Genomic DNA, 260903 nt, shown 5'->3' with positions numbered 1-260903 from the left:
CCTGTGCCAGACCTTGGTCTTGCTTGTCATGGGGTAGAGATTGCCCCAGCTGGCAGAGAGGGATGCTTAGGCCTATAAGGATTGTGTCCTGCTGGTCTAGAGCTCTTGTTTCTTTATTCATCTAAACACTTTTTTTAAAAAAAAAAGTCATGAAGGGGGGAGGGGCAGATGGCGAGGGAAAGGCAGGCTCCCTGTTGAGTGTGAGCCTAGCACAGGGCTTGATCCCATGATCCGTGAGATCATGACCTGACCCAAAACCAAGAGTTGGAGGCTTAACTTACTGAGGCACCTAGGCACCCCTAGAGCTCTTGTTAACACTCCTGGACACCCATCTTCATCTCTTTTCCAATAACTTTTTACCACACCTACATAATATGCATAGTGTGTTAAGACTAATATTTATCGACTGTATAAAAGAAATGTTTAACTTCTAAAACTTTGAAAGATTTTATATAAAAAATTTCATAATTCAAAAATACTGAGTAAAGGAAGTGAGACAGAAGAGCATGTGCTGGGTAATTGGTTATTTGAAATTCAAAACCAGGCTACATTAATCTACGATGATAAGAGTCAGGTTAGTAGCTATCTTTGTTAAGGGGTTTTGACTGGGAAGCACATAGGGTGTCTTCTGGGTGCTGGAAATATTCTGTAGATCTTGAGAGTGAGTATACTCTCGTGGAATGTGTACATCCAAGCATGTAGATAAGATTTGTGCCCTTTATAGAACACCTATCTCAAAAACTTGAATAAATAAAAATACCTTCAAAGTATAGATTCAGAAAGAATTGTGTTGAAGCATGAGTCCACACCTGATTGGAGTCTGTTAGGTGTGGCTGGGGGCCCACTTCCTCCGTCTCTCCCCCTTCCCCAAGGTGTGGCCAAGGTGAGCACCTGAATGTTGGGATTATCAATGCTGCCAGGTGAAAGGAGGCTGCCTCCCTGGTCCCGTGATGTGGCCCAGGTTCCACCTGATTCTGGGTGACCTTGACTCGGGTATTGCTGGAAAAGGAGGAGGAGCTAAGGGTCAGAGACTAAGGGTGGAGCAGGCATTCAGCTGCAGTCCTCACGTCTCTTAGCGGCTCTGTTGCATCCTGGGGAGAAGACAAGACTGAGCAGATCTGGTGGACATCCCAGTGGACTCTGAGAAAGCAGGTAGTTCATTTAGAATGACCTGGGGGTGTTTGTTGTAAATGCAGATTTCTGGGGCTCTTGGAAAATGTGATGGGTGACTCAGCAGTCTTATCACTGTGCTTCCAATGGTTGCTCACCAGTTTGAGAACTGATCTAGAAGGTGGGAAAGACCTTTGCTTGTTTTGGCTGTCCATTTCTGAGTCAGGATGCTTGCTGCTGCTAGAGGGCACATTGTTGGTGTCACTCCAAAGACCCTGCAGAGACGGCCCTTTTTGTGTTTACCTCCAAATCAGAGTGAAATATATAGAATCCTATATCCAAGTGAGTTTCCCCCAATTAAGCCCTTTGGTTTAAAGATAGAAAACAGGGCCAAGGTCACAGGGGTTGGGATTGGAATCCAGGACTGGAGACCCAAGGCACTCTGATTTCCAGTGGCACTTGCCAGGGTGTGGGGCCACAGCGGGTGGAGGGAGCAGGCTTGAGGAAGCTGCCCTCTGTTCTAGCCAGGCACTGTGGATGGCGTGGCAGGTGAGTGTGCCCGAGCTGGAGGACCGGCTTCAGTGCCCCATCTGCCTGGAGGTCTTCAAGGAGCCCATGATGCTGCAGTGTGGCCACTCCTACTGCAAGGGCTGCCTGGTGTCCCTGTCCCGCCACCTGGACTCAGAGCTCCGCTGCCCAGTGTGCCAACAGGAGGTGGATAGCAGCAGCTCCCCACCCAATGTCTCCCTGGCACGGGTGATTGAAGCCCTTCAGTTCCCTGGGGATCCAGAGCCTAAGGTCTGTGAGCACCACCGGAATCCGCTCAGCCTCTTCTGTGAGAGGGACCAGGAGCTCATCTGCGGCCTCTGTGGCCTGCTGGGCTCCCACCAGCACCATCGTGTCACACCGGCCTCGACTGTCTACAGCCGCATGAAGGTGGGCAGTGAGGCTGCTGGGGGGTTGGGATCGGGGATCCACCAAGCCTAGCTCCTGCACTCTTTGGGTGCCATCACATGGCACCAAAGGGTTCCCTCCAGCCCTGTCCTGGAGCAGAACTCGTAGAGCAGGGATCCCTGGGTGGCTCAGCGGTTTGGCGCCTGCCTTTGGCCCAGGGCCCGATCCTGGAGACCCGGGATCGAATCCCACGTCGGGCTCCCGGTGCATGGAGCCTGCTTCTCCCTCTGCCTGTGTCTCTGCCTCTCTCTGTCTGTGTGACTATCATAAAATAAAATAAAAAAATTAAAAACAAAAACCAAAAAAAAAAAGAACTCGTAGAGCATGCATCCATCCATCATGTTCTGAGCAGCTGCTCCAATCTCCAGCAGGTGTTCAGGACTACTGACTTGCATGATGGAGAGCCCCTTGTCAAGTGATAGCCCATTCCTCTGTTCTGTTTTTCTTTGTAGCTCTCATTTATATTTTGAGTGCTCCCAGAATATGCATGAGGGCAAGCACTTTTATTTCCTCAGGTATTTTCATGCCTAGAGCCATGCTTAGCATGTAGTAAAAGCTTAAAAGAGTATTTGCAAAAACCGTGGATTCCTGGTCTCATGGACTTTTGCCTCAGATCTAGCAGATCATCATTTAAGGTGAATATTTTAGGTTAAAATGTTGATCTAAGATTTATGAAGGGTGGGGTTATTGTTGTACTTTACAAATGAGGAAACAGGCTCAGAGAAGGTAAGGATCTTACCCAAGGTCATACAGTTTGTCAGTGGCAGAGTGAGGACTCAGACTGTGGCCAGTTTTCTTTCTATTCCCAACAGATCAAAGAAGGGTGGGAAGGATTCTTGGAAGTGAATTGTTACAGGGTACCGGGCATAGTGTTTGGGAGGAAGGGAGAGTAAAGGTAAGGATTGACAAAATACAGGTGATAGGGGCAGGGAAAAGAAAGAGCATCAAGATCTGAAGGCAGAGTTGCAGGGATTTCCTGGCTGAGTTGCAGTGTTTCTTTGCTGCTTCAACCCTGGAAGACAAGTATGAAAATGTGTACAGGGCCAACCCAGCCATCCACCAGCCCCTCTTACCCACAGATGTTTATCGGCACCTAATGTGTGCTAGGTGTTGTGCTAAAGCCTATGGTACAATAGTGAGCAAGAGGTTTGCCCCACCCTGGGGAGCTCACAGCCTGGGAGTCTGGCAGAGAGTCCCATGTGTTGGGTGCTATTGTCAGGGTTAAGTATAGGCAGTGAGGAGATCATCTTGAATGTAGCTCCTGCAGGATCTCAGATGGTCAGGGAAGGAAGGTTTCCTGGAAGAAGCAGACTGTTAAACCAAGACCTAACCATAGGGAAGACTTGGTAGGAAAAGAAGGGGAGGAAAGCATTCCATGTATAAACACAGCCCTGCAAAAGATCAGGAGGGAGAGATATTTAAGGAATTATAAGTTGTTCTGTTAGGCTCAGGGGAGAGTTAGGTAAGTGGAGGCCAGGTCATGGTAAGGCTTATGTGACACATGAAGGGATTTGTAGCTTATTCTGAGGACCATTATGGTGGTGGGGGCACTGGAGGGTTCTAAGCAGAGTTGTGATATAGTCCACACACTCTGCTGGAAGGTGGACTGGAGAAAGAGGCTGGGGGTGTAGGACTGGAATAACTACATATAGGTGGTAATTGAAGCCGCAGGAGTGGAGAAAACCAACCAGGATAGTCTGCAGAGTGATAGGGAAGACATAGATGATACCCCCAAGGAGACCAGGGTTTAAGATTTGGGTAGATGGAGCACCCCAAAAGGGACAGAGAAAGAATCAACAGAGTACGAACACTGGCTGAATATGGCCTCCTGGAAATCAGAGTGTTTTAATGAGAACAAGATCACATGTGTGAAATGCCTGCTGGGGATTGGAAAGAGTCTGTAGGATTTAGCAGTAAGAATTGATTATCTTGGCAGGAATAGTTTTAGTGGAGTGTGACAGGAGGAAGCCAAATTGCAGTGCAGTGAAATTGAGCCTGTGTTTTATTAGCCCAGGAAAGAGGAAACACACAGGAGCTTGCTCATCATTTCTGGCTTGGAGCCTGGGACCACTTGGGTCCTGGTTTTTAGATGTGGGTGTTTGTGATCCCAAATTCTTCTCTGTGATGCAACAAAATTATGTTCTTATTGGATCCTTTTCACGCATTCCTGTTTTCCTCCTATTGATTGAGATCTTGAGATTATTTATTTGTATGATTCTGTTTCCTCTCACAGTGACCCAGTATACAGGAAAGAGGGAAAGAATAATCTCATCTCTCCGTGCCTCAGGAGAATTACCACTGGAATTCCATTCTTGGGTTGCTGGAAGATCTTCCAATGCCTCATTATCCAGAGCAAGATTCTGTGTACATATACCCCTATACTGGCTTTATTCTTTATTCAGCTCATTTTCCGAAAGGCTTTTGCAGCTGGATTCTTTTTTTTTTTTTTTTACTTTTATTTATTTTTTAGTAATCTCTACACCGGCTGTGGGACTTGAACTCACAACTGAGAGATTAAGAGTCACATGCTCTTCCAGCTGAGCCAGCCAGGTGCCTCTTTTGCTGCTGATTTCTTCTTTGGAACTATCTTAAGCCAAAGATCATGTATGCGCCATGTGCACAAACCAGCAAGGCTCCACTTAAGTAGCGCAGCTGGATGGGGTTGTAGGTAGTCCTGGTTGAACACTTAATAGTCAGAGGGTGCCTGGGTGGTTCAGTTGGTTAATCATTTGCCTTTGGGGATCCCTGGGTGGTGCAGCGGTTTGGCGCCTGCCTTTGGCCCAGGGCGCGATCTTGGAGACCCGGGATCGAATCCCACGTCGGGCTCCCGGTGCATGGAGCCTGCTTCTCCCTCCTATGTCTCTGTCCTGTCTCTCTCTCTCTCTCTCTGTGACTATCATAAATAAATAAAATATTTAAAAAAAGAATCATTTGCCTTTGGTTCAGGCCATGATCCCAGAGTCCTGGTATGGAGCCCTGTGTCAGGTTCCCTGCTCAGTGGGGAGTCTGATTCTCTCTTTCCCTCTCCCTGTGTGTGCTTGTGCTCTTTCTCTAGCTCTCACTCTCTCTGAAATAAATAAAATCTTAAAAACAACAACTCCAATTTGGGGCCAGGGAAGCCTAGGAGAAGTAAGTTTATCAGCCTGGGAAGGCCCCAAATCCCAGCTGGATCCAAGCCTGCTAGGGAAGACTTAGGTCTTTACAGGGAGTAGGGTCTCCCTAGGTAAACCTGGACAACTGCATATACCATTGGTCTCTCTTGGGGCCGGGCTTTTTGTGATACCTTGATCAAATGCCCACTGATTCTAGACCTGCTGGTGACCAGAGAGTTTACTTAGTGGGTACCCAATGGCCAGCATTCCATTCAGGGAATATTGGCTTCAGAGTGATCATCGCCCCTCTTGGATATTGTGTAGTGACTTCCAAGTGGTTATAGTGTTTAGCATCCATCTCCATGTTCTTTTTTTTTTTTTAAATTTTTATTTATTCATGATAGTCACACACAGAGAGAGAGAGGCAGAGACACAGGCAGAGGGAGAAGCAGGCTCCATGCACCGGGAGCCCGACGTGGGACTCGATCCCGGGTCTCCAGGATCGCGCCCTGGGCCAAAGGCAGGCGCTAAACCGCTGCGCCACCCAGGGATCCCCTATCTCCATGTTCTGAAGAGGGATGACCTGGAGATCCTTTTCTATCTGGGTAATTCCTGCCCTCAATGTGGAATATTCTTGAATAATCTTAACCTATATTGGAGTCAAGAGTACCCAGCTAGCTCTTTCCCTGTTTCCACTGGGATGCTTGTGGCCATTGGGATGCTGCCTGGAAGGGTGAAGCTCAGGGCTTGTCCCAAAGAGCTGAAAAGGTGAAGGGGTCCAGCTACTCACAAGGTCATGGTACATTGCCTCCAGGAGGAGCTAGCGGCTCTCATCTCTGACCTGAAGCGGGAGCAGAAGAAGGTGGATGAGCATATTGCCAAACTGGTGAACAATAGGACCCGGATTGTTGTGAGTGCCCTTTTCCTCTGTACCCTTACCCTGGGCCTGGCCACCTTCCCTTTTCTACAGGGCCCATTTTTGATATGTTCTTTACAGAAATCCATGCCTTCATATAAAGCCAGAATTCAAAGTATTCTAGGGCAGAGTGGGAAAAGGGCAAGTCCCCTCAGGGAAATCAACTCAGTTGTTAGGACTCTGTCCAAGTTGGCTTTGTCCCTCTTGTCCTTGGGACTGAGATAACACAGAACCCAAGTCCCAGAGGTAAACAGCTCAAAGTGTGGGCATAACTCTTCTGCCCTCTGTGCTTCACCTTGGCAGTCTATGTAGTGCCCACCTACTACCTTGGAGCAAAGGTGTAGAAAAGCTTGGTGGCTTTCTGCTTTTCCGGAGTGACAAGCACACTGGGGCTAGGAGTGTTCTGAACAAAAGATTCACAGCCATATTCTCAGTTTTGAATGGGAGAAAACATTTTATGGATAGTATTAAAACCTAATAGAAACAAGAAAAAGGAAATGTGTGCTTAGATTAGGGAGGGCAATCAATAATAAGCAGTAAAGGAGAATAAGACACAGTGACATCAGACACTTAAAACATCCAACCTCCTCAGTGGCGAAGCCTGAGGTAGAGGCCTGGGTGGAGTGTCTTTTCCTCAAGTGAGACTTGCAACTGGCCATCCCCATAAGGGTTGTATTTATAGGGCAAATGACAGTCTGAAGTTAAACATTTGTTCATCTCTGCAGTTTGGAGTGAGCTGCATTCCTCTGTTACCATGTCTTTACATCTTCAAAGAGCCTGGGCTAGGTGTGCTTGCCCCTTCTCCCAGATTCCATTCTGGGGGGCCAGCCCAGCCTGGAGTTGGAGGGAGATGTAAAGCAAGATTTACAGCTCTTGGTGTCTAGAGGCCAGCTCACGTCAACTAATCAGGTTCCCAAGGTCACTCATGCAGCACAAGTCTCACAAACAACATTCTTTCACCTGCCTGGTAAGTGCAGGTTGGGGTGGGGTAGTTATTCAGGACAGATCACAGAAATCTTCATATGATTCAGGAGGGTACGGAGCCCAGGCCCTGCAGGCATTTGTGAAACAGGAGCAGGAGGCCTGTGTCCTCTGAGAATCACCTTGGTTAACCCTCCTCACCCTGAGAGAGAGAGGTGGCATTATCCTTGTCTGATGGAGGCTGAGCTCAGAGTCACTCAGGGAATCCTGACTGTCTGAAGTCTGCTCTCCCAGGGCCTTGCAGACTTTCCATTTGTGGAATATTGTACTAAAGCTAAATCTTATGTGCACATTTAATAGTTAAGGCAGTTGAAAGCAGAGCCCCACTGTATTTGAAATGGGAGCTGGGAGCCCAGGCTCTCCCATGCCTCTGTTCCCCTCCCCATGGCTGCATGTGGGATGCCCAGGCACAGCGTGAACACTGAACTCAACTACTAGAACCAGCTCCAGTCGGGGAGGCCCAGGAAGCCCTAGGCTGCCAGGGCAGAGGGACACTGATGTCAGCCATAGCCAGGCAGTTCTGCCTGAGGCTCCAGCTGTAACCAGCCCCTTCTTGTCCCAGAATGAATCTGATGTCTTCAGCTGGGTGATTCGCCGTGAGTTCCAGGAGCTGCACCACTTGGTGGATGAGGAGAAGGCCCGCTGCCTGGAAGGGTTGGAGGGTCATACCCGTGGCCTCGTGGCCTCCCTGGATATGCAGCTGGAGCAGGCTCAGGGCACTCAGGAGCGGCTGGTCCAGGCCGAGCGTGTGCTGGAGCAGTTCAGTAATGAGAATTACCACAAGTTCATCCAGGTGAGTGGACAAGGGAGCGTCCCCCATGGCAAGGACCCCAGGGCTCCAAGAGCCTCCCCCATTCCTTAACCCTTCTGTTTTGTCTTCCAGAATTATCATTCCATGGTCTCCAGGTAATAACCTTGGAAGGAGCTCTCAGCTTGGATCTGGTGGCTCCTCTCCACCACTTCCTGCTTTCAGCTATACCAGTGCCTTGGCAGCAGCTGCCCACATCTAACTCTGTACTGAGCTCGGGGAATATGGAGATGAATGTCATGCCCCTGCCATTAAGGGTCTCAAAGACTGGTGGGCGGCAGATGGTGAATTGTGGTTACATCACCGTGGGTACCTAAAACCATAAAAGTTCACACATGAGCTACAGAAATAACAGGAGATGGTTTGGGTTTGGGGGTGGGGGGATTGGCAAAGATGATGCACAGGTGGGTGAGCTTAGGATCAAGAATGGGTGTTGGCCAGGCAAGCAGAGTGGGGAATGGTCACATGAAAGGGTGAAGTAGGTCGTGTACTTGGGAGAATTATGAACTTAGTACTAGTGCTGTAAAACGTGTGATGCAGGGCAGAATGGGTGACAAATGGGAGAGGTGGGTAGAAGCCAGAATGAGGGGCCTTGAATCCTGCACCATGGTGTGGGAAGGGATTGGATCCATGTTCCAGTCCCAGCAAATGAACAACCATGCAGTTCCTCCGCCTTCGTCAGACCATGATTGTGAGGATCTCCTCGTTTTTTTTTTTTTTTTTGTTTTTTCAAATTTCCTTTAGTCTTAGGGACAATCAGCTCAGGAGCGTTGGTTTAAATGAATGGACAGTGAGGCTGTTGGGGAGCAGGTGTGTACTCCAGCTGTGGCTAGGGGCGGGGTCGCCCAGTATAGAGAAGCTGTCCTCAAACGTTAGTGTGCATCAGGACCACCTGGAGGGCTCATTAAGTCATCACTGGGCTCTAGTAATCACTTTCTGATTCAGCAGGACTGAGGTTGGACCTGAGACATTTCTAACAAGCCCCATCACAAGGTGATGCTGCTGGTCTCATACCTGCCCTGATAGAGTGTTTCTCCTTCCAGGAAGGGGGCAGGCCCTCAGAGCAGGGTGGAGGGGAGGGAATGACTGGCATCTTGAATGCGCAGTCTTTGGAGCTGCAAGAGGCTTGTTGAACGTGGGTGAGAATGAAGGGGTGGGGTTGGTGTGCAGCTCTGCCGTCATGGTGAACTATCACCCTCAGTGCAGAGCTCCAGCAGGCCCGGCCTTTGGAAGGCACCTTCAGCCCCATCTCCTTCAAGCCAGGCCTCCACCAGGCGGACATCAAGCTGACCGTGTGGAAAAGGCTCTTCCGCAAAGTTCTGCCAGGTAGGGCTCTGACCCTGCTCTCTTCCCTGAAGACTGCCCTGCAGGGTGGGCAGCAGTTTGTCACTTGTGCCAGGGCTTAGGGCCCAGAAGACTGGAAAGCTGTGTGCATGGGTTAGTGGTGAGAGCGTGGCTTTGGGGATCCACTAGACACCCTGGGCTCAAGCTCAGCTCCATGTCTTATTGGCCAAGACAAGTTGTGTAACTCCTTTTTTTTGTTGTTGTTATTTAAAAAAATTTATTTAAAGAGCCAGGGCTCAAGTTGAGGGAGGGGTAGAGGAGAGAGAGCATCCCAAGCAGCCCAAGCAGACTCATCACTGAGGACGGGGCCCAACACAGGGCTTGATCTCACACCCTGAGACCATGACCTGAGACCGTGACCTGAGCTGAAACTGAGAGTCCGACACTTAACAGACTGAGTTCCTCAAGCACCCTGGGTGGGTGCCCTTTCCCTTAGCCAGAATGCCTCCTCCACAGATGTCCATTTTTTTCCACCCTTCAGGAATTGTTCATGCATTCAGCAAACATCTTTAGGGTTCCCTCTTCTGTGTTTGGCCCTTCCTTAGATGGCCTCTCGAATACAGGGATGAGGCCACTGCAGTTCCTCCCTTGAGGAGCTCAGGGTCTGCTGCCTTCTGTGTAGCTTAAAAACACTTTTTTTGATCTCTCTCAGCCCCGGAGTCCCTCAAGCTAGACCCAGCCACGGCCCACCCCCTCCTGGAGCTCTCCAAGGGCAACACAGTGGTGCAGTGTGGGCTTCTGGCCCAGCGGCGTGCCAGCCAACCTGAGCGCTTTGACTATAGTACCTGTGTCCTGGCCAACCGGGGCTTCTCCTGCGGTCGTCACTACTGGGAGGTGGTGGTGGGCAACAAGAGCGACTGGCGCCTGGGAGTCATCAAGGGCACTGCCAGTCGCAAGGGCAAGCTGAGCAAGTCCCCAGAGAACGGCATGTGGCTCATTGGCCTGAAGGAGGGCCGGGTGTATGAGGCCTTCAGCTGCCCTCGGGTGCCCCTGCCTGTGGCTGGTCACCCCCACCGTATCGGTGTCTACTTGCACTATGAGCAAGGAGAGCTCACTTTCTTCGATGCTGACCGCCCTGATGACCTGCGGCTACTCTACACATTCCAGGCTGACTTCCAGGGCAAGCTCTACCCCATCCTGGACACGTGCTGGCACGAGAGGGGCAGCAACACACTGCCTATGGTGCTGTCCCCGCCCAGCGGGCCTGTCCACCTCACCCCTCCGCAGCCCACCAAGCTGTAGGGTTGCTGGTGAGTCTGCCTGCCTACAGGCTCTTCCAGCAGGGGCTCTGCTGGGTTAAGCCAGCAGAGATGATGACGTCCTTTACTCTTTGGGAATGTCTTCATGCCTGTGTATTCCTGGAAACATTTAATGATAAGAAGAAAAGGACCATAATCCCTTCCCTATCAGCCAGGCGTTTGTTTATTAACCTTTTGCTGGTCATTCACCTGCTTATTAACCAGCAGAACCAGGCCTTAGTGTCCTTGGGTTAAGATAGACTTCCCTTGATCCCTCCTAACCATGCTTTCTGCTTGCTCTTTTAACAAAAGGTGAAAACATTCCCATGTATATTTTGTCAACGTGAACTTAAGGGTAATAAATTTGACATGATCTTTCTCTTTATTAAACTACTGTATGTATATACTGCTTTATGTAGGTGTTTAAAAGCAGCTCCAGTCTCTGGTGGGGCCAGAAATCCCCTCTACCTCGGGCCGGCTCTCTCTGGTTAAGAGTCATGTCAGTCACTCTATTATTGCTGTTTTCAAAGACCCTGCTGCATCTGCCTCCCCATTAGTTGAGATGGAAATAACACTTCAGAGCAGAAGCAGGTAGGGTCCAGACAGGTGTGGCCTATCTCTGAAAGCTGCTGGGCATGTGGGAGTGGGTCCAGGGTCCCCATCTGTTCATGAAGAGCTGATGGTGTCCCCTCCAGACCACAGCTGGGACAGCTGAATTCTCTCCCAAGGATTGGAAAGTTGGAAGAGAGAATGCTTGGAGCTGGATCATCTGAGACCTGGTGCTTTAGAGAGAAGCTCCTCAGCCTGTGCCTCCAAGCTCTGTGGAGCTGCCTGAGAGACTTCCCTGGGGGAACCACTTTGCCCAGTGCCCTAGCACGCACCCACAATGACCTGACCTTCAGCTCATCTGAGTGGTCCTCCAGGGACTGGAGAGGATGGGGGGCTCATGAGGCACTAACCCAAGGGCATCTCCAGTGACTTTGTCCCATTGGAGACTGTCAGGAGATGTGGCTTCCCAGGCTTTGAAGTGTGAGACTTTCTGCCCTACCACCTTCCAAGTAGAGCTGTAGACCATAAAACAGCTTAACTGCATCTAGAACTGGCTTTTTTTTAAAAATTTAATTTATTTATGAGACACAGGCAGAGACGTAGGCAGAGGGAGAAGCAGGCTCCATACAGGGAGCCCAATGTGGGACTCGATCTAAGGATCATGGGATCACGCCTTGAGCCAAAGGCAGGTGCTCAACTGCTGAGCCACCCAGGTGTTCTCCAGAACTGGCTTCTTAGGAATAGGAGATCCTCCAACCCTCACTGTAGTCATCCTTCTGTTGTGTGCAACAAGGACCATGTGGAGCTGGCACCTTTGGCTAATCTGCCTGTGTAAGTAATAAGCTGTGTGAATCAAAAAGTGCTTGTATCTTTACTGGCTGAATTTGTCGGGTGTTGGCCTTGGTTGCCGTCTGACACCTTAGAGATCTGGTTTTGGTTCTGCAGCTCTTCCATTACTGGGCAGGAGATTGTGGCCCTCTATATCCACTTTCCTCCCCCCTTCCCTTCTCCACCCTGTCTTCCATCCTGGGAGGGTGGGAGGCTCCCCTATGGGGAGCAGAACAATCTGGCTTCCTGTTGGGTTCAGCAGATGGGAGTGACTGGCAGGAGATATAAGGGCAGGAGGCGGAGGGAGTCCAAGGTGCTTATTTTTCTGGTTTCTGCCTGCTGGGCTGTGGGTTGGCAGCTTTCCTCACCCAAAGATCCTTGGCAGGTGGCTTCTTCCTCTTTGCTATCTTGTTCTTGAGGCCTGGCAGTGAGCAGTGCTGTCACTAGCCCCGAGTACTGCATCCCCTCTAGTTTCCCTTAACTCTGAGCAACCTTTCATAAATACTCCCTTCTTTAGGTTCACCTCAAGTACCACTGCGTGCTCAGCTCTGCCCCTGCCAGATGTTGACAGACACAATGACATACTTCTGCGCTTAGTAAATCCCTTTTGTTTGGCTGGCTGGAGTTAATGTCTGTGCTTGCAACTGAAAGATCCATTCAATACGGAGAAGGCAGAGGAAAGAGCAGTTCATTCGTTAGGTGGAGTTGGCATTTAAGCTGAACGAAGTGGAATACAGGCAGAGGAGAAGAGCTTTGGGGGTGTGGTCCATGCAGGAATGCCGCAGCTGGAGCTGGACCTGCAGAGGGAGGTGGAGGCCAGACCATGGAGGACCATCAATACCACTTCGTGTATATTAACCTCAGTCATTAGCTGAAATGGAGTAATAAGAAACAGCACTTACTATTAATATGGAAACTTTTTTAAAAAAGATTTTGTTCATGAGAGACAGAGAGGCAGAGACACCGAGAAGCAGGCTCCATGCAGGAAGCCTGATGTGGGACTCGATCCTGGGACTCCAGGATCACACTCTGAGCTAAAGACAGATGCCCAACCGCTAAGCCACCCAGGCTTCCCAATATGGAAACATCTTTTAGTGTTCCCAGACTCCCCAAATTAACTGCTTTTAAGCTTTTCTTACCTTAGGATATATCTTGCGAATGAATGCATGTGGTCAATCAAGAAAAAGCACAGCTGCTCACACAGTTCAGAGCTATGAGGCTTGATGCTGAGATGCTGCATGTGGAGATTTTGGGGAAGGAGCTTGGCAGCACCACTCTCACTGCTTGGGGTTGTGTGCTGCCTCCTGGAGCTCAGTGCAAGGCAATACTATTTATTTTTCCTCTTTTTTCATAAAAGTGAAAATCCTCTTAGGATTTCTTTCAGTTAACGAAAATAGATACTAATGTAGGTCTTTTGTAAAAGTGAAGTGGTATAATGCAAACTAAACTTTCAGAAAGTGGGGACTAGGGGTACCTGAGTAGCTCAGTCAGTTGAGTGTCCAGCTCTTGATCTCAGCTCAGGTCTTGATCTCAGGGTTGTGAGATCACACTCCACACTAGGCTCCGTGCTGGGTGTGGAGCATACTTAAAAAAAAGGCAGGGGGGGGGATACCTGTACTGGATTATAACTCAAGGTATAAAGTAAATATCCATGAGTCTATACTGATAGATGATTGGCTAATTAAATCCAGGAGAAGAGACAATTCTGCAGAAGAATTCCAAATAATTTATGTAGCTACTTTGCTACACCTTACTCCTTAAAGGGTGGGGTGTGCATAGTGACGTCTTTCCAGAGGGAACAGAGGGATAAAGACTAGTTTACAGTGAAGTATGAAGAACTCTACCTTAGCCAGGTGATCAAGGGTAACATCAATGGCGAAGGTCATGTTGATACAATATGCCCTTGATGTGATCCGATGAGGATGGTACTTTACTTGTAGTCTTGCAAAACCTGTAACTCCAGTCTGATCATGAGGAAAACAAAATCCGCCAAATCCCAATTTGAGAGACATTCTACAAAATGCTTACCAGGATAGTCCTCAAAACTATCAAGGTCATAAAAAATCAGGAAAGCCTGAGAAATTGTCACAGCCAAGAGTTGCCAAGGAGACATGACGGAGTTTAATGTGTCCTAGATGAGACTGAAGGACAGAAAAAAAGGTAAAAGCCAAGGAAATGTGAATCAATTATGGACCTTATTAATATTGGTGCACTTCTTAACCACTCACCTGAAGGAGTGGGCATTAAGATTGTTTTAGGATGGGTTAACTGGCACAGCTGGCTGTCCAGCTGTCCACATCAGTTTATGCTCCATTCACTCCTTCACTCATGCAACAGATACAAGGTCCCTCACTGTGAGAAGAACACTGGTTTAGGAGGTAGGGATAGATGGGTGCCAAACAGGATTTGCCCTCCTGGATTCAGCTAGAGAATAAATCCTAACTACATATGGAATGGGTGCTATGAAGTAAATGAAATAGAGGATATTCAGCTGCAGGTGGGGGGTTTCCACTCACAGATCACAATTAACCAACCTAGGCCCACAGGACCGGGTTAAACCTTTAAACAACTCAGCAATTTTGCTAGACTATCCTGCAAAATAACTTGCTGACGTGCTGTTGGCAATACAGAGAACTGGTCCATGGAGGCCTGTCTACTTGAGCGCTTGGGATACACATTAACTGGATTTATTTAATCAACTTAATGTGTACCAGTAACCACACGGGAGCTGGGGACAAAGGCAAATCCCACAAAATCCCTGTTCTCCCAGAGGCCAGGCTGGGGAAACTTTGCTATAAATGAATGACTGCAATGCATGAAAAGCCAGCCATTTGGAAACCGAGCTCTGCGTCACTCATGTGCCCAGCTGATTTCTAAATGGGTTAAAGATTTAAGTGTGAAAAAAACGAAGCCACGGTGATTGCTACCTTGTAAAGGTGTAAAGAAGGGGTTTCCAGGCGTGACACCAAAGGCAGAAACTAAAAATGAAAAAGTGTCCCAAACTATAAACCACATTAAAAAGCAATAGTAAACTAGAAAAAAATAGACCCAGGACGAGTATATACATCAATATACAAAGGGCACCACGAGATGGTAGAAGAGTGACCAAAACCCACGAACAATACAAAAGATCAATAAACAGGAAAATAGTTAACCTCGATAACAGAATTTAAAACAGCAGTAAAATTCCATTGCCTATCAGACTGGCAAAGACGGGGAGAAAGGAGAAGAGGCACGAAAAGCGAGGTTAACGCGCTCCCAGGCTCCCATCCCTCCACCTCACACGGACCCCGGGAGCCCCGGGAGGAAGGGCCCGCGCGCCCTGTGCCCTTTGACCCCGGAAGTGCGGCGCGCGGGGCGATGCCGAGGCAGGCGTGCTTCGCGACAGAGCCGTAAAGGCGCGTGGGATCGAAGCATGGCGCTGTACGCGACGGCGGCGTCTGTGCTGGCAAACGTGGAGAGCCGACGGGGCTCCATCAAGGGGCTGGTGTACGCCAGCAGCTTCCAGGTAGCGGGGTTCGGGGTTCGAGCCGGGCGGGGGGCCAGCCGGGTCGGGCCCCCGCCTCAGCCGAAGTTCTCTCCGCCGCGCGCAGAACGTGAAGCAGCTGTACGCGCTGGTGTGCGAGACGCAGCGCTACTCCGCGGTGCTGGACGCCGTGATCGCCAGCGCCGGCCTCCTCCGCGCCGAGAAGAAGCTGCGGCCGCACCTGGCCAAGGTAGCGGGGCTGGGCGTGGGGGGGGGGCGGCGGGGGGCGAGGCCGGGCTGCGAGTCCCTCCGGACCTGGTCTCGGCGCCTGACGTCAGCACGTCGCCCGCGTGAAAGGAGGATGAGCGGGCTGTAGCCGGGTCGTTGTTTGAGGGGGGGGTGGAAATGCTGTAACTTTGAGCCTAAGTGTGGAAGGTGAAGAACAGAAGTGCTAAGTAGGGCAGCCTGGGTGCCCAGCAGCTTAGCGCGCCTTCAGGCCGGGGTGTGATCCTGGAGACCCGGGATTGAGACCCACGTGGGGCTCCCTGCGTGGAGCCTGCTTCTCCCCCTGCCTGTGTCTCTGCCTCTCTCTGTCTCTGTCTCTCATGAATAAATAAATAAAATCTTAAAAAAAAAAAAAGTGCTAAGTAGCCACGGCGGGGACTCTGGCTCGAGCCGAAGGGTGATGTGGGCAAGGAGGAGGGTTGGGACCCGGCGCTCCGCTGGTGAGCAGCCCTGGGGAGCGGGAGCGGGAGCGGGAGCCGGAGCCGCAGCCGCAGCCGGAGCGGGACAGGAAAGTAGGGCACAGGGGTCAGGTCCCCGCTGTGTCTTTAATCGCTTGTGTGGTCTTGGGCAGAACACCTCACTTTTACGTGTCACTGCCTGGATGGCGCTTCCAGTTTCATCCAACACTGTGGAATTCCAGAACATTAATGCTTCGCGTTTTCTCTTTCTTTCCCCGTCTCCAGGTCCTAGTGTATGAGTTGTTGCTGGGAAGAGGCTTTAGAGGGGGCGGGGGCCGATGGAAACCTTTGCTGGACCGGCACCAGGCAAGGCTGAAGGCGGAGTTGGCCCGGCTCAAGGTTCAGCGACGTGTGAGCCGCAACGAGGACCTGTTGCAGGTGGGATCCAGGCCTGGCGCAGGTGAGCTGTAAGGAGTTGTGTTGAGGGCGCCGGCTCTCAGGCCCTCAGAGGAGAGGGCCTTGCTCCTGTCCACTCACTGCTGATTGCTTCCTAGCCTCCCAGGTGCCTCGCTTTGTGCGTGTGAACACTCTCAAGACCAGCTCCGACGATGCAATTGATTATTTCAAGAGGCAAGGTTTCTCTTACCAGGGTCAGGCTTCTAGGTGAGCTGAGAACCCTGCCTGGCTGCCCTTCTCTGGGGGGTGGGGGGGGGCGGTGGGGCGTGGGCTTTGGGCTGCCTGGGCGCACTGGGGAACAGGGATGGGGGAAGAAAGAGGAGTGGTTGTGACTGCACTCTGGTTTTCTCAGATTTTTCCAGCAGTTTCTCCCTCCTCCAAAGCCTGGCTTCCTCCATCCCTTAGCACTGATTCTCCTGGGAGTTCCATCCTATGTTCTTCTAATGTATCCCTCCGTTTCTCTTGCTCTGACTCCTGTTTCTCGTCTGATTGGTGTCTCCCAGTTTAGATTTCTTCCCACCCTCAGGTTCATCTCAGTGTTCCACAGACACCAAAGCTACAGTGTGTGTCAGACTAAATTAATCTGATTTCTGCACCACCTTCTTTTTTAATTGTTAAACCATGTTTACCCAAAATTCAAGATTTAAGAGAAATCCTTCCAAAACAGTGTGCTTAAACATGCATTACTGGATTACTTTGCAGCATTTTTTTGTATCCTTGAGGTAAAATTGACATGTAGTGTTAGTTTCAGGTAGACAGTGTAATGATATGTGTGTATATTCCAAAATAATAGCCACAATAAGTCTAGTTAATATTTGTCACCACTTATAGTTACAGAAAGTTTTTTTTTCTTATGATGAAAACTTTTTTTTTTTTAGGGGTGGGAGGGCCAGAGGGAGAAGGAGAGAGAGAATACCTCGTGCAGGCTTCATACCCAGCTCGGAGCCTTGCTCAGGGCTCTATCTCACTGAGATCAAGATCTGAGCCTCTGTCAAGAGTTGGATGCCTAACTGACTGAGCCACCCAGGTGCCTTTCCTTGTGATGAGAACTTTTAAGATTCCTTAGTGTCTTTCAAATATGTAGTACAGTATTTATTATACTTACCATGCAGTACATTAGATTCCTGGGACTTAATGTATTTTATAACTGGAAATTTATACCTTTTGACCACCTTTATGCCTTTTTGCAACCCCCTCCCCCCCGTAATCACAGATCTGTTCTCTGTATTTATGAATTGTTTTTTGTTTTTAAAGAGTTTCCACATATGGGGATCCCTGGGTGGCGCAGCGGTTTAGCGCCTGCCTTTGGCCCAGGGCGCGATCCTGGAGACCCGGGATCGAATCCCACGTCAGGCTCCCAGTGTATGGAGCCTGCTTCTCCCTCTGCCTATGTCTCTGCCTCTCTCTCTCTCTCTGTGTGACTATCATAAATAAATAAATAAATTTCTTAAAATATTAAAAAAAAAAGAGTTTCCACATATAAATGAGAACATACAGTATTTTCTTTCCCTGATTTATTTCACTTAGCATACTACTCTCAGGGTCCATCCATGTGATCGCAAATGGCAGTATTTTCTTCTTTTGGCTGAATAAAATTCTTGTGGGTGTATAGATGCATGTACATACACACATACGTGTATATATAGTTACGTATTCTCCATCTAACGGTTGACATTTAGGTTGTTTAATGTCTTGGCGATTATAAATCTGCAGTAAACAGAGTGCAGATATCTTTTTGAATTAGTGTTTTCCTCTTCCTTGCATAAATACCTAGAAATGGAATTGCTGGATCATATGGTAGTTCTGTTTTTAATTTTTGATGAACCTCTATACTATTTTCTACAGTGGCTGCGCCAATTTATGTTCCCACCAGCAGTGTAAGAGGGTTCCCTTTTTCCCACATCCTCGACAACACTTGTTATTTCTTGTCTTTTTGGTAATAGCCATTCAAACAGATGTGCGGTGAGATCTCATTGAGGTTTTGATTTGCATTTCTCTGATGACTAATGGTGTTTAGCACCTTTTTGTGCTGTTGGTCATCTCTCTGTCTTTGGAAAACTGTCTGTTTAGACCCTTTGCAAGTGTTTTCAATCACTTTTTTTTTGGCCATTGAGTTATAGGAGTCATTATATATTTTAAATGTTAACTCCTAATCCAGATACGTGATATGTAAATATTTGCATCTATTCTGTAGGTTGCCTTTTCATTTTGTTGATGGTCTCTTGTGTTCAGAAGCTTTTTAGTTTGATACATTCTCCTGTTTACTTTCGCTTTTGCTTTTTGTTTGGAGTTGGATCCAAAAAATCATTGCTAAGACTGATGTCAGGGAGCTCACTGCCCATGTTTTCTTCCAGGAGGTTTCTGATTTCAGAGGTCATATTTAGGTCTTTAATCCATTTGGAGTTAATTTTTGTGTGTGATGTGAGAGGGGGCCCCATTTTCATTCTTCTGTGCGTGTCTTCAATCTTCCCAACGCCATTATCGAAGAGGCTGTTTTTTCCGTTGGCTCCTTTGTCATAAATTAATTGATGATATAAGTGTGGGTTTATTTCTGGGCGCTCTGTTCTGTTTCATTGATCTGTGTGTCTGTTTTTATGCCAGTACCAATACTGTTTTGATTTCTGTAGCTTTGTAATCTTGCTTGAAATTAGCAATTGTGAGACCTCTAGCTTTGTTCTTTCTCAAGATTGCTCTGGCTATTCAGAACCTTTATGTGCCAGGGTGCAGCTCCTGCATCAACAGCTGGTCCATCCTCCCAATGACGTCCCCCAGCACTCTAACCCTGCTCTTTAAATTCCACATGACCCTGTTTTCTGCTTGTGTCTCAAGCGGTCAGCAGGGGTTTCACTAGCTTGGAGGTGGCTCCTTTGGGAGTTGTCTGGTGGCACTGGAGGCAGATGCCACAGTAGCAGTTGAGACACATGCAAGAGAAAACAGATTAAGACACTAATTCTCTGGGGTGCCTGGGTGACTCAGTCAGCTGAGCACCTCCCTTTGGTTCAGGTCATGGTCCCAGGATCCTGGGATCAAACGCCAAGTCCAGGGATCCTGGGTGGCGCAGCGGTTTGGCGTCTGCCTTTGGCCCAGGGCATGATCCTGGAGACCCGGGATCGAATCCCACATCAGGCTCCTGGTGCATGGAGCCTGCTTCTCCCTCTGCCTGTGTCTCTGCCTCTCTCTCTCTCTCACTGTGTGCCTATCATAAATAAATAAAAATTATAAAAAAAAAAAAAAAAACAAAACAAACGCCAAGTCCATCTCCCTGCTCAGCGGTCTTCCTCTGCCCCTCCCCCTCTGCTGCTTGTGTTCTCTCCCTCCCTCTCTCAAATAAAATCTTAAAAAAAAAAAAAAAGACCATAATTCCTTAAACCAGTGGTAACTTCTTTCTCTAAGAACCCCAGGATCCAAACCATTGCATTAATATCACCTAGCCTGGAGGTGAGATCACTCAGGGCATTCACTTGTGTCCTTATGTGATTTAATAAAGATGTACGTGAGCAGACTCATGAGGTACAAACAGACAACACTGTGTTTGGACAAAGGCACCAGGGCTTCCTTGTGAGGCAGTAATCATGTCCAAGGCCATCCTGTTTCTGAGGACAACTTTTGTCATTAGAGACATTTCAGTGGTTGGTAAGGCAGGCTTTGTCAACTGCCACTCACACTGTGCCAAATGAGTTTAGTAAGGGCTTCTGATGTGCTTTAATGTTCTCCAGTCCCGGGGCAGGAACAGAAGCACCAGGTGATGGGATCAGCAGAAGATAGTGTGCCCATTTGGCCTCAGGGAGGGAGGCTGGCAGCTTCAGTTTCTGGACCAGGTTGTGCAGGCTACATGTACTGGCCGGGGAGGCATCTGGGTCAGGCATGAGGAGATGGGGGCGAAATATGCCAGACTGCTCCCCTCCTCCCCCAGTGGTGTGTGCCCATCCAGGGGTAGTGCAGTTCCACAGGTGCTGCCTGCGGCAGGACAGCAGGATCCCAGAGGAGCTGCAGTAGCTTCCCCCCAGTGTGGGGCCTTCCGAGCACGCGTTTCAGTAGATGACTCCTTTTGCAGGTGTGGTGGAGCCCCTGGTGTTCTCAGCAGCATGTAGGCCTACAGGAAGAGGGCAGTGGCTCTTCCCTTCCTGGTGCGGGGAGGCGTCTCAGCAGGGATTCCCAGGCGGGTCTGTGTGGGAGCAGCAGGCCCCGCTGGTGGGTCATTCAGATGGATGAAAGCCAGGGACAGTTCTTGGTCCACCCGGCTACGGCTACGGCTACGGTGCTTTTCACCTGGCAGTACCACAGTGTGCTCTCACATCCTTTCCTGTCTTCCAGCCCTGCTGCTTACAGGTTTTAGTGGTGATGGATCCTCCATATTGTGTTCTTCTGCCCCACTGCACATCAGGACCTATGAAATGTGACCCCCAAATTCTGTCTGGTTGAGGAGAGTACCTGCACACAGTACTTGGGCTTTTTTTAGTCTCCTGATGGCAGCAGGGCAGAGCTCAGGTTGCGCCCAGTGCCATGACCACACACACCAGGGCATGCTCACAACCCTTACTTGCAGGGAGGGGTCAGTCTAGTCACTTTGCCCATTTCTTACTGGTTGGGAACTCAGGAGGACAGCCCCAGACACCTTTGGTAGTTGCCTTGGGCGTGATTTAGAACACACAAGGCATGTTACAGAATTCACCAAATCGCTGTATTTCAAGGGCGGTCTGGCTTCCTTGGCAGTGTGCTCTCCCACCCGGGTGCCACGGTGGGCATGCTTCCTATACACCCAGTTAGCTGTCTGCCTAAAGGTGAGGTGCTGGGGCTCGTACCTGAGCCAGGGCATCAGCTTCTCGGCAGCCAGGAGGAATCAGTGGCTTAGGAGCCAGGATGTGGAACACAGTGAGGACTGCCTTGGCCTCTTGCAGGTGAACCTGCACTCTTTTCATGTATCCTGACCCCACAGGGGCTTATTTGTGGCCCACCCTTCAGCTTCCCACTGTCCAAGCTGCAGGGTTGATCCCCTCACAGCAGCCCACAGTGTAGAGGAGGGTTAAGGGCCAGGGCTCATGAGCCATCACTGGCCAGAATGCTCTCAGTTCAGCCATGGCTGCCGCACCATGTTTCTCCCTGAGAGGCTTTGCCTGGAGGAGTGTGGTGCATACGACTAGAAACTTTTGCCCCTTAGTGGGGGGTGTAGTGGGGGTGGGGTATCTGGTTTCTGTTTCCTGGACCTGGGACAGTGTCTTGGGGGCACTCTCCCCTTCTGTCATCTCTGCCACAATGTGCAACCCACACCTTCCAGAGTCACAGAGACCTTGAATTCCAGTTGCTGCCCAACCTAGGAGACGGCCAGAGCTTTCATCTGTTCCCTAGCATTTTGCCTTCTCAAAGGTGTTTTGCTCCCTGGTCCCCACTCCAGCACGTGCCCTTTCTTTATCAACTGGTTTAAGAGGCAGAGGCGCTGTGTGCCAGGTGGGGAGTATGAGTCCTCCAGACCCCAAAACTCCTACCAAGGCTTGAACACTTCTTTCACATTCTCAGGAGCTGGACACACGTGCAGCTTATCCATCCCAGCGTCTGGGATGAGGTGTATCTTAGCCGATGAATTGACTTCCCAAACATTATGGCAGTGCCTGGGCCTTGAGTTCTGTGGGTTCACCACCCAGCCTTCCACAGATGCTTCAGCAGGGCCTGCAGGATGGCCTGCCACAGAGACACATCTTCACACATCTACGTTATAGTGTGAATGCAATGGGCCCATTCTCCTGTGTGAGAAGGACACAGGGGCAGGCCTCCGGCCGCCATTCTGTGACACACAGTGGGGTTGTGCAGGGAACCTCAGAGGAACACTTGAAAGGTCCATCGTTGCTCCTCTCATGTGAAGGCAGATTGAGCTTGTCTCTCTACTGAAAAAGACATTCGCTGAGACTAGCACAGCATGGTTCCCTCCTAGTACCATGTCTAAAGTGTCTCGGATGGTGGCAGTGTTGGGCACAGCCACATGCACAAGGGTGGGGGCTACCTGGATTAATTTAGGGTGTCCTGCTGTCACCTGCCGGGAGCCTGCTGGCTCTTCTGTCAGCTGTATTGGGTGTTGGAAGGGCTGGGGGCAGGGCACTCCAAGCTGCTCTTAGATGGTTTCTCCTCCGACCCTGTGTGGTTTGTATCATTTGACACTCCGTCTGGGAGGGGGTGGCAGGCTCCCAGGTTCCCAGTTGGCCTTCCCCTCTGCACTGGTTTAACTCTGGCTAGAATTCACCCAGCTGTTTGACCTGGTGGGATACCAGGGCCCAGTGTGTTCCCTGGAAGTGGATAGAGACCCCCACACTCTCAGGCAGGGGAGAGTCAAGGGACATCCTTGACTGGAATCATTGAGTCTTAAGGTTTTCCGCAAGTTGACCTCTGTTCTGGTGGGGGTCTTATAGCAATGAGGTCAAATCCTGTGTGCTTCCAGGTTACTTTCTCTAGACCCTCTACAGTCTATTGGGATAGCGTTTTGGCTTTTTGATTTCTCCTCTTGGTCCCGGGTCTTTCCCTTAGCACCCTAAATATCTTGTACGAGCAGACTCAGCGTTGATGTGAGCACCCTGTACCTGGAGTTGGGGGCAGGATGGAGAATGCTGGCTTTCCTTCCTGCCCTGATGTGGCCCTGTCATGGTCTTCAGAGACTGAAGTGCAGAGGGCTCTTCTCATTCCCAACTCCCTAAGAATCCATTGTTCTCCTCTAGATTCCCAGGGTCCCACATGACTAGGAAGGTCCCCCTTATTGGGCCAAGTCTCCCTGTGGGCTAGAATAATCCAGTATCTAAGGACACAAGTATCTTGAACTCCATGTAAGTGCCATGCAGCCCCAGCCGGAGGGCAGGCTGTGTGGCCAGGTGGCTCATTTTCTCTGCCTCCTGTGCAGTCAGGGAGAAGCCATTGCCCTGTGGCCCACTGCTGCTGCAGCTGCACCCCAGTGTGTTCCCTGGCCTGCTGGAACTCAGCAGCTCTGCCAGTAAGCCCAGAGGGAGGGGACTCCCTCACTAGGGGCCACCCTACTGGCCAGGGTTGTTCTTGCTGCTTTTGCTTCTCCTTGTATTGGGGTCCACTGCCCTGGGGTGCATCCGCGTGGCTGCCTGTCACAAAGGCAGCCCAAGCCCATCTCTTTCTCCCTCCTTACTTCTCCAGCAGTTCGCTTTGCCACCGTGTGATCTGTGCAGTTTCTCAAACAAGTGCATTAAAGCAGCCCATGCTTTTGGGGTGTCCCCATACCCACACAGCAGTCGATGAGCATCTGACATATGGGCCACCCCTCCCCACATAGAGAGGTCACTGTTGCTGGCCAACTGGAGACCATCCCGGTAGATGCCTCTTTCCTAAGCCCTTTCCTGGGTCTCCAGGCTGGTCACCCGTTGGTTTGCAAACTCAGGAGCTTCCTGGGTGTGATCTGAAATTGGTCCCCGTACGTGGAGTGAAGGGAGCAACCAAGAAAGGCAGGCCACCCCACATGGGTAGGCAGCAGGTTTCCTAAGCAATGGGACTTACCTGTGAGGCTTATCTTGGGTGCAGCGAGACGTCTCCACGTCCACCTGTCAGAATCTTGGGAGTTTCTGGAGAGGCCTTCATGGATTCAGGGTCATGTGCTCCAGCTGGTCTCTACACTGTATCACTTTGCTGAGGCTATGTCCTGGGGCAGCCTCCTTGGGCAGCCTCTGGGAGCGGGGAGCCAAGCAGGATGCCCCTGCCAAACGGGTGCGGGGCCTGATCGCCCAGGTTCTGCTCCCAGCAGTGGCTGCATCTTCTCTGTGACCTCCCCCAGTACACAGTTCATCAGTGTATGGAAACAACAGATGCTCATATATGGATTTTGTATGCTGCCACTTTACTAAATCTGTTTAAAAGTTCTAATGGTTTTCTGGTTGGAATTTTTAGGGTTTTTTACATATGTCATCTGCAGATGGTTTCACTTCTTTCCGGTTTGGATGCCTCGTTTCTTTTTCTTGTGTGATTTGCTGATTAGGCTCTGTTGATGTTGAGTAAAAGGGACAAGAGGGGTGTCCTTGTCTTGTTCTTGACCCTAGAGGAAGAGCTTCTAGCTTTCAGCCCTGAGGATGTTAGCTGTGGGCTTTTCGCATATGGCCTGCATTATGTTGGGGTGTATACCCTCCACACCTGCTTTGTTGAGTTTTTATCACGGATGGGGGTTGAATCTCGTCAGATGGGACGATCAGGATCTTTGATTTTGTCAATGTGGCGCCACGTATGGATTGGTTGGCGGAAGCGGTGGCATCCCTGCACTTTGCACCTCCAGCATCCCCCATCTTCAGCTAAGGGATGGCACTGCCATCCCGCAGCCGTGTGGCCAGGCCAGCAGCTGAGTCCTTTGCGGCATGTCCACCCTGCCCATAGTGCCTTCTCAAGCATGTCCACTATCTTTCTGTCCTCCCGGACCCTGCCTGCTATTCTCTGTCATTGTTGGCAGATGAAACTTCTGAGCCGGTCTCCCCATTTCCAGACTTCAACCACAGTTGGCTGTAGAGTGATCCCCCATGCCGAAAATCTTGCAAACCATTCCTTGGCTGGTCCTTGTGTCCTGGCCCCCGCTTCCGTCCCAGGCCCACTGCCAGTGTTTCCCTGGCTCCACCACCTCCTTGGTCTCTGACAGCTCTAGGGAGTCCCCTCTGCCCCCTCCCACTCCCCATCTCTTGTGGCGTGTTGCCTGGAGGCCAGAGTGATACGGGAGTGGCTGTGGCTTCTGCTCTGCCCCTGGCTGGCTTGGGGACCCGTTCGCCATGGGCCAGGCGCAGTGCCCCATGCTCCTTCCCCGAGTTCAGGAGTGTGGCTTGTACCCTAGCCTGTCAGGGGAGGAGCCCCTGTAAAAGGTCCAGCCTGGTGCTCAGCAGGAGGAACTCAGTGTTCAGTGCTTCTCCTTCTCTGGCAGCCTCGAGGACCTACGGGCCCTCAAAGGGAAGTGCTTTCTTCTGGACCCCTTATTGCCAGAATTGCTGGTGTTTCCGACCCAGACAGATCTTCATGACCACCCACTGTACCAGGCCGGTCACCTCATTCTACAAGACAAGGTAGGGCAGGTGGACGGGAAGGGGAGAGAGTGGGAGTTGGCGCCCACCGCCCCACCCCAGTCACTGCCCCAGCCCTGTGCTCTGCCACCAGGCCAGCTGTCTCCCAGCCATGCTGCTGGCCCCACCCCCAGGCTCCCACGTCATCGATGCCTGTGCTGCCCCTGGCAACAAGACCAGTCACTTGGCCGCTTTTCTCAAGAACCAAGGGTGAGTGCCATGGTCACCCAGGAGGGGGTGGGGGATCCTATACTTGGAAATCAGGAACTCTGTTCCAGTGGGTCATGAGGCTGAAAAGGATGTTCCTTTAAGGAATTCCATCTGGACCTAGAGCAGTTGGTGGTGGTGCCCTCAGCTCAGCTTCCCAGTGGGTAGCAGGTGGGAGATAGGAATCCATCGGCCCTGGGCGCAGAATCCCCAGGTCAGGTCTCTAGACATTGTCCCTTCTTTTCTGGGTCCCGAGTGGACGTATTCTCGGTCAGATCTTTCGGCCCTTAGGTGCCCCAGGATTTGTTCCGGCTTTCCCCTCTTCCTCAGGAGGATCTTTGCCTTTGACCTGGATGCTGGGCGACTGGCGTCCATGGCTACCCTGCTGGCCCGGGCTGGAGTCTCATGCTGTGAGCTGGCTCAGGAAGACTTCCTGGCAGTCTCACCCTCTGACCAGCGCTACCGTCAAGTCCAGTATATCTTACTGGATCCTTCTTGTAGTGGCTCAGGTGAGATGGGGACAAAGTATAGTTGAAGGACCTGCAGCTCTGGGGTTGGCATTAGTTCTGACTCCTCACCTGGTGACCCCAAGCAGATGTTCTCACCTGCGAAGCAGGGATCTCGATGCAGAACGAGGCAGTCTACAGGTGACACACTTTGTCCTTAGGAATGCCAACCAGACAGCTGGAGGAGCCCGGGGCAGGCACTCCTAGCAAAGCACGCCTGCAGGCCCTAGCCGGGTTCCAGCAGCGAGCACTGCGCCACGCGCTCACCTTCCCCTCCCTGCAGCGTCTGGTGTACTCCACATGTTCCCTCTGCCAAGAGGAGAATGAAGATGTGGTGCAGGATGCCCTGCAGCAGAACCCAGGGACCTTCAGGTAGCAGGGATCCACCGGGTCCTGGGGAAGGGGCCTGCTGGCTTTTACCCAGAGTTCCTCTGTTCTCCATAGGCTGGCTCCCGTCCTACCCTCCTGGCCCCACCGAGGCCTCAGCAGTTTCCCAGGGGCTGAACACTGCCTCCGGGCCTCCCCCGAGACCACGCTCACTGGTGGCTTCTTTGTTGCGGTACTGGAACGGGTAGAGGTTCCAAGGTGAGTGGGGGAGTGGGGGGGGTGGGGGGTGGGCTGCATGGAAGGTGCCAGAGGACCAGGATGCATCTGACTTAGGTACTTTCCTTCTTAGCTCAGTCCTCCAGGCTGAAGCATCGGCACCAGAACTCACTCTCAGCGCAGCCCCACGGAACAAAAGGAGACCACGCCGGACTGTGGCCCCTCGCACACTGCCCCCCACAGAGCAGGTCTCCTGAGCTCTGCTGCCTTGGGTGGGAAGGAAGGAAGACCCTGGTCCTCCCCACAGCTCAGCCAGCAGTTTTTTGAAAGGTTCTATTGTTTTTATTGCCTTAGGAAGGAAAGTGGTAACCCTAGTTCTCCAGCCGGAGAGTGTGGATTTCCTTGTCCTCTGGGCCCCTGTTCTTGCTGGTGAGAGAATTCTGCCCACAAAAATAAAAGGCAGGACATGGTCTATGGTAGATCACAGTTTTTTTTTTTTTTATTCTTAATGACATAAGCAAGGAGAAAAATCTCACATTCATACTAAAAATTCCAACTAGACTCACAGGAATTAAGTCTTTGTCATGGAAAGTCCCAGTCTCCTGTTCCCGTCCAGTGCACGTACGCGTACACACCCACACACCCACCCACACCCTCACTCAGGCTGCGCAGGGACACCCTCTCCCTGGGGCTCCCGGACCCGCGGTCCTGCCTGCGGAACTGAGGTAAACTAGCTCTAAGCACTCAAACCAAGAGGACCTACCTTCTGTCAGGTATCTGTGGAAACTTGGTTTCTAGGCCCGGGGCCTGCTGCCCCCACCCCCAACAGGTACACAGGACTGGAGGTTCAGGCCACCCCCTCTTCCCCAGGGGTGAGGAGGGACAGTCCCCTGCCACAGCACTCAACCTCAGTCATGGGGGTGAGGGGGAACTAGTTACATCTACATCACATTATTTATAAAATAAGAATTACATTTTCTATTGTGTGTCCCGAGGGAGCTCTGGCCCCTCAGGAAAGCTGCCTAGGACAGCATCTGAGCCTCCTCTTCACACAGGCATAACTTAACTATACAGCTAATTCCTAGTCAATAGCATTTATACTTAACCACCTCAGTGAACCAAGCTTGAAGGAATTTAAAAGGCAATTTAGCTTAAATACAAAAATAAATTTTTATTTTGTTAAAAAATGTTTAAATATTTTTTTCTTTTAATTTAGACACACGCATTCATACTTCTCCCAAAGAGGATGGGCATGGCAGCAAGGCTCTTGGGCCCAGGGTTTGTGATCAGGGAACAAAGGAGAAGAGGGGAGACTCTGTTGGGGGTTGGGGGAACCTGAAGAATTCTGAAGTGTGGTTCCTTAATTTTGGTTTTCTAACAGGTGCTGGGGTCGGGTCAGGTGAGTGGGAGGGAAACAGTGGAGGGAAGAGATCTTTGCTTCCCCTTGGCCCCATCCTCTTGGGCTGCCAGCCCTTAAAGTCAAAACACCATTTGAAAATCCAGGAGTCAGCACGTGTAGCCATAAAGTGGTGCTACTTTCCACATTCAATTAGCGAGGCCCCAGAAACTTGAAACAGTTAAGTCCGGCACTACCAACATGCCGCCACTCATACAATTCAATTCTTCCTCCAAACTCGATTCAAAGAGCAATAGACATGAGCATCAGACAGGAACACAGGACAAGGCTTTAAACATACAACCCTGGGGAGGAGAGGCGGATGCGTCCCGCGGAGGCCAGCGGGGAAGGTGGGCGAGGAGGCAGCTCAACAGCAGGGGGGTAGGGGGTGTCCTGTCTGCTCCTAGAGCCCCCCCCCCCACGCCCGAGCGAGGTATCTCCCCTGCAGCTGCCAGGCTAACAGTCTTGCGCCACCAAGCTTTTAGGGGCCAAACTGGCAGAGGGTTGGGGAAAAAACATTGACTTGGACTTGGCAGGAGGAAGTGGAACGGCAGGAGCAGCACCCACTGGGGTCTCCAAGGCAAAGCTAGATTCAAGGTCATTTAAAAAGGGGTAGATCCTGCAAGGAACCAGTGAGGGACAAAGCAGCAAGAAACGGGGAAGCCGGTCCCCTAATGGGACCCAAGGAGAAACACTTTTATAGGCAAGCCAAGCAAGGTAAAGATGCAGGGCCAACCCAGCTCCCCAACTTCTGGCAGCCAGGGCCTGGGCTGTGCCAGAGACGCCTCCCACCCCCTGGCCCCTGCCAAGCTGGCTTCAGGAGGGGCGTAGGCGGGAGGGGAGACTGCCTGACTACGCTCATAACGCCAGACAAGAGTCAGGGAAGGAGGTGGACGATATGTACAGATGTTCTTTAGTTCTCTCCAGCTTCACCGGAGCTGTTCAAGTACAGGTAGCAGGCCACCGCCCCCCACCCCCACTGCCACCCCCAGGGCCTGAGGCTTCTTCCTCCAGGAGCCAGATGGCTGCCAGGGCTGCCGCTGCCTCCCACTGGCAGAAGCCAGAGATCTGGGGGAGGTTGCTTTATGGAACTAGAAGCTCCAGAGGCTCTTCCTAGCAGGTGCTGAGGTCCAGAGTTGGGCAGGGAATCGGGGGGATGGAACAGGGACAAAGGCAAGGGCTATTTCTTGCGGGTATGCTGCCGGCGGGCCTGCAGTCGCTGCCGAGCCCCTGGGGTCTTGGATCCTGCACCAATGGAAAAGGAAGGGGCCGCCGATCCTGGAAAGATTCAACAAGGCCTCATCAGGGAAGTGGCTGCCTGGGGCTCTTCCCCAGGAACCCCAATCTCTGCAAGGTTAGGCCAGCAAAACCCTGGGTACTTAAACTGGGCTTACTGAAAAGCAGCCCTTGCTTTGGAGGAGGGGGGCGGGGGGAGACTAGTAAAAACTCAGAATCCCAGACCATGAGTGAGGAGGAAGGCATTTTTAACTGGCTCTTCAGAGCTCGGGAACATTCCTCCTCAACTGCGTACCTGATCTGTGGTAGCCTCCCAGCCAGGCCACATCTTTCTTGTGCTTATGAGCCTGATCCTTCCCAGGAGGCCCCAGAGCCAGGAGCCTACAAGCCCCCCTCCCTCTCTGGAGAAAGAGGCAGGGCATGCTGGTGACATGACTTGTTGCTTACCGAAAGGTCCAACTCCAATAAAGCCTTGGGTGGGTGTTGAGGATGCCCCAAAGGAGAGACCACTGCCTGACACGCCCACCCCAGGGGCAGGGGTGTTCTGACCAAAGGTGGGTGTGGAGGTACCTAGAACGAAGAGACCACAGAAAGCTAGTGACTAGGCCCCAGGGTGTCCAAGCCGAGGGACTGAAGCTGGGGGGGGAGGGGCATCTCCACAGTGCACCTCGGCCCTGGACCGCTGTGCTGGCTTCCTTCCTTCCACAGCTGAGCCAAAACCCCACACTGGGGTCTTCTGGCCACCTAGGGAGCAGAGTCGCTGGATTCCCAAGGCCACCAAAGCACAGGATAGGGGGACACTCAGACCACCATTTTCCAGCTTGACCAGGTTACTTCCCTCTGACAATGAATTGAGTTCTGCTGCCTCTCCCTGTTTATCTGTCCCTCCCTCCAGAAACCTGACCCTTCAGCAAACATCCCCCCACCCCTGTGGGTCCTCTCCCCTTCCCATGGCCACATGGGGAACACCCCTGACCTCACCACCAGAGCCCCACTGTCCAGTCCTGCCGCTGCCTCCCAACAGCCCTCAGGCCTCCTGGCTCCCAGCTCTGACCTGCCGCCTTCCTGTCTGCCTCCACTCCCACCCCCCCAGTCACCCCTCACCACTGCCAGGGACTGTCCTAGCCTCCGGGAGACCCCACAGCACCTATTGGAGCTGCAACAGTGGGGGTCACACCTGCCCTCCGTGTGCTCATGTGTGAATGTTGCTGAAGGAAAACCTAGCAGTGCAGGCTAGCCTCATCTCAAATTCATAGCCCCAGTTCTCCAGTGCTGAGAACTTTCTGGCAATACTACCAGGTTCTTTACGTTCCTTTTTCCCATTCTCCAAATGACTACTTCGAGAGGCCCTTGTCTGTAAACACATTTCCCAACCCACTCCCCACAATCTTCTCTCATTTGATTTTAAAACACAAGCTATCAGGATCAGAACTCCTTGTCACCTTCTACATGGCAGGTAAGATCACTTCATTCTTCTGAAATTCTACAGGGATCTCCCTTCATATTTAAAACCCAAATTTAATCCTCGCTTTTACTGACCATCAACTCTGTTCTGCCTGCCTCTACAGCACTGTGGATTTCACTTTTGAGCCACACCTCGCTTTTCTCTGTTCATGGTCAATTAGAGTTTGCTCCTGACCCTGGGCCTTTGCACCAGCGCCCCTGTGCCCCAGATGTAGACTTGGCTTAAATGTCCTCAGAAAGGCCTGCCCTCCTTGACTATCTGAAGAGCTCCTCCACATCCACTCATGACATACCGCTTTTTACCCAGACGCTTCCTCCTCCCTGACCTTGTATTTAACAACTGAACGTGTATTTAACTACCAAACATCTGTCCCGTCACTGCCGTACTGTGAAGCTCTGAATGAGAGGGGACTGCACTTAAAACCGCATCTGGTCCAGCAGACCAGGTCTACTCCTGATCTTACCTCCAAACACGGGTTTGCTCTCCGGTGTGCTGGCCACGTTGAAGGCAAAAGGTGTGCTCTGACTAGGTGCGCCCAACGTGCTCTGACTCAAGCCTCCTCCAAAAGGGGTCGTGCTGGCAGCAGCCCCACTCTGTCCTGTGCCGAAGCTGAAGGCTCCAGAGGTGCCAGGGGTGGCCACGTTGATCCCAAAGCCCCCGCTGCTAGCTGGGCCAGCTGATCCCCCAAACGTGAAGGGTGACAGTGTTGTGCTGCCAAACATAGAGCTGCCGGTCCCGCTGCTGGTGGTCTGGGTTGTCGCTCCAAAGCCAGAGGTGGAGGCTGCCCCGAAGGAGAATACAGATGTGGTGCTGCCAAAGGCTGGCTGGGTGTTAGCAGGGGTGCCAAAGGCAGAGGCAGTGGGCTTCAAACCACCAAAACTAGCCTGTGCAGGGCTGCCAAAGGTGGGCTGGACTGGGCCAGGCCCTGGGGTTGCGGCTGAGGCCGCAGCTGCCGTGTTCCCAAAAGTGAAAGAGCTGCCAAAGCTCGGGGCTAGGCCTGGCTTAGTGGCACCCTGCTGCTGCCCGTCGGTGGCCCCAAATGTGGGCTGGGGATTGGCTCCTGGATATGAAGGGAGAGTGGGCTTGGTGCTTGAGCCAAAGGGAATGTGGAAGGCTGGGGTGGTGGTGGTGGTGAAGGTCAGCGCTGGCTGGCTACTGGTGGCAGGGGCGGGGGTGGTGAGGCTGCCACTGAACCCACTGAAGCAGGTGCTGCTGCTGCTGCTGCTGCTGGTAGTGGTGGTGGTGGCTGTCTGCACAGCCCCAGGGACGGATTGGCCAAATGTGGTGACTGTTGTCGACACGGGTGCCACAGGCGGCTTGCCAAACTGGAATATGGAGCCTATGGCTGGGCTAAAGCTGGCCCCGGAGGTGGGGGGGGGCCCAAAGAGGAAAGGCTGGGCAGCAGAGGTGGTGGTGCTGGTCACAGTGCTCACGCCAAAGCTGAACGTGGGCTTTGAAGCTGAGTCTATAGAAGTGCTGGCTGCGCTGACAGGAGCCACGGTTGAGGTGGCACTGGCCTGGCCGGGGAAGAGAGGGGTACTCGCAGCAGTGGCTGGGGCAGCGGTCTGGCTGAAGAAGGCAGGAGACAAGGGCGTGGATGTCGGGGGCCCCATGTTGCCGAAGATAGGCTTGAAAGAGGGCTGAGGGCTGCTGGTGGGTGCAAGGAGGGCAGAGCTGGAAGGGGTCGTGGTGGTGACCTTTGAGGGGCTAGATGGCAAGGGGCCCTCATTCTCACTTTTTGGTGGGGCCATGAAGATGGGCTTGAACATGGGGGACGCGGACGACACGGTGGGGGGCGTCGACGCAGGGGGGTCAGCAGGCGGGGTGCTCAGCATTCCCAGCAGAAGACTCTGCTTGGGGGAGGGGGATGGAGTGGGCGGGGCTGCAGGTTTGGCAGATGTCTCAGCCTGAGGAGCCAGAGGTGACTTGGTGGTGTCGGTGGCTGGTGTCAGGGACGCAGCAGGGGTCAGTCCCAAGAAAGTGGCTGTGGACTTGGAGTCCGAGGAGGCGCCTGGAAGGGCCCCTGACTGTGAAGAGCTGAGAGAGGGCAGCAGGCTGGGTGTCTTCGGAGGCGAAGGGGCCACAGTGGTTGCCACTCCAGCAGATTCTGGGAAGAACAAAGAAAGTGGGTACTGATGGCAATGATTCTGCACCCCCATGTGCCTGGCACAGTGTAAGGGCTTCTGTGTCAGTCAACAAACATGGCTGCACCTATAGCACAGACCCTTAACATATCTACTCCCTAAAATCAAGCTGGCATTAGCTCTACCCTTCAAGATCGTAAGATACAAAGGGATATGATTTGGCCAAACTGGGGGATAAATTATGTGGAGATGAAGGAAAACCCAATCATCCAAACTCAAGTCCAGTTAATCACTGAGATGTACCTTACTCACCTAAGAACGATTTACTGTATTTACCTACTGTGTGTTGAGTGCAAAACATATAACCAGAAATGGAGGTCTCTCTGTCCCCAGGCCCTGGGAGAGTCTGATGACTGACAGTTACTAAGTGATAAAGGGCAGAGAGAGGGGTGTGGCACATGCAGTGCCGTCAAGGACCCTTGGAAACCCTAGAGAGAAAAGGACCGAATGTCCTCTTGTGCCTGTGATCTGAGAGGCATGAGACAAAACCTCGTAACCACATGATCCCACTTACATTTCAGAGACACCTCACTAAACATTATTCACATGTTACAGAGGATGACAGCAAGGCTCAGAGTAGCTCACAAAGTGCGTTTCAAATCACGAGCCATGTGACTAAAACTAGACTACCGACTCCAGCTTTAAGCACAGCAGCCCCCTTCCTGATAGCTTCCCGATTAGAGAATTCTGAAGCTCTTGAGCGCACACCAGGTTGCGTCTGGTGAGCCAATCATGCTCTCACAGATTTCTAGAGACCAGCAGGCACACTGCTTTTACTTCGACTGAAACCTAGGGGCACATCCTTCTACACTCTGCAGGGGGCTCTCCCACTCACCCGAGGAAGATGGGAGGCTAGCAGAACTCTGCATCTTCTTCAAGCTCTCGAGCAGCGGGTTGGTGTTTGGGGCTGGGAGGGTGGCTGGGGAGGTGGTGGTCCCAGCAGCAGGCGGGGTGAACGTCAGAGAAGGCTGAGTGGTAGGGGGCTTCTCAGTGACAGAATTCGAGGAAGTATCTAAGGAGAAAGATTGTGTTTGGCAGTTCTCTCCGGGGACACATCACAGAGCACTCAGGTCTAAAAGGCATGTGACAAGATCTCATAACCATGGGATCCCAAACACAGTATCAGCTCTGGAAATGTCTCCCCTCAATTCCAATGCTCACGGTTCCCCTGATTCTACCAAGGAACCAAATGGATTTCTCAGATGAGAAGGATCCAAATAAAACCCAAGGAAACAACTCCCCTCCGGAGCATGGAGCTGACTGGTCTTCCTTACCGGTCCCATCTGCCAAGGCCTTGTTAAACCACCGCAGTGAGGCTCTCTTTTCCAGATCCAGATCTTCAGCAGTGATAGAATAGCCAAGCTGGGGAGGTGGGGGCTGCCAGAGGGAAAGATGAGAGGCTTGTCAGAGAAGCTGTAAGAAACCCATACTTAGCTTTTCTAGAACTTAGGAGTGCTGCCCTGGGGGGTGGGGGGGTGGGCAGGTATGGATGGACAGAGCCCTACCAGGGTCAGCCGGGCCCCTCGCCGGGAGGGCAGCAACTGAATCTTCCGCTTGCGCTGCCCAGAGCTGCCAGGTGTGGATGGGGAGCTCCACGAGTTCTGTGCCTTCCACGTGGTTGTATCTGCAGCTAAAGAAACAAAAGACGGACTTGTCTACTTCCTCTTCTCTTCCAGGAATGGCTAGGTGTGTCTATCCACCTGATCTTTCCACATTGAATCTTCACGGAGTACCTCTGAAAGGTTGTATCTTCCATGGCTGGGGTTTTGGATAATTTTTGCAAGATTTCTGATAGGAGAGTATGAAAAGGTAACTGCTCCAAATGCAGACATTAAGTGCTCACTGGATAGTTGTTTCTTGGACTGCTCAGATTCCTTTACCTTAGCGGATCACCAGGCCATAGGCACGTTGGGCCGCACTGTAGATCCACCCGTGCCAGACTACGAATCTCTGAACTAATAAGCCCTTTTCCTTCTGGGCCTGGTTGGCCCTCCACACAGCGATGCTCCGCGCAGGTTTTCCAAGAGGCAATGGTCTATACACCCTCCAGAAACATTCCCAGCACAAAACATTCTTGCACACTTATCAACCTACCTTTTTCTCCCTGGGCCTCCTTGTCTGCTGCCAATGGAGTCGAAGAACTGGAGTGATGAGAAAGCTCATCTTCTCTGCAGGCAGAAGAGGCACAAGTGCGCTTAAAAACACCTCCTGACAGAGTACAGGTGACTTCCTATGCCCTCCTAACTACCAAGTGGCCAAAGTCTAGAATAATCAAGATTTAAGATTACAGTATGCCAGAATAAAATATTTAAGAAATCAAAAGAAAATTCCTACAAAACGAAGGGAGTCTGTTCACAGATGCCATGGAAAACCTTTGTCTCATAGCAGGAACAAAAACAATAACCTTTAAAACTTAACTTACAATCCACCAAGTCTCTGAGAGCTGCAGTCACACTTCTGACCCCTAAAAGCAGTGTTCTAGTCAACTTTCAATGCCTAGAGGGTCAGTTGGGAGTCTAGAATGTGAACTCTTCTGCCCCTGACGTAACTTCTTCTGTCCCCCTACCCTCCGTGGCCTCCACGCACACCCTGGTCACTTGAGCTGCAGGATGAGAAAGGGAGCTTCTAGGGTCAGCACAGGAGACCATTAAGAGAGGAGAGCAGTGCAGGCAGGATTTCGTTGTCCTCAATGGCAATTTTTCAGACTCTCCAAATTATAGCTGCAGAAAGCCTAAGAGCCGAGTATACGTTCTTCTTTCCCGCCCTCTCATTCATCTACAGCATGAGTCAGGACTCATTACCTGATTTTCTTTGCTGGCCTCTCTGGTGTCTGGGAGCGGGATGAGGCTGGGCTAGAGAATGGTGATGAGCTGGGCCCACTTCTCTTCCAAAACTGAAAGGCAAACAGCAGTGACATGACCAAGCCTACAGGACAATATAACTTTGTGTTCTGTTCAGCACTGCATATCAAGTCTCCTTTTCAGTGACTTATTCTTTTTTTTTTAAATTTTATTGTTTTTTTTTTTCATTTATTTATGATAGCTACAGAGAGAGAGAGAGGCAGAGACACAGGCAGAGGGAGAAGCAGGCTCCATGCACCCGGGAGCCCGACGTGGGATTCGATCCCGGGTCTCCAGGATCGCGCCCTGGGCCAAAGGCAGGCGCCAAACCGCTGCGCCACCCAGGGATCCCCTTTTCAGTGACTTAAACATCTCTTTATGGGGTGCCTGGTTGGCTCAGGCAATAGAACATGTGACTCTTAATCTTGGGGTTGTGTTGGGTGCAGATTATTTAAATATAAAATCTTAGGGGTGCCTGGGTGGCTCAGTGGCTGAGCATCTGCCTTCGGCTCAGGGCATAATCCTGGATTCCTGGGATAAACTGCCAGTATTAACTATGGGGGAAAATAATCTGAACAAGTAAGGGAAAGGTAACTAATAAATGTTCAAGGAGTCAATGTACTTTTTTTTTTTTTTAAAGTTTATTAAGCAAGCTTTTTTTTTTTTTTAAATGATAGTCACAGAGAGAGAGAGAGAGAGAGAGAGAGAGAGAGAGAGAGAGAGAGGCAGATACACAGGCAGAGGGAGAAGCAGGCTCCATGCACCGGGAGCCCGACGTGGGATTCGATCCCGGGTCTCCAGGATTGCGCCCTGGGCCAAAGGCAGGCGCTAAACTGCTGCGCCACCCAGGGATCCTGGAGTCAATGTACTTTAAGTGGAATGTTATGTTCAGTAGTGGTTTAGAGCTATGATGCACGTTTACTCTATATTGTCTACAGAACTGACAAAATTAAGAAACTGTTCCAACCACTCTCCCCCAATCCTACTATAACCAAAATAAGCCAGTAAACTAATTTAGTCTTCCTTTCATTAATTTAGCTTTACTACAACTTTTTAAAAAATGTGCATAAATGACATTTATGACTTTTGCAACATTCCCCTGACAGCAAAGATGCTCTGTTCTTAAACTCCTCTCCCACAAAGCAGCCTCCCAACAAAGTAACTGACAGAGCAAGCACTCTGTACACAGTTGCATTAAGTCTTTAGCCTAATTACAAAAATACTAAGCTATCACTGTAGACCTTTTCCTACTGAGAAGCTTCTGGTGATTTCTTAATTCAGCAATAGTTACATAATATTATTTTTTTTAAATTTTTTTAATTTTTATTTATTTATGATAGTCACAGAGAGAGAGAGAGAGAGAGGCAGAGACATTGGCAGAGGGAGAAGCAGGCCCCATGCACCGGGAGCCCGATGTGGGATTCAATCCCTGGTCTCCAGGATCGCGCCCTGGGCCAAAGGCAGGCGCCAAACCGCTGCGCCACCCAGGGATCCCCAGTTACATCATATTAGAGGCACCTTGGTGCCTCAGTCAGTTGAGCATTCCAACTCTTGGTTTTGGCTCAGGTCATGGATCTCAAGGTTGTGAGATCAAGCCCTGTGCTCAGTGGGGAGTCTTCATGAGATTCTTGCTTTCCCTCTGCCCCTCATCCCACTTGCACGTGTCCTCTAAAATAAATAAATCTTAAAAAAAAAAACCTCTCTTTAATAAAAGTATTGCTATGGGATCCCTGGGTGGCACAGCGGTTTAGCGCCTGCCTTTGGCCCAGGGTGCGATCCTGGAGACCCGGGATCGAATCCCACGTCGGGCTCCTGGAGCATGGAGCCTGCTTCTCCCTCTGCCTGTGTCTCTGCCTCTCTCTCTCTCTCTCTCTGTGTGTGACTATCATAAATAAAAATAAAAAAAAAAAGTATTGCTATGCAGCAAGAAACTATTGTACACGCTTTGTATCATCTGAGTTTTCAACCATACATTTCCATAAAATAGAAATAAAACCTATACAGGCAGGAAATAAAACATCCCAAAACAAAACAAAACCCATAAAATTAAAGGCACACATTTTCAAGAAAAGCATGGGAGTCCTGGAACTCCACATAAATATAATGACCATATCAAGTGAAAAGGTAGCAAAAGATATAACAAGTCATAAAAATAAATTGTCAATCTATGTATCTAGCAGTCGATTTAGTTCCACACTATAATTCAATTTTTATTTGCTCAGTTTCCACTTTAGAGAGGTACTATAGGTTTCTACTTGACAAAGAATGCAAAGATGAGCAAGAGCACTCCATCACCAAGAAATTTACAATGTGGAAAAGAGACAAGAGAGTACACTAATTGACTGTAACAGTCAAAAGGTAACAGAGGTCTCTGCACGGGAGCCCCAGAAGAGACAGGATGTAGAGCTGGTGAGAAGAATTGGTACGGGATGGAGGTGATGTCTGAGAGCCTTTCATGACTTCCCAAAAAGCTCCTGAAGACAGACAAGCTGTACAGGCTCATGACAGAATGGACACATCATCCCACAGCAGGAACAGAACAAGGAAAGGAAGGCTGTAGGGAAGTATCAAGTGCTCCAAGAAGATAATAAATATCCTGGGCTGGCTGATACAGAGAACATAGAAAGGAACAACTGGGGACAAGGCCAGAGAGGCAAGCTAGAGTTTGAAGTGCCGAAGGCAATGGTAAATATTCCTACTTTGGAAAATAAGTCTTCTAAGACACATGGAGAGATCAATGCTGTACACAAAGAGGTTAGAGGACAGCTCGTTTTTTCAATAACTGGTCCCCATCCAACATGTGTAATAATTTCACTATAAATATTATTTGAAATAATTCAAAGCTAGAATTTCTAGTTTGGATGGCTGTAGATCTGGGTATTTCCTAGTGTCCCCCTGGAAAAATACAGTTAAGTCAAAGATCTCTACTGTCATTTGCATCAAATATTAGGCCTGTAGCCTATACTGATTACTGAAGATAATCACTACCTCAGTACATTTTTTTTTTAAGAGAAGTTTCAACATAAAGAACTTTCATATTAAACTCCTGTTTCTAAGACCTACTTCTGAGAACTTCTACATGCAAAGACCACACGTTAACAGGGCACTGGTCACTACTTAGAACACCAAATAGCAATTAGCATCAGTGGGTGTATTTCCCGCAGGGGGTCACATGCTCCACAATGAGTGAGGGCACTTATAATAAACTCTGACCCTCTTTCAGGCAGTGGCTGTGTTGTTCAAGAGCCACACTCCTGCTAGGGATGATAGCAAATGCTGAAGAAGGTGTGAGCTCCAACCGTGTGAAGGCATGGCAGTAAGGAAGAGCTAACTAGGGTGGTGAGACATCACAGAGATGAGAAGAGGAGCCAAGGGGTGAGCTCTCACCTTTAGGTCTCCCTTTTTCTCTCATGGTGACTGCCATTTCCAAAATTAAAAGCTGCAGTTGAGAGCTTGAGAAAAGCTTTTGGCAGTCTCACATGGTTGGAAAGACAAAAATGAATTCAGGGCTTTCCAAAGTATAGGGGCCCTAACCAGACCTAAAGCTTTTCTTTTGGATTCCCAAGACTACAAGTGGGGATACAGGGGAAATCAGAAATAAACCCTCATAAGAACCGACAACCACCTCAGAATCATGTCAAGTCCACCCAGACAGAAGTAATCTGCCCCTATCCTAGCTACTGCCAGAGGTAAAATAAAAAAGCAAAACCTCTCTGGAGAAAGATACCATCATTCAGAGCTTCAAGTCACCATTACATTTTTTTCCCCAATGTCTAACATAAAAAAGCAACAACAAAAATCAAGTATATAAGAAAGTAGTACTCACTCAATCCCCCAGAGGAAAAAAGCAGGCATCAGAAATAGATCACAGAAGATTCAAATACCGGAGTTACTGAACAAGACTTTGGAATATTATTATAATACTTTAAATGACAACATGGAAAATTCTGGCAGATAAGCCTAAGAAAGATAACAATAATGCTTTAAGAATGTGATGGATCAGCTAAAATAGCACAAAGCTAAAGAAAATCTGTAAACTGAACCAGGGAAGTACTGGAGGTGAGGAGACAAAAGGATGGGAAACACAGACAGAAATGGGACCAACAGAAAAGGTCTAACGTGTCCTGGACACCAAGAAAAGAAAGAAAATAGGGCAGAACAACATCTGAAAAGAAAATGGTTGAGGTGTTTCAAAACCATCAAAAGACATCAAGCCACATGACAAATTCCAAGGAATATAAATCATAAGTGAGCACTTTATAAAATTTCTCAAATGAAGCTGAAACATTTACCAAACTGAACATGTGCTGGGCCACAAAGCAAATCTCAAAAATTTGAAAAAGGAACTTCCTATCTACAAAAAACCTGTATCAGGGGTGCTGGGGTGGCTCAGTCAGTTCAGTGGCCAACTCCTGGTTTTGGCTCAGGTTGTGATCTCAGGGTTGTGGGACTGAGCCCCACAATGGGCTTTGCACTCGTGCAACATCTGCTTGAGACTCTCTCTCCCTCCCCCATCCTGACCTTGAGGCACACTCTCTCTCTGAAATAAATCTTACAGAAACCCTCAAAAAACAAAAAACCAACCCTATACCAAACAGCATATAGAACAAGAAATGAGGAAAGCACTCCCTTTGAGATCAGGAAAAACAAGGATGTTTGCTATCACTTCTATTTAACATTGTACTTCAGGTCTTAACCAAATATAGTAAGTCCCCAATAATATAAGGATAGGAAAAAGAAAAAGAAAAAAAGAAGCTGTCATTGTAGACAACATGATGTACATACAAAAATCCTAAAAAATATACAAAAGAATATTATGGAATTTAGCAAATTTTCTGAATATAATAATCAGTTGTATTTGTGTACATCAGCAACAGATTTTAACATACTATTTATAGTAGCATCAAAAAATATATATATCTAGAAATAAGTTTAATATGTAGGACCACTACACGGAGCAGTTAAAGATGATATAAAGAAATAAAAGAGGGATCCCTGGGTGGTTCAAGGGTTGAGTGTCTGCCTTTGGCTCAGGGCATGGTCCTGAGGTCTAAGATTGAGTCCCATATCGGGCTTCCTGTGAGGAGCCTGCTTCTCTGTCAGCCTATGTCTCTGCCTCTCTCTGTCTCTCTCTTGAATGAATAAAATCTTAAAAAAAAAAAAAAAGAGAGAGAGAGAGAAATGAAAGATATCCCATGTTCATGGATTGGGAGATTCAACATGTAAAAAATATCATCTCTCTAAAATAATTGGTAGATTAAAGGCAATCTTAATATCTCAACAAGTGTCCTTTCTTTTGATAGAAACTGACAAGCTGATTCTAAACTGACAAGGAAATGCAAAAGGTCAAGATCCAAGACAATTCTGAAGAGGAAGGAGAGAAGAAAGTTGGATGTCTTATTCTACTACACATCAAAACTAAAAGACTATGTGGCACAGGGTAAAAAAAAAGATGGGGAGACACCGGGGTGGCTCACTGGTTGAGCATCTAGATGCCTTTGGCTCAGGGCATGATTCCGGAGTCCAGGGGTCGAGTCCCACAGGCTTCCTGCATGGAGCCTGCTTCTCCCTCTGCCTGTGTCTCTGCCTCTCTCTCTCTCATGAATAAATAAATAAAATCTTAAAAAAAAAAAAAAAGATGGGTATAGGGCACAAAAATAGACCAATGGAACAGATCTAGAAATAATCCATGTATTATGGACATTTAAATTATAACAAAGGCAGTGCTACAGAGCAATAGGCAAGGGATGGTCCATTCTTTCAATAAATGTTGCTAAGAAAAAAGAAAATGTTGCTAAGTCAAGTGGATATTTATATGAAAAAACACTAATTTTGATCGCTACCTCACACCATATACAAAAATCATCTTTAGGTGGATTACAGATCCAAATGTAAAAGAAAAAGAATAAAGCTTCTAGAAGGTAGTATAATATCATCATGACTTTAAGTAGATAAATAATTCCTATACAATGCACACAATACATTAACCATAAGTGTAAAGTGAAGAAAATGAAGCGGTGAGACAGAGTAGAACAGTGATTTAACACAATTTATAGAGAGCTTATATATAGAATATATAAAGAATTTCTATAAATCAGAAAGGAAGTACGAATGGCCAATGAACAGTTCACACTTCTATTTCATTAGCAATCAACAATTACAATTATAACCATAAATTACAACCACAACGAAATACTTCACACCCGTTGGAATGGGTCATTAAAGAGACTGGAGACACCAAGTGTTAGTGAGGATGTATAACCACAGGAACAAAACGTCATACTGTACTGGTAAGAGTATCAAATGAAACAACTTTAAAAAATGATTTAACATCTACTACAACTGAATATTACACATACTTTATGTATGTTTACCAAAAGACTTAACACAAGAATATTCATAGCAACATTATGCATATGGAAATCCAAATGTCCAACAGGAGGAAAAATTAATTATGGTATATTCACATAAAGAAAATGAACACAGAATAAGACTTGCTGCTACATGCAACAACTTGGATGCTAGATGCATCTCATAAGGAAAAACAGTGGGTGAAAGAAGCCAAACACAAAGAAAGCATATGCTGGTCTCCATTTATATAAAGTTTAAAAATAGGTAAGACTATATAGTGCTAATACTCAAGAAGGAAGGAGGAGATATGAGAGGGGCTTCTGGGTGTTGAAAATGATTATTTGACCTAGGTGGTGATAACATGGAACTGTACACTTATGATACTTATTTTTCTACATTATACTCTAATTTAAAAATGTTTTTCAATATAGATTTGACACAGAATGCTATGCAATATGTGATCAAAAAGACAAAAAAAGCATATAATGTAATGATCCCATTTGTGTAACACAGACCAAAAAATTCTGTGTACTGGGCAGCCCCAGTGGTGCAGTGGTTTAGTGCCGCCTGCAGCCCAGGGTGTGATCCTGGAGACCCAGGATTGAGTCCCACGTCGGGCTTCCTGCATGGATCCTGCTTCTCCCTCTGCCTGTCCCTGCCTCTCTCTCTCTCTCTGAATAAATAAATAAATCTTAAAAAAAAAATTCTGTGTATTATCTATTTGCACACATAGTACAAATGTTAACAACAGGTACCTACCTATGGGATGAAGACTGGGACAGCCAGGATAGGGAAATTTTTTTTTTTAATGATTTTATTTGAGAGACAGAGAGTACACACATAGAGGGAGAGGGAGAGGAAGCAGCAGACTCCTTGATGAGCGGGGAGCCTGACTCAGGGCCTGATCCCAGGGAGATCATGACCTGAGCTGAAGGCAGCTGCTTAGCTGACTGAGCCACCCAGGCACCCCAAGAACAGGGGAATTTTATCTTACCTTTTTTTTTTTTTAATTTTATCTTACTTAACAGCTATCTACACCTAACCCCCCCCCTTTTTAAAGATTTTATTTATTTATTCATGAAAGATACAGAGACATAGAGGCAGAAGCAGGCTCCTCACAGGGACCCGATACAGGACTTCGATCCCCAGATCCAGGATCATGCCCTGAGCCGAAGGCAGACACTCAACTGCTGAGCCACTCAGGGTCCCTTAAAAACTTTTTGAAACCAGGAAAAGCAAAGCAGTACTTGCAGCACATGTCATAAACTCCAAGGAGCAGAGTACACAGTAAAAAGTTTTCTATGAGGTAGAAACCTCATAGTTACTCCTGGTTTCTAATAAAATGTCTCAAAATTATTCTATGCATGTTAAAAGATTAAAGAAACCAGTCGCACAAATAACAGAGGACAGTATATACACAGTTCCGCACCTTGCTTTTGTTCTGTATTTTTGAATTCACACCAGTGCCTATTAAGCTACCTTATTCTTTTTGATAGTTACATATAGTATTGTATGTAGCTTATAAAACTTATGGAAATACCGTTAACCAGTCCCCCTCCCCAAGATATATTTACATTGTTTCCAAGCTTCTGCTATTAAAATGCTACAATCAACACCCTCCTATATACTCTTGAGCATACAAAGAGAATTAACTCCTAAAAGCAAACCTACTGGATCAAAAGGCACATACATCTCTAATATTGATAATTACTGCCATACTGCTCTCCAGAGAACTGTATAAATTGACATTCCCAACAGCAATGCATGAGAAGCCTGTTTTTGCAAACACTTTTATGGTTTTTATTTTACATTTAAATACTTAGTTCATTTGGAATGTTTCTCTAATATGTGAAAATCTGCCCAAACTCACTCATAAAAGACACAAATATGGGGCACCTGGGTGGTTCAGTGGTTGAATGACTCTTGATTTTGGTTCACATCATGATCTCAGGGTTGTGAGATCCAGCCCTGTAGCAGTAGGCTCCATGCCCAGCATGGAGCCCAAGGTGGGGCTTGAACTCATGACTCTCTGATCAAGACCTGAGCTGAGATCAAGAATCAGATGCTTAACCAATTGAGCCATCCAGGCACCCCAGAACAATTTTTTTTTAAAACAGATTTTATTTTTAAGTAATCACTATATCCAATGTGCGACCTGAACTCATGACCACAAGGATCTAGAGTTGCATAATCCACCAGAACGGCACATTCTACTGTATAGAATTTTAATACATGCAGAGAGAACAAGAGAATCAGATTACCACCATCTTACAACCTAATAAAATCATGGACCTAGGCAAAGATGATATATGGCTGCTAAAATCAAATGAAAAACAGAGAACTTAAAATGGAAGAATCGGACTGAAAACAGCTGAGCTCAGGGATCATTACTAACCTCCAAAAAGGGAGGCAGCTAGACCTCATGCACTCCTGGGGTGATGCAATCACAAGTACAGAGTATCACCTGTGCAATGCTCTGCCAAATAACTCGAATCTAATCACGCCTCAGGACTCACCTTCCCGTTTACAAACATAGGGGATCCTGTACATGTTAAAACGATGCCACAATGACAGAAAATTAATCCAGAATGTGGGAAATTCCACAGAACAAAATGATCCAGTTTTTTTTTTTTTTTAAAGGCATTAAAAAAAATAGTAGTATTACAGATTCAGAGAGTCTAAGAAACCAAATGTAAAAGAATTGATGTTTGGTCCCTCATTCAAACAAAGGAACTGTAATAAGTTTAGGATAACATGGGCAATCTGAACATGGAGCAATACTAACTAATATTAAAAAATTATTGGGGCAACTGGGTGGCTCAGTCAGTTAAGCATGAGCCTCCGGTCATGATCTCAGGGTCCTGGGATGATGCCCCGCATTGGGTTCCCTGCTCAGCGGGAGTCTGCTTCTCCCCCTCCCTCTTCCACTGTGATCTCTTTTTCTCACTTTCAAATGATTAAATATAAATCTTTAAAAAAAAAAAAAAGTTATTGCTGTTTAGGAGGAATAATGGTGCTGTGGTCATTAATGTTTAAAAAAGTTTTAAAACACACTGAAGAGGGATTCCTGGGTGGCTCAGCGGTTAAGTGCCTGCCTTCAGCCCAGGGCATGATCCTGGAGGCCCAGGTTCAAATCCCACGTCAGGCTCACTGCATGGAGCCTGCTTCTCCCTCTGCCTATGTCTCTGCCTCTCTCTCTCTCTCATGAATAAATAAAATCTTAAAAAAAATAAAAATAAAAAAATAATAAAACACACTGAAGAAATAACAGGTTTGTAATTTACTGTAAAACGCAACTCCAGAGCAAAAACAGGGTGGGGATGGACTGATGAAATAAGACAAAATGCTAGTAACTAACTAGTGAAGCTATAGGGATGTCCATTAGATTCCCTTTCCTTTTGTATGCATTTGAAATTTGACATAATAAAAAGATTTTAAGAATAGATGAGTACAGACATACTTTGTTTTATTGTACTTTGCAAATGTTGCTGTTTTGAACAAATTGAAGGTTTGTGGCAACTCTGCTTCAAGCAAGGCTTATTGGTGGCGTTTTCCTAACAGCATTCGCTCACTTCCTATCTCTGTCTCACATTTGATTAAGTGTTGCAATATTTCCAACTTTTTATTATTATTCCCTTTGTTAGGGTGATCTGTGATCAGTCATCCTTGATGTTACTATTGTAATTATTTTGAGGAGCCACATACCACACCTTTAAAAGGTGGCAGACTTAACTGATAAATATGTGTGCTCTGTCCCATTAACTGGCAGTTCTCCCATCTCTCTCCCTCTCTTCTGGCCTATTTGCTGAAAGACTACAACGCTGCAATTATATCAGTTGACAACCCTTATAGTAGCCTCTTAAGTGTTCAACTGAAAGGAAGAGTTGCACATCTCACATGTTAAATCAGAAGCTACAAATGAGCAAGCTTAGTGAGGAAGGCAGGTCAAAAGCCAAATCAGGCTGAAAGCTAGGCTTTTTGCACCAAACAGACAAGTTGTAAGCCCCAAGGAAAAGTCCTTGAAGGAAATTAAAAGTACTACTGTAATGAACACATGAATATATGAATGAAAAAAAAAAAAAAGGAATGTATGAATGATAAAGTGAAAAGGCCTTATTGTTGATCTGGAGAAAGTCTGAGTGGTCTGGGTAGAAGATCAAACCAGCCACAACATTGCCTTAAGCCAAAGCCTAAACCAGAGCAAAGCCTAACCCTTTAATTCCATGAAGGCTGAGAGGTGAGAACGTTGCAGGAGAGAAGTCTGGAGCTAGTAGAGGCTGACTCAGTGAGGTAAGAAGACATCTCCCTAACAAGGGGAAGCAGCAGGGGCTGATGTAGAAGCTGCAGTAGGTCATCCACAAGATCTAGCTAAGATCATTAATTAAAGGGGCTACAGCAAACAACGGGAATTTCAAGACAGAGAGCCTATACTGGAAGAAGATGCCATCCAGGACTTTCATAAAGTTTCATAAACTACAAAGAAGTCAGTGCCTGGCTTCAAAAGACAGGCTGATTCTCTTGTTAAGGGTCAATATGGCTGGTGACTAAGTTGAAGCCAGTACTCATTAACCATTCTGAAAATCCTAGGGCTCTTGAGAATTATCCTCAATCTGCCTGTTGTGGTGTTATTCCTAGAACTGCTCAGGCTTAGGCCTTCATCTTTCATTTACATTATTGTAAAATTCTTCTGGATTACCTTATCTCAAAAGCATTCTTCTCTCAAACTCTTCTTCCATGCACACTTCATTTTTTTTCTAGCTACTATATATAGAGTACCCGCTTACTGACGTGTACTGTAATGGATATTTTTTAAGCATTACCTACAATCTTTATTTTATAATAATCCTTGGGAGATGAGAAAAGATAAGTTGAAGTGATTTACCTGCCCAAAGCCCTATAGCTACTAAGTGTCAGAACTAAAATGTGAATCTGAATCTGTCTGGTAGCAAAGCTTGCTCGGTTCCCTAGGCCATACTATATTCTCTAAGAAAGAGTAATTTTTTTCTAAAAAAGAATTTTTAAAAATTACAATATTTAAAAAACTTTCACTAAATTCTCAATGACAATAAGATGAATTTCACGACTCAGTGCAATTTAGACTGAATCTACCTTTTCAATCAAATTAGTATTATTTACTGAATTATTCATCCTTTGTTCATTTATCTGGAATACTGGCTGTTTGGCATCAGGTGTCCCCACATGAACTGGTTTATCTTCTGGGATTTCTATTTTGTCCCCTGGGTCTAAGCATCCATTTGAGGATCTGTACCTTCTTTTAGCTCAGAGGTAATCCTAATATCTGAAGGATGGAATGAGGTTAGTAAACACTGGCTAATCAATTAATTAATGCTCAGAACACCTTTCTCCCATGCACCAAGATGAACATACCTGAGAGAAACCTCGAGTAGAACTGTAAGAACTAGTAATGGCATTGCGACTGGAACTAGGGATGCCACCTGTGTACGTGCTCGTCAAGGAGCTCATGGAAGAGGTGCGAGATCTCTTATTCGAGTGGTCATCTGAGCTCTGGGAATTGAGACCTCTCTTCAGAGAGCCAGGCCTAATAAAAAAGAAAAAGACAGTGAGCTGTGCTATTTAAGGCAACATTCTTTTAAGGCTTCATCCATGGTCACAAAACATTTCTTAAATAAACTCAATAAAAAAAAAAATGAAGCTCTTAATACTATAGTTACCATTTCAGCTAAGTAGCTCAGACAAAGCCAGGAAGGGAAAGACAAATATTTTAAAAATTAAATGCATGATTTCACTTATATAATATTCTAGAAAAAAATGCACACTAATCTACAGTGACAAAAAGCAGATTAATGGATGCCTGGGGATGGGGGCAGGACTGGAGGGAGGTGTTACTAATGGGCATGGGGCAACTTTTGAAGGTGACCGTTACGTTTATTACCTTGGCTATAGCGATGGTATAACAGGTGTATACACGTCAGAACTTATCAAATTGTACACTTCATTTATTTATTTTTTAAGGATTTATTTATTTATTTATTCATTCATTCATTCATTCATTCATTCATTCATTCATCATATATATATAGAGAGAGAGAGAGAAAGAGAGGCAGAGACACAGGAGGAGGGAGAAGTAGGCTCCACGCTGGGAGCCCGACATGGGACTCGATCCCGGGACTCCAGGATCACGCCCTGGGCAAAAGGCAGGCGCCAAACCACTGAGCCATCCAGGGATCCCCAAATTGTACACTTTAAAAAAAGCACAATCTGTCAATTATCCCTCAATAAACCTACTAAAAAAATCAGAGCTAAGAGAAACCAACCATGGGATCCCTGGGTGGCGCAGCGGTTTGGCGCCTGCCTTTGGCCCAGGGCGCGATCCTGGAAACCCGGGATCGAATCCCACGTCAGGCTCCCGGTGCATGGAGCCTGCTTCTCCCTCTGCCTGTGTCTCTGCCTCTCTCGCTCTCTCTGTATGACTATCGTAAAAAAAAAAAAAAAAAAAAAAAAGAGAGAGAGAGAGAGAATCCAACCAGTTTTTCTAAGCTTCCAACTGAAACATCGTTCCTTTACAATAGTTACCTAATCTTTGTTACAATGTAGACAACTCACTTTCTCCTATAGTAATGAATATTAACTACAGGCTAATTTATTCTTACACTCAAAATGTATTTCCTCTAACTTCCACCTATAGTTCACCTGGGCATCTGTTTGGAGCCAAATCAAACAACTGTTGGCCTTTTCTTCATGCAACTGCTGTTTAGGTTTCTGGAGACCATTATCCTTCCCTCCCTCATTCCCTTAACTCCCCTTCATATTTTTTTCCCCTTGGATCGATACTTTATACTTTCAAAATCCACTCAAACACCACCACCCTGTAACATTTTACAACTGCTTCACTCACTCAGAACACAGGTCAGGTTGTGTTTATCCTCTTACATCTTCGACCCAAACACAACACTGCATGGACAATCTGAACATAATTGAGGAAAGCACAATTACCCCTCACTTGCTCCATTCTAGTCTCTGTTCTCCTATCAGCACAGACCAAAAGCACATTAGCTCTTTTGGCAGCCTTATCATCCTCCTGACTCAATAAGGATGTAAGTTACCACAAATCTTTTCATAAGCCACTTTCCTTCTCATCCAACTCTTAAATGTATTTAAACTCAAACATACAGGGGCAGCTGGGTGGCTCAGTGGTTTAGTCCCACCTTCATCCCAGGGCCTGATCCTGGAGACCCAGGAACGAGTCCCACGTCAGACTCCCTGCATGGAGCCTGCTTCTCCCTCTGCCTGTGTCTCTGCCTCTTTCTCTCTGTGTGTCTATCATGAATAAATAAAATCTTAAAATAAATAAATAAATAAATAAATAAATAAATAAATAAATAAATAAACAAACTCAAACGTACAAACTTAACATTTATCTTAAATTTCATACTGTTGCACTTTAACCTTTGCACAAACCTGTTTATTACATAGTTATGAAATATATTTACAAACTCTTAGCTGTACCATATTTTTTATCCATATTAATGAAAAAGTACTAAAAGAAATTAGATGATAGTTATTATGGGACGTGACTTAAAATGTTGCTCTATCACAGATTTGTACCTGGACTAATAAAGCAATACAACCAACACAGAGGAAAATCTACAAGACAACAGCTCCAACCGTGCCCTTCCCCAGTCTACCTCATTCAGATGGATTCTCACATACTTAGGCACAAAAGAAGCGGGGACTCCGTTGGCCACCAGGGGCTCAAATGCTGAATGTCCACTCCCGCTGCTATCATGGCGCCTGTGACAAATAAAAAACCCTCAATTAAATGAAATGACAGTTTTTTTTTCTTTAGAGTATCTTCTCATATTTCTATAATCTTACACTATTTCTTTTTTTTTTCTTACACTATTTCTATAGCATATAGGTTCTATGCTAGACAAGAAAAAGGCTGCTTCAAATCCTAAAGATTCTGAAAGGTAGATTTATTCTAGGATTGTCCTCATAATGAGTATAAAAATGCTTCAAGACCTTTTGAACTTACTCAGGTGTATTACTTGCTAACTTCTCTCCAAAGTATTATAATCACAAATTTAATACCCTACCACCCACAAACAGATTTTTTTTTTTCAAACAGATGTTTTAAAAACATTTTAGGGACTAACTCACACATCCCATAATGCTCTAGAGGTTAATAAGTCTGTTAGGGAAAAATTTCACATATCTCATGTAAGAACTGCCTATGCATGGTGCCCATAATCACTGCTTATTCCAAGCATGAGAAAGATAATACAGAATCCTGTTTTAGGCTCACCAGGGTCAAGAAAACTTAGAACTTGGATAATATGGGAGACCTATTTGGACCATAAGAATGATACCCTCTTCCACTGCCACATCCCACTCTTTGCCACCCCTGCTTAGCCAGTTGACATTAGTTCAAATTGTTCACTTTTAAGTCATTTCTACTAATCATGAGATCTTCTTTTGTTACATAAAAACACCTCCATTTATTAGTATCTCCCTACCTCACTTTGCATTGGCAGTATCAAAGACAGTCAACTTTGCAGGATATGACCAATCTGGTCTAGGTAATGGGGAGGAGGACAATGGTTATATTTAACAAGAGTGGGGTCCACTGTCTTCTCAGAGTGCTTCCTTCATCAATGTATATATAAAAAAAAAAACCTCCCTTATTAGTCTGTTATATGATCCTGTTGTGTGGTTTTTTTTTTAAACCTCTATACACTTACAATCTCTAATTCCTTATTTTATTATCCAAGGCCCATGGGGACTCTCTTGCTCACTGCCCTAATGCTGGAGCAGGCCCAGGCACAAACTTAGATGCTCAATCTGTTGAATTAAAAGAGGAGTGAAGTCCTTAACTGATTCTTGGAAAGCCATAAGAAGCTATGCATCATAACTAGTGACTTCAACCTCTGCTCTTTCCACACTTAGGAGACAGACGGTTCATTTTCATTAAAATATCAGAAACCAAATAATGAAATTAGGTTTAGTCTCATTACCAATAAATCTACCATATTCCAGTCTTCACTTTGCTTCGACAAGCATTTCCTTCCGCACAAATATGACATTTGAATGGTGGTTACCCAAGTAATTAACACAAGCTGGTCAGGGAAAGATTTTTAGCATTCTCTCTCAGGAAAAAAAAAAAAAAGCTTTGAGCACATTTGTGTCAAAAGTATGAGGCTAACATTGCTAATAGCTGTCAGCTTATGGAAAAGTTAAGTTATAAAATTTAACCTGTACTGCAGGAAACTAACAGCATTAAAGCCCTTGTTACTAAGCTCTTCCATGGAAGCCAAAGAAGGGCACCCACTGAGGCTCACAAACTGTGGAGTTAGTCTCTGCTTTTTGGGAGTGATCTGTATTTCAACAAATCACAGGAGTCTGTGTGGGTGGCCTATTTAGTACTCTGCAGGGCCTGTTACCTTCTTTTATTTTCCTGGCTATCAGAAAATATTTGATCTTCCTCCTCCACTGTCCTTTTCTTCCTCTCTTTGAGGGCACTCAGTACGGTCTCCTTTGCACATGGATCTGGGGCATTACTTGATGGTGAGGACAGCGTTGAGTTGATTGTCTGCTCTGGTCTATAATGAAAAACAAGATTCTGGCATTGAGATACATTAATAGCCATGTCATATAGCACAGATTTCAGTCATTGGAAATCAGAAGCCAACCAATAAGCAAAACCATACAATGAAAGAAACTGCCCTTAGCAATGAAAGCTACAATTAAGTCCCACACAAAACAAAAAACTAGGGATTTCTGATTCAAATAAGCAGCTTCTTCCCTTTTTCGTTTCATAGTTGTTTTGTTAGAGGAACAGATGTGGAAGAGTAAGTGGAAATAAACAGGAATTTATTCTGCCAGCAGTAACACTCACATTGGTGAACGAATCCATTTACTATCTGGAGGAGCAATCCTCACTGTCACTGGGCTGCACACCATTTTGGAATTACGAGCAGATAGCACAGTCTTCTTGTGATAACCATTCCAGCACACTGTAGGAAGTACCCCCAGAAGGGAATATTGGGCTTGCTGGATTGGGTATCGTCTTCGAGGTGTTATTACAAACCGGTTTGATAAAGTCCCACAATCCCTATGGAGAATGGGAGACATGTTATAAAAACAAAGAAGCCTGAAAGAATGGCAGAAAATGTAAATTACTAAAGAATCATGTGGGTTATCTTCCAGAAAGCTTAAGCTGTTTTTTTTTAAAAAAAGGTTTTTATTTAGAGAAAGCGAGCACACTTAAGAGAGGGGCAGAGGGAGAGGGAGAGAGAATGGCAAGCAGACTGTGCCCTGATCACACAGAGCCTGATGCAGACACTTTCACCACCCTGAGATCAGGACCCAGGCAGAAATCAAGAGTAAGGCGCTCAACCAACTGAGCCACCCAGGAGCCCCTTAAACTGCTTTTTGAGCCACACAAAACAAAGCATTTTTATGGCAATGGTTTCCCATTCCATCTAAGGATGAACAGCAGCAGCTGCTTAACAGCTGTCCCAATGGACTTCGACAATTTTGCGAGGGAAATTGAAAACCCTGCCTACACATGTAAAACTGCAATGGAAGAAAAGTGCGTGTTAGGACATGCAAGGAGGAACTTTTCAAGAATTCTTAAGTCTTTTCAATCTTTTATGCTGAGTCATAAGTAATATACACCCAAATTCAAACATTTCTGACACCTAAAGTTCATCTTTCAACTAAATATAGTTATTGATAACCTAATATTTTCACCAGTTTTGTATTCTTTTGTAATGCTCAGCTATTGGAGGTAAATGGGATTGCCTCTTTGACAATCAAGTTTTATCAAAGAGCGGTCTTCCGGGAACACCTCTTTGAGCTTGACTAACTGAAGTAATTGCTCCTGTTGGTTTAAAGGAAAAATGTAACAAAATATACTATATAACTACTCTCGAAAGGCATAGATACTTTCACCAGAAGCAGGGATATTTTAGTAGTTTATCAAGTATTCTTCTAAATGCTATACTAAAATTCAGTTTTAAAAACTGTAAAAAAAAAAAAAAAAAAAAAAAAAAGAAGCAGCTCTGGCATCACATCTCATTCCAAAGGCTCAAGGAGGGCAGGCGGGACGGTTGACCCACACCAAGGTGTTTCAAGAGGACAAAGCGATACAGAGTCCACTTTGGACTTAACGAAACAGAAAATCGGATTTAAAAATCAAGCCCTCCATTCAAAGCCGGTCAACAGAGAGGAGGGTGTGGGGAAGATGGGCGTATCTTACCGGTGGGAAGGCCTCCTAGGGGGTCGGAGAAGAGGAGTGGGGAGAGAGGGGTGAGTGTGGTGCACAAGATGGGCCGAGGGCGCAGGCGGCGCGGCGCGAGCGGGTGTTCGGCGGCGGCCAGGCCTCTCCAGTAGGTCCCTGGCCTCCGGGGCGGGTGCAGGCTGCGGGGGGCCGGGCTTGCCCAGGTAACTGCCCATGAGGAGCAGTTCGGCGGGGTCCGGTCCTTCGAGCAGGGTCCGCGACTCTAGGAGGTTTCCGTTCACCGCCGACTTAGCCGGAGGCGAGACGTGCAGGGGCCGCTGACGCCGCGCGTTCCGAACGAGAGAGGAAAGGGCGCGCGAACCGCGGGGCTCGCGGCTCAGTCCCCACCAGGCCGCGGTGGCCCCCACGGCCAGCCAGGCCAGCGCCGCCGCCGCCGGCACCAGGTACAGCACGAGGCCGAACAGCGACAGGCCGAGGACCACCGCCCCGGCCGGGCCGCCGCAGCCCCCTCCCCGGCCCCGGCCGTCCCTGACGCTCGCTATCGGCCGCCGCCGCTCGCCTCCGCCAGCCGCCGCAGCCGCCGGAGACATCGCGGCTCCGCGCCGCGGAGAAGACTTAAATATCCCAGCGTGCACCGCGCCGTGCGCCGCGTCACCGCGCGCCTGTTGCGTCACAGCGCAAGCGACTCGGACGAGCGACCGCCGCGGGCGACGCCGTTGCTGCCTGGCAACGCGCTAGATCCGACCCCGCTCCGCAAAGGCCGCCTCACAGAAACACTGCGGTCGGTGTTCTCCCGGCTTCCGCGCCTCCAGCTCGCAGCACCCACCCGGGGGTGAGCCGGTGAAGAGGCGCGTTAAAAATAAAAGCTCCGGAAAGCGACCGCTCACGTAATGCTTGATCCATGTTATTTTCCAGAGGGCTGAACTCCCCGGAAGAGGTTGTTACCGGGCACGTTTTTCACGATTGCTACCAGAGATGGTGAGTTTTTCAGTTGCCCTGTTTCTGCCAAAGGGGATTTACTTGCACAGCAACAGTGAAAAGCCAGACCGGCCCCCAACAACCACCCTTGTTCAGTGTGGAACTAATTCTAATAAATTCCCGATCATGCAGTCCAAGAGTCTAATGTGTTGCGGATCAAATCTGAAGCTGCAAACTAAGTTTGACTTCCTGCCGTACAAATTGGTTGAGTGGGACAGTTACCGACCAAATTTCACATCATAGTCCAGAATCGGTTTGATTTTGAGGATTTGTGATCAATTTACCCTATGTTAAATTTGGTGGTCTGGAAAAGTGGATTAGTGGTTGGCGAGGGCTGGGGAAGGTGTTGTTGGAAAATGGGGTTCTCTTTTTAGGGGGAACAAAAATATTTTAAAATTAAATTATGATGGTGATCGTACAGCCCTGTGAACTGTACGGTATGTGAATTATATCTTAATAAAACCATAAAAAAAAACACCTTGGTGGCCTGCCAATTAAGATTTTTATCTAGCTCAGCTTCCTGGACCATTCATTCACTCCACTGACAGCCATTAAATAGATGAAAGGGACAAGCCAGGGTCTCTGATCTCCATAGCCTTCTGTGTAGTGGAGAAGAGAGATGTGTAAGTAGAAAGCTACAATTCACTGTGGCCAGAGTGATAACGGAGGCACAAAAAAGAGAGGGAATGAAAAAGGGGAAGACAGGCTGGGAGATGTTACCTGAGTGGACAAAAACTGGCTAAAGCGGGTTCAAGCAGATGCAGGAGCACTGTGCAGAGGCACAGAGATGGAAAGGAGGATGGCTGGAGATCAGGCAGTTTGAGGGATTACAGAGGTTAAAGGATAGGCAGCACTCAGTAAAGAGGCCTCCGAGCAACTTGAAGAGATGAGAAAGGCAGGCAGCTCTCCTTAACCCGCTGCAAGGGGAGTTCTGCTTCTGTCTGATTTCATGAAAGACTTCATTTGAAAAGAAAAGGGGATGGGCTGTGTTACTTAGGAACAAATCTCAGCAGTAGCATTGGAAGAATGGGACAAGAGCCAAGCTGCAGTGAGTTAAATTATGAATGGAAAGCGAGGAAGTAGAGGTAGGGAGTGCAGACTTCCCATTCAAGAACTATGGATAATATCTAGCTCAGCAAGGGTCTGTTAAATTATCATTTATTACTGGAATTCAGAGGAGGAGCCAGACATAAAAGCCATCAGTGAACACATGCTGTGAGACTAAGATTACTTGGGAATTAACGTAGATAGAGAAGTCTGAGACCTGAGCCCCAGGGCACCCCAGTATTTAGAGGTTGAAGAAACGGACACACAAACCTGCAAATCATTTAGTAAAATGGAGATAAATAGGACTACATTAAAAGTCAACACTTCTGTAGAGGAAAAGACAGCATAGGTGCTAAAAGACAAGTCCTGATAAGTGAAATCTAAGAGAATTCATCACTGGCATAACTGCACTACAAGGAATGTTAAAGGCTGCCCTTTAGACCAAAGGGAACTAATATCAGATGGAAATGTGGAACTATATGAAGGAATGAAGACCATCATGGTAAACAATTTGGTGAATGTTTTCATGATTTGCTTTATGAACTGATTATTTCAAGTAAAAATAAGGAGACATTATATGGGTGGATATACAAATATAGAATGAAAAGATGTAATAACCATTACCAAAAGCTGGGTCGTGGGGAGGGTAAGTGTAATTATACTACCATAAGGTCATTACATTTGTGATATGGAAAGCAGGAAGTGGGACATCTGAGGTGCCAAGTCAGACATGAGAAGGGGTATGGTGAAATAGGAAAGTTATGTGTAAAGGTATTTGATAGTGACTATATCTTGGATCATAAGAGAAGTCTTAATAAATATAAAATATTTGATATAAAACAAAGTACATTCTCTGAGCACAAGGGAATTAAACTAGAAAATCAGTAACAAAAACAAAAGGAGAACCTCTAAACACTTGATAATTAAACAATACAATCTAATCCATGAGTCAAATAGCAAGTCTCAAGGGACCTTAGAAAATATTTTGAACTGAATCAAAATGAAAATATAATGTATCAAAATCTATAATAGGGGCTTTCCCTTCTGACAGTAATGAAACAAAGGGACCCCAGATTTATCCTCTCACCTAGAACAACAAAAACCAGACAATATATGAAATTGTGGTTTTCAAGACTATAGACAACAAAGGACAATGGTCACTGAGTTGAGAACATGAGCCCTATGATCATCACAGCTTACTGTCTTGAGTTCTAGGCAGTGGTACAGAAAGGAAGGGAACTGAGGAAAAGCCCAGTGAACTTCCCGATTTGAAATATAGGGCTAAAGAGTTTGGGGAGATCAAAACAGCTAGAGTTTAAAAGACTGTACCAGAGAGAAGAGAACTGTGAAAAGAATTCCCAGAGATCCACAGAGGTTTCTCTCAAGTATGTGATCCAGTACTCATGAGTATAAATTTATGAGGAAATTACCCAATGCCAAAGAACCATCCAAAAGTATTGAAAGAAACAGGATCTGTCACTAAGAAAGGGTCAAGAATAGTGTCTGTTCCCACCAGCCAGACTGTAAAAACTTATAATTCATAGGATAGTAGGTATATTCAGGAAGGTGCTGCCTGGGTAATGGGAAATAATCAGCCTTATACTGAACACTGCTCCGGACTTATCATATAGATCATAAAAGTAAAACCTGAAAGAATCAAACTGAATCCCAAAGCAAAGTTCAAGAAAATGTACAGGAATATGGGGGTCCCTGGGTGGCTCAGTGGTTGACCGCCTGCCTTCGGCCCAGGGTGTGATCCTGGAGTCCCAGGATCGATTCCTGCATCAGGCTCACTGTATGGAGCCTGGTTCTACCTCTGCCTGTGTCTCTGCCTCTCTCTCTCTCTCTCTCTCTCTCTCTCCCTCTCTCTGTCTCACATGAATAAATAAATAAAATATTTTTTAAAGAAGAAAGTGTACAGGAATAAAAAAAATTGACTAGCCCTCAACAAGGTAAAATTCACAGTGCCTGGCATCCAAACAAGATTACCAGGCATATAAGCAAGCAGGAAAATAGCCCATCAAGAGGACAGTAATCAATCAAAACTGACCCAGAACTGACACACTTTAAAATTATCAAAGGACAATAAAAATTATTTTACCCAAAAATAAAGTTATTTTACCCATATTCCATATATTCAAAAAGACAGCTAGAGATATGGAAAAACATAAGGAAAAATATTGGCCTCCAACTTCCCAAACATAATGAGAAATATACAATCTCATATCTGAAGCTCCATCTCAAGTAGAAGAAATAGAGTACAACAAGTCACATCGTAACTGAATTGTTCAAAACCAGTGATACAGCTAAGACTTACTTACAGAGGAACAAAGATAAGGTTAATACCAAATTTCTTCTTGGAAAATTTGCAAAGGAGAAGATAGCATAGTCATAAATTTAAAGTACCGACAGAAAAAACTGTAAATCTAGAATGATATACCTGGTGAAAATATCTTTTTAAAAAATGGGATAAAGAGGTCTTCAGACATACTAGAGCTTAAAGAATTTATCACTACCAAACTAACAGTATAAGAAATGTTACAAGATACCCTTCAGGCAGAAGGAAAATGATCCCAGATGGAAACCTGGATCTACACAATGAATTTAGAGCACTGGAAATGTAACTGCATAGGTAGATATTTATGACCTTACCCCCTCATTATTTAAATCTCTTTAAGACACAACTAAGTAGTATAGGGGGCAAGATGGCAGAAGAGCAGGGTCCCCAAATCGCCTGTCCCCACCAAATTACCTAGATAACCTTCAAACTATCCTGAAAATTTACGAATTCGGCCTGAGATGTAAAGAGAGACCAGCTGGAATGCTACAGTGAGAAGAGTCCGCGCTTCTATCAAGGTAGGAAGACGGGGAAAAAGAAATAAAGGAACAAAAGGCCTCCGAGGGGGAGGGGCCCCACGAGGAGCCGGGCTGAGGCCGGGGCGAGTGTCCCCAGGACAGGAGAGCCCCGTCCCGGAGGAGCAGGAGCTGCACCAACCTTCCCGGGCGGAAAGGGGCTCGCAGGGAGTTAGAGCAGGACCCAGGAGAGCGGGGATGTCCTCGGGCTCCCGGGGACACTAACAGACACCTGCGAGCGCAGGAGAGTGCTCCGAGCTCCCTAAGGGCTGCAGCGCGCACGGCGGGACCGACCAGAGCAGCTCGGAGGGGCTCAGGAGCGGCTCCAGGGAGGGAGCTGCAGGGCGGGAGCCCGAATCCCACAGCGCAGGCCCCGGAGCACAGGGCGCCGGGACACAGCCCAGGATCCGGCCTCCCCCGGGACAGGCAGAGGCCGGGAGGGCCCAGGACAGCGAGGACGCTCCTGCCCCGAGCTGAGCAGATCAGCGGCCCCGCCCCGGAGCCTCCAGGCCCTGCAGACGGAGAACCGAGAGCCCCAAGCCCCGTAGTTCCTGCGGAGGCTGAATCCAGGCTTCCAGAGCTGCCGTAGCAACTGCGGCTGTTCCTCCTGGGGCCCCACGGGGTAAACAACCCCCGCTGAGCCCGGCAGCAGGCAGGGGCAGAGCAGCTCCCCCAAGTGCTAACACCTGAAAATCAGCACAGCAGGCCCCTCCCCCAGAAGACCAGCTAGAGAGACCAGTGATACTCCCCGTGTTCCAATACAACTTGTTTTTGGCCACTCTGCACTGAGCAAAATGACTAGAAGGAAAACCTCACCTCAAAAGAAAGAATCAGAAACAGCCCTCTCTCCCACAGAGTTACAAAATCTGGATTACACTTCAATGTCAGAAAGCCAATTCAGAAGCACCATTATACAGCTACTGGTGGCTCTAGAAAAAAGCATAAAGGACTCAAGAGACTTCATGACTGCAGAATTTAAATACAATCAGGCAGAAATTAAAAATCAATTGAATGAGATGCAATCCAAACTAGAAGTCCTAACGACGAGGGTTAACGAGGTGGAAGAACGAGTGAGTGACATAGAAGACAAGTTAATGGCAAAGAGGGAAACTGAGGAAAAAAGAGACAATCAATTAAGGGACCATGAAGACAGATTAAGGCAAATAAATGACAGTCTAAGGAAGAAAAACCTACGTTTAATTGGGGTTCCCGAGGGCGCCGAAAGGGCCAGAGGGCCAGAATATGTATTTGAACAAATCCTAGCTGAAAACTTTCCCAATCTGGGAAGGGAAACAGGCATTCAGATCCAGGAAATAGAGAGATCCCCCCCTAAAATCAATAAAAACCGTTCAACACCTCGACATTTAATAGTGAAGCTTGCAAATTCAAAAGATAAAGAGAAGATCCTTAAAGCAGCAAGAGACAAGAAGTCCCTGACTTTCATGGGGAGGAATATTAGGGTAACAGCAGACCTCTCCACAGAGACCTGGCAGGCCAGAAAGGGCTGGCAGGATATATTCAGGGTCCTAAATGAGAAGAACATGCAACCAAGAATACTTTATCCAGCAAGGCTCTCATTCAAAATGGAAGGAGAGATAAAGAGCTTCCAAGACAGGCAGGAACTGAAAGAATATGTGACCTCCAAACCAGCTCTGCAAGAAATTTTAAGGGGGACTCTTAAAACTCCCCTTTAAGGGATCCCTGGGTGGCGCAGCGGTTTGGCGCCTGCCTTTGGCCCAGGGCGCGATCCTGGAGACCCGGGATCGAATCCCATATCGGGCTCCCGGTGCATGGAGCCTGCTTCTCACTCTGCCTGTGTCTCTGCCTCTCTCTCTCTCTCTCTGTGACTATCGTAAAATAAAAAAATAAAAAAAAAATTAAAAAAAAAACTCCCCTTTAAGAAGAAGTTCAGTGGAACAATCCACAAAAACAAGGACTAAATAGATATCATGATGACACTAAACTCATATCTGTCAATAGTAACTTTGAACGTGAATGGGCTTAATAACCCCATCAAAAGGCGCAGGGTTTCAGACTGGATAAAAAAGCAGGACCCATCTATTTGCTGTCTACAAGAGACTCATTTTAGACGGAAGTACACCTACAACCTGAAAATAGAAGGTTGGAGAACCATTTACCATTCAAATGGTTCTCAAAATATACCCTAAAAACTATAGAACACTTCTGAAAGAAATTGAGGAAGACACAAAGAGATGGAAAAATATTCCATGCTCATGGATTGGCAGAATTAATATTGTGAAAATGTCAATGTTACCCAGGGCAATTTACACGTATAATGCAATCCCTATCAAAATACCATGGACTTTCTTCAGAGACTTAGAACAAATTATTTTAAGATTTGTGTGGAATCAGAAAAGACCCCAAATAGCCAGGGGAATTTTAAAAAAGAAAACCATATCTGGGGGCATCACAATGCCAGATTTCAGGTTGTACTACAAAGCTGTGTTCATCAAGACAGTGTGGTACTGGCACAAAAACAGACATATAGATCAATGGAACAGAACAGAGAACCCAGAAGTGGACCCTGAACTTTATGGTCAACTAATATACGATAAAGGAGGAAAGACGATCCACTGGAAGAAAGACAGTCTCTTCAATAAATGGTGCTGGGAAAATTGGACATCCACATGCAGAAGAATGAAACTGGACCACTCTCTTGCACCATACACAAAGATAAACTCAAAATAGATGAAAGATCTAAATGTGAGACAAGATTCCATCAAAATCCCAGAGGAGAACTCAGGCAACACCCTTTTTGAACTTGGCCACAGTAACCGGAGAAGGACAAACAGTGTATGTTCTCATTCATTTGGGGAATATGAATAATAGTGAAAGGGAATATAAGGGAAGGGAGAAGAAATGTGTGAGAAATATCAGAAAGGGAGACAGAACATAAAGACTTCTAACTCTGGGAAATGAACTAGGGGTGGTGGAGGGGGAGGAGGGCGGGGGGTGGGGGTGAATGGGTGACGGGCACTGAGGGGTACACTTGATGGGATGAGCACTGGGTGTTATTCTGTATGTTGGTAAATTGAACACCAATAAAAATTAATTTATAAAAAAATAAAATAAAATAAAAATAAAAATAAAAAGACACAACTAAGTGACCTAAGCAAAACAACAGAGTAGGCAGCTTCAAGCCCCCATCTTCCAAAAGAATAATAATAATAAAAGCAGTAACTGGTAGAACCAGCTTTATCAGAACCCTGGAAAACAATCAAGGGTTTATATCAATAAAACAAATGCTGAATCAATAAAACAGCAATTTAGAAGTGGTGGAAAGCTCTGTGTTTTTTTTTCTTGCCCTTCTACTACCTACTACACTTTCCCCATCTTGTCAGCAATCTTAAGGATAAAAACCTACATTCCCAGTGTGGGAACCTGGTCACTGGTTCCACAGGGAGTACACTAGACCTTATTTGCAAATTACTATGTATATCTGCCCTATATGGGGGCTACCTGAGGGAATGATGCAGGAACTCCTCTCTATTTTGCCAAACATGTTGAATGTAATGTAATTCCATGGTAACCACAAAGAAAATACTTTTAAAATACCTACAAAAAGAAATGAAGGGATATCAAAATGGTTCACTACAAAAAAAAAAAAAAACACAAAAGAAGGCAGTAATGAAAAAAATGAAAGACAAAAAAAGTATAACACAGAAAAAGGAAAAGTAAGTACTTCCTTAGGAGTATTTGCTTCAAATATAAATTAAAAAGTTCAGGGATCCTTGGGTGGCGCAGCGGTTTGGTGCCTGCCTTTGGCCCAGGGCGCAATCCTGGAGACCCGGGATTGAATCCCACATCAGGCTCCCGGTGCATGGAGCCTGCTTCTCCCTCTGCCTGTGTCTCTGCCTCTCTCTCTCTCTCTCTCTCTCTCTCTCTCTCTCTCTGTGACTATCATAAATAAATAAATAAATAAATAAATAAATAAATAAATAAATAAATAAATAAAAATTAAAAAGTTCAGGTAGGGGCAGCCTTGATGGCTCAGCGGTTTAGCACCACCTTCAGCCCAGGGTGTGATCCTGGGGACCCGGGATCGAGTCCCACGTGGGGCTCCCTGCATGGAGCCTGCTTCTCCCTCTGCCTGTGTCTCTGCCTCTCTCTCTCTCTCTCTCTTTCATGAATAAATAAATAAAATCTTTAAAAAAATGTTTAAAAAAAAAGTTCAGGGTACCTGGGTAGCTCAGTGGTTGAGCATCTGCCTTTAGCTCAGGTGGTGATCCTGGGGTCCTGGGATTGAGTCCCATATCCCGCAGGGAGCCTGCCTCTCCCTCTACCTCTCTCTGTCTCTTATGAATAAATAAATAAAATCTTTAAAAAATTTTTTTCTAAAAAAAAATTCAGTCAAAATGCAAAGATTGGCAGAATGGATTAAAAAAAAACCATGATCCAACTAGGTGCTGTCTACAAAAGACACTTTATTTTTTTTTTTGAGAGGGAGGGATGGAAGGAAGGAGGAGAAGGAATGAAGGGAGGGGAGAGGGGCAGAAAGAGAGGAAGAGAGAATCTTAAGCAGGCTCCACAGCTAGTGCTGAGCCTGATGCGGGGCTTGATCTCACAACCCTGAGATCATGTCCTCAGTTGATATCAAAAGTTGGAAGCTTAAGTGACTGAGCCACCTCGGTGTCCCATGGCTCACTTTAGACAGAAAGACACAAAGAGGTTAAAAGTGAAAGTCTGGAATGGGGCACCTGGGTGGCTCTGTCAGTTAAGCATCTACCTTCAGCTCAGGTCATGATCAGCAGGGAGCCTGCTTCTTCTTCCTCTCCCCTCCCCCTGGCTTGTGCGCTCTCTCTCTCTCTCTCTCAAATAAATAAGATCTTTTAATAATAAACCAGAAAACAAATGGTTATGAGATAGAGATATTATCTATTGAGAAAAAGGTTGATTTTATCAATAAAATTGAACAATTATAAACATATGCAACAAAGAAAAAAACCAGTGCTCTAAATTAGATGAAACAAAAAGTGAAGGAATTGAAGGGAGAAATGGACAGTCCTGTGGGTAACAGAATTCAGTATACTACTTTCAATGGCTAGACTATCTATACAGAAGTTCATCAGGGTACCAGAACAACACTATAAACCATCTATACCTAAAAGACATACATAGACCACTGTACTCAACAATAGCAGAATACATATCCTTAAGTACACATGGGATATTTTCCAGGGTACAGCATAAGTTGGACCACAAACTAGTCTTAATAAATTTTAAAAGATTGAAATTGTACAGTGTATCTTCTTGGACCACAAAGGAAAAAAGACAGAAGTCAGTAACAGAAGAGAAAGTGGAAAAATTCACAAGTATGTGGGAATTAAAAAACACTCTTAAATAAACAGTGGGTCAAAGAAGAAATCACATGGGAAATTAAAAAATAGATATATTTGAATGAAAAGAAAATATAATTAAATTTATGGGATGCTTTGAAGGCAATGCTTAGAAAGAAATGTATAGCTGTAAATACCTACTTTTGAAATGAGGAAAGACCTCGAATAATAACCTAACTTTGTATCATAGGGAACTAGAAAAAAGAGTGAATTATACACAAAGCTAATAGAAGGAAATGATTAGAATGAAGATCAATGATATACAGAGTAGAAAACAATAATAAAAAACCCCAAAAAGTTGGTTCTTTGAAAATATCAACAAAATGGGCAAACCTATAGATAGACTGACCAAAAAAAAAAAAAAAAAAGACACAAATGATTAATATCAGAAATGAAAGTGGGGACACTACTAACAAACTTAAAAAAATAAAAAAGGATTATAAGAGAAAATTATGGAAAATTTTACACCAACAAATGAGATAATCAAAATGAAATGGACAAATTTCTAGCAATATGCACATTAAACTGAAGATGGAATAGAAATATTTTTTCAATTTTTATTTATATTCTAGTTTAACATATAATGCAGTATTGGTTTCAGGGATAGAATTCAGTGATTCCTCACAACACCCAGTGCTCACCACAATAAATACCCTCCTTAATCCCATCACCCATCTAGTCATCCACCTTCATCAACTCTCAGTTATCTAATGTTAAGAGTTTCCCTTTTTTGAAGAAGAAGAAGAAGAAGAAGAAGAAGAAGAAGATCATCAAGACTTTATTCACATACGAGGAAGGAACCAGTACAAAATATGTTTTTTAAAAAATTCACTTGGTGGTAAAAACCCCAAGGTCCCTCTGCCGATCCCACACCTGGGCGTTGTTCTCCCAATAGCCCCTGGGTGGGACTCAGCTCTTCTGGGCCTCCTGCAGGAGCCTGAGCAGGTAGTCATCAGCCCTAAGGGCAAAGGTAAGGGTGCCCTGTTGGTAGTGCTCCGGGTCACACTCCAGGTTCTCCATCATGTCTGCTAACAGATGAGCCTGCTCCACCCCCAAGCCTGGGGCGTTGAAGTCCAGGGCTGTGAAGTGCACGTGCAGGGGGTAGTAGGAGGACAGGTAGTGCAGGTACACATGGAGGCAGTCTCCCCTCACCTGGCAGCACTGCAGTATGGCTTCCTGGCCCTCCCGGAGGATGTTCCTGAGCAGCAGCAGGTGCTCTGGAGTAAGGTCCGGAAGCGATCTGATGCCCTGGCAATGGCAAATGGCAATCAGGTACAGATCATTGAGCTGCTATTGGTTCCACTTGAGATCGGGGATGAGGACAAAGCCATCAGAGGGATCTGGGTTCTCAAAAATAATCCGGTTGGCTTCTGCCTTCTTATGGAGAATGCTGAACACCCACTGGATGCTGAGGCTCTGGGACTCCAGGTAGGGTAAGGTGATGTTCTTATAATTGCTTCCCATCTCTTGGACCAGGCTCCAGGAAGTCCTGGAGCAGGTACTTCTGTAGATGCTTCTCTGTGGCTGGGTAAACCACAGTTGCCTTTACATCACTCAGCTGCCATGGAGGAAACAGGTAATAGGTGCTGTAGATATCATTGGAGAACTGCAACTGGAGCTCGGGGCAACCCATCAGGAGCTGGGCCACCTGCTCCACCTGAAATGGTGTCTTCTCCAGGATCACAATGGCATCCTCTCCACCGCCATCTCCAGAGGCTTCATTCACCGTCCCGTGGAGGAAAAGGATTTTGTTCCTCGCGGACTCCCTCAGCATTTTTTCCACTCTGAAGCCAGAGAATGGTAACTGCACGGGGGTGGAGGTACCATTCCTGATGCCAGCTTACTCTTCGCCTAGGCGGTTTCCACCTCCTCAGCATCCTGTTCGCACTTCCGCTTGCTGGGTTGAGGGGCTAGGTCCGCCATGCTGCCTGGCCAGAGCTGTGCTAATGTTAAGAGTTTCTAATGGTTTGTTCCCCTCTCTCTTTTTCCCCCCTCTTCCCATGTGTTCATCTGTTTTGTTTCTTAAATTCCACATATGAGTGAAATCATATGGCATTTTTCTTTCTCTGATTTATTTTGCTAGAGTAGAAATCTCAATAGACCTGAAACAAGTAAAAAGACTGGAGCACCTGAGTGGTTCAGTTGGTTAAATGTCCAACTCTTGATTTCAGATAAGGTTGTGGGATTGAGCCCCACATATAGCTCCACACTCCAGTTGGAGTCTGCTTGAGATTCTCTCTCCTTCTCCTCTGCCCCTCCCCTGATTACACTATCTCTAAAACAAACAAATAAATAGTTTTAAAAAGCAAATAAAAAGACTGAATTAGTAATCAAAAACCTCTTAAATAAAGAGAACTAGATGGCTTCACTGGTAAATTCTACCAAAAACTTAAAGAATTACCAACAACTATTCTCAAATTCTTCCAAGAAATAGAAGAGGAAACACTTTTAAGTCATTCTGTGAGAGCAGATACCAAAACCAGATAAAGACATCATGATAAAAGAAAACTATAGACCAATATCCTTTTTGAAAATAAATTCAAAAATCCTAAACAAAATACAAACAAATCAAATTTGGCGTATATCAAGGATTATACAGCATGACCAAGTGGTATTTATCCTAAGACTATAAGGCTGATTCAATATATGAAAATCAATGTGATACATCACATTAATATAACAAAGGAAAAACACATAAGCATCTCAATTAATGAAAAGACATTTGACAAAACCCAACATCCTGTCGTCAGAGCCCTCATAAAAGCAGAAATAGAAAATTCCTCAATGTGATAAAAGGTATTTATGAAAATTTCACATTTAATACCATATTTAGTGGTAAAAGACTGAAAGTGTACCCATAAAATCAAGAACACAACAAGGATGCACAATTTAGCCACTGCTATTCAACACTGAACTGGAAGTTCTAGCTAGAGATACTAGACAAAAAAATTCAAATTCCAAAGGAAGTAGTAACACCATCTCTATTTGTAGATGACATGATCCTATACAGAAAATCCCAAAGAATTCACAAGAAAGGTCACTAGAGCTAAACAAATTCAACAAAGTTGTAGGATATAAGATCAACTCACAAAAATCACTTGTGTTAAATTCTGTTTGTATACATCAGCAATAAATAATCCAAAAAGGAAATTAGGAAAGCAATTCCATTTACAGAAGAATATAAAATACTAAAATACCTAGGAATAAATTTAACCAAAGATTTGTACACTGAAAACTACAAAACACTGCTAAGAGAAATTAAAGAAGACATAAACAGAAAGACATGCCCTGTTGATAAGACTACTACTGTTAAGACAACACTACTACCCAAAGCAATCTACAAATTCAATGCAATCCCTATCAGAATTTCAACAACCTTTTTTTTACATTAATCAAAAAGCCAATCCTCAAATTCATATAGAATTGCATGGCTTCCAAATATGCAAAACAATACTGAGAAAGCATCAATTAACCTATAAAATCAATTAACCATTAACATTTCTAAAATAAAACATAGGGATAAATCTTTATGGCCTTGGGTATCATACCAAAAGCATTAATAACAAGAAAAACTAGGGGCACCTGGGTTGTTCAGTTGGCTAAGCCTCACAATCTGGTTTTGGCTCAGGTCACGATCTCAGGGTTTTAGAGATCATCCCACCCTGGACTCCATACTCAGCATGGAATCTGCTTGAGATTCTCTCTCTCCCTCAGTCCCTTCCTCCACTGTCATGCACATGCCCACGTGCTCGCTCTCTCTCTCAAATTAAAAAAAAAAATCTTAGAAAGAAAAACTGAATTGGGCTTCAACAAAATAAAAAACTTCCATACATCAAAAGTGATCATCAAGAATATGCAAAGACAATCCAAAGAATGGGAGAAAATATTTGCAGATCAGATATCTGACCAGAGTTTAACATCCAGAATATACAGCAAATCTCTATAACTCAACAATAAAAAGAGGAATAGTGCAATTAAAATATAAGAAAAGGAACTCATACAATTATTTCTCCAAACATATACAAATGGCCAAGAAGGATATGAAATCTATATCACTAGTCATTAGAGAAATATAAGTCAAAACCACTTTGGGACATCATCTCATACCCACTAAGATGACTATAACAATAATTTTATTTTTATTTTTTTTACTTTTTTTATTTATTTATGATAGTCACACAGAGAGAGAGAGAGAGAGAGAGAGAGAGGCAGAGACACAGGCAGAGGGAGAAGCAGGCTCCATGCACCGGGAGCCCGACGTGGGATTCGATCTCGGGTCTCCAGGATCGCGCCCTGGGCCAAAGGCAGGTGCCAAACCGCTGCGCCACCCAAGGATCCCTATAACAATAATTTTAAAAAGGAAGGTAAATGTTGGAGAGGATGTGGAGAAATTAGAACCCTTAAATACTGCTGTGGAAAAAAGCTTGGCGGTTCCTCAAAAAAATTAAAAATATAACTACCAGTAATCTCACTTCTGGGTATATAGCCAAAGGCAATAAAATCACAATCTTGAAGAGAGAGCTATGTCTCCATGTTCATCACAGCTTTATTCATAATAACTAAGACTAAGTGTCTATCTGTGGGTGACTGCATGGAGACAATGTGGTATATACATAGAATAGAGAATTATTCAGCCATAAAAAGAAGGAAATCCCGCTTGTTGTGATAACATGGATGGACCTTGAGGGAATTATGCTAAGTGAAAAAAGTCAGAGACAAATACTGTTTGTTATGTTCTCACTTATATGTAGAATCTAAGAAATCAAACTCATAGAAATGGAGAGTAGAATGGTGGTTGCCAGGGCCTAGGGGGTGAGGGAAATGCGGATATATTGGTCAACAGGTACAGAGTACAAACTTTCACCTATAAGACAAATAACTTCTGGGGATATAATATATATTATGATGACTATAATTAACAATACTGTATTGCATACTTGAAATTTGTTAGGAGGGCAGATCTTCAATATTATCACCACACATATACACTTAATGAGGAAAGACTGGGACATGGAAAGGACGTCCACTCTTATTAGTTCTATTCAACATTACCAGGGAAATCAAGGCAAGAAGAATGAAATAATATACAAACTGGAAAGGAAGAAGTAAAAATGCTCCTTATTTGCAGATGACAAGATTTGTGTGCACAGAAAATCAGCTACAATCTATAAAAGAACTGCTAGAGCTAATGAGTGAACCAAGCAAGAGTACATGAAACAATACAAGGTCAATACATAAAAATCAATTACAGCAACAATTAAAATCTTATACTTAAAAATACCAATTAAATATCATAAAAATGTAAAATATTTGAAAATAAGTTTAACAAAATACATGCAAGATTCCTACACTAAAACATTACACAAATCTGCAAAAACATTTTTGAGAGAAAAGAAAATCTAAATAAATGGAAATACATGTTCATGGATTAGAAGATTCAATATTGTTAAGATAGCCATTATGAAAATCTCAGTAGGTTTTTCTTCTTGTATAAATTGACTAAATGATTTAAAATGTATATGGATATGCAAAAGAACCCAGAGTAGCCAAATCCATTTTGAAAAAAGAAATAATAACAAAAAGTTGGAAGACTCACACCGCTTGATTTCAAGACTACAGTAAAAGTTATAGCAATGAAGACAGTATGCTTTTGGCATAAACAGACATGCAGTTTACCGGAACAGAATAGAGAATCCAGAAAAAAGACGAATACATATGTAGTTGACTGATGTTCTATATTGGCACTATTGTAATTCAATGGGGGAAGATGCTGGAACACTAGATGTATTAGTTCTCCATTACTGCAGAACAAATTATCCCACAATTTAGTGGCTTAAATCAACATTTATCTTACAGTTTCTGTGAGTCAGGAATTTGAGAGTGGTTTAGCTGTGTGGTTCTGGCTCAGGAGCTCTCACGAGGCAGCAGTCAAGACATCAGTGAGGGTTGCAGTCCTATGGAGGCTCAACTAGTGCTATAGGGATTTGCTTTCAAGATAACTCACTTACTTAGTATTCGGAGAAGGCCTCAGTTCTTTACATTCCACAATGTGAATATTCCATAATGACCTCTCCATAAGGCTGGTTAATTGTCTTCAACATATGACATCTGGTTTCCCAAAGGGTAATCCAAGGGGAGAGAGCAAGGGGGAAGCCAAAATGCCTTTTATGCCTTAATTTTGGGTCACACACCATCATTTCTATCACATTCTATTTATTAAAATCAACTCATTAGGTACAGCCCACACCTAAGAGGAATTAGGTTCTATCTTTTGAAGACAGGAATATCAAAGAATTTGTGAACATACTATAAAATGTCCACACTAGATATACATATAGAACAAAATTAATCTCAGCCCCTACCTCACACTATAGTCAAAAAATTAATTCAAATTGGACCAGAGAGGGGTGCCTGGTTGATTCAGGCGGTAGAGGATGTGACTCTTGGTGTCCATGTCATTAGTTTGAGCCCCATGTTGGGTACAGAGATTACTTTAAAAAAATGGAACTAACTAAAGGGTAGAACTATAAAACTTCTAGAAGGAAACATAGGGAGATAATCTTTGTGACCTTGGGAGAGGCTAAGATTTCTTAGTGTGCAAAAAGCACTTACTTAAAAATAATTGTGTTGTATACATGGCATATGGATAAATGTCAAAAACAACATTAAGTGGAAAAAAGAAAAGTGGCATAATGATACATGCAAAGTTAAAGGTTACTAAATGATAATATACTTAATATGGATACCTACATATATATTGAGGATAATTGCATGCATGGAAAGAAAACATACAACTTCAACATTATGTTCACCTCTGGAGAGGAAGAGATAGAAGAGAATGGCATCAGGGTGGCATATATAGAGGAATTTCAACTGTAGCTCTAACATACTGTTATTTTAAAGACTTGAAACATGGTAAAATATAAATATTTGGTATATCTGGGTGATAGATAAATGAGGTAATTGTATTATCCTTTGTACATTTCTGAGGCTTGAAATACTTGATACTAAACATTTTTAAAGGATCCAGTGGATTTGGCAATGGGAGGTATTGGTGAATCTGACTAGAAAAATCTATTTTTATTATATTATTATTTATATAATGCAAGCAGTCCACCTGTTTCTGTTAGTAAAGTTTCACTGGAATAGAGATAAGTTCATTAGATTACGTATTGTTTGTAGCTGCTTTCCTACCACAACAGCAGAGTTGAGTAGTGACAGAGACCATATGGCCTCTACACCTAAGATATTAACTACCTGGCTCTGATTTATACCATCTATAGTGCTTGGCTTAATGTATTTTTTTAAGGATCTATTTATTCATTTGAGAGAGAGCACAAATAGTGGGGAGGGCCAGAGGGAGAGGGAGAAGCAGACTCCCAGCTGAGCAGGGAGCCGGATGCAGGCAGCAAGAGCCAGACTCAGGGCTCAATGCAGGGCTTGATCCCATGGCCCTAGAATGATGACCTGAGTAGAAGGCAGCTTTTTCTTTTCTTTTTTTAAAGATTTTATTTATTTATTCACGACAGACACAGAGAGAAAAAGAGAGGCAGAGACACAGGCAGAGGGAGAAGCAGGCTCCATGCAGGGAGCCCAACATGGGACTTGATCCCAGGTCTCCAGGATCACACCCCAGGCTGAAGGCGGTGCTAAACCGCTGGGCCATGGGGGCTGCCCTAGAAGGCAGCTTCTTAACCAACTCAGCCATCCTGCTTGGCTTAATTAATGTCTTAAACATTGTAAGCTCTTAAGAAATGTACTAGAGCTCCCAAACAGTGCATGTTGCTTACTTTGTTCACTAAATATTAGTTGAGCTCCTACTAACTGCCAGATAATGTTGTAGGCCCCGATTATAGTCCACAAGCCAGAATTGGTCCCTACACTCTAATTTCTTTGTTTCAAAATCCAGATTGCCTTGGTGTATAATATAGTTGCACTTTATTGTGCTACTTCCCACTAGAGGGCAGCCTGAAACTTTTCCATAATGGCACAGTAATAGCTGTTAACCCCCAATCTATACTACTTGTGAATTGTCAGGAGGGACAAAATACCATACTACCTAAGGTTTGTATTTATTCTCTCCAGATTGTCATTGACAAAATTATAAAATGGGTCCAGTTTGTCTTTGGAACTCCTAGCCTCCTATTCACCTTTTCTACCCCTTGTCCCTGCAGCAGTAGGGTGAACCACTTACAGGCATCACCTGTAGCTAAAAACTGTGACAGAACCAATCAAGTACATCTCACACCAATAGATCAGTCAGGGTGGGAAAGGAGGGAGGAGGGAAGATTCCTGGAGAAGGAGGGATCAACCTGACAAGCTTAGAACTGCAGGCCAGGGGTGCCTGTGTGGCTTGGTCAGTGAAGCATCTAACTTTGGCTCAGGTGTGATCCCGGGGTCCTGGGATTGAGCCCCATGTTTGTCTTCCAGCCTGGCAGGGAGTCGGCTCATCCCTCTCCCTCTGCCCCTACCCCTGCTTGTTCTGTCTTTCTCTCTTTCAAATAAATAAAATCTGAAAGAAAAAAAAAAAAAAGAACTGCAGGCCAGAAACTATCCTGGAAGCAGACTCCGTGTACCTGCTTGCACACATAGACACCCAACATGATTATCTATCCACATTAAAAGAAGAGAAGAAACACATACCTCCTATTCATTAAGTCACTATTTATTGTGCACCCACTACCCTCTTTGTGTCACACAAGACACAGCAATGAGCATTACAGACATAGTACCAGCTCTCAAGCAGCATACAGTTTAAGAGGGAAGCATACAGCATACAGGGAAGTCAGACAGTAAAGAGAAATGCACTGAAAGTACAGAATTAGAAAAGAAAATGACTTTGTTACTAATAGCATAAGAAACCAATAAAATGTGTGGTGGTATAAAACAATAATTTCCTTTCTTTCTCTTTTTTTTTCCTTTCTTTTAGAGAGAGACAGAGAGAGAGAGCACGAGCATGAGCAGGAGGGGCAGGGGGAGAGAGAATCTCAAGCAGACTCTGCACTGAACACAGAGGCTGATTCAGGGATAGATCTCCTGATCCTAAGATAATGACCTGAGCCAAAACCAAGAATTGAACGCTGAACTGACTGCACCACCCAGGCACCCCAAACAATTATTTTATGATCCTCAGGGATTCTGTGATTCCAATACACTGGCTTGTTTCTGCTCTGCAATACCTGGGAACTCAACTAGGAAGACTCAAAGGGTAGGGGTGCTTGATGGTAGGGGGCTGGAATCATCTAGAGGCATCTTTGCTCACACAGCTAGTGGCTCATGCCGACTGTCAGCTGGGACCTCTGCTGAACTGTGGGCTGGAACAGATACACATTTCTTCTGCCTGTTGTCTCTCCATATTGGTTAGTTTGAGCTCCCTCAGAATGTGGCAGGTTGGTTGACAGAGCAAGCATTCTCAGAGAAAAAGATGGATGTACACGGCATTTTGATGATCTAGCCTGGGAAGTAGATCACAGCGTTGCTTCTGTTCTACTGTATTTGGTTAAGGTAACCTTAAAGATCTGGACAGGTTCTAGGGGAAGAGACATACTGCCACAATCACATCATGGAAACAGCAGTAAGATTATATGGTAAGAGCATGTGGGATGGGAGATATCATTGTGCCCATCTTCAGAAAATACACTCTGCCCCAGGCTGTCATGACAGCATAGGATGGAGGGCAAAACCTAGCCAAGGAGGACTGTCAGCAAAGCCCTCTGTGAGGAAGGCTTGTCTCAGGTGGAGGGGATCGGAGGCTAAGAGGAGCCTGGGGAAGACACTCAGGTAGAGGAATGTGTAAGGCTGCAGTCCAAAGAGAGGCTGGTGTGTGGGGATACTGTGTTTTGCTTCGTCAAAGGCAGAGGCAAGGGGAAAAAAGTGCTCGGAAGGAAGATGTGGAGGGAAGATTCCATGTGCTCTGGGTCATGCCCTCTGTGCCCTCCTGAGAAAAGCAGCTGCCTCCAGGCAGTGGTATCCTAGGAAAAGAGAAACTGGAGACGACAGGAGCAAACTGGTGACAGTAGGGAAAATCTGCATGCTTTAGCTGCCATCCTACTCCAGAGGTTCTAGTATGTAAGGTAAAATAGAATCTGGCCAAGTCTTATCCAGACAAAGTAAGGGAAGTCTGGAGAAAATAGTTCTGCCTGTAACAGATGCCAGAGGCAGCTCAAAATAGAGGCCGCACGGGTGTATCAATAACACAGTGGAGACAGGGAGATCTAGCAAGTCTACAGTAAAAACTCAAGTTGCTATCACTCACGCACCTGCTAACCTGTCCTTCCCTCATCCTCCAAGTCAGATCAGTGACTCAGTGGGGTTCTTTCTCATCTTATACTTGGAATTGAATGTGTGTCCAACTGCTGGTCTTAAGAGTCAGATCCAAGAGGTTTGTCTTTAAAAATGCAGGTACTGGGATCCCTGGGTGGCGCAGCGGTTTGGTGCCTGCCTTTGGCCCAGGGCGCGATCCTGGAGACCTGGGATCGAATCCCACATCGGGCTCCCGGTGCATGGAGCCTGCTTCTCCCTCTGCCTATGTCTCTGCCTCTCTCTCTCTCTCTGTGTGTGTGTAACTATCATAAATAAATAAATAAATAATTTAAAAAAATATGCAGGTACTGATACATTATATCAGTCCAAATTATAAATATCTGTATGCAAATGACAAGAAATAAAACCAGAATATAACCTTAGTAAATTAGATAGAGTCCGGCTTGTGTGCTCCTCTAAACATACAATTTCAATCCACCTACAGACATATGATGCAGGTTATGTGGACACTAAATATCTTGCCACACTGAACTGTGCTTTGCAGAAATGCCTTTACTCACTGGGGAAAACCTACTCATCTTCTGAGATTCAGCCCGAGCGTCACTACCTCTGTGAACCCTTCCTCAGTCCCAAACATATGGCCACACCCACCCTGGGGTCCCCATTCTACCTTGTACAGACTACTGTCATTGAGTCTATTTATTGTGTGCATTCACATATCTATTAATCCCCACTCAAGCCTCTGGGCTCTCTGAAGACATGGATTATATCTTATTTTCTCATTTGAGGATGTGCAAGACAGTAAGGACTCAATGTCTGCTGATTATTGCACAAGTGAAAATTTCATCTTCAAACTGAAGCTCATGAGAATCTGACTCCCCTCCTTTGGTGGGAGATCACAGTTTGGGTTGTCTTTTACTTGAAGCAGAGTCTATGCCAAAATTGAAGGGTCAACCACCAACCATTGTGTGATGATTGCATATTTGGTGCCGGCTGCTCTTGTGAGTGCCTGCCATATATTATTAGTTCACCTAATCCTCCTGATAGTCCTGCTCCTGCAAATCCAGTAGGTGGTGCCAAGACTGAGGCTGGTCACCTGGACAACAGGCCCAAATGGACAGGTGAAATGAGGAAAGAGATGTGGAGAGGTCCCATGAGCCAGAAAATACAGGCTGGGCAGAGAGTGGAGTTCTGCATGCTATATCCTGTGGTGAGGTTCTCACTGCCTGCTACAGTATAGGATCATGAGACATAACCCATACACAACATGGGCACGATTATTCATCGCACAGGAGCAAGCGTATTATTGCTAAACTGAGTAATAACACTCTCACATTTATCAAGAAAACAGTTTTTTTAAATGCCTGATGTTATTTCCTGTTCCATAGAAGATAGAGTAAGCACATCCATCACATTCCTCTTGCTAATTACAATCAAAACTCCTGTTCAAAATACGTAAGGCAACTAGTTAAAAAACCTTTTGAAAGGTGGAGAAAAGAAAGCAAGCTGGCTAGGGACCTGGAATAAGACCCAGTGGTAAGTTCCCCAGGTGGTCTGTTTGTTTTGCCTTCTATATGTCTTGGTTGGGGTGACAGAGCAGTCTACATCCAGAAAATGCCAACAGGCCTCCACCTGACCACCCTACACAGAAATGCCCCAAGAAAAGACCACTCTCTCTAGCCAAATGACCAGAAAGAGGGTAGTGCTGCAGTTAAGAACCCATACTGTTCCCTTCCCTATCAGGTACTGCAGAGACTGTGGGACAAAGCCCTGCTGACCAATTCCCACTCTGCACTGACAAAGCAGAGGTGGTACCTCTTCCCTCCCCACTAAGCACTAAAGAGACTGGGCAGGAGCCCTACTATCCACAACCTGCACTAGTTGAATAATACTAAAAAAAAGTGGTACCCCATCCCCTCTCAAATTAGAGTGAGGATCTAGAAAAAATGATTCTTTTTCTTTTTTTTTTTTTAAAGTAGGCTCTACACCCAGCATGGAGGCCAACACAGGGCCCAAGCCCATGAACCTGAGATGGAGACCTGAGCTGAGATTAAGAATTGGACACCTTTGGCAGCCCGGTGGCTCAGTGGTTTAGTGCTGCCTTCGGTCCAGGGCATGATCCTGGAGACCCGGGATCGAGTCCCACATCGGGCCCCCTGCATGGAGCCTGCTTCTCCCTCTGCCTTGTGTCTCTGCCTCTCTCTCTCTGTGTGTGTGTATGTGTCTCTCATGAATGAATAAATAAAATCTTAAAAAAAAAAAAAAGAACTGGATGTCTAACCAACTGAGCCACCTAGGGGCCCCACAGAAAAAAGAGATCCTTTAATATGAATATGAAGTACTGGGCACGCTTTCCCAAGCAGCCCAAGTGTGAAACCAATCAGCAACAACAGACCAAAGGCTTTAAGAACTGAACTACAACATGGAAAAATTCTGAGGGTTCAAACCTCTGGGTATCAACAAGTGGGGAAGGCCAAAATAGCTCTGCAGAGGTTTCAAAAACTTAATTTATCTTCAAACCAGAGCCTACAAATATGGACCCAAAGGTGCATTCTGAACATAAACATACTGACTGCTAAAATAGAAGATTTACATAGGAACCAGAACTTCAAAACATAATATTCAAAATGTCCAGCATAAAATAATCACTCTTCATACTAAGAACCAGGAAAAATAACTTAAATCCAAAAAGACAATCAATAGATGCCAACACTGAGGTGACCAGATTTACTGAATAAGGATTTTAGTGCAGCTATCACAAAAATGTTCCAACATGTACTTATGAACATTATTGAAAGATATTGGAAAATAGAAAACCTCATCAAAGAAAAAGATATAAAGACCCACATGGAAATTTCAGAATGAAAAATTACAGTAAGTGGAAAACTCACAGAATGTGCCTAATAACAAAATGAAGATTTACAGAGGAAAAAATCAGTGAACCTGAAGATATATCTGTAGAAATTATCCAATCTGAACAGCAGAGACAAAACAGGAAAAAGAAGAACAAGTGCCTATGGGACAATAAAGAAAGATCTTATTCCTTTTACTGGAGTCCTAGGAGAGGAAAAGGAGGGCAGTGCACAGAAAATACTTGAAGAAATAATAGCTGGAAATATCCCAAATTTGGTAAAGGATATGAACCTATCAATTCAAGAATCTGACCAAACCCTAAAAGGATAAACCCAAATAAATCAACACCAAGACACATTATAATGAGATGTCTGAAAAATTAAAGACAAGGAGAAAGTTTTGAAAGCAGCTGGAAGGAAAACACAGGGAAAGAACAATTCGAATGACTAAAAATTTCTCATCAGAAACCACGAAGAACGAATGAAGTGGAAACATTTTTAAAATGCTAAAAGAGGGGTGCTTGGGTGGCTCAGTGGGTGAGCATCTGCCTTCGACTCAGGTCATGATCCCGGGGTCCTGGGATCAAGTCCTGCACTGGGTTCCCACAGGGAGCCTGCTTCTCCCTCTGCCTATGTCTCTGCCTCTCTCCGTGTGTCTCTCACGAATAAATAAATAAAAATCTTCCAAAAAAATGCTAAAAGAACTTACAATCCATAATTCTATATCCAGGGAGAATATCTTCCAGGAATGAAGGAAAGACAGTATGAGATGAAGGAAAATGAAATGATCTGCCACTGTCAGAACTGCTCTAAAAGAAGTGACCAAGGAGGGGCACCTGGCTGGCTCTGTGAGAGTGCAACTCTTGATCTCAAGCTGTGAGTTCTAGCCCCATATTGGGTGTAAAGATTACCTTAAAAATAAAATCTTTTAAAAAAAAGAAGTGATCAGGAAAAGTTCTTCAAATGAAAAGGAAATAACCAACTTGAAATATCAGGAATGAAGAAAACATTTTTAGTGTAAATATCCAGGTGAATATAATCTCTTGAATTTTTAAAGTTATATTTGATGGATGAAAGCAAAATTGTAACATCATCTTATGCAGTTCTCAATGTATTTAGAGGTAATATTTAAGGCTACAATCTCATAAAGGAAGGAAAAGGGACCTAAAGGTGGTAAAGTTTCTACATTCCATGGGAACTGCTCAAAGGTTGATACTCGTAAATTCATAAGTGTGTATAATATAACCTGGATAGCAATCACTAAAAATCCATAAAATGAGAGCTACGTTGATAGTCTAGAAATATTAAAGTGGCATACTAAAAAAAGTTCATGTATCCCATAACAGGGCAAGAAAAGGGAAACAGATGTTCAAAAAATGAGAGGGAGCAAACAGAAAACAAGTAAAATTGCAGACTTAAATCCTAACCAATTAAAATTTATATTAAATGTAAACTGTCTAAACAGACCAATTTGAAAAAAAAATTGTCAAGCTGCCTGGGTGGTTCAGTTGGTTAGGTGTTCAACTCATGATTTTGGCTCAGGTCATGATCTCACGGTCCTGAGATCAAGCCCTGCATCGGGCTCTGTGCTAAGCATAGAGCCTGCTTAGCATTCTCTCTCCCCCCACCCCTAGTGCTCTCTAAATAAGTAGGTAAAAAAAATTAAAAAACAGACTGTTAAATTACAAAGCAAAACAAACACTACCCAGAGTGATGTCACACAAAATGGCAAAGCAGGAAGCTCTTCACCAAAACAACCACTGAGTGGGGAAAAGTAATTAGAGTCAACTATTTTGGAACTCTGAAACACGACCAGAAACTTTTTTTTTTTAAGATTTTATTGATTTATTTATTCATGAAAGACACACAGAGAGAGGCAGAGACACAGGCAGGGGGAGAAGCAGGCTCCATGCAGGGAGCCCGATGTGGGACTCAATTCTGGGTCCCCAGGATCACAACCTGGGCTGAAAGCGGCACTAAACCACTGAGCCACCCAGGGATCCCCAACCATAAACTTTTAACAACCAGAGGAGTCCTTATAAAATAAAGGGAGAGGCTGCTGAATTTTCACAAGTTAGCAGCATGTGAAAACCAGCTGACATCCCCCTTTCCTCAGACAGACATGCTGCAGCTGTATGGATAGCAGCCTACATTCCTGAAGAAGCTGGCTGACACCGAGGCAGGCAGTAGAAACCCTGTCCTCCATAAATTTGGGGTTATGCATTTAGGACAGTCTGATGGATCCCTGAGGACCAGCAGATGCTTGCGTTGGATTTGCCCCCTCAGCAGCAACAGCTTCCTCTGGTGGCATCTACTGGATTGAAGAGTCAGAATCCCCTTTCCCTACTCCCCAAGTTCGAGTCAGGCATGCAAGGAAATCTATGTCAGGTCACTTACTGACTGTAGATAAAATGAAACAGAAACTTCAGCAGTTAAACAGAAACAAAGCACACAGTTTGCAAAAATAATTTGGAAAGGTAACGGTTCCAGGCCTCAAAAAACAAAAATTAGCAATTCCTGATGACTAAGAAGATCACATTTGGAGTCATTTAGGAAGTACAGTTCTCAACAAAAAATTATAAAACACACAAAAAAACAGCAAAGTACGGACCATCCACAGGGAAAAAAGAATTTGACACAAACCATCCCCAAGGAAGCCCAGACATCGCATTTACTAAACCCAAACGTTAAGCCAGCCATCTTAAATGTGCTCGGTGAGCTCGGGAAACCAGACAGAGAACTAAAGGAGATCAGGAAAACAACAGATGAACAAGATGAAAATATCTATGAAAAGAAAGAATTATGGGAAGGAACCAGAAAGAAATTTTGGACTGAAAAGTCGGTTAAATGAAAAGCTTACTATAGGAGCTCAGCAGCAGATGTGAGAAGTAAAAGATCAGCACACTTGAAGATGGGTCCTTTGAAATGATCTAGTCTGAAGAGAAGAAAACTAAATGTAGAAACAGAACAAGCATGGGATCCCTGAGTGGCTCAGCGATTTGGCGCCGGCCTTCGGGCCAGGGCGTGATCTTGGGGTCCCGGGATCGAGTCCTGCATCGGGCTCCCCGCGCGGAGCCTGCTTCTCCCTCTGCCTGTGTCTCTCGTGAATAAATAAAATATTTTAAAAAAGAAACAGAAACATAACAAGCCTGAAAGATCATGAAGAGTCAAACCTGAGAGTTTCGTGCCTCAGTGACTGCTGTGAATTTAGCTGGTGAACACACAGGAAGTGGGGGAGATTGGGAGAGGAAGCGAACAGCACCAGCTCAGATTTAGACAGTCTGAGACCCAGGGAAAGGCACATAAAGCTGCCTTACAAGGAGATGAAATGCAGCCCCAGCACTTGCAAGGGAAGTCCTGTCTGACGCGGGGATGTACGGGCCGCGTAAACAATCCTGGTAACTGGGGAGATGGGCCAGCTGACCACCGTCTGTCAAACGAGTGCCAAGAACAGAACCCAGAACAGACAGACGTGCTGAGTTGAGGAGCGGAAACCAGGGGAGGAGCCCCGATGTCATCAAAGGAGTGGCATCACAGAACCCCCCGGGGCCACAGGAATCAAGCTCTGCAGCCGCTGCTAAGCAGCAAACCTGCGGACCTCCTTTGCACCGAACCACCCCAGGACGATGACGTGCCAGGCGGACCCAGACACACGGCGCTGTGCGTCCACCACCCGTCCAGGCGGGAAGTACAGGCGGCCGGCCCAGGACCCAGCCTCGGGGCTGCGCGAGGCCCAGGTGGCCGCAGCGCGTGGAAAGGGCCTACCTCCTGCGCACCTCCAGGTGGCGGCCCAGCCATGACCCCAGCAAGCGGCCGGCCCAGGCGGCTGCGGCGGCTCAGGAAGCCCAGTCGTACTCCAGCCTGGGCCAGCGAGGACTCGTTCCCTACCTCCTTGGCCAGCCAGCCGCCCCCCCCCCCCGCCCCCAACAGGCGGAAACCGCGTGGTCCCGCCATGCACCGCGCGCGCTTGTCTCGCGTCACTGCGGACGGCTCCCGCGAGAGCAGGTGGTGAGGAAGCCGATTGCCAGGCAACAGGGCTAGGCCGCTCCCTGCCCGCAGTGTGTCTCGCGATTCTTTGGGCGGGAAGCGCGCGTAGTGAAGTTCCCGCCTTGGGTCCTAGACTTGGACACCTGCGAAATCGAATTCGATGACTTTTCTACAGGAGGGGGAAATCTACTCAGTTCCAGGAATCCATGTCTCCTAGGGCTGTGGTTGCCTCCAAGGCTATGGCACTATGAGAGCCCAGATCTGCCCTCGGCTCTGCCCTTTGCAGGTGCATGGTTTTTCTGGGACACCCCCCCCCCCACCGCCCCATGGAACTGAGCACCTGTCTGTGGGGGAGATTTCCCATGGTTAGTCATTGGGTTTTTGTTTTGTTCCTTTGTAAGTTGCCTAGACCTTTGTAAATACTGTTTGGGAAATGGCACATTTAGATTGAAGCCAGACCCAACAGGCACTTTTTTTTTTTAACAGTTGATAAGGGGGGCTCCCCACCCCAATCATTCTGTCCCAAGAATGGCTAAACTGGCTAAAACTGAGCAGCTAACATCTTTCTATGAGTGTCAGCATTAAAGAAGAGCTCTTTGTGGGGGTGAGGGGTGTCAAACTCTGAAATTCTTCTCTCCTGCTATAGACTGATTTTGTCACTTCTCTTGCTCCTTCATTTTATTGGAACTAGTTAACATTCCTCCAGTTCTTCTACAAATACACTTTTCATCTTCATTCCAGCCTGTAGATCTTTCTGGCTCTAACCAGCAGCTCTCCGGCTTCTCCTCCTTTCCCAAATGGCTTGGATATCATGACCAATCATTTCAGTTCTCACTTCAGTGAGTTTTTACTTTGCCCTTTTGGCCAGTCTCCTTCCCTTGTGAAATCAGACTGTGTCTTTTCTCCAGCCTGGCTGTAGAGATTCTAAATATTGCTAGTGAAAAACAAAGAACTGTGCCATCACTCCTCCATAAATGCATGCTTCCAGTGGCACTGTGCTCATACTGCAGACTGGAAGTTCTTTTCACCATCCTGTGACCTTGCTGTCATATTAACTACAGCATTTCCCCAAAAAACTTCCTAAAGTCAGCCACAAACTTGCCACTCAGTCCCATTCTTCTAGTAAATGATTTCATCTACATCTACTTGCTTTGGATCAAGTGAAGTATGCCAGCTGTCCCTTCGTGGTTGCCAGAAACTGTGGAGGAGGAGCACTCCTATGTTCTTAGTTAGGGCCCCTGTAACTGAAGACAGATTAACAAAAGAAAAATGTACAACTTTATTTAATTTCAGTTTTACATGACGTAGGAATGAGGACCTAAAGAAGCATTTAAACTTGAGTGTTTTTATTATTATTTATTTGAGAGAGAGAGAGAGAGAGAGAGAGAATGAGTAGGGGGTGGAGCAGAGGGAAAGGAACAAGTAGACTCTGTGCTGAGCACAGAGCCTGACTCAGAGCTCAATCCCATGACCCTGAGATCATGACCTGATCCTTTTTTTTTCTTTAAAGATTTTATTTATTTATTCATGATAGACACACACAGAGAGAGGCAGATACACAGGCAGAGGGAGAAGCAGGCATCATACAAAGAGCCTGACATGGAACTCAATCCAGGGTCTCCAGGATCACACCCTGGGCTGCAGGCGGTGCTAAACCGCTGCGCCACCGGGGCTGCCCTCATGACCTGATCCTAAACCAAGAATCAGATGCTTAACTGACTGATCCACCCAGGGAACCCAAACCTGAGTGTTTTTATGCTAGGCTTGATGATGAGTGGAGAATTATGGAAAAATGTGATAGGACGAAGAAAAGTGTGAGCTGGGTGCAGTAAACTTGGGGAAACAGTGGGGATGGTCTGTTCAGATTCTTCTGAGCATCTCTCACATGGAGATAAAGATGTTCCTTTCTTCCAGGATAAGAAGGGTACCTCTCACATGACCTGCTTCAGAGGAAGGTTAGAAAGTCCTTCCTGTACATGCCATTTTGCAGTTTCCTTCAGCTTCAAATATTCAATATGCCAAAGTGCTATTGAATATCAGCATGTCCCAATCCCTGTCAAGAGAAGACAGTCCGGATAAAAATGAAATTTCCTTTGTTCCCTGTCTCTGTGGCACCCCCTCCCGCTTCTCCTAGAAGCAACTACAACCATAAATTTTCTTTCTGCATACACCTGAGTATATATGTATCCATAGAACTTAACATTTTGAGTGTTTAGATATCTCATAATTTCCTCCCTGGCTTATAACACCATCTGGCATACCTGTTGCATAGAGACAGAAACAGATTTGAGAGTCTGGGGAGAAGGGTGAGTAGGGCACTAGTGACCGCTAATGAGAGGTTTTCTTTTGGGGAGATGGAAATGTTTGGGAACCAGATGGTGGTGCTGGTTGCATGACAGTGTGAATGTCCAAAATGTACTAAATGGTGAATTTTATGTGAATTTCACCTCAATTTAACAAAAGCAGTAGGAAGCCATTGAAAGGTTTTAAGAAGGGAGGGTGGCAAAAGCAAATGTAACTTTAGGAATGTTGGTTACTCTAGCTACAGAATGAGAATGGTTTGGCAGGGGGCAGAGCTGCATAGGTAGGAGATTTGGAAGTCTATTGAGGCTACTTAGATGGGAGATGATAGCTGGTGTCACATCACAGCCCTACTGACAATCCCCACCATAAAGCCTCCAATCCTCCCAATGGCACTCAAGACCTTCTACAATTTGGCACTTTGTCCATGTTCTGTCCGCACAGGCATCTGTCATGATCAGTGTTTCAACCACTGTTAGCTTTGCCTGGAGTATTCCCCCCACCCCTGCCACCTTTTATTCTTCATGTTTCAGCTTAAATGTCATTTGTTCACAGGAGTGTCCCCTGACCTCTTGAATGTACTAGTTCCCTTGCTGTGTCCTCTTTTTCATGTACTTTTGGATCCTGCATGACACTGGCTCCGTGCCAGCTGCCCCACCGGTTCGCAGGCTCCCAGAGGGCAGACCGGTCCCTGGCACCGCATCCCTCGTGCCTTCGACACAGTGGACATTGAGTAAGAACTTGTGGGAGGAATGAATAAATTTGCATCTCAAGGAATGTGCTATAGCCTTCCTCCTTTTTTGGCCATACTTCTTTTTTTTAAATAATAAATTTATTTTTTATTGGTGTTCAATTTGCCAACATACAGAATAACACCCAGTGCTCATCCCATCAAGTGCCCCCCTCAGTGTCCGTCACCCAGTCACCCCAACCCCCCACCCACCTCCCTTTCCACTTTGCCTTGTTTGTTTACTAGAGTTAGGTGTTTCTCATGTTCTGTCTCCCTCACTGATATTTTCACTCATTTTCTCTTCTTTCCCCTTTATTCCCTTTCACTATTTTTTATATTCCCCAAATGAATGAGACCATATAATGTTTGTCCTCCGATTGACTTACTTCACTCAGCATAATACCCTCCAGTTCCATCCACGTCGAAGCAAATGGTGGGTATTTGTCATTTCTAATGGCTGAGTAACACTTCAATCTCTACCTCCTCTGACTTTGTTTTAGCTTTGAAGCATGCTTCCATCTTCTTAAAAACATTTTTTCTTTAAAGATTTTATTTATTCATGAGAGGTGGAGGGAGAAGCTGGCTCCCGGTGGGGAGCCTGATGTGGAACTCGATCCCAGGACCCCAGGATCATGACCTGAGCCAAAAGCAGATGTTCAACCATTGAGCCACCCTTAAAAACGCCCTTAAAAACATTTTTCCTGATGCCATTACCTCAAGTTATCGACTCATCCTTCCCTTTCCTTTGACTACCGCTGGATTTCTTGACTGTTTCATCTCTTTCACATTATACTTCAGTTTCTAATGTATGCGTCTATCTTCCTTCCAAGTTTGGAAGGTCCTTGAGAAAGGGACCAGTTCTTGCTTATTTTTCTTCCTCCTACAGTGTCTAGCGTGTGATAGGAACTCAGCAGTGCTCGCAGAGGCAACACAATTCGAGAGGACATGCCTTTTGTAATATTAGTTGTTTTTGACCATATAGGAGTTGAATACAATTTAGTCTTCAACGTTTATTTCAAATGTTGGTCTTGCAGAAAGAAAATATAATTAGAAGAGATGTGGAGATTTCAGGAGAAATTTTGAAGGACAGTCCCAGAGGCTTCCGACTCATTTACTAGAAACTTACCTAGAAACTTACACGTTCTCCAGGAACAGGGCTGCCATGCTAGCAGTCACAGCTAGGCTCAGTTTTGGCTCAGAGAAGATGCTCAGGGCACGCATGGAACGAGGTGCCTGTGGGATTGCCTGGTGCAGGCTCACGGAATTATGAGAGGTGTAAGGCAGAGTGGAAAGGGGACTTAGGAGGGAGTGTGGGGCAGGAGGCGCCTGGCTGGCTCAGTCGGAAGAGCATGTGACTCTTGATCTTGGGGTCGTGAGTTCGAGTTCCACATTGGGTGTAGAGATTATGTAAAAATAGGTAAACGAGGGAATGTGGACCATGTTATGGAATGTCAAAAAAAGTACTTTCAGTTGGCAAGTCTGACCAGATCAACCCAGAAGGTGAGGATAAGAGATGGGCTCACTAGGGAACAAAATGGAAACTTCTCAGCCTGGGAGTCAAACTTTTCTTTAACTCGGCCACAACTTACCTTTTCAGCTGTATCTCCCATCTCTTTGCTTACACCAAACCAGAGTATAGCTTTGGCTTTAACCAAACCAGAGTATAGCTGTTTTCCTAACCTTGCTTCCTCACATTTATATCTTTTGTGGCATCTTCCTGCACCTGCTATAACCTTGTCCCTAATTTCTACCCATTGATATCTGATCTATCCTTTATGGATTAGTTACAGTTCAAATGCAACCTTTCCCGGTCTTCCCATTTGGGAGTGATCTCAATCAACAGATCCTACAGCATCTGCTTGTAACTTGCACTCAGAACAGCAGTAGTTGGCAGTCTTGTGTCACTCCTTGAAACACTGTCCCCCCTTCATTTTCAAGTCTCAATTAATCAGATTTGCCTCCTACCTCTCAAGCTGGTCTTTCAAAGATCCTTGACCAGCTCCTTGACCAGCTCAGCCTGCTGTACTATTTTGAACATGAAAATGCCTCAATGCTGGACTCTTTTTTCCTTATGCTCTTCTTCGGCCACTTCAGCTATGGTTCCAGTTACCATGAAATTCCCATCTCCTCCGACCTCTCTGAGCTCCAGGGCCCACCCTACATCTTCACCTGGATGCTCAGAAGCATCTCAGCTGAGGACCCAATATCTGCGCCAAGCGTTAGTCCTCTTTTTGTGTTCTCTCTCTCTTGAGTGGATGGCACCCCGCACCAGTTCTACAAGTCAGAAACCTGAGACTCCCTCTCCTGTACCCTCTATGGAAACTAAAGCCCAAATATTTTGCCTTTTACATGTGCTTCTGGCTTGTCACTTCTCCCAGTGTCCAATGCTACTGTCTACCTCCCACCACACTCTGCCTGCACTGCTGCAGGAACTTCCTCACTGAATTTGTGCATCCACTCTTGCTGCCTGCCCTCTGGTCTGTTATCCACTCAGCAATTGGAATGGTCTGTTTGGAATGCAAATATGGTTTGAGGCTCTTTTGCCTAAAGCCCATCAACTGCTTTCCATTGTCTGTATGATCTGCTCCTGCTTCTCTGCCCAGACTTCTCTTTTTAAAAAAGATTTTATTTATTATTTGTTTGTTTGTTTATTTGTTTATTTGTTTGTTTATTATTTATTTATGAGAGTATGCACGTGAGTGCATGAGGGGGGCAGGCGGAGGGAGAGGAAGAGGGAAAGAATCCCAAGCAGATTCCACACTAAGCAGAGCCCCATGCGGGGCTTGACCCCACAACCCCAAGAAAACGACCTTGCTCTGGCTATAATGGTCTTTCAATGGCCTATGCGCCTTTGCATACACAGCTCCTGCTGAGAATGGGCTTTCCCTCCCTTGTTGCCTAGTCAATACCTCCTCATATTCTGTATACCTTTGTTCAGTTTTCGTTTTTTCAAGGAAACTTCCCTATAACTTTCCTCCTGTGCTCTCAGAGCATTCTGAGACTGTGCTACTCTAGATGTAGAGTTGACCTTTGAACAATGTGGGGATTTGGGGCACAGGCCCCCAACACAATTGAAAAACCATAGTTAAAAATCCATGTATAACTTTTGACTCTCCCAAAACTTAATAGCCTATATTGACCAGAAGCATTAAAAATAACATAAGACAGTTGGTGAACACATATTTTGCTTATGTGTTACATCCTGTATCCTCACAATAAAATAGCTAAAGAAAATGTTAAGAAACTCCTAAAACACATTTATAGTACTGTACCGTATTTATATATATAAAAAACCCCACGTATAAGTGGACTACCCGCAGCTCAAACATGTTGTTCAAGGTCAAGTGGAGTGATACATTTTTCTATTTGATTATCCTACTTGTTTCCCTGATTATCCCACTTGTTTCCCTGAATAACCTGTGAGCTCCAGAGGGTGGGTGTGTTTCTGCCCTCTGTTGCATCCCCAGAGCCCCACATAGCAGATGTGATAACACACAATGTGTGAGGGCAAAGAACAGAAAATCTTCATCTTTGAAAATTTCAGTGCTCACACAATAAATGGATGCATCACATGTGTGTATAACTAAGAATGCAGTGTAAAAAGAGAAATCATTCATATTCACCCCCAAATGCTGGAAGGCCTACTGTATGTTTGGGAATGCATTAGAGACTGGGGACAACATGGTGGGCAAGATGAACTCACTTCAGATAACAGTACAGAACAATTTCAGCTGCATGCCTTCAGCACAGATTTCTGCTGTGCTATCCTCCCTCTTGGCCAGTCCACCCCTTTGTTCCTTTTTACTTTGGCAGGGCCACCCCTAGGACCCAAACAAATTTCATCTGTCCAAAAAACCCTAACTCCCACCTCTCAATGCCCCTTTTTTATAGCATATTAGTATCACTCTAGGGGGCTATCTCACGATTCCTTACAATGCTCTGCTGGCCAGAGTGACCAGCCAGCCAAGTTGCCTTTCTAGAACTGGGGCCCAGCCACAGGATGCTGGGAAGACCCCTTAGGCTGAGTACCAAGAGCCTCTGGGGCATCTGGTCAAGGTCATGTACAGGTTGGGGAGGGCTGAGGGCTGGAGTACACCTGGAAGGGAAGAGACACCCTGCCTGGAGAGCACAGCTGGCCTGGGCCAGATCTGAGCCCTGGAAGACACTTCAGAACTCAAGGAAGTCCTCTGCCTGGCTTTCTGGATGCAACTTCACACTTGAGCCCTGGAGCAATCTGTAAGAGAGCTGTGACCAGGGTGCTGGGGTGGCTCAGTTGGTTAAGCGTGTGACTTCAGCTCAGGTCATGATCTCAGTGTCCTGGGATCAAGCCCTGTATTCAGCTTCCCGCTCAGCGGGGAGTCTGCTTGTTCCTCTCTCTCTCTCAAACAAATAAATAAAGTCTTAAAAAGAGAGCTGTGACCAAGGTCTGTCCACTCAATGGTGCTTCAGATGGAACAGGTTCACACTTGCATTCTGCTGCAGGGGGCAGAAAACCCCAGCTGTAGGCAAGCGTTTCCCATTTCTGTATTCATCCAAGTCATCTTACCACTGGGCAGTCCTTCTCTTACTGGAGGATCATTTGGGCAATTCTCCTGCTTATCATCCCTGGGCCTTCCCCATCTCTCTCCCTCCCTTGGATGTCCCCTTGGGTTAATGCACCAGCAGCATGAGGTTGCAGATAATGAAAAGTCATCATACAACCAGCCCTACCCATTCATCAGCTCCTTCTGCAGGTCCTCTGGCAGACGGACTGGCTCACTCTGAATCCCCTTGTAACTGGCAGCTTCAGTCCCTGAGCAGCAACCGTCTCATCCAATTTTAAGGTGACAGGTTACTTTCGCATCTTGAGGGTGGAGAAAGGCATATCCATAGCCCGAGATGCCAGACTTTATGCGCAGACCTGGCTGTCAAGATCAGTTACAGTACCGATGACTTCGGCATGTTCCGTTTGATCATTCTCAAGGACAGGAGAGTGTATAGGGGATGGAGCATGACTACCTTGTGCAAACCCGTTTCTCTACAGCAGTTGTATTCCTCAGAAGTATTCCTGTCTTTAAGACCTACTCTAAGAGGTGCAGAGGTTAAGTGGGATTCAGTGGACCCCAGGATAGAAGTGTAGGCTTTTCACTGGGACCCCGACCCCAAAACCACTTTGGATGGTCAGTTAACACCACTACTCTCCATTGCCAGGTTGAAATATTTATTTGAAAAATTGAAAACACAGATGCAATGTATTATACAAAGAAAGGTCTTAATACCATAATAAAAGTATTGTTGGAAGGGAACAAAAGCCAGTGGCTACCTGCCCTGGGAAGGTAGGCACTCGGTGAAAGAATGAAATTCATTTATAGGAACTATTCTAATGGAAAATTGGGGGGAAAGGTTAAAAACAAGAAAAACAAACCCAACCTATCCCTGTGAACCTAAATGTGAGAGTTTGTTATAAGTTATCAGCAAGATTTATCTGAACCCCCTCGGTTTGTCCCTAGGAGTAGTAATCAGCTTCGTTTAGGGCCTTCAAACTGAGGTAGTTGAGGGTCACCTGAAAGACATGTCTGGGAATGATCTACTCTCAGAATCGGACCCAACGGCATCTAGCCAATTATTTCCCTTTGCTTTGGCTCCTGGGGGTGAGAGGCTGTGCCACCACTGTGGGTTGTGATCGTGCATTTGGTCTGACCCTGGGAGACAAAGGGGACGTGAGCAGCAGAGAGCTGGCTCAGTTTGCTGTGGTGGAGGCTGGCAGGCCCATGGTGGTGGTGGTGGTCGTCGTCTATGCTACAGACAGTGTGCTCTCTGGGGGACCGAGGATGGCAGAGACAGGGCAGAGCCGGTCGAGTTGAAAGGCCAATGCCAGGATCGAAGGCTTTCACTGGCAGGAAGGATTTCCAGAGACTGGCAAAGGTGGTAGAAGGTAGCAAGAACTTTACCGGTTTTAAAGACCCGGGTGAGTAGAGCCGGGAGACCCCTCCGGACCAAGGAGCTGGCCACGAAGTGAGCATTTCCCAGGTAGCAGCTCAGAATCAGCTCCTCACCAGTGAGGGGCCGAAGCAAACCAACCTGCCTGAACAAACGACATGCACTGTGACCCCCATGGTACCTGGTAAACCCTGGTGTTGACTTGGCAGCTCAAACACTTCCAAGAAAGGATGCTCTGGACAATGTTTGGTTCTTCCAGCCACTGGATTAGGGACTCAGATTCAGGAAGGATCCTAGGGTTCCTGCTGTAAGCAGCAGAATCAGCCAACAATCTACACTTACAGTCTAATTTCAACTCCGGACTCAGATGTAAAATAACCCCACAAAGATAGGTTTTTTCTATTTTGTTTCCTTATTATGTACACACATATCCTTATTCTAGAGATATTAGAGCAACCATAATTAAATCAGAGACACTGATTTTCGTTCAACTCAGTGTCGAAATCAGAGGCTATATTTTGACCTCTTTTCAGTCCTAAGCCATTGTTTTGTTGTCCTGCCTTACTATGACCTATGTACCCTGGCCCATGGGACTTCAGCCACTAATGATGCTGGGAGACTACCTTAAGAGGTTGTGAGGTTCATTTTTAGCCTCAGTATGTGATTCCTGTTTTAATCAGGTATTTCGCACCAAGTAGAAACACATTCATTTTTAGAAAAGCCAAGACGGGACAATTTGATTTTGGCCAGAGGATGGGCTAGCTTCTAAGGCAAGCGATGACAGATGTAATCACACTACATCTGACAGATACTTCTCGTGCCAGATGGGATTAGCCTGTGTTCCCATTTAACTGCTTTCCTCACTGTTTCATAACTCATGTGAAGTCCGCAAAGGTTTTTAAAAATGACCGTGGCTTTTTTTTAGAGGGAGTGTTATTCTGAGAATCCCAGTGTGGTCCGATATACTAGATTTTTTTCCACCCCTGGTAATTTGGAGCACAACAGTTTGGCTGAGACTCTGGAAGTGAGGACTAGTCTGCTGTGGAAATGGTAATCAATTCTGAGAACATATTGACTGGCTTAATTGGCGTTAACTGGGCCAGGGTGCCATACACCACTCCTTCTGAGCCTCAGATGGAAAAACGCTGAGCCCAAAGAAGTGTTAAACATTAAGACTGCTCATCTTCCACTGCTGAGCCCTCTTTAGCCCAATGTGGAGATTGGGTGTCTGAGTCTTGGAATCTGAGCTAATGGGAGACTGTTTTTTGAGTGCCTTACTTAGAAAATGCACAGAGAAGGAGGGGAATGGTAGGGAGAGGGGGGTTGATTCACAGTGATCAAACAGGAGCCTTGCCACCTGTCATGTAGCAACACTTAGCAACATTCCTTTGGGACAGGTCCTGGAAGTACTTGTTGGCTTCTACCTAGGAGTTGCTACAGATAAGGAAGGAAGACACTGTTTGTCCAAGATCGGAAGGTCACTTAAATGCTGGGGTTCATCTGGAGGTGGACAAGGGGTGTTAGGCTGCCCGCCTCTAGGAAGCTGTTATCAATGAGCCCTCTGTCCTCATTCTGTCCAGGCAGCCAGGGCCCGGAACGTGTGGCTGCAAGGGCTCAGAGCCAATGGTCCCCCTCTCTCAGTCTCCTGACTCAGAAGCTCTGAGGAACCTACTTGTCTCAGCGTCTAGGCCGGATGTTTGGGAAGCATGTTGGCCGTGTCTGATTCTTTAAGACTTATGACCTGGGGCAGCAATGCGGCCCTGCCATCGGCACACCTCAAATCCTGATTGCTCAAAGCATCTTTCTGTAGGCCGCTGCCAAATGGAGGTTAGTGATAAATATTAAAGGTACCAAACCAAGCACACAGTTCTTTCCTGCTGGGAGCAAGATGGCCTGATCTTCTGGGTCTGTCACTTAGGTAGAACATGGAACTATCTTCTGCAGGTTCAAGAGGATGCCAAGGTGGACATTTGGAGAGAGGAATTGGAAAGCCCTCACACACTCCCTCTCAGGGCCCTGCCTGGGTCTGAAGGGAGGTGGCATGGAAAATTCATGCCAGGGGGAAGAAGTGTGGCTACTCTCACCAGCACACTCAAGCATGTGATAAGGTTTCTCAGCCTGGTCACAAGAAGTGCCCAAGTGCTCCTGAGACCTGGGCCGCATGCACCCCTCCTTTCCCGCTTTCTCTGCCCCTGTCACTTGTGAAGGTAGACAGAGGCCTCCGGCTGGGCTCTCACTTTGGGAAGGAAAGGCACTCGCTCTGCTTCTGCCTTTGGAGGGAAGTGTGGCCGAGCAGTGGTGCCTGCCCCTGGGGAGTGGCCTCGGCTGACCCCTACTCGCTCAGCAGGACACTCAGCATGGAGGCTGGCTTGGAGCACCAAGGTGAAGCCTGAGCAGCACCATTGCTGTTAACTGCTGTTTTAGGGGCCCCTGGTGGCTCAGAGCTCCAGGGGTGCTCCCTTTGGGAGAGGTGGTTCTATGAGGGAACACTGAAAGAAGAAAACCGAAAAAACAAAAAAAAAAAAATAAAAACAAAACAAAACCCAACCAACCACCATAAGAAGCAGTAGGAATCCATGGAACTGCCAAGAGAGGGGAGAACTGCCTTGGGGTGCTTGGCGAGGACGCTCGTACTGCTCTGACGGCAAAGATTCAGGCCCTGCGTCCTGGTGTGCAGCCCACCAGCCCTCTGACGCTCACGAGTTGGTGCAGATGGTGAAACAGAAAAGGCTGAGGGGAAAACAGAGAAGAAAAGGTATGAGATGGCCCCTCACCAGGCTCTTGGAAACAGCAAGCCCCTCAGACAAGGTCACCGAGCATCTAGGGGTCAAGCAGCAGGTGGGACTGGGAGGGAGGTCCCCCTCTTCCATGGAAGGCCACTGGGGTCCCTGGCCCAGGGTTTGGGCTATGGCTGGAAAATAACACACACACAGACGGGCCACAAGATTTACACTCGGACGTGTGGGGTATCAGCATGGCTCTATTCTTTCTCGGTGACCACTTCATGCAGCGCAGGTGGAGAGGCTTCTGTTCCTGAAAAGCAACGATGATTTTTGTTTCCTAGCACTTCATGTATGCATGCATTTGTTTCCCTAACAAAAACAGCCACTGCGTTGGGCTCTCAAATACCTCATGCTCATAACCCTCTACTTCCTGAGTTACACATCCAGGAGTGACTAGTACGCGTCTGTGGTTGGCTCCCAGAGTTTATCAAGACCATGAGAGTCAGCAGTCCTGGTTGTGATGAAGTTGGCCGCTTTGGGCACATGGGAAAGCAGAAGACTCCAGGCGAGAAAGCCTCTCTGGGCTGGTGGGCCCAACATCTCCCACTCAACTCCATTTCTAGCCCCTGACCCCTTCTATAGCATGGCCATTGCTCCCCATTGCTGGCTCTAGTTAATCAGGAGTTTGTGGTCCCCTTGCTGGCTCTTCACTGGCTGCCGTTCATTCATTCACTACTCTGCTGTCTGCGTGCCAGGCTCACTGGGAATGGTGGCTAGTGAATGATGAGCTCGCTGGTCAGCATTCAGATCTTGAGGGGTGACAACAAAAGCTTTCAATTCACCCCAATTTATGCCAGTTTTGGGCTTTAAGATTATCTACAATTGAAGAGAAAACACGCTCTAGGAGTGAAGAGGGGGGAAGTCGGTGACTTGAAGGGCACCTCGTTCTGTCATGTCTGAGGGGAAGGCCCTCCTCACACGCACCCTGCCCTCATGGCGTCCAAGCGGGGCCCTTAAAGAGGCCTACCTTCTTCCCAGCCCTCAGCAACACCAGCGAGCTCGTAGTGCTTTTTTCGAAGCTCTCCCAGTTTCTGACGTTCCTTCTGCAGGTCATTCTCCAGTTCTAGCACCCGGACCTGTGGGAGGAGCAGGTTTTTGGAGCAGCCATCTGACAATGGTCTCACTTCGACTTAATCCATCTCCTCCTCTGCTGATTTCCTCCATCCTCTCCCATTTACCCATCTATCTTAGTGGCTCCTCTGTTTCCTCCCTGGGAGCCTCTACTGGAGGGAATGCTTTATAGCCCCAATGCCTGAATGGGAGGAGGGCTTATCTCATGCTCCTCTGAAATCTCTGTCTGAAAACAACTCTGACATCCTGCCTATTTGTGTGGTGTGTTCCAATCCAGTTCCCCTTCTGCTTCAATCCTGCTTTCCTGGAAATCCAGGCAAGAGCCAGCTCAGCTGTTTCTGGTATCTCTGAGGGGCTGGTTCAACTTAGAGTTTTTATCATACAGGTAAAAGCACAATCTTACCAAGGGAAAGGCTGGTACCTGGCTATCCCTACTGCTCATTCATTCTAGTTATTTCTGTACTAATTCAAGAAATGTTTGCTGAGGGATGCCTGGGTGGCTCAGTAGTTGAGTGTCTGCCTTCAGCTTGGGGTATGATCCCAGGGTCCTGCGATTGAGTCCCACATCAGGGACTTCCCCACAGGGATCCTGCTTCTCCCTCAGCCTATGTCTCTACCTCTCATGAATAAATAAATAAAATCTTAAAAAAAAGAAATGTTTGCTGAGCACCCATCATGAACCTGGGGCTTTGCTGCAGGTGCTGGAGACACAGTGGTGCACAAGGCCCCTGCTTACCTTGCAGGGTGAACACACAAACTCATGAACAAGAACAGATCAGACCGTAATGGAAGATGACACAGGGTCATGTGATGAAGGCCAAGGGTGATCAGCAAAGGCTACTCAGGCAGGCAGGAACTTGGGGTATCAGAAGAACAGAAAGGAGCCCTGTGTAGTTGACGCATGAGCGATGGAGAGGGACATGAGAGGAGGATGGAGAAACAGGCCAGGATCATTTCACCCAGGGCCCTGCGCTGGGGGCAGGAGTTTGGATATTTTAAGTGTGAAAGGGAAGTGAGTGGAAGATTTTAAGCAGAGATGTGATATGCTATCATTTATGCTTTTCAAAATATGTAGAACCTGAACAAACTGTAAGGAGGGCAAGAGTGGAAGCAACTAGATGCAGTTAGATGGTTCCTTTTTTTCCAATTTTTTTATTGTAGAAAATGTAAAATGTACCAAAAGATGGAGACAATCTGGTGAATCCCACCATGTGCCTTTCACAGAGTTCCAACAACTATCAACCTAGGGCTGGACCTGTTCCAGCAATGCTCTTTGCAATTCTCTGCTCCAACTGCCCTGCCACCCTGGCCCTGCCACAGAACTACTTGGAAACAAATACTCACATGTGTTGCAGTTAAGCTGCTTTTGTAGTAGTTTAGGAGTTAAACAACCGTGGCTTAGGCTATGTTAGGGAGATGGAAAAGAGGGGGAAGGTTCAAGCTTGAAGTGTCAGAATTGACAGGACCTGCTAGGGGACTGGATGTAGAAGGGAAAAGGGAAGGAGGACCCAAGGACAACTCCTAGGTCTTAGCACCCAGGTGTGGGTGGGGGGGTTCCAGTTACGGAGGTGAAAAAAACAAGGAGAGGGACAGATCTGGATGGGAAGGAAACCAAGGGCCCTGGTTTGGATCCATTTCGTAGGAGATGTATTTGGTATCAAGGGGAGAGATCAAGTAGGCAGTTGGACAAGCACATAGCTCAAAGAGAAGATGGAGGCCGGGGAGAAGAATTTGGTACTTATCAGCATATAGATGGAATCTGTAGTCAAGAGGAACTGGATGAGACCAGTAAGCAAGACAATGTAGATGACAAGGACTCGAGCCTGACTTCGGGTCTTTTAGTATTTGGCCACATGATTTTTCCTAAAGATATGAGTGACCCATCTAGGGATTTTAACAGTCTCAATCTGGACTTTACCCCAAGACTGGGACCAGTAACTCTAGAACAAGGATGTCAAGATTTTTCCAGGATCCCACTGAGTCCTAGTTCTCCTCTACATGCCACAGCTTTACTGCATAGCTAGGAGAAATGGCATTGTTCTCAATGGGTCCTCAGTGAATCGATTTTTCTTTTTTAAACCAAGGTCATGCACAAATAATTCATATCAGAGTTTTAAAAAATTGCCAAAAAACTGGGGTACCTGGGTGGCTCAGTCAGTTAAGCATCCGACTTGTGATTTCAGCTCAGGTCATGATCTCAGGGTCTTGGGATCGAGCCCTGGCATCAGGTTCCCCACTGAGCAGGGAGTCTGCTTCTCCCTCCCCCTCTGCTCCTTCCCCTGTCATGCTTTCTCTCTCTCTCTCAAATAAATAAAATTTTAAAAAATCCTGAAAAACCAAAACCAAAACCAAAAAACAAAACACCACCCAGAAACAGACTTATAAATACAGCAAACTGGTGGATGCTAGAGGGGAAATGGGTGGAGGAATGGGTGAAATAGGTGAAGGGGATTAAGAGGTATAGGCTTCTGGTTATAAGGTAAGTAAGTCAGGGGGATGAAAAGTACTGCACAGGGAATATAGTCAACAATACTGTCATGACGTTGCATGGTGACAGATGGTGACTATACTTATCATGGTGAGCACCGAGTAATATACAGAATTGTCAAATCACTACGTGTATACCTGAGAGTAACGTAACGTTGTTTGTCAACTACACTTAAAAAAACAAACAAACCCGTCTATCGTTAAGATATTTAATGCTAGTTGATGTCGGCTAGGAGACCCATGGTGGTCACAGTGAGGGGGAAACCAGTCCCGAGACTAGTGAGCAAGAGTTAAGATTCTATTTTTAATCTATCTGTCTCCACCTGTCTCCACTCTAGTGTCCTTCCAGCATCATTTACGTTCATTCATGGGCTATTGGGTCCATCTCTGTTTGTTTCTTCCCCAAGTCTTTCGCCTACATGCTTCTCTCGATGGGGATAATATTTGGGGTCAGTACCCCCGGCAACAGACAGAGCAGACTGAGAAGTGGGGATCCTACCTGGGAATCCATCTCTTGGCGTTTGATCTGGGTCAGTGTCATGCTGGAGAAATCCATATTATCTGGAAGAGTGGAGGGAAGGTCTTGTCAGGTGACACCCCTGGCTGACTCTCACCTGAGAGGCAGCTGATGCCAGCGCTCTGCTGAAATGCTTGGTTTGCTAGCTTCTAAAATGCATGTGAAAGTCACTGACGGAGAGATGGGGAGGAAGTGCCAACCCCCCATACCCCCACCGCCTGCCAGAGAAACCAGGCCTGGAGAGTCATGTCTTTGAATCCAGAGAAATCACTAAAGGAAAATCTACCTTAAGGCCTGTTGCCATGGTGACACAAATAGCATGCTTTTGTGGTGTCCCAGTTTATGAGAAAGTAAGTAGGCATGTAGAAAAGATGACAACAGGGAATGTGGACACAGAGTTGTGGGAAACTGGGATCGTGAGCTGAATGGGATGGAAAAGAAAAGCATTGCTTCTGGGAGGCTACCTGTCTCCTCAATCTGTGATTTGCCCGAAATGGTGGAGGCCACAACCGTGGCGGTGGCCTGGTTCACCCCCCGGGAGGCCTGCTGCAGCTGGGCCAGGTTTGGGCTGTCCTTATCAGCTTTTACCTGCCAGGACCAAGCAGAGTTAGGGTCATACAGCGGCAAGAACTGAATCAAATAGTTGGTCCGATAGCTCTTGACAAACATACAGGATCCGCTGTGGTCACTAGTCGACTTCTTAAAGATTGCTGCCTATAGAGGGCACCTGGATAGCTCAGTCGGGTGAGTGTCCACTCTTGATTTTGGCTCAGGTTCTGATCTCAGGATGAAGATCGAGCCTGGTGTTGGGCTCCACGTTCAGTGAAGAGTCTGCTCTGGAGATTTTCTCCTCTCCCTCTGCCCATTCCCCGCTTGTGTGCATGCTCGTGCTCTCTCATTCTCTCAAATAAACAAATAAATCTTTTTAAAAAAATTGCTGCCTACAGGGTCAACTCCTAACATTTCTCTAACATCAAAAATGACTCCTGGCTTATTTGTTTGGTAGCCTCAGATTCTAGCTTTACCCTTTCTTGTGATAACTGTTCCAGTTGTAGAAACAAATCTTGAGATAGTAATAAACAAGGATGATAAGAAGGCTCCCCGGGGTACTATAAAACTCACAGTTTTTGGTAACAAGCTTTGTATTACAATTAGTCAGGGCAATAGTTCAAATATGGAGATTCTTAAGAAGCAGCAGCCATTGGCTATGGAACCTTGGAGCCAAGCCAGGGAACCAGCTCACTGCATTGACATATTCCTTATTTGAGTGCTCCTTGAATGCCCTGAGAGTTCATCAGAGATCAGCATGGCTGGAACCCTCAAAGGCCACTTTTCACAAAAGCAATGAGAGCTAAGAGTCCGTGTGGCCAGCTGGGCAGAAGAGCTCTTTGCTAACAGATGACAGCCTCTCAGAAGAGGGTAGTATAGGACCCTGGATAAAGGGTCCTATAGGATATAGGATCTGTTCTTGGGGCAGGCTCCACAGTCCAAGTATTCTCCAACCTAGCCGGACCTTACAGTGCTCTAGGGAGTCCTGCGTGGGGTCCTACCTTAGATGCAGCCACAAGCTGGGCTGTGCTAGCAGCAATTTCATGCGAACACACCATTAGTTCCTCAAATTTCCCTCTGCCTTGCACCACCAGATCAGCTGCATCCCTGGTTGTCAGGAAGAGACAAGATAAATTATGTCATGGACAGCTGCATCCCCTGATGAGCCCACCTCCAGACCGCACCCCCATCCCATCACCCTGGCTATTTAGAGAGCACAGCCTGCCTACCTGTGAGGCCCAAGGAGACCCAGGTTCCCTTTTAAACTTTGAGTTAACTTCCCTATCAACAGTTTGTTTCTAAGGGGCAGACTTTTTTCCCCTCAGCTGTTCTCTGAGATGGATCCATGGAATTGGAGGAGTGACAGACACTTACACCATGATAGTGGCTCCCCAGCCAACGGCTTTGGAGGCTGAGATGAGTCCTTCTGTCCATCGAGAATTCTTGGCATAAAACTCTTTAGGTGATGCCGTGCCCTGAGGAAGTGAAAATAATGACTAGCTTTTATTGGGTGCCAGGTGCTTTTATGTCTATTACTCTCATACCTCACACTAACCCCAGGACCTAAGCATTAACACCCCATTTTACAGATGAGAGAATGAGGATTCAGAAAAGCAAAAATCCTTTTCCCAAATTCATGCAGGGAATAGTGGAAGTAAACCCTAGGCTTTTCTGACTCCAAAACTTATATAGCATTTCTATAATATCACATTTCCAAGCTGTAGACATAAGAATATATACATATTCACGTGCATATATGAACAACATGATCTGAGAGAAGTCTAACTGCTCACTCCAGTTTTGAAAGAGGAGAGTACACAGTGAATAACTGAAACAAATGATTTCTCCTCGGAATTTTAAAATGAGTTCATGCTTTGGAAGTGTCTGATAGTCTCAGAATCCACAGGTGCTCCCTGCTCAGACTATTTTGGAGATAGAAAACACCCTGTCTTGATCTGAGAAAAAGCACCACCACCAAGACAGAGATGGCTTCCTTCTTTGAAAGAATAGTTTTCAGGCTCAGAAATCCCTCCCTGGACCTCTGGTCTCCTGAGTGGCGGCTGCATACAGGGTGTGTGAAGGAACATGATGATAGTATGGCCAGCAGAGGATGGAGAAAATCCAGTGAGGACATGGACCAGAGACTGGAGCAGGGTTGGCCTGTGAATAACTGCCAGCTGACTCTGCCACAGGAAGGAGACATGGCCACGCCATGAAAGGTCAGCAGCCAGGCCCAGTTTCCAAAAGCTCTCCTTTATTCCTCTAAGGGCCCAGACTTGCAATGCACAGGGTCTCCAGAGTAGGTTCTGATGATGTTGCCTAGGCTAATGTCCCTGCAGCTGGAGACTCAGGCTGACTGTCCCCCTGGGGACCTGGCAGTTGCCCCCCACTTCTTCCCCAGGGCATCTGCACTCAGCCATGAGTGGTGGATGTGCCCTCAGATGGATACACGGGACAAGATGACAGCCCCTGTGGAATTCGCTGAATGTAGACGAGTGTACTGAGCAGATGTAGCCCTTCTGTGAACGGGGAGTCTGTGAATGATGTCCAGGGGCCCTCATCCATGCTTACCCGGCCACTCTCCACTATTTCTCTCTGGAGATCCTTAGAGGCCACAATCAGGACCTGAATGGCTTGCATTAGGCTCGTACAGGAACCAAGGATCCTGGGTGGGAAAAAGTCAGGGACCAAGAACAGTGAAGGAGTCTGTTCTCTTTCCCATGTCTAAACACAGGCAAACTTGGGATCAGAAGGGCGGTGGGGAATACATTTCCATACATAGGCATGTGAGGAAGGAGACTTGGCTGGGGACAGTTATGTGATGCTTCTTGGGGTTTCTTTTCCCCTAAAATGCAATGGCAATATTATCATCAAGATAATATTGACAACTACACAGACTTAGATGTTGCCTGTGGTTGCTAATGTTCTTCTTCTTTTTTTTTTTTTAATTTATGATAGGCACAGAGAGAGAGAGAGTGAGAGAGGCAGAGACACAGGCAGAGGGAAAAGCAGGCTCCATGCACCAGGAGCCCGACGTGGGATTCGATCCCGGGTCTCCAGGATCGCGCCCTGGGCCAAAGGCAGGCGCCAAACCGCTGCGCCACCCAGGGATCCCCGGTTGCTAATGTTCTAATCTAGTTCGTATAATCCACTGCAGGAGAGATTCAACCTAATCACCTAAGTGCCATCATGCTGCTCAGACTAACCTTTCATTCACCTCCAATTTGACTCCTGTGTCTCCAGCTCGGGATTTGCTGAGCATCTCCTGTTAAAAAGAAGCAGGTTTTCTCAGTGCATCATGGCTACTGAGGGCTCACGGGCATCCTGATATACCCTGTGTCCAGCCTCCTGTTGTAGTTGAGAAACCCAAACCCAGAAGGGCCAATCCACAACCTGGTGAGTTGAGAAACGAATCCAGGCTTCTGATCCCTTCAGTGGGAAGCAGCCCCTGCAGACTGGCTCTACTGTCCACTGAGGGTCTGTCTCAACATGCTGGCTCCCAGGCTGATGAGTGCAGAACTGTTAGAGCTATGGCACCCCACCAACAGGGGGCAGCTGCTACCAGTGAGTACCTGATCAACAGGTACTCATGCCAAGATGGGCAGCCAGAGTCTTCCACCAAAGGAGCCATATGTGACTTTCCCAATGCCACTCCCTCAACTCAGCTTTTCCCTGAGACCATCATGTCTGTTGATTTTACGGGTGCCTGGCACTAAGTAAGATAAATGTGCATTATCTCTTGCAACATCCCTCTGAGGCAAGTACTATTACTCCTGCCATCATGTAGAAATGGAAACTTGGTGAGCTTAATGGAATGGCCTATCCCAAGTCATAGAACCAGCAAGCAGTCAGTCTGGAACTGTGACAGAGGATGGCCTGACACTAAAGGAGGTGAGAGGCTTCTCATCTTCTATTCCTCAGGGACCCTGGTGAGTCTGGGTTTTGGCTGGTCTTACAGGGGGCCTCTGTAGCCTTAATGAACAATTTAGATACATCCAGGGGGGCAATGTCACTACTGACAAAGTCAAGAAGCTATGAGAAGCTATAAGAGCCTTGCCCTAAGAAACATGGCAAATACCTCCATACCTCGATTCTGGCCGTAGCAGTTTCAATGGCAGCCGAAGTGGCAGCCATCTCCTTGTCCACCAGGTCCCCCAGCTCCTCCTGTTTGATGTCTAGGCCTCTGGGCCGGAGCTCCTGTGAACAGCATCATCACAAAGGCTGCAATGACTCTTTGATCTCTTCTCTATTCTCCTGTGGCAGAGGTAGGAGAAGAGGGCCCTGCCACATAACACACTTCTGGAACCCATAGAGGGGTCTCCTGTGCAGGCCTTGTCTAGAACTTGCTACTGTGTGAACCCCAGAACCTCATGCTCCAGCCTCCTCCTCTGACTCTCACTGAGAAACCCTTTCCTTCTAGAAAGCCATCCCTGCCTTCTAGAAAGCCCCCACAAGGCCATTCAGTTGCAGCTGCTTAGACCTTGACCCCACAGCTGCAATATATTGTATTTGTGGCTTAGGAGGTATTTTATTTTATTATTTTATTTTATTTTACTTTATTTTATGATGCATTTATTTACTTGAATATTTGAGAGAGAGCAAGAGTGGGAGGGGCATAGGGAGAGGGAGAGAGATCCTGAAGTAGACCCCATGTTGAGTGCAGAGCCTGATGCAGGGCTTGAGGTCATGACCTTGAGATCACGACCTGAGCCAAAATCAAGAGTTAGAAGTCAACTGACTGTGTCCCCCAGGTGCCCCTTGGGAGGTTTTTTTTAAAAAATCTTCAAATGTGGGTGATGTCTTCCAACTAGACATCTTACTTAACTTTGCATCCACAGTGATCATATGAGGCAGTTACTGGTCCTATTCTACAGATGGGAAGCCAAGGTTCAGAGAGGTCAAATGTCTTGACCCTAGAAACTCTGCTAATGAATGGCAGAGCAGGGATTTGAACTCAGGGCTGACAGCAAAGCCTGTGAATTCTGAAAATATTATCTGTTATATCTACAAAGTATAAAACAGATTTGATTTAAAGAATAAGAACAATGGCCCATGGATCTACCACCTGACTTCAGGAATAGCTTAAGAAACATTATCAGTACCTTTAAAATCTCCTTTGTATTCCACCCTAATGCCATCTCCTCCCTGCTCCCCACCTCAAGATAAACACAGAATTCAGGAGAATGCTTACTGTGTCTTTTTAAAAAACTCCATACAAATACATCCTTAAACAGTATAACATTATGTACATATGTTTTGACCTTTATTTACTTATTTTAAAGATTTTATTTATTTATTTTACCAAAAGAGTCTTAAGCAGACTCCACACTGAGCGCAGAGCCTGATGCAGGACTTGATTTATGACCTGAGCTGAAACCAAGAGTTGGATGCTTAACCCACTGAACCACCCAGGCGCCCGTTTTGATTTTTATTTAAAAGGGAACCTAGAGCTATGGCACCCCACCAACAGCGGGTGCCTGGGTGGCTCAGTGAGTTGAGCATTTGCCTTTGACTCAGGTCATGATTCTGGGGTCCTGAGATCTCCCCGCTTTGGGCTCCCTGCTCAGCAGGAGCCTGCTTCTCCCTCTCTTCCCCACTTGTGCTCTCTATCTCTGTCTCTTTTTCTCAAATAAAGAAATAAAATCTTAAAAAAGATAAGAAATAAAAATAAAAGGCGTCCTAACTGTATCCACTTTTCCTATGACTTGCTTGTTTACTCAGCAGTCCATGTGTGAGATTCATCCTGGAACGTGGTTCAGTGGTTGTTTTTCAAATATATCTAGTTACTTTTGAAAATATCTTAGTCCTTTGTCACACTTATAAAATACCTTTTGAAAAGTTCTTTAACATGTCAAATACATTTATGGCGAACTTATGTGCCTTGGGATTTATCTGTGAAAGTTCTTTGGGGTTTAGATTCAAAGTATATCCTTTCAGAGACCACTTGGATCTGCTTCTACTAAGGTACCTGGGCCCCTAACAACCTGACTACTTTAATTTTCTGTTTGGGTTTTTTCAGGCCACACAGATAGTAGATATAGATTCTGAACCCATGGACAGGTGGCTTGTAGTTAGAAATTCCCTAGCCAGCCGTGTTTCCTCCTTTCTTCCCCTATAACCAAGGTTGAGACAAGATCTCTCCAACAGAGTAGGCTTTTCCCCCATTCATTAGGGGTGTGACCTTTTGGAATTGTGTTTTGGGGAGGAAATCTCTGTATTCCAAACGTCTATGCTACTTGGGCCTAGGTTTTGTTTCTTAACTCTCTTCTATGTGTACGGCCAATTAAAATCCAAGCTCTAGGCCAAGAGATGAACAAACACTGGTTCCTGCACCCTTTTGGTGTCTGATTCTGAGAATTTCCTTAGTTTTTCTGCCAGTGCAGATTCAATTAACATTTTCCCCCACAAATTTTATTTGGCATTTTCTATGTCCTGTCTTGGGAAGAGCTTCTAAACACCTGGTCAGTCCTATTGACAGAAAAGAAATGCACCAGGATCTTCCTCTCACACTTTGCTTTTTAAAATTAATTTGATTCTTTTTTTTTTTAATTTAAAGATTTTTATTTATTTATTCATGACAGAGAGAGAGAGAGAGAGAGAGAGGCAGAGACACAGGAAGAGGGAGAAGCAGGCTCCATGTAGGGATCCCGGGTCTCCAGGATCATACACCAGGCTGAAGGCGGCGCCAAACCACTGGGCCATCGGGGCTGCCCAATTAATTTGATTATTATTTCCTCATCTCATGGTGTCCTACATACTATGTGTGCGTACTGAGACTTGGTTCTGCATGGCCCTGGAGAAGATGCTCTATCTCCAGCAAAAGGCAGACTGTGGTAACACTGCCTAGGCCCCCATCAGCAATTTAATAACACTAAAATATCACCAGGATCATGTCATTCTATTGAAAGAAAGGTTATCAATTCACCATTACCCAAAGTCTTCCTTCATTCAGACACTGACGATTCCCTACCTCATTGCCCTCTTCTCCCCAGTATGAACCTTCCTCCCCTTCTGATTTTTTTATCTGCTTTGCTCTCTATGTGCATATTCTATTAATTAAACATCTGCTGGGTGTTAACCACCTGCCAGATACCACGCCAGGGACAGAGGGAACAACGTGAATAAGGTATGGGCTCTGTCTTTGAGGACTCACGAGGGAAAGACACAGGCAGGCAGCTATACTGCAGTGCTAGCCACCAACATCACAAGGTGAAGGTGGTGGGTGGGAGGGATCTAGATGAATAAGGGCCAGACTATGACGGTCCTTGGCTATCACATTACAGAATTTGATTTTTGTTATCAAATGAGAAATCGTAATCAGATCTGTTTTTGGAAGAGATCAGAAGAAAAAAAGGCCAAAGGCAGAAAAACTAATCAGAAAGTTGTAAGAGTTCAGATGAGGGATGATGAAAATCTGAACTATGGCCCTGATCCCTTCCTTCCTTGGACTTAATATTATTTATGACCCATTTTTGGAATTAAGTAAATATTGCCTTGTACTGAACTCTTCAAACAGAGCTGATTACTACTCTCATCCCACTATATAGAAATGAGTGATTTCCTTATTTTCCTTTCCCATAGAGACAATGTCTTGTCGGTCTCTGTCCAACCACATCTGGCACATTGCCCATCATGTACGACATACTGCATCTTTATTAAATCAATAAATACATTGTTACCTCCACGTGAGGTGTTAACCTGTTCATTCAGATACAAATCCTGGAAAAACAAGGAAACTATGCTTACTCTTCTTTGATACTGCTTAGCCTAGTAACGAACACACAGTAGGTCCTCTGTGCATGGCCAACGCATGAGCTACAACTGGAAAGTTGTTCAGGGGATCAGATTTTTCATTGCCAGCTCTCACTTTCTTGAGCCAAGTGGAAAGCGCAGAAAGAACTGACTTAGGCCATCTAAGAGATCACCAGCACTCATCCTCAAGAACCACTGTAACTTCTACCCCCCCACCCCCTCCCCCGCTAGTAACATAGCTCCTACCTCGGCAATAGTGGATATCTTGTTAAGGCAGCTCTTCACGGCTGTACTGTCATTCTCCTGCGTTCCTTCTTCCTCCAGGAAAGCCAGATAGAGGAGGATTTCCTTGCCAAACTGCTTGCAGGCCTCGGCCAGTGCTGGAGATGCAAGGTAACCAAGACTTTTGAAGGCCCTCTGCTCCCCCTACTTTCCAGACCAGTCCCCCAGCCATGGTACTCACAGTCGGCAGGCTCCGGCGGGGCTCGAAGGCAGGTGGTGCTCACGTGAGCCATGGTGTCACTGGTCAAGTGAGCAAGGAGGGTTACCGAGTGGAGAAGCCCACTGACATCTGCCAGGAGTTTAAAGGAGGTGTTGCTCAGGGCTGTTGAGGGGTGTTCTCTCCCTACCTCCTTCCCTGCTTTACAGATTACACACACCTCCTTTCTTTTCCTTTCTTTCTTTCTTTTTTTTTTTTTTAAGATTTTATTTATTTAATCATGAAACAGAGAGAGAGAGAGAGACAGAGACATAGGCAGAGGGAGAAGCAGTTTCCTTGCAGGGAGCCCGATGCGGGACTTGATCCCAGGACCCCAGGATCACGCCCTGAGCCAAAGGCAGATGTTCAACCAATGAGCCACCCAGGCGTCCCACACATACCCCTTTCTTGGTGCATAGGAACCCGTTGTTACCTCCACATGCAAGCGTTTCTGAGTGCTGCCCAGCTGTCACTAAGCAAAAGACCCTATCCTGCACCTTTCTTACCTTCTGGGCAGGCCAGATAGCGGCTCCAGCTTTCTTCCAGTTGCTCGATGCAGCTGGAAACAGACTTGACCTTGGAGAGAAGGTGATCTGTGAGAAGGGAGATAGGGCAAAGTCAGAGCCAGGGTTGTCAGACTCGTTTTATTCCTATGAGGTTAAGCCATGTGATCGATGAGCCTACCTAGTGAGTGGCCTTAGCTCTGCAGGAGCTGCCCTAAGATGGGGGGTGGAGGAAAGAGGGTTGACTACGCTTGAACAGGACTCTCCTACTGTAGCTTCAAAAGCTGAGCTTCTGAACCCAATAAGTCCCTTAGCCAAGAAATAGGGCAAACCACATCAGCAGCCTTAGAGTCAGCCTCTCCCTTCTCCTGTCTGCCTGCCCAATCAAATCCAGGCCTTCCTGGTAAGACTTTCAAGGACCTTGGACTTTCATCAATCTTGAACCCAGACCCTTGGCTCCATGGGCCAATCTGTGCTCATGCTGTGCATACCACACAGCCATTCCCACTCTGTGCCTCTGGATACAGGTCCACAAAGATTGTTGCATAAGAGTTAAAGTATGAGTGCTCATGTCAGACTGCATAGGTGTGGCTCCTGGCTCCCCCCTCACTGGCTATGATCTCAGGCCATCCACACCTGCTTCCTCATCTGAAAACAGAGGGACAGTACCACCTCACAGCACTATTGTGAGAATTAGCTGGGTGGAGGTGTGTGGAGCGCTTAAAACGGTGGCTGGCACACTGTGAGCCACTCAGTTATGTGAGCAGTTTGTGTATTATCCCCTGCGGTTCTTTCCCTCCACTGGCTCATGTCCATCATCTTCCTTCAAAGCCCAGCTTTGGGAGAAAGTCTCTCCTCAGAATCCACCCACAGTTGCCCCATTTCCTGGCATTCCCTCAGTAACTGGGTACTTAGTGTACTCCTTCTCTAACTGCTGGGTTTCCTTACAGATGGGTTCCCTCCTGAATAAGATAGAACAGTCCTTGCTGTAGACATCACCAAATGGAGACATTTCTTTCTTTTCTTTTCTTTTTAAGATTTATTTGAGAGAAAGAGAGAGACAACGAGCATGAATGTGGAGGGAGCAGTGGGGGAGAGAGAGACAGAGTGTCTCAAGCAGACTCCACGCTGAGTGCACAGCAGAGCCTGAGGCAGGGCTTGATCCCAGGACCCTGAGATCATGACCTGAGCTGAAATCAAGAGTCAGATGCTCAACTGATTGAGCCACCCAGGCATCCCATAGACATTTTTATTTGATTATGAAGACTGACTCTTGGTTGTTTCCTTGCATCTACCTTGTCCTCAGTGGCCCTCTTGTAGCTACACCCATGATTTCACCAATGCCCTAGGCCTGGATGCTTTGCCACCTCTGAAGTCCCTCCTCATCCACAGGGCTTCTCTGGCTCCAGCCGCTGCCTCACCGGCACGTTCTTAGGCCTCTGGAACATGCCTGAGACTGCATGGGTATTCTCAATATTTCTGCCCCACCACATTTCATCATGCTCCCCGTGTGGGCCTGAAGCTCCTGTGCAACCATCTCTTCATTCAGATCATATTTTCCTGTTCAGAGAGACACAGGGCCGTCTGCTCCTCCTCCCCCTGATGCTTGGAGTTGTTATCAGGGCTCTGCTCCCAGTGAGTTTCATCAGTGTGACCTGCTGCGTAGAGCAGTGGTATCACATCCATTTCAGAAAGTACTACCGCCCAGCCCCTGGGCCACAGAGCTACTGGCTGAACTGATCTTAGGGTGGAGCCTGGGCATTGCCAGGCGACCCTGACCTGCTCAGGCTGAGGACACAAGCTCAGTGTCACTTGGGATTCCATGTCAACACTGAACACTGAATTCGCACCTGTGAGCAGACCGGGGTGGGGAGGGTACCTGCAGATCCGGCACAGCTGATTAGAGTAGGTTCCTCGAGCTTCCGCAGGGCCTCCCGTACCACCTGTTCTGCAGCCTTCCTCAACTCCGCCAAAAGCATTCTTCGTTGGTCTTTGGCAAGCTGGCACGCTGATTCCTAGAAATGGTCCAGGGAGGTGAGAATCTGACACGGACCCCATTAGGAGCCTTTGGGTAGCATCCACCTTGATGTAGCTGGGATTCCTGGCATCTTAACTCAAGCTATTGCTAATGAAGCCCAAGCCGGTCCACCTGACACAGAAAACAACTCCTTTACTTTGTGGATGTGCACAAGTGTGTGGCACTGGAAGCTACGGGGACAGATGTGCTGTAACCCATTCTCTGTGCTCATAGACGATGTCAGGTGTAGCTCTTCTCATGTGAAAAAGAGGCAGCTTTGCTCTGTGGCTGACACAGAGCATGCTGGCGTTTGGAACTATGGTTACAGAATGCCTTCACCATCGGGCCAGTGGCCCCACCTGCTTTCACGGACTGTCCCTGCCCCACCCCATCTCCATGAATACATCATTGAGGCCCATGGCTGTGAGCCCGGAACTGGTCATCTGGAGCGGGCATCCGTCACTTACCTTTGCACTGGTCAGTTCCCGCCGGGTGTGTTCTAGCTGTTCCTGAAGAGCTGCTAATTCCTCCTCCCGATGAGCCACAGCATGTGCCAAGCTGCCCCTTTCCTTCTCTAGTTCAGCGATCTGGGCTGCCCACTTTGCCTCTGACTGCAGTGTCAACCATGTTATAGAGGGAGAATTAAACGATCTACTTCCCAGGAGTCTAGACCCACCAGCAGGCCACTTGGACAGAATAAGAGGTGGTACCTCTAAGCTGCCACCTTTATTCCCCCAAGCACACTTTAAGCACAGATAGGACCAGGTTGGGGCTGGATGCCAGGTGATAGCAGGACCAAAAGCTATAGGGGAAAAAACAAGGACGAGGGGTTATGCTAACCTGGGCAGAAGTTTCCAGGCTGCCTTGGACAATCTGGAGTTCCTGTTTGCTGGTGGCAAGTTCTTGCTTCAAGCTCTCTAGTACTTCCGTCTGTTCTTGAGTCTGAAAAAGAGGAAAAACAGGAGCACTCTGATTTGGGTGGTGGCTGCAATGGATAAGCACATATAAAAATCCCCTGGGTGGCTCAGTGGTTGAGCGTCTGCCTTTGGCTCAGGTCATGATTCCGGGGTCCTGGGATTGAGTCCTGCAAAGGGAGCCTGCTTCTCCCTCTGCCTATGTCTCTGCCTCTCTCTGTGTGTCTCTTGTGAATAAATGAATTTTTAAAATCTTTAAAAAATCCCCAAGCTATAGGGGGTGCCCAGCTGGCTCAGTTGGTAGGGCATGCAACACTTGATCTTGGGAGTCATGAGTTCGAGCCCCATGTTGGCTGCAAGGATTACTTAAAAATAAAATCTTAAAAAAAAAAGTCCCCAACCTATCAATGGGAGATTTGTGTACTTTCTTGTATGCAAGGTTGGATGCACCCAGCAAAAAGTGGGTGGGAGTAGGTGAGAGCTCAAAGTATTCCAGAAAGTGGCTAAGTGGAATGTCAAGGAGAAAATTTTAGGGACATTTCCTAAATGTCATGTTTAAGCTTATAATACTAACTAAAATAGAACTAAACCTCTTTTCTTATAGAAAATGTTTTTTATTTTTTAAATTAAAGTATAATTAACATAGAACTGGATCTTTTTTTTTTTTTTCCTTTTCAGAACTGGATCTTTAATTCATTTTTTTATTATAAATTAATTTTTATTGGTGTTCAATTTACCAACATACAGAATAACACCCAGTGCTCATCCCGTCAAGTGTCCCCCTCCGTGCCCGTCACCCATTCACCCCCACCCCCCGCCCTGGATCTTTAATTCAGACACCAAAACCTGGTATGTTGCTGAATCTAATCATCTTGAAACAATTCTCTTTCTTGGATTTCTTTTGTAAGTGGTATTTTTCAAAAAGCAGGTTGCAACCCACTAAAATTCACAGCTAGGGGATCCCTGGGTGGCTCAGCGGTTTGGCGCCTGCCTTCGGCCCAGGGCGTGATCCTGGAGTCCCGGGATCGAGTCCCACATCGGGTTCCCTGGATGGAGCCTGCTTCTCCCTCTGCCTGTGTCTCTCCCTCTCTCTCTCTCTGTGTATCTCTCATGAATAAATAAATAAAATCTTAAAAAAAATAAAATAAAATTCACAGCTAATATTTTTTTTTCTAAATTTTTATTTATTTATGATAGTCACACAGAGAGAGAGAGAGAGGCAGAGACACAGACAGAAGGAGAAGCAGGCTCCATACACCGGGAGCCTGATGTGGGATTCGATCCCGGGTCTCCAGGATCACGCCCTGGGCCAAAGGCAGGCGCCAAACCGCTGCGCCACCCAGGGATCCCCACAGCTAATATTTTGAAAAAATGAAATAAACGGGTGTGTCAGGGTGGCAAAGTAGGTTAAGCATCCCACTCTTGGTTTTGGCTCAAGTCATGATCTCAGGGTTGTGAGAAGGAGCCCTGCGTCGGGTTCTATACTCAGCTCAGAGTCTGCTGAAGACTCTCTCTCCCTCTGCCCCTGCCCCCACCTCTGTAAAATAAATAAATCTTTAAAAAATATATAAATATAAAAATTTTAAAAATGAAATAAAAAGCAAAAAAAAAAAATAGTATCCAAAAGCATCCACATAGTAGGGATGAGTATTGCTGCTGTGTGAAACTTTTTACTTCCGTTAAATAGACTGTATTTCTTCCTCTGAGTCAAAGAAAAGCATGAAAGCCACTATCCTTAAGTGTAATGCATTCAGTTTTCTCCATCTGACTGTCTTACTTCAACAGGACCTGTCTGCCAATCCCACTCCAATTTTTGGGGGTTCTCTTGGCCACAAGTCCTCATAAATGTTAGCATCTCTCTCTGATATCCAGAGCCAAAACTACTTCCCTCAACTGTCCTCGACTCACCCTTGGCAAGCCTCTCCTGATGCACCTGCTCAGCTGGAGCCCCGTTATCACACCATGTCTCTAACCCTTTTTGTATCGGGCACCATGTCCTGTGCCTCATGCTTCACATAGCATGCTCACAGAGCCCTAATCCACAAGGCTGCCCATGGATGAAAGACAAGATCTTTCCACCTGGGCAGTGCCCCAGGCCCACCTCCAACTTGGGCATACGCCTTCCTCATTCCCCACACACTTCTTCCCCTCACCTTCCGCTGTGCCTGGTCACTTATGCGCTGGAAAGAGTCTTCTAGTTCTTTTTTCTCTCGTTCCAAATCCGCCTGGGCTTGCCTGGCCACGGACACCTGTTTGGTCACCTCTGCATTCTATAAGGGAAAAACAGTGTCTTGAACTGGCTTATCTCAGGATTAACAGCTCAGGGACATCTCTCTTCTAGAACAAATGACAGCATTCAGACAGCTGAACACAGAAATCACTTTTAAACCCAGAGAGAAGCCAGAATAAAGCTGTCATCCTCAGATACTCAGCACTCAAGTATTTAAAAAATAGGGGCAATTGGGTGGGGCAGACCAATAAGCATCTGACTTTTGATTTTGGCTCAGTTCATGATTTCAGCATCGTGAGATCAAGCCCCACATTGGGCTCTGCACTGGGCGTGGCACCTGCCTGGGATTCTCTCCCTCTCCCTCTTCCCCTCCCCGCCTACTCTATGTCTCTCTAAAAATACATAGATAAATAAATAAATAAAAGAATAATAAATATGGGGATAATCCAATCAGGGCTGGCATCGAAAGTAGAGTTCAAGACATGGAAGGCAAGCGAGCCTGAAGAGCAGTGGTTTCTGTGAAGGGATGGTGACCCATGCAGAACTGGTAGGGAACGGAGTGGCTGTCTCCACTGTGGCATGGGGATGGTGCAGGGTGCAGGGCAGGAGGTGGGTGGAGGGGCCTACCTTCCGCAGCAGGTCAGCATGGTTCTGTACCAGCTCACTATACTTTTCCTTTAGCTTGCTGTACCTCTGTTCATTGGCTTGGGCTCTCCCTGTATTGTCAAGAGCCAAGATGAGCAGTCTACCCTCCACTGGGACCCCATGCCTGCCTTCCCACAAGCCAGAGTCCCTAGAACATCCTTCTTGCTTTTCACAAATGCATACACGGTCTTCTCCCTGGGAAGTCCTACTGAAATAAACTCCTCTGGGAAGCTGTCTTAAAAATAAAAAAAAAAAAAGGAAAAAAGAAAAAGAAGGGCACCTGGGTGGCTCAGTGATTGCACGTCTGCCTTCAGCTCAGGGTGTGATCCCAGGGTCTTGGGATCTAGTCCTGCATCGAGCTCCCTGTGAGGAACCTGCTCCTCCTTCTGCCTATGCCTCTGCCTCTCATAAATAAAGAAATAAAATCTTTAAAAAATTTTTAAAAATTAAAAAAATAAAAAGAATCCACTGAATTCAGATCACTGCACTGATTTGTACCTCCTGAGCATGAGTGTGTGCACGTGGCATTTGCTTCATCAGTGTTTTTGGATTCTATGTCGAGTTTCTCTTAGGCTGTCTCTCCTTCGGACACCCCGTCCCCCAGGCAGGCACCCCACTGTCACCTCCCAGTTCCTGTCCCCATATCCTGAGTAGTGCTGCCCCTGGGGCTCTCCACCTGCTGGGCTCCCACCTCTGCGGCCCAGCCGCATCCTTCACCCGACTCTACCATTCCCACCCTCAGCCCCAGCCCCACGGACTCACTTTCTATCTCTGTCAGGCTCCGCTGGGCCTTCTCTGTGTCTTCCCGCTTCTTCTTGAGCTCGTCTAGCTCGGCCCGGAGAAACTCGCTGTCATCAGCTGCCTGCTGCCGCAGATGCCGCTGCTCTGCCAACTCGGCCTCCAGCTCACTGACCCGGCCCTTCAACTGCAGCACAGCCCGCTGGCTCTGTGGGACGGACTCACCAGTGAGCCCCAGTGCTGTGCCTCTGGGCTTGGCTGGGGCTGGGCAGGAGAAGCACGTCCTCCCAGGCTTCCAGCCCTGATCTAATAAACACCTGTGCTTGCCTAACAAACCACTCCCACGGCTTGTGAGAGTTGAAGCGTCTGGTCATTCTAAGCCACCTGGCTCACAACAAGGTGACAGCAGGGGAATGATGGTCCTGTTACAGCGCCTGCAAGCAGTCCTGGGCGAGCTGGCATGAGGGAGGTGACGTTCGCCTGTCCCAGTGAGTGAAGTCTCTGGCCAGCTGCAGGCCCGAGGTGCAGGCCTATGTACCACCCCAGACACGGCAAACCGCCTTGAGTTACACATCAAAACTTCCAATCACCATGGGAGGAGGACAGGCCTTTCTCACCATTCATCGGCTTCACGGCCAGCTGGAAATGATGGCTATCTCCAAGTACCACAGGGACACAGGGCTTGGCTTAAAAGCTATTCTCACAGTAGGAACAATGGAAATGCAGACCACAGGAGGACCAGGACTACTAATGAGCCCCCACCTTAAAATGTGGTCCAACAAGTGTTGGGAAGCCAATTTAATATGAATATGTTACATCGTGGCGAAGCCCAGAACCAGATTAGCCCTTGCCTCATACCTCAGTCTTCATGCTCCCCAGCTGCGCCTTCAGCTCAGTGACATCCCTGTACAGTTGACCAATTAAGTGATCCCTGGGGACAGAAGAACAAGGCTGCTTTCACCAGGCTTCCAGCTCTTTCCTTCCAAAGGCGAGCTGGGAGATCGGGGGAGGAAGTTAAAAGCTGGTGTTCATTTGGGGAAAGTTCTTTGAAATTCTATAAATTATATGCTAAGACCCTCCGTGTTACCAGACCTGAATCTCACACCCCCAGATTATCTTGGCCTCATCTGATCTCCCTCTGGGATTACAGACACCCATATTTGGGGATCAAGACACTTCTCTTCCTCAGGGCCCAAGTGTCATGGAGCATCTCGCCAGGTGAGACCAGCCGGACCCCGGCATCACATAATTTCTGTACCACCTGCCTGCACCCAGCATAGACTCACTTCTCATCCTTGTTCACACCGTTTTGACTGTTGAAATTGAAGGGGTCACTGCTGAACGAGCTGCCAAAGATGTCATCAAACTTGTTGTCGAATAAATTCTGTGTTGACCAAAAAGGAGTGAGGACAAAGTTAGAGATCCAGAGACTTCTGTGTGGGGGTCAGAGGAGTGACTTTTAATAAGAGGACCCTCTCTTAACTGGGTACAAGTCCATCTGAGGTCCCTCATAGGGATTGTAGCCCAGGGGTTGCTCAGTCTGGGTTAGAAGGTGGTCAAGCTTGGTTACAGCCCAAGGGTCTAGGCCAGATGCTCTCCCATTCTGCGTGTATGGGGCAGCACAACGGGAGGCACGTGGGGCTCGCCACCTGCTGTGATACCTAATCCTCAGGTTCGAGGTTTTCCTCACCTGCTGGGAGGCATCCATGTCCACGAGGTCATCCTTCTCCAATACCGGCTCACTGTCTGGGGATGAGGCCTCAGCCGGGATGACCACCACAGGGCTGATGTGTTCTGATAGCGCAGAGGCCCGTAGGAAGTTGGGTGGGTTCTAAAGACGGAAGACACACCCTCACACTGTGTCACGCCAGGCTTGCAGATCTCTGAGAGCACCCTGGCCCCAGCAGCTCCTATAGTGGAGCCTGGCACGCTTACCTCTGGCAGCTGTGGGATCTGGATGAGCCGCTTGAAATATTGGAGGTTGCTGGAGCGGTAGAACAGATCTTTCAGCCTGAGGGTGGAAAAGAGCCTGAGGGGTGCTGGGCACCACCCGGCTGTCCTGCTGCCCGCCCAGCCCAAGGCGTGGGCTGTCAAGGAGATGACCTCCATGGTGCTGGGCTTCAATTGTGACACTGCAGGGGAGGTTATCTGTAGCCAGTCCTCACTTACTGCAGAGATCAGGAAAGGAGGATTCAAAGGACAGAATCCTCTAGAAGAGTGGATCACTCCATAACAAATTTCTGTATCACTGTAGAATCTATGCTGTTGCCTGGTGGATGTCTCTTCCCAGGAATGTTTGGGTTAGAATAACGTGAAAATAAATTTACTATGAGGATAAACCACCTAACCGTAGGAATTGGGAGGGGAACTTCATTATGAAAGTAGATCCCTTTTTAATTAATTCACTTTGTTCTGGAGCTACGTGCTAGCTCCCCAGTTGGACTAGAAGCTTCTAGAAGGCACAGACCAGGCCCTGCTGAGCTAGGTTTGCCAGAGTACCATGCACAGAGGAATTAACTCATCAAGACTTTGTTGAAGAAAAGCAATCTATTCATACTATGTCCTAATCTTGGGTGGATATGGGAGTGAGGAAACCAAATTTTTTCCTCTTCTTTGGGTCTCCATTTTGAATCAAAACATGGAAGGCTGAGAAAGCGGAGAGCATCAGACAGATTTCCTGAGAGGAAAGAGGATTGTGTGTCTCAGCATGCACTCCCTGCAACACAAAATCTCCTCCAGCTCAGCCCAACAAACTGAACCCCTGGGGTCTCATGACAGCCCTCCGACCCCAACGTTGGGACTACCCCTGTGAGGTCATTGGCGCTCCTCCCAAATTCCACGACACTGAGGCCTCAGGTAACTGCCAGATCTATGCAGACGAGAAAGTGAGGCGGCTGCTCGCTCATAGGAGAGATTTTTATAAGCTAGAAAAAAATTAAAGGAAATAAAATCACCTGACCACACATCCCCCTCTTTCTGGGCTGGAGCCAACAGTAATAGGCTGCATTGCTTTCATAAGCTACTGGAATTTACCATTCCAGGAAATCAGCCCCAGGGCCTGTCTCCTAGGATTTAATAAGTCATTTATTATGGAATAAACATATAATGGTTTTCAAACGGAATAAGGAACCCGGGAGGCTGGCACAACCCTAAACCTGTTCTCTGATTGCTGTTCAGGAACCAGCAAGAGAAGACTGGGCTTGGGATTTGGCAGCTATGCTTTTTCTCTGTTGTCAGGGATGAAGAAATTAACAGAACACCTGGGTTCTCCACATCTGCGTTCTCTCTCACGCCATTCCTTCCTTTCCTCTTTTTAAAGACTTTCTTTCTTCTTTCTTTCTTTCTTTCTTTCTTTCTTTCTTTCTTTCTTTCTTTCTTTCTTCTTTCTTTCTCTTTCTTTCTTCATTCATGAGACACACAGAGAGAGGCAGAGACATAGGCAGAGGGAGAAGCAAGCTCCCTGTGGGGAGCCTGATGAGGGACTCGATCCCAGGACCCTGGGATTGTGACCTGAGCCGAAGGTCAACCACTGAGCCACCCAGGTGTCCCCTCCTTCCCTTCTTGGGCACAAGTCATGAAAGATGAGGTATACTTCTCTTCTTACCCACGATTTTCTTTCCCAAATGCACAGAATAATTTGCCCCTTAGTCAGATGAGCACTTCTTCTAGACAAGACAGCTAGCTTACTAGCTTAGTGATTTCTCCAAATATTTATGCATAATTGGCTGTTACATATCAGGGGTTAGGGATGAAATAATGGATAGTTAAGCAGAAATAAAGCTGTTCTAAAAACCATGAAAAAAATAAATGAGGTGCTGGGCTACAGGATATGTGGTGGGAGGAGGCAAAGGTGGGGTTGGAGGAACAGGAAATGAAGAAGACCCAACATTTAAATAACAGATTTAAGACTTAAGGCCAGGGCGCCTGGGCGGCTCAGGGGCTGTGTCTGCCTTTGGCTCAGGGCATGATCCCGGAGTCCTGGAATCGAGTCCTGCATCGGGCTCCCCACAGGGAGCCTGTTTCTTCCTCTGCCTATGTCTCTGCTTCTCTCTCTCATGAATAAATAAATAAAATCTAAAAAAAAAAAAGAGGTGCCTTTGTGAGGAGGGAACCAAAGATGACCTGGAGCTGGCCAGGCTGGGAGACGAGCATTCCAAGCAGTGGAAACAGCAAGCACTAAAGGCTCTGACAGAGAAATGAGCGGGGTATGTTCTAGGAACTGGAAAAGGACTCCGTGTGGCAGAAACACTGTAAGCCCTAAAGATGAGGTCAGAGATGGCAAGCAGGGTCTTGTAGACCATGGAGAAGAGCTTGGATTTGATTCTTGGTGTAATGAGAAGCTGCTGAAAGGCTCTGAGCAAGGGACTGACGTCTTTACGAGGTTATCCTATCCCTGGGGAGGGATAGGAGTGCAGGGGGTGGGAGTGGAAGCCCAGCACACCCACCATATTGGAGGGTCCTGGCGCACAACAATAGTAGCCTGAGAGATGGCAGCTACAATCGGAACCAAGATATATTTGCAGAACATCTGCCAGTGGACTGGACATGGGGGAGGACAAAAGTGAGTTCTAGATCTCTGGCCTAAATGGAGCATTTACGGAGATGGAAAAGGCCAGGGAGGAAAAAAAAATTTTTTTTGTTGTTGTTTGTTTATTTATTTAGAGAGCAAGCTAGCACATGAGTGGGATGGGGAGAGGGAGAGAGAATCTGAAGCAGACTCTGTGCTCAGCAAGGAGCCCAACATGGGTCTCGATCCCACAGTGCCATGATTATAATCCAAGTCGAAACCAAGAGTCAGATGCTCAACCAACTGCACCACCCAGGTGCCCTGGGAGAAAACCCTAGAGCTCAGTTTGAGATGTAAGACAGACAACTGAGTATGTGAGACTGGTATTCAGAGGCAAGACGTAGCCAGAGGTACAAATCTGGGTGTTCCTTTTTATGCACACAGTATAAGACTATACATGGTGTGAGAATGTAGGGAGAAGAAATGGAGGATGAAGCCCTGGGCATATAGCAGGTGATGAACGAATGCATGGAATCTCCTTCTTCGACATGCTCATGTGGGGTTTTTTTTTTTTTTAAGATTTTATTTATTTATGAGAGACACAGAGAGAGAGAGAGAGGCAGAGACACAGGCAGAGGGAGCATGCAGGGAGTCCGATGTGGGACCCGATCCTGGGACCCCAGGATCACACCCTCAGCCAAAGGCAGATGCTCAACTGATGAGCCACCTGGGTATCCCACTCATGTGGGTTTTATGAGAGAACTGATAGCTTAGAACTGATAGCTTCACCAGCCAGTGGTAGGTTTGCTGCTGTACTAGTTATTTTCCTTTGTTGTAGTGCTTTATCATGAAGATACTCTCATTCCTCGATTATCTTATTTTTAAGATTTATTTATTTATTAGAGACACAGAAAGAGAGAGACACACACACACACAGGCAGAGGTTAGAGCAGGCTCCAAGCAGGGAGCCCAACGTGGGACTTGATCCCGGGTCTCCAGGATCACGCCCTGGGCTGAAGGTGGCGCTAAACTGCTAAGCCACCAGGGCTGCCCTCCTCGATTATTTTATTTATTTATTTATTTATTTATTTATTTATTTATTTATTTATTTATTTATTTATTTATTTATTTATTGCATGAGAGACATAGAGAGAGAGGCAGAGACACAGGTAGAGGGAGAAGCAGGCTCCACTCCATGCAGGGAGCCTGACATGGGACTCGATCCCGAGTCTCCAGGATTCCACCCTGGGCTGAAGGTGGCGCTAAACCACTGAGCCACCAAGGCTGCCCCCTCCTCAATTATTTTAAAGCAAGTGCTCTTGCATGAATTAATCAAGTTTATACAATTTTTTGGTTTGCCTTCGTTTCTCTCACTTAAGCCACTTACTTTGTGAACTGTTCCATGAAGCGGTCCCGGTGGCCTTGCAAGGTGTCAGCTGGGAGACCTGGGAGAAATTGGGAAAGAGTGAGAGGGAAGAAGATGACCACAGGAGGACCAGGCAAGCCACAGTGGGGCTCCAGAGGGACAGGACCATGTACCCTGAGGCTTGTGGCCAGCCCAGCCTCGAGCTGCCCCAGAGACAGGTCACCAAGGAGGCCCAGAAAGACCAGCGGTGAGTCTAGGGGCACTTTCCCTCCAAATCTGTCCTGTTTGTTTCTGGAATGTGAGCCATTCTGGGCACGGTGGGCTGGAAGTTGCATCCCTGACCACAGAAGAAGCCATGGTGACCTGACCAAGCTGCAACACAGACCCCCAGCAGGGGTGGAGGTGTGGCTCTCCCAGAGAGGTATGTTGGATAGGTCCAGCACACCTGTTAGTTTGGAAGGGATTCAGAGAACCTGCCTGAGAGAATGCTTGTCAGAAGGCAAAGATTATAGGGCCACACTCAGGATCTTGGTCTGGGCTCACTCAGTCACGGCCAACGGCATGATGTTGGACAAGCAGCAGCTTCTTAGACCAGCCTCCTCCGCTCTGTAGGTTCCCTGAGGTCCTTTCTCCTCTAAGACTGTATGACTCTGCATACCTCAACAATAGATCACAACTCAGTGATCCTTTTATTTCTTGTTTTATTCCTTAAATGTACATTTTAGTAATTTTTGCATACGTGGTACATTTATTTGGTATACATAGGGAGTCTGTATATAACATATGATAATTAAAAATGCCAAGTATATAGTGGATGGCAGTGGCACGTTACCTTGGTGGCCTCTCTCCCAAGAACCCTTAACCCCAGTCCATTCATAAGAAAAACATCAGACAGACTTATTTGGGGGACACTGTACAAGTGTCCGACTAATTCTCGAAACTGTCAGGGTTGTCAAAAACAAGGAACGTCCAAGAAGCTGTCATAGCCAAGTGGAGCCTAGGGAGACACAATGATGTAATGTGACGCGCCTGTCCTGGATGGGACGTTAGGTAAAAGCCATGGAAATCTGGATAAAGTATGGATTTCATACTTTATCCAGTATGAAAGTATGGATAAAGTATGGATATCAATACTGGTCCATTCACTGTGACAAGTGCATTGCAATAATGTAAGATATTAATAAAGGGAACAAGGTTCAGGGTATGTGGGCACTTTCTGAATGATCTTTACAACTTTCATTTTTAAACAAGCATATACTGTGTAGGGCAACCACCTTTCTTCTCTTGGGATTCAGTCCTCCCCCTGCTCCTCCCGGTGTGCCCACTTGCTCCAAAGCCTTCCTAAGGCTTAAACAACCGATCCCCACCTCCCTTCCACCAGATGCTCCTGGATTAACCTGAGTGATGCTGCTTCTTCTTTCCTGCCTAAATAATCAAACCCACTTTTCATCAATGACCACAGTTTTAGAGTATGCCTTTTGCCTCTGTCTCCCAAAATGCATCCTTGTCTCTTTGCCAGGGCCATAAAACCTTGCTAGTATCCATTCAGGTCTTGCTTTTTCTTTGCTCTCCATCATTTGTACATTCTGATTGTGTATATCCCTCATGGTAAACACCTCTGAGTGTGGCCCAGATACCACCCACATTAGCTTCGCCTGGGGTATAAGGTTTAACAACGCAGACCAGAACCTACCCGTCCCACCAACGCAGACTCTGCAGGAGCAGGACCCACACACATTGTTTTAAAGAAAGAGGCGCAAAGAAGTCTAAGAACTCTCCAAGATCAGTAGTTTCCAAAATAGAATCTGCAAAAGCATCCCAGGGATCTGAGGCTGGAGAGGGGATGGCCCACTGTGTGCTAGAACAGTTCTGCTTTAGGTTTTCTATTTCCCCAAACCTCCACTTGTACAGAGAAGCTGTGTGGATGAACACTTTGGAAACTACTGCCTTTGTGCCTGGACAGACCGGGTCTGGTATCATTCGTGTGGGTCCCTAGAACACATGACATGTACGGACAGAGATGTGGTGAAGCCAGAAGTAGAGGGAAAGGGCCATCCTAGGACACCACTGTGGCAAGCCAGGTGCTTCCCTGGGCACACCAAAGCTTGTGTTCTGCAGTTCTCTACTCCCAAGAGGGTTGGGAGCTCTAGGGCCTTTGCGAGCTGTGGCAGAAAAGACACTCAAGAGCCTGCATTTCAGGGACACCCTCAGGCTGTAATCCTTCTGGCTGGAAGCATACTCACAGGAGTGGAGTTTGAAGAGGAGCTTGACGGTGTAATCATACAGATGGCTGCAGTCCAAGATGACCTGGATCAGCGGGGCAAGGCGGCACTGCCCAGCTGTCGTCACTGACACAGAGCGAGACATGTCCAGGGAATTGAACACTAGAGAATAAAAAGGGGACACAGGCAGTAGGGACAAGAAATTGCAGGTGACCTTCTCAGAGGGGCAGGAAGCAGGGGTCTGACCCATGCCAAGGACCTGCACTGTGTCATCTGATGTAGTTACCACCTTACAACACTCCTGTGGGACAGGGAAACAGGTGAGGAGACAGAGTGAGCCCCCGAAGGCAATCATGTGTGTGTGGGGGAAATAGCAAACATTGATCAGAACGCGAAGGAGGGAATAATTCAGCCCTAGCTCCCTGGTGGCTTGCCACAGGGTCTTGGGACACCAGAAGGGGGCATGGCAGGAGCCCTGGGTGGACAGTGGGGGGACCTATGGAGAGGATGAACCATCAGGATCAAAGGCTGCCTTTGGTCCTTAGGGGGCAGATCAGCAGAAGTACTGCCCTCTGCAGACAGCACATCACTCCTCAGTGTCTTGTTCTACAGACCCCTCCACATTACCCTCTTCCTCCTACCCCTTGTTCGTTTTAAAATTTATTAATTTAAGGAGACAGAGAGAGAGACAGAGAGAGACAGAGAAAAGACGTGAGCAGAAAGGGCAGAGGGAGAGGGAGAGAGAATCTGTAGCAGACTTCATGCAAAATGCGGAGCCTGACATGGGGCTCGATCCCACGACTCTGAGATCTCAAGCAGAGTGGAAACCGAGAGTTGGATGCTCAGTCAACTGCACCACCCAGGTGCCCCGTAACCCTTGTTCTTTTTTTTTTTTTTAATTTTAAAAAAGATTTTATTTATTTATCAGAGAGAAAGAGTGAGAGAGAATGAGACAGAGAGAGCACAAGCAGGAGGAAGGGCAGAGGGAGAAGCAGGCTCCTCCATGCGGGGCTCGATCCCAGGACCTCAGGATCATGACCTGAATGGAAGGCAGATGCTTAAGTGACTGAGCCCCACAGGCACCCCATACCCCTTGTTCTTAAACCAAGCAACCAGATGCCTGGCTGTGGACCCTCAGCGCACACCACTGGCCAGGGTTGAACTCCTTCCTGTAGCGGCTGCCCAACACCTGCAGACTCCATTGTGGCCAGCATTGAAAAAAAAAATCAGTGGGCCGGACTGCCCCGGAGGAAAGCCCAGAGCTGCTGTGCTCAGTCTTTCCTGATTACACTAATCCCTGTTAACTGGCTTACTCTGGCAGTTGAAAGAAAAAAAGAAAGAAAAAATCCCAAACAGTTCTAATTAAAAGGCAGCTTTTCTGTTTGACACAAATTAAAAGCAGCTGTCACTGCAAGGCAGCCACCTTCAAGTTTACTGGCTTCCTTGGACTCCACTCTGGCAAGGAATCACAGACTGCTCCATCTTCCAGCCTGCCTGCCGCTTTCCAGGAATGCCCCTTGGCATCGGGTAACGTCTAGAGCAGTGTGACCTTGGACAAGTTACCCAACCTCTCTGTGCCTCCAGGTGCTTTCATGTAAAATGCAGGTGATTCTAATAGCCCGTACCTCAAAAAGGTCTTGTAGGTACTCAAGGACAATGTCGAGTCAAGCGCAGAGCAAGGCAGTGGTTCTCAGTGTTGGCTTTGTGATTGATTGGAATCCCCTGGGGATATTTAAAATCTAATGTTTGCCTGTAACTCCCCTACCTCCCATTCTGTTTTAATTGGTCTGGGGTAGGCCTGGAGCAGAAGTAGGTTTCAAAAGCCCCCCAGGTGATTCTAATAGGCAGCCAGGGTTGAAAACTGGATTTCCTAGCTGAGTGGTTCTCTTGCCGCAGAATCACCCAGTAGCAATTGTGCAAAAGAATTCTGTGTACCTATGCTTGCCACATGTGGCTACTGGGTGCCTGAAATATGGCTAGTGCAACCGAGGACCTGACTTTTTAATGTCATTTAATTATAATTAATTTAAATAGGCGCTCATGGCTAGTGGCTACTATATTGGACAGTGTAGACCTGACTGGGGGCTGGTGGTGGTGGGAGTGCTGAGAAAACACAGATGGCTGGGCCCTACCCTCAGAGATTCAGATTCATTAGGTCTAGGGTGGCACCTGGGGGGTGGCATTTCTAACAAGTTCTTAGGAGATGCTGCTGGTCCAGGGACCACACTTTAAAAACGGTTGCAAGTGCTGGAAATTAATGTTAACTGGAACTGGCCCATGTTTCCCACAGTTGAAAACCAGAGGGACCTGAGGGTACAGCTTGGAACCTTGCAGGGTCACAGACTAAGACTCAGAAATTGGTGAGGCTTCTTCCAATACCAGTTCCCTTGTTTTTTGTGGCACTCAGTAGGGAACTGGGGATGGGATGGGAAATGGGGGAGACGAGTAGTAGAGGGCTCTTGATTCCAAGTCAGTGCTCATTCACAGGCAAGAAAGCCACCACCATTTAACCACTGGGGTTTGTGCCAAGACTTGGGGTAGCTCCCCCCGGTAAAAAGCTCTAAGTGGCGGATTAATCCCAATAACCCCACAGCATTGGGCTAGATATTGACACTGTTTTATGAACCCTGTTCCCCTGTCCTTTCCTCATTGCTGTTTATCTGAAGCAATTCTTGAATTTCATTGAGCGCTTGCTATTATATCAGGTACTAGGCTAGAACAGAGGGAGATAATTCAAAGATGAGTTCCTGATTCTGGGAAGGAGCTCAGCATCCAGTGGTAATGATACAAGTGATCAACATATAAAAACAGCCAGGTAGGGGCACCTGGGTGGCTCAGTGGTTGAGCATCTGTCTGGTTCAGGTCACGATCCTGAGGTCCTGGGATCAAGTCCTGCATCAGGCTCCACATAGGGAGCCTGTCTCTCCCTCTGCCTATGTCTCTGCTTCTCTCACTGTGTCTCTCATGAATAAATAAATGAAATCTTAAAACAAAACAAAAACAGCCAGGTAGGAGCACCTGGGTGGCTCAGTTGGTTAAGTATCCAACTCTTGGTTTTGGCTCAGATCATGATCTCATGGGTTGTAGGATCCAGCCCAAGTTGGGTTCTAAGCTCAGCAGGAAGTCTGCTTGAGATTCTCTCTTTTCCTCTGTCCCTCCTGTTTGTGTGCACTCTCTCTATAAAATAAATAAATAAATCTTTAAAAAATAAAAAAGATTAAAAAAATGCATCCATACCATTTCTCCTACTTGGCTGGGGACCATCTCAGGGCAGGGACTCTCTTTTGTGTTTCATTTTTACTTGTCTATTGACTTTTGTAGAAGAAGGTTGCTAGCAAGCCAAGTACCTTCTGATTTCTCCTACAAATCATGGTTTCCAACTGTTCGTGGTGTTCCTCTCATACATCCTGCACTGAACTGATTGGTTCAAGTATAAAGGCATTTGACTCCCTGGCACAGGCCTGGCACAGCACTAGCTGGTAACAGGCCAGTTGTAAGTATCGGTTGCACAGATGAACATGCCAAAGGAAGGTGTAATTCAGGGTGAGAACGTGTCTGTTTTTTCCTGAGAAAATCAGAGCCCCAAGAGTGGGTCCCACATGTGCAAATGCTGAGAAGGTCACCAAGCTTGTGCACGAATATTCCCAGCTTGGAATCCTTTCTTTCATGGAGCTGAACACTTGTCATGGAGCATCTTGAATCTTAGAAAATGGGCTCTTCTGTTCCCCGGGAGAGAAGGGGGAGCCATGCTGACAGGTGTGGGGAAGAGGGGACCCCAGAGAGAAGGGAACGGACTGCTTCCTTCCTGGTTCTTGTCAAGGAAGTGTTAGGGGCTGACAGCTGGAAGGCACCAGAACTCTCAGTGAAGGGAGCCTGAAGTGTGGCCAACTCCCCTTTCTGGTGAAAAGGGGCTTCATGGGCTTCTCACATAGATTTGGTCAACAACTCAATTCGACCAGCTGGTCGACCCTGGCTGCCAACCAAACAGCACATGACAGCCCCTCCTCCTGCGCAGAAATCCGCCCCCAGTGCCAGCCTAGCTGCGTATTTGACAAAGCACCAGTCAGCACTGGGGCTGCAGATTGAAGGTTATCAAAGAAGTCAGACCTATCTTTGGGCTCTTGGAGGCCTGGGCTCTCAAAGGAAGGCCGGCAGGATGGGAGGCATGGCCCTTCTGCTCAGAATGTAATCACCAACTCTGAAAAGACCCAAGAGCTCCAGCTCCTCCCTGCACCAGGGACAAGAGAGTAGAGATTGGGTGTGGATATTCCCATTTCCTGCACAACGCTATAGGGAGAAGGGGGCTGGAACCGCTGGTCCAAATGGGGAACAAAGCTTGGACTTAGGCAATTCCCCTGAGAGCCTGGGCCAGATGGGAGGGAAAGACTCACCAGTTTGGAAGAGGTTAAGTTCACACTCCAGGTAGTCAAACATCTCCACTGTCAACTGGAAACTTGGACCCAAGAGGAGAGAGAGCTTATATTCTAGAGCCCAAGGCCAGTGCTTTACCTGTCCCCTCCCCCTGCTCTGTGTTGCTGTCCCTGTCCTCAGTGCACAGATGCAAGCATGCACACATGGGCATATGCTCATGCATGGGCGCGCGCGCGCACACACACACACACACACACGCACTAGCTCCAATCCTTAGCCCCCACCTATGTGGGTCTTAAGGCCATTTGAAGATCAAGGAGGGTAAACTCCACAATGATGGTGACAGAGGGGAGGGCAGAGGGTGACACCAAGAAGCGAACCCGGGCAGCCTAGAAGGGTTCTGAATGAGGCACCAGCAGTATGAGGCCTCACCCCAGCCACCGCCCTGGCCATCAGGCCCTGTGTGACCCTAGCTATAGACTGGCAACATCGAGCTTTCTTCCCTGTTGGGTCCACAGCACAAAGATGGCCACTCACAAGTTGTTAACGTCACTCTCTCCAGCCTCATCCAGCTGCCGGTCGCTCATTTGAAGGTTGCCTGGGAACCTGGGATTCTGGAAAGGGAGGCAGAGGAATGAAGTCAGGACAGAGCCCCTCAACTAAGCCAACACCAGGCAAACTGTCTACACAGAGCTTGGGCAGCAGCAGGCTTGATTCTGCTTGTGTATCATCCACATGCTTCGAGGGGGTTGGTGTCAGTGCACAGAACCTCCCGTACATACAGACCCCTGACAGACTCACAGCAGAGAACATCCACTACCCATCATCAGAGGGGAAGGCTCCATCCCACCCCTGGGAACTGGGACAGGGCTCTGCTCTAACAATTGGTGTCCTGGGAAATTCTTCTAGAGATGCTCTCTGGAGGCTTAGCGTGATAGCAGCTGGCCCTCCACCATCCATGAGGTGCAGTCCGTCCCGCATCTGCATAGCCCCAGTACATTCTGAGCCCCACCCACGCTTCCCTCTGTTCTTCTGCTCCTTCCAGAGGCTGCAGTGGTGAGTTCAGGGAAGGCAAACCTGTTTTCATATTGGCTTTAGGGAAACATAATAAAATAAACCTGAAGGTAGGAAAACATTACATCATGAGCCCCCAAAGTCAGGAGAAATTATTATGCATCATCAATCTTGTCAAATACCCATATCACTGTCTCTTCCCCAGTGTGGCCTGCCTGGAGTGGGTGGAAGGCACTACAAAGGGAAAGGTACAGATGGGCAAGGACAGACGGGTGGCCAGTCGAGAGGATCTCAATTCCACGGAGCACACGTTGGGCTCTGAAGACAGAAACCCTCCACCGCACACCTCCTGGCTATCCCCTCTGCCCTGGAGGCCACTCCCCGCCTTAGACTCGCCACCCCTGCTCCTTGGTCTCAAGGTGGGCCAGTTCCTTGAGCGCCCCCTTCTGGCCGTATTTAATCTCCTGGCTCTGTCTGGACACTGCAGAAATCTGTCCTCTCATCCCTCACCTTTCTTGCTGCCTGTCCTTCCACCACAGTCCTGTCAGAACCCAGTAAGCCTGGGTCTTTGGGCGAAGATTAGCTGCCAACATCTCTGGAGGAGGACTCACAGCTGGAGTCCCCTTTAATCGTGTTCTCCAGCCTTAGTGCCCCTTCCCGGTCATTGCTACTAGCCCTGACGGGCTCCCCTTTCTGTCCGTAACTGTTCTGTCCTCAGACTGGGTGCCTGGCTCCCACGCCCCCACCCTTGGTATGTGCCTTCCTCCTCACATCACTGGGACTCCCTTGGCACCCTGCTTCCCACTCCCTTCCCCGTTCTGAACATGTTAGCTGTCCTGATCCACTGGCTTCAAAAGAAGAAGGACCAGCCAGCCTCTCCAGCCTTCCTTGTGTCCTATTTGATCTGATCTCAGTTCTGGTTCATTTGGTCCATTGTTCAAGGAGTCCTGACTGAAGCACCTGTTCTGGGCTAGATGCTGGGCAGGACACAGGACACAAGGGGACACTCATACCTGTACTGTGTCCTCCCGGAGCCCAGAGCCCAGAGTGCCAGGGGCCTCACTCTGCCTCCCCAGGCTCCTGCACTTCTTCTGATCACCCAGGTCCTTCCCATGAGCCCCACATCTTCCTAGCTGTTGCCCTCCACCTGTACTACCAGCCTTCAGAGAGTCTCCACCACTCTTGCCTGTCCCAGTGACCAGCATCCTAACCCAGCTCTCAGTCTACCACTCTGAATGGGATGGTCCCACACAGCTGCCCGGCTACCCTTCACTCTCCACCTGCCTGTTCCTCACACTGTGGATCTGCGGCTGTAGCTGACTCTCTGCCTGGAACTGCCACCTTGCCTTCTTCAGTGGCTCCTCTCTTCCTGCAATGTGACAGACAAGGACCTGGGGGTCTGGGGAAGGTGTGAGTGTGATCCTTGGGAGAGAGGGAGGGAGGCAGGGGAGTGCACCATGGGGCCAGAGGGTATTGGCAGACTCCGATACAGTCAATGGCTACCCCTCTGATTCAACACACTGTCTTTACAATGTGACTTTGACATTCTGCCTTGGCCAGTGTGGTCCCTGTCCTATCCTCTCCAATCTAGTGACCTCTGTAATGGCCTCAGTCAATATAGGACAGTGGAAGGGGTGCTTTATGACTTGGAGGCTGGCTCATATAAATGCCATGCACTTCTACCTTTTTCTCTTGGGAAACTGGCCAGACTGCAAGGAAGTCCTCACTAGCACTGAGACCTCACGAGGAGGGAGACCCTGGGCCAGCTCCCCGTTATCCCAGCTCCAGCCAAGACCAATGGTGACCACATGGTGGAGCTGCAGCCATAACTGCCCAGCCCAGCCCTTCTGGAACTCCCAACCAACAGGTGTGAGAGATGATAAAGGGCTGCTGGTGTTTCAGCCACTGAGCTGGAGGTCAGCTCAAGTGTCCTGTCTCTGAGAAGCTTACCTGGGTCGCTGGAGTTTGGGTGCAACACGCCAGTATAAGCGCTGGTACCATCTGCTGCATCTCTCAGATCTGGTCCTCACTGTACTTGCCTGCCCTGTCTCCCAAGCAAATACGACTTCTGGGGGCAGGGCCAAAGTCTATTTACCTTTCTCTCTTTAGAACCTAACCCAGGTCTGGCCTGCGTGAACACCCAGAGGTACGCAAGCCAAGGAAAGGGTGGCCACTGAGCAGCACTGGCTTTAGCATCCTATAGGTTGGGGTTCAAATCCCACCTAACCACTGGGGAGCTGTGTGATGAGGCACACACTCGACATGCTCCCAGTTTCATTTCCCTAGGCTATCTGAATACCTCCTCTCTACAGTTGAGGAGAGAATTAAACAGTACACAGGAATGCCTAGTATACTAGGGTGGATTCCATGAATCAGAGCCACCCCTCAAGTCCTTAAGAGGTAAATCTCCACTCCTCCCTATTTCCAATGCCAGCTAGCTGACGGAGGCTAGTTCCTCCTCTACTGCCAGGCCATTCCTCCCGACCCCTTGCTCCATCCATGGTCTGCCTCGGGCCCACTTCCTTCATCTTCCCCATCGAAGCCACAGCCCTGCATCATTTCAGAATGCCTCTGGCTCGGGTTATAGGCTTGCGGGACCACTTTGCACTGACACAAGGCCACAGGTACATAAGCCTCCTCCCCCTGGCTGATCAGGGCACTCCTGACGAGCAGACCCTTTCTGAGTATCCTTATGTGCCACTTTGTACCCAGCACAATGGTTTTGCCTGTATTAGATGCATTAGAAATACTGTCTAAGGCCACAGATGGACGAAAAGAAGGTTCTGTGTGGGAACTCACTACATAAAAGGATTGTTCTTATTAAGTCAAGTCAGTGCTTCTGAAATATTCTCCTAAGGCAACTTAGTGGATAGGGCTCCTCTCTGCAAAATGGGGAATAAAGAAAGAGTGTGGAAGATGTGAGCCAGAATCTCAGTCCCATGTCCCATCATGGGGGCCTGACTGCAACAGGCTGGTAAAATATCCTCTCACTGGATATGATATAACATTCTTTGAGAGGCTGGAGCTGCCTTATTCCCAGAAAGACCTAAGAGTTTGGCCCACAGGAATACCAGTGGGGTTGTGGGGCAAGAGCTGGGACAACTGTTGGCAAACTCACTTTGGTGTGATATTCCATCTTCGTTCTTAGCAGTCTGAGGTAGATGCTGCAGAGCTGTCCATACCCCTCACTCAGGTGGCCCTTCCGGGAAAAGATAAGAAAGTAGTACATCAATACTAACATTTGGGGAAGAGATTGACAGCCAGGACTTCTTTTTTCAACGATGTATTTTTTTTTGATTCTGAAACGAACAAATGGCCATTGTGACAAGCACCAATACAAAAAAATCACCCTTAATCTAAACACCAGATAGAATCATGGCTGACATTCTGAAGGACAAAATGTTATTTAAACATTTTTTTTAATTTCCATTTAAATAGATATATTTTTTAAAGTTTTATTTTCTAAGTAATCTCTACAACTGATATGGGGCTCAAACTCACAACCCTGAGATTAAGAGTCATATGCTTGGGGTGCCTGGGTGCTCAGTCAGTTGAGTGTCCAACTCTTGATTTTGGCTCGGAACACGATCTCTGGGTTGTGGGATCAGGAATCGCTGATTGCTCAATACAGACTGTGCTGGAGATTCTCTCCCTCTGCCCCTCCTCCTGCTCACACACTCTAAATAAATAAATAAATCTAAAAAAAAAAAAAAACACAAAAGTCATATGCTCTTCTGACTGAGCCAGCCAGGTGCCCCTAAAATAATGTAGATGTTATTTTTTTGAGCTGTTTTAGGTTCTCAGGAAAATTGAGCAGAAAGTACAGGGATTTCCTACTCCCTACTCCCACATGTACAAAATCTCCCCCACTGTCAACATCAGCATCCGAGTGGGACATTTGTTCCAACTAGTGAACTTCACCGATACATCCTTATTGTCCAAAGTGAAGTTTACATTAGGAATTGCTCTCGGTGTGGTACATTCTATGGGTTTTTACAAATGTATAATGTCCCATACTTGTCATTATGGTATCATACACAATAGTTTCACTGCCTTAAAAACCTTCTGTGTTCTACTTTTATTTTAAAATATAAAATAGAGGGGCACCTGGGTGGCTCATTGGTTAAGCATCTGCCTTGGGTTCTGGTCATGATCTGGGGATCCAGCCCCACATCAGACTCTCTGCTCAGTGAAGAGGTCTGCTTCTTCCTCTCCTTCTGTCCCTCCCTCTGCTCATGCTCTCTCTCTCTCTCTCTCTCCCACATATATAAATTAAATCTTTAAAAAATATTATATAAGATGGAATCCATTTTTTAACTTTATGCTTCAGTTTTTTTCCTATCTTCTCAAATTTTTTTGTTTCATTATTTCTAGTGATATTTTTAATGATATTATAAGCGTATGCTGTAACTTATCAAACAAACTCCTTACTGTTGTATGTTTTAGTTGTAGGCATGTTTTTCTACTATAAGCTGTATTCCAATGAATGTTCGTTCTTACGGTATAATCTTATGTACAAACAGGAGGACTTCCTTTGCATAAATTCTAGACAAGTCTTCTGACTTAAGAATTTGAAGTCTCCCATCCTAGGTAATCACAGTCTGGTCATAGGCTGTTTCCTTCCTTCCATCTCTCTTATCTAAGTGCTGGAGAGGAAACACCTCCGGATGGACTCCAGGAGACTAAGAGTGTCTAGAGCATTTTACATGGGATGGGGATTGAAATGGGACAGATCTCAGCTGGGGACAAATAGGCCTTCCCAAAGAGTCTGCCCAGAAGCTGAAATTAGCATAGTGACACTTGCAACTCCCAGTTGCACACAAAAAAGAAGGGGGGTAGAGGCAAAAAGAACTCTTCCATTGAACAGCTGTGTTTCCCACATGAGTTCTAATTTCTAAATTTTCTTCTGGGTGCATCTACATCCTCTAGAGTAGAGGAACCCTACTGAAGTATGCCTTGAAGGTCACCAAAGGGACGGGGGTCATCACAGTAGGTTAAAAATATCAATGCCAAAAATGACACTATTTCCTCATGTATTAGTTTTCTATGAAAAATCGTATTTTATGAATTGTATGTTATACTTGTTCATTATGGAAAAATTAGAAACTAGTGGAAAGCAGACAAAGTGAAACTATGCTCATCACTGAAGATAACTATATTTCACATGAAAATGCACCAGGACCAAAAAACAAAAGACGAATGGCTTGTAGACTTCAATGTACAATGTAAAATTATAAAAATCATAGGAGGTAACACAGATGACCTTCTGTATGGCAATAATTTTTTAGATAGAACACCAGAATTGTGATCTATGAAGGAAATAATTGATCATCAAGCTGGACTTCATTAAAATTAAAAAACATCTGGAAGAGTCACTGTCATTAGAATGAGGACCCACAGACTGTGACACATCTGGTAAAAGATTGTTATCCAAACCATACAAAATATTCTTAAAACTCAACAATAATGGGCAGCCCAGGTGGCTCAGTGGTTTAGCATTGCCTTCAGCCCAGGGTGTGATCCCGGAGACCCGGGATCGAGTCCCACGTCAGGCTCCCTGCATGGAGCCTGCTTCTCCCTCTGTCTGTGTCTCTGCCTGTCTCTCTCTGTGTGTCTCTCATTAATAAATAAATAAAAAACCTTAAAAAAAAAAAAAAAACCTCAACAATAAGATGACAAGAAACTTGATTTTAAAAAATGGACCAAAGACCTTAACAGACACCTCTTCAAAGAAGATATACAAAGAAGTTAGCAAAAGAATATATGGAGAGATGCTCCACATCGTCTGAAAACACAAATTAAAACAGCACTGAGATACCAGCACACATTTAGTTAGAAGAACAGCCAAAATCCAGAACACTGAGAATACCAAATCCAGTGAGGGTGTGGAGCAATAGGAGCTCTCACTCATTGCTTGGTGGCAGTGCAGAGTGGTGCGGCCACTCTTGAAGACAGTTTGGCAGTTTCTTATAAAACTGAACTTACTCTTACCACATAATTCAGCAATAGCACTCCTTGGTTTTTACCCAAAGGAACTGAAAGCTTATGTTCAAACAAAACCTTCACATGGATGTTTATGGACGCCTTATTTATAACTGCAAAACGTGGAAGCAACCAACACCTTAATTGGTGAATGGATAAACTGTGGTACATTCAGACAATGGGGTATTACTGAGCACCAGAAGTGAAATGAACTATCAAGCCCTGAAAAAACATGGAGGAACCTAACTGCATGTTATTAAGGGAAAGAAGCTAATCTGAAAAGGTCACATACTATATGATTCCAATCCTATGACATTCTGGAAAGGGCAAAACTGTGGAGACAGTAAAAAGACCAGTGGTTGGGGGTGTCTGGGTGGCTCAGTCAGTTGAGTGTCTGCCTTCTTCAGCTCACGTCATGATCTCAGGGTATGGGATGAGCCATGTGTCATGCTCCCTGCTCAATGGAGAGGCTGCTTCTCCCTCTCCCTTTGCTCCTCCCCTGCTCATGCTCTCTCTCAAATAAAGAAAATAAAAATCTTACAAAAAAAAAAAAAGATGAGTGGTTGCCAGGGGCCAGGGGAGGTAGAGAGGGACAAATAGGTGGAGCACGGAGGATTTCGAAGTCAGTAAAAGGATTCTGTATGATACTACAGTAATGGCTACATGTCCTGATACATTTGTCCAAAGTCACAGAATATATGTCACAATACATACCACAGGTGAACTATAATGTAAACTACAGATTTCAGGTGATGTATCAGTGAAGATGTGTTACTTGTTACAAATATACCACGCTGGCAGGGGATGTTCCTAATGGGAATACTACACCTGTTTGGGGGCAGGGGGTACAGGGGGAATCTCCATACTTTCTGCTTAATTTTGCTGTGAACCTAAAACTTGCTCTAAAAAAAAAGTGAGGGGATCCCTGGGTGGCGCAGCGGTTTAGCGCCTGCCTTTGGCTCAGGGCGCGATCCTGGAGACCCGGGATCGAATCCCACGTCGGGCTCCCGGTGCATGGAGCCTGCTTCTCCCTCTGCCTATGTCTCTGCCTCTCTCTCTAGCTCTCTCTCTGTGTGACTATCATAAATAAATAAAATAAAATAAAAAAATAAAAAAAAAATAAAAAAAAAGTGAGGGGTGGTGCTCCTGGGTGGCTCAGTCAGTTAAGTGGCCAACTCTTGATTTTAGCTCAGGTCCTGATCTTTTTTTTTTTTTTTTTAATTTTTATTTATTTATGATAGTCACACACACAGAGAGAGAGGCAGAGACACAGGCAGAGGGAGAAGCAGGCTACATGCACCGGGAGCCCGATGTGGGATTCAATCCCGGGTCTCCAGGATCACGCCCTGGGACAAAGGCAGGCGCTAAACCGCTGGGCCACCCAGGGATCCCCTCAGGTCCTGATCTTGGGGTCCTTGGATCAAGCCCCAGGTCAGGCTTCATGCTCAGCAGGGAGTCTGCTTGAGATTCTTTCCCTCTCCCTCAGCCTCTCCCCACACTGGGGTGTGTGCTCTTTCTCAATAAACCTTAAAAAATGTCTTAATTGAAAAGAAAAAAAAGTAAAAAGGTTCCTACTATCCAGAAACTCTCAGCCAAACGGAAGAGACAACTACAAAGGAAAAAAGGCCAAAAGGAATACCAGTTTGGGTAACAAGTCAGGCTAGGTATCTGGGCTGACTTTCCTACTGAAAACTACTACAATATTGAGTAAAATATTTAAAACTTCTTTTTGAAGGCATTAATGAGCTAACAGGAGTGTAAGGAATCCTCAGGCCAAGGACTGAATCCATATAGGTAGTAGAAGAATAAGTGGAATATTGGGGTGATGGAGTTGGTGGGGAGGGGACAGGGGTTTTGCCACACCAGGTGAACTAAACTTTGGTTCTTTGGATCTCAGGAGCTAGGTGGTGGATAGGAGGCAGGGCTCCGGCCTGCCCACGTTTAAAAGTCTGGTGGAAGAGCAAAGATTGCTTCCCTGATATAGGGGAACTAAGGGTGAATTGGAAATAAAACAGATCCCAGCACTCCAGCACCTAAGGAGTTCTCCCTGAGGGCCTCAAACCACTGTTGTAGATCAGAGGGAGGGAAAAACAACCCCTGGGAATTGGACCTAGGAGCCAGAGCTCAAGGGAATCTGCCTGGAATTCACAAAACCTTAAGCTGAGAATTTAATTTAGAGTGATTTCAATGGAAGCAAATGCCCATTCTCTCTGGAGGAACCTGACGTGAAAGAGTTCCCACAAATAAGATTCTTTTTTTTTTTTAATTTTATTTATTTATGATAGTCACACACACAGAGAGAGAGAGAGGCAGAGACATAGGCAGAGGGAGAAGCAGGCTCCATGCACCGGGAGCCCGACGTGGGGTTCGATCCCGGGTCTCCAGGATTGCGCCCTGGGCCAAAGGCAGGCGCTAAACTACTGCGCCACCCAGGTTCCCTTTTTTTTTTTTTTAATTTTTATTTATCACAAATAAGATTCTTAGGAAAATGAGCAACTCACAGTAAAAAATAACTAAGCACAAGAAGATACTCCATAGCATGAACAACATTCATCAAAAACAATGGATGACAGGAATAGATCTTGAAGGACTTTAGATAATGGAAATATAAGAAGTGATATATGAAATCACTGTTTAATTTGTCTTAATAAATAAAAGGCTGTCTCAAAATATATGCAGGATACAAGAAATCATTAAAAAATGACAAACAGGGGATCCCTGGGTGGCTCAGCGGTTGGGTGCCTGCCTTTGGCCCAGGGCGTGACCCTGGAGTCCCGGGATCAAGTCCCGCATAGGACTCCCTGCATGGAGCCTGCTTCTCCCTCTGCCTGTGTCTCTGCCTTTCTCTCTCTGTGTGTGTATCTCATGAATAAATAAATAAAATCTTTAAAAATATATATATATAAAAAAATGACAAACAGATTTGGGGGGAAAAAAGAACCCCAAGAAATGAAAGCTAGACTAAAATTATATATCTTATGAAGAGGTTTAACAACATATTAGGCCCAGATGAAACAAATGAACTAAAAGTTGGATTTACTGGAATTATGCAGAATGCAGGAAAGAGGAAAACAGGTAGAAAACCATGAAGCAGGAGTTTAAAGACATGGGGTGAGCGGGGGGGTGGGGGTGGGGGGGGGCACCTGGCTGGCTTATTTGGTGTAGCATGAAATTCTTGATCTCAGGGTCATGAGCTCAAGCCCCATATTGGGCATAGAGCTTGCTTAAAAAAAAACAGACACTGGGGGATAGAGTAGGAAAAAAATAACATAACCAAAGTCTCAGAGGTAAATATAGAATGGAGCAAAGGCAATAGCTGAAGAGACAAAGAGAATTTTTCAAGACTAATAAAAGATATTACGTTGTAGATTTAAGAAGTTTAAGGAATTCCAAATAAATCTGTATCTACTCTTAGATCTTTTGTTTTGTAAAATTTTATTTATTTATTCATGAAAGACAGAGAGAGACAGAGGCAGAGACATAGGCAAAAGAAGAAGCAGGCTCCCTTTGGGGAGCCTGACATGGGACTCGATCCCAGGACCCTGGGATCATGAACTGAGCCAAAGGCAGATGCTCAACCACTGAGCCACCCCTAGTAAGAACTTAAAAATGGCCAGAGGAAAACCAGGTTTGCTTCAAAGAAGGGATAATGAGTCTGACAGTCTGACAGGACTTCATGGAAATGATAGAATCCAGAAGTTAGTGGAAGGATATTCTTGAAAAATATCGTCTATCCTGAGAGAAAATAACAGTGCTGAGAGTGCTGAGAGAAAATAACCCCAGAGAATCTTAAACCCAGAGAGAATATTTTGCATGTAGGAGGGTGAAATAAAGACATTCCCAAACAAGTAAAATCGGTTATTTGCCACCATGAGATTCTCACTAAAGAAAATAATTCAGGAAGCAAAAAAGGGATCTCAGATGTTAGAATGGAGATATAAAGAAAGAGCACAGAATAAAACAATTAAATTAAAATGTCTTATATAGAGTGTAAAAAAAACCAAATAAAACCAAAATTAAAATACATGACAACAATAACAGACAAGTTTAGAGAGAGGGCATGGATGAAAATATTCTAAGGTCTTTGTGTCATAGAGGAAATAGTTAAAGATAAGAATTTTAGCTTTTCATAAACTAAATATACATTTTGTAATTACTGGATAACATATAAAAGTAAAAAATCAGAGTTTTAAAAAAACCTCCTAACTAGTAATAAAGGGAGAATGGAATGAAAAAAAAAAAAAACACCCAGTCAATCCAAAGAAGACAAGAAATGAATAGAAAGAAAGAAGGGGCAAATAGAAAGCACAAACTAAGATGGAAGATATAAATCTAAGAAAATTCTCGCATTACAATAAATATAAATGGGGTAAATGTGCAGCTAAAAGACCAAGATTGTCATCTTGAAAAAAGCAACAACAAAATCCAACTAAATGCTATTTATAAGAGACTTTTCTAGGACACAGAATATAGAAAAGTCAAAAGTAAAGGAGTGGAAAAAGATACAAATTCCAACAAAAAAGAACACCCAAGCTTTCCATGTTTAGAGATATAATAGAAAGCTCTCCAGCATGCACCTGGGAGGTTTGGGGGAGCATGTTTGGTCTCAGCTTTGTTCAGACCAACCAGCCTGTGATGTAGGAAAACCTGCTTCCCTCTCAGGGCCTGTATTCTCATTACCAATGGGTGGACTGGATGACATAATTGCTGACATTCTGTGAGTGCAGACATACAGGAAAGAATTTGAAGGAAAGGGCCAGAACTCTCAATCAGTAGGGGCAAAGAGATGTATCACAATCAACACAGGATAGTCTTCAAAATGTAAATTATGTGCCATCCATACACATACTCTTTGGACAATAGAATCTAGAGGAGTTCTTGCATGTGTATAAAAACCTTCTTTTCCAGTTTATTCTGAAGCCACCACCTACCTTCTCACCCCAGCCTAAGGCACTGAGAATCCCTAAATTCTCAGGGAAGAAGGGGAAGAAAATGTACTGGCATTAAGAATCAGGAATGTTAGTTCTCAAGGTACTGTGATCCACATGGGACTGCAGAAGGAGAGACAGACGCAGGAACTTTGGCAAAGTCACTGCTGAGGGATCCCAATGCCTGGAAAATGTTACGATGTGAGGGTCCATTGGCAGGAGAAATTCCCAGGCCCTAGAACTTCCCTCTAGCTGCAGGGACCCCAGGTAAGACTGTGGATATCATGGTACTACTGGGGAACATCGTTGACCCCTCCCTGATGCTCATGAGATAGAGAAATCCTAAGAAAGTTGAAAGAGATGAATTCATTCTGTTCCCCAGTCCTTGTTCTGTGGCTTCTGGAGAAGGAGAAGCAGGTACAGGAGGCCCCCGGGTGCATCTCCAAACTCACCCACATCCTGCTCATGTCACTCAATTCATTTTTGTATCTCAGGGAGTCCTTCAGGACCTGGAGAAGGAAGAGAACAGTTGATGAGAGAAGAGAAGGCAAGGAGACAGAAGATGGTGTGAGATGGGGCTAGGGTTGGCAGACAGGCTAGCCAGAGACAAGCCCGCCTCTAACCAGTAATCAAAAGGACATGAGAAGGAGGCACTTACCCCCCTCTATGTGGGAGTGGGTAGCGCCCCTTTCACCCCAGGCGATTCCACTTTCCCCACATGGATCCCTGGCTCCCTGGCTATCCCCAGTAGCCCCAGGAACTCACGTTCGGGTGTCCATCTCGGAGAAGTTTGTGAAACACGTGGCAGAACTTCCAGCAGAGGACAGCGTTGCTAGAGAGGGGCAGCCGGTTGACAACAGACCAAAAGGTCTGTGCCCCTTTCTCATGGTGGGTGCCCAGGATGCATGGTGAGGGAGGGTCATGGAAAACATAGGCACAGGTGTTTTCCAATTTTTTTTTAAAGATTTTATCCATTTATTCATGAGAGATACAGAGAGAGAGAGAGAGAGAGAGAGAGGGAGAGAGAGAGGCAGGCACAGACACAGACACAGAGGGAGAAGCAGTCTCCATGCAGGGAGCCCGATGTGGGACTCGATCCTGGGTCTCCAGGATCAGGTCCTGGGCCGAAGATGGCACTAAACTGCTGTGCCACCAGGGCTGCCCCATTTTCTAATTTATACAAGTGTGCTCTGGGCCAGCGGTGGTCCTGGTTTGCCTTTACCGGGGAGATGCTTTGGTTGATATCAGAGCTTTGCTGTGGGAGGCAGACTCTGTCCTACCCCTGGGTTTGCTGCAGGTGTGAGGGGGCCTTCAGGTGAAGAATGACAACTCACATTTTTAACAACACATAAATGTGTCTCAAAGTTTTTTCTTATCCAATATTAAGAAGTGAGGGCATGCTTTAGCTCCTCATCAGGGGCCCTGGCCTTGGTGGGGCACCTTGGCTCCTCTTCCAGGCAGCCTCTGACTCCTCTCCATGTAGGGATTCTGCTCTTTTCCATGATTCATTTTTTTTTATTCAAGTATAGTTGGCACCCAATGTACATTCATTTCAGTGCTTTGACAACCTCACATAGCTATGGTCTGTCACCAGATGACACTATTTCAATACCACTGGCTGTATTTCTGATGTTGTACTTTTCACCCCCACGACTAGTCATTCTATAATTGTAAGCATTTTCCCAAAACGTAAAATGACTCTTACACCCCACCCCTTCTATAAGACTTCCTGGTCTCATTCAGGGTGAAGTTCAACTTTCTCCCTACACCTTGCACTGGCTGTATGTGGAATCCTGGGGCCACTTCAACCCGAGATCCGATTCCAAACACACCCACGGACTCCCTGCCATGATCTGCATGTAATAAAACTCCATCTGGTCTCGCGTGATTTTAAGTTAGTGCCTCTGTAATTAGTGAGTTCCTTTGGGCTGTGTAGAGGATGTCCCCATTTCCTTTGTAACTGTTTGCTTATACCCAGTAACTGGGCATCATCAACTTGAAGGATAGGTCTTTCCCAGAATGACAGGCTTCTTTGTCAAGGCTTAGGTAAGATGCAGAGTGCCATGTAGGACAGAAAGACTTGCCTTGGGTCAGAAACTCTATGACTCATCCAGAACACATGTTGTTTTGCTTCTGAGCTGGAAGGTATCATCAAGTTCCTTCCCCAGAATGATATTTGCATTTCGAGGCGGGCCAGCTAGAATAGAACACAGACTTCTGGGTCTGGAAGCTGATGTCAGCTTTTGGTCTTAGAGGGGTTTCTGAAATAACTACAGTGTCCCCTGAAGCACTAGCCTCCTTGGGCTAGATGAAAGCCAAAAGGAGAAATGGACAGCTCCTGACCCCTCCCATGGGCTGACCTCGCACGGCAGACTGTGGTTACTCTACTGAGAGCAGTGTACTGAAACAGAAGCTGGAGCAGGTGCAAAGCTAGCCAGGCACCCTGACTTTGAAAAAGGCAAGGGGACCTTTCTGTCCTTTGATTTCCTAAGCATTTTAAGGTACCCATTGTGTGTCTGGCACTATAAAAGGTACTCAGGGATATTATAAATAAATAAATAAATAAATAAATAAATAAATAAATAAATAAGACAGTCCCTAGTCCTCTGGGAGTAGACACATGGTGGGGGCGATGGGGGAAGTTACACATCCAGGGTAAATGGTTGTGTGAACAGCAATTCTGATGTCAGACTTCCAAACGCTTATTCAGCTGGCATTGAGGGTAGTTGATGGGTCTCCAAAAAAGAAATCAATAAGGAGTAAATGTTTTGGGATATATTTAGGCTTTAAAACTCTACTTTTGGAGTTAAGCTTTTCAACATTTATCTGCCTCTTCAATTGGTGAGGCAGAGAAACTCACAGTCGGTTAGAACTAGAATTTTCGAATGACAGACAAGGGGATGAAGGCTCATGGAGGCCCTGCTGGACCCACTTGAAGCTCCAGAGCAAGCCAGGCTACTACAGAGGTGGGATTCCAGAATCTCCTTCTCATGCCCCTTCTGACACCCCCAGGTATCCCTGGAAGAGTGTACGGTGGACCTGCCAGACCCCGTCCAGAGCATAGGCCTCTCACAAACCATATCTCTTATTTTATATCTCAATACTGATCAGTATTCTTAGCAGACAGGGATCAGGACTGAGTAAATCCTCCTGAGGAAGTCAACTGGGCCACTTATAATGAAGGTTTTTCTTGACTTGGTAAAGCAAGGGGACTGTGCCTTTCTGGGGATAAAAGGGCAAAGTCTAACTAGGTTCGCTATTGGGCCAGGTTTCTGAGGTACCTGGGAGACATTCTAGAGTCCCCATCCTCTAGCAAAGCCCTAAAATACAACCAAAGTATCTTCGCACCAAAGACAAGCTGCTTTCCCACCAGGAAAGAACAGTACATGCTGTTAGCAACGCTTCCCAATGGCCTGCCATGTGCTAGGCATGATGCTGGCAGTGCGGGACTTATTTGGTCATCTCACCCAGAGGGTCTTCTCCGGGGGTTAAGGTGGGATGGCTTTAACATGAGCTGTTCTGCCGTGGCTGTGTCACTGCCACCGTGATGAGCCCAGGCAAGCAGCAGCTGCTCATCCCAGACAGAAGCCCAGCCCCCACTGGCTCTGGGCTGTACCCTGCTCCGACCCAGCACACACAGAAATAATGGCTTCACCCCCCTGGCAGCCTCGCCTTTGGAACTTTGGGGATTCTATAGCTCAAGGGCAGATCCCAAGGGATCCCAGAGCCAGATGCAGGCTGCACTTCCCTCCAAAGCTGCACCCCCTGAGGGTGGCTGCCCAGGGCCTAACTTGGTGTGGGGGCAGGGTGGGAGGAGGTTGGTGAAAACCTCTAAGCCACCAGTTCCCTAAGCTGCTTTGAGGTTCTTCTTCCCTGCTGACTTTGGGTGAACCAGCTCACAGGTGGATCTCATTTCCATGGCTGAACCCCTGCACCTGGGTAGTAAGGCAGCCAAGACCTTTGTTTGGTTTTCAAGCTCGGAGTCGGGGAAAGGATCATGTTCCCAAGGGGGTGGGCTGTGTGGCCCCTATGCACCAAGTGCAAGACTTGGTGTACTTTGACCACACTTGTGAAAATCCCTCCTGTGCCCCCGGGAAATCTGTCAAAGAGAGGTACGGATGTGGCAGTTCTGAGAAGGTAAGTCCTAAGGGGATTGGGGTCCTTGGGAAGCAAAAGAACAGAGCGAGAAGGTGGCTTTGGTCCCTTTGCCCTGATGAGCTGTGGTCTCCAAGGCCAGCTGCTGCCAGCCAAGGCCGCTCAAACCCCACTGGAGACCTGGCCAATGTGGGGGTTCCCCTTCCTGCAGCTGACTAAGGACACCTCACCCCGACCTCAGTCCCCACAATTTGACCCGCCTTGGGGTTGGTCTTCCCAAGCAACATCCAAAAGGATATTTCTGGCATGTTTTTCCTTTACAGCCACTTCCTGCGTATTAATGGCCTTATTGATGCTGACAGTCTGAAAAACAAGAGGGAGGGGGAAGAGAAAGGAGGCTGAGATGAATAAGCTTCTAGAATGTCTGAGACCCTCCCAGGCACCCCACCCCTCTCTCTCCCTGTAAGGACTCTTCCCCAGATCCCCGAGGACCCCTCTGTCCCGGAGGTCCTGGTACAGGGCCTCTAGCGGGGGGCAGAGGTGGGCAGAGCCCCCAGGCCAGCTGGCCCAGGCTGTCCTAAGGCAGCGGGCTTTGCTGCCTGGCATTGGCTGTGCCCAGCTGCTGTGCCCGCCTGCCACTCATTCACTTGGCACAACAACATGGCAATTAAAGCCTGCACAAAGGGATGCTTTTCATCCCCCAGGGAAACATTATTTCTCCGGGAGCAGGAGGAAGAGGCGCTGAGATCAGGGAGCGGCTGTGGCCCAAAGGCCATCCAGCCACCCCTCTCTCTCACCGCTAGAACCTTCTACAGAGCCTTCCCCCAGCTGGCCCAGGTCTGCAGAGGTCACTCTTATCTCTCGTTTTCCCACTCCTGGGCACCTTCCAACCCTACCCAAATCCCCTTTATTTATTTTTTATTTTTTAAAGATTTTGTTTATTCATGAGAGACAGACAGACACAGGCAGAGGGAGAAGCAGGCCCCATGCAGGAGCCTGATGTGGGACTCGATCCCAGGACTTCAGGGATCAGACCATGGGCCAAAGGCAGGCACTAAACCGCTAAGCCACCCAGGGATCCCCCCCTTTAATTTCCTCACTTGTGTAGCGCATTAAAAATATTCACTCCCTTCCAGTTGTGTTAAAAATCGTAACTCTCTTTGGAATTTAGCAAAGCACGTGTACATAGGAGTACAACTTAACACAAACGCATAAACAGGATCATAACATGTAGGCTGTTTAAATATAGGTCCTTTCCTTTTTCTGTTTTTCTGTGCTCCTCTTCCAGAGATGGCATTCCACCCAGAGCCATGTTAATGTGCTATGTATCATACACACTCATGCACATGCACCTCTCTGCCTACCGAAGGGGTTAATTCCACCACTGTTCTAGAGAAATGGAATCGTCAAATACAGACTTTTCTACATCCTACTTTTCTCACTTGAAAATACGAAAAATTCTCTAAGCAGGATAGCAAAATTCTAGCTCATTCTTTATTTTTAATTAATTATTATTATTATTTAAAGATTTTATTTATTTATCCATGAGAGACACACACATAGAGAGAGGCAGAGGCACAGGCAGACGGAGAAGCAGGCTCCCCACAGGGAGCCCCATGTGGGACTCATCCCGGACCCCAGGATCACATCCTGAACAGAAGACAGACGCTCAATTGCTGAGCCACCCAGGTGCCCCGCTAGCTCATTCTTTAAAAAGACAGCATAATATTCCATCGCATGGGTTGGTGTGATTTATATAAACATTCTCATACAGGTAGGCAATCGGTTTTTCATTGTTGTGGGGTTTTTTAAATCACTGTAACCATTTTAGTAAACATCCTTATTTATACATGTATCCTTATTAATTGATGCCTTCATTTCCAACAGGTAGATTTCCTAGAAGCGGGGTACACTAAGTTAAAGTGTTGTGTTGTTTTTTTTTTTTTAAACTTCTCATTATGGAAAGATCCCAACACAGACAAATTGAAGACTAATCATCACTCACAGCCCTCAGAGTCAACCATTACAAACATGCAGCCAAACCGGCTTCCTTATGGACAATGGTTCACTAACATTTCTGTAAAGGGTCAGTTAGTAAATATTTTAGGCTTTGCAGGCCACATGGTTCTCCAAGCAAGTCCTCAATTCTGCAGAAGCTGGAACACAAAAGAAGCCTCAGATACTAAACAAATACGTAGCAGAATGAGCATGGCTACAGTCCAATAAAACTTTATATACAAAACTAGGCAGTGGTCTAGATTTGGCCTATGCCTGTGAGTGTACTGACCCTTCCTTCCTACCATCAGCCACTGACCACCTTGCTTCCTGGATCATCTAAGTAAAATCCCAGGCATTACATCATTTTATGAGGAAATAGTTCCGGATGAACCTTTTAAGCAGGAAAAAAAAAAAAAAAAAAAAGACAATTTACAAATTAACCATAATACCATTATATCACATCTAAAATTTTAAGGATACTTCCTTAACATCATCAAATGATTAATGTACATTTCCACTGGCAATGTACAAAAGCATCCCGGTCACCATCTTTCTTGTTTGTCATGGTGACATTTCGCTGTGACTTTATTTTGTATTTCCCTGATTGCCAGTGAGTTTTGAGTATTTCCTTACATGCTCTCATGGTTGTCAACTGCCTTACATGGTTACATATGCTCACCTCAGCTTTGATAGCTTCTCCTGCCCCTGGATCATGCTGGTAGACTCCTACATTGTCTAAGTGTTTGGTTTTTTTTTTTTTTTTAATTTTTATTTATTTATGATAGTCACAGAGAGAGAGAGAGACAGAGACACAGGCAGAGGGAGAAGCAGGCTCCATGCACCGGGAGCCCGACGTGGGATTCGATCCCGGGTCTCCAGGATGGCGCCCTGGGCCAAAGGCAGGCGCTAAACTGCTGGCACCACCCAGGGATCCCGTTTGTTAGTTTTTTTACGTTTGAGTCTTTATCTGGGAAAAATACATACCTATGTACATGTAAATGTAAACATATTGTACAAAATAGGTTATTTCTAGGCTTTATCAGGGTATGTTCTTTCAAATCTGGTTTGTATAACTTTGGGCTGTTTCGTTTTTTTTTAAGATTTTATTTCATTTATTTGAGAGAGAGAGAGACAAAGAGAACAGAGAGGGGCAGAGGGAGGAGAGGGACAAGCACAATTACTCCTGAGTGCAAAACCTGATGTAGGGCTTGATCTCATGACCCTGAGATGATGAACTGAGCTGAAATCAAGAGTCAGACGCTTAACCAGCTGAGCCACCAGATGCCCCTGCACTGTGTTAAGTCTACTTTTTCAGGTGCTTTTTTCTTTCCACTCTCCAACAGCATCAAGCTCTGTTGCGCGTTGAATTGTGTCTCCCCCCAAAAAGATGTGTTTGCATCCAAACCTCCCCAGTACCCAGCAATGAGATCTTAGTCAGAAGTAGGATCTTTGCAGATGTAATTAGTTAAGAGGAGGTCATAATGGATTAGGGTGGGTCCTAAATCTGGTATGACTGCTGCCCTTAGAAGATGACCACGGGAAGACACGGGGACACACAGACACATGGGGTAAGACACAGATGTGAAGACAGAGGCAGAGATTAGAGTGAATCACCTATAAACCAAGGAATGCCAAGAAAGCCATCGACCACCAGAAGCTTAGGAAGAGGCAAGGGAGGATTCTTCCCTAGAGCCTTCAGGGGGAGGACAGCCCTGCCGACACCTCGATGTTGGACTTCTAGCCTCTAGAACGGGGAGAATAAACTTCTGTTCTTTTTTTATATATATAGATTTTATTTATTTATTTATTTATTTATTTATTTATTTATTTATTTATTTATGAGAAAGAGAGAGAGAGAGAGAGAAGCAGGCTCCATGCAGGGAGCCCAACATGGGACTCGATCCCAGATCTCCAGGATTACACCCCGGGCTGAAGGCGGCGCTAAACCACTGGGCCACTGGGGCTGCCCTGTTCTTCTTCTTCTTTTTTTTTTTTTAAATATTCTATTTATCTATTCATGAGAGACACAGGCAGAGACACAGGCAGAGTGAGAAGCAGGTTCCCAGTGGGAAACCCGATGCAAGACTCGATCCCAGGATCCTGGGATCACAACCTAAGCCCAAAGCAGACGCTCAACCACTGAGCTACCCAGGTGGGTGCCCTACTTCTGTTCTTTTTTTTTTTTAATTTTTTTAAATTTTGATTTATTTATGATAGTCACAGAGAGAGAAAGAGAGAGAGGCAGAGACATAGGCAGAGGGAGAAGCAGGCTCCATGCACCGGGAGCCCGATGTGGGATTCGATCCCGGGTCTCCAGGATCGCGCCCTGGGCCAAAGGCAGGCGCCAAACCGCTGCGCCACCCAGGGATCCCTCTACTTCTGTTCTTTTTAAGCTACTCTATTTGTGCTGTTTTGTCAAGGCAGCCTCCAGAAAGCCTCTACCTAACATAGGGTCTTCTCCCATCAGAGGTAAGGCCAGTCAAGGCGGAATCTCACATGTGAGATTCTGTGACAAAGAAGTGCAAAGCTTATTCCCCTCCCTCCCAGGGAGGCCCGGTGCCAGCTTCCTCTTCACTAATTCTTGCTTGGACCTCATTTCTCAGCTTCTGTCTCGAGGCCCATCCCAGGTCACTCTCCCCACCCTCACCCCTCATTGACTCCCTCAGGTGGGTTACGGTGGTTTAAGCTATGTTTCTCCCTGACTCCAGAGCAGTGACAGGATCCTGGCTGTAGACGGCCTCTGGCCAAAGCCACCACATTTACTGGGCCCTTAAAAGGCCACCTGATTCCATATGGAAGTATAAGGGGCATAAAAATGTAAAATGACAACAGACCCAGGTGTGCTAAGATGCTGGACTGGATGTAGTCAAGGTCTAGGGGGTTTGGTAGAGGCAGTCAGTAGTATGGGCTACAAGGAAGAGGAGGAATCCGTGTTAGCCAAACATGCTAGAAATCATCTCAGGGCCTTGAGGGGAGTCATGATGGCCGGGGTTTAGATTTATTTTACAAATATTTCTTTACACTGACTAATGACCCCATTGCCCAAGCTTGTGGTCATTAGCAGTCTTATTCACAAAAATAAGAAAACTGGAACGCCTGGGTGGCTCAGTGGCTGAGCATCTGCCTTCGGCTCAGGCTGTGATCCCAGGGTCCTGGAATTGAGTTCCGCATCGGGTTCCCTCACATGGAGCCTGCTTCTCCGCCTCTCTCTGTGTGTCTCTCACGAATACATAAATAAAATCTTAAAAAAAGAAAAAGAGAGAGAAAACTCAACATCTTAAAATTCCCCTAAACTACATAAAATAATACATCATGAGTTTGTAACTACAGATCCTGTATGTGTTTGTGTGTTGGCTGAAAATGCTCTGTGCTCTAGATATTGACAGGAGGGGGAAGCTGCTGGAAACCATGCTACTGCTCCAGGAAGACCCCGTAGGGGAAGATGGTGGTGGTGACCTGTCCCAGGTGCTGTGATTATCCCTGCAACTTACCTACTTCTCTCACATACACCTCATTCAGACTCAGGGTCATCTAAGATTCTTCCATAGGAAGGCCAAGCAACCTGGGATGCCTGGGTGCCTCAGAGGATGAGCGTCTGCCTTTGGTTCAGGTCATGATCCTAGGGTCCTGGGATTGAGTCCTGCATTGGGCTCCCTGCAGGGAGCCTACTTCTCCCCCCTCTGCCTATGTCTCTGCCTCTCTTTGAGTTTCTCAAAAAACAAACAAATAAATAAATAAATAAATACAAAAATAAATAAATAAAATCTTAAAAAAAAAAAAGAAGGCCAAGCAATCCTCCCAAGGTTATACTATTTGATTCCAAACCTGGTCAGCTGGATCCCTGAAAGCCTGGCCCTGAACCTCCGTGACAGCTCTGGATTGAGGAGGGGCTGGCAGGCTTGGGGGCTTGGGGGCTGCGTCTAGGTTGGAGTCATAGAGGACAAGGCCACCGGGCGTGAGGAATGGCTGGGAACAAGCAGGCTGTGTAGCTGGTGGGCAGAGTGGAGGCAAGAGAGGGATGGGGATGGAGTCAGAGAGGGCAACGAAGGGATGGATATGGAGTCAGAGAGGGCTTCTGAGCTCTGAGCGGGTTGTGGAGGGGCAGCAGGGATGTGTAGGCCAGAGTAGAAGAGGAAGGGGCCTGCAGGAGGAAGCTAGTGACCACAGAGAATGGAGAGTAGAGCCTCAGTCAAGATGACAGAAATAAAAATAGAGTCCAAGAAAAGGTGCGCCTTAAAACGAATTTTTTTTCTTCTTAAGATTTTTATTTATTTCTTTATTTTGAGAGAGAAGGAGGACAAGCAGGGGGAGAGGGACAGACTCCACCCTGAGACTTCCCCAACACAGGGCTCGATCAACCTGAGCTGAGCTCGAGATAACAACCTGAGCCAAGATCAAGAGTCGGACATTTAACCGACTGAGCCACCCAGGTGCCCCTCTAAAGTGAATTTCAATGGGATTGGCCAATAGGAGCTCCTGGGTACAGAGGACACTGCAAGGGAAGCATCAAAGATGCTGCAGAGATTTGGAGTATAGAAAGGTGAGGGAACAGAGGCAGCAGGTCTCAGGCGGAGAGGACCCTGTAAGCCGAGGAAGAGGCCAGGATGGTTCTGGGTGAGAAATAGCCTAATGGGGGGCGGGGGTGCTTGGGTGGCTTAGTGGTTGAGCATCTGCCTTTGGCTCAGGGTGTGATCCTAGGACCCGGGGTCGAGTCCCACATCAGGCTCCCTGCGAGGAGCCTCCTTTTCCCTCTGCCTGTGTCTCTGCCTCTCTCTCTCATGAATAAATAAATCTTAAATTTTTTTTTTTTGTTGTTGTTTAAAAAGGGGAAGTCAATGAGCAGTGGTAATGATCACTAAGAGAATGGCAGGTAATGAGTGCTTGCTGCCAGGCCCTATGCTAATAATAAGCATTTTGTGTGAATTATCTCATTAAAGTCTTCTAATTCTACATTCTCCAAGTAGGTGAGTATTAGTATTAACCACCTCCATTTCACAGACAAGGAAACCATGGCTTACAAAGACTAAGTAAATTGCCCAAGCCTCTCCACCAGCAAGCACTGAGCTGAGACTCAGACCCCACCATGTGGCTCTGTAGCTCAGGCTTTGAGTCACAATCCCCACACTAGACATGGCCCTCCATGCTGGCGGCACAGAATCAGAATCCAGATGATTTCCACCAATTGGAAAAATGGGTTAAATTTCCCAAGATGCAACCCAGTAGGTATAAAGGAGATTCCCTATATTTAGATCTAACTCTCTGGCACAGCGGAGACAGGACTTAAATCAGCACTTGTGAAATGTGTTAGGTGTTTTATTTTGCTGCTAAATTATTAGAAGCAACATTCTCACGTGGTTGATCAAAATGCAAATCTGAGCTCTGGATGTATTAAAAGGAGCATAGTGTTTAGAATGAGGGAGGGGATGGTTCCAACTCTCAATGTGGGATCAATTCACGCATAACACACTATTTGGTTTGAGGCTTTATACATTATGTGAAAAACTGACCACTTCTAGAAGAGAGTAACCTGGATTGGGATGAACCTGGGAACTGAGGAAAATTTAGAGGAATATCAACATTCTGAAGGGTGGTCATGTAGGAAGGAAGAATAACTCCAAGGATCAAACCTAGACCAATGGGTAGAAGTACAGGGTGGACTTAAAACCATCAGGTGAAGAGAGAATTCCCCATTAGAAGTATACAGGCAGAGGGATGGCAACCTATCCTCAGGGTTACTATGGAAAGGACTCAGGCTGGATTAGATGATTTTTAGGTTCCTTCTTCTTTTTAGATTCTGTAAAGGCCCTTCAGATGATGGAGGGCTTTGCATATCAGGATATCCATCAATGATGGCTTGATGGGTACTAAGGATCCATAGAAGGCTCTTGAGCAGGAAAAGGGCCTGATATAAAAGCCCTTCCATCCTCCTGGGTGTGAGGAGTTACCTCTCCAGTGCCCTGAGGAAAGTATGGAATAATTTCCATGTGCAGATACAGTCACAGCCCCCAGTGGGAGTCCAGGACACTGACAAAGGGCCTAGCCTGGCAACAGGCCGCAGATTGAAGTTTCTGCCCAAACCAACAGCTACGAGACATCCGCACACCCTGCCTGCCCTGTTGAGGACTGCCCCAGACCTTTCTCTGGCAGCTCACAGGAGCTCCCACTTTACTGCAGCTGACATGCTCCAAGTTTCTGACCAATACTTCTCCACGTACAAGTGCCCCAGAGGAGAGCCAAGCCCATGGCTGTAGGCAGGCCACCCCGATTCTGAGCCAGGGATTTATTGGGCTCGTTGGCAGGGCTGAGCCTCCGCATTCTGGGCTCATAAAGGCAATCTGTGGGTCCTTCAGGGCCCTCGGAATGTCAGACTTGGGGGCATATCCATGGCATAAGTTCCCGGCTATGATGAGTTTCCTGTGCTTTTGTCAAACTCTATGCTTCAGATGCTACCCCACGTCACATGCACTCACTTCCTTCTACATTCCAAATCCCAGTTGTCTTCCCAGGGTAGACCAAACCTTATCCTGTAGACTGGCCAGAAACTCTGGCCAATAATTTCTACTTTCCTAGTTTTTGTTTGTTTTTGGAAATTTTTTATTTAAGAGAGAGAGAGCACGGGGAGGGACACAGATGAAAGAAATCTCAAGCAGACTCTAAGCTGAGTGGGAAGCCTGATGCTGGGCTCAAGCCCATGACCTCAAGATCACGACCTGAGCCAAAACTAAGAGTCATATGTTCAACTGACTGAGTCACCCAGGGGCCCCTCCTACTTTCTTTTTAATTTCAATTTCTCTTAGTGTTTGACACTTGGTATGTTGCCTCACCTCCCCAGCGAGATTAATTTAATCCCGAGGGCCAAGACCTGTCTTCTTCCAACGAGGGCCCTTAGGCCCACAGCTACTAAGGCAGATGCAGAGTCTTAATAAATCATTAGATTATTAAGGATTGATTGCTTCCTAGTGTTCCCCCCCTCTAAAAAGCACCAGGTATGTGATGATTCAAGGTTTCCTGAGAAAATACATTTCCACTTCCTCTCCTCCCCAGACTGTCCTTGAAGGAAGTCATCAGGTTCTGAAGCGGGCTATGCCTGCGACCGGGCAGAGGGTGGGAAGTTGGGGCTCGATTTCTTACCTCCGGTCTAGGTTAGAGAACATCCTCTGAGAACAGGCTGTGCTCCAGATTTCCCTGGAGTCACACAGGACCTATGACCACACAGAGTCCCCCCTGAAAGAGCAGCATTGTCCATGGCTTCCTGGCCCAGCTGGCCCTTGTGTCCCAAGCTGGTTCCGGAGAGCCAATTATCAGCAGGCGCTGCGGGAAGGGTGACTTTCTCCCAGTCTCTCCTCCCCCTCCTTCTGCTCCATTCTCCGCTCCTTTAGGGCAGCCTTAGCCAGGCTGCAGCCAATGGAAAACCTGTGGGGCCCTGTTTCTGCAGGAAGCAGGCCTGGGCTCGGCCAGCGGGGGTCAGCTAGGCACTGCCTGGTCACACACATAGCGCCTGGCAGGGGCCTCTTGCTCAGGCTTGCAAAGGTTCCACAGCAGGGCCAGGCGGAAGAGAATGTGTGGGGATCGGGGCGGCAGGTCCTGAAGCAAGAGACTGGAAGGGCCCCTGCCCAGGGCCATGCAGAGGGAAATGTGAGACTAGGTGGGGCAGAAGGGAAGAGGAGAAAGTGAGATAGAACGTAGGCAGTGGGGGCAAATGGGTGGCTCAGGGGTTGAGCATCCCCCTTTGGTTCAGGTCATGATCTGAGATCGAGTCCCACATCGGGCTCCCCATGGGGAGTGCTTCTTCCTCTGCCTGTGTCTCTGCCTCCCTCTGTGTCTCTCATGAATACATAAGTAAAATCTTTTTTTTTTTTTTAAGAAAGAATGCAGGCAGAGAAAGTAAACACAAAGAGCATGCGGGGCGCAGGTGGCTGAGCAAAGTCACAGGTGGCGACCGCCAATGGCCCCAGGAGACTACTGCCCACTCAGAGGGCTGGGAATTATGGACAGCTTCCAGTGTGCTTCCCTCATCAGGTTTGGAAGTCTGAGGTAAACAAACCAGAGGAATGATCCTTCGAACACCTGCAAATTGCCCTTGGGCATATCACCCTTCTCCCAACCAGCCTGCGTCCCTGCCACAGCCTCCACGAGCCCAGTTCAGCCAACACAAGGCTGAGGGGACCTTCTTTCCACATACCTGATGCTGAGGCAGAGGGCAGAAAGGGATCCACTGAGCAGCCAGCCCTGTCCAGGGAGGGCTGAGGCTGGCAACAGGAAAGGACAGGGTAAGATTCTAGGGACGCATGGCACATCCTGGTAAAGTTGGGCACAGCTTAAGTTCGTGACTGGGACATTGAGCCTAGACCAGGATGGCAGAGTTCAGAACCAAGTTGAGGTCACAAGAGCCTGAGGGAAGTACAGTTGAGGCACAGAAGAGGAAATGTGGCCCTTCACACTGGGAAGAGAATGTGTGGGGATCGGGACAAGTGCCTTCAGCACTGAGACTGCTCTGGCCTTGGCTGCGGTATTTGGCAGCTGGTGTCCCTCAAGTCTTTTTAAATCTTCTCTCTCTCTGTCTTTTTAAGTGGGACACGATCCCAGGACCCTAGGATCATGACCTGAGCTGAAGGCAGACTCACAACCACCCTGGTTACTTCCTGCTAAGGGTTTATCACAACCTGAAATTCCTTTGTTAGTTGATTTGCTTGGTCTTTCCCCACCCAATAATGATCTCCACCAGGGCAGGTGCTGTATTCTCCTCTGGTGCCCCTCAGTGAGTACACACAGCCTGGTGCTCAGAAGGGCTGATGGAAGAAGGCCTGGTCTGCCCAGTCCTCTCCAAGCAGACATCCTTGTCAGTGCTCATTATCATGTGTACTCCCCTCTCCTGTCTAGGATGCCTTATCTCCCTCCTCCAAGTCCCTCACAGCTCTTCAGTTAAAAATCTTGTTGGGGCACCTGTGTAGCTCAGTGGGTTAAGCATCGAGTCTTGATTACGGCTCAGGTCACGATCTCAGGGTCGTGAGATTGAGCTCCCTGTTGGGGCTTAAGATTCTTTTTTCTCTCTCTCTCCCTCTGCTTGCCCCACTGTCCTTTCTCTAAAACAAATAAAATATTTTTTTTAATTTGAGAAGTTTAAAAAATGTCAATCACTTCTGTAACTGGGGAGGTGTACAAGCTTGTGTTGGGTGGAAGAGGGTGGCCAGGCTGGTTCAGCACACCTCGATACGGCCAGAAAGCGGTACTCAAAGTGGAGAACACTGGTGAAAGCAACCCAAGTATTCATCCATGGAGCAATGGATAAACAAGACATGGTCTCTTCACTTCAGCCTTTTTAAGGGAAAGAACCCCCACCACACACTATAACATGGATGGACCTGGAGGATATCATCCTCTGTGATGTTAGGCAGGACACAAAAGGATACATATTGTTTGATTCTGTGTATCGGAGACCTAGAATGGTCAAATCTGAAGAGCCCAAGGAAGAACGAAGAAAGAATGGTGGGTGCCAGGGGCTGGGAAGAGGGGGGAAAGGGAATGACTAATGGGGATGGGGTTTCCTGTTGGGTGATGAAAACTTTCTGAATTTAGATAGTGATAATGGTTGCACAACACCATGAATGCACTAAATGCTACTCAATTATACACTTTAAATTGGATAAGATGGCAAATTTGAGGTTTTGTGTAAGATGATTTTTTTTTTTTTTTTTTGGATAATGTGGAAGACGCTGAGGAATCATGACTTGGAACACCTGTCAGAGGTAGTGCAGGGCCACTGCCTAGGTTGTAAGACTATGACTCTGCAAGCCCAGCTGGGCCTTCTGCACAGACTGGCATGGACAATCTGTACAATTGGACCACCTGGCGTGGGTGTGGGGTGCTGACCTAAGTGCTGCTGGACAACACAAGCTGAAAGAAAATGGACCCTGCTATCCAATAGTTAATTGTAGGGAGATAAGGACCATCCTTCTTCCTCTTCCTGTTCTTTCCTTCCCTCTTCTCTGACTGTGCAATTTCAGCAATGCTTTATGAAAAATGAAACCAGTATGGGTGCATAAGCTACTTATCGCCTACATCTAAGGAGTGGCACAGCCTGATGAGTGGTACTCAGAAAGCAAAAGCCAAAATGAGATGAAGCTCCCTGAGAACGTGGAGGACCCAAAAGGGCTATCTTATCACATGAAAAGCAAAAAGAACTAGAAGGGATGGGCACATAGTTTTCGGCCAGTGGTGCACCGTGGATAATAAACTCCTATTCTACCTCTGTCTTTTCCATCCAGAAAATCTTTGAACTGAAAAAAGGCAGAAAGAGCAATGAAAAGGAAAACCCAAGATGAATCAGGAGACTGTCAGAGAGCCCCCAGGACTGAGTGAGGTTGAGCTTCTGACTTGGATGAGTAACACAAAAGGGATGAAGGGAGCAAGAGAAGGTGATGCATCCTCTAGACTCTAGGGCAACATTTCAGAAAAATCAAGTAGACAGGGTGTGTGTCTGAATTTCCAGCATTGAGGCATCTAACAAAGTTTCTTATAACATCTCATAGACAAGGACAAGAAACTAGGACACCAGGGTTGCAAACCACTGACTGCCAGTCGAATGTGGCCTGTGAGCTAAGGTTGGTTTTTGCATTTATTTATTTATTTTATTTATTTATTTATTTATTTATTTATTTATTTATGATAGTCACAGAGAGAGAGAGAGAGAGAGAGAGAGAGAGAGGCAGAGACACAGGCAGAGGGAGAAGCAGGCTCCATGCACTGGGAGCCCGACGTGGGATTCGATCCCGAGTCTCTAGGATCGCGCCCTGGGCTAAAGGCAGGCGCCAAACCGCTGCACCACCCAGGGGTCCCCGGTTTTTGCATTTTTAAAGGGGAGTGGAGGCAGGGAGGAGGAGGAGGAAGCATCTGGTCACAAATCCAAAAATGTTTACTATCTAGCCCTTTGCAGGAAAAGCTTGCCAGGCCCTGGGCTAGCTGGAAGAGCTTCGAGGCAGCTGTCCGTGTTGGCAGGTGCTGATTATTGACTACAATCACCTTGGAGTAAGGTGTACCCATGTCCCAGACCTGTGTCCACCCCCGTGTTTACCAGTGTGAGAGTATACAGAAGGCACAGTGACAGATCCAAGCAATGTCTGGAGCAACTGCAAATGCGTCTGGGTGATAGCAGAAGGGTGTGATCATGGGTGAGCCCAACTGTACATGATCGAACAGTAAATTCCCAGTATGTTTGCTGAGTTAACAAGACGATGCAGCCACTATCATAACATAAAATTCAAGAAACTAATTTCATTTTGAGCTACCTCAACAGAAGTATACGATCAAGAACAAGAGCCAGTCCTTGGTTTCATGGCTTTTCAACTGCACTCGAGAGTACTGATGCAATCTACCACATGCCAGACATCCTCTGAGGCAGCGGATCCGGCATGCTGCTCTCGGTGTCCCATTCAAGAGGAATACTGATAATGTGGGTGGGTGCAAAGCAAACCAACTAGGATGGAGAACCACACAAGGTCAGGTGAAAGAAGAGAAATTAGAGCAAGGGGTGGCAGGAAGCAGGGATGAGCAAGGAATGGCACCAAGGTCTTTAAATACCTCAATTCTCAGCACCTGGGAAGTGGAGGACCTCAGGGCTCCAGTGCAACCCAGCAGTGAGAATTAAGAGAAGCAGCATTCTGTGTCCATCATCCTCCAACCTGGAAACAGTACCAATGTCCTTCAACCTGGGGGTGAATGAACAAGATGGGGTACAGCCACGCCACAAGAAGCTACTAGGCAATCAAAAGAAACGAAGGATTGATTCACACTAACAACGTGGGTCAATCTTCAAAGTATGATGTCGAGTGACAGAATTTAGACTCAAAGGGCCACAAACTGCAGGATTCCATTTATAGGACATTCTGGAAAAGTTAGAATTTGAAGAATGAAAAGAAACCCAAAAAACATTAAAAAAATAGGTCGCTGGTTGGTAGGGGCTGAGAGTAGAGGAGGGCGTGGCTACAAAGGGGCATGAGGGAATGTGGGGGATGATGGACCCATCCTAAATCTCAGTCGCGTGGAGGTTACCTAATTGCATGGGACTGTCGGAACTCATCGAACTAGACACCAACAATGGTAAACTTTAATGGCATATAAATTACATTTCAATAGACCTGGCTTTAAAGATAAAGATAAAGCGAGTTCAGCAATAAGTAGACAGGAGACCTTGGCAGGTGGACACTGATGCTTGGTCTGGGTGGCAGGTGTTCAGCTGTCAAAGGAATGCTGACACAAGATGGTCTTCCAGGCCCCCTATGCCTTCTGAGCCCATGATTCTGGCAGGAATAGAGGAACGGGGGAAGGAGACTGAGAAAAAACGGCCAGCGAGGCAGGAGGAGAATCAAGGGGTGGGGGTTACCCCTCTTGATAAAGAGAGTGTGTCAATGCTGCAGGGGCAAGTGGGTAAGGACTCAGGATTAGTCACAGCTGGTGAATGATGGAGGCAACATCTGTGCGGAGAGGAGAGGATGGGAGGCAGAGTGGGAGGCAGTCTAGACAAAATGAATGTCTCCTCACTTCCCAGGGTCCAGGGTTCAGGGATGGGGCTCTGGGCGCAGGCTCCTCATTACCATCCTTCCCTCCAGGCCCTCCCACGGTGTTTCCATTGGAATGGCAGCCCCGAGGCTGGTTCCCCTTCCCCAGACGGGGTCATATGAATGAGAACACACAGGCACAGGATCTTTCCAGAATGAAAAGGTAGTGGGCTGCAACAACCATCTCTTTTGCCAGAGACAGATACAGACGTGCCTCGATTTACTGCACTTTGCTTTACTGTTTCACAAACACTGCATTTTTTTCTTTTAGAAATTGATGAGTTAAAAAAAAAAAAAGAAAGAAAGAAAGAAAGAAAGAAAGAAAGAAAGAAAGAAAGAAATGGAAGAGTCTGTGGCAACTAAGACTGCATCAAGCAAGTTAAGTATCAGCATCATTTCCCCAAAAGCATTTGCTTACTTTGTGTCTCTGGTCACATGTTGGTGATTGTTGCAATCTTTCAATTTTTTTTTCTTTCAAATCTTTTTATCGTTATCATATGTGTTATGGGGATCTGTGATCAGAGATTATGACTTGCTGAAAGCTCAGATGATGGTTAGCATTTTTTAACAATAAAGTATTTTTAATTAAGGTATACACATTTGTTTCTAGACATACTGCTATTGCACCCTCAGCAGACTACAGCACAGCATAAACATAACTTTTTTTTTTTAAATTTTTATGATAGTCACACACAGAGAGAGAGAGAGAGGCAGAGACATAGGCAGAGGGAGAACCAGGCTCCATGCACCGGGAGCCCGATGTGGGATTCGATCCCGGGTCTCCAGGATCGCACCCTGGGCCAAAGGCAGGCGCTAAACCGCTGCGCCACCCAGGGATCCCATAAACATATCTTTTATATGCGCTAGGAAATAAAAATCTCATTTGACCCTGCTTTATTGTGATATTCATGTCATTGTGGTGTTCTAGAACTGAACGAAGGAACCAGCAGTTCCTCCAAGGTATGCCTGTCCCTATCCTTCCTTCTCTGAAAATGATGCAGGATGCCTGTGAATCCTGAGAAGAGCACTCTCCCTTTCTACACAAGACCCCTCTCCCGTCTGCCCGTCTGCTTGGCTACTAGTCCCAAGGGTCCTCTTACTCTTACTCCAAGCGGCCAAGTGAGAGCCCAGCCTCCCTGCTAGAACACCCCTCCACACTTGCCATCCTCTGGGAGGCCTTCCCAGATCATCCTGTCCCCTTGCTGTCATGCATCCTTCCTACTCTGGTTTCCCTGGCCACCATGCTAGGAGCCCTCCAGTTCTGCATCCCCGAAGATCCCCAGATCTTTTACCTACAGCCTCCAAATCAGACCATTTATTATGGGCACTACAGATGACAGAATGGGAGGGCACCCCACTTTGTCCCTGCCGACCTGGAGAAGCCAGCACGCCATCTTCTGTCACCTCCATGGTTCCAGCCTTACCGCCCGGTTTGACAATGACTACTGCCCCAAGAGTCCCCTTCCGCCAGGTCATCCTGTCATATCCTTGGGCAGAGATTGCCATATCACCTGTACTTTCATCCCCTGACCTAAAAGCCCATGCCCACCCTGCCCACAGACTAGCAGCCCAGTTTCTGAAGAGGGCCACTCCTTTGCTCCACACCCCAGGCATCTCCTTCCATGACTGCTTATTGTGGGGTGGGGGTGGGGGGCACTTAGACCTTTGGAAGGGTCTGGGAGGCAGGGCAAGAGGGTAGGTACTGAGATCCTCAGTCTCCTTGCCCATGTCCTCTCTGCCCACCTGCTGTGGCTTCGGGCTGGCTGCCCCTCCACTACAGTTCTGCTTCTCTCGTCACAGAGGAAGCATCCGCTCTGTCTCCCAAGCAACCCAAACTGCAATGCCCCGCTCACAGGTGTCACCCCAGAGAAATGCGTCGTGGTCACTTTCCAGGCACGTCTGCCTACGGAGTCAAGCCTTGGGTGGTCCCATGAGACTTTCGCTGATCATTCACTGCTCCCTGGCCACGCCTTTTTGCAATGCCCCTCGCCTTACAGAGAGACAGCTGCTCAGCAAGAGCGGAAACCCTGAGCTGTGTCTTTCCCTAAACCACCAGCACTGCCAGCTTCCTCTCCTCCCCTCCCCTCCCCTCTGCCCTCCTCCCCGCCCCCCACCTCTCCGCGCTTTCTCTGAGGTCGGTTTTGTCTCTTCTCTTTCAGTAACACAGAGCACTGTTTCTCCCACTATCTCAAGCCCCAAGGGGGAGGTGGTGCCTGGCTGACAGGGGGTCCTTGGGCATAGGAACCGCCCATTCATTCCCGGCTCTGTGTCTTCCCAGAGCCCTATTCCATTTGTCCAATGAATGAGCCAGGAAGCACTTGCCGTATCCAGACGTGCCAAGGCCTGCTGTTTCTCCCTCAGATCTCTATTTTTAGATTCAGATTTTTTATTTTTGGTTCAGCTTCTACCATACACAGCCCATCTCACGCCCACTTCACTATATTCGTGGCCCCCACCTCTAGACTCTACCACAAACGGCCCCAAATAAAGCCACAGGAGTAACTCTCCTCATGTGTTATCCCAGCTAAGGAATCTAGGGTGGCTCCTGATCTTCTAGGGTTGAAACTCTTCAATATGACTCCAGGGCCCTCCTGCCCCCAATTCTTCAGCTTCATTTCTCACTCCAGAGGGTGATCTTCACGAATGCAGTTTATAAACAAACAGAACCCCACTTTATGCAATGGGGTGGTGATGCAAAGATATCTCTCTTATTTGAGTCTAGCAAGTCATTCCGTAACTTTAAACATTCCCAATTTACCTGTTTGGCTCATTCAAATATGTGAATACCAGGTTTGATTGAATAATGATGACAATAGCATTGCCAGGTTTCGTTTTAGTCCTTTCTAGCTTCAAAGAGCTTTCATATCCAGGGGCACCCAAGTGGTTCAATGGTTGAGCATCTGCATTTGGCTCAGGTCATGATCCCAGGGTCCTAGGATCGAGTCCCACATCAGGCTCCTCACAGGGAGCTTGCTTCTCCCTCTGCTTATGTCTGCTTCTCTCTGTGTCTCTCATGAATAAATAAAATCTTAAAAAAAAAAAAGACAAAGAGCTTTCATATCCACTATCTTACAGATGCTGAGAAAACTTGGGGAAGGGGAGGTAGGGCACACTTAACCAGTGGGCTCAGAGAGGTCAAGCCACACACACAGCAGGGCTGGCACCTGCCCTTCTGAGTCAGGCACATATTCCATATCCTGCCAGTTAGCTAGGGATAACTGAAACTCTTAGCCAAAGCCAACTTGTTTTCTAAGCTTCTGCGCTCTCACCTAGACACATTAGCTCAAAGGCAGATCTTTTCTTTTCTTATGAAAAGTTGAACCTGCCCTACTAGCAGGTGTTACGATCTCTTGGTCCAATGAGAACCAAAAGGAGAAATTTCTCAGAAAACCTCAAGTGGAAACCTGACCCAAGGCCAAACAGCCTCTAAACAAGTCAACCTTCCATTGTTTTCAGGAAGCAGGTTCTGGTCTTAGATGCCGCCATACTTTTCCACCAAACCCTTAACACACTGTTGGGTTCTCTCAGAGGGACACATTCTGGTTTGAAGGGAAACAGAGATTGGGTGGTAGGCCCATGAAGCCCAAGTTCATTGTAAACAGGCCCTCTGGAGAGCACTGGGACAAAACTCCACCTAGCAGTGTGGCCACAGGACCTTGCCCTTATCTAAGAGATCTGCAGGGTGCATGATGGACTGAGGGGGGATATTCCTGATCCCTGAGCTCCAGCCAGTCCTTTAAGAGTCTATGGTCAGATTCACACTGGCCACCTTTGGCAAAACCCCAAAGGGGATATACATCCACTCGTCAGTCCTGCAGAGGATAAGCTCAGATGCAAGAAACACAAAATAGCACATGGCTGTCTTTTTGTTCAGTGGTTCCCACACTCAGTTGTGCATGGCCACCACCTGAGAACTTAACCCCGAGCCCCCAGTACACGTTTGCTCACTCCTGATGGACAACCCTGCTCTACCCCCAGACTGCATCCATTTGGTCTGAGATAAGGCCACTGTTCAACGTGCCCTTTCATTCTGATCATGCTACAGAAGAACATTCTATGTCAGAGTCTAAGGGAAAAAAAATCCCAGCCCAATAACTCAGCCAAAGGAAAAGCAAAAATGAAGCTGGGGAAGAATGTGGGCAAAGAGAAAGGGAATAACACAGATAGCGGGGAAAAATGGGACATGTAGGTTTCCTCACCCCAGACTAGCATACTTTGATTTAAGTCCATATAACATTTTGGGGGGAGGGAAAATATGAATTGACACTAAAGACAAATTAGAAGATTATTCATTTTACAAAAGAATCTAGCATTAGATTCCTTTAAATAGCAATCTCTGCTAGTGCATTTAAAATAGGATTCCATTTACAGAAGTGTGATTTACACAAAACCACATCTGTTACATAAGGCTCGGAAAAATAGCTCTCCTCCCATGTAGTCTGGCCAACTATAGAACTGGCCCCATTACAGATGGTCATCTATTTTCTTCTCAAAGATACCCAGCCCAGCTCTCTGGCACCTCTTTCTATATTTCACCTGATTCTTAGGGACCATTCAGATTTCTTCCAGGCTTCCCGAAGCTCAGGAAGCAACTGCTCCAAAATCTTTACACATTCACCAATTCATTCGACACTATCGTGTGTGGGGCACTATTCCAGGAATACAGCTATGCACCAAAACACCACATCTCTGCCCTGTGGATCTTCTTTTTTAAGATTTTATTTATTCATTTGTTTGAGAGAGAGAGCTTGCGAGCACATGCGTGGCAGTAGGGAGAGGGGAAGAGAGAGAAGCAGACTCCCTGCTGAGCTTGGAGCCCAATGTGGGGACTTGATCCCACAATCCTGAGACCATAACCTGAGCTGAAATCAACAGTTGGACATCCAACTGACTGAGCCACCTGCCTCATGGACCTTACACTGGAATGGGAGAGAGGGGCTGACAGTGAAGAAACAAATAAAATCTATGGTGTCTGAGATGGTAATAGATGCTATACGGCCAAGAATGGGGCTGGTGTCATAACTGTATACAGGGTCACCAAAGAAGGTTGCACTAGAAGGCGACAGAGGCTGATGAGGAAGCAAGCCTGAGAGATACTTTGGGGAAGAATTCTAGGCAGAGCCCACTTGGCAGGAGGGGGGTTAACTGTGGCTAGAGCCTTGCAGTCAGAGGTGGGAGAGGCCAAATGGCAAGGGGTCATGCAGGCCACTGCAAGGACCAGCCTTTGTTCTGATGGAAACAGGAGCCCCTGAGAAGTTTTGAACAAAAGGTGCCATGACCAGACTCCTTTTTTAGAGGACCCCTCTGGCGCTGTGCTGGCACTGCAAGGACAAGCAGGGAAGCAGGGGGAACAGCTGAGATGCAGCTGAATTCGGGCCAGAGATTACGGAGGGTGTCCAGGCCAGGCTGGTTGTGGTGCAAGTGCTCAGATGTGGATGGATTTGGATAGATTTTGAAAGAAGAGCTGACACAGTTTGCTGATGATTTGGACATAGGGTGTGTGGAAGGAAGTCAAAGATGGCACCATGATTATATATGCCAGACCAGTATGCAGGACTGAGTTCTCACCAGCAAGATAGAGAACCAAAGGACGAATAGGTAGGTCTGGGGCAGACATGATCTGGTTTGGGCAGGGGAGAGGGGGACATGAGATGCCCATCAGATACACCCCGAATGGAACTCTAATTGGTCCAAGGTGGGGTGGCGGGGAGCAATCCTAGAATTTGGAAGAGATTTGTGCTAGATCAGTTGATTTGGTAGCCATCCACACATAGATGGGATTTAAGTCTAAGATTAAGGTAAGATCACCAAGGAGTGAGTGCAGATGAGACCTCTGGGGACAGCCTGAAGATACCTGACACTCAAGAAAAAGTTGGGGGGAATGAGGAGTGGAAACAAAAGAAACAGCCCATGAGGCAGAAGGAAAACCAGGAGTGTGGCACTCCAGAAGGCACAATGAAGAGATGTATTTCAACAAGGAGCGATTGGTTGCGAAAGCTACCAAGAGATCAAGCAGATGACAGCTGAAAATTGAACATCATCGTGACCTTGGGCTTTTTGGTAGAGTAGATGGGGGCAGAGTCTGAAGGGGAACTCAGCAAGAAGGGGAGCTGGAGGCAGCAAGGGCCAGCAAGGAGGATGAGACCGGAGGAGGCGGGGTTGCCTAGTTTTAAATGGGAGAAATTATAACACGTTTGTGTAGACGTGAAGGTCAGGAATGGAGTGCCATTAGAAGGGGGAAAGGGTCTAGTGCACAGGAGAAGCCAGCCACCTTGTCACGCACCAGCACAAGTCACAGAGTATAGACACAGGGGTCAACAGATGGCTGCCAGGCGCTTGTGCAAGCTTTCTCAGGGTTATGTCTCTTTTCACAATTGACACAGGAAGCAAGGTCAGGGGCTGAGAGTGAGGGCAGGGGAGGAGAAGGCAGAAGTGTTGTCTAGGAAAGTGGGTGAGTTGCATCGACTAGGGGAATGCGTGGGCCTGCCAGGGAGCAGCACCGGAGGCCCGTTACATAGCAGCCTGAAGAAAAGAAATGAAGCCAGCCCTCTCTGCCTCCTCTTCCCCCTGCCAGTTCTCTCCCATCCCCTCCTCGTTTCTCACGCTAACTCTTCCCCTCCTTTCCACTGCCTTCCAGCTTTAGAACTGCTTGGACCTCCATGGAATCGATACTGATACACTTGATCACTTCTGTGTGCTTCTTTTTCAATGAGGCCTTTCAGGAAGGAGACACGAAATTGGTGCTTGCTTTGGCAGATGTGTGTGTTGCAGGGAACGGGGTGGGGGCAGGAGTCTGGGCAAAGCAGAGGAAGTATAAGGCAGAAGGTCCAGATTCCCTCTCAACTCGTTTCAACTTCCTTCCACTCCCCCAGCCCCACCCACCACCTTTGGATCTCGAATCTCCTTATCTAAAATGCAGACTGAATAGTCTCTACCTCATTGTGGTTCAAGGTCTGATTCTCCAATTCAATTAACCTTTCCTGGCCTGTAATAGATCCCAGACTCATTTGAACACATTATGTCATTTAACCCTGTGGTGACACCGGGGCTGCCAACTCCACTGATGAGATGGGGAAACTGAGTCTTGGGACAGTGCAGTGATTTGCCAAACTGGCTGGGATGCCTGGCTAGCTAGATGACCTGGCTGGTAAGTGGCAGAGCCAGGATTTGAGCCAACATCTTGCTCCAGGTGCAACCCCACTGATCCCAAGCTCTATTCTTCTGGGCCTAGGAAGGAAAAGTCAGCCTCACTGAGAGAACACACTGGTCTGTGTCAAGCCCTAGCCCCCAGAAACTGGATTCCTTAGCAACACAAAACCAAAGCACAGCCTCACAGATCTCATGTCAGAGCCAAAAAGAAGGACATGCAGGGACAGCGCAGGGCCTGGTCACCCTGGGGAGGCCATGGAATCTCCTTGCTGACAGGCAAGGAGCCCTGATGGATACCTCTGGCCCAGAACCCAGGAAGTCATAAGCTGGGGAGGAGCTGCTATGCAGTTTGCAAAAGTGGTGAGGTGGTGGTTGCTAATTCCGGAGGTGAATTTCATCATCATCAGTGGCTCTGATATGACTTCCTCCAAAAGCAGAGTAGCCAAGAATTCTCACTTCTGTTTCTTGAGTGAAGGAGAGCCCCTCCTTAGGGACCTAGGGGGTAAGAGCCTCGAGGTTCAAGATGGGGAGGGTCACCCAAAGGGCCTCGGGCAGCGTGAATCCCCACCTGGGCATGCAGGCCTGACATCCCACTAGTCTCTGGGCCACTAGCTCCTGGGAGCTCAAATGGCCAGATCCCTCTTCCTAAAGCACAGCTCCAAGCATGCCAGGCATGTTCAGGGGCTCACCACTACACACAGGGAAAATGCTTCACTGTAAGCTTTCAGGATCTGGTCCCAGCTGGCCCCCGTTAGTTTAGTCATCTGAGATTTTATTCACTCTTGAAACTCACCCACCAAACATATATTGAGCACCTATGCGTCAAGTGCTGCACTAAGTTAATTCACGGATGAGTCAGATGTGAGTGCCCTGTGTGCATAGCCAGTTAGAGAGGAGATACTGATGAATGCAATATTCGGGGGCCCAGGGGTGGGTATCTGACCAAGACTGCAGGACTGGCATGGAGGTCCACCCCTGGAGGAAGAACTGCCTAACCAGATCACTGGCCTGAGGAGGGGCCTCCAGGGATGGTGGAATGGAGAGGCCTGCAGCAAGGCACAGAAGTGAGGGCCAGTGCCCAGTGCAGTGACCTGTTGCTGGAGTGTGGAAAAACAAATGGGGAAGGGGCCGGGCCCAGGGAACCCCATTCACAGAATTATACACAACAGTCCAAGATACCTTCTCCCATACCCACCACTCAGCTAGAAACACATTAGTAAGGATTCTTAAACACTAAAACCTTTATTGGGGAGCCTGGGTGGCTCAGTCGGTTAGACATCTGGCTCTTGATTTCAGCTCAGGTCATGATCTCAGGGTCATGAGATCGAGCCCTGTGTTGGGCTCCATGCTCAGTTTGGAGTCTGCTTGAGATTCTCTTCCTCTTCCTCTGCCCCTCACCCACCCTCCCTCTAAATAAATAAATAAGTAAAATCTTTTAAAAATGCTAAAACTTTTATCAATACGACAGCAATCATATTCTAATACATAAACAAGAGAAATTAACATGTTGTATGTCTTGAATATACACAATCTTATCTCTCAAACACATTTCTATAATAAAAAATTGTGTGATAATAATACAGCTAAAACTTTAAAGCCCATGTACTTTAAAGTGTAAAGTGGTGAAGAGATAGTCACTTTTCCATGTGTGTACAAGGATGTCAGCTCCACGGCAGGAAATGGGACATAGCGTAATGTCTACTAATAGGGTACTGATTACAATGAAACGATATAGGTCTTTTCTACTCATCTGGAAACATGATAATATAACACATACACACTAAGTCCTCTGCCTTCGCCATAACTCTCTAGAAGATACTATGATTATCCTCCCTCCCCACCACCCCACTATAAGGGGGTAAATCCTGAGACAGGGAACCCTAGGAACCTGCCCAGAGGTAACCTGCCCAGGTGAGTAAGTGGTAGATACTGAATTTGAACCCTAGGACCCATGTCCTTGACCATTCTCATACACTGTTTATAAGTTTACAAACCTATATTATTGTGTGGTCCCATTTTGTTTAAATAAGTGAGTACCTGTTGTGTATGCACATATATTTGGTTGAATCAAGTGACAATTTGGCCATTTTTGATTTCTAAAAGCAGCACTTTTATATGACTCAACCTACCATGTGTGTATATGGGCACGAGTGCACACAAATACACACAAAATCTGTATGGATCTATACCAAAGATCCTTGTTAGCAATAGTGTCTGGGATGCTAGAAGAGTACTCGATCTTTCTTTCTTTACACCCTTTCCTATTTTTTCTGAAAAAAAATAGCATAAGTTAAACATTTTTCAGTGGGTGACCCTATTTCCTCACTGTGGCTGCTGAAGACCACCAACAACTTTGTGGTATTAAAAGTACCCAGCGTGCAGGAGCCCTAGCCTCCCTGAGCCACAGCATCAGAGGTCAATGCACTCATGGCTGGGTCAACTCAGGAGCTGAGAAACCAACACATGGACAAAACCTGCCCCACAGAAAGGGCCCAGGATTCAAAGAGAGGAGTCCAGCAGCAGGAAACCAAGTTGTCACCCCATCCTCATTCTAGCTGCTGTTACTACAGCTGAAAGGGCCACCTTCACTGTTGATGACACCATGACCACCCCTATCACCACTGCTGGAGAGCTGCTCATTTGACATTTGGCTCCGTTCATGGGGGTTTGTTGGAACTAAGAGGTAATGTCTTCAAGTTTGGAAGGAATCAATGAGCCTCCAGCACTCACAGTAAAGTACGGCTGACTCCTGGATGCCAAGCTGAATGGACTGCAGGGAGGGGAGCTGAGATGTGGGGCAAGTGCCCTGAGGTCAGATTCAGACAATTGTTTAGGAACAAAGAGCCAATAGCCATGCTTGGATGCACGGTTTCAACTGGACAGTGAGCCCAAGCAGACTGTGACTAGGGATCCCAAGGGCCGCTGAGAGCCAAGGAAAACCCTTACTGGGCATGACACTTCTGACTCTGGCATCCTTAGGGCAACTGGCCATGTCTGTATTCCCCATTCCTTGTCTGGCTCATTTACCACCTTCAAACACCCGACACTATTTTGTTTGCACTTACTGTTCCTGCCTACACCCCATCCCCAACACACACACACACACACAGGAGGTCAATGCCAAAGGCAAGGATCTCTGGTTGGTTAAGTGTCCCCAGCACCTGGCATATGAAGAGTACTCCGTGAGTATTTTCTTTCTTTTTTTGGAAGATCTTCCTTCCTTCCTTCCTTCCTTCCTTCCTTCCTTCCTTCCTTCCTTCCTTCCTTCCTTCCTTTCTCTTCTTTTTTTTTTTTTTTTAAAAAGATTTTTTTTTTAAAGATTTTTGTTTATTTATTCCTGAGAGAGAGAGAGAGAGAGAGAGAGGCAGAGACACAGGCAGAGGGAGAAGCAGGCTCCATGCACCGGGAGCCCGATGTGGGACTCGATCCCGGGCCTCCAGGATCACGCCCTGGGCCGAAAGCAGGCACTAAACTGCTGAGCCACCCAGGGATCCCAATTTATTTATTTCTTAGAGAGAGAATGCACATGAGCAGGAGGGAGAGAGACAGAGTCTCAAGCAGAATCCACGCTGAGTGTAGAGCCTGACTCAGAGCATGATCTCATGACCCTGAGATCAAGACCTGAGCAGAAACCAAGGGTTGGATGCTGAACCAACTACACCACCCAGGCACCCCTCCATATTTTCTGAATAAATGAATGAATGAATGCCTTCTTCAGCCCACCTCCCGTGCCACTTGGCAGAATTAATTATCCCTACCTCTGAGTTTCTATGGACTTTCCTTAAATCTCTAACAATGCACTTACCATGCTCTATTATAATTGCCTCCACCTCCTTGAAGACAGGAACCTTCAAACTATCCCATTCCCTTTTATGGTCTCAGTGCCTGGCATAGAGCCTCATGGTGTGCCGACTCAGGGAACCTTGACATATGTAGAGGACAAAAGGGACAAGGGCCAGGCCCCCGGTTGACACCGTCCAGCACCAAGACTGCTGACATGTATCTTTGACATGCAAGCAGGGTTAGGGAGACCATGATTTGGTAAGACTACTTTCCAAACAATCTAGCCAGAGACACATCAGCAGGAGAACGCTATTTTAGGTCCCAGAACACAAGGCTGAACTGAGTGCTCCAAAGAGAAGCCAGGAAAGAAAGTTAATGAAACACTCATTTCCAAAATACCCAGGCTTGCGGCTCCCATGCTTACCCTGGTCCTAGTGTGGGTCACCTCCAGCCCTGAGACCAGAAGTATGTGTAGGCCTGCTGGCCAGAACTGAACATCCCGAAGTGATCATTACACAGGGACAGCCTCTCTTGACAGTTCTGCCAGAAGATCTGATTATTTCGATGTGGGTCTCTCACCTGGCACTGCTCATCCCTCTTTCCTCCTTCCTCTGGCCCTGCTCCTAGCAAACCCACTCAGCATGCTGCCACGGTTCTTCCTGACGTCACCACCCATTCACTTACCACCTACGGGTGCGCGGTGGCTTTCCGTCAATGAGACAGCTGCTCCTCCTTCTTCATCACACAGATGAAATACCACCTCCTCCAGGAAGCACTGACGTATAAAAGGCCTTGGATCTCACCTCCTGGGTACTTTGCTGGTTCCACCGAGACAGAGGCTGCACCTGCTCTTCTAGCCTAAACCGCAGGGAGTTCCTGAGCATACCCGGCACTCTCCTGACCTCGTGCCTCTGCATGTGTGGCTCTCTCTGCCTGAAATGCCCTCACTTGCCTTCCCCTCTGAAGAATCTTTCCCCTCTTTTTCCAGCTTTCTCCATGAAGCCCCTCCTCTGGTGCCAGGCCATTAATCCCCACCCCATCCCTGCTTTCCCACGTTCCTCAAATGCACTCTGTGTTTTACCGCGTGTACCATAATTACTTACAACGTGCCTCATGGCCCTACTAGCAGAGTTTTAAGACTTCATTTGGTGCCTAAATGAATAAGCAAAGAAACTAATAATTACAGCACGGCTTACTACGCCTCTGCATGTGCCAAGAACTTTAAACAGACCACGTCAATACCTCTTAAGTCTGCGGACACCAATTCATCCAAGATAGGTCAACTAATTTGTCCATGGTCCTGGAGAGGAAAGTGTGGCATCAAGATTTAGCCTCTGGCTTTTGTGACTCCAAAGCCCCATGATAAACCTCTAGGGCAGCCTCAGGGCACAGAAGCTGCTCCCTGATCTTCCAGACACAGGGGATGGCGCCTCGGACTCCAGCCACCTCCCATTCACATTTATATATGTGCTTCCTACCCTCTGATCCCTTTCTACTTGAGAAATCACCTCCAGATCAAAGATTCATTAGGACTTCAGGGAATCTAAAGATGACATGGGGATTTTTTTTTTCTTCCTTAAAAGACCTGTGCTTAATTTCTTTAGGACCCCAGGGCAGCATGCATTTTGTCTGGCTGCTGGAATCCTTTGGTTCAGAGGCAGCTGCCAGACCACGTGCCTGTCTGGCTTAGGATTGGGACCTCTCCAGCAAGAAAGGAGACAAAGGTGGAACGGAAACAGCCCCTGGAAGTGCTCTTTGAGAAAATCACCCAGCTGTGGGGGAAGTGGGTGGTGGTGGGGTAGATGGCAGGGATTGGTGGGTCTCTGGGTCACAGAGCACAGTGGGCTGAACTGTCCTAAAACCTATATTTGCTTCTGAACTTAGCCCCTGCTTGGCAGGGAGACCTAGAGGAGCCTCTGAGGACACTGAATTCTGCTTCTCAAGGATGTTTTAAGGGAGAAAAGAATCCAGGTGAGAGTTTTCTGTCACCTACAAGTATCTATGTGTCTTTCCACTCAATGCATTTCAGGGGAGTGTCTATTTCTCCCTACATCCTGGACATCCACATCTTAATATCTACACCCAGGGGCCTGCACACAATGAGAGCATCCAATACATGTGTGAGTTGAACTGAACCTTGTCCTGGTAGGATACAATCTTTGTGATCAGTGACAATAAGACATAGCAATCAGATGAGAGATCAAAACTCTTTTTTTTTTCCTAAGCACTTTTTTGAAGGAGGCAAATAACAGATTTCCTTCCTGGCTAGCACCTGGCTGAGGCCAATGTCATCCACAATCCCTGACCTTCTGCAGACTGTCTGAAGAAGGCTGCTGAGCCACGATGCTCTGTTGAACTTTAGGAACCACGGTGGGGAGCCCACAAGGTTAGGATCTGTAGACGCACATTCCCTGTGATACCAGCCAGGTTAGTCCTCAGCCATCCATGCACAGGTCTCTGAGGCTCCCAAAGCCTGGATGCTGAGCCAGTCTCCAAGGTTGGCAAGGACTTGGAGGCCAGACTCCTCCAGTGGGCTCCTCCAGTGGGCAGCTCCAGTGGGCAGACAGGCTCTCTCCCCCTCCCCAGAGAACTGATTCTGCCATAGAATGGTTCTGCTATGGGGAGTGCTGGCCAGCCAAAATCTAGTCCCTCTTGAAACAAATCCCACCTTCCAGATACATGTGGAATACATAAATTACTTCTTTGTCTCAACAGTGCTCAGTGAGTCAAAGACAACCATTGGCTCTTCTTGGGTTTTCTCTTCTACAGGCTAAACTACTTACTCATCTTATGAGGTTGACATCCTCCTTGGACTACTCTGGACATTTCTCTAGGTCAGAAGCTTCAAACCTTTTTTGCTTCTGACCACAGTCAAAAATGCATTTTACACAGCCAGTCCTTACTTCTGTGCACGTGTGTACACAACCAAAGCGTTTTGTGAACGAATACTTACCTTCTTACATGTAATACACCTGGATGGCTTCTAATCTACTTCACTCTTTCAAAGGCAGCTTGCAACCTGTACCAAGTCTGTAACCCAGAGCTGAAAGCATGCTCTAATTTCACCGAGCTGGTCACCCATGTCCAGCCTTAATTCATAATATATTGAGCTCAGACCCTAAGTGGGAGAACACACCCCTTTCCATGAAGCTATCAGCCTATCTGGGCTGCAAGGAGAATCCTTGGCATCATTCTGCACAGGGATTTCCCCCAGCTCAGCACTTCCTTTTCCTACACTGCTCCTCAGCCCAGCAAACACATAAGCACACACCAGCAGCGACAACACGCCGACCAGAAGCTCGTTCCTGCCCCATCATCATTATCATTTACTCTCAACACCTGAAACACCTTTTCTCCACTCCTCTCATTTTCCTGCTGTGTAAGCTGGGGGAACTCAGGGGAGCAGCAGAGATTTAGAAATCCAAGTTTTGAAAATAGCGGTAGGTAACTGACAAGGCGTGTAGTCTCCACATAGACTGGCATGAACCCTTCTTGATGGAACCCAGAGGCCAAAGGCCACCACCACTCCAGCCTATTTAGACCAGCTTGTGTCCATCCTAGAATCAGGTCACCGAATCTTTCCCCTTTATTTACTCTGTCACTATAGTGTACATTTTGGTGATCAGGAGAACTGGCTATAAAACCTGGTTCTACTACTCGTATAGAATCCAGACTTCACTTCCTGAACTCCAGTTTTCTTATCTGTGAAATGTGGCTAGTTATTTCTGCCCTGCCTTCCTCATGGGGTTGTACTAAACATGAGCAGGTGTGAAAATGCTTTATAAACTGTAGAGCACTATGTAAATATAAATCATTACATAAACTATATGTTCTTTTGTTAAGACTTGATGGCATTGGCTCCTTTCCCCCAATTACAACTCTGCATTCTCTGTGGTTAGTAAAGAAACAGACTCCATTGTCAAGCCCCAAAAAGCATCTGCACTTCACCCAGTGCCATGTTAAACAAGCCCTCCCTTGGGCAGAAATCTGAGGTCATCAAAAATTCATCACTTGCAGCAGCAGTGGAGCCAGCCACTGTCCCCATCATTTGTACCTTCATTCAGAAAAAGAAGTAGATTTGGAAGAACTGGCCCCAAGAGCAGTCAACTGTAATACAGCCTATACTCAACTATTCAGGCCAATCAAGAAAACAGAAGGGGGGACATCGAGTGGTTCAGTTGGAGGAGCATGGGACTCTCGATCCTGAGGTCCTGAGTTTGAGCCCTACATTGGATGTATTGATTACTTAAATAAACACATAAACAATAAAAGAAAGAGGGGGAGGGGTTCAGAGTCATCTCAGATGAGACTGTGGAAATCATCATTTCATAATAGCCACCATGTAAGGAGGGCTTACTATATACCAGGTCTCGTGCCTTGAAAGAATTATTTCCAGCTGTCACTAGAATGCTCAAGGCAGGTATTATTATTCACATTTTACAGATGAGGCTAAGAGATTAAAAAAACAAACACACTTGCTCAAAAGCATGTAGGGAATCGGGTAAACTATAATCTGCTTTTTCTCATTCAGTGTTAAGCAAAAGAAATTCCCCCAGGCTGATGTCAGGTTCTGCCAAGGATGTGGCTGAAATGCTGGGTTTGAGGTTGACCCTGGAGCCAGTAGCCCCCAGAGTGAGGACTTGAAACCAGGCAGAGGGCTTTTGTGGTCAGAAGAGAAAAGTAACTTTGGCCTTTGGCAGAAACGGGAAGCAGGTGCCAATTCCCTGGGGTGGGTCAGGTTCTTACTCGCAGTCCAGGGTCTGTGTTTTTTACAGAGAGCTGAGGACAATTGTATCTGGACTGGGCATTGAGTGCTTAGCGATTAATGAGAACCTAATATCACTTTTTTTCCCCTAATATCATTTTTGTTTGGACCCTAAGCTACAAGAGGAAAGAGGCAATCCATGTACCTCTCTTGTGCCCCAAATTCAAGAGGTTACCCAGTGTCTACAGGCCGAGGTTCGGATACCTTGTCTAGCATTCAAGGCCCTTCTGATCTGGCCCCTCAACATTTCCTGATCTAAACCTGCCCCAGCCAAATGCCACCAAGATGGTCTCACCCAATGGCCTTGCCTATTCCTTTTCCCACACCTTTTCCAACAGGCAGTGCCCCTCACTGCTCTCAGCAGAGCCAACCCCACCCAGCCTCGAAGAGCCAGACTTGGGCTTTGTCTTCCATCTGAACTCCGTACCCAAATTCCTTGGCAGACCCCTACAGCCCTTGGAGCTGTGGCCTTCCGGTCAGGGCCTGCTTTGATAGCTAACTGTTGTGTTCCCCTGTCTCTCTTTGGATCCGTCCACCCAGATGCTAAGGACCCAGGGGAGCAGGGAGGCCATAGGTTATATTTTTGTGTCCCTCACACAGCACTTGCTATAGACATGACAGATATTAAATAACTGCTGTTGAGTTAATGAGCAGATGGATGGAGAGGTGGTAGTATTAGAGGTGACAAACCTCTAAAGACACAGGTCCCCGAACTCTGTAAGCTGGTCCTCATAGACCAGGCTTTGGAAGGAATCTTAGCTCAGGGCCAGAGGGAAGCTGCAGGTGGTATAGTTTGGTGGTCACTGGACTAGAGCTTCAGCTCCACCATGCAGGACAGGTGACTCTGACCCTGCTAAGACATCTCTAGAAAAGAACCTGGCTGCTACCAATTTTCCACCTCCCCACCCTCATAGCTGCAAACGGGATTTTTTTTTTTTTTGAAGGGTAGTTCTAATAGTTGCCCAAAGAAAGTAAGCTTTTCATGGTATACACATAGGGAATGGTGGTCCAGCCTCTCAGCATTGCCCAACCATGGATGGGTATGTGTCCTCACATGAAGATGGGAGCCAGTAAGACCCAGCATCCAGCACCCAGCTCCAGGGCAGCACTCAGAATGAGACTGGTTGGCTGCCAGGAAAGTGACCTCTCTCACCTATCCTCTCTGTTCCCCATCCCACTGTCCCCTACCTGGGACAGAATGCCAAAGGCCTGGTAGGGCCAGGAGCTCACCTGCCTTCTCGATAGAGATGGTTAACTTCAAAATGCTCTCTGGGGGAAAACTAGCCTAATTCTGTTCAAGAAGAACTGAAATTCCAGTACCTTCTCTTCCCTAAGGAACAGGCAGACCCAGGCCTCTTTTATCCCCAGGTACAAAGACACACCCCAACCCAACACAGACCATCACAGATACTTCTCCAGCTTGACGCACGCACGGGCCCTCAAATGTTATAAGGTTGGGGGTAGGGTGAGGAGGGGAATGGACCTCTCTGAATGCAGATTTAAGGGTGTCTATGAGATCACTTGGTGGTCAGGCAGTCTGAGAGGGAGCCACTTGGGACCTCTGAGAAAACCTGCCCCAAGTGCTCAGAGACCCCCAAATTACATCTTGTTACCCTCTGAGTGCTGCTCCCCAATCAATGAACAATGTGTTCAGCTCCTACTGTGTTGCTGGGGGGCAGGCGGTGCAGGGCTGCCCTGGCAGATGGATCAGCCCCTCCAGGGACTTCAGTGCTTCAGAGGCAAAGGTGTTTGCTGGTCCGGTCCTCAGGCCAAAGCAGCTGGGGTTTACCAGTGGTATATCTAGAGTATCCCCCCATCTATGCCAAGGATTCCATTCCAGCCTCCTCACCTTCTAAGATGGTTAAAGTTCTAGCTCCTCCTCACTGCCCTTCCAGGTCACCCACCTGTGCCCCCAATTGGCTCAGTCCAAAAATCTTCCCATAAATCTTAAATAGGTATGCAAGCAGGGGACCCTAGAGTGGATAGGACAAGCCCCCTTCTCAGAGCCTCGCCCTCCCTCTACCAGGCTGGTTTCCCAATCTGAGAGGAGAGCTCAACAGCCTTCTGCCTGGGCAGCCCCGGTGGCAGCGCGGCGGGAAACCCGGAGCCCCATCGCTGTCCGCCAGCCGCCTCCACAATCCTGGCCGGGCTCCCTCCTCCAGCACGCCTGGAGTTGGGGCCGACCAACAGGATCAACAACCCAGAAACTTTCAATGGTTCAAGCCGACGGGGAGGGAGAGAGGAAAAGAGGGGGAGTGGGGGCAGGGACCGGGGGAGGCTCCAGGGCAGAGCCCCTGCTCTTCACTTACCATCTTGTTCACATCCATGACCGAGGCTGCAGGGCACCCCCCAACCCTTGAGATCCCGCTTCCCCCAAACGCTGCTCCCGGCTAATTCCACCCCGACGGTGCCATGCTGCGGGGAGGGCGGCCGGCAGAGCCCCGGCGGACCGGGGAAGGCGGCGGCGGCGGCGGCGGCGGCGGGACCGAGGCTGGACCGGAGAAAGGAAGGGAAGGGAGCGGGGAGGGGGAGGGGGAGGGGGAGGGGGAGGGGGCCGAGCTGGGAGCCGCAGCGCACACCCGGGGCGGGAGCGGGGGCGGGGGCGGGGGCGGCGCGGCCGAGGCCCGGGGGCCCGGGAGTCCCGCTTTCGGCGGGAGGCGCCGCGCGGGGGGCGCGGGGGCGCGGGGGCGCGGGGAAGGGCGGTGCGGGCGGCGGGCGGATCCCCCGGGCCGGAGCCTGCGGCCCGGGCGCGCGGTGAGGGTGTGATTTGAATAACAAAAGGTCGGTTCTCCGGAGCCCGGCGGCCGGGATCGCCGAGCCGGGAGCGAGGCCGCGGGGCCCGCCAGGAAGTGTGCGTCCGAGGGCGAGGGTGTTGGGGCGTGTGCGCGTCCGCGCGGTGGGATCGGTGGGGCTCAGGCCGTGAGCGGGGGAGGCGGCACCGAGGGAGCGAGGTGGGGGCGCCGCGGGCCGACATTCCAGTGGGGGCAGGGGTCCGCCCGGCCCCTCCCCGCTGGGCTTCCCCGCACAAAGGCGGAATTCAGAAACAGTCGTTGGCCTCCTGCGGCTCCTCCGGAGGGGACGCCCAGGTGGGTCTGGGGTCTGCAAACAGAAGGAAGTGGAACAGGTATCCCCGGAAGGCTCTGCGCCCCGCGCGAGTGAGCCCGAGCCAGCCCTTCCGGAAGCAGGGAAATGGGCTTCTCAGGGCGGTCTGCGCGGCTCTCCCTGGCCAGAATCCCGGAACCTTCCACGCCTTACTCAGTGCTCTGCTGCCCTTAGAGGAATGGGAGGCGACCCTCCTCTCTGCGGGAGACCCCGCTGGTGGCGGAAGAGAGCTGCGGGCAAATGCTCCTCTGCGGTACAGCCTCCAGAAAAACCTGGACATCCAAGCTTACAGTTTCAATGCAAGCTGCCTCAAATCCTCTGGTAAGCGTGCTGGTTTGGGGCACTAGCCAACCCAGCAGGGACCTGAGGCCACGAACACTGCACGTGAGAAACTGAGGCCCAGAGCCCCGGAGTGATTTCTGACATGTCACACAGCTGGCAGGGGACAAGGGGCCAGAGAATCCTTAGTTAAGTAAGAACAGTGCAGCCCAGGCCAAAAAGAGCTTCCCATGCTACCACGGAGCACCCCGCTTCTAAAACCCTTTCCAGTGAACAAGTGATGGGACCCCTTCACAGCCCTGGCCCTCTGGTCTCAGGGCCCACAGGGCTGAGGAGGACAGCCCCCTCCCCTTCAAATCTGAGTTCTCAATCTATGAAATAGGGCTGTTGCTCTGCCTGCCTCCTTGGGGGATGTGAGAACAGCAGGATATAAAAAACATAAAAATAGAAGTACAGGAATGTATGGGGCTTTCACTGCAGGGGTGATTTCCATTTCCCGGCTCAATTAAGGGGCCCTTAAGCTCTAGGTAAGGCATCTCTGGGCCCGGATCTGTCTGTCTAACCCTGAGTCTGTCCTGCCCTGTACCAGTGCTGCCTCTGGCAAGCCCAGCTCTTCTGGCACAATACCCCAGCCAGGGGACTCAGGAGGCTGCCCTGGTCTGCTCCAGTGTGCTGGGTTCCCACAGTTCCTTCTATTGATTCATGCCCACAAGAATGAACCCATATGAGGTAGGAGGCAGGAAGGAAGCATGCCACTCCTTCCTCATCCACCAACTCTGACCCCCAAGGTAAATCAGGGCCAAGCGAATCAATGGGACTCACCCAATACAGAAATGAATTTGGGGTTATTTGTTGCCTGATTAAATGTACCAAGATCTTCGTTCTTAAAAGGAAGATTTCATATGTTTCAAAAATATCATGAGTGGCGCCTGCGTGGCTCAGTCAGTTAAGTGTCTCTGCCTTTGGCTCAGGTCATGATCCCTGGTCCTGGGATCCAGCCGCCTCCCCCCAAGTCAGGCTCCCTGCTCAGTGAGGAGTCTGCTTCTCCCTCTCCCTCTGCTCCCCCACCCCAACCCCCGCTGTGCTCTCTCTTTCAAATAAATCATCTTTAAGAAAAATATTATGAACACTTAGGCCTGCGGTTGATAAACAGATCAAGGTCTCCCAGTAGATCTTGGCACCCTAGCCAGCCAAAGCCCATTTTCTCATTAAAACGGGGATGACACCTGCTTCGCACTGCACAGAGGCAGGAGGGTCAAATGAAAGAATTTTCCCAAACTTCACCTGTAGTAGGCTGAATGACAGCCCCCAAGGATAAGAGGTCCTATTCTCTGGGACCTATAAATACTACTGTATGTGGCAAAGACTATGCACATATGATTAAGTCTAGGACTCTGAGATGGGAAGATGATCCTGGGTTATCTGGGTGGATCACAGATGTGATCGGGTGTATCCTTCCTTGTAACAGGGAGATTTGACACACAGAGGAGGCAAGGCATCGTTCCAGAGGTCGGGGTGATCTGGCCACAAGCTAAGAAATGCTGGCTGACCCTAGAGGCTTGAATAGGCAAGCAACAGATTTTCCCCTAGAGCCTCTAGAAGGAGTCTGGCCCTGTCAACACTTTGATTTTGGCCAAGGAATACTGGTGTCAGATTTCTGGCCTCCAGTACTAGGAGAAAATAAGCTTCTGTTGTTTTAGTCACCAACTTTATGAGCATTTGTTACAGCAAACACAGGAAATTAATATGCTGCTCAAAGGTCAGCCTTGGGGCTGCCCTCTCTGTGGACTTCCTTGCTGGGGAGCTAGCTGCTCACATGACAGCAGAGGCCAGCCAGAAAGCAGGTGGGCTCTCCTATTCCACTGGGGGAAGGTTGGGTCGGGCATTGGTAAATATGCAAGTAGCCACATGCAAGCATGTATATTTATGAATGCAAACGTACACATACACACACACACACACACACCCCACATATGTGTGGAGCTCCTTGCTAAAGAAGCAAACAGCATCTTTAAAGAGGTTGAGCTTCTCTGCCTTGGCTAATCCATCACCCTGCCAGGCCCACCCAGCACACAGACACCTTTGGGTGCCTGCCTTTCCTACCACACTCCTCTTGGGCAGACAGATTCAGGCTTAGAGAAGAGGTGAAAAGGAGGAGGCTGCCTGGAGATACCCCTTCCAGAGTGGTTGTATCATGAGGCATCCCATGAGGCTATGGGCCACTGGCTCAGGCTTGGGGAGCCTCCTGTGAGTAAATTGGACAGAAAGAGAAACAATGGGTTCAGAAGTAAGAATGTCGTGGCCATCAGCTGCTACTCTGTCCCTTCCTCACCAGCTCCAGGCCACTGCATCCAGCTGCCTACTAGGCATCTCTACCCCAGGGGCAGGGGTGGCAGGGTAAGGTCTCAGTCTCCCAGGCATCTCACACTCAAGGAGTCTAAATAAAGATATATTCCTCTTTTCCTTCTGTTTTCACAATCTGCTTCTCCTACGTTTTCTCTCATCTGTTGGTTCTGCCTCCATTTAGTTGCTCAAGCTAGAAACTTCGAAGTCAACTTTACTCCTCCTTTGACAACCCTCTGCTCCCCACCACCCATCTAATTAGATTCCACATCCACATAGTTCTCGCAAATAGCTTCCAATCTCTGTTCTCCCTTCCAATACTGGCTGTCCCTGCCCTGGCCAAGACTTTCAACAGCCTCCTAACTGGCCTCCCTGCCTCCAGTCTCTCTTCCTGTCTGATTCATCTTCTACACATCTAATCGCAGCTCCTCATTGGCCTACCCCAAATGGGGGGTACCCCAAACCTTTCCATTGGTCATTTGGCACTCATGGTCCCTACTGATCTGACTCCATCTCCATTCTAGTCTCTGTTGTTGTTGTTGTTGTTCTTCTTCTTCTTCTTCTTCTTCTTTTTTTAGTCTCTGTTCTTCTATCCCCTTCCCTCCACCCCATCAATGAGATCTTGGTCCTTCAAACGGCTCACATGGCTCAGGATGTTCCTGGAATGCCCTTCCCATTTTCTCGGCCTAGAAAATTCTTTCTCATCCTTCAGGACCCATCTCTGATGTCACCTTCTCTGTGAAGCCATTCCCTGACCCATCCAGACATAGCTGATCACTGGAGTCCCTTCCTACCATGAACAGCCCCTGTGTGTACAGCCTGAGTCAGCCCAGGATGGGATGCTCTGTGCCCTGGGCTCTCCCTGTGAGCATCCTAGAGCGCACACTGGGCCTTCCTGACCTTATATCCTGCCCTGCCTCTCAGCCAGAATTTTATATCCACATCACTGTTTTAGCTTTAACAACTATAAAGTATGGAATGGCCCCAGGAAACCCATGGAAGGGTGCCGTGGAGGAGGCCTAGTGGAGGGTGACACCTACCGGAGAACTGTGGTTCTGCAGCCTAGCCCTACGGATCCAAGCCACGCTGATGGGCTGGAATGCCAGGTTCTGGGCTGGACCTTACAGGGTATATTGATTCCCAGTAAGGAAGTTTCAACCAAACAGTCTTCCCTCCAGAAGGACCTTATAGAATGTATGTTACTGTGCTGCCACTAACACTAAATTCTGCAGAGAGCTGTGAGGTTCAGAGAATGCCTTTTTGTCCATATTCTCTTTGGATCCTTAAAATCATCAGGTAAGGTAGATAGAACAGGTATTATGAGAACACCTGTTTTGCAGGTAAGGTTGTTGCAAAGGAATGTGCAACTGATACCTGAGGAAGGCGCTGGGGGGGGGGGATGTCCAAAGGTTCGTCAGCTTTGCCAACAGCGTTTTAGTATTTTATAAGGGGGATGTCCTAAAATACTATTATTTGCATAATAACTGGCTATTACAGAAGGAAGTGTAGGCTCCTTCTGAGTCAGACAGGCCTCAGGTTGAATTCTGGCTCCATTACTTTCTGGATATGGGCAATTTCCTTAACCTCTCCAAATGTTAGTTTTCTTAACTGAAAAGCAGGGCTTATAGATACCTTCCAGGGTTGGTGTGAGATGAAGCAAACTGATGCATAGAAGGCCCACAGGGCAGTGGGAGGCTGACCCTGACTTATCCACAAACAGTCATCTCCTCCATTTACTTGGTGGTAGTTCCTAGAAAGTTCTAGGTGCTTTTTTTTAAAAAAAAAAAAACCTTAAATAAAAAGATAAAAAGCCAAGGTTATCAGTAGTCATCCTGATTAAAATTACAGTAAATAAACAGGTTTACAGGGAGAAAAAATAAGGAACGACAGCCACTGAGCAACCCCAGCAGAGCAGCAGGGGACACGAGCCTCAGCCGCTGTTGAGTGGCCCCTACTCTTCCCAGGGGGAGCTGCAGCAAAGGAGACTTGGTCAGAGCCGGTGACCCAGCATGGCTCCATCCTGAGTGCTCTGATCCAGCTCTCCTTGGGCAGAATGTGGCCTTTTCAACACGTCATCCTGACTCCAGTGAGAAAAGCCTTCTACTGCTTCTCTTTGGGAGGATATGACCACTCTTAAAACTTGAAAAAAAAAAAAAACTCTCAAGAAACACAAGCATTCCTAGGCATAGAGTGTCTTTGAATACCTGAAGGTACAGAAGTATCTTCAGTAGTGGGCAGCCAGGTCCTGCAAGGGGGTGAGGGGGAGGAGGACGGAGTGCTTATGTCATGTTATGAATAAAAATAACCACCGAGAACACTACTGAGTTCTTAACATGTGCCAGGCATGATGACGACAAGCACTTTACAAGTACGACTTCTTTGAGTCCCCAAACAACCCTGGATACTAAGTGTTGCTATTATTTTCCTTATTTTACAGATAAGAGAGGGAGGCCCAGAGAGGTCAGGTGACTTTCCCAGGGTCTCACAGCTAATGGGTAAGGGAGCCAGGGTTGAAGGGAGGCTGTGTATTCCACAGGTAGCTCTTCCTTTGGGTGTCCCCAGCACCTGGCACTGCCCCGCCTATGGGATACCTGCTTTACCAGGGTTGGCAGGCAGTTTAAACTATGTAATTATTAGTATATATTTTTATTTACAGGCTTTTCTTCATTCTAAAGCATTGTGAATCAGTTGTGAGTACAACAAATTCCCTTACCTTCCCTGAAGAGACTTGCATAAATTCCCCAGAGCCGGGCACTGGGCACCTGTGATTCAAATGTGGGACCTGCCTACTGCCTCTTGGCCCCCAGCCCCTGTCTCCTTCCCTGAGACTGCATGCTGCTGTATTCCAGGTGTCTCTTCTGTGAGTATGCCCAGGTGGGCTCTGAAAAATGACTCGTGTCATTCAAACATTTACCCTGGATGGTTTTTGTCATCAACACACAGAATAGGCCTATATATGAGAGACACCTGGCATTGTCCTAGATCTCCCAATTTTTGAAACTACAGTTAAAATAAGTATTGACTGTAAAACACCAAGTCCAACAGACATGACTGCAACTTGGGTGGGGAGCTGTAAGAAATTAGCGAGATTTGAGGGCATGACCAGGAAAATTCCAGAGCCACAGGGGGATGGGACAAAGTCAAAGACCAGGAGAAAATACATTTCGGGACCCCAGGTTAAGAAAGTGCTGGAAAGGAGAGCAAACCCGCCATGCAGAGACTCAAATACCCACCTCCTCCAGGGATGCTGAAGGTTACAAACAGGTTCAGCTTCCATTTTCAACATTTTTCTGCCCAAACCTTTCAGGAGGAACCACCTGTAAGTCTCCATCGAGACCTTTTGGAGCATCCTTCTAATTTTATACAGAATCTTAGCTATTTGTTATCAGTGTGCAAAAGGCATTTTCCAGGAACCCCTCAGTGGTAGCCTGGTACTGGTGCCATGGTAACAATAAAATGTGAAGCTGAGCCATGCTCTTAGGGAAGCCCCAGGCTGGCGGGGGCAGTTGGTGGCAGGTGGGTTTCCCACCCAGAGGGGTGTTTCTACAGAGCCCTGGTTCTCGGCTTTCTGACTGGCCATAGCAGCCCCCAGAAGCCTCCTCCTTTGCAGTACCGAAGAATCAAGCCATCAGCAGCTTAACTCATCAGAGTCCCGGGCTTATGTCACAGCCAAGTGCTGGGCCTGCAGGAACCCCCAGGCTCTCCTATGGGTGGGCCACCAGCTCTCCTCCTTGCATAGACCAGCCACATTGTGTGTTGGTTTTCACAGGGTGGCCCAAATGGGAGCATGAGTGGTAATCTCTGTAAATCCCTGTTAGGAGCATGGAGCAGGCCTGGTGCCACCAGACGCCTGCAGGACTCTGCCCTGGCCTCTGAGCAGCCGCTCAATAAAGACTTAGTAACTGAGTGTGTTGCTGGGACTGCATCAAACCTCATAAACATCTGTGTAGTGCTCTGCCCATCACAGGGTATGAAGGACCAAGGAACTCACCTGTTGCATGCCAGCCACCAGCCCAGATGCTCTGCCTGTGTTGTCCTGTCTATTCCTCCCCCACATGGATGCCGAGCTACAAAGAGGCTGGTGACTTCGCAAGGTCCCATAGATGTGACTACTACAGGCCGTCTACTGCTGACTCTTCCCCCCCCCCCACCCCCCATGCTCTGTATCCACGGCCCACCTTCCCTGGGCAAACCAGGACAGGGCATCAGCCTCCTAGGAATATGGCCACAGGAGCCTCTCCATCAGCTGGGACGTGGCTCCCCCAAGGCACTTTCTGCACACCTGCTGGGGATGTCAGAGCTGCCCATGGGGACCTGAGGCATAAATGAGTAATGAGATGAGGTGCGACTTGTCACTTAGCACTGGGAGAGGCCAAGTGCTCTGTAATCATTGAGCCCCCTCCAGGACCAAGGGACACACTCAGGAGCTTGGGAGTGCCCCCTACCACATAAGATGCCTGGAAATGTATCCTCCTGGGCAAGGAAAAGGCCAGGTTCTCCTAGAAGGAGGAGCCAGAGATCTAGGGTTCCCCTCTCACTCTGACACAGAGTGTGCATGAACCCATGTGGCTTAGTCCTGGTTTTATCATCCACGGACTTCAAAATCTAGAATTCTCTTTCTAGTCCTGCCTCCCAGTGGCTCCCTTTAGGGCTTCACCTGCTGCACAGCCTCAGCCATCCCAGAAATGTACTTCTCTCCAGAGGATGGGTACATGTCAAGGGCGAACCAGTGGGAAGACAGCAGTTTCAAAATGACAAAACCAGAAGGGTGCCCAGAGTTCTCAGGGAATTTAGGGGGAAAAGATGGGTTGGGCAGTGCCAGGCTGCTACTAGGCCTCTGCTGCCTGGCGAACAGGGACTCCCCAGTTTAGGGAGTTGCCATAGGCACTTCCCCAGACTGGAGGTGGTGGTGGGGTGGAGGGTGGTGTCCCAGGAGATCGGTGTGCGGCCAGAGCCATGAAGGAAGCCTGATCAGAGATTATCAGGGACAGCACATGCAGGAAGACAGGGCAGCAGGGTGACCGCACATGGCAGTGTGACCACACATGACAAGGGGAATAAGCCAACTATGTTCTGGATCCATCTGAAGCAGGACCATCTCCCTGAGCAGATACACAGGGAGGGAGAGGGAGTTCCAGCTAGAACACAGGTCACCTGCAGGCAACAGTAAGGCAGACAGCCTCCATGTAGTTAGAGCCAAGCATGGACTCAGGCTGAGGCCAGCTGGAGTACCCAGTGCAGGTCCAGGGGAGTCAAGCAGCAGAGGCTGGGCAGGAGGATGGCTCTTGGAGTCCCTGTAGATTCTCTCATGCCCAGGCTAGAATATTGAAAATTGAAATATTGAAATATTGAAAGGTCACAGGGCTGCAGCAGGGAGCCGGGAAGACAGGAGCCAAGATGGCAGCCATGGCTTCAGGAAGAGAACAGCAGAGAGATGAGGGATGTAGGGATGATGGAGGGGTGGGAGAAGATTTGACCCTGGGCACCAGGAGGAAGGGGTGCTGTTAAGAGGAATCAGGATGAGGGACCTGTTTTCTACGGTGGTGGGGGACACCTGTGGTTGTCAGTACCTCAAGTCTGTACTGCTGGCTGGCCATGTGAGGGAGGAGGGCAATGAACACACTGCAGCGGAGTGAACAACTAGGGCCCAGAGACACTGATTCGGGGGTCACCCATGTGTGAGTCAAGGGAGCCAGGAGGGTCATTGGGAGTCTGGCTGGATCTCTAGGTCAAGAAACCCGTTCAGGGCAGCCCCAGGTGAAGGCAGTGGGCCTTGCAGGGGAAGGGCCGTTTTCTGGGCAGTAGGCTGAGTGGAACTTGTGCTTTTAATTCCTTTTGGATCTGAAGTACCATTTTCAAACCGATCCTTTCAATATTTATAAGGGCACACTCCTTCTTAATGAAGTCATGAAAAGCACTTTCCGCATGCTGCTGACCTTTGCAGAGTGGCTTAGATCATCCTCTTGCTCATCAGCAGCACAGCAGCCCTCCCAACCCCTGCTGTGTGGGACAGTGCCAGGTATGGCAGTGCCCACCTCTGAATTAGAGAAATGAGAAGTTAAGGAGCGAGGCGGAGAGTGGAGGAGAAGGAGGCTTGCTCTTGCTGGAAGTGGCTCCCCAACCCTGCTGCACATCACAACCACCACCTTAGAGGCCACCGGTCCTGCCCCACGGATGCAGGAAGTAACGGGCCTCGGGTGGCTTGGGCATCAGCATTTGGAACCTTCCCTCAGGAGCCACTGATGTTCATTGAAGAACAAGAACAACTACACAACAGTAGCTAGTGCCCAGGAACCTCCAACCCACTCCTGGCAGAAGCCATGGGGTACAGGAGACAAGGAAGTGAGGCACTTCCCCTAGCACTTCTACACTGGGAATTTCCAAGTTTCTACCTAGAATTTTCCATTCCTGGGTCAAAGGCTCAGTGTAAACCAGAACCTCTGAACCCTATGTCCCCAGGTAGATTTCTTTTCCCTCTTCACACTGCCATCTCCCTCCTCTACCCCCCCCCATTAAACACGGGTGTCCTTGGGCTCTTTCTGCACATATGACATCATGGGGGAAAGAGGGACTCCAGGCACAGCTGAGCAAGGCAGAGATGCCTAGCATGCCCCTGGGAATTGATATCCATCCTACAAGACAGACCCTCTAGGGGAAGAAAAGTGGGCTGGTTTTATGATGCTGCTTTTAGCTGGTGGGTTCCTGGGAAGCAAAGATCTGCTAGATTTTTAAAGCGTCTCCAGGCAGGCTGTGGGTGGCCAGTGGGGGTGACAGGGCCCACTGAAGACATGGAGACAGATGGGAGCCATTTAGCCAAGTCCCTGAGTCAGCAGAGGGCCTGGAAGCCTCTACTCAGGGGGCCCAGGCTGCCAGAATGCTCTGCCCCTGCCTGCCCAGCTCCTTCCTGGAGGCAGCAATTTTGGGCACCCTCAAATGGCCCAGCCCAGAAGCCATCAGCCTCTCTCGACTGCCCCTCCCCAGGACAAGTCCAGGAATCTGTCTCTGCCCCGTGATCTAGTAAGCAAAGACCTGTCCCAGAGGCGTAGACCAGGGCAGGCAGTAGCAACTCAGAAATGTCTGTAGTGACCAAGCACTGGCATTTCTGTGCTGGAGGGGGCGGCAGCCAGGCTAATTCCATGTTATTACAGCCTTACAGGAAGCCGCCGGATCAGCTGTCAACCAGCAGCAATTTATGCGCCTTGGGGGCAGAGGGAAGAAGGAGTGGAGGGAAGAGAAAGGAAAACACAGCCCTCCCCCCTCCCCCCACCAAAAATTGATCCTGAGTTATTTTTAGATGCTTATTCATCCCTCGTTTCTTTATAAGAGCCAGTACATGAGCTCTGTACAAAAACCATTTGGCAGGAGACAGCTGCTCACATAGGAGGATGGGGCTGGGGCACCTGCGAGCAGGTGGAAGGGAGAGTGGAAGGTCTTCAAGGACTCCCCCTGGTGGCAAAAATATCCAAAAGATATATCCAAAAGGATTCCAAAAGTGGAGTATCCCAGAGGAGAGGCTTTTCCATCAGAATCCCCAAGTTTAATCTCCAGCTTTTTCTTGCTAGATGGCCTAGGGCAGGGCACTGTGGAAGTCAAGTGAGGCTCTCAGCTTGGGACCCTAGCCAGGTGCAACCCTGGGCAAGTCACTCAAGCTCTCTATGCCTCAGTTTCCCCATCTACAAAATGAAGCACATGAAACACTACCAAGATCACCTGGCATACCCCGTGTTCCATAAGAGCGATCGTTTCTATGAAGGGGCCATACATATGTTCATTGTCACTGTTGGTATTAATGATCACTTAGAACTATGCTGAGGTAGAGCCCCTGGGTGGCTCAGCCAGTTAAGCGTCTGACTCCTGATTTCGGCTGAGGTCCTAATCTTAGAGTCCTGAGATCCAGCCCCACGTCTGACTCCATGCTCAGCATGGAGCATGCTTAAGTTTCTCCCTCTCCCTCTGCCTATCCCCACTCGTTTTCTCTTTCTCATTCCCTTTCTCTTAAAAAAAAATTATATCAAGGTAGGATAGAGCATGGAGATGAAAGCCACAGAAGGCCTGAGGTGGAAAAGAAGCAAACTTTTTTTTTTAAGATTTTCTTTATTTATTCATGAGAGAGAGAATGAGAGAGAGAGAGAGAGAGAGAGAGAGAGAGAGAGAGAGAGGCAGAGACACAGGCAGAGGGAGAAGCAGGCTCCATGCAGGGAGCCTGATGTGTGACTTGATCCCGGGTCTCCAGGATCAGGCCCTGGGCTAAAGGCAGCGCTAAACCGCTGAGCCACCTGGGCTGCCCGGAAAGAAGCAAACTTAGAGAAACTTGTATTTATAGCCCAACGCCTGCCAAGGATGGGTGTTCAAGTAATTTTGCCTCTGTTTAGATATGGATGCTGCTGTGACTTAGTTTCTCCTCCTGCAAACAGGGCAATAAGCACTCCTGGGAGGCCTAGGTATTGATGTAAATGGAAGCCCACAGCACGGCTCCCAGCAGGTGCTCAATACTATTAGCTTTGACTCTGGAATCACTTCTCCTCGTGTGATGGCTAATCTATGTCTCACCTTGACTGGGTCACAGAGTACCCAGAGATTTGACTAACCGTGATTTCTGGGAGATGTCTGTGGATGGAATTAGCATTTGACTTGGTGGACAGAGTAAAGAAGAAGGCCCTCTGCATAGTTGGTGGACACTGTCCAATGTTGAGGGCCTGAACGGAACAAAAAGGTGAAGGAAGGGAGAAATCTGTTCTCTTTTCAGCTTGACTATTGAGCTGGGCACTAGTCTTCTCCTCCCCTTGGACTGGTGTTTACATCCCTGGCTCCCTGGTTCTCAGGCCTTTGGTCTCAGATTGAATTACACCAGTGCCTTTCCTGGGGTCTCCAGATTGCAGATGGCAGTATGAGCCAATTCCTTATGATAAATCAGTATCTCCCTCTCTCACCCTCCCCCTGCTTCTCCCTCCCACCTTCTCCCTCTCCATATATATATATATATATATATATATATATATATATATATATACACACACATATTGATATGGATATATCTGTAATATTCCATTTCTCTGGTTACTCACCAAATCAGATCCGGACCCTTCTAGAATCTGTGTCTGTCAGCTGTTATCCTTCTTTGCATGGGGTGCATGGGGTGCCCTGCCCCTTCCCCAACACCTACATGCCTCCCTAGCTGTTCCTTCTGCCCTCAATATCCCCTTTATACTAACCCAACCCTTAATGACTGCTCCCTTTTGGTTTCTTTTCTTTTTTTCTTTTGAAGACACACACAGAGAGAGAGGCAGACACAGGCAGAGGGAGAAGCAGGCTCCATGCAGGAAGCCTGACATGGGACTTGATCCCGGGTCTCCAGGATCACGTGCTGGGCCGAAGGCAGCACTGAACCGCTGAGCCACCCAGGCTGCCCTCCCTTCTAGTTTCTTTATTTATTTTTTATATTTTTTAAAGATTATATTTATTTATTCATGATAGACACACAGAAAGAGAGAGAGAGAGGCACAGGCACAGGCAGAGAGAGAAGCAGGCTCCATGCAAGGGGCCCAATGTGGGACTCGATCCCGGGACTCCAGGATCACACCTGGGCCGAAGGCAGATGCTCAACCACTGAGCCACCCAGGTATCCCCTCTAGTTTCTTTATTGAGTGCCTGCTGTATGCATGACACCAGGCTAAGTGCTGTGACTACTGAGACACATAAAGCCAAGGTCCTATACTTCACATCATTTCAAGACAATGCAGGCATAAGAAGATGGTGCAGGTGTTCAGGGAACATCAAAGAGGGGCTGGGGCATGTGGGGGCAGGGGTAGGAGGCTAGGAACGCCTTCCTGCAGGAACTGACAAAGGTCTTCCAAGCAGATTCAGCAGGACCCTTGCAGGGGAAGCACCAGGATAGGAGCTGGAATTCCCACAGCACTCACTGCCTGCCACCCTTGTGTACCTGGCCTGGTCAGAGTGGTATGCAGGCCACTCTTTCCACCTGTTTGCCTCCCTCAGGGCTGCTCCTTCTCCTCTGAAGTCTTCCTAGACTGAGCACCCGGCAGGCCTCAGCAGGGACTCCATGACCAGCGTCTGCTTCTGTCATGGTATCTCAGTGTTAGGTGGTGAGAGGTTGGAGGCAGCATACTCCTCCATACTCTCCATCAGCCATCTCAGGGAACATTCAGAAACACAGGCAGATTACCCTCTCCTTAAAAATCCAGCTCCCCACCCACAACTTTCAAGGGGGGACCTCAAAGGCCTGCCACCCACTCCAGCTTCATCCCATGTCACTCCTGCCATAGGGCCTTTGCATGAGCTGGCCCCTCTTGCTACAGGGCTACCTCTGTCCCTTTCTGTTTCTTTCTCCCTAGCAGAGACACACATATACACACTTACCACCTCATCTATGAAGGGTTTAGGGTCCCAACAGCATTTTGTACCCATCTCTAGCTCAGTGGGATTACTTGGGCCGGCTGACTCTTTGAGGGCAGGAACCTGATCTCATTCAAAGCCCAACTCAGGGCCAGCCAGTAGCTCTTCCAAACTTCAAGTGAGGCTTTTGAAGCATATGCCTGGGGAAAATTCTGCCATTGCTAAATATTAGAGGTGACATCACTGAAGGGGACCACCATCTTTTAATAAACAGTGATGGTATGGAAGCAAGGCTTATTTCATGTTAGATAATACATATGTCATTTGCATTTGCTAGAATCCATGATTTGAGTAATAAAGGGTTTAGGAAAAACCAGCCATGACCTCATTAGGCTGGGGAATTCCTGCCCCTCCTCTGGGCTGGGGTCAGCTCTGTTCTGAGAACACCACTGGCAATGAAGCACTTGCTAAGGCTGTTGCCCACAGCCTTCAGACCCCCACTCCAACACACACTGATAGTGCAACCTGAGGCATCGCACTCTCTGTGAGCCTCTGTTTCTCTCTGTATAGAAAACACCCCTCTCACAAGATGTTGTTATTAAGGATCAAATGAAAAATAACATTAGACAGTACTTAGTAAGCTATGAATGCCCATGAAATTTTCTGGGCTGCAAAAAGTTCCCTCTATTGCTAAGTTTATTAATAAATAATAAACCTGTCCTTATAGGTATAACACGTTTTATTTTATAGCCTCATACCAGTTCTTACCACATCAACCTTGCTGTTCCTCCCCTTGCCTGGTTCCTAGGATCTGGCTCAACTAGCATCCTGGTAAGAGCAAGGATTCTGGCTTGACCATGCACAGCTGTGTGACGTAGATGAGGACCTTACCATCTCTGAGCTTGTCTTCCAGAGATGACCAAGGGTTGTGGATAGGATTAAGTGGGATGATTGATATCCAGTGCATGGGATATGTGCTCAGTGACCATGAGCTCTTGGGCCACTTTGGAGGGCTCCCGGGGCCAAGGCGCAGTGACCATACTGGATAAGCAGACTTCTCTCTCCCATTGGAGGCCTAGTGGAGCCAAGGTATCACCCGGCACCATTCGCAGTTAGATCTGGTGTTGCAGAGAGCCTGGTGACAGTGTCCCCTGCCCCAAGCTCCTGCAAGAAGAGGCATGGAATCCATAGCCCTCTCATTTTTCCTGGGGGTGGGAGAGACAGTGTATGTGTGTATGTGGGGGAATGTATCTGGAATCTTCTCTCTTCTCCTTGCACACAGAAACCCCCAAGATGGTTCCCCTCATGGAGTTTCAAGCAGTTTGACTTGTCAAGTACGTGGCCCATTCTTCGTTCTTCACTTTAAAATCCATTTTTCTCCTGAAAGCTGGAGACACCACCTTAAAATACAAGCTCTCCACCAGCATTTCCTGCTGTATTTTTAAATGTCTACAGTTGGTGCCAAAAAGAATGGGGAGTTAGAGCTCTTGGGACTCGTTCTTGGACCAGGATGATTGATTAGGCCATGGCTTTTTGTCTCTTGTTCACAGCTGAATCCCAGTCTCCAGAACAGTGCCTGCCACAGAGCAGGCATTCAAGTACTAGCGGTTGAACGTATGAATAACTGCACATAGGAAATCATTTCACCTGTGTGCCTGGCACTAATCTGAGTGCTGGGGCACACAGGGGGCTGCAATGTCTAATGCAGGTGGGTGCCTTTGGCTCTACCAAAGGGCTTTTGCACTTGTATTTCATGTGTCAACACTCTGAACTAGGAGTGCAATCACCTTTTGCAGATGAGCTGAACAGGACATAGAGAAGCTAAGGGCTCATCTAAGAAACAGAACTTGCATCTCTTGTCAAGAGTTGTTCACCAAATACGGTTGCAGGCTCTTTTCCACAGCAACACGTTGCTGCTTGCTATCTTGTTACAGAGTCGGGGGAAAGTTCGATCTTTTAGCAGTCTACAGTTCATTTGTCCACCCACCCACCCAACCAAGCCAACCTTCACTACGTGGCACCACAAGGTGCCGGGTTCTGCTGAGCTCCAGGAGAGGGGGAGAATAGGGGAAGGTGAACACGAAACTAGAGCAAGTGTTGGGTGGCTGCTCTTTCTAACAGCAGTAGAGGAGATGGAATATCTATCTCCTCTGGGGTCACTGCAGAAGAGTTTAGTGGCCCCTCAAAAAAATTAAACATAAATTGCCCTATGACCCAGCGTCCCATCCCTAGTTTTATACCGAAGAGGACTGAAAACAGGGACTTGAACAGGTACTTGCAATCCAATGTTCAGAGCAGAATTATTCACAACAGCCAAAAGTTGGAACCAGGCTAAGTGTCCATCGATGGGCAAGTGGATAAGCAAAGCATGGTCCATACAATGGTTTATTATTCAGCTATAATAGGAAAAAAAGTTCTGATAATGATTCAGTGTGGATGACTCTTGAATACACTATGGTAAGTGAAATAAGCCAGGCACAAAAAACAACTGTTGTATGGATCCACACATAGGAAATATCTAGAATATGGAAATTCACAAAGACGGAAAGTAGACTAGACGTTACCAGGGGATGGGGCTTAGAGGGTGAGAAGGAACCATTGTGTAATGGGTACAGAGTTTCTGTTTGGGCTGATGGAAAATTGCAGAAACAGCAGTGATTCTTGCACAACATTACAGGAATAATCAACGCCCCTGAATTGTAGTCTTAAAAATGGTTAAAATGGCAGGGTTTATTTATGTCTATGCCACCACGATTTTTAAAAATCACAAACATGCAAAACCCAATAGCAGTAGCATGGGAGTAGACATACAGATAAGTGAAACAGAACAGCAGGTCTGAAAACAAAGCACTCTTCAGGTGGTATCAGCATAATGGGAAAAAGTCTCACCTGGCAGGGGTGGGGGTAGAGGGAGCCTGAAGTTAAAAAGCAAAATGCCAGCTTAGAAAAAAAATGCAGAAAAATCTGTTTCTAACTTTAGCAATGAGAAGCCCTTCTCATGCAAGATATAAAATGATGGCACCATAAAGGAAAACATTTTTCCTGTGACAGACTAGTCTTTGGACTGGACAGTCTGGCAGGATCTAATACAATTTCAAGTACACATAAATACACATATCCTCTAGCCACAAGGCACCTATCCTGGAGAAATGCTCTCGTGAGCCATGTTCAAGGGCAGTCTCTGGAACGTTGTTCCTAAGGAGAAAGTAAAAACAATGCAGATGTTCCCACAGCAGCAGAAAGTGGAAACAAATGAGGGCATTTTAATTCTAAGGAATACTATGCAGTTATTAAAAAGAATGATATTGATTTTAAAATTCTAATAGAAAGATGAAAGAAGGAAGGAAGGAAAGAAAGAGAGAGAGAGAAAGAGGGGCATCTAACTGGCTCAGCCAGAGGAACATCTGACTCTTGATCTCAGTGTTGTGAGTTCAAGCTCCATAAAGATTACTTAAAAATAAAATCATGGGTGCCTGGTGGCTCAGCTGGTTAAGTGCTTGACTCATGATTTCAGCTCTGGTCTTGATCTCAGCATCATGAGTTCAAGCCCAATGTTGGGATCCATGCTGGGTGGGCATGAAGCCTACTTGAAAAGAAAAAAAAAAAAGGAGAGAGAGAGAGAGAGAACGAACAAATGAACCTCACCCCCTCTGGATAATTTCAAATGGATTTGCTCACTGGCTTCATTTTCAAAGGATTCTGCTATGGAATACATGCCTGCCCAGCTCCAGCATTACTTTGTGTGATGCCATCTAAAGAGCTGCCAGCCTTGGGATGAGAACCTAGAATGTCCTACCCCAGCAGTTAATGCCAAGGGAGGAAATGTCAGAAAGAGAACAGTGGTTTTGGGATACTGGTATTCATGCCTATAGAGGGGGCCAAGGGAGGGAAGGAGACAGGAAAAAAACTTATAAAAAGGAACAGGAGTGGTGCTTGGGTAGTTTGGTTGCTTGAGTGTCAGACCCTTGATCTTGGTTCAGGTCTTGACCTCACAGTCATGAGTTCAAGCCCCAGAGTGGGCTCCACACCCAGTGTGGAGCCTACTTTAAAAAAAGGAGCAGGAAAGTAAGCTAAGGCAGAACAGTATGGAGGTCAAAGGGGCCAAACCAAGTGCGGTAATATTCTAGTGACTGGCTAGTCATTTACAGGTAGAGGCATATCAAGCATTACCCAGATGTCCTCACACACTGTTTTAGGCCATTCTGGTTCCTCCTGCTTCTGGCCAGTCCCAGATTTACAGCAGTTTTGCAAATGGCTTCCCTGCAAACCCTGAAGCCTGCAAAAATGCCTGGCTTTGGTCTCATGGGGTATCCTAGTGTCCCCACCTGCTGGTGTCCACCCTACTCCACCTCTTCCAGCTCCTTTGCATCTGAGAAGGGGAGGAGACCTGCATCTTCTGAGCATCTAGTATCATATTTCATCCTCACCATTACTGTGATTAGAAAGGTAAGCAAATGTTACTTGGTCACACACACACAAAAGAATGAAATCTTGCTATTTGCAATAACATGGATGGACCTAGAAGGTATAACGCTAAGTAAAATAAGTCAAACAGAGAAAGACAAATACCATATGATTTCACTTATACGTGGAATCTAAAAACAAAACAAACAAACAACCAGGCTCTTTTAAAGAGAACAAACTGGTAGATGCTAGAGGGGAGGTGGGCAGGGGGATGGGAAAAATAAGCAAAGGGGATTAAGAAGTACAAACTTTGGGGATCCCTGGGTGGCGCAGCGGTTTGGCGCCTGCCTTTGGCCCAGGGCGCGATCCTGGAGACCCGGGGTCGAGTCCCACATCGGGCTCTCGGTGCATGAAGCCTGCTTCTCCCTCTGCCTGTGTCTCTGCCTCTCTTTCTCTCTCTGTGTGTGACTATCATAAATAAATAAAAAAATTAAAAAAAAAAGAAGTACAAACTTTGAGTTAAAATAAATAAGTCATGGAGATAAAAAATACAGTATAGGGAATATAGTCAATAACATTGTCTTATAGGTGACTGCACTTGTGGTGAGCATGGAGTAATGTACAGAACTATCCAATCACTATCTGAAACTAATGTGACATTATGTGTGATCAATAATAAAAATTTTTTTCAAAGCTATAAGCGATGTCAACACTCATAAAACAAATCATCCAATTAAATGGGCAGAAAACATGAACAGACATTTCTCCAAAGACAACATCCAGATGGTTAACAGACACATGAAAAGATCATGTGGAAATGCAAATCAAAACCACAATAAGTTATCACCTCACACCTGTCAGAATGGCCAAAATCAACAACACAAGAAACAACAGGTGTTGGTGAGACTGTGGAGAAAAAGGAACCCTTGTGCACTGTTGGTGGGAATGCAAACTAGTGCAGCCACTGTGGAAGACAGTATTGAGGTTCCACAAAAACTTAAAAATAGAGCTACCCTACCATCCAGAAATTGCACTACTGGGTATTTACCCAAAAAATACAAAAACTCTAATTCAAAGTGATACATGCACCTGTATGTTTATAGCAGCATTATTTACAATAGTCAAATTATGGAAGGAGCCCAAGTGTCTATCGATAGATGAATGGATAAAGAAAATTGATAAATGAAATATTATTCAGTCATAAAAAGGGATGAAATCTTTCCATTTGTAATGACATGGATAGAGCTAGAGTATAATTCTAAGTGAAATAAGTCAGAGAAAGACAAATACAAATATGATTTCATTCATGTGGCATTTCAGAAACAAAACAAGCAAAGGAAAATGGAAGAAAGAGAGAGACAAAGACCAAGAAACAGACTCTTAACTATAGAGATCACACTGATGGTTATTAGAGGAGAGGTGGGTGGGGGGATGGGTGAAGTAGGTGATGGAGATTAAAAAGTACATTTATTAGGATGAGCATTGAATAAAGTACAGAATTGTTGAATCACTATATTGTACATTTGAAACTAATATAACCCTATGTTTGGGCACCAGGGTGATTCAGACGATTAAGCAACTGACTCTTGATTTCAGCTCAGGTCATGATCTCAGGGTTATCAGATTGAGCCCTGCGTCGAGCTCCATTCTGGGTAGGGAGCCTGCTTAAGACTCTCTCTCTCCCTCTTCCTCTGCCTCCAACAAATTGCATGTGCACGCACATGCTCTCTTTCTCTCTCTCTAAAAAAGAATAAACAAAAACAAATGAAAAAACACTGTATGTTAACTACACTGGAATTAAAATTAAAAACTTAATAAGAAAACAAATTTAAAAATTAAAAAATAAGTCAAATCGGGATGCCTGGGTGGCTCAGTGGTTGAGTGTCTGTCTTTGGCTCAGGGCATGATCCCAGGGTCCTGGGATCAAGTCCTACATCGGGCTTCCTGCGTGGAGCCTGCTTCTCCCTCTGACTATGTCTCTGCCTCTCTCTCTGTGTGTCTCTCATGAATAAATAAATAAAACCTTTAAAAAAATAAATCAAATCAACGCAGAGCATTAAGGGGGAAAAAAAGGTAAGCAATGTACCCAAGGTCATGCAACTAGCAAGGACCAAGGCCAGGGCCAGCATCAGAACCATCTAAAAGTCATGCTCATCCCATTATCTTACTCTACTGGGGAAGCTCTTACAAGTACCCACGATAAGCAAAAGTTTCTGTTATGTGCTTCCAGGAAGGTAAAATAAGCCAAGTCCCGATCTCCAGAGAGCGTAGGTGGGCTGGGAAAGTACATAAGCCACAGTACTTATGGGTGGTAAAATGACTGCAGTGCCATAGTTGATGGGTAAGAGAAGCAGTACAGAGGACAAGAGCAGGAGAGAACCCAACAGGTCAAGATGATAAGCAGAAGACCATGTTTGCATCAAGTTCAGGAAAAGCAAAACCAACATGTGGTTTGTTGCTCTCCTTCCAACCCTTTCTGTTGTGCCTTGAGGAATCCCTCATGCCATTTACCAACAACAACAAAAGCCAACACTAGGAACTCCCTCATCCTCAGTTTCCTCAGCATCCTCTCCCCACCTCCTTGGTTATTATAGATAATGGGGAGGAGAGAAGACCAAGGACAGCATGGGGAAAGCCTCCATCTAGAATGGGAGGTGCAGCCATGCAGGGACCCAAGAAAACACAGAATTTGGTGGGGGAAGATGGTGACTCTGGACCCCCTATGAGGAGGAGGAGTTGGCTGAATCCTGCAGAGGTCCCTGAGGACAGGAGAGAGACGGAAGGCATGGAAGTCTCTGACTAGATCTCTGGTGCCATTTGGGGAGCAGCTGCAGCATAGTAACTCAGGTTTAAGTCAGATTGTGTGACATGGAGCAACAGGTGACAGGAAGCAAGGGGGAGGCAGGGAGGTGGCCCTTGCTTTGGAAGAGGCTGGTTGGTGGCAAAGTCACAGGGAGTTCCTAAGGGGATGGAAAAATCTCCCGAAGGTAGTGCTGTGTTTAAGGATGGGGAAGACTAACACATGCTCCTGGCAGAAAAGAGAGGGATGTTTGTGTGAGGTCTCAGGAGGGGCGGGCTCATGGGGCTCAAGGAAACAGGGGTGAGATGAGCCACAGTCAGGGGAGCAGTGGGTGGATGGAGAGGAAGGGGTGTATCCAATGATATCATAGCAAAGGAAACCAGAAATGCAGAAGCAGCTTGTGTTGGAGGGTCTCCATCTTTTCAATAAGGCTAAGTGGACCTCAGAGAGAAAGGAAGAACAGAAACAGAGTGGTGTTCTAGAAGTGAAGGCAGGAAAGGGTTTTTGGAATCTAAGTGTGGATGGTGAGGAAGGGGAGGTGGTGATTATCAACTCTCCTTTTCAGAGAGTAAAAGGAGGAACACCTGGGTGGCTCAGCTGGTTAAGCAGTCTGCCTTTGGCTCAGGGCATGATTCTGGGATCGAGCCCCAGGGAGCCTGTTTCTCCCTCTCCCTCTGCCGCTCCCCCTGCTTGTGTTCTCTCTCTGCCACATAAATAAATAAAACCTTTTAAAAAAAAAGAGCATAAAAGACAAGAATAAGGATACACCCCCAGGAAGAGGGTTTTAAGGCTGTGGGACACAAAGGCATGTCTACAGGCTGAGAGGACAAAGGGGAATTACTGAAGGCACGGGAAAGAATGGGGACGACAGGGCCAGGTTTTGGGACACAAGCACATCCTGCAACCTCATCAAGCCGGCCACTCCACACAGAGGCTTCTATAGAGAAAATCTCCACCTCTTTCGACATGAAGTGCTGTGAAGCCTGGCTACCCACCCAACACCTGCATGCCTGTTACTTCTGGATGTAACTCTAGGAATTTATACTTATCCTAATGACATTTCATAAATTGTCTTGATGCCCATCTGTTCTGGTACAATGACCAACAAAACATTCAAATCAGTCCACAGTGTGCCAAGTTCCTTTTCAGTTCAAATTGCACCAGGTATGTGCCAGGCTATGTGAAGAACAAGATACAGTCTTTGCTCTCAAAACCATAGGTGGATTGTTGTTGTTTTTTTTTAAAGATTTTATTTATTTATTTGAGAAAGAGAGAGAGAGACCACAAGCAGGGGGAGCTGCAGGCAGAGGGTAAGGGAGAAGCAGACTCCCCACTGAGCAGGGAGCCAGCCAGGGTCTTGATTCCAGGACCCTAAGATCATGATCTGAGCCAAAGGCAGATGCTTAATCGACTGAACCACTGAGGCACCCTTATAGACAGATCATTTTAATATAGTTTTAATATCATGGCAAGTGCTATGAAGGAAGAGAAGGGGCACCTGGGTGGTCAGTTTGTTGAACATCTGACTTTTAATCTCAGCTGAGGTCATGATCTCAAGGTCATGAGTTCAAGCCCCTTCACTTTGGTCATGGAGCCTGCTTGGGGGGGGGGAAGGAAGGGGGACCCTTTTCCATTGCCTCAGAACTAGATGCGGTGACCCAAAGCTGGGGCCCAAGTGGTGATACATGCTCCACATTCTAGAGTCAGATAACCCCCAACTAGCTTCCGGGGGGTTGGGGGACAGCCAGACCACCAGACTGCTCAACAAGCCCTTGAGTTGTGCAGGATGCTAGGACTGCCCGGAGGAGGGGATATGACTTACTGGGTGGCACAAGGGCAATAATGCCTGAGCTGAGCTTTGAAAGACTTGAAAAGCAGCCACTGTGGTGAAGCAGGGCAGTAAGCATTATTCATGGAAGAAGTGTAGTAGATAAGTGGCAGGCTGTCGTCACAAGGACATAAGGTCAAACACAGTAAAACTGACAGATGAATCTGGAGAGCTGGGCAATGGGTTTCATGGAGGAGAGGGCCCCGCGTGATCAGACTGTCCTGCACTGTCCAGTAGATTCCTCACACACTGTTCCTACCCCCAAACTACAGCAGCAGAGACTGCCTGATGTGGGGGGCAAGTGGTCAGTGCAGGGTGTCTGGCAGGGACACGAGCAGGTCTGAGTTTTAGAAGCACCAATGACCACTGTGCACAGGACAGCCTCAAGGATGGCCAGAGTGAAGGCAGACACAAGGGAGGAGGGTGCCGCAGTGGCCCAGGGATGGAATGATGAGCCCTGACCCAGTAAATGGAGAACACAGGTGGGACACGGTGACACCCGACAGGATATGGATTGGAGGGGTAGGAGCAGAGTAGTGCCAGGGCAGTTAGGCTTCTAGTTTTTTTTTTTCTTTAGAGAGAGAGAAAGAGAGAGTGCATGAGCAGGGGAAGGGGGAAAGGGAGAGAGAGAATCTTAAACAGTAGGCTCCATGCCCAGTACAGAACCTGATGTGGGGTTTGATCTCATGACCCTGAGATCATGACCTGAGCCCAAATCAAGAGTTGGACACTTAACTGACTGAGCCACCCAGGTGGCTCTGCTTCTGGTTTTCTGATTCAGTAATTAATAGGGCAGCCATCCCACTAAGGCAAGACAGGATGGGATCTAAGTACAGAGGTGGTGTTAGCTTCAAACAGGAGGAGAGATACCGTCCATTCTAACCGCAAGAGGTGGGGCAGATGGGCTTGAGCTCACATACAGTCAGAGACCAGGTTGGGGGACCAGTATTACACATGATGACTTTGGTCTTCTGGGTGAAGAAGATGACAAGCAAGTAAGGAGGGGTGGAGGTGGAGTTCTGAGGACCGGGAAGGTTTGAAACACAGCAGTCCCCCTTTATCCATGGGAACGTATCCAATACGTTCCAAGATACCCAGTGGATGCCTGGAACCTCGGAGAATGAGTAGCAAAATCCCATATATACTGTTTTTCCCTACACACATATACTTATAATGAAGTTTAATTTATAAATTAGGCACAGTAAGATGAACAACTAATATATTATTAGTACAACAGAACAATTATAGCAGCATACTGTATGTAATAAAAGTCATGTGACTGTTGTCTCTCTCTCAAACTATCTGATTGTACTGCACTCATCCTCCTTGGTATGATGTGAGATAATAAGATGCCTACATAATAGGACAAAGTGAGATGAAGGATGGAAGCATTGTGACATAGCGTTAGGCCACCACCGACTTTCTGATGCTATGTCAGGAGGAGGATTATCTGCTCCTTGACTGCAGCTGACTGGGACCTGGACCCACGGGAAGTGAATTCGTAGTAAGGAGGGAGCCACTGTAGTCACTGCTGAGAAAGGTGGGAGGACACAAGAGGACCACCCAGCAGCATTGGAGGCCTCCATGAACACAGACGCCATTTTGTCTTTTGACTTTGTCTATGGCATCTTTTCTTGGATTAACCTTTTAACTCTTATGTAGCCAAATTAATCAACTTTTCCTTTGCAGCTTCCAGGTTTCAGGGCATGCTCTAAAAAGCCTTCCCCCATATGGCAGTTTGAAACAATCAAAGCAAAACCAAAAAGGTGGAGCCATATGTGCCAACATAAATAATACCTGGGAAAAATACAGTAAGTGGAAGAGCACGACAAGTTCATACTGATGATATGTGTGCAGAGCCACAGACTGTCTTGGGGAGACCATGTGGTAAGGGGGCTGCCTCTGGGAAGTTGAGTGGATGTTAAGGAAAAGTCACAGGGCATGGGATCAGAGGATACAGGAAAGAGGGACTGAATACAGGGACCCCACTGGCCAATGGGAGAGAGAGCAGGTAAGTTTCAAACACATAGCATTTCCTGATCCCAAGATCAGAGATGACCTGTGATCAGAGGAAAGTACGCAAGATAGACCATATTTTGTACTAGGTTTGTACTAAGGTACAAAAATGTTAAGTAGCATTCACACGGCTCCAGGGCCTAACTAACCTTCACTACTAAATAGCGTTCTGGCTCCAGGGCCTAACTAACCTTCACCACTCAATCTCTGCTACTTTTCACAACATCATACTAAGTGGAAAAAAGCAAGGCACAAAGCTATTTATAGTATGAGCACAATTCTGTAAAACAAAAATCAAACAAACTGACCCTTAAACAATGAGGGGTTTAAGGGCACCAAGCCCCCTGCACAATTGAAAATCCACATGTAACTTTTGACTCCTCCAAAACGTAACTGTTGATGACCTATTGTTGACCAGAAGCTTTCCCAATAATAAAAACAGTCAATTATTCCATATTTTGTATGTTATGTGTATTATATACTGTATTCTTCCAACAGAGTAACCTAAGAGGAAAGCAAGTGTTATTAAGAAACTCATAAGGGGTGTGCCTCGGTGGCTCAGTTGGTTAAGTGTGGGACTCTTGGTTTCAGCTCAGGTCATGATCTCAGGGTTCTGGAATCAAGCCCCACGTTGGGCTCCTCACTCAGCACAGAGTCTGCTCAGGATTCTCTCTCCTTCTCTCTCTCTGCCCTTCTCCCTGCTTGTGAGCTCTCGCTCTCTCAAATAAATAAAGTCTTGGAAAAAAAAAAAAACTCCTAAGGAAGAGAAAATACATTTACAGCACTGGACTGTAAAAAAGCCACATATAAGTAAACCTGCTCCTTGGAAATCTATGTTGTTCAAGGGTTAACTCTGTGTGTGTGAGTGTGTGTGTGTGTGTGTGTGTGTGTGTGTGTAGGTAGGTAGTATATTTAATAGGCAGACACTGGAAAGAAATACATTAATATGTTAACAGGAATTATCTGAGTGGTGATGTTAAAAAATACCTTTCTAGATTTTCTATAATTAACATTAGTATTATTAACAAAAAAAAAAGTCATTCAAAATAACGGAACTGGCAAGTACCAAAGACATTTTATAAAAATAGACTTTCTGGAAAAAGACACCTTGGCAACATACCCTGAGCACTTGAATAAACAAAAAAGTATCCTGCTTGATTCATGGAGTAATAGTGGAAAGAACGTGAGATTACCAAGGCTTGGGTTTAGGCTGTTTGGAGAAGTAACTCCCTAAGCCTCCACTACTTTGTATAAAAATGAATGTGAAAATAATAAAACCTGCTTCACATGGTTGCTGCAGACACCAAGTAAGACCTGGAGATGAAAAAAATTCTGAAAATCAAGTAAAGCATGTTCTTTTCATAGAATTATTGATTCTACCTTTTATCAATGCATTCGCACACATCCTGTTCAAAATTAAACTATGATTAGGGTGGGGGGTTGGGGTGACCGGGTGATGGGCACTGAGGAGGGCACTTGGCGAGATGAACACTGGGTGTTATGCTATATGTTGGCAAATTGAACTCCAATAAAAAAAATTAAAAAAAAACCAGAATTAAACTGTGATTATAAAATATAATGCCAGTTCTTGATTAATCAGTCACTTGTATTTCATAAAACAGGCATTCCATTAAAATCAGTCAGTAGCTGGTATTATTTAGCCATAATAACAGAATACATATCTCAAATTTCCCCCATATTCCAACTTGAAACTCAGTATTGGGGACAATTTAAGAGGATCACTTCCCAGGTAAGCATCCCTGCATACCCTGTTACAGGGCTCCCTGAGCTTCCGAGAAGCCAACACTGTGCTCCCTGCTTGCCCAAAGCTACTTGAGGCTTCCAGGCATCCTCTGCCCATAATTGCTCATAATCCTTTCTGGACCAAACCCAAAGGCAGATCCAATCTTCTAAAATGCCCACCCTGTGCCCATATCCCTTCTTCCCTCTCTTCTCAATGGTGGGAAGTGTCCCTCTTACTGCAGAGGCCAGCCTCTCCAAAAAAGTCCTGTCCCGGGGCCTTCCCCAGTTTTAAAGACATCAATCCCCTTGGGCCTTAGAGCAACATCAACTCATTACTGGACTAGACTGCAGCAATTTCCCAGGCCTGCTCTTGGGCAACCATCCTCTTTCCCTATATGCATTCAGAATGATAATTTTAAGTAGAGATATAATTCAATACCATAGCATTCAGCATTTTACATACCCATCAGCAAAGTATGAGAGTTCTAATTTACTTGAGGAGAACATCAGGCCCTTTAAAACACCTTTGTTCCCTCCTAAGAGTTTTATATGATTAGCTCTGACATTTATGTCATTGGTCCTTTTGGAGTTCAATTTTAAAAATGGTGTGAGGTAGGGGTTCAACTTCATATTTTGCATATGGATATCCAGTTGTCCAGCACCATTTGTTGACTAGACTCTTCTTTCCCCATTGAATGGTCTTGGCACTCTAGTCAAAAATAAACTGACCACAGATATATGGATTTCTTTCTGGAAGCTCAATTCTATCCCACTGACCTATATGTCTATCCTTATGCTAGGACCACACTATCTTGATTACTGTAGCTTTGCAGAAAGTTTTGAAATTGGGAAAAATGACTCCATTCATTTTAATCTTCTTTTTCAAAATTGTTTTGGTCATTTGGTGTCGTTTGGATTTCCATATAAATTTCATCAGCTTGTCTCTTCCTGTAAAAAGGCAGTTGAAATTTTAATAGGGATTGCACCGAATCTGTAGACCAATTAGGGGAGTATTGCCTTGTTAACAAAATTAGATCTCTGACTCATGAACATAAGATGTCTCTCCTTTATTTGGATGTTCTTTAATTTCTTTCAACAATGTTTTATAATTTTCAGTGTACACATCTCGCTCATCTTTGGTTAAACCTTTTCCTAAGTATTTTATTATTTTTGATTATATTATAAATGGAATTATATTCTTAATTTCATTCTTGGATTTTTCATAGCTAGCATACAGAACTACAACTGATTTTTAAAATATTGATATTGTACCCTGAAACACTGGTTGGCTCACTTATTAGTTTAATAGTTGTTGTTGGATATATATATATGGCTGATGATCCAACACCCTTTGACATTCAAGCTGAGATAATGCTGAAGACAAACTTTTTTGCCACAAGAAATGTCTGCAATGAATTGCTGCCAATAATAAAACTTCATGGCAGGGTGGTGAATATCAGCAGTTTAGAGGGTTCAAAGGCTCTTGAAAATTGCAGCACAGATCTACAGAAGAAGTTCCAATGCAAGACGCTCACAGAGGAGGACCTTGTGGACCTCATGAAGAAATTTGTGGAGGATATAAGCAATGAAGTGCATGAGAGGGAAGGCTGGCCCAACTCAGCTTATGGGATGTCTAAGCTGGGGGTCACGGTCTTATCAAGAATCCTGGCCCAGTGTCTGGATGAGAAGAGGAAAGCTGACAGGATTCTACTGAATGCATGCTGCCCAGGGTGGGTGAAGACGGACATGGGTGGGCCTTATGGCCCCAGGACTGTGGAGGAGGGAGCCAAGACGCCTGTCTACTTGGCTCTCCTGCCTCCAGATGCTACTGAGCCTCATGGCCAGCTAGTCCATGACAAAGTCGTCCTAAACTGGTGAATGTCTGCTTTGGTGCTTAATGCTTAATAAATGTTTGTGGGCTGAATGAATGAATGAATGAATGAAAAAAAAAACATTCTGCTGGGTGGGGAGAAAAGAAGGTCATTTCTTTCTCATCAACCTCTGAGAGGTGGCAGCCGGTGGCAGTTATATATATATAACTTAAATAAGTATATTGTACTTAAATATATATAAATCTATCTATATAGAGAGATATAGATTAGATAGATAGATAATCATGTCATCAACCAATAGAGTTTTACTTCCTCTTTGCTAATCTGGATGCCTTTTATTTCTTTTTCTTGCCTAACTGCTCTCATGAGAATTTCCATCCAGTAAAATCCTATGGAGAAGTAAGAACAGACATCCTTGTTTTGTTCCTGATCTTAGGGAACAAAACTTTCAATCTTTTCACTATTAAATATAATGTTAACTGTGAGTTTGGTTTTGTTTTTTTTTTTTTTTTTTTTTAGATGCCCTTCATCAGGCTGAGGAGTATCTTAATTTCTCTTTCACTTTTGAAGTACACATTTACCAAACATAAAATTCTTGGTTGGGCAGGGTTCTTTCCTTCCTTTCATCACTCTGAATATGTCCTCCCTCTGCCTTCTGTTTTATTTTTAATGGGAAATCAGCTGTTAATCTTATTGAAGATCCCCTGTACATGATGAGTCACTTTTGTGGTTATGATGTGTCCAGGTGTGGATCTCTTTGAATTTATCCTCCTTGGAGTTTGCTGAGTTTCTAGGATGTGGAATGAATGGGTTTTTTTCATTAAGTTGGCCTGCTTTCAGTCATTATTTCATCAAATATCTCAACTGAGATATGTGAGACTCTATGTGAGACTCGATTTTCATTTATTTTTTAAAATTTTTCAGTTTAAATTCAATTAGCCAAAATATAGTACATCATTAGTTTCAGATGTAGTGTTCAATAATTTATCAGTTGCATTAAATAGGGCACATGATGTGATAAGCACTGAGTGTTATACACAACTGATAAATTATCATACTTTCATTTAGATATGGTTTCCTTTAGCTCTTTGTACATATTTAAAACAGCAGACCTAAGGGCGCCTAAGTGGTTCAGTCAGCTAAGCATCTGCCTTTGCTCAGGTTGTATCTCAGGTCCTGGCATGGAGCCCCTCCCCCTACCATTGGCTCTGTGCTCAGCAGGGAGTCTACTTCTCCCTCTCTCTCTGTCCCTCCCCTCACTCATGCTTGCTCTTGCTCTCTCTCAAATAAATAAATAAAATTTAAAAAAATAAAATAGCAAATCTAAAGTATTTGTTTAGCAATTCCAGTGTCTGGGCTTCCTCAGGAACAGTTTTTATCAATTGCTTTCCCCTCCACCACATATACAGATTGTATTTTCTTACAGTTTCTTTGCATGTTTCGTAATTTTTGTTGAACACTGCACATTTCAAATACTATAATGTAGCAACTCTGGAAGCCAGTTTTCACCCCTTCATAGAGTTTGTCATTGTTGCTGCTTAATGTGGTGGGTGGTTGTTTGGTGACCTTCCTGAACTAATTCTGCAAAGTCTGTATTCTAGGTCATGTGTGATCACTGAAGCCTTTGCTCAGTTAACTTACCGGTCAGCTAATGATTAGACAGAGATTTCCTTAAACTCCTAGAACCAATAAATCTCCCCTTTTCACTGAGGGGTTCTGTTTGCATGTTGGGGCATGCCTTCAACACAGGGCCAGGCAGTGTATACCTTGGTCCACCTTTCACATCCTGCTTGTGCATAACTTCAATGTCAGTCAGAGGTGAGAGATTATTGCCTTCTCGAGTCTTTTCTGAACATGCACATGATGTTTGGTCAACAAATGTACATGGATTACAGAAACATCAGAGCTTTTAAAAAAAAGCTCAAGTAAATAAATAAATAAATAAGTGCCTCAATGGACACCTTACTCCTTAGCCTTTCCTTTTAAGCTCTGTTTTAGTCTATTGTCCACCCCAACTGTTATCCATTGCCTCATGCAACTATGATGTTAAAGTATTCAACAAACATCACTGGGGAGAGGTTTTAAGCACTGGGGATGATTTAATTAAGGTCAAAAAAGGACAAACCTTCCCAGTATGGTCTTGAAGGGAACCACTAGGTAAGTTAGATGATGACTATTCTACGTGATCTGGCTACTACCTAGCTCTCCAACCTCACCTCCCACCCCAAGGTAGCTGGCATTCTTGGCGTTTCTTGAACAAGACTGTTCTTGCCCCAGGGCCTTTGCACATACTGTTTTCCTCTGCCTGAAAAGCTCTTTCCTATGATCTCTGCTTGGCTGGCTTCATCACTTCATTACAATCTGCGATTAAACAGTACTTCATCAAACAGGTTTTCCGACCACCCTCTCTAATAAAACCTCCTTCTCACCCAACTCCTAGCTATTTCTCTTTTTGTTTTTTCCTGGTAGTACTTATCACAATCTGCCATGATATCATATACATACTTGCTATCGCCTGATTTCCCTGTTGGAACCTAAGTTCTGTGAAGATGAACTCTAACTAAATTGTATCCCTAGCTCCTAAGACAGTGCCTGGATCTGCTAAAAATGCTTAAAAATGAAGCAGTCTTCTAAGATGGATCCATATTTGTCACCTTAACTAAGGTGGACTATTGCTTCCCAGAATTCCCTTCCTGTGTAGTTCCAAATTATCATGGGGTACTTTGCCCAAGATTTGGAAGGCAACCATGAAGGAGGAGCCATGTTCCTCTATACTCAGGAAGTTCGTGCAAGCACCAGGCACCGTTGTAGAGATATACACTGTCACTTGTCTGCTGGATCAACTGGTTGAGATGGAGCAGCAGCCAGGCCTGCTGCTCCCCAAGCTCTAGCTTCACCGACTCCTGGGCCAGGTGCATACAAAGAACATCCATACTCCGCAGAGTTTCATTACCAAAGTTGGAAGAAATGTCAGTGAGAAACCAACACAGTTCCAATCCATCCTTGTGGGTTCTAGTTCAATCTCTATGGTTCCAGCTTTTTCTTGTTCCCCTAACCCCACATCACCTGCCTCTTTCCTTCCCAACTGCCTCCCTATGGACTTCAAGATCTAGCACCAGATACAGAGAAAACAGCTTCACATAGACAGGGTAATGAATTCTCACAACTATGCAAAGTCAAATTTTTATAACAGACCTCTTATAATCCAAGTGGTTCTGCTCCTCTGATTGAACCCAGCTGAAACACTCCTGCCCCCGGTGTCCTGTAACGTCAATTGTTAATCTGTTTATCTTCAACTGCTTTTATTTTTTATTTTTAAAAAGATTTTATTTGTTTGTTTGTTTGTTTATTTGAGAGAGCGAGCAAAAGCAGGGGGCAAGGGGCAGGGGGGAGGGGCAGAGGGAGAGGGAGAAGTAGACTTCCCACTGAGCAGGAAGCCTGATGCAGGGCTCAATCCCAGGCCACGGAGATCATGATCTGAGCTGATGGCAGACACTTAACTCACTGAGCCACCTAAGCACCCCCATATGCTCTTAAACAAAGTTCCCCAACTTAGAAAAAAAAACTCTTGTCAACCTGACACACTCCTTCAACTATAGCCCACTTTTCCCTTCCCAAGTCAAACTCTTGAAAGCCCAGCCTTCACTGACAGTCTTCAATTTATGAATTCCTCTAGCTCTTGCTAGATCCACAATACGCTCCATTTGCAAAATCCAAAGAACACATTTTTTTTCCAGTTCCCACCTAACGAAAGCTTGTATTTTGTAGTTGTGTTTTCCGTGGCTTGGCACTTTGAACTCCATGCAATGCTCCACCTTTGGCCTCCGTGGCACCAAGTTTTCCTGGTTTCCCTCCATTCTTCATTTTCCTTTCCCTGGCTGGCTTCTTTCTTTTCCACCTGTGTGTTAAATGTTGGGGTCTTCCAGAAAGACATCTCCCCTTGCCCTTCTGCACTCTCCTTCATTGTTTCCTCAACCTCCATGCCTCCAATTACCACCCAGATGCCAACATAACTTCCATCTCTCCAGCCTCCAGATCTGCTTAGCTATGTCCACAGTGACCTCAGATTCAACATGTCCTAAATCCATCCCTGATCATCCCTGCAATCTGATGACTCCATCATGCTTCCAGTCGTGGCCAAAGCCAGAATCCTATTAATCCTTGGCTGCGTCTTCTCACATCTCTCCAATGACCAGGTGCTGGCAACTCGGTCTCTTAAATGTCCCCATCCACTCACTTCTCTCCATCCCTATGGTCACCACACTCATCCTCCTGACGCCTTGCCCCTGTCCCCATCATCTCATTCTTCACAACGAGGCCTCCCTTTCACCTGTCCTGCTGCCTCATTTAAATAACTTTTGGGATTACAACAGTATACCAGAAGGATCTTTATAAAGTGCAGGTGCAATCATGATACTTCACTGCCTCCAACCCTTTGAAGGTTATCCATTGTCCTTAGGATAAAATATAACACTCTCAGGACCTTGCACATCTGCTCTGTCTCCTCAGCCCTACTCTTCTAAGCCCTCTATCTCTTCCTTGTCCAATCTGCAGGCACTCCACAGCATTCCTGGAATGAAAGCATTTCTCCACCTTCTGGCTTTTGCATCCTCTGCCTGGAATGATCTTCTTGACCTCTTTCTCCAGCTAATTCCTGCTCTTCCTTCAAATATTGGCTTGAACTCCTTGCTTGCTATCTTGCTATCTTAGATTAGAGTACAGCACCTGCTCTTCTTGATGCCATATCACATCTGTCATGATATATTAAACATCTGTCCACTAGCAGATGCATGAAGATGGCATGTGGTCCTGTCTCATCCGCCCACCATATGTACTACTAGGGCTGGCACCATGGCAATGCTTGCTCATGGCAAGTGATTAACAAATGCTGGTCAAATTACTAAATTCAAAAGGTTTGAAAACTATCTAGACCAATATCCTCATTTTACAGACAGAAAGGAAAAAAAGAAAAAAAAATCAAAGTAGCCCACAAGGAATTTCTATTTCTATTTCCCAGGAGGTAAGAGTTTTAGTTGTTTATGCAGGCCTCTTGACCTTGGAAAGCTTAAGGGGGGGCTGATAGATGGATATGGCTATGTAGATATTCTCTCTCTCTCTCTCTCTCTCTCTCTCTCTCTCTCTCTCTCTCTCTCTCTCCCTCTCCTTCTTCCTCTCCCTCTCTCCTAAGCACACAAAGGAGCAAACTATTCTGACCATGTCCTCACCTCCTCCTTGCTAAATGGGTCCCCAGCCTGCTGCCTTAGAGGGATTTTCCTGCTAATCCATTCCTGCTCTGCTGGTCACGCAAGGGCATGGTAGATGGGATGGGGTGTTCTAATTCGAGGACTTTGAGAGTGAGGCTGAAGGATTTCAATTAGCTCCAAGAGACAAACATCAGTCTTCATTACCCATTTTTGAGATTTACGAAGTGGGGCAGCATGGCAAGGGTCCAAGCTGTGTCAAGTGGGCCACTATCTGGGCCCAACTGTCCTTCCTAGCTTCATTTCCCTTCATATCCCATCCCATATCCCCAAACTCCCGCTGCTCTCCCAAAATTCGACTTTCTTTCATGCCTCTGGGGCTTTCTGTATGATGTTTTCTTCACTATTTTTCTCTTCTGCCCTCGGCTGTAAAACTTCTTCAAGGCAGAGCTCATGGGTTACCTCCTCTGTAAGCTTATCCTCTCCACATAGAAAGAGTCCTGTACTTCCCTCCAAGCACCACTAGAGCATTACTTCATACCTCAGCAGGTACACTCACTCTAGCTGGTGATGGCTCCGTCTTCTCCACGAAATCGCAGGCAAAGCGGGGGTCTTCCTACACCCTGGACCCACCGTGGTGCCTGCCCACACTACTGGGTGCTCCGCTGCGTCACAATCCTGTGAGGTAATGTCTGCAAATGCACCAGGGTTTCCTTCCCTCAGGCAGGGCAGGAGCTTGCAGAACTTTCTGTAACCAGAAAGTGAGATCTGCCCTACCACCACACAAACCAAAGGCCCTCAGCCTCAGCATGACATGAGTTGGCCAAGCATGAGGGACCCCAGGGAGTCTAGGCTCCAGAGGGGAGCCCACTGTGATGTATGTGCAGGAGTGGGGGCAGAGGAGCTCTCAGCAGAGACCCTAGAGGAGTGAGTCACTGGAAGGCAGCCAAGTGTGGCCAGATGAGAGGGAGCTGGGTTAAGGAGAGATCTGCTTGGCCACTCCTCTGGATGAGGACACCCATGATACAAAGCTCCACCTGTCAGGCCCTCCACACAGTTCCTCCGCCTGGTGCTCCCAGGCCTGGCCCCATGCCCGCCACCAGCAGCTGCTTCCTTCCCTCCCTCCATGGGCAGCCTTTGGTCCTCTCCCAGGGACAGCTGTATCACACCACGGGTGGGAGGTGGTGCATCATGGGCCTCCCAGCTCTGGCTTCTAATTGCAACCTTCGAATCACTGGAGCCTCCTCGGGAGCCAGCAGCAGAGAGTAGCTCCATGGCACCTGGGTGTCCCCAATTTGAGTGACAAGAAAAAGTGCTTCCAGGTGATCAAGAGCTCTCTTTGAGGCCCCTTTCATTTTCTCCAAGGTCCCCTGGCTCAGCTCTACACTGTGGCCATGCCCAGGACCCCTGTCCTCCCTCTGCAGAGCCTCCTGGACAGCCTGCAGGCAACCCAGACAGCAAGATAATAAAGCAAACAACCATAGTGAATGCCTAAAGAGAGACACAGAGCAGAATTTTGTTTTTTAATTTTTAATTTTATTTTTTATAAAAGCAATATCAACTCAGAAAATTATCTACACATGTATATACACATATATGTATAAACAGATATGTATGTATATACATACACACACACACACACACGCACACACACACACGAATGTCTAAACAAAGAAAAGTTTGGCTGGCCCTGGCACAGGGCGGTAGTCAATCTCCTTGGAGTACGTTCAGTAACTGTGTCTGTTTCCATGAGGAGCCCATGCCACAAACCATGAGACTAGAGTGAGGACTGGTGACAAAATGAGTGCTCAGGTATCCTAGGCCTGGTACTGAGATGTCAAGTGTGTGGGTTGAAACAGGTGCACCAACTGTGGCATCAGGCCACCGGAGAATAGCATTATCCTTTGCTATGCATGTACGGAAGATGGTTTGGAGCCCTGATGGGCATTACATTTTATTTGACCTTAAATGTAAAGTCCCTGGGGTGAGGGGCTCCTTAAGCTTTGTGTCTTTGGTCTCTCATGAAAAACAGATGCCTGTTAAGTGCTTGAGAATAAGTTTTGTACTTTTGGCATTTCCCAGCATACCCAGAAAAGAGTACGCTGCACCGGCCCTAATGAAGGCAGAAGGCTTTACTGACCTAATCCAATGGGGACAGTGAGGGCCCAGCAAAAGGCATGGCCTCCACTTTCTGATCATCCCTGTTACCCAGGTGATGAGGTTCTTGGAAAACTATCTGCGCTGAGACAGGATGGATAATTGTGCAGGAGCTAAGGAGATGGTATATATATATATATATATATATATATATATATATATATATATATATAATTTTTTATTTTTTTATTTTTTTATATATAATATTTTAAAAACGTATTTGAGAGAAAGAGTACATGCACAAGCAGGGGGAAGGGAGCAGAGGGAGAGGGAGAAGCAGACTACTTGCTAAGCAGGGAGTCCAATGCAGGGCTGGATCCCAAGACCATAAGATCATGACCTGAGCAGAAAGCAGATGCTTAACCAAACGAGCCACGAAGGTACCCCAAGGAGATGGTATATTTTTATTATTTAGTATTCCAGATATTGATAATTATTCCAGATATTTATTATTTAACCCCCCCCCAGAAATAACATTTTTATTTCCTTCTTTTTCCAATGCTTTTGTTTGATCTTTATTTTTACCAATAAAAATCTTTAAAAATCCCATAGGTGGTTAGGCCATAATCCTGCTAAACTTTTAAATACCATGTTTCCCCTGAAGTTTAAGAATGTTACTTGTTAGGTAAGCCTGGGTGGCTTGGCAGTTGAGTGTCTTTGAGAGCCTTTGGCTCAGGTCATGACCGCAGAGTCCTGGGATCAAGTCCTGCATCAGGCTCCCTGCATGGAGCCTGCTTCTCCCTCGGCCTATGTCTCTGCCTCTCTCTTTGTGTCTCTCACGAATAAATAAATAAGATCTTTTTTAAAAAGGAATGGTACTTGTTAAAAATAATATAAATACAATTTTATATGACTGCATAATATTCCATCCTATGGATATAGTCATTTATTCAACAACTTTTTATTTTATGCCTGCTGTATGATAGGCATTAATCAAGCACTGGGTATATCAAAAATTACTCATCTGCCTCCAGCTGAATGCAGAAGCTATTTACAATTTTTCACTATTAAATAACATTGTGACAAGCATCTTTATTTGTAGGAGGATTTTTGTATTTCAAGTTCTTTTCCTAGGACAGATTCTTAGAAGTTGAATTACTAGGTCAAAGAATAACAAATGAGATTCTGGACATCTTATGCACAACTGCTTTCCAAAAAGTCAGGCCAATTTGTACTTTCTTTATCAGAAGAGTGTCAATTTCATACATCCTGACATTATTCAATTCTGTCACCAGAAAGAAATGTATGAGTACCTTCTTTGATTATTTTGTATTTCTTACTAGTTTTTCTTGTGTTTATGAATTGTTTCCTTCCTTTGCAGGTCAGCTATTCATATCCAGTTATCTACTGGAGCATCTTACTTAGAGGTTTATGTAAGTTCTTTACATAGTGGGGCACTTGGGTGGTTCAGCCTGTTAAGTGCCTTCCTTCTAGTCATGGTCTCAGGGTCCTGGGCTGGAGCCCCATGTTGGGCTCCCTGCTCAGCAGGGAGTCTGTTTCTCCCTCTGCCCTTCCCCCTGCTCATGGTTATGCTCTCTCTCTCAAATAAATAAATAAGATCTTTTTTAAAAAGTTCTTTATATAGTAAAATATTTACCCTATCACTTTTAAAAACACATCTCCTGGGATCCCTGGGTGGCGCAGCGGTTTGGCGCCTGCCTTTGGCCCAGGGCGTGATCCTGGAGACCCGGGATCGAATCCCACGTCAGGCTCCCGGTGCATGGAGCCTGCTTCTCCCTCTACCTATGTCTCTGCCCCTCTCTGTGTGACTATCATAAATAAAAATAAAAATTAAAAAAAAAACACACATCTCCTTTTTGATAATAGCTATGATTTTTATCCTTTTACTGATTTTAATTTTTTAATAAAAATCATCAAAACCACAGATGAATATAGTTTCAAAACTCAAGTGGTAGCACCATCAAGAAAATGAAAAGACAATCACAGAATGGGAGGAAATATTCACAAATCACATGTCTGATCGCAGTCTAGTATCCAGAGTATATAAAGAACTCTTAACAAGTCAGCAACAAAAAGAAAAACAATCCAATTGAGAAATAGGTAAAGGATATGAATAAACATTTCTCTAAAGAAAACAAATTACTAATATCCACATGAAAAGATACTCAACATCATTAGTCATTAAGGAAATGACAACCAAGACCACTAGGCTGAGCATATTTTATTTAAAAGAGAGAGAGAGAACGAAGAAGAGAGAAAAAAAAGAAAAGAGAAAAAGGAAAAGAAAAGAAAAACAACAGGTGTTGGCAAGGATGTGGAGAAATCAAAACTCTTGTACAGGACAGCTCCAGTGGCTCAGCGGTTTAGCACCGCCTTCAACCCAGGGCATGATCCTGGAGACCTAGGATCGAGTCCCACGTCGGGCTCCCTGCATGGAGCCTGCTTCTCCCTCTGCCTGTGTCTCTGCCTCTCTCTCCCTCTGTGTCTCTTCTCATGAATAAATAAATAAAATCTTAAAAAAAAAAACCAAAACTCTTGTACATTGCTGGTGGGAATGGAAGATGGTATAGCCACTATGGAAAATAGTTTGAAAATTCCTCAGAAAGTTAAACAGGATTACCATACAACCCAACAATTATACTCCTAGGTATACACACAAATAACTGAAAATATGTATTCAAACAAATACCTGAACACGAACGTTCATAGCATCACTATTCACGATGGCCAAAAAGTGATGAAATACCCAAATGTCCTTTGGTTAATGAATGAGTAAACAAAGGTGGTGTTATCCACCCAATGGAAATATGATTCAGCCATAGAGAGGAATGAAGAAGCATTTACACACGCTACAACATGGACATACCTTGATAACACGATGCTAAGTGAAAGAAGCCAACACAAGATGTCACACAGTGTATGATTCCAATTGTATTAAACTCCCGAAATAGATAAATTTGTGGAGACAGAAAGCGGACTGGTAGTTGCCAAGAGCTGGGGGGTTGGGGCAAGGAGACAGGAATGTGACTGCTTACTAAGTTTCCTTTGTGGGGGAGGAAGAAAATGTCTTAGAACTAAAGACAGGGATCCCTGGGTGGCGCAGCGGTTTGGCGCCTGCCTTTGGCCCAGGGCGCGATCCTGGAGACCCGGGATCGAGTCCCACATCGGGCTCCCGGTGCATGGAGCCTGCTTCTCCCTCTGCCTGTGTCTCTGCCTCTCTCTCTCTCTCTCTGTGACTATCATAAAAAAAAAAAAAAAAAGAACTAAAGACAGGCAGTGGTTGCACAATACTTTTAATGTGCTTAATGCCACTGAAATGTACACTTTAAAATGATTAATGAACAGGGCGCCTGGGTGGCTCAGTTGGTTAAGTGGCCAGACTCTTGATTCTGGCTCAGGTCATGGTCTCAGAGTCGTGGGATTGAGCCCCATGTTGGGCTCCATGCTCGATGGGGATTCTGCTTGAGGGTTTATTCTCTCTCTCTCTCTCTCTCTCTGTCTCTCTCTCTCTCTCTCCCCCCTCCTCCTCCCACACATGCATTCTCTCTCTGTAAAATAAATAAATCTTTAAAAATTTAAAAACATAAAATGGGGGATCCCTGGGTGGCGCAGTGGTTTGGCGCCTGCCTTTGGCCTGGGGCGTGATCCTGGAGTCCCGGGATCGAGTCCCACATCGGGTTCCCTGCATGGAGCCTGCTTCTCCCTCTGCCTGTGTCTCTGCCTCTCTCTCTCTCTCTGTGTGTGACTATCATGAATAAATAAATAGAATCTTAAAAAAATAAAATAAAATAAAATGGTTAACAGTTTGTTTTTCAAGTGAAAATTTTAAAAAATTAAATGGTAAGGACACCTTCTTCTTCTTCTTTTTTTTTTTTTAAGTAGGCTCCATGCTGAGCATGGGGCTTGAACTCACAACCCTGAAATCAAGACCTGAATGGAGGTCAAGTGTTGGATGCTCCATGGTGAATAAAACAACCAGTAGTTACTTGTTTCCCCTTCCGCACTTCCAGTTCTACTTCCCAAAAGCAGACTTGCGTTTACCTCTTTCCCCTTGTAGTAGTTAGTAACAAACTTGATATTTCCAATTATTACAGGTACACTATTTCTTCATTTACTAATTTTAAATGTTACCTGGTGACTTACTATTATGATAGATAAGACACAGTTCCCTTAGATTTCCAACCATCTCTACCTCCTTTTCTTCTCAACACAGACATACAAATATTTCAGTTAAACAATCAGTGCTTGGGATCCCTGGGTGGCGCAGCGGTTTGGCGTCTGCCTTTGGCCCCGGGCATGATCCTGGAGACCCGGGATCGAATCCCACATCGGGCTCCCGGTGCATGGAGCCTGCTTCTCCCTCTGCCTATGTCTCTGCCTCTCTCTCTGTGTGTGACTATCATAAATAAATAAAAATTAAAAAAAAACAATCAGTGCTTAAATTATGACTGTATAAATATCATTCTGCACAGAGACAGGTGGGGAATAATGACATTTCCAGTCTTGTTCCATTTTTAATTTTTCTTGAAGTTAATAAATCCTTTGTTATTTTATTTGTATAACTTTCTGCATACATGTTCTGAACTTCTCCCAAATAACTCTACTATGGGAGACATTGTGTGGAGTGCTTTGTTTCCAGGAGATACCCCTTGGGGCCCTCTGCTGCTCACCTGCACTGGGTCCCCTTTCCCTGTACCTCATGGTGTCCTCTACCTCTCTTCAACTGAAGTGCACCTCCCATAAAAAGGAATCACCTGAGTGGCTCAGTCGGTTAAGCAACTGTCTCTTGGTTTTGGTTCAGGTCATGGTCTCAGGGTCCTAAGGTGGATCCCCACATCAGCCCCCCAACCCAGCAGGGAGTCTGCTTCCCCCCCACTCATGCACTCTCTCTCATGCTCTCTCAAAATAAAAAATAATAATAATCTTTAAAAAAAAATCACAGAGATCTCTTTTTCTGGCATCCTCGGTTATCTAGAAATAATATGTGTTCTGCTTTCACACTTTATTAGTCATGGGTATGAAATAACACATGGAAAATAATTTTCCTCCAGAATGCCAAAGGCATAACAACACCATCGTCCAGAGTCGCTCTAGAAAAGCTCAATACTATCCCATTCCCATTCCTGTGCCTGACATGTGTTGTTCCTCTGGAAAACTGTAGAACCCCCTCATTGACCCTGTTGTCATAAAATTTCACAATGCTGCACCTTGGCGTCACTTTTGTCATTTATTGTGCTGGGTGCTTTGGTCTGCAGATGTGTTCCTTCTACAAGTTTTTTAGCTCCCTCACCTCGGTCGTCTCTGTTTCTCTTTCTGGAACTGTTTTTTTATATTGAACCTTCCAGATAGATATTCCATGTCCCTAATCTGCTCTGTGTACTTTTCAACTCTTTGTCCTTCTTTGCTACTTTGTGAGAGATTTCCTTGACTTCATTCTCTACTCGAATGAAATTCTGAGTTCACGGACTTCTTGAACTCTATGTGGATACTATCTGGAAGTTTCTGAAGTTTTCTTCTGAACTTGTATTGTCTTTGTTTCTTATAGATAGCTTCTTCTGATTGTTTATTTAGTTCTTTTGTTCATGCAGTCTTTCCTAATATGTCAGATGATCCCTGGTTAGCTGTTTATACTAGCTTCCATGTGGAAGCTCCGATGGTAGAGCTCATCAAGTGGCAAATTTCATTTCTGGGAGAGTGGGCAGGGAGTGAGCCCCACACTGGTGCCTCCGGGAGATCTGGCTGTGAAGGGCTTTGTTCTGAGGCCTTGGCTTTCCCCAGAAAACATCTGATCACTGACCTGGGAGGTAGATATTTTTGGCTCATCTGGATGGAGTGCAAGTTCCAAACTAATACCCTTGTTTTCAACCCTGGGGTACCCCACCTTCTGCCACATAGAGTCTCTGAGTTAGGACTCAGGACTTCATCTGAGTCCATTTCTCCAATCTGGTTCACAGCTGCAGTATAAATGCCTGTTTGATAGATGCAACAGAGGGGAGTGGAAGGACCAGTTCTTACAGACTGGTACCCTCTCCGCCTGATTTCAGTCCTCCCCTACACCACCCCCACCATGATGACTCCAGCTCAAGCTTGCCTGGGCTCAAGAGAGCACATTTGCTCTCTTGTTAGTATCTCTTTAATTCTTTCCAAAATGTGTTGAAAAATCTCATTTGATAATGATCCCGCTCCCATTCTTTGTCCTTGTAGGTCTTTGTCCCTCTTCCTTCCTACTATCGTAGCCAATCTTAGGAAATGGGGGTGTATAACCAATCTGCTACTCCAGATGAAGTCCTTTGTTGTACTTTGACATAGGAAGCCTGTTAAGGATCAAATTATGTCCTCTCTGAAAGATATGTTGAAGTCCTAAACCCCCAGTATGTGGCCTTACTTAGAAATAGGGTTGTTGCAGATATTTGTTGAGATGTGGTCCCACTGGAGTAGGGTAAGCCTGTAATCCATTATGACTGGTGTTCTTATAAGAGAGATACTCCTGGGGCTCCTGGGGGGCTCCTGGGGGCTCAGTCAGTTGAGCAGCCAACTCTTGATTTCAGCTCAGGTCATGATCTTGGGGTCCTGGGATCAAGCCCTACATGGGGCTCCACACTCATTGGGAGTCTATTTAAGATTCCTTCTCTGCCTCTGCCCCTCTCCCCACTCACATGTGCACTCTCTCTCTCTCTCTCTCTCTCTCTCTCTCTCTCAAATAAATAAATAAATAAATAAATAAATAAATAAACCTTTTAAAAAAGGCGAGATAGAGAAAGATACACAGGAGAACCCTAAGTGAGGACGGAGACAGAGACTGAAATAATGCACCTACAAGCCAAGAACTACCAGCAAACACCAGAAACTAGATGAACCAAGGAAGGATTCTTCCCTACAGGTTTCAGGGGGAGTATGGCCCTGCCAACAGCTTGATTTTGCCATTTTAGCCTCCAGCAAAGTGAGATGATAAATTTTGATTGTTTCAAACCACTCTGTTTATGGTACTTTATTACAAAAGCCCCAGGAAACTAATACAGAGCCCTTAACTTTCTGTGAGCACGTAAATCAACGTTTCTTTCACTGTGTTATATTTTACTGCTTTAAAACTCAGTGGCCTCCCTCTGCCTATGTCTCTGCCTCTTCTCTCTCTCCTCTCTCTCTCTCTCTGTGTGTGTGTGTGTGTGACTATCATAAAATAAATAAAAATTTAAAAAAAATAATAAAACTCAATGGCCCTCTTGTTCCCCAAAAGCTTCCTTCTACATTCTTCAAGGGTTGTTTTTTTTTTAATGGTTTGATTCCCCCCTCCTCTCAAATTTAACCTTTTAATCCATCTAGAATTTATCTAGGCATGCAGCCTGAGGTGAGACTCTAAAACACCCTCTTCTCCCTATGAATAGCTAACCAGATGCCTAACCCTGCCTAATTTATCAAAAGATCTTTCCATCCCTGTTGACTTGTGAGGTCCCTCTGCCATACAATTAATTTACATGTACATAAAAGTATGTTTCTAGGCTATTTATTCTCTTCCACCGATTGCTCATTCTTAAGCCATTAATTACATCAGTTTTAGTCATTAAAATGTGTTTCAATATTTAGCAGGGCAAGTTTCTCCTCAACGCAATCTTTTCCAAAGTTTTTAAGTTACTCTTATTTATTCTTCCAGATAAATCTTAGAAAAAGCTAAGTCCCAAAATAAATCCTCTACCAAGGTTTCAGCTGCAAACAGGAGAAGTATAAATTACACTGGGAAGGGCTGACATTTCTACAAATTCCATAGCTCCCATCCAGAAACAAAGCGGATATCTCTATTCATTCATCTGCTTTATATCTCTCAGTAAACTTTATGATTTTCAACAGGGCCACCCCATCTAAAATACCCTCCAAGCCACTCCTTATCTTCCATTGTTATAATGAGAACAAGAAAAGCAGCTGAGAAACTTCACTAAGACACCCATTTTGGCAACTGTTCTAAACATTTTTATAAGCATCATTTCACCAGGGGTGCCTGGGTGGCTCAGTCGGTTCAGCATGTGCCTTCAGAGCAGGTCATAATCCTGGAGTCTCAGGATCCAGCCCCCGCCCCCTCCACCCGGTGCTGGGCTCCCTGCTTAGCGGGGACTCTGCTTCTCCCTCTCCCTCTGCACCCCCCCCCCACTTGTGTTCTCTCTTGCACGTGCTCACTCTCTCTCTCAAATAAATAAAATCTTTTATACCACTTCACACCAGTGAGAATGGGGAAAATTAACAAGGCAGGAAGCCACAAATGTTGGAGAGGATGCGGAGAAAAGGGAACCCTCTTACACTGTTGGTGGGAATGTGAACTGGTGCAGCCACTCTGGAAAACTGTGTGGAGGTTCCTCAAAGAGTTAAAAATAGACCTGCCCTATGACCCAGCAATTGCACTGTTGGGGATTAACCCCAAAGATTCAGATGCAATGAAACGCCAAGACACCTGCACCCCGATGTTTATAGCAGCAATGTCCACAATAGCCAAACTGTGGAAGGAGCCTCGGTGTCCATCGAAAGATGAATGGATAAAGAAGATGTGGTTTATGTATACAATGGAATATTCCTCAGCCATTAGAAACGACAAATACCCCCCATTTGCTTCAACGTGGACGGAACTGGAGGGTATTATGCTGAGTGAAATAAGTCAATCGGAGAAGGACAAACAGTGTATGTTCTCATTCATTTGGGGAATATAAATAATAGTGAAAGGGAATATAGGGGAAGGGAGAAGAAATGTGTGGGAAATATCAGAAAGGGAGACAGAAGATAAAGACTCCTAACTCTGGGAAACGAACTAGGGATGGTGGAAGGGGAGGAGGGCGGGGGGTGGGGGTGAATGGGTGACGGGCACTGAGGGGGACACTTGACGGGATGAGCACTGGGTGTTATTCTGTATGTTGGCAAATTGAACACCAATAAAAAATAAATTTATTATAAAAAAATAAAATAAAATAAAATAAAATAAAATCTTTTAAAAAAAGGCATCATCTCACTAAATCCTTGCAACAGTATGAATGACTCCTATTATTTCCACTTCCACATTAAAAACTAAGGCACACGGGGATCATTAGTTCAAAATCATAGCAGGTTTCCAACCCAGGCAATTTTACTCTGAAGCCCATGGTTTTATCTGAAAATATTTTTACTATCCAGCCATAAAAAGGAATAAGGATGCCTTTTTTTTTTTAAGATTTTATTTATTTATTCATAGAGACAGAGAGAGAGGCAGAGACACAGGCAGAAGGAGAAGCAGGCACCATACAGAGAGCCCGATGTGGGACTTGATCCCGGGTCTTCAGGATCACGCCCTGGGCTGCAGGCGGCGCTAAACCGCTGCGTCACCAGGGCTGCCCAAGGATGCCTTTTATATGCTAGTATAAAAAGACTGCCCAGATAGTTGGTTAAGTGAAATACAAGATTCTGAACTATCATTTGTAGAAAAAGTGGGGAAGAGGGTCATATTTCAGGATACTCATGTTTGCCTGCACACGAAAATATTTGGAGAGAGGCAACAAGAAATTAGTAAATGAATGGTTCTCTCTTGGAGTTGAATAGGAATGAGGCACCAGGGGGACAAGGGTGGGAGGGATCTTTTCACTTTTCTTTCCTTTAAAAAATTCTTTTTTAAATCTTTTTTTTTTCATTTTACCTATTCAAAACTTACATACATTTAAATTTTTTAATTTAAAATAAAATGCATACCAGGCACTCAGTAAGTATGATTTGAGTGCATGCCTGGAGAGTTCAGATTTTTATAAAGGTGTGTTTATGACCTTGCTGTTCAAGTGAATAAGATCTATTTTCTAAGATCCTTTCAAGCTGACTGCGGTTATGTAGGAAAATATACAATTGATTTTTAAAAATCTTGCTCCCAGCACTTTTATTCCTGATACTGACCTTGCCTGTTAATTCTCTTTTCCATTGATTCTCCTGGGTTTTCAGTGGCTAGAGCAGGGGTCTGGGCTGGTTCCATAAATGTGTTTTGGTGAGTTGGGGGTGAAAATTCAGAATGGTGAGGACCATGGGGCAGAAGAGTGTGTTCTCCATATAAAGACATTAAGTTCCACTTTTTAAAAAACATTGTGTGAGCCAAACAAAACAAGACCAGAAAAGAATCCAGCCTCCAGGACGCCAGCCTGCAGCCTCTGTGTGCTGTACCCCCTCTGTTCACTAACATTTCCCCTTCCCTTCCCTTCAGCTCTACTCCTTGGTCCCCTAAAGCCCTCCTACCCCTGGAAACCTTCCTGGCTTCTCTAGCCTGCATGGAGTTTCTCCTTCATCCCCATGGCTGTCAGGTTTAGAATCACTGCAAGCCACAGTGTGACCCTGGCTCTTTCATAAACAGTTTGAGGCCATTCATCCTGCCTTCCTGGGCTCTTCCCACCCATTTCGGCATCTTCTGCTTCTGTGGTTAGCGGACTGCAGTGACCATTCACCCCACCCATTCTTCCTTGGGTCTAGGAGGAACTTGAACTCGGCAATCAAGTCTGATTCATCACGAATTCCTGGCGCCTGGCACTGCAGGCCCTTAGGAAACTTTATGTACTGAACGATTAACACTCTCAGGGCAGGTCTTTTGTCAGGTAGGCATTTCAACTAGCTCACGTATTCAGAACACTGACGGAACTTTGGAGAACAAGCCAAAGAGGACAAAAGGACCCCTACCCTTAAGGGACATGGCAGAGGCTCCGTGAGGGCCAGATCTGGCTTTTTCACCTGACACCTAAAGCAAGCCCCCCAAAATACATTTGTTGGTTGGTCAATGTGGAGCTAATCATCCACATAGTCACCCAAAATACAGCCACAGCAGAGACAAAAGAACATATGAAGAAAATCAACAAGGAAGAGCCTAGGACATGAGATGTGAAAGTCTCACAGGGCTCCATGACACTGAACCATGTGGTCCCTCAACGACGCATGAATACTTTTACTCCTGAGAGGGACTGCTACCCTGCTTCTCTCGAGGCTATGAGAATACTCACATCACATTTTCCCAGAAACGCCACCATGCATGGCTGCCCTCATGTCAGAGGTGAGGAAATGGAGACTTGGAGTCATGATGTGAATTGCCCAAGATCACACAGGGAATATGTCCTGTGGCCAGAACCAGAATACTGATCTTTGACTCGGCCTCCAGTGGGTTCTTTCCTGACATTCTAGGTAGGAATTCTAGAGAGGTGGCAGGGGTTTGATTGATCTAACCTACAGAGGAGAAGCTTTGGGTTAATTTCTGTCCCACTACATTGGGAAGGAGGCTGAGGGCCAACAGTAAATAAGACAGATTCTCATAGTGCTCATGGAACCCCACTCCAGCCTTGGCAGGAGAGGGAGATAGATAATGTGACCCCCTCCCCACAAAAATGACAAGATGATTCTACCCAGTGATAGATGCTTTGAAGAAAACACAATAAAGTAATACAATGGAGAGCTGGGGTATAGCTTAGCTTTTTTGTGTGTGGCAGGGGGAGGTTGTCAGAAGAAGCTCCTTTAAAGAGGCAGCAATTGGGCAGAGAGCATATGACAGATGCAAAGTTTCCAAGACAGAAGCAAGACAGGCAAAAAAAACCAAGAGGCTGAAGCCCAGTGAGCATGGTGAGAATGGTGACGGTGAAGGGGGAGCATATATAGAATGTTCCAGTTTACTTAATGAAGGTAGGTTTTATTCTAAGCAATCAGGAAGCTACTGGAAGGTTTTAAGCAGCGTGGTGAGATAATCAGATATCAGATTTATTTATTTGAGACAAAGAGAGAATGTGCATACACGAGCATGGAAGGGGGACAAGGGAGTCTTAAGCAGATTCCACACTGAGCGTGGATTCCCACATGGAGCTTGATCTCATGACCCTAAGATCACAACCTAAGCTGAAACCAAGAGTTGGACACTTCACCAACTGTGCCACCCAAGCACCCTTATTTTGTTTATTTTTTAAGATTTTATTCTTTTTAAAGTAATCTCTACACCTAACATGGGGCTTGAACTCACAACCCTGAAATCAAGAGTCACATGCTCTAATCACTGAGTCAGCCAGGCACCCCTGATTTATGTTTGGTTTTTCTTCTTTTAAAGATCTTTCTGGCTGCTTTGTAGAAGATGAATAGTAAGGAACTAACACTTGGATAAAGAGAGCAGCCTGAGTTATCATACATAAGATCTCTCCCACATATGTAGACATGCTAGAAAAAAAAAATTTTTTTTAAGTAGGCTCCACACCCAGCATGGAGCCCAATGCAGGGTTTGAAGTGACAACCCTGAGATCAAAACCTGAGCCAAGGTCAAGTCAGATACTTAACAAACCAAGCTACCCAGACACTGCACCCCTAGGGGAAAAAAATTTAAATATGTTATTAACATGTAGATGAACATGAAGCATCTCCAGGTACCAGAAAGCTACTGTGGCCTATGGGATTTGAACACACATGCTACCGGATAAACAAACCAGATACATGCTATAAGGGACCAAAGTTGAGAACACTGACTGTGGGTGTACCAGGGATCTGGAACTGAATTCCTAGACAAAGCTATAAGCTCCAGACCCTTGGTGTGGAGACCAGAGAGAAGACAGAGTCTCTGGCCTGGGCTACATGAGTGTGGCAAGTTCCCCTGCTACAAGTTCCAGGGCAGCATGAGAAGCCCTGCCCTGGAAAATCACATAAAACTTGAATTTCAGGAACCAATGAGTCCTGAAGGACTTAGCACAGACAAACATATAACTGTCCCAAGGGACACCTCCACAATACAAGGCACATGCAGGACTCTGGAGAATATAATCTCCACCAAAGATTATCTCACAAACAAAAATGGCAAAAGATACAGGGTAAATCAAATGCTATACAAAAAGCAGATTCAATAAAGAATGAAGTACCCCAAAGCTATAAATAATAGTTCCCCAAAAGGGACTTCAAAATGTTCAACAAGGGTCACCTGGCCAGCTCAGTTGGTGGAGCATGCAACTCTTGATCTTGGAGTTGTGAGTTCAAGCCCCATGCTGGGTATGGAAACCACTTAAAAATAAAATATTAAAAATAAATAAAATAAAACATTCAAAAAGACGGAATAGGAACCATATAGTAAAAATAAGACATTCCAGATAAAAACTAAGTGAGTTTTTAAAAGAATCAAATAGATATTCTAGAAATCAGAGTAGATTAGACACAACCAAAGAGAGAATTCATGAATAGGAAGACAAATCTGAGGAAATCATTCAGAATGAAAACAAAGAAAAATAGACAGGAAATATGAGTCATTAAATAAAATGGAGGGCAAAATGCGAAGTTCCACAATACACTTAAAAGAGAATAAAGATTCAAAAAAAAAAAAAGAGAATAAAGAAAAGAGAAAGAAAAGGAAAGGAAAAAAAGAGAGAGAATAAAGAAATCAGAGGCAATAATCAAACAGATAATGGTTGAGAATTTTCCAAAATTAGAGTGAATGCTAAAACAAGTTCCAAAAACAATTAAGTAAAAACAATGCACATGATATACCACCCGAAAAAAAAAGAAATAAACTATCAGAGAGAAAAGTAGATTATCCATAAGGGATTGGAATTAGATGAATTGCCTTCTGCCCCCGGACGCTGCCGAGTAAGCATCGTTAAAGTCTCCCCTCTCACTGCCATCATGTCTAAGTCAGAGTCTCCCAAAAAGCCTGAGCAGCTGCGAAAGCTCTTCATCGGAAGTTTGAGCTTCGAAACAACCGATGAAAGTCTGAGGAGCCATTGTGAGCAATGGGGAACGCTTATGGACTATGTGGTAATGAGAGACCCAAATACCAAGCACTCCAGAGGCTTTGGGTTACTCATGTACGCCACCATGGAGGCGGTGGATGCAGCCATGAACGCAAGGCCACACAAGGTGGATGGAAGAGTTGTGGAACAAAAGAGGGATGTCTCACGAGAAGATTCCCAAAGACCTGGTGCCTACTTAACTGTGAAAAATATTTTTGTTGGTGGCATTAAAGAAGACACTGAAGAATATCATCTAAGAGATTATTTTGAACAGTATGGGAAAATTGAAGTGATTGAGATCATGACTGACCGAAGCAGTGGCAAAAAAAGAGGTGTTGCTTTTGTGAAATTTGATGACCATGACTCTATAGACAAGATTGTCTTTCAAAAATACCATACTGTGAATGGCCACAACTGTGAAGTAAGGAAAGCCCTATCGAAGCAAGAGATGGCTAGTGCTTCATCCAGCCAAAGAAGCTGAAGTGGTTCTGGAAACTTTGGTGGTGATCGTGGAGGTGGTTTTGGTGGGAATGACAACTTTGGTCATGGAGGGAACTTCAGTGGTCAAGGTGGCTTCAGTGGCGGTTGAGGTGGTGGTGGATACGGTGGCAGTGGGGATGGCTATAACAGATTTGGTAATGATGGAAGCAACTTTGGAGGTGGCGCAGGCTATAATGATTTTGGCAATTACAACAATCAATCCTCAAATTTTGGACCCATGAAAGGAGGAAATTTTGCAGGCAGAAGTTCTGGCCCCTATGGTGGTGGAGGCCAATACTTTGCCAAACCATGAAACCAAGATGGCTATGGCAGTTCTATGGCAGTGGCAGAAGGTTTTAATTACTGCCAGGAAACAAAGTTTAGTATGAGAGGAGAGCCAGAGAAGTGACAGGGAAGCTACAGGTTACAACAGATTTGTGAACTCAGCCAAGCACAGTGGTGACAGGGCCTAGCTGCTACCAAGAAGACATGTTTTAGACAATACTCATGTGTATGGGCAAAAAACTAGAGGACTGTATTTGTGACTAATTGTATAACAGGTTATCTTAGTTTCTGTTCTGTGGAAAATGTAAAGCATTCCAACAAAGGGTTTTAATGTAGATTTTTTTTTTTTGCACCCATGCTGTTGATTGCTAAATGTAATAGTCTGATCATGATGCTGAATAAATGCATCTTTTTTTAAATGTGCTGTGTAAAGTTAGTCTACTCTGAAGCCATCTTGGTAAACTACCCCAACAGTGTGAAGTTAGAATTCCTTCAGGGTGATACCAGGTTCCATTCAAAATTTATTTGCAACCTGCTTGGGCACAGAAGCCATTGTCTCCACAAACCTTGGTGTGGTTGAACTGACAGTTAATGTGTTATGACCTGGAGTTCACCGTTAAAAGGGTTACCCAAGCAAAGTCCTGGAGTTTATTTGGTTATTATGATTGTTGGCACATCCTATGCAATATATCTAAATTGAATTATGGTATCAGATAAAATTATAGATGGGATTAAAGCTTGTGTATCGTCCATTATCATGTGTAATCAATAAACAATTTAATATTCTCTTGGGGGAAAAAAGTGAATTAGATGAATTAAGTGCCTGAAGACAACAGAATAGCTTAAAAGTGCTGAAGAAAAAGAGCCAGGGGGGTCTGGGTGGTTCAATGAAGAGTCCAACTCTTGATCATGATCTGAGGTCATGGGACTGAGCCCTGCATCAGGCTCTGTGCTCAGCATGGAGTCTGCTCATCCCTTTCCCTCTGCTCCTTCTCCCATGCTCTCTCTCTCTTTCTCTCTCTCTCTCTAATAAATAAATAAAATACTTAAAAAAAGAAAAAGAGCCAACAGTGTGGTGAGAAGGAAGCAAGATCCTAATTCTGTTCCATCTGCTATTCTCCCTCCAGCTTGTATCCCTTAGTAGCTCAGGTAGCAGGAGGGTGAGTGTCCAGGTTGCTGGCTTCGGGAAAGTTCTCACCATGGTACCATAGGCACATGGCACTGCCCCTGCTCCCCTGTGTCCATGGTTACTGCTTGCAGCCAACATGATTAGAAGGAAAATCAATTCTGCTGAATAGGCACTAAAGAAAAACCCCCAAGAAGATCAGCAAACAGTCATCTAATCTGACCTTGAAAAAAATGAAATCTAGGGGCACCTGAGTGGCTCAATCAGTTAAGGGTCTGACTCTTGATCTCAGGGTGATAACTTCAAGCGCTGCAATGGGCTCTGTGCTGGGCATGGAGCCTGCTTTAAAAAAAAAAAAAAGAAAAGAAAAAGAAAGAAATATTGGGCCAAAAAGGCAATAGGAAAGGATAAATCTTCTGACCAAAAATGTCCTAATAAAGGGAGAGAGGAAGCAGAAGAAAATGGGCAGAGGAGGATCATTGAGCAGAGACCAAAAGAGATTTAATAGCACGACCAGAATCTAAAATTGAGGATATTTCAGACTCAAATGCAGTGGGAGACAAAGTAGTCTTAGACCAGTTTCAGCGGTGGTTTTTACATACTCTTTCCCCAACAATTCTAAGAAGCAGTTTCATCAACCATTTTGGAAATGCAAGTTTTCTGTAATTCTGTAAACATATTTTTAAAGAAGCATGGAATCCCACCATATCCCATGTTTTAACACATCTTTATATAAGTATAAATAACTTTTTAAGAGATAAAATCACATGCTAGTTAATTTTAGTAAAACCATAAGTTAGTGGAATGCTGGATTAAGAAAAGCTTTGTTTGATGTAAACTTAACATTCCACAGACTGTGAAGGGCATTATAAAGTTCTCTAAAATACACATAGCCCAAATGACATTGGGTCATTTTAAGTGAGTCCTTCTTTCATATTTGTTTTTTTTTTCCCTACTTCTCCTTATCAGAATTGCACATTATCTGTGGCAAGATCCTGCTAGAGAAAGAAGATCTAGAATTTCTCCAAACCTGTTAATGGCTCAAGGATATAATTTGCAAGATATTATATCCTGTATTATCAGGACATTCCTCATAAAAGGCTTGAGAATTAAAAATATTTGAAGATTCTGACCTCTGGTGTCCTCTACTTGTGGATAAAATGTCTCCAAATTTTAAGCTGGAACACTGGTTAAGAAACTATTTTTTTTAAGATTTTATTTGTTTATTTTAGTGGGGGAAGGGGCAGAAAGAAGTAGAGAGAGAGAATCTCAAGCAGATTCCTCACTGAGTGCAGTGCCCAACATGGGGCTCGATTCCACAACCCTGAGATCATGACCTGAGCCAAAATCAAGATTTGGACCCTTAACTCACTGAGCCACCTAGGTGCTCCTGGTTAAGTAACTCTTTAGCAAAGCATTGTAGTTACATTGCATAGACTTTTTAATATTAGCATTAACTCATGATGTTTGAATACTGATCAGCAAACAAGTACCAATAAAATCTTGATTGTGACAGAGGGGGAAAAAAAGATGGTGAAAATGTAGACATCTTCAGACAAAGACTAATATAATTCACTGCAGGTTCTTACAGAAAGAGCTATAAAGTTTCCCTATCAAAGAAATAAATGCAGCCCCAAAGAAAGTTCTGAAGAAGTCCTAAAATAGCCCTATTTATATTCTAGAAGGAATATTTGAGAAACAAAAACAGCATCTCCAAAGTTTTATATTCTCTTGACATTATCCTGATCATGCAATGAGCCCAAGATGAAAGCCAGAAGAGGGAGTCGGTGGGAGCGCCATAAGCCCCTGTGAAAGCCATGCCTCCATGCCATGGTGGCCAGTGTGAGTGGAGATTCCAATCCTTTCTTTGAGGCATGAACTGTTTCCTGGCTTCTGCACCCACTGCTCACTTTTCAGTAAAGATCCCTGGGCCCCATCCTACACCTTTTTCTGCTTTTGTCACCTGCTGCTTGTCAGCCAGCATTTAAGAGAGGATAATGCAGGGTGGGCCCCCCTCCACCTGCTTCTGGTCCTGGGGCTGGGAGAGGGTAGCTCTCTTGGGCTTGGCGGAGAGGGCACACTCATCCAAGGTCACTCTCCAAGGCAGGAGGCATTTTTAAATATAGATAAGAAGGAATGATCAAAAAATGACTGCCTGGCCATAGAAACCTAAACCCTGAGGCAAAAGCTAGTGATGAATGTCGGTGATTCCATAATGAAGACGCTGACACCATACCATCGCTCTGCTCTCTGCGGACCTACAGAAACACTGATGTAATTTCATCTTCTTTCCAGAAGAAAAAAAAATTCTTCTTCTCTGTTCAGACATAACATCATCAACACAGCTCTTTAAATATCTGTGCTGGGAGGCTATATTTAGTGACTGTTTGGCCCTTAAAATGAGCCTGATTTCCTGTGGCAAAAAGTTCTCAGCAGCAAGGAGAGAGGCCTAGAGAATTCTGAAGTACTAACAAACAGCTTTAAGGCTTGAGATGTTCAAACAGTGTAAGAAAAGGAGTTAACTGCTTTTACTGGAGAGGTGACTGGCACCTAAGAGAGGGGGAGAAAAATCATAATAAAAGGGTGGGTTTGGCCTGAACACTTCTAAAGTCATCCTGGAGAACAGCCTGACATGGGGCAGCTGTGTGAGCCAGTAATCATATGTGGCATGCAGCTCTTCTTCAGGGAGGTGGGAAGGGCCTCCATTCACTCATTCACTCATTCCTTCATTCACTCACTCATTCACTTGCTCATTCCCTCACTCACTCACTTGTTCATTCACCCACTCACCACATTTGTACATTTTCCTACGTGCCAAGCCTGGTGACCCACAGGCTCTCCAAGTCATGGGACAAATAAGATACACAAACCATGGACCTTCAAAGGCCATTCCCAGAAAGAGCCCTTGGCTGGGCACAAAGTGAGTGCTGCAGGGTGGGGGACACTTCTGCTGGGGCCATCTGGGAAGGCTTTGGTGGGAGAGGAAACAACGGCCAGTACCAGCTACTGCTCTGGACTCTCTCCTTAAACCCACTCATTGAGCCCAGAGGCCAGTACATTATCTCATATCACAGATGAGTAATTTTCCCAAGGTTCCCATAAGATAATAAGTAACAAAACTGGAGCTGAAACGGAGATTGTCTGACTGCAGAGTGCCTAACTAGTCTTTTTAGGTCCAGAGCGACAGGTGGAGGCTGGCAGAGCATGTCTGCCACACTGCGTACAGAGGTTCGCACTCCAATTCCACCAAAGACCTGGAACAATCAGAGCAGCTCTGCTACGGCTTGGGCACCAGAACTTCTCCCTCCTCGGATGCAGCCTGGATTAGTCCACTTTCCCTCCTTGGAAACCACTGTCTAGTCCCTCTGTGTGTGTGGGTTTCCAGTGTCCCCAGAATGACCCAAGCAAGCAAGGGAACGCACATTTACTCAGCCCCAACTAAGGTTTGCCAAGCAACATGCCATTCTTTTTTTTTTTTTCTTTTCAACATTTTAGTTTGAGATAATTTTAGACCTTCAGAAGAATTGCAAAAATAGTATAGAGTTTCCGGACATCTTTGCTCAGCTTCTCCTTCTATTAACTAACATCTTACATAAGCATAGGAAAATCATCAAAATGAAGAAATTCACCTTGGTGCGATACTATTAACTATACTACAGAATGAATTTGGAATTCTCCCATTTTCCCACCATTGTCATCTTTCTATTCCAGGAGCCACTCAGGATCCCACCTGTACTGTCACATTTCCTTAGTTTCTTCCTGTCTGTGACAGCTCCGTAGTCTTTCCTGGTCTTTCAAGACCTTGACATTTTTTAAGAATACTGGTCAGTTATTTTGTAGAAAATCCCTCGTTGGCTTTGTGTGATGTTTCTTGTGTTTAGATTGAGGTAATGCACTTTGGGCAAGAAAATCACACAGGTGATGTGCCCTGTTTGGTGTAACTGTCAGGACCCATTCGTTTCCATATATTAGCTTCTTTGGTTTCTCTGGATACTCAGGGCAATCTCATGAGATAAGTATTATTATTTTTTAAAATATTTATTTATTTATTTTAAAGAAAGAAAGAGTGAGAGAGAGAGAGAGAGTGAGTGAGTGCAGGGGTGAGGGGCAGAGGGAGAGGGAGAGAGAGAATCTCAAGCAGACTCTCCACTGAGCACGGAGCTCGACACAGGACTCAATCCAATGACCGCGAGATCATGACCTGAGCTAAAATCAAGAGTTAGACGTTGAATGCACTGAGCCACTCAGGCACCTCTTCAGATAGGTATTACTATCCCCATTATAAAGATGGGGAAACTAAGGCAAAGAAATTAAGGTACTTCTCCAAGTTCCCTGAGTAGTAAGGTAGCAGAGAGATAATTTGCAGCCATTTCTGTCTCTGGGTCTTTCTACTACATGTCAGTATGTTACTTCCATTCTTTCTGGTTTTTTTTTTTTTTATGATAGTCACACACAGAGAGAGAGAGAGAGAGAGAGAGAGAGGCAGAGACACAGGCAGAGGGAGAAGCAGGCTCCATGCACCGGGAGCCTGACGTGGGATTCGATCCCGGCTCTCCAGGATCGCGCCCTGGGCCAAAGCAGGCGCCAAACCGCTGCACCACCCAGGGATCCCCATTCTTTCTGGTTTAAACTCATTCATATGACCTTGACTGATCATAGGAGATTGGACTTAGATGGTTAATCTAATTATTCCTAGGCTTACAAGGGGGATTCTAAAACCAATGGATAATAACAGCTAACATTGACTAAGTGCCTAGTATTTGCCTGGCACAATGCTTCATCCTTTATACATAAGATATCCCATATAACCCCTTTTAGCAACACAATGGAGTAGGTACTGCAGGGGCACGATCCCCTTATTCCAAACTCTTGGAGTCAGGTGTGTCTGGGAATTTAGAGCTTCGGGGTATGGGTAACACCCTCTGATCAATATCTTTGCAGCCTACCATATGACCTTTCATTCTAAGATGGGCACATAACAAAGACTTGGATAGGCGCAGACAAGTGCAGGTTGGGTATCACACTTTGAATGAAACTTCTAGGCTTCCAGAACTTCAGGATCTCAGAACTGCAAATGAGGAACTGTGAGCCTGTACACAATTCTGTAACAAGAGAAAGTCCTTTACAAATGAGGAAGCAGAGGTTGGGAGATCTTCAGAGCCAGTCATTACCCAGGACTGTCCCTTACTCTGTGGCTGAGAACCTACATCAGGCAGTTAGGGCTCTTTCCTACTGACTTAGGTTTTACTTCCCATTTCCTGTAACAAAAAACATTCTGAATATGTTCAACTGGTACTAAGAATAAATGGAAATAAACACACCTTCCAAACTCCCAGGCTTTGAGCTGTCCCCGGAGCAGGGTGTGAAGGAGATGACCACACCATCCCCATCATCACTATGATAGTTACTGTCTTTCTCAGGCACTAGAGGAAACTTTTTCTCTTTCCATAAAAATATCATTAGTGGGGCACCTGGGTGGCTCAGTAGTTGAGCATCTGCCTTTGGCTCAGGTCATGATCCCGGGGTCCTCAGATCAAGTCCTGTATCAGGCTCCCTCCCTGCAGGGAGCCTGCTTCTCCCTCTGCCTACATCTCTGCCTCTCTCTGTGTGTCTCTCATTTATTTTATAAATAAAATCTTTAAAAATATATATGTCATTAGTGCTGTTGGATCAGTCCAGTCCAAGCCCCAAGTCTGCATGAGGCCCCCCAAAAGGGGTGTGTGAGGTTCAGATCTTTCCCTATGACATAAGGACACCCTGAATTGCTGAGGCTTTCCTTCATGAAAAGTAATCTATGAGCTAAATTATCTATGAGTTGATCTAAACTGCTTAGGCCCTATGAACAGGTTTAGCCGACTTTGTGTCTCGAGTTAGTGTGTCTCACTTCCCACTGTGCACAGAGAAGCATCCCTTCATGTGCCCTATAATTACTTTCCAGTTCCACTGTTTGGAAGAAAGTTCTAGACAGCAATGATCATCACTTTCATGATCCCTGACTTCCCTCCAGTCATCTGCTCATTCGCCCTCTCACTTGGCCTGGGATGGAGAAACTGAGGCAACCCTTCCTGTACGTGGAGTACAGTAAGGGAGGGCTGGGGGTAAATCAGTGATGAGTCCACAGAATCCCTAGGAGGCGAACGAAAATAATTCATTACTCCAGGAATAGCAAAAATTTAGGCAGGAAAGGAGAAGACTTTGAGTCTGCTAAGGGCTCAGCTGCTCCTGGCATTTCCAGGGTCATGATAAAGTTGACAATGAATAGGGAGTTAAAATGCTGGGGGCACAGAGAAGGGAAAATGTCCTGGGGATGGGGGAGGGGCACAGGTGTAAATAAAAGCTACATCTTTACCTTCCAGAATGACAAGCTCACAATAATGGCTATCATGAAACCAGTTTCAAGAATTAAAAGTGCTTGTTTCTGGGGGCACCTGGGTGGCTTAGTCAGTTAAGTATCTGACTCTTGATTTTGGCTCAGGTCATGATCTCAGGGTTGTAGGATCAAGCCCTGCATCAGGCTCTGTGCTCAGTATGGAGTCTGCTTGTCCTTCTCCTTCTGCTGCTCAGCCTGCTTACACATGCTTGCTCTCTATCTAAAATAAATAAATAGGGGCGCCTGGGTGGCTCAGCAGTTGAGCACCTGCCTTCAGCCCAGGTCACGATCCTGGGGTCCCAGGATCAAGTCCCACATCAGGCTTCCTGCATGGAGCCTGCTTCTCCTTCTGCCTGTGTCTCTGTCTCTCTAGCGCTCTCTCTCTCTCTCTCTCTGTCTCTCATGAATAAATAATTAAATAAAATCTTTTTTAAAAAATAAAAATAAAATAACATATCAAAAAAAAAAATAGTGGTTGCTTCTAGGAGGAAATGGTTAAGAAGGGCCAGGGAGCTGGGCCAGGACACAGTCCTGGGTGGTGGTGACAAGCCTGAGTCACTATCCAACCCATTTAACTGTGTCTGTGCACACCTTTAATGGAAATAAAATCACACAACTGGTCACAGGCAGAACCATGACTCAAACCTCAGTTCTACCCTCTTGTCTGCATCTTCACTTTGGCCCTTGTCTTTCCAGACTAGACAATTCTTTTTGCATGTCCTCTGTCATCTTAGTTGTCATCTGAGCCAGCCCAGTGTCGTGGTGTCTTTCTCGAAGCCATTGAACCAGAAACACAGAAAGTAAGCAACCAAGCATGCAGTCCATCCCAGGCCCAGTGCAAAGGCAGGCCAGTGTGTTCAGGTCATGGTCCAGGCAAACACCTCCTGAGATCTCCCGGTGATTCCTCCTGTGGTTCTGTGCCCATCCTCAGAAACAGCACACCACTAAACACATGGACCTCCTCATATAGATGATCCTCAACTCAGGGATCATCAGGCAGCAGATCAACAAGGAAGCCAATACCCATTCATTTATTCATCCCACAGCTATGAACCTACTCTGTGCCAAGTAATACATACCCCCAAATTTAGATGTTATTAATTAGTAGCATGAGAATCCTAACATGAGCTGAGTGTCACGACATGGATGGCAATGAGCTAAACACTGTCCTTGTGTTCTATCATTTAATCCTTTCAACCCAGGATCGAGTCCTGGGTCTCCAGGATCAGGCCCTGGGCTGAAGGTAGCGCTAAACCGCTGAGCCACCCAGGCTGCCCAGTTTTGTTTTGTTTTTTTCTTTTTACCACAGATGCTCTTTCAATGGCTCTCTACTTAACTGGGTCAGATCAACTTATGCCCACCAGTGTCTCTGTAAAGCAGCTTGCCTGGAACCATTGGCAGGTAACCCAACCAGACCTAAAGCTCATGCTCTTTTTTTTTTTTTTAAACTTTTTTTTTTTAATTTTTATTTATTTATGATAGTCACAGAGAGAGAGAGAGGCAGAGACACAGGCAGAGGGAGAAGCAGGCTCCATGCACTGGAAGCCCGATGTGGGATTCGATCCAGGGTCTCCAGGATCGCGCCCTGGGCCAAAGGCAGGCGCCAAACCGCTGCGCCACCCAGGGATCCCAAAGCTCATGCTCTTAATCTCTACAGAGTCTTGAGGCACAATCAGGACACAGACACAAGGCTGAGTGTGCCTCAAATCTGGACGAGACTTGCAGAATGGACCCTAAAGCAAGTTAATTTTTCTTTTCTAATCCTTACTTTCCTCTAGGAAAGTGGACTGGGTCAAAGGCCACACCTCAGACAAAGAGAGGAACCAGGGAGGTAAGGTCAATGTGTGAAGCAGGCTAGTGGAAGACAAAATGGCATCATTTCAGACATCCTGTGTGGCCTGATTTGGTGACAGAAATTAATTTTCTGGAAAATTAATTTGTTTAAAGCTTTGTTTGAGAGAGAATGGGTATACCAGCAGGGAGGGGAAGAGGGAGAGGGAGAGAGAGAATCTCCAGCAGACTCCCTGCTGAGCATGGAGCCTGACATGGGGCTCACTCCCATGACCCTGAGATCATGACCTGAGTTGTAATCAAAAGTTGGAAACTTAACAGACTGAGCCACCCAGGTGCCCCTGGAAAATTATTTTTGTTATGTGCTACAACCTAGGCCTAATGGACTAACCCTGGGAAGGCCAGGATCGGAAGATACTTACAGAGTTTTGCAGTGCTCAGTCTGTGCAGATGTACCTGGCAGTCCTAAATAGAAGGCAGAAGACGATGCCTGGGCAGAAGTGACCAATTACAAAAGAGTTCTCATGAGGTAATTTTCCTGAGTGGCTTTGGAAGGCCAGTTCTTTGAGGCGGGGGGGGGGGGGGGGGGGGGGCTTAAGACTCTCTGACCAACACAAAAAAGTCACCCATAGAAATTAAGTGCAGCCAGGGTTATCTCCAGGAGGAAGGGTTTCATAGAGAGGGAAAGCCAATCAGAATTCAAAGTCTGGAGCCGAGAAATGGGACAGCAAAACTGGAACAAGGGCCAGGTGTTGTCAAAAGGCAGTCAACTCTCACAGGACTGCTGCTTCAGTAACTGCATTTTTACAGAGCTAGCAACTCGCTAAATCTTTGGGGCAATCTCGGCCAACCCCCTCATTTCACAGACCATGACCAAAGACCTACAGAGAGTAGGGACCACAGCAGAACAAGGAGAACTACAGCCAGGAGAAGAGGGGCTTCCTGATTCTTTTTTTCTTTCCTTTTTTTTATAAGGTTTTATTTTCAGGTAATCTCTATACCCAGCATGGGGCTTGAACTCACAACAACATCAAGAGTCACACGCTCTACTGACTGAGCCAGCCAGGTGCCCCAGGCTTCCCAATTCTTTTTTTTAAGATTGTATTTATTTGAGAGAGAGAGCACGTGCGCATGAGCAGGGGGAACAGGCAGCAGGAGAGGGAGAAGTGGACTTCCCGCTGCGCAAGGAGCCTGACGTGGGGCTTGATGCCAGGACTCTGAAATCATGACTGAGAGGAAGGCAGATGCTCAATCAACCGAGCCACCAGGCACCCCAAATCTTAATTTAGTGCTCTGGGCGCGCACCCCTGTCTGCCTTACAGCTAAGCCCAAAAATACGGGCACACTCCAGAGGACCCTGGAAAGCCTATGTAAGGACCAGCACACAGCAGGCCCACCCCGAGGGAAGCTGTTCATTTATTCCCACCTGTTTCCTGACTGCAAGTCAGCTCTCTCAAGCAAAGACACCATCAGGATCCTAGAGGGAAAAAAGGGATTTCCTACCCACTTTTTTTTTTAAGATTTTATTTATTTATTCATGAGAGACAGAGAGAGAGAGGGAGAGGCAGAGACACAGGCAGAGGGAGAAGCAGGCTCCATGCAGGGCGCCCCATGTGGGACTCGACCCCAGGTCTCCAGGATCATGCCCCGGGTTGCAGGTGGCGCTAAACCACTGGGCCACCCAGGCTCCCCGCCTACCCATCTTTTTTAATAGCATAGAGCTTGATCAAGAGAAAAAAAACCCAAAACATGTAAGGTTAAGTAAATTCTATCTGTGATCCTCACGCTTGGAATCTCACCAAAGAACTCCATGGCCCAGCAGGAAAGAATGTTTTGAACAGGCTGCTGAATTGTTTCTCCAGGATAAGATTTCTGTGAATAAGTGCCAGGTGTGGAAATGTAATGTTTCATCTATGGCCACAGTAAGCATGGATGAAATAACAAACGTCCCTCGAGGTTTAAAAGGGTGGCCTGTCTGTGCCTCGAGGCAAGGGCTCCACTAGCTTTCTCACTGCAGAGTGTGAGTTACCTGTTATCATCCATATTAGTTTTTATCGCCGACCGTAACTAATTACCACCAATTTAGCAGCTTAAAACAACGCCCATTTATCAGCTCAGGGTTCTGCAATCTGAAGGCTAACTTGGTTTCACTGGGCTGAAATCAAGGTGTTGGGAGGCCTGCATTCCTGCCTGGAAGCTCTGGGAAAAATGTAGGTTCCTCTTTCTATCTTGAGGTCCTTAATTATACCTGCAAAGACCTTTTTACTGTGTAACAAAACATACTCGCAGGTGGACATGTTGCGGGGAGACAGAGAGAGAGACAGTGTGTGTGTGTGTATTATTTTGCCTACCCCATCCCATCATCCCCCACCATGGAACATAAATCAGGAATACTGGCTCCCAGTCCACTGGCTCTGGGTGTACCATGACTGCACGCTGAAGCCCCTCTCTGTAAAATGCCCCTCCTACTGAATTCTCCATTCCTAAAGCACACCTGCCTCTTTCTCCCAGGGGAGCCAAAGCCTCTGCTTCAGCCCAATGTGATGGAGATCATGTACGATCACCTCAGCACTGGGCACCCCCCTTGGAATGGGAACTGGGCCTCTTCCGTTTTCTGGTATAGCAACAATCAAATACGATCAGGTCCTTTATTGGTATTGATCTTTTATTACTAGTTCACTCAATAGACATTTACTGAGGGTCTACGGGGTCTTGAGCATCATGCTTGGGGTGAGGCCTACAAAAAAGGTGAAGCTATAGGGAAGCTCACAGTCCAGCAGGGAACAGACATATAGATCAACACACCAACACAGAAACACACAGAAATTTCATCAAATAAATCTGCCCGTAAGAGTGGGGCGACTTCCCAGAGGAGGGCCACTGGAGGTAAGACTTCAAGGATGGAGAGTTTAGTGAGTAGAAAAAGTGGGAGGGGCACTCAAGGCTGAGGCAGAGAAGCATGGTATGCCACCTGGAGAAACACAGTGGGGCCTGAGACAGGACAGGGATGGAGGGGTGGTGGGGGCTCCACGGGACATTACAGCCTGCAAAGGTCAGCTCTATGCTATGCCCATGAGCCTGAGTTTCACAGTTTGGAGTAATGCCTAGCAGACAGTGGGAGGGTGGATTTGAGGGGCAAGACTGGATGGCAGGAAAGCCAGTTGGGCAGTGTGATGAGTAGTTCAGGTTCAAGACCTGAATGAAGGCAGGAGCAGCTCAGGTGGGAGAAGTAGGAGCCATTTGGAGCACACAAGGAATGAAGGAGACAGAACAACTGGACTTGGTGCCTAGCCACAGGGATGCAGAAAAGAGAGCTGTCAAAGACGAGCCGCAGAATGTCAGCTTCAAGGGCCAGGGAGCGTTTATAAACTGGGGTTCTCTAAAACTGGGAACCAAGGACAATGAGTGAGTTTGTGGCAGGAGACAAAGTTCAGGATTAGGTGTGTCAGGTTTTGGGGGGGGGGGGGTTAGGGTTTTTTTTTGTTTTTTTATCAGCAGTAATGGCCTTAGACTATATAGGGAGGTCCCTTCCTGGACTAAGAATCTCAAGGGAAGCAGGAGATCTCAAGTTACTTCCAAGCACAAGTCAGGGAGCTGACGTTCAGTAGGAAGTCCCTGGGAACCACCCACAGTTATGTCAGAGACCTGGTCTCTTTCAAGGACCCAGTCTCTTGCTGGCTCCAATCATGCTCACATGACCCCAGACTCAGGGTGAACTTGGGAGGGTTCACCCTTCAGCTCTGGGGCCATATATGGCCGACACTCATCAGTCCTTTATTCAAAATATTTCATTCTTCATCCTACAAACCCTTATCAAGAGTCACTCGGTACCAGACACTGTGTCAGGAGCCTGAGGCTGTAAAGACAGATGAATAAGGTACTCGACACAGAGTTTCGGAATGCCTACCTAGTGCCAAGCCTGGAGAGGTAGAGCCCTGGGCTGACCTGGTACTTCAAGGGAAGTTTCCCTGGATCTCACTCAGAGAAGAAACCACACAGCTCCTGCCTGTCCATCTCTCACTGAAGGATTATGGAAAATAGGAGGAAAGAATATAGTATTGGTTAAGACCCATCCAAAAGAAACCAGAGAAGGCATTTACTCCCAGCCCAATATGGGAGGGGTCACATGACAGTCAGTAAAACATAATCACACACACACACACACACAGCAACCATCTGAGCTCAGAACTGTCATTGTGGACTGGCCCCAGGGACTGTACACAGGAGAAGGACCACACAGAATCGCTGTTAGAAGGTGAGTGTTTCTGCCATGTTCTCAGGTGACATTCCCCAGGCTCCTCTGTTCTCACAGTAGCTTATCAAGTGAGACTTGATCTAGATCTTTGGAACACAAGCCAATCTTGTGGTCATACATTCTGGAAGTCCACCATACAGATATCTGATATTTTATTCAAATGTGCTTCTTTTTTTTAAGATTTTATTTATTTATTCATGAGGGACACAAAGAGAGAGGTAGAGACACAGGCAGAGGGAGAAGCAGGCTCCCTGCAGGAAGCCCAATGTGGGACTTGATCCCAGGACCCAGGGATCACGCCCTGAGCCGAAGGCAGACAGACGTTCAACTGCTGAACTACCAAGGCATCCCTCAAATGTGCTTTTGAGCCTAAAACACACTCTCTTCTTTCATTCTCTCCTTTGAGAACTTACTTTTAAAGATTTTATTTATTTGAGAGAGAGTGATCAAGGGAGGGCAGGGGGAGGGGCAGAGGGAGAAGCAGACTCCCCTGCTGAGCAGGGAGCCTGACCTGGGATTTGATCCCAGGACCCCAGAATCATGGCCTGAGCCCAAGGCAGGCGCTTAACAGACTGAGCCACCCAGGTGCCCCCCTTGAGAACTTTTCATCCCCTAATTTATTTTGTATTTCACAGACCTCCTTAGCCCGAGCTGGTATATTTCCCTGTGTTAGAGGCTGGGGACAACCCGGTAAAAGATGAATGAAGACATGAGGGGCCCATCTGGTGCTGAGGAAGGCAGACACAAGGCACAAACGGATGGAAGCTGAGAGCAACATGCTCAGTGTGGGCTAATGATAAGTCTCAACCTCACAACTACATGTTATTGCAGTACTTCAGAATATGCTGCATGGATATACATGATTCATAAATCAAAGGCTTCCCAGGTCCAGGGCATATCAGAAGGGTTTTCACCAGGGAGGCTGTATTTGGGAGAGACCTCAAAAGGTGGGCAGATATGTAAGTGGCAAGTTCCTAGACTCCTCAAGACACCGTCTCTTACTCCCTGGAGGTGGTTTTGGTGTTCGTTTGGTTTTTTTTAGACTTTTGTATTTTGAAATAGAATTTAAATAGAGAAAACTGCACAATACAAAAATGTACAGCTTAGTAAATTATCAAAAACTGCTACCTAGGCCAATAAGCCAACTGATGGTGGACCTCAGAATCTCTCCTTGCACACCCTCCCAATTAATCACCCTGCATCCAAGTACAATATTTATCTGGACTTTTATGATAATCATCACTTGCTTGCTTGCTTGCTTTCTCTCTCTCTCTCTCTCTCTCTCTCTCTTTTTCAGAGAGAGAGCATGAGGGGGGTGTGGTGGGCAGAGGGATAGGGAGAAAGAATTTTAAGCAGGCTCCACGCTAGGGCTTGATCATGACCCCAAGATCATGACCTGAGCTGAAATCAAGAGTAGGATATTCAACCTACTGAGCCACTCACTCAGGCACCTCTATCTCCTTATTTCTTTACAGATTTGCAATCCAAGTAGCATACTTGATACCTGTTTCACTTTGGTTGTTTTGTGAACCTGATATAAATGGAAGCATACAGGGTGCCTGGGTGGCTCAGTTGGTTAGGCATCTGACTTTGGTTCAGGTCATGATTCCAGGGTCCTGGGATGGAGCCCCGTGTTGGGCTCTCTGCTCAGTGGGAACTCTGCTTCTTGCCCTCTCTCTCTGCTCCTCCCTTCCTCACTCGTGTTCACTCTTTCTCAAATAAATAAATAAAATCTTAAATAAATAACTAAATGGAAGTATACAGAAGGTGTCTTTTGGGTCTGTCTTTTTTTTTCATTCACCATCAGGTGTGTAGGATTCATCCATGTTGTCGAATGTGACCATGGTTTATTTATTCTCCTTGTTGTGCAAGTATCCCCATGAGAGACATCACAATGCAGTTATCGATCTACTGTTGATGGACCTGGATTGTCTCCAGTTTGGAGTTATGACAAAAGGTGATGATGAGCATCCCTCCAACATGTTTTGTGCCTTGCTGTTGGGTATAGAGCTGACAGTGGAAGTACGGGCCTATTGAGTCTATACATCTTCAATTTTTGGATAACACTGGACTGTTGTCCAATGTGGTTGCACCAATGCACAGCCCCAGCATGAGCATTTCCACTGCTTCACATCCTTGCTGATGCTTGGTACAGTCAGGTTTTCTTTTTTCTTTTCCATTTTTTAAAATTAAATCTCCCACGACCTCAAGATCATGATCTGAGCCGAATCAAGAGTCGATGCTCAACCAACTGAGCCACATGGGCACCACTTTTGTTTTCATTTTAATTTTTATTTCTTTTTTAAAGATTTTATTTATTTATTTTAGAGACAGAAAAAGAGAGAATGCAGGCCAGGGGAGGGGCAGAGAGAAGGACAAGCACACTCCGCACTGAGCACAGAGCCTGACACGGGCTCAGGACCCTGAGATCATGACCTGAGCTGAAATCAAGGGTAGGGCATTTAACTGACTGAACCATGCTGGCGCCCCTTTTCATTTTTAATTTCAGCCATGCTGATAGGCATTGAATGGTATCTCATTATGATTTTAATTTGCATTTCCTTGATTACTAATGAAGGTGCACATTTCCATAGGTTTATTTTCTTTTACGAAGTTCCTCCTGCTTATTTTTCTATTAGGTGGTCTCTTTTTTCTTTTACTTTTTTTTTTTTACATATTCTGGATACAGGCCGTTTGATAGTTATGTGTGGTGCAAAAATATTCTGGGGGGAATTTCAGAAGTCCAAGTAAGTCAATTGGAAAAGACTTGGAAAAAAAAAAATCTCCATGACTTTTCTAAGTTACCAGCGCCAGAGCAGCCTTCAGCTTTAAAGAGAGATACTCAAAGGAAAGTAGAGTTTGAGGTAAGAGCCACCAGGTTCAAGCCTCTGCTCGGCCACTTCCTGAGTGCTCTTGGGCAAGTGGCTTATGCTCTCTGAGCCTCACTGAGAGGCTCAGAGAGCCTCTCATCCTTGAGAACAGACCACTATTTATCACATGGTTGTTCTGTGGCCAAAAAAGAGGTTATGTGCAAATGTGCTTTATAAACTGCAAATCTGTTAAAATCAGAAGCAATCGGCCATACTGGCTTCCTGAATAGCCTGGTCCAGCTTCCTGAGCTGTCTCATTTGCCCTAACAGAGGCAGCAGTAGTAACCTTTCAGATCTGAAAAAGAAGCCCATCCTCCCTTCCACTGTCTGAGCCAGGGGACACCTTCAATCCCCGTCCCTCTCCCCGCACAGTGTTGGACTGCAGGGCCTGTGAGCCAGGAACAGGGCTCCTCCCTGCCTGCCCAGGCAGGAAAACAGGAAGCAGCCCCCACCCTGCCAGGAGGTGGGGCTGACAAGCTCCCTTTCCTAGGTGGGCATCTCTCCAGGCCATCAACCCTCTGGATGCAGGAGCACTGGCCACTGGCCTGCCGCACCCCGTCCAGGGCTTCTCTACACTTTGTCCCGAGGTGGCAGACAAGTGGGCCAGTGGACAGGGAGTGTTAAACAGTCCTCTTTGGTGTCTTGCAGACATGCCAGACAGAGAACCCTTTCAGTGCCCAAGTGGGGCTGGGATTCTGCTCTCCTGAGCTACGTGGGCATTCCTCATGCCGTGTGAAAATACGGTACCACCCATTCATGTGTGCCCCATTCTACATATGGGTGGGAGGCATGTGGAAGTTTTTCAAGAGAGCAGTTGAGAACTCAGATGAAATGTGTGTCTTTATTCCACAGTGTGAAACCCCGCTTCGGGAATTTTATTAGCTTAAATGTTTGAGAGCTGGAAATCTTGTCCGGCCTCCCCATCTTGAAATGAGAAATCCAGTAGCAGAGCCAGATTTGCTCACTCCCCAGGGAGTGCTCTCATATTACTCTGCGCTCATCCTCACATCCCTTACACCCTGCTGCAAACTTCAGCAGCAGCACACAGACCACTGCCATCAGCCACATCCAGGTGCCTGGGACACCAGGCCAGCGTTTCTCTCTTCTAGCTCAGAAAGGCCCACCTGATGCATAAAGAAGCAGAGAGAAGCCCTGGAAGGTCCACGTCCATGTTTTGGGAATGTTTATAAAGTGTTCTGAAATTCACGGAAATTCAAATTATTGACCACAAGCCCTGATTCTATCTCTAGAGGCTCTGCAGGCTCCTTCCTAAATGGGGATCCTGGGCACACAGGCCTGGCACACAGTGTAGACACTTAGTAAGAGTTAATCACAGGAGAAATCACAGGAGACAGAGGGAGAATCTCCAAAATGTGCAAAGGGAAAGTACTCTGCAAGCAGAGGCCTGTCTACAGCACTCAGGCTCCGTCTAGATCCTCTGACTGTTTCACATTCATACATTTGGCAAAAAGGTCCAGTACCTGCCTCCTGCAAGGGTTCACTCCACACTGAGAGCCAGACCCTGCCCCCAAGAGCTTACAGTCTGGAAGAGAAGCCACGGCTCGACATGGATGAATGGGACAGACATACAGTAGCTACGGGCCCATGCTTGCTGGAATATCTGATCTGGTTGAGAGCAGCCTGTAGGAGCTGTCTAGTGGAGGGATGCAGTGTAAGTTATGGCCTGGAAAAGAGAGGGACCAGGGACTTTCAGATGCCACAGTCATGCAGGGTATCTTGGGAGCCAGCAAAGGTTCTTGAAAAGAGGGAGTTAAAGAAGCAGTGTTGAGCTTTAGAGATGATCCCTCTGGCCCCAGGGAGGATGGGATTTCAGCAACACAGCCAGGAGGTTTGTGAGGACAGGAATGGTACAAAGCAAAGGAGCAATGGACAAGAGAAGCCTCACAGAACACAAAGTGGCTGTGAGGACAGAGGAAAGGGAGGACTCAGGACAGATTCCAAGGAGATGATGCGGACTGATGGGGACCAGACGCTGGTATTCAGAGGCTGGGAAGGCCCGAAGTAGAGTCTGGGGCATGTATGGTTTATTCAAGGGCAAACATCCAATAGGAAGTGGTCACATAGGCAGGGAAGTAAAGAGACAGACGTGGGCAAGTGACATCATAGACATAAAAACAGCAACTGTCAGATGAGGTGAGCATACAAGAAGTGGACAGAAGGTAAAAGAGAAGTAGGGTGAGGTTAGCACATCAGGGACCCAATTGTTAGGGAAAAGGAGAAGGAGCTGAGGGGGCCAGGCAATGATACAGGGATGGCAAGCATGCACAGCCAGGCTCTGGGGCTAGTTTTCCTGAGCCTGGGTCCAGCTCAGACACCTACTTCAGAACCTAGAGCTGGTTATTAACACGTCTAAGCCTTGATTTCCTGATCTGTAAAACTGGGATCATAATTCATAAATTCGTTCCAAGAACTGGGAGGTGTGTCTCATAAAGGCCTTTACCATGTGCACATAGTAAATGCAGTGAATGTCAGCTGTTCTCACCTTTATCAATGGGAAGAAACCAGAGGAGTAAGTAGAAAACCACAAGCTCAAAGAAAGCTTGCAGCATCCTTTCTACCTTTCCAGTACCAACGAAGGGAGCAAGCAGGGGACAGGAGGGAGGACAGCACCTTTCATGCTAGAAGCCATTCCTGAGCAGCCAGGGTTGAGAAGCACTGATCTCTCTGGTCCAACCCCACAATTTCTCAGCAGGTGAATCAAAGGCTGATCTAAAGATCATGAGCGAAATGGTAGAAATGCCCCCTGACTTAAACACAGAGAAGAGGATGTGGGCTTGGTCATTGGATTTCAGAGCTCTGGCCTGTCTGCTTACTCGCTGTGTGATCTTGGGCAAGTAACTTCGCCTCTCTGAGCCTAAGCTATTAAATAGGATAATAGCCATAAATCAGCCAGTATGTTTCTAGGGCTCACCAGGCCCTCAATAAATATTTGTTTCTGTCTTTTCTTCTCTAGAATCGAAGTATTCCTGGTTCTTCCCAGCTCAAGGTTGCTTAGGATCCTGTGGTGGGCTCTACCCAAACAGGTTTGGACAAAAACTTCCATGTTTCCAGCCCCATCTCTCCTCTGATCTTAGTAATCACCCACAAGAGAACAAATTTCAACATGCACAAGACTACCCAGGGCTCTGGCTGATATGAAAGCTCTCATTCCGTACGTCCTGCATTGCTAGCAGCTCCCATGATGCCAGGGCTATAGGTCCTTGGCCCTCTGTGTAGAAGGGCCCCACAGTAGCAGGTCCACCTCCTTGCTGATTCATGAGCTCCTGCAGGCTGGTCTCTTTATCTTACTCATCTCTGTGTCCCCTCCACGCTATGTGCTCACTAAATAGATGGTAAAAAAAAATAAACAAACCATGGAGAAAACCATTTTCTGGCTAAGTAAATATGGTCAGGGTATTTTTGTGCCTATATGTGTCAGCTGTCCTGGTTCGTTCCAGAATTGCCCTCCTGGCCAACATGAGGACAGTGTGGTGGAAGGGGCTTGGAATCTGGAGTCCTGGATCTGATTGCTTTTCTATCATCAATGGGTGGCCCAGGGCAAGTTACCACACTCTCATCCACAAAATAAGAGTGGTAATGCCCAACCACAGTGTAGCCCCAAAGATAGCTAAAACATGCTGTGTAAACTGTAAAGTGCTCCAGGCAAGGTATCTTTCTTACAGCAGCTTGTTTGAGGGCAAGAACCACTTTTCATTCCCCTAGAGCCTGAAGGTTGTTTGTGATGGGCTGGCAGCAAGGGTCAGGTTAGAGATAGGTGCTGCAGCAGGTGGGTCTGAGGTCCCCACTCTGGCATGAACACAGACCCTGACCAGAAGGAAGGCAGAGAAATCACAGTCCTCTGATAGGCATTGGGCAGGGCTCCTGACTGGAGAGTATAGGACAGAGTGCTGGACCAGGAGGGAACTTGGGACTATTAGGAAAAACCATCAAGTTTCCCTGGCTTGGGGATCCCTGGGTGGCTCAGTAGTTTAGCACCTGCCTTTGGCCCAGGGCATGATCCTGGAGTCCTGGGATCAAGTCCCACATCAGGCTCCCTACATGGAGCCTGCTTCTCCCTCTGCCTGTGTCTCTGCCTCTCTGTGTGTCTCTCATTAATAAATAAATAAGATATTTATTTAAAAAAAAAAGTTTCCCTGGCTGCCCTGAGCTGAGTTACCCATCCATGCAAGGGCTTCCCTGCTGGAACTAGCCAGTCATTTTGTACCCCACCTACAGCCAGATCACCACTAACACAGGCCTCAGGAATCTGAGGACACAGGGGAGAGAGAGCAAGACACAATCTTGCCCCCATGAAGCTCCTAGTTTACTGAGGACAAAACAGTGACTGTACAAGGTAGCATGTGTGGGGGCAGAGGAGTGGGAGGAGTGCGGCTGAGAGGTGCCAGTGACCAATTCTGCTCCTGCCTCCACGTGGGCTACTGCACCTCATCTGCACTCACCTCTGGACATCTCCTTTGCCATTCCCCACTTCTGGAATGCTCCCTCCTTCTCTCCACCCAGCAAGCACTATCTCATGCTGGATGGTCGTCAGGTCCCGGTAAGGGCTCCCAATCCCTCCCAACACCCTCAAACAGACCTTTCCACATGCGGTCTCGGCTGTGATCACATTACCTAGGAACATTTCTGTCCCCCTGCTGAAGAGTTCGTCACAGCCTGCATTATTACTTATATTTATGCTTCCTTAGGTCTCCCCAGATTACAGCAAGAATCACTGAAACCATGCTCTGAAGCTTACAAAACGCCTTCATGCCTATGATTTCATTTAACCCCCACACTAAACCTGCAAGGTATGTATCATCCTTATTTTACAAGAAGGAAGCCTTAGAAAGGCTTGCCTGAGGTCACACAGCCTATCCAAGTGCCTGGCTATAAAATTCAAACCTCTTCCAGCTCCAATGCCAGCATTCCGCCGCCAGGACTCAGAGGCAATGCAAGACAGTTGGGTAAAGGGTGGGACGGCTTCCAGATGTATGACCTTGGGCAGGTGACTTAACCTCTCTGTGCTTCAATTTCCTCATGGAAAACGGGGCTGATACCCACCTCATGAGTCCTTGTGGAGATTAAAGAAAGTAATACAATAAAGTACTTAGAACAGAGCCAAATACGATAATTAGCTACAATTATCACTACACCTTGGCTGATTCTCATGGTCTCTTAAGTCATTAAATTTTTTTTCTAGCTCATTTTTTATATCTCATAATACGCTAGATACATTTGAAGTCATCAAACAAAACGAGCTTTTGCAGATTGACCAGTGCCAAGTTTTAGGACTGTTCTCTTTTCTCCACTCTCCTACCCCCCTTACAGTTTCAATAATAGAAAAATTCTCTTTTCCTGCTCCAGCCTACCTCCTCCTCACTCCCACCCCACCGCCAAACAAGCCACTCGATCAGACGCAGCCAATCACAAGTGTTCCACACGTAAAATACCGGCAAACACTGCCTCAGAGTCTCCTTGTTGGACTGTCCCTGGATGGCAAGGGGACATGCCAGTCCTGGGTGGAAGCTTTCACAAACCTAATTTCTATTGCTATAATGGGTCAAAGTTTTATGCATATTCCTCTAGTGCTCTAGTTTTTACTTATTTGAGACTCCAGATGGACTGGGTTATCAACATCTATTTCTTTTCTTTTTCCATTAAAAAGAAAAAAGAAGAATACTATTCACACTAGTGAGAGCAAGAAGCCTCAGAACTAGGCAGCTACTTGCGGCAATTATCACCCACCGTGGACCAGCAGACGGAAAGCTTCTTTCTTTCCAGGGGTCCAGTCCACAAAGGCAGAGAAAAGAAGTCTCAAACCCAGCAGGTCCCCAGGAGGCAGAAGTGAACTGCTGTCTTTCCTATCTCTTCCATCCCTTCCTGGGGTAGGATGACCCTGGGACGGGACACTCCCTACTTTACATCACCCAGACACACCTAGAACGGGCCAGAGGCATCTGGAAAGAGGATGAAGTTGCCAGGGTGAAAAGCTGTATTCATTGCAAGATTCCTGCACAGAATACTATCAGGTCCTCCCAATCTTTTCTACCTAAAACCCCAAAGCCTTTCCTTCACATTGTACCCTGTTTCATGGCGAGAGGGAGGGAGCAGAACACAGCAGGGGAACCAGCCTCTGGCAGTGGAGACCCAGCTGGATCTTCAAAGGTTCCACCCTCAGCGCAAGAGCAAAGAACAAATCTGCCCATACAACTTTGGCACTGGGATTAAAAGAAGTGCTGTGCCCTTTGAAATGGATTTTGCATACAAACGAGCTGATGAACACCAGAAACATGTCAGCTTTATTCAGTCAAATCAATACAGCAGGCATTCAAACTCTGAGGTAAAAATGGATTGTGGCTTTTTGTTGATGACACTGGGGAATTTTGGCCTCCAGCCCTGGTCAGGCTGGACAAATAGGGCAGGCTGCCTATTAGCTGTCAGGCACATCTTGGGGGATGAAACCCAAACCCCAAACCAGGGCTCTGGGCACCACTGGGCAGCTCATCCTTACCAGCAGCGGGCTGTCGGACCAAAGGCCTGACCCTGGCCCCTGGCCCCTGGCCGGGCCCCCTCCTCCAGCCCTCATTTTTCAAGCTCGGCCACACGTCGCATTTCCTACATTCCTTCCCGCCGCCCAGACCCCTTCAGCCCGGCCTTCGGAGGCCAACAGCTGGGGGTGGTGTGAGCCAAGCCAGAGGCACCAGGAAGGGGATGCTAGGGGTGGGGGGAATGTCAATGCAACCCAGAAGCGGTCGAGAGGGGAGGAAAGGAGCCCCCGCTTCCGCTTCACATCCCGGTCCGGCGCTCCGCTCCCAGCCACCACACTTGTGTCTCCGAGCGGCCCCCCAATGCGCTTCCCCTGCCTAGGGGCACCCCTCCCACCCCTCCCACCGCTCTTCCGTTCCTTCCGCTCACCGCCCCTGTGACCCCTGCCCTGCCCCACCGCACGGACCGTGCCGGCTCCTCGGGGCCGCCCTGCCCTTCTCCCCAGGCCAGCTGGGATGCCCCCGGGTCCCCGACCTCCCCAGGATCGCCTCGACCTGCGCACCAGATGCTCCCTCCCGGGGCCCCCCTTCCCCGTCCAGCCCTGGGCCTGGACACCTCTACTCCCTCCAAAGCCCCTCCCGGACACTGCGTCTCTCGGGATGCCCCAGCCACGCATGCCCCGGGGTCCCCCGGTCCTCACCTGAGTCCGCTCGAAGCTCTCCCGCTCTGCCGCCTCGATCCCCGCGCCCACCCCGCGCCGGCTCAGCACCTTGGGCAGGGGGTTGGGCACCTGCTTCATGGAGCTGGCCATCCGGTCCATGTCGCCGCGCGGAGCCGAGTCCGGGGCCCTCGGCCGCCCCGGGATCCCCACGGCGCCGTCCGCCCCGCCCTACCCGCTGGGATCCGGCGCTAACGGGACGGCTGCGGCCTCCCATTGGCTGGGGGCGCTGCTACTCTCCCGAGGCTCCGCCCCACTCCGAGGCTTCCCCGCCCGCCCCCGCCCCCTCCGAAGCTCCCGGGCGCGCCCCGCCCCGCCGGGCTCTCGGGACCGCGAGCCGCGCCCTGACCGGCCCGGACGCCTGTCAGTCACCGGGCCCCACCGCCCCCGGCGGGGGCGGGGCGGAGGGCGGGGCCGGGGCTGCCCTGACCTGCCCTCGCCCGCCCCTCCCCCGACGCCCGGCGCACCGCCCTCCCCGCCCCTGCCCCGCGAGCCGCGCTCCCCTCGGCGGCGGGCGCTGCCGGGTCCCGGCGTGGTGGGCGGGGGTCACGCTGCCCCGGGCGCCCGGCCTCCCGCGGGGAGTCCCGGCCGCTGGGTAAAAGCGTGTTTACGCGGCTCGGGCCGGGCCCGGGGAGCGCGGGAAGGACCGGCTCCGCGGCCGCAGCCCCGGGAAGCGCTGCCCTCCCGCCCGGCTCCCGCCAGCGGGTCAACGTCCCGCACCAGCCCCCTCGGCCTCCTCCCGCGCGCTGCCCTGCCCTGCCCTGCCCTGCCCTGCCCTGCCCTGCAGCCCTGCGCATCCCCTTTGCGACGGTCGCCGACCCGGGCGGGGATGCCGGGCTGGGTCAGCGGGAGCCTCTGACACCTTCTATCCAAACCTCTCCCGGTCTGGAAGCGGCCGGAGCGTAGCCTTGGTAGAAACCCGTCTGTGTTTCTGTTTATCCGCGGCTTTGGGCCACCCCTCCCCTCCTGCTCGGATGTCAGCCGAGGTACCGACTGGCAGAGGACGTGAGATCCTTAGCGGAGACGCTAGAGAAAGTGAGAAGTTTACCGTTAAATACTTAGTGTTGGGGTTTTGGAGATAAATGCCTTGAAACTCAAAGGAAGACATTAAATTCTTTTTTTGAACTAAGAGCTTTTGATAAAAATTCACGCATTCAACAGAGAAGCGAACGAGGCGGTGGGCCTTTGCAGGCACTAGCGAACTACTGAAGGTTTTCGCTCAGACCTGTGCTTGGGGGGTGGGGGTGGGGTTGGCGCTGTGTGGACCAGATTGTGGGAGCGAAGAGGAAGGGAGGGAACCAATCGGGAGAGTGGATGAGAGACCCTGAGAACCCACAGGGAATGAGGAGAAAGTTCTTGTCCTCTGGGAGGTTATGGGAACATGCTTGGATGTAGGGAAGGGGGGGAGGGAGGAGGCACTGGTGGGGTCAAATTCTATAGAGGAGGGATGTAAGGGTGGCAAGGTGTTGGAGGGGTGATTGCCTTGAGGCTATATTTGCATAGCTAGCTCACTGGTTTCACTTTTCTCACTTTTCTCAAAAGTGAGAAATTCACTTCTCTCCAAGTGTATTTATATGGGAGGCTTTGTGAGTGGCTTCCCTTGAGTTTCTCTGGGAAAGAGGTGAGTTGTGACCTGGTTTTCAAGGCTTTCTGTCTGAGAAGGTGGAGATGACTTTAAATGAGTAGGGGTGCTGGCTCCAAAAGAGGAGATGACTTCCATTCTGGACAGAGCGGTGTCAGTGTAGACTTGGCCAAAGAGCAGGCGATGGGTGGAAACAGGAGTTGGAGCGGTGGGGGAAGAATCAGAGAGACAGGGGCAGCCCGGGTGGCTCGGCGGTTTAGCGCCGCCTTCCGCCCAGGGCCTGATCCTGGAGACCCGGGATCGAGTCCCACGTCGGGATCCCTGCAGGAGGCCTGCTTCTCTCTCTGCCTGTGTCTCTGCCTCTCTCTGTGTTTCTCGTGAATAAATAAATAAAATCTTAAAAAAAAAAAAAAAAAGAATCAGAGAGACAGAGGAGAGCCAAGGCAATGGTGAGTGGATCAGCAAAAAAAGTGGGCTTTGGGGAGATAGACACAGTAGATGAGGACTGTTGAGGGCTATGGAGGTGGATGAGTTGCAGTGGCAGCAGGGAAGGGATTGTCCACTGGAAGGGCTAATTGAATTAAAGAAGGAATGCATACAAAGGTGTGACCTAGAAGAGGAGGATCAACTAGGAAGGAAGAACCCAGCCATTAGAACAATGGGGAGCTGTTATCAGCCCTAGCCCTGAAGGGACAAGGGGAGAGAGCTGTACCCCAACCAGTTGGGTGCTCTAGTCGTGGGAAAGGAGGCATCTGACCAGAACCCATGGCCCTAGGTAGGACAACCAGCCAATGGGAGACACCAGTCTCTAACTCTCCTGTCCTCTGATTTCCTACAGCACCTCCCATTGGCCAAGCCTATTGAGGAGAGTTGGGGTGGGGGGACAAGGATGATGCATCAGTACTGCCTCCACCTGTCCTTCCAGGCACAGAACAGAGTGAAGAGTAGAGGCTGGATCTGGCCCAGCACAGGGGTTCACAGGAGTATGCCTCCAAGGAAAACAGACAAGATTGACATTGACGTCATCTCTGTGTGCCCATTCTTAGCCTGCACCCGCCTCACAATCTGGGTCCAGCTAAAGTGATTTATGACCTTGTGCCCAGAGTTCACGGCTTCAATAAACAAGGGCCCTTTAAACAGGGATTAAGGGATCAGCCTACTCCTTTTAGGATAAACCAGAGTAGGAATCAGGAATTTGTGGTTTGGAGGCACCCTGTGGAGAAACACTCAGGCAAGTTAACCTTCCTCCGTGAAACTTAGAGTGAGTTAAAAATAAGGTCTTCCCACCGGCTGCAGCCAGAAAACCCTTTGCCAAGGGTTGAGGGAAGCCCTCTCCCAGGATATAAACCACAGGACTCCGCCAGCTTCCTTCAGCTCTTACCTTCTCTCCCAGCAATATAGGAACCATTTGTACAGTAGTCTTCACCCTTATCTGCAGATTTGCCTTTCTTCGTTTCAGTTCCCATGAAATGTTAAATGGAAAATTCCAGAAATAAACAATCTGTAAGATTTAAATTGTGCACCGTTCTGAGTAGTGTGATGGAATCTTGCGTGTTCCGCTGCTCAGTCTTGCCCAGGATGTGAATCATCACTTTGTCCAGCCAGATGCACACCGTATACGCTACCCACCTTTAGTCACTCTACCACAGTGCCTGTGTTCAAATAACTCTTATTTTACTTAATAATGGCCCCAGAGCACAAAAATAGTGGTGCTGACAGTTTGGATATGCCAAAGAGTAGCTGTAAAGATGAAAGCTCTCTGCTTAATAAGGAAAGAAAAAAAGTGTATGCTGAAATTGCTAAGGTCAGTGGTAAGAACATGTCTTGTATCCATGAAACTGAAGAAGGAAAAAAAATCTAGTGGTAGTTTTAGTTTTGTTAATCTTCACTGTGCCTAATTTATAAACTAAACTTTGTGATAGGTATGTTTGTATAGGAAAAACATGGTATCTGTGGGGTTCAGAGCTACTGGTAGTTTCAGGCATCCACTGGGGATCTTGGAACCTATCCTCCATGGAGAAGGGGGTACCACTGTATTATAGCTTTTGGAGATGCCTGGTTTCTGGACATGGAAGCCTAATCTCTGGGAAACCCACAGGAGGTTAGGTATTTTATTACCTTCCCTCCATAATGGGTGAAATTGGTCCCTCCCCACACCTAGTTTGGAACTGATTTAGTATCCGATATGAGGATATATTAGCTGGTCACGTTATTCCTATACGTTCCTGGAGCCCAAGTACAAACGTTTTAATAGTTTTGGTAAGATATAATTAATACACATTAAACTGCATATATTTAAACTGTACAATCTAATGAGTTTTGACGTGTGAAACTACCACCACTATCAAGATAGAAACAAACTTATCATCCCCAAAAGTTTCCTCAGATCCCTTTGTAATTCATCCTTACCGCCTCCTGAAACCTTGTGTCTAAGCAAGTACTGATCTGCTTTCTGCCTCTAAGAATCACTGGCGGGGCACCTGGTTGGTGCAGTCAGTTAAGTGTAAGATTCTTGATTTCTGCTCAGGTCATGATGTCAGGGTTGTGGGATCAAGGCCCACATTGGGCTCTTCTGCTGGACACGGAGACTGCTTAAGATTCTCTCTCTCCAGGGGAGCCTGGGTGGTTCAGGTTGAGTGTCTGTCTTTGGCTCAGATCATGATCCCAAAGTTCCGGGTTCAAATCCCTTATTGGGCTCCCTGTAGGGAGCCTGCTTCTCCCTCTGCCTATGTCTCTGCCTCTCTCTATGTGTCTCTCATAAATAAATGGATTTTTAAAATCTTAAAAAAAGAGATTCTCCCTCTGCCCCCACCCCCTTTAAAGAAGAAATTTAAATTTATTTTTTTTAAGATTTTATTTATTTATTTATTTATTATTTGAGAGAGAGCAAAGGGAAAGGGAGAAGCAGACTCCCTGCTGATCAGGGAGCTGGATTCAGGGCTTAATCCCAGGACCCTGAGATCATGATATGAACCAAAGGCAGATGCTTAACCCACTGAGCCCCCTAGGCACCCCCAAGAAATTGAAATTTAAAAACAATACTGGATACAATAGTAGCAAAAATAGGTGCAGTTAGTGAGTGAGGGACTCTTGATCTCCAGGTTGTGAGTTTGAGCCCCACACTGGGTATAGAATTTACTTGAAAATAAAATCTTAAAAAAAAAAGGAAGTACTTAAGGATAAACTTAACAAAAGTCGTGAAGGACATGTACCCTGAAAACCATAAAACAGTGCAGAGAAAAAGTAAAGACTTAACTAATGGGGTAATATACCATGTCCCCAGATCTAAACCTTATGTTATGAAGATGCCAGTTCTGTAGACTGAATCTGTAGATTCAACTCAGTTGATCAAATTTCCAGTAAGCTTTTTGTAAAAACTATTATGATTATTCTAATATTTGTATAGAAAAGTAAAGGAAGTAGGGGCACCTGGGTGGCTCAGTGGTTGAGTGTCTGCCTTTGGCTCTGGTCACAATCATGGAATCCTGGGATCGAGTCCGCATCCGGCTCCCAGTAGGGAGCCTGCTTCTCCCTCTGCCTGTGTCTCTGCCTCTGTGTCTCCCATGAATAAATAAATAAATAATCTTTTAAAAAAATGATAAAAGAACTAGGACATCCAAAACAACTCTGGAAAAGAAAGAACACATGTTAAGTACTTATGTTACATGATCAAGATCCATTTTGAGGCTACAGTAATCAAAACAGTGTGGTATTGGTGAAAAGGCAGCTGTGTCAATCCAAAGAACAGATTAAAGAGTCTAGAAATAAGCCAACACATATATGGTCAGTCGATTTTCCACACAGGTGTAAGGCAGTTCAATGGAAGAGAGATCATCTTTTTAGCAAAGGGTACTTCAACAATTGAATAGCCACATGCAAAATAATAATAATAATAAAGTAATATTTAAAAAGGAACCTTGGGCACCTGGGTGGCTCAGTGAGTTGGATGTCTGACTCTTAATTTCTGCTCAGGTCACGATCTCATGGGTCATGAGATCAAGCCTCGCATCAAGCTCTGTGCTCAGCACTCAGCACGGAGTCTGCTTGAAATTCTCCCTCTCCCTGCTCCTCCCCACAAATAAATAATTAAATCTTTAAATATATATATATTTATATTCATATAAATATTTATTTATATTCATATAAATATATATATACCTCAATCCTTTCTTCACACCATATATATAAAGTAACTCAAGATGGATCATAGACCTAAGTATAAAAACAAATACAACTCGTAAAGAAAATAAGAGAAAAATCTTAGTGACCTTAGATTTTGCAAGGTTTCTTAAAAGCATGTAGTATAAGAGAAAAAAAATAAACAGAACTTCATCCAAATTTAAAACTTGTGTTCTTCAAAAGACCATTAGAAAAATGAAAAGGAAGGCACAGAATGGGAAAAGATATTTCCAAAACATTCACTCCATAAAGGGCTGTCCCTAGAATTTGCCAGGTCTTACATTTTTAAAGTTTAACGTGATTTGGGTTTTGAATTTTTCACATAGATCATGATGGCTCAGGCACAAGAGCACGATGCAGAGGACCATTAGGGGATATACAGTGACAGGGATCTGAGCCAGAGCCTCTGTTCCATTGCACTTGAATTGTGCCTTTTTGGGCAAGTTACTTAATGTTCCCAAATGTAAAGCAGGAAGAGTGATAAAACAAGCTTTCATTCACCCAGCAGACACGTGTTGAGTTCCTACTCTGGAAGAGGCATAGTACCAATAAGATTAAAAGTTTACTGTTTGACTTTTGATTGACATGTTTGTTTTTTTTTTTTTAATTTTTTTTTTTATTTATTTATGACAGTCACAGAGAGAGAGAGAGAGGCAGAGACACAGGCAGAGGGAGAAGCAGGCTCCATGCACCGGGAGCCTGATGTGGGATTCGATCCCGGGGCTCCAGGATCGCGCCCTGGGCCAAAGACCGGCGCTAAACCACTGCGCCACCCAGGGATCCCCTGATTGACATGTTAAGAAAAAAAAAAGCATAATCTACCCAAGGAGGCAAGTACTAGAATAGAGGTATGAGGGCTTCTCCAGATTTGGGGGATTAAATAAGAACAGTATCCTATTTATGCAAAATTATTTTTTAATGATTTTATTTATTTATTTGAGGGGGGAGAGAATCCTAAGTAGACTCCACACTAAGTGGGGAGCCCCATATGGGGCTCAATCCCACAACCCTGACATCCCAACCTGAGCCAAAACCAAGAATCAGATGCTCAACTGACTAAGCCACCCAGGTGCCCCTCATTTATGCAAAATTATATCTCTGTGTGTATGTGTGTGCGTGAATACATAAGAAGTACAGAGTTAGGTCTATATTTGCTGAATTGCAGGATGTCTATGATAAATTGTCAAGCGGAAAAGAAGCAATCTGCAAAGTATTGTGTACAGAATGATTGTACTTCAGCCAAAATCAGCAAACAAATTTCTTACAGAAACTGTATATATGCTCTTATCTGTGAGTTAGCACAGAAAAGTCTATGAAAGGGATATAATCCAGGCAACTAATGCTTGTTATGGGGTGGATATAGGCTTATATATAAAGGGAGAGTATTGCTTTTCTGTATTTTTTATTTAAAAAAGTAAAATGAGGGATCCCTGGGTGGCGCAGCGGTTTGGCGCCTGCCTTTGGCCCAGGGCGCAATCCTGGAGACCCGGGATCGAATCCCACGTCAGACTCCCGGTGCATGGAGCCTGCTTCTCCCTCTGCCTGTGTCTCTGCCTCTCTCTCTCTCTGTATGACTATCGTAAATAAATAAAAAAAAAAAATTAAAAAAAAATAAAAAATAAAAAAGTAAAATGAAGACAATTTAAACATAACAGTTGATAAACCCAGAAACAACAAGAACATACCCCCAAGAAGTGCTTTTATATTGGTTAAAACAGACTCTCGGCTTATCACTAGCTGGTGCACAGGATGAGCTACCTTTAGTTATGGAGGGATGACTTACACTTTATTACCTAAAGGCTTTGCCAGATCTTGGAATATTCATGCCAGTGCTCAAAGTATTAAGTACGTGTGTGTCTTTGTCAGTGTGTCTCTGTGTGTAAAGGATTACTATTAATTGGAGAAAAGGGTGGTAACCAATAGAAGGCAGCAGAAACCTGCCAGGAGTGGTCAGGGGTACCTGACCAGGGCAGGTAAGCTGGAATGGGGTGCCTATCCTGGATGGGTTGGGAACTAAGGCAGGATCTGACACTGGAGCCAGGGGTTGTGGCAAATCAGGAGCCAGATAAGGACACCTGGGTGGCTCAGCAAGCCTCTGCCTTCGGCTCAGGGTGTGATCCTGGGTCTGGGATTGAATCCCGCATCAGGCTCCCCACAGGGAGCCTGCTTCTGCCTCTGCCTATGTCTCTGCCTCTCTCTCTCTGTCTCTCATGAATGAATGAATGAATGAATGAATGAATGAATGAATAAATAAATAAATAAATAAATAAATAAATAAATAAAATATTTTTAAAAATCAGGAGCCAGGGAGACTGGAAACAAGCCAAAGCCTGACAGGCAGCGTGCAAACCAGAGTGGGAAGTCAGTGCTAGATGGACCCCAGTGACAGACCAGGGTCAAGTGTCTGCAGGGCAAGCCTATTCCATCCTGCACTAGCAAAATAATGCCATTGACCAAGGTGAGGAATACTTTGAGGGACAATTAATGAGTTCATTCACGGACATCCTGGGGTTCAAATGCTACACGAAGATGTCCATTGGCCTACTGGAATGTCAGGAGGACTATTCTGTAGATGTAGTCAGTGCTACAGATGTAAGTGGGGAGTCACCCTCTTGAGATGACAGGGAACCTGTGTGCCTGGATGAGAGGAGAGAAGGGACTACAGACAGAAACCTGGGGCAAGCCACATGGTGGGACAAAACATTTGCAGAATATTTACCCAATAAAGGATATGTATCTAGAACACACCAAGTACACATTTTTAAAGTTTACCTGACTATAAGTTAGTCACACAGTTCCGATCGCCTAAGGAGCAAGAGAAAACCAAGTCGGGGATTTGCAATGACAAGGATCTGGGCTGAGCTTCAGCTTCACTGTGTTTAGTTGTCACTCAGGCAAGTGACAAGAAACCAGAACCAGAAAGCAGCCACAGGAAATGGTCAGGGACAAGCAACCAGAGCAGACTGAGGAAATGAAGTGGAGACTGGGGAGCAGAAGGAAGGCTGGCAGATTTCAGTGTCATCAGAGCCCAGGTAGGAAAGCATTGCAGAAAGACAGGGGATCAACAGAAGTCAAAGGCCAGGGTGCTTGGCTGGTTCCATCCATAGAGAACGTGACTCTTGATCTCAGCATTGTAAGTTCAAGCCCCACTGGGTATAGAGATGGACTTAAAAATAAAATCTTTAAAAATCAGTGTCAAAGGCGACAGAGAGGTCAGAGAAGGATAGCTAAGAAGGAACCGGAAGGTGGAAACACGTGCCTCGGAGCCAGGAGCTTGAGTAAATTGGTGGATGCTGCAAAGTTCGGGGGTCCCCAAAGTTTGATAATTCAGTAAAAGAGCTCATGGAATTCTCTGAAAGCTGTTATACTCATGGTTACAGGTTATTATGGCAACAGGAGACAGATTAAAATCTGCCAAGGGATGAATCCAGGAAGGTTCCACACTCAGAGCTTCCAGTTGTCCCTTCCCAGTGAAGTCGTGGAGAGCGTGACCTCCCAGTAGTGATGTAGGGTGACAGCATGTTCAAAATATTGCCAACCAGAGGAGTTCCCCCAAGCCTTGTGTGCAGAGATTTACAGGAGCTCCATCACATAGACATGGTGGTCACCCATCCCAAGATCAAACTGACATTGTGTGGCCCAAAGCCCTCATGATTGGTCACATTGTTAGAGGGTCCAATGTAGCCAAGGCTCCCAGGAAAACAAAGACAGTCTTACCAGACATGACACTGCAAGGGCATCCAGATTACCCCTCAGGAGCTGCAGGTGAGGGCCAGAACTCATGACCCTGAGATCAAGACCTGAGCTGAAATCAGGGGTCAGGCGCTTAACCAACTGAACCACCCAGGTGCCAGTTCTTTGCTACATAGATGATCAATTGCAATGAGTACAGAGGTGACTTAAGTATGAGTCAGGATGTTGCCACTATGACACTATGGCACTGCTCCGAAAGCACATAACGGAAAAATGAAGGTGAAGGACTTGTGGAGATCTGTGAAGGAGCAGATACGTGGGAAGATAGGAGTGCTGAAGGGCTGCAGGCAGAGTGGAGTTGGAGCCCTGAGGGTGGGGAGGATCTTAGGTTACCTCCACCTGGAGGTGAGTTTGGGAGAGGACTTCTGTCTGGATGGTGAGTCTCCCCATCTGGTCATGAGATTCTGAGGTGGGAAGGGGTATCTTTTCCTGGAAAGGAGGAAGCCAGGCACTAAGTGGCAGGAGCTGATGGAGTCATCCAAAGTGGATGTGAGGGATACCTGGGTGGCTCAGTCAGTTAAGTGTCTGCTCAGGTCATGATCATGATCCCAGGGTCCTGGGATCAAGCCCCACGTTGGGCTCCTTGCTCAGCAGGGAGCCTGCTTCTCTCTCCCTCTGCCGTTCCCCCTGCTTGTGCTCTCTCTCTCTCAAATAAATAAATAAAATTTTAAAAACAAACAAGCAAAAAAAAGCGGATGTGAGATTGCCTAGAGCAAAACCAGAAGCAGGGTTCCCCAAAGGGGAGACATCTGTGAATAGGGGTGTGGCAGGATAACATTTTGAGAGATGTCACCCACCCCCATGTTACCCCTTCCCCTTTGCCTCTTACTTGGTGGCATTTACTACCTCAGGGGAGAAAAGATGCCACAGAAAAGCAGAAAGAAACACTTTGGGGTTACAGAAGCCTAGGGTTTGAGTTTCAAAAGCCTGGGAGGGCACAATTATGCCATAAACAACAGGTTGGGAAGAAGAGAGGAAGGGTCAGAGCATCCCATCCCCAGACCAGAGAAAGTTCTGACCTGGGGTTTGAGGAGAGCCAGGAGGAAAGCAGAGTCTGGTCCCTGCAAATGGGTTCTTAATCCTGGCTCCCTGAGCTGAGTTCTGGGGATACAGGGGACCCTGACATAAAGCCACAGAGAAGCTTGGAGAGAATCTGGGGCAGAAGGAATCCCCATTCTCCTTTCCTCGATGAGTCCCGGTACAGCATTAAGATCCTGGAGACCCAAAGGACTCATACAGTGATTCTAAGATGTGTTCATAAAATCTCTCATACTCTTCCCTTTAAAGGGTGGAGCCTAATTCCCCTTTCCTTGAATGTGGGTGGGACACAGTGACTGGCTTCTGTAGAATAGAATAAAGCAGAAATGACAGTCTGTGACATCAGAGACCACCATAGAAAAGGCACTGCAGCTGACTGGGGGGCACGGGGCGGGGAGTTAGCTGTCATGTCAGAAGGATACTCAAGCATCCTAGGGACAGTACACATGGCAAGAAACCAAGGACTCCTGCCGACAGCCACAAGTGTGAAAGAGCCACCTGGGAAGTAGGTCCTGCAGCCATACTTAAGCCTTCCTATTGGGAGGAGGTCCTATCAGAAGAGAAGAGGGCCCCGATAGGACAGGTGTCTGCTGCTTCTACATAGGGGAACAGATTCTTAACACCAAAGAAGAACTCACAATAAAAATGACCAGTTAGTGTCAAATGAGAACTACTTGTTTTGCAGAAATGGGGCTGGACGGTTCTGCTCTCTCTTAAAGGAGTTTCAGGCATCAGGAGCAGACAAGGGAGGAGATGTTGGGTCTGGAAGCTTCCCAGAGCCCAGCCACCAGGCAGCGGGCCATTTCTTCCCCGGACAATGAGGCTGTGCAACTAGGGGAAGCATAGACTTTGCAATGAGCTGACCTGCGGCCAAGTGCCAGACCCACTTGCTAACTGAGTACTAATCACTTAACCTCCTTGACCCTCAACTTCCTCAACTATTAACTAATACCTACCTCAGTAAACTGTATGATTCAAGGAAACAACGCTTGTAGTTCTTTTTCTTTTTTCCCTATAAATTTTAATTTTTATCAAAGTTGTGATACATAGTTTTAAAATACCAAATAGCTCTCTAAAGCTAATTAACAAAAAACCCAACCCAGTCTCCTCCTTCTCCACCTCCTCTCCTTCCCTTCTCTCTTCTCTTCCCCTCCCCCTTCCCCTCCCTGACTTTCCCCCCACCCCTCCCTGACTCTCCTTCCCTCCTCTCTCTGATTCTCCCTTTCCCTTCTCTCCCTGATTGTCCCCTCCCAGAGACAGCCACTTGCCTTTTTATTTATTTATTTTTAAAAAGATCTTATTTTATTTATTCATGAGAGGCAGAGAGAGAGAGAGAGAGAGAGAGAGAGAGAGAGAGAGAGAGAAGCAGAGACACAGGCAGAGGGAGAAGCAGGCTCCATGCCGGGAGCCTGACATGGGACTGGATCCCTGGTCTCCAGGATCACACCCCGGGCTGAAGGCTGCGCTAAACCGCTGGACCACCGGGGCTGCCCCACTTGCCTTTTTTAAAAAATAATTTCTATTTTTAAAATTTTAAATTTCTAATTTTTATTTATTTTATTTATCATTTCTTTTGAGACAGCCACTTTCAAATCTGGATCCCTTGGAAGCCCCAGGAACTCTAGAAACATCTTCTCTGAATATCATTTAAAATGATACATTCTTAATCCTTTAAGAATCAAAGACCAAAATGTGTTATGGACAGAATTTTGACCTGCATGAGATCATGGGCTGATTGTAGAGTAAATTCACTCACACATTTGAAATTGTAATGCATAAGTCTCGGTTTTACTTGGTTTTTACATTGTGGCTAGTTCCGTGTAAGATTTTCATTTTGAAAATTGATTTCGAAGAACGCAAGCAACAAAAGGATCTGAGGGGGCGGGGCTGTCGGGCGGGGCGGGGGGGGAGAGGGGGAAGGGCGCGGAGCGGCCGCGGTCGCAGCCACCTGCAGCCTCGGCGTCCCGCGGCAGGCGGGGGATCGCGATGGCCCGGCCCGGGGGGCGCTGCTGCTGCGGGAGGGGAAGCGAGCGGGGTGGCAGGCGGCGGCCGCACCAACCTTGCGGAATAAAAACGAGAAGGAGAAAGAATCACCTGAAAGCAGCGGAAAGTGGGAAAAGTTCGAGGGAATGATGAGACTGTAAAGAGTGCTTGCTACTGTCTCCGCGTTGGAGCTGCAGAGCTTGGATTACCCCCGACGAACGCTGACATGGGGGCCGGGCCCTTCACTCCTTCCTCCTTGGGGTACCAGAGGCAGCACCGCGCAGTTAGCGTGACAGCAGATCGCCTGTAAGACGTTTTGCAGGAATACCAACTGAGGCATCTCAGTTCATCTGAACTTTGGGTTGAGCATCACTTTCTTTTTCTTTTTCTTTTTCTTTTTTAAATTGTTTTCCCTTCTCGGTCTTCATCTCGCTCCTCCACCTCTGTTTCCACCCAGTTACCGAATGGGATTGGTGGCTCAGGTGCATTACACCTCCTTTTCCTCTCCCGCCCGTGTTACTGTGAACGTGAATCTTGTGAACAATTCAAAGGGCACGGCTATTCCCCTGCGGGTTTTCAGACCTGCTCGGTATTGCATCACCTTCGGAGGGCGCAATAGCGCGGGGCAGCCTGTGAACTCGCCTCTGTGAGGACAGTTACCGCCCACCTGAGGGACAGCACAACAGGTGTCTGTCCAGGGCGGAATAGCCAGCCTTGGGAAATATTCCCAACAGAGAAAACGTAAAAGAACTTGGCCTACGGATGATTGACTTAACGCACCATTTCAAGACTAGGAAAGGTCCTTATGCTAAAATCCTGGCTGACTGTAACCTAGCCTCAAGAAAAACAAAGGAACAAGTGGCTTACTCTGCAGAACTTTTTGGTTAAAATAAGGGAATATTTGGGGCACCTGGGTGGCTCAGTGGTTGAGCATCTGCCTTCAGCTCAGGTTGTGATCCCAGATCAACCCCTGGGGAGCCTGCTTCTCTCTCTGTTTCTGCCTCTCTCTCTCGCTCTCTCGCTCTCTCTCTCTCTCTCTCTCTCTCTCTCTCTGTGTGTGTGTGTGTGTGTGTCTTTCAAGACTAAATAAATAGAATTAAAAAAAAAAAAGAACCAAGGGAATATTTGATGTTGTGGGGTTTTCCTGCAGTAAAGTAGAGTAAAGCAGAGAGTATG

At 46.6% G+C, this 260903-nt stretch overlaps 5 protein-coding genes and 2 pseudogenes across 7 annotated transcripts; 4 read left to right on the top strand and 3 right to left on the bottom strand.

Annotated features, from left to right (window-relative positions):
- The first annotated feature begins 984 nt into the window (after positions 1 to 984).
- On the top strand, positions 985 to 10822 carry TRIM50 (tripartite motif containing 50). Its single transcript, XM_055340520.1, has 7 exons — positions 985 to 1152; positions 1635 to 2046; positions 5971 to 6066; positions 7616 to 7846; positions 7937 to 7959; positions 9063 to 9187; positions 9858 to 10822. Exons 2-7 carry the CDS (start codon positions 1648 to 1650, stop codon positions 10445 to 10447), a joined length of 1464 nt encoding a protein of 487 aa, XP_055196495.1. The 5' UTR covers positions 985 to 1152; positions 1635 to 1647; the 3' UTR covers positions 10448 to 10822.
- Positions 10823 to 15183: 4361 nt separating this feature from the next.
- Positions 15184 to 27192, top strand: NSUN5 (NOP2/Sun RNA methyltransferase 5). 2 transcript variants are annotated; one of them, XM_055339636.1, is made up of 11 exons: positions 15184 to 15328; positions 15414 to 15536; positions 16255 to 16429; positions 16524 to 16632; positions 25322 to 25460; positions 25552 to 25667; positions 25995 to 26173; positions 26332 to 26542; positions 26615 to 26755; positions 26847 to 26961; positions 27068 to 27192. In XM_055339636.1, exons 1-11 carry the CDS (start codon positions 15236 to 15238, stop codon positions 27080 to 27082), a joined length of 1416 nt encoding a protein of 471 aa, XP_055195611.1. In that variant the 5' UTR covers positions 15184 to 15235; the 3' UTR covers positions 27083 to 27192. The 2 variants fall into 2 exon arrangements, with proteins under 2 accessions (XP_055195611.1, XP_055195610.1); XM_055339635.1 differs by having other exon boundaries at positions 27044 to 27192.
- POM121C (POM121 transmembrane nucleoporin C) lies at positions 27186 to 53993 on the bottom strand. Its single transcript, XM_055339634.1, has 13 exons — positions 53388 to 53993; positions 52023 to 52238; positions 51568 to 51726; positions 49838 to 49918; positions 47534 to 47705; positions 35756 to 35847; positions 35049 to 35122; positions 34460 to 34584; positions 34229 to 34331; positions 33790 to 33966; positions 31274 to 32917; positions 29793 to 29915; positions 27186 to 29387 (listed from the first exon to the last, which is right to left on the bottom strand). Exons 1-13 carry the CDS (start codon positions 53957 to 53959, stop codon positions 29290 to 29292), a joined length of 3636 nt encoding a protein of 1211 aa, XP_055195609.1. The 5' UTR covers positions 53960 to 53993; the 3' UTR covers positions 27186 to 29289.
- Positions 53994 to 64513: 10520 nt separating this feature from the next.
- On the bottom strand, positions 64514 to 65527 carry LOC129519256 (m7GpppX diphosphatase-like; annotated as a pseudogene).
- Positions 65528 to 88920: 23393 nt separating this feature from the next.
- Positions 88921 to 247324, bottom strand: HIP1 (huntingtin interacting protein 1). Of its 2 annotated transcripts, none has more exons than XM_055340514.1 (32): positions 247175 to 247324; positions 141125 to 141188; positions 137496 to 137638; positions 137183 to 137239; positions 128939 to 129019; positions 125344 to 125420; positions 124827 to 124888; positions 120457 to 120597; positions 118235 to 118292; positions 114276 to 114351; positions 114031 to 114171; positions 113627 to 113724; positions 113199 to 113271; positions 112365 to 112548; positions 111585 to 111673; positions 110881 to 110997; positions 108654 to 108755; positions 108281 to 108424; positions 107676 to 107811; positions 105800 to 105886; positions 105279 to 105386; positions 105062 to 105195; positions 101150 to 101260; positions 100270 to 100328; positions 99635 to 99728; positions 98438 to 98538; positions 98065 to 98170; positions 96979 to 97102; positions 96497 to 96558; positions 93407 to 93515; positions 92608 to 92689; positions 88921 to 92386 (listed from the first exon to the last, which is right to left on the bottom strand). In XM_055340514.1, the coding sequence occupies exons 1-31, from the start codon at positions 247292 to 247294 to the stop codon at positions 92637 to 92639; spliced, it is 3111 nt and encodes a 1036-aa protein (XP_055196489.1). In that variant the 5' UTR covers positions 247295 to 247324; the 3' UTR covers positions 88921 to 92386; positions 92608 to 92636. The 2 variants fall into 2 exon arrangements, with proteins under 2 accessions (XP_055196489.1, XP_055196490.1); XM_055340515.1 differs by lacking the exon at positions 247175 to 247324 and adding an exon at positions 173384 to 173570.
- LOC129519284 (carbonyl reductase [NADPH] 3-like) lies at positions 201272 to 201820 on the top strand. Its single transcript, XM_055339662.1, has one exon. It carries the CDS (start codon positions 201272 to 201274, stop codon positions 201818 to 201820), a length of 549 nt encoding a protein of 182 aa, XP_055195637.1.
- LOC129519283 (heterogeneous nuclear ribonucleoprotein A1-like) lies at positions 222705 to 223604 on the top strand (annotated as a pseudogene).
- Positions 247325 to 260903: the final 13579 nt, after the last annotated feature.

Source organism: Nyctereutes procyonoides, unplaced genomic scaffold (genome assembly GCF_905146905.1).
Source record: "Nyctereutes procyonoides isolate TBG_1078 unplaced genomic scaffold, NYPRO_anot_genome, whole genome shotgun sequence".
NCBI classification, from domain to species: domain Eukaryota; kingdom Metazoa; phylum Chordata; class Mammalia; order Carnivora; family Canidae; genus Nyctereutes; species Nyctereutes procyonoides.
This window is presented reverse-complemented; position numbering and strand designations above follow the sequence as displayed.

Excerpts from the sequence above, each read along its gene's own strand:
- TRIM50 (XM_055340520.1), top strand. The coding sequence starts at position 1,648 with ATGGCGTGGCAGGTGAGTGTGCCCGAGCTGGAGGACCGGCTTCAGTGC. Across the intron at positions 7,847-7,936 it reads ATTACCACAAGTTCATCCAG|AATTATCATTCCATGGTCTC; the intron begins GTGAGTGGACAA and ends TTTGTCTTCCAG. Across the intron at positions 7,960-9,062 it reads TATCATTCCATGGTCTCCAG|TGCAGAGCTCCAGCAGGCCC; the intron begins GTAATAACCTTG and ends TATCACCCTCAG.
- NSUN5 (XM_055339635.1), top strand. The coding sequence starts at position 15,236 with ATGGCGCTGTACGCGACGGCGGCGTCTGTGCTGGCAAACGTGGAGAGC. Across the intron at positions 15,537-16,254 it reads TGCGGCCGCACCTGGCCAAG|GTCCTAGTGTATGAGTTGTT; the intron begins GTAGCGGGGCTG and ends CCCCGTCTCCAG. Across the intron at positions 26,174-26,331 it reads TCCTTCTTGTAGTGGCTCAG|GAATGCCAACCAGACAGCTG; the intron begins GTGAGATGGGGA and ends CTTTGTCCTTAG.
- POM121C (XM_055339634.1), bottom strand. The coding sequence starts at position 53,959 with ATGTCTCCGGCGGCTGCGGCGGCTGGCGGAGGCGAGCGGCGGCGGCCG. Across the intron at positions 49,919-51,567 it reads AGCCAGGAAAATAAAAGAAG|GCGCCATGATAGCAGCGGGA; the intron begins GTAACAGGCCCT and ends TATTTGTCACAG. Across the intron at positions 35,123-35,755 it reads AGGCCAGCAAAGAAAATCAG|AGAAGATGAGCTTTCTCATC; the intron begins GTAATGAGTCCT and ends TTCTGCCTGCAG.
- LOC129519284 (XM_055339662.1), top strand. The coding sequence starts at position 201,272 with ATGGCTGATGATCCAACACCCTTTGACATTCAAGCTGAGATAATGCTG.
- HIP1 (XM_055340514.1), bottom strand. The coding sequence starts at position 247,294 with ATGGACCGGATGGCCAGCTCCATGAAGCAGGTGCCCAACCCCCTGCCC. Across the intron at positions 113,272-113,626 it reads GGTGTGAACAAGGATGAGAA|GGATCACTTAATTGGTCAAC; the intron begins GTGAGTCTATGC and ends TTCTGTCCCCAG. Across the intron at positions 99,729-100,269 it reads AAATTGGAGGTGAATGAAAG|GATCCTTGGTTCCTGTACGA; the intron begins GTTAGTCTGAGC and ends TTTCCCACCCAG.